This window comes from Prionailurus bengalensis, chromosome A2 (genome assembly GCF_016509475.1).
Source record: "Prionailurus bengalensis isolate Pbe53 chromosome A2, Fcat_Pben_1.1_paternal_pri, whole genome shotgun sequence".
Classification (NCBI taxonomy): domain Eukaryota; kingdom Metazoa; phylum Chordata; class Mammalia; order Carnivora; family Felidae; genus Prionailurus; species Prionailurus bengalensis.
The window spans coordinates 145,293,928-145,502,210 of record NC_057348.1 but is presented as its reverse complement, the minus strand read 5'-3'; the positions used below and the strand labels follow the sequence as shown (position 1 = coordinate 145,502,210).

At 44.9% G+C, this 208,283-nt stretch overlaps 1 protein-coding gene and 1 non-coding gene across 7 annotated transcripts; both read right to left on the bottom strand.

Moving 5' to 3' along the window:
- Positions 1 to 59,517: 59,517 nt before the first annotated feature.
- On the bottom strand, positions 59,518 to 205,597 carry NRF1 (nuclear respiratory factor 1). 6 transcript variants are annotated; one of them, XM_043589515.1, is made up of 12 exons: positions 205,469 to 205,597; positions 156,219 to 156,450; positions 147,394 to 147,508; positions 145,212 to 145,338; positions 125,763 to 125,903; positions 109,018 to 109,176; positions 108,048 to 108,245; positions 107,335 to 107,436; positions 103,366 to 103,524; positions 100,825 to 100,982; positions 93,203 to 93,327; positions 59,518 to 61,549 (listed from the first exon to the last, which is right to left on the bottom strand). In XM_043589515.1, exons 2-12 carry the CDS (start codon positions 156,439 to 156,441, stop codon positions 61,386 to 61,388), a joined length of 1,671 nt encoding a protein of 556 aa, XP_043445450.1. In that variant the 5' UTR covers positions 156,442 to 156,450; positions 205,469 to 205,597; the 3' UTR covers positions 59,518 to 61,385. The 6 variants fall into 6 exon arrangements, with proteins under 6 accessions (XP_043445450.1, XP_043445451.1, XP_043445454.1 ...); XM_043589516.1 differs by having other exon boundaries at positions 103,378 to 103,524; positions 205,469 to 205,581; XM_043589518.1 differs by lacking the exon at positions 59,518 to 61,549 and adding an exon at positions 85,928 to 86,350 and having other exon boundaries at positions 205,469 to 205,581.
- On the bottom strand, positions 69,157 to 69,260 carry LOC122488862. Its single transcript, XR_006298774.1, has one exon. It is a non-coding gene; the product is annotated as a small nucleolar RNA U13 (small nucleolar RNA).
- Positions 205,598 to 208,283: the final 2,686 nt, after the last annotated feature.

Genomic DNA, 208,283 nt, shown 5'->3' with positions numbered 1-208,283 from the left:
TTCCTTTTTTTTTTTTAAGGTTTATTTATTTTTGAGACAGAGAGAGACAGAGCATGAACAGGGGAGGGGCAGAGAGAGAGGGAGACACAGAATCGGAAACAGGCTCCAGGCTCTGAGCTGTCAACACAAGAGCCCAACGCGGGGCTCGAACCCACGAACTGGGAGATCATGAACTGAGCTGAAGTCGGACGCTGAACTGACTGAACCACCCAGCTGCCCCTAGACTTTTCCTTTAGATGAGAACATGAAGCCCTGTTTTTATTGAAGCCAGATCATGCTGGCTTTCTGTCATTTGCACCCGAGAATCCTGACTGATACGCACCTCCATTATTCAGGTGAGGAAACTAGAAGGTGCAGTTACAAGCCCGAGGTTACCGCGTCTGCTTAGAAGCCATTCCCTGAGTCTTAGAAGACAGAATTCTGAAAATGCAGCAAAAAGAATAGGTTTAAGCCGAAGCCTTATATAGAAGAGGATGGCCTCCAATTAAGATGACCAAGCGGTCATACAAGTTAACCTCACTCCCTACCAAAGCCCCTAAAAATGAGAGTATAGGGTCACAGAAGGGGGAAGGGCCATAACCACAGGAACAAAAAAAAGGAAGTGTAGACAGCAAACAATAAGAACACAACAACATTGTTGGAAACTGGAAAAGACGAGTCGGCATGGTAACTCATATGATAGATTCAAAGCAAAACAAAACAACAAAATGGACCTTGTCTCGTCAAAACCCTGTTCCTGAGTCAGAAGGGAGGGAAATGAACAAGCGACCCAATTGGCACTGCAGAGCCCCACGCCGCCCCCCCCCCCCCACCCATGGCTGGTGGCTCCAGGTCCCTTTTGATCCTGGGAGTGACTGAAGGCTGTAAAAGGAGACCGGGTTGGAAGCGTTGGACACGGAGAGCTTGAGATCGCGTCCCTAGTTCTGTCCCCCCAGGCGGCTGGCCCTTTCCACTGGACAGATCCGAGGGTTTTGCCGAGGGACAGAGCAAACCAGGGGGTTACAAGCACAGCTGAGGGGAAATCGCTGTACTGAAAACCAGGGCGTAAGTGAAAGTTAACATACGGAACTGAACCTCCACCTTCTTCCTCTGCTCAGCGCCCCCCCCCCCCCCACCGAAGCCCAGCAGCGTGTTGGATCCAGGCAGGAAATGGGAGGATTCCTCCACGAACACACACTCTCAAGAGGAAGGAGCCCAAAGACACGAACCCTGGGAGCCTCCCAGTGAAATGGCCCAGTTAGATCACAAGTGGGAAAGGCCACCGACCCTCAAGCTTACCCGTGCACGTGGAGCTTCTAACCAGCGTAACGTCCCTCTTTTAAACGTGAACTGAACAAAGGCCAACTATATACCATCGACAGGAAACACACTAGGATTCAAAGATACAAACAGGTTGAAAAGCAAGGGAAAAGATACATCATGCAAGCAGCAACCGAAAGAAAACTAGAGTGACTCTGTTAATATCAGACAAAATAGACTTTATTTTTGGTAAGTTATTTTAATTCCAGTTGGTTGACCTGCGGTGTTAAGTTGGTTTCAGGCATACAGTCTAGTGATTGAGCACTTCCGTACATCGCCTGAGGCTCATCATAAGTGCTCGCTCTCCTTAATCCCCATCACCTACCCCCTGCCCCTGACCTCCCCTCTGGTCACCATCGGTTTGTTCTCTGTAATTAAGAGTCTGTGAGGGGCGCCTGGGTGGCGCAGTCCGTTAAGCGTCCGACTTCAGCCAGGTCACGATCTCACGGTCTGTGAGTTCGAGCGCCGCGTCAGGCTCTGGACTGATGGCTCAGAGCCTGGAGCCTATTTCCGATTCTGTGTCTCCTTCTCTCTCTGCCCCTCCCCCGTTCATGCTCTGTCTCTCTCTGTCCCAAAAATAAATAAACATTGAAAAAAAAAATTTTTTTAAAAAAAAAAGAGTCTGTGTCTTGGGTTGTCTCTCTCTCTCTGATTTTTTTCCCCTTTGCCTTTTTTTCATGTTTATTTATTTATTTTGAGAGAGAGAGAAAGAGAGCGCGCGAGCGAGCATTTGAGCAGGGGAGGGACAGAGAGAGAGGGAGAGAGTCTGAAGCAGGCTCCTCCCTGTGAGCACAGAGTCTGACGCAAAAGGCTCAATCCCAGGAACCACGAGACCATGACCTGAGCTGAAATCGAGAGTCGGTCACTTAAATGACAGAGCCGCCCAGGTGCCCTGTCCCTTTGCTTGTTGGTGAACAAAATAGACTTTCAAACAAAACACGTTACTAGAGATAACGAGGGACGTTTTGCAATGACAAAAGAGTCCATCCATCAGAAGGCGATAACGTGAAGGGAAAAAAAACGAACAGAAATGAAGGGGGAAAGAGACGATTTGACAGTAACAGTTGGCGACTTCAATACTCCTCTTTCCATAAAGGGTAGAATAAGAAGGCAGAAGATCCACACGGAAGTAGAGGACTTTAACAACACTATAAACCAACCAGACCTATCAGCCATCAATAGAGCCCCCAGCCAACAACAGCCGAACACATATTCTCCTCAAATGTACGCGGAACATTGTCAAGGGTAGCCCGCAGACTAGGCTGTAAAACAGCCTTCATAAATTTAAGAGGATTAAAATTGCATGCCCTCCAATCACAATATAGTGAATTTTAAAAATTAACAGAAGGGCGCCTGGGTGGCTCAGTCGGTTAAGTGTCCAACTTTGGCCGGGGTCATGATCTCACGGTTCATGGGTTCAAGCCCCACGTGGGGCTCTGTGCTGACAGCTCGGAGCCTGGAGCCTGCTCCAAATTCTGTGTCTCCTTCTGTCTCTGCCCCTCCCCTCCCCTGCTCGCTCTCTGTTTCTCTCTCTCTCTCTCAAGAAACAAGTAAACATTTAAAAATAATAACAAAAATTAAAAATTAATAACAGAAAGAAATTCGGGAAATGGATACATAGTGAAAATTAAACAACACTCTCCTAACTAACAAACGGATCAAAGAATAAATAACAAGGGAAATTAGGAAATTTTTTAAGATGAATGAACATGATGATACAACATGCTGGAACTTATGAGTAGTAAAGCAGTACTCAGAGGAAAAATTTTAGCTGTAAATGTTTACGTTAAAAAGGAAGAACGATCTCAAACCAATCACCTGAGCTTCCACCATAAAACACTGAAAAAAAGAGCAAGCTAAACTCGAAGCAAACAGAAGGAAATAATAAAGATTAGAGCAGAAAGTAATGATACAGACAATGGAAAAATCGTAGAGAAAATCACCCACACAAGTTGGTTCTTTTGGGGCGCTTGGCTGGCTCAGTAGGAAGAGCGTGCGACTCTTGATCAAGTTCGAGCCCCACGTGAGTATAGGGATTACTTAAAAATAAAATCCTTATGGGGCGCCTGGGTGGCGCAGTCAGTGAAGCGTCCGACTTCAGCCAGGTCACGATCTCGTGGTCCGGGAGTTCGAGCCCCGCGTCGGGCTCTGGGCTGATGGCTCAGAGCCTGGAGCCTGTTTCCGATTCTGTGTCTCCCTCTCTCTCTGCCCCTCCCCCGTTCATGCTCTGTCTCTCTCTGTCCCAAAAATAAATAAACGTTGAAAAAAAAATTTATAAAAATAAAATCCTTAAAAAAAGCTGGTTCTTCGAAAGATCGACAAAATGGACACACTTGCAGCTAGATTAACCAAGCAAAATCGAGAGCAGAGTCAAATCGCTAAAATCAGAGATGAAAGAGGGGACATTACTATTGACTTCAGAGAAAGAAAAAAAGGTTTGGAAGGAATACTGTCAACAACAAATTAGATTAGATGAAGTGGAGAAATTCCTGAAAAGACCCAAACTACTGAGTCAAGAAGAAATAAAAATCTGAACAGACCTAAAACAAAAGACTTGAAATGGTCATTGTAAAATCACCCACAAGGGGCACCTGGGTGGCTCAGTCGGTTAAGCATCCAACTCTTGGCCCAGGTCAGGATCACCCGGTTCGTGGGTTCCAGCCCTGACAGCTGACAGCTCAGAGCCTGGAGCCTGCTTCAGATTCTGTGTTTCCCTCTCTCTCTGCCCCTCCCCTGTTTATGCTCTGTCTCTGTCTCTCTGTCTCTCTCTCAAAAATAAACATTAAACAAAATAAAACAAAAATACCCACAAAGTAAAGCTCAGGTCCAACCAGCTTCACTGGTGAATTCTATGAAGCATTTAAAGAGAAATTGATACGGCACCTGGGTGTCTCAGTTGGTTAATATCCAACTCTTGATTTCGGCTCAGGTCACATCTCATGATTCCTGACATGGAGCCCTTTGTCCAGCTCTGTGCTGACAGCAGGGAACCTGCTTGGAATTCTCTCTCTCCTCTCTCTCTCTGCCCCTCCCTCCCTCCCTCTCTCTCATGTGCACGTGCTCTCTCTCTCAAAATAAATAAATACACTTTTTTTAAAAAAAAAAAGAGAAATTAATACCAATTTTAAAAATTCTTACCAAAAAATAGTAAAGAAGGGAGACACTTCTCAACTCATTTGATGAAGCCAACATTATCATGATACAAAAACCAGATAAAGACATCCCAAAAGAAAATGACACTTCACACAATTTTGCATGTCAATTATATCTCAGTAAGTTTTGATTTTACCAAAATGAAAAGACAACTCACAGAACGAGAGGAATGCTTGCAAATCATATATTTGATAGGGGTTTAGTGCCCAGAATATGTAAAGAACCGTTATAACCCGACAATAAAAAGACAAATAACCTGGGACGCGTCTGTGGCTCAGTTGTTTATGCGTCCAACTTCAGCTCAGATCATGATCTCACAGTTTGTGAGTTCGAGCCCCACAGAAGATCCGAAGCCGACACTGTACTGACAGCAGGTCCGCTTTGGATCTTCTGTCCCCCTCCCCCCTTTCTGCCCCTCTCTAATGCTCTCTCTCAAAAATAAATAAACATTAAAAAAAAAAAATAACCTAATTTAAAAGTGGGCAAAGACTTGATTAGACATTTCTCCAAAGAAGACATGCAAATGACCAATAAGGACATGAAAATACGCTCAACATCATGAGTCATTAGGGAAATGCATGTGAAAACCATAAGATACCACTCATAACTGGGAGAATGGCCGTAGAGGCGCTAATAGAAAAGGTGGGCGGGGCGCCTGGGTGGCTCAGTCTTTGAGCTTCAGACTTTGACTTTGACTTTGGATCTTCCGTCCCCACTCTTTGCTCCTCCCCAGCTTGTGCTGTCCCCAAAATAAACATTTGAAAGAAAGAAAGGAAAGAAAGAAAGAAAGAAAGAAAGAAAAGAAAGAAGAAAGAAAGAAAGAAAGAAGGAAGGAAGGAAGGAAATAAAGAAAGAAAAGAAAGAAAGAGAAGAAAGAAAGAGAAAGAAAGAAAGAGAAAGAAAAGGTGGGCAATAACTAGTGTTGGCCAGGATGTGGAGCAGAGGGAGCCCTCAGGCAGCGGTTGGTGGGAATGTAAAATGTTGTAACCACTTTGGAAAACAGCCTGGCAGTCCCTCAAAAGGTTAAGCACAGAGTTACGCTTAACCTTGTTGTTCCAGCAAGTCCACGCCTAGATGTATACCCAGGAGAAATGAAAACGTGTTCACATAAAAACTCAGAAGGGATGTTCACAGCAGCATTATTTATAATAGCGCATAAGCAGAAACAACTCAAACGTCCATCAGCTGGTGAAAGGAAGGACCAAATGTGATATATATTCATGCAGTGGAATAGTATCAGATGTGAAAAAGAATGAGATATAGCCGCATGCTGCGACATGGATGAAACTTGCAAACATTGTGCTGAGGAAAGAAGCCAGACAACAAAAGGCTACATATTGTAATGAAATGTCCAGAACAGGCAGATCCATAGGGACAGAAAGTAGGTTAGTGGTCATCAGGGGCTGGGTTGAGGGGGCAGTAGGAGATGACTATCAATGGATAATGGGTGTTTTAGGGGGTGATAAAAATGTTCTAAAACTAGATACTGGTCATCAGTTGCTGTGCTGGCTCAGGTGGTGGAGCCTTGTGACTCTTGATCTTGGGGTAGTGAGTTGGGGCCCCGTGTTGAGCATGGAGCCTACTTTAAAAAATTTTTTTAAATAAAACTAGATACTGGTCACAATTGCCTGACTTTGTGAATATACTAAAAATCACTGAATTGTTGGGGCATGCGGGTGGCTCGGGTGCCCAGACTTCGTCCCAGACTTCAGCTCAGGTCATGATCTCACAGTTCTCGAGTTCAAGCCCTGCATCAGCTCTCTGCTGTCAGCACAGAACCTGCTTCAGATCCTCTGTTCCCCTCTCTGCCCCTCCCCGGCTTGCACATGTGTGCGCAGGCACTCTCTCTCTCTCTCTCTCTCTCTCTTAAAAAAAAAAAAAAAAAAGGAAAAATTAAGCACTGGAAAAAAAAGTGGCTATTTTTTTTCTAAATTGCTGAATTGTTTGCTTTAAAAGGGTTTTATAGGATGGGAATTATATCTCAAAAAAAATTGTTACAAAGTGTTATTAGAAATAGCTCTCCTAATGAGATTGATTTTTGTGCCTTTTTTTGCGATTATTTTGTGTATCTATAGTTTTATACAGAATTCAGGAATAATTTTAATCCTGTTTTTCATTTTTAGAGAGGTAAGCACCAAGAAATCTTGTCCACATATGTAAGGAGATGGGGAATGGAAACATTTTGATACAGCAACTTTTATCAATTCTTTGAATTCTTTCTGAATTATGGCCAAAATTGTAATCTATCATCACAAATTTTTAATGATCTACTTGTTGACAAATCTATTCCATTCTCTAGTTTGCTGAAAGCAAAGAATTGGAAGTCACTTGACTTACAAAACAATTTTTTTTTAACTCCATTGCTAAAGTTATTCTGTCAATTATGGCAAGTATATCGAGAAAACTTTGCCAAGACTTAGTGGATAAGTTATCAACCATATCAAAGACTTATCAGATATGTTAATTGTATCCGTTATTTTTTTCACTTTTAGGAACTTGCTTAACTGATCATACTCAGAAGGTTTGGGAGAGTGAAAACATTATTAATTTTAATGATTTCATTAACATAATTTTTAAATTTTTTTTTTCAACGTTTATTTATTTTTCGGACAGAGAGAGACAGAGCATGAACGGGGGAGGGGCAGAGAGAGAGGGAGACACAGAATCTGAAACAGGCTCCAGGCTCCGAGCCATCAGCCCAGAGCCTGACGCGGGGCTCGAACTCACGGACCGCGAGATCGTGACCTGGCTGAAGTCGGACGCTTAACCGACTGCGCCACCCAGGCGCCCCCATTAACATAATTTTTAATATATTTTTTATTTTATTTATTTTAATTTTTTTTAACGTTTTTATTTATTTTTGATACAGAGAGAGACAGAGCATGAATGGGGGAGGGGCAGAGAGAGAAGGAGACACAGAATCAGAAGCAGAATCCAGGCTCTGAGCCATCAGCCCAGAGCCCGACGCGGGGCTCGAACTCACGGACCGCGAGATCGTGACCTGAGCCGAAGTCGGATGCTTAACCGACTGAGCCACCCAGGCGCCCCAACATAATTTTTTATAAAATGCCTTTATCTGTCATACATTTTATAGATATAGATATAAATATGTATACACACAAATATGTGTAATACACACATGCACACATACATAATTTTTTTTGTCAAAACCTTAAAATAGCAGACTTGACGATTCAATTTATAGAAAATATTTACTATATAACCGATTCGATCTTCAAATCAATCAACCAAATCAGGCTTAATTTCTGCCTGAAGAAGCCTGATGTCACTTTTCAACTCAAATAAATGCTTTAATATGTACTTGGGGAAATAACCATTGGGAAATAAATTATGAAATACAGCTAGCAAAATAGATTATAAAGGCAGCTACAATTAAAATAATATAAAGCTAATGTAATTACCAGCGATTGTGCTCCTTTATATTTACCCAAAGGAGTTGAAAACTTGTGTCCCCCCAAAAACACCTGCACACTGATGGTTATAGCAGCTTTATTCGTTTTTGTTTTTGTTTTTGTTTTCCAACGTTTATTTATTTTTGGGACAGAGAGAGACAGAGCATGAACGGGGGAGGGGCAGAGAGAGAGGGAGACACAGAATCGGAAACAGGCTCCAGGCTCTGAGCCATCAGCCCAGAGCCTGACGCGGGGCTCGAACTCACGGACAGCGAGATCGTGACCTGGCTGAAGTCGGACGTTTAACCGACTGCGCCACCCAGGCGCCCCGAGCAGCTTTATTCGTAATTGCCAGATCTTGGAGGCGACCGAGGTGTCCTTCAGGAGATGAATGGATAATCAAACAGTGGCACCTCCAGACGATGGAGAATTATTCAGCACTGAAAAGAAATGAGCTATTGAGCCATATAAAGACATGGCAGAACCTTAAATGCATTATCGCTAAGTGAAATAAGCCAATGTGAAAGTCTATACACCGTATGATTCCAACTGTATGACATTCTGGAAAGGGCAAACTATGAAGGTACTAAGATCGGTGGTTGCCAGAAGTTGAACTGGAGGGGAGGGGTGAATAGGCGGGACACAGAGGATTTTTCCGGCAGTGAAAATACTGCCTATGCTGCGTGGATGAATACCTGTCCTTGTACATTTGTCCAAACCCATGGAACATACCAACGGAGAGTAAACCTTAATGTAAGCTATGGATTTGGGCAATAATGATGTGGCAATGCAGGTTCGACCACCGTAACAAGTGCACCACTCTGGTGAGGTTGTTGATAATTCGGGAGGCTGTGCGTGGGGGGGGGCGGGGCAGGGGACACATGGGAAATCTCTGTACCATCCGCTGTGAACCTAAAACTGCCCTAAAAAATAGCCTTAATTTTTAAAAATTAATTTTTTTTCAACGTTTATTTATTTTTGGGACAGAGAGAGACAGAGCATGAACGGGGGAGGGGCAGAGAGAGAGGGAGACACAGAATCGGAAACAGGCTCCAAGCTCCAAGCCGTCAGCCCAGAGCCCGACGCGGGGCTCGAACTCACGGACCGCGAGATCGTGACCTGGCTGAAGTCGGACGCTTAACTGACTGCGCCACCCAGGCGCCCCAAAAATTAATTTTTTTTTTAATTTTTGAGACAGAGAGAGAGACAGAGCATGAGCAAGGGAGGGGCAGAGAGAGAGGGAGACACAGAATCCGAAGCAGGCTCCAGGCTCTGAGCTGTTGGCGCAGAGCCCGACGTGGGGCTCGAACTCACGGACTGTGAGATCATGACCTGAGCTGAAGTCGGATGCTTAACCGAGCCACCCAGGTGCCCCCAAAATTAATTTATTTGTTAAGGTAAATCTTTTTGTCATTCCTCCTTTTCCGTGCTCAGTTTCCTTTCCTAGAGGTAACCACTATCTGAAGCTTCATGAGTGCCCCCACCCCCGAGATGACTCCTGTGTTTATAAGCATGAAGTAGCAGATTCTTGCCACAGAAATGGAAGCCAATTATACACACTGCTCTACACGTTGCTTTGTTTTTCATAGTAATAATTCCGCATTTGCACATATAGAGCAGTTTTGTTCTTTTTAATAGCTGTATAATATTTCGTTGCATGGGCACTATATGTAATGAATTCTTTATTGTGTCAAAGTTCTAGAAGTTCTGGTTGGTTATTTCTCATATCTACTATGTCTATATATGTATATAGAACACCTGGTAAGTGCATAATAATAATAATAAAGATACATATCTTGGCGGGAAAGACAGACGCAGGACTGAATATTTATAAACTTGGCAGAAAGGGCTGTGGTGGGGACACAGGCAGGGCACAGTGGGGCCCTGGTGCTCAGAGAAGTCTCCTTAGAGGAGAGAGGCCTGAGCTGAGTCTTACATATGAGGTGAGCAGCTGGGGAGGTGAGGGTATGTTTGGGGCGGGGGTGGGCGGGGGGTTGACATTCCAGGCTGAGGAAGAGGCCCAAGTGAAAGCAGAGAGATTGGAACAGCATGAGGGGAACCGCCTAGCGTGTCGTGCCTGATCCTGGAGGGTGAAGGGCAAGCAGGCCCAGGGACTTGATCCTGAGACACTGTAGTAACCATGAACGGGCCTGAAGCAGGAGACGGGTACGTCATGTGTAGAATGAAAGGGGCTATTGTGCAGGCAGGGAGCCCTGGCCGGGGGCTGTCCCCTCATCCGGGAGAGGGCGGTGTTGGTTTGGACCAGCCTAGAGGCCAGGCAGATGGATTCAAAGAGTCTACGTACAAGGTGGAATTGGAAAGATTTGGTGATGGGGGCCGTGGGCGGGGGGGTTGGGGTGGGGGTGGGGGGGCGCCAGCTCTGGCAGTGAGACCCTCTGGGGTGTGGAGAAGCCTTTCGGGCGCTGGGGATTTGCTTTGCTGCCCAGGTGGAGACCTCTGGGGCCAGCAGTTGGCCTCCCGCTGGGAGTCAAGATACCCGGATCTGCTGAATTATTCAGCCACTGCCTCTCAGCTGTGACTGCGTTAGTAGGGCCTTAGCAGGTACTGGAAACCCGGGATGCTCTGCTGGCTGCCTGGGGACAGGGGAGCCCTGAGCCTCCGGGGAGAGAGAGCCCCTCACCTGTTGCTGGGCCTCTGAGCTGGGGGAGGCACAGTCTCCCTGACATCCTCCCTCCTGCCCACTTCCTGGAGGCCTGAAGCCTGGCCCACTGGGGCTGGCACCCTGGGAGGGCTGATGAGGGAGGTTGTGACCTCACCCTAGTCCAGGGTCTCAGCTCCCATCATCGTCTGCTCGTCACCCTGGAGACCAGTTCCCCCACCGGGCCCAGGATGGTGGTGCTGGGCAGCCCTCAGGGCAGGGTGAGCAGCGGGGGCCTGGCCTACCAGATGCGGGAGCCTCTGGTCCTGACCTTTGGGGCCCAGAGTTGGGCAATCGATTGCAATCCTGGCCCCCGATAAAAGCCTCAGCCAGAGAAGACCACTCTGGTCATCTAGCCCCTGAGACCCCTGTCCCTGCCCCCCTGGCCTATATCCATCGGGAACCCAGAAACCAGCCTCCAGTGGTGTCAGTAGTTCTGTGCAGAGCAAACTTGGGGCACACTCAGGGCCGTGGGTGCTGGAGCTGTCCTCCTTCCAGAGGGTCATGGTTTCTCTGAAGTCACATGGCTGGTCACTTACAGGGCCCGGCCTGACCCCCCTTCCTGTGAGGAGCTGATCTGTCCCACTTCCTTTTAGGACCACTCTTCCTCAGTGCCCTTGAGCAGCTCAGACCCCAACTCGCCCCACCTAAGATGTGCTCCCCCCACTGAAGTTTCCCTTCCCACACAGACCTCTCCGTCCAGTAGCTGATGGCCTAAGTCCTGGAGAGCTGTTTCCTCCAGTGCGATGTCCGTCCAGGCATCGATGCCTTATCTCTCACAGGAGAATTGCAGGGCTCCTCGGAGAGGCGTTTTGGGGCAGCCAGGACCTTCCCGTGCCAGGGTAGCTGCTGGAGACGAGTCACAGGCCCCAGGACAGAGCCTGAGTTCCTCAGGGATGTCTCAGAGCTGCAGTGGAAGTGAAGGGGCCATCAGGTGGCACAGGGGAGAGGCACGGCCTGAGCCTCTGCCCTTGGGAATGAAGAGCATCTCGCCACATGTACTCCTGGGCTGGGGAGGGGGAGTGAGCTTCCCATGGCCTGCTCCCCCCTTCCGCCTGGGCCTGAGGAGAATAGCTGGGGTGTGAGCAGTGCCCCCTGCCCTCCCACATGCCCCCTGTCCTATTCTCCCCAAAACCCACAATCATGCAGACCTACTTGACCCAGGACATGCCCTCAGGAGCCCCCGCAGCTGGGCCGCTGCTGGCCCTTGGCACACTGAGCCTAGCCTGCCAGGGTCTCACTGTGGCCCTACTGTGTCTCCCACCTCCTACTGCGACCCTCCATGAGGGCGGAGACCAAGTCCCAGGGCTCCAGAACACCAGGCCGGAGGCAGCCTCGAAGCGGACCAGCTCACTCCAGATGAGGAAACTGAGGCCCAGCCCAGGGAGGCCTTGCACCAGAGCAAATTGTTCCTTAGAGGCTCCCTGGGTCATTTCCTGACACTTCCATGCTGGGGGACCTCTGAAAGAAGTGACAGTGTGAACCACCAGTGCTCAGGACGTCAGAAGAGAAAGAACCTGTTTGCATTTCTCTTCGACTTGATGCAGAGACTAGGGCCCGGGGGAAGAGAGGGTGGAGTCGGGAGGGCAGGGGGCCCCCAGGCTCGGGTTTCTGCCCCAGTCTGGAAACAGGGCCCGGGGCCAGCAGGATCGGTGGCCATTACTAATGCATGTGCTGGCTGTGGCCATGTCAGCCTCCCCAGATGGGGCCCGGTGGGGCCAGGGCGGGCTCGGGGAGGGTGCTGGGGCCCACGTTCACTCCAGCTCTGGAGAAACGCCAACACTGGCCTGAGTGGACAACCACCCGCCTCGGGCTGAGAGCTCAGACCGGCCAAGGAGGGGTCAGGCAGCATCCCGGTCTAGGGCTCCCGTGTGATGTGACACCCTGTCCCTCAGAACCTCTCCGGACATATCTGTGCCAGCTGCCTTCCCTAGCACTGATAGCACCTCGGATTTGAATTTCGTTTTTACAAGGGAAATGAGCTGTGCTGCCTGCCAGGGCCTCCACCCTGGATGGTCTCCTTGCTCTTCCAGACGTGTCCAGTCCCGCCAGAGCCAGAATCAAGATGCTCCTTGGATCCTCAGGCACGTGGCTCTCCTGGGCTGGGCCTCAGTGTCCTCACCTGGGTCCGGACGCATTTGGTTGGATTGGTAGGTCTGTGTCTCTATTTATACACTGCCTTGTTGCAGGAAGGGTCTCAGGCATTAAAGTTTTGCACCCAGTAGCCCCCTTGGTCCTGGGAGACACAGGGGGGAGCCACAGGTGCTCCAGCACGGAGTTCAAGAGACTTGTTCAAGGCCAAACAGAGCTCATCCAAGGTCATAACACCAACCTCCCTATCGCCAGCCCAGGGTTCTTTCCACCAGACTCCCATACCTCCCCATGAATAATTTGCACCAGCCTGGCAGAGCAGTCGTTGACCACAGCCCTCTTCTCACTTTTCTAGAATGCCAACGCCAGCCTCTCTGCTCTCCCTCTGGCAGCTCTCCCGCCCATTCTGGCAAGCTGGAGGACCCGTGTGTTCAAAATTCTTGGTCAGTTCTTTCCCCTCCTGGAAGGAAGGCAGTCAAATAATGTCTCTGTCCTTGTCAGGTGGGCATCTCATGCCCTGAATGCCACCTTGTGTCACCCTGATCAGAGTCACGTTCATAAATTCATTCATTTGGGTCCGACCCAAATGCAAACATGAGACATTCACACACACACACACACACACACTCATTCACATTGCAAGAGCCCCTACAATAATACATCTTTTTTTTTTAAGTTTACTTACTTATTTTTAAGAGAGAGAGAGAGAGAGCACTGCACATGCCAGTGGAGGAGGGGCAGAGAAGAGAGGGAGACAGAGAATCCCAAGCAGGCTCCATGCTGCCAGTGCAGAGCCCGATGCGGGGCTTGAACCCACCAATCACAAGATCATGACCTGAGACGAAATCAAGAGTCAGACGCTCAACCAACTGAGCCACCCAGGTGCCCCTAAGACATCTTTAATTCATGAGTTGACATTTGTGATATAGCAACAGTACATTAAGAGGAAATGTACCTTTGCACCCACCCTACATGCAAAAAAAGTGTAAGTCAATAAATGGCATGATTGAGAAAAAAACCTTAATATCCTACAAAAATCATCTTCAAGATTGCTTTCGGAGCTTGTAGCAGGGAGACCTGAAGACAGAAGGTTGCCTCCCCCTCAGCTGAACCCTGGGTCCCAAGGTCTCTCTGATGGAACAGATCTCAGGGCCATTTGGGTACAGTCAGAGCACTTGTGACCTTTCTCCATTTATGCTAAAGGAACTCAGATCTCCGAAAACAAAAGCTCTGATCTGATCCTTTGTCTCCTTCCAGTATGGAGAGCCCCAATGGGCAGTTTGTTTCCAAACCTCCTCACACGCTGTTGGACTCCCTGAAGTCTAGTCTGTGGTTCAATGTCTGGCTCAAGCATCAATCCTTGGCACGGTTGGTCATTGATAGGCTGGTGGCCTGGATTTTCTGAAATCCAGGGCATGTTCTGAAAGGAACATCTGGTGTCTTGTATACAACAGGGCTGTGGGCACAGAATCTCTAAAATACCAGACTCGCTTGTTCCTAGGTGCTTCAGAAATATATCTGACAGCGATTTGAAACAGCAAAACATGAAAAACAACCCAAATGGTCACTGAATAAACTATATTTACCTAATGCAATATTAGGCATCTGTTAAAAAACAGAAGAAACGAAGGGGGGCCCTGGGTGGCTCAGCCGGTTAAGCGTCCGACTCTTGGTTTAGGCTCAGGTCATGATCTCACGGTTTGTGGGCTCGAGCCCCCCATCGGGCTCTGTGCTGATGGCACGGAGCCTGCTTGGGATTCTGTCTCCCTCTCTCTCCGCCCCTCCCCTGCTCGCTCGCTCGCTCGCTCTGTCTCAAAAATAAATAAGTAAACACTTAAAAATTTTTTAAATGAAAGAAAGGAAGAATTTCTCCATCTGCTTCTATGGCATGACCTCCCAGATATATTAACTAAAATTTGAAACAAACAATTTTAAGGTAAGCTCTTTCTCTTCCTCTTCTTTCTTTTCCCTTCCCTCCCGGAACAGTTCACTCCAAAAGCCGTGAAGGGGGCTGAGCAAGGCGGGTGTGCACGCTGAGATGAGGGGCAGCCTGAGCCGGGTGTGGAGGGCACTGTGCGGGAGGGGTGTGGCCTGGGGTGTCAGAGCAGGAACGGGGAAGGAGGGTGTCCACAGAGCTGGGCTTTCACCCACTTGGGTGTCAGAGCCTGAATGGGATGAGATGGGCACCCCCAAGGGAGGCCCGCCCCTTATGGAGGGTCAGAGAACGAGAATGAGATGTTGGAGCTCAGCAGAGGTGAGAGCGCTTCTGTTCCACCGAGGCAACCCTTGGGGGAAGAGCGGCTGTCACGTGGGGTTAGCTATATACAGGGATTCATCAAACAGGTCAATATTTTAAGAATGACAGGAGCCAGACTTCTCACTGTGAGCAAGGGGGGGGGGGGGTGCAAACATGTAAAGAGGGGAGACTAGGATAAGCTGTGAAGTCAGAAAGCTTGTGTTTTTTCGTCGTGTGTACAGGCACATAGAAATACACTTAGCTCTACGCACAGACGTGTTTTCATCTATGGATCCAGGAGACGAGGACAGCCGGGTTCACAGCCGGTCGCCGTCACTGGTCACAGGGGACTGTACCCATGGGACATATCTGGCCATTCTTGCGGAACCTTCAGACAGCATGGCAAGAGGTCCTGGTGGGAGGCTAACAATTGTGCGGGGGATCCCAACCTTCAGGACAAGTGACACGGTGTTTTTATTTTTTATTTTATTTTTTTATTTTTTTAATTTTTTTTTTTTTTTAACATTTTACTTCTTTTTGAGACAGAGAGAGACACAGCATGAACGGGGGAGGGGCAGAGAGAGAGGGAGACACAGAATCGGAAGCAGGCTCCAGGCTCTGAGCCATCAGCCCAGAGCCCAAAGCCCGACGCGGGGCTCGAACTCGCGGACCGCGAGATCGTGACCTGAGCTGAAGTCGGACGCTTAACCGACTCAGCCACCCAGGCGCCCCTACACGGTGTTTTTAGAATTGTGTAAGATTGGGGCGCCTGGGTGGCGCAGTCGGTTGAGCGTCCGACTTCAGCCAGGTCACGATCTCGCGGTCCGGGAGTTCGAGCCCCACGTCGGGCTCTGGGCTGATGGCTCAGAGCCTGGAGCCTGTTTCCGATTCTGTGTCTCCCTCTCTCTCTGCCCCTCCCCCGTTCATGCTCTGTCTCTCTCTGTCCCAAAAATAAATAAAAAACATTGAAAAAAAATTAAAAAAAAAAAAAAAGAATTGTGTAAGATACTTACACTGCGATGACTGACATATGAAGGGGCTAGAGGCTTGACGAGCCCCCTCACGGTTTCCTGTAGAACCTCACTTGGGACAGGCTGACTATGGTGGCCACCGACTGGAACATGTTCCCCAAGAGCCAGGGGAGGAGCCCGGAGGGACCACATCTCTTGGGCAGAAAGCCTCTGGAATCTTCAGCAGAAAATGCATCCTTCCCACTGGATGCAGCAACTCGCACGAGAAAGAAGTCTGGGTGGTGACGTGCCCACAAATCCTCCATATTGCAGGGCTAATTCGAGAGGGTGCCGTGTAAATGGAGAGGCAGCTAGGTGGTTGCTCCCGGAGAGATGTGAGGTGCAGTCCTGGACGTGGCAGGTGGGGCCGGGAAAGATGTGAACGGGGGGGGGGTGGCGATGAGGCCTCCCAGGAGAGGGGGAGGTGTCCCATTCACGGAAGGGGGGAGCCTGAGAGAAGGAGCAGCTTCTAGGCTTTTTAACATGTTGGCTTCAGGGTGTCTGTGGGATGGCGAGTGAAGGTGTCCACGGGGCCCCGGGTAACAGGGATCTGAACCTCGGGGAGGAGATCTGCCTGGAAAGACAGTTAAGGGCCTAAAAAAAAATATGCAAGCTCGCTCCTGAGACTCCAGGAGAGACCGTTTCATGCTTCTGTCCTTGCTTGCAGTGGCTGCTGGCCACGCTTGGTGTCCCTTGGCTTGTACAAGGTCACTCCAGTCCCTGCCTCCACTGTCACATTGCTTCCTCCTCTGCTGTGCCTGTCTCCTCTGTGTGTCTCTTGTAAGGACACTTGTCACTGGATTTAGGACCCACCCGGCTAATCTAGGATGATCTTCTTGTCTCAAAAATCCTTAACTTGATTACATCTGCAAAGACCCTTTTTCCAAATAAAGTAACATTCACAGGTCTTGGGGATTAGAACACCGACATATCTTCTGGGTGGGGGGCACCATTCAACCCACTACCCCAGCCTTTAAGAAGAAACAGGCAAGAACTCCGAATGGAGTCACGGGGCTGGGCTGCTGATGGACCCACTCGGGGATGAGACAAGGTGGGAGCCGATGTTTCTCCTTTGTTTTGATGCGATTTCGACTCCTCAGGTTTCCTTCCTCTGTGATTTAGCAGAAGCCTGCTCTGAAAGTTCTAGTCGGTCTTGGCCGTGAGGAACCCGGTTCGTGGGCCAGAGTCACAGAGGGAGTTCAGCTCACGTGGGGCCAAGGCAGAGTCAGCGGCCATCCAAGTGAGAGACTGAGGAAAGGGGGAGTCGGGAGCTCGGTCAGCGTGGTGAGGCCGAGGGTCCCGCCCTCCTGGAAGCCTCCTCTCAGGCCAAGCATTGGAGAGTCAGGGTTCTGTTCCATCAAGGAAGGTACTGTCCTTTACACGAGGCTTCCCACCTGTGGCGCCTCTGGAAGCTTGTGGTGCTGTCCAGAAATAAAGCGGGCAGAGGGGAGATGGCGGGGGGTGGGGTGAGGGGACGGTGGGGAGGGGCAGGGGGGGAGTAGAGTGGAGAAGACAGAGAGGAGTCCAGACCCTGCAAGTTTCGGGTGCCTCCTTTGCCTAGGGAAAAGCCCCTTCTAGACCATGACCCCCCTGAATAGGCCATGAGCAGCTCCTCACCAGCACCCCCACATCCCTGGGGCTCATGGGGCCCCAGGGAAATGTGCACCTGTGTGATGAAAGATCTGGTCTAGGGATGCCTGGCTGGTTTAGTCGGCAGAGCGCATGACTCTTAATCTCAGGGTCATGAGTTCAAGCCCCGTGTTGGGTGTGGAGCCTCCTGAAAAGAAAATGAACTGGTCCGGGGTGGTGCTGAGGAAAGAGAAGACGCCCAGAGCCAGACTGAGCCAAGGTTCGCTCTTAGCTGGAGGCCGCAGGCGGGGAAGGAGCCGATACTGGAGAACCTGGACCAGAGCTGGCAGACCACCTTCCAGAATGGCCCCCAGAATCACAGTTCCCTAATCAAAGCAAGATGATACGAGTGCCCACCTTGAGGGCAGTTGTGTGGGAGGTAAAGGGGAGCCACCGGGAAGATTTTCGCACCCACATATTAAGTGGTCACTAATGGTGGTAACCGTCATGAGCACCAGAGGAGGAGGCGGACTGATGTGGCTGGAAAGCCTAGCACCCCTGAAGACATTGCCAGAGGTACTGGGGCAGTGACCCATCCCCCTGAGGTCTCCCCACCTAGGAAAGTGAGAGTTGGGCAGGGCAACCCCTTGAAAGAGGAATATCTTCATGAATCTCACTCAAGCATCATGCAGACCAGTGGGTGCCCCAGCCAGGAAGGCCTCCTTGTTGAATTCGGACGCCCCAGGCCTGAGAGTGCTTCCCCAAAGAACGTAGGCAGGAGATGCCACACCCTTGCTCGTGTTCAAGGTGCCTGTCATCGGGGAGTTCGGCTTGGTACCTCTCTTAACGCTCTCGTACTGGAGGCCTGGCAGATGGCCCGGTGTTGGGCTGGAGACACAGGCAGAGGGGGCTTTGGGAAAAAAAAAAAATGCACATCAGGATTGAAGGCTCCTGTCCAGCTCCATGGTGACAACCACAAGCCCTTGGTTTTGGGGGGCAGGCGGCAGGGGAGGGACCAGCCGCCACCTGGAGGGGATAGGGCCAGCCTCAGAGCTCTATTCTCAGCCTCTGTCAACTTCAAAAGCAATTTCCTGTATTGCTGGCGCCATTGGCCGGAACCCTGGATGAGCAAATTAATGTTGGAGGCAGGTGGGCACAGTTAATACCTGCGCTTGGCTTTATGTTCTCTCAGTGGTAAACAGAGATAACCTGGAGTCTAAACAGTCAGTTCCAGACTGCTGCCCACATCGGCCCCCCAACAGCTCCCGTAGTTCAGCAGGTGATGTGCAATGTGCTTGTTTGTTCTAACCACACACACACACACACACACACACACACGGCCTTTCTTTGACTCTGCTGAGATGCAGGGTGTCCCAGATCGCAGGACTCCGGGATGCCCCAGAGGACAGCTCTGCCAAGGGGAATCCTCCCTGCTGTTCTCCCAGCCCCTCCCCTCCTCCCGTCTCTCACTGCCCCTGCACAGGAGGTCCTGTAGTAATGCAGATGCTGTGAGAAGCTTGTGACACTGAGGCCTCCAGGCCAGACAGAGACACCTGTCTCCAGCGGGACAGAGACACCTGGGGGGCCCAGCTCTGACTCCCCCCCCACCCCCCGCATCCACTGGGCAGAGGCTGCTCCTGCTTCCTTGTGTGCTGGCCGGTGTGCAGGCTCCTGCGGCTGCTTAACCCACCCTCCCCCTACAGCCCTTCCCAGCCCTCTTCTGGACCCCTCCCCTGCCCATAGCTCTGAAGGCAGGACACTGTGATCTTCAGCAGGCCCTTCTAGGGACTGACAGGGCAGAGCCCCTCACAGGGTGCCCGGCAGCATCCAAGGCTGACCACATGGAGGTCCGAGAGCAGACCCTACCGGTGCCTAGAAGTCAGAAGGCCAGTTGCTATGCTTTTGAACCCCTACTATGTGTGTGCGGAACGCCTCACATACTCGGTCGGACTGGTGTCTCGAGACCACAGCCCTGCAAGGTGTGCGCTACTGTTCCCAGTTACTTCGGGTAAGGAAAAAGGGATGTAGAGAGAGTTGGGCTGAGCTCACAGGCAGTGAGTGTTGGACGCTGGGACGCATGGACGTGGGAGCCCTCCTTCCACAGAGCCCTGCGTGCCCCCTCCGCCCATGCCCACAGCCAGCATCCTCTGGGACCTTCATGACCAGCTCCCTGGGATTCTAGCCCACCCCTCCTCTCCTGCTCTCTCTCTTTCTCTCCAGTCCATCTTCCACCTGCTGCCATGGCAGCTGCTCTCTTTTATGCCAAAGCCCTTCGTGGTTGACAGAATCACATGGAAAGTTCTCAACCTCCAAGGCCCACCATGGCTTTAGTTCCCAGCCCTCCTGCCCAGACAAGCAAGGCTCCCACCAAACAGGTCTCAGGCCCTAGACCCAGACCCCAGGAGGAGAGCGCTGTGGTCCGGGTGCTGCAGGAGGGAGAAAGCACTTCCAGCTGGGGGTCAGGGAAAGCTTCCAGAAGGAAGCAGCTTTTTAAGGTGGGTCCTGGAGGATGGGCGGGCTGGGGGTGGGCCAGGAGGCACTGGGGCAGGTGAGTTCGAATGGGCGAAGCTGAGGCAAGAAGGCTGGGTCTAGAGGCTGCTGCCCAGGAGGGGAATCAGTCAGAACAGCCCCTCAGAGCACAGAAAGCGCCCCCTTTCCCTAAAACCCTAAAACCTTCAGTAGGGGCCTGGCAGCACTGGAGGGGCAGATGAGAAGTAGGGGGCGATTTGAGGGGTACAATGCTAACAATCTTCCTGCAGGTGGGGGTTTCAAAACACCTGAAGAGTGACAGCACCTGGAATCTATCTGGTTCCATCACTGTGTGTTACTGACCTGGTGTTACCTTGGCCAAGTCACTCCTGACACTCGGTCTCATTGTCATCTGTAAATGAGGGTGTGGGGGGTGCAGAGGAAACCAGTAGTCATTTTTCCTAATGTTTTCTTGGTGTTAGAGCCTGGAAGCTTTTCCTTTTCTTGGAAGTCCTAAGGACAATGCGTAAAAATAGAGCCACGCGAATAGATGGAGGGAGGGAGCTCAGAAGTCGATTAGCCTCCCCTCTTGTGTCTGTGGTGAGACTGGTTGACAATCACTGGGTTAGGAATCGGTCTTGACAGTGACTCCTACGTCCTGACCCTGCTGCTCACCACCCATCCCCAGTTCAAGCTGGCTTGTGCCGACCCCTCTTGGGCTGTCACTGGCTTTGGGAGAGGAACAAACGCCCTGAGCCCCAGCCCTGGAAAAGAAAGAGGAGCCAGCCCAGACTGGTGGCCACACAACCCCGATTCCCCAGACATCGATATTGTCCGAATTCCTGTGCATCCGGGGCCCCTGGGCCCAGAGCGAGGAGGAGGATGGCCCTGGGGACAGAGGACAAGGGAACACCACCTGCCCCTTAGCCCTGCTCATTGTCGTAGCATCTGGATGCTGTTGTGGGTGTGGAGGGTTGGTGGGGGGTCCAGGGACTGCTGTCCTGACCACCGAGGACCCAGGCCAGCACCTACTGCATATAACACCTGCTTGCTGGAATTTATGACAGGGCATATGTGGCTTCTGTAATATGGACCAATAGTGGGTCTTCAAAAATATTTTTTAAAGTTGATTTCTTTTGAGAGAGAGAGAGCATGAAAGTGGTGGGAGGGCAGAGAGAGGAGACAGAAGATCTGAAGCAGGCTCTGTGCGACAGCGGACAGCCCTATGTGGGGCTCAAACTCATGAACGGTGAGATCATGACCTGAGTTGAAGTCAAATGTTTTAATCGACTGAGCCAGCCAGGTGCCCCAAAACAATAATGTTTTAAATTTGGGGCAGCTGGCTGACTCAGTCGGTGGAGCATGTGACTCTTGATCTCAGGGTTGTGAGCTCGAACCCCATGCTGGGGGGTAGAGTTTACTGAAAAAATAATAATAATAAATAATCCTTTTAAAATTAATGATTTACATTTGCATACTCTTTGACCTAGAGATAGCACTTCTCGAAATATAGCCTAAAAGAAAAAAAAATCAGAGTTTGTATTATAGCCGGAAATTGGAAATTGCCCAAATGTCCTTAAGATGAGCTTCATAAATTGAGGAATAACTATAGGATGAAATACTGCAGTTATTACCGATTATCACAGGACACAATATTCCCAAATGAGAAAAGATAATTCAGTGAGAAAAATAAGAGACAAAACAGTATATACCAAACGCTCTTAGTTTTTATTAAGATAAAATGCACATGGGAAAAAAAGACTGGAAAGTAGGGGGTGGTCAGTGTCTTTCTGGGGTTTGTATTATCTGTTCCGTCTTCTTTATCTGCTGAGGTTGCGGGTGTCACCAAACGTCAGTTTTAAAAGAAAATTAGGGGCACTGACTTCGGCTCAGGTCACGATCTCACAGTTTGTGAGTTCGAGCCCCACGTCAGGCCCTGTGCTGACCGCTTGGAGCCTGGAGCTGCTTTGGATTCTGTGTGACCCTCCCCCGCTCATGCTCTCTCTTGCTTTCTCAAAAATAAATAAAACATTTTAAAAATAGAGAAAAGAAAAAGACAACTAGAGAAAAAGAAAAAAGAAAAATCCAAGGCACCCGAACAAATTTCGCCGGGTGGCCCATCCATGGTACAAGGTCACGCGTAGGCCCGGCACCTCCATGGCTGCCCTCCCCTCCCCTCTTTCCATGGCTTCTCTGTCATTCACGTAACGCGAGCCTCCCAGCGAGCCAGTGAGGGGGGGTCTCCATCTCCTGGGCTCTTGTCCCTATGGCAGCTGTTTTCCTGGGCCTGGGGGTCAAGCCCAGAAGAGAGAGATGCCTCCTCAGGCCGGACGGCAAGGCTTGCCGTGGCTGGCAGGAAAATCCTGTAGTTGGAGTAGCTGGAGTAGGGCTGCAGGACCCTCTGAGGTCGTGTGGCTGTCCTGTCTGCCCAGGGCTTCCTCCTCTATGGTTAATTACCATGTAACAAGATACTGGAGCTGGCTCCTGACCTGCAGAGACAGAGAAGAAACATGTATTAAGGGTCTCCCATTTCCCTGCACTGTGCTCAAAGCTCTACATACATTATTGACGGTAAGCCCGATGTTCCCACGAGGTAGGTGAGGAAACTGAGGCTCAGAGGTTAGGTAGCTTGTTTCAGGTACCACTAGCCAGGAAAGCCAGCAGATGCTTCCAGCTGCAGGTGGGGCTCGGCTCCCTTCTCCCAGGCTGGTTCCGACTGGGCAGGGTCTTAGCTCCTTTCCTGGGGTATGAAGGCAGGGGAGGTCCCTTCTGCTGCTGCTTGGCTGGGCCTCTGGGTGGAACAGGTCTGGTGAGGCCCTCTGCTCCGAGGAAGCCCGGGCAGCCCTGCCTCAGGTGGGTGGGGCCTGGGCTGTTCCTGCTGCTCCCCTCCCTTGGTACAGAGGGACAGTGTTTACCCCTTTATAAAGGTCATGTCTCAACCCAGTCCCAGCTGGGAAAGGGTCTCCCGAAAGGCCGGGGTGGGAAGGGCTGTGGCCGGGAGCCCCAGGCTTGTGTTCCTCCCATGACTTTGAGCAGGGCCTAATCCCCTACTCTCCCCTCACCCTCAGGGGTCTCGCCTTCATGGCTGTGCAGGCTGGTCCCCTGGGGGGTGGTCTGAATCCTCAGCACCAGGCATTCTCAGTCCTGCTGACCAGTGTCACCTGTAGGGCAGCAGGGTATATGGGATGGAGGCCGAGGAAGGACTATCTAAGACAGTGAAGGAGGGCCCGAGCATAAGAGATGAGCAGAAGACAAGAGAGATGGGAACACAGGCAGCAGAGCAGACAACAGAAAACTTCAGAGACTCCTGGAGAGCACAGGAGGACAACTGGGCCCAGCAGCTGGTCAGACGTTGCAGTCAGCAGCGGGGTGGGGATGGCATGAGGTAAAAATACCTTTTTAATGTTTATTTTTGAGAGAGAGAGACAGAGCTTGAGCGGGGAAGGGGGCAGAGAGAAGGAGACACAGAATCCAAAGCACAGAGCCTGACGTGGGGCTCGAACCCACAGACGGCGAGATAAAAATACTTTTTTAGTACGAGTATGTCCTGTGCAATATTTGGGACACACACTAAAAAAATGATTTGTTGTTGCCTAAAATTCTGCCTGGCGTCCTGTGTTGCATCTGGCAACCCTAGACCCAGGGCCTGTGTTTTCCTCAGCTGCTGAGGCCCCCCACACACGGCACCCATCTTCACGCAGCCAGGAAGGGGGCTCCTCCCGGTCACGTGACGGGTTCACCTCTCACCATTCTGGCCTTGGGCCATGACAGGTTATGGCTGCTTAGCATTTTCTACTGAGCAAAGTTCTCTTCCCTCCTTTGTGTCGTTGGAGGTGCACAGCTACTCCAGACCCAAGGGAGCCACAAGCACTGTCCCTGGTTTTGCACGTGCCCGTGCAGAATCTGAGGCAGGAGTAAGAGACCAGCCCAAAGCCCTACAGATGGTTGAGCTCCGACCAGAATGGGGGCTGTCTTGGCTGAAGGCAGAATGAGGAACCCCGGGGCAATGTGTTGCTAATCCCTCAGCCAGTGTGGATTGGGATCCGGAGAAAGTACCTAGCTTCCGCAGACACGAACTCAAGTCCAGGGGCATGCTTGGATGATGAAATATTTGGCTTTGCGCACAACACCCCCGCCTCCCCCATGGTCTTGGAAGATCCCGATTTGTGTTAGAAGGGATTCTGGAAACTTGAAAGATGGCAGAGGTGCCTGAAGCAGCCCCCACCCTGGACGCTAAGCCTTGCCCCCGCCCTGACCTCTGCAAAGGTGCGGGCAGGCTGGAGTGGACTACTTCTCATTCTCCCCCGGATCTCAGTTTCCCCACCTGTGAAGTGGGTGGAAATATGCTGTGACCTCAGGCTCCCAGCAGCCCAGAGTGATGCCCTGTTTGATTACAAAGTGGATTAAGAGGCTTGTGTGCTTGATACAGGTAACTCTATCCTGTACGTGGATGGTTTCACTGAAAAGCAGCCTCAGGTGGCTTTTCACCAGCCTCCCTGCCCCTCCCTTCAAGCCCCCACCAAATGGGCTGGGAAGGAAAGAGAGAAAGATGATAGGTTCCTCCTGGTGCCCTGAAGTATCACTGTTGCTGCTTATTCTTGCTGAGGGCCCTCAGGAAGACCCCGTGGGGCCTGGCCGCCCGGGCTGGGCCCCAGTTCACGCCCAGCTCCTTCCAGGCTGGGAACTGGTCTCTGCTGAAAAAGGCCCAAACGGCCCTGACAATGGGCTCCAGACCAGAGAGGGCCAGGGACCCTGCAGAGCACGAGGGGCCGCTGGGGTGCCCAGTCACCTGACTTCAGCGCCCCACCCCAAATCAGACTCCCACTGGGCACTTTTGCTGGAACCTGTGCCCTCGCAAGAGAAACCCACGTGACACAGTCTCAGGTTTGGCGTCTGACCAAGACGTGGGCCCCTCAGGTCCCCTGGACATTCAGGTGGAGGCAAAGCGTGAGCTGCCTCGGGGAAAGCCACCACACACTGAAAGGCCACCCTTAGCCCGTTTCTCGCAAGGCAAGTGGTAAGGGCTCCCTGGGCCCCTGAGGTCAGCACCTGCGAAGGGCTTAGTCGCCCTGCTGCTTTAGCTAGTGGTTCTGTGGACTTTTATCCTCCTCTTCTGAGGGGGTTTTGCTGGGGGTTTTCTTCCGTGAACAGCTCTTCTGTAGACGGTCTTTCATTGCCTGCTCCTTCTGGAAGCAGGCTTCAAATAAACAAGTGCCCAAATGAAATGTGGCTCAGTGGTTTTCAGGAAGCTGGACATTAGTGGAGTAGCATTACCATCCCCACCATGCCCGCCGTGCGCCCCCCTTCCCACCCCCACCCCCCCAAGAGAGAGTGGCAGGGAACCATGACACTGATACTCAGGCCTCCTGTGGCCTCAGCCAGCCGAAGTCACAGGCTGCCAATGGCTGCTGAGTGTGGCCTGAGGCCTGCACTGGCTGAGATGCCGGGGGCTGACCCGTTTGATTTCAAAATGGTTAGAAAGTCTCCTGGGCTTTGTACTTTGGAGCAGAGTGATGATCTCTGAGGTGGTGGCTGATGCTGGATTTGGAGATCTCGCTCTAGGGAAGATGACTGACATCTTACCTACCTTCACAGGCGTAGTCCGCCAGAAGGGGCCAAGGCCTGTCTGGAGCTCGGGATCTCAGGCTGCCCGCTGCCCACTGGAGGCCACAGGGCCCATTCAGGGATGTCAGCACTCACTGTCCTCACATACAACAGAGGGTCAACGTGACACTCAGACTCTGTTTGAGTCCTGGATCCACCCCATCCTAGGCCAAATTATTAAAGCTAGTAAGCCTCAGTTTTCTCATCCATAAAGTGGGTATGATAATGATAGCCTCACACAGTTGCGGTGAGGAGTGTAAAACACCCACCCAATAAATGTAGTCTCCTTCCTCCCGAAACCGTGTTCATTAACGAATGCCATTCGTTTAGTTAGCAAACTCTAACAGGTGCCTACTATGTGCCAGAAAGGTACTGTTCACATCAGACCTCTTGGACAGAGGTGGGCGTCTGGGTCCACAGGTGGGGAACACCCACAAGGACCCAAGGCATCTTGTGTCTGGATTTTCATGATGAAGACAGAAGATGCAGCACACGTGGGCAGAGTCTTCAGCAGGAATATCCTGGTTTTCTAATCTCACGACCAAAGGCAACCTAAAGCAAGGTCTCCAGGGGCAAGGTCAAAGCCACCATGTTAAGAAAATAGTTCTTTTTTTTCCTTTTCAACACTTCTTTTTTAAGCCCAATGTGGGCTTGAACTCACGACCCCAAGATCAAGAGTTGCACGCTCTACCAACTGAGAAAAGATTTCTTTTTCTTTAAAAAAATTTTTTTTAAATCTTTATTTATTTTTGAGAGAGAGAGTTTGAGCAGGGGAGGGGCAGAGAGAGAGGGAGACACAGAATCTGAAGGAGGTTCCAGGCTCCGAGCTGTCAGCACAGAGCCCAATGCGGGGCTCGAACCCACAGACCATGAGATCATGACCTGAGCCGAAGCCAGTCGCCCAACCGACTGAACCATCCAGGTGCCCCTGAGAAAATAGTTCTTTAAAGGTCGCTGAGGTCAAACTAGCTGGGACTGGCTGAGGCCTAGGGCAGGTGGCCCAGGTCAGCTCCTACTGTGGCCCCCCACAGAATTAAGCAGGACAGAGGGGAATCCTTGGATCTCAACACAAGTGGAGGGCAGATGAGCCTCGGCAGGACATACAGTGAAGCCGGAGAGCCAAGAAAGTCGGTAGGGTTCAAGTCTCGGCTCTGCCGCTCATGAACTGTGGGGCTTGAACAAGTCACTCAGTCCCCAGAGCCTCAGTTTCCTCACTAGTGGAGTGGGAACCGGTGAGGTGAAGTACGTGAGAACTTTTCGTCAGCTGCGAAGGGGTGTTATCACAGCTAGGAGCGAGCAAGGCCAGGTCTGAGCCTTGATCCTGAGCGAACCTGGAAAATGCACACCCCCATCAAGCGTCAGATCTTCCTTCCTACACCACTGAGATCTGAGGGGGAAATGAAAGTGTTCGAGGAAGAACTCTAAACTGTGCTGTCTGTGGGCTTCAGTCAAGGCTGCTTGCTTCCTTGGCCCATCCTTGACCCGGGTGCCCCGGGCAGCCCTTCCTCCTGGCATCTCGCTCCGCCACATTTCCCCATGACGCTCCAGACTCGGGCCCTCCCTCCCAGCCCCCCTCAAAACTTACCCATCCAGGGGCGCCTGGCTGGCTCGGTCGGTAGAGCAGGTGACTCTTGATCTCGGGGTTGTGAGTTCGAGCCCCGCGTTAGGCATGGAGCCTACAGAAAACAAAACAAAAAACGCAAAAAACTTACCCAGCCAGGCACACAAGCACGTGAAAACAAGCTTTAGCCTCGTCAGTCACCAAGAAAATGCCAACTAACCCCGCCGGGAGATGTGCAGCATACCCTGTATAGAATGCTAAAATTAAAAAGGCTAAAAAGACGGGCATATCAAGTGTTGGCAGGGACGGGGAGCAACCAGATCTCTCATGTCTCTCATCAGACCAGGGAAATGAAAATCCGTGGTAGCACATTGAAAGCTTCAAATTCCCCAGGTGGGGAGAATTTATACCTCAGAAATGCTACAGGTTAGGGCTTTCTCCCACCCCAGAGAGCTGGTGGTTAAACGTTTAACCAGCACAGACTCTGATGGAAATACGTTCACAAAGAGACTTGCTCGTGAACGTTCCCAGTAACTTTATCCACGATGGCGGAAAATTGGAAACAGCTCATGTGTCCATCAGCTGGGGGGGGGGGGGGGCAGGGCGGGATGGGTAAACTGTGGTACATCCATACAATGAAACACAAGTCAGCAATAAGGAGTGAGCTAGCCAGACACGCAATTTGGATGAATCTCAAAGACATTGTGCGGAGTGAAAGCGGCCGGGTTCAAAAGGTTACACGTTACATGACTGCATTTATATGAAATTCTAGGGGCGTGGGTGGCTCAGTCGGTTAAGCGTCCTGCTCTTGGTTTCGGCTCAGATCATGACCTCACGATTCGTGAGTTCAAGCCCCTCGTCGGGCTCTGTGCTGATCTTTTCTCTCTCCCTCTCTCTCTCTGCCTCTCTCGGCCCCTCCCCTGCTTGCACTCTCTCTCGCAAAATAAGCAAATTAATTAAAAAAAATAATAAATTCTAGAGAAGGCAAAACTATAGTGATAGAGAGGAGATCAGTGGTTGTCGGGGGCCAGAGGCGAGGTAGAGGGTACGGTGATGGAGAAGGGAGACTGGCCCGGAGGGAGCATGAGGAAAAGGTTAGGGGATGGTAGAAATGTTCTATATCCTGATTGTGGTGATGGTGGCATGGGTGTATATGCTTGTCAAAGCCCATCTAATTACAGGCTTAAATTTGATTAATTTTATCAGATGCCAATTATATCTCAACACAACCATCCAAGCAAAACAAAACCAAAAACGCATCCATTCCGCACTGCACTCCCTTCGGTCTTTGCTAATACATACGGGATCCTGGTGGACATGGCCGTTGCACCGCGAGGATCCGGTCTTAGAAAATGCCTCCACCTGATGATTGACTGTAGGATAGACCAATGGAGAAGCGATTTGGAAGCAGGCGCTGCCACCTCAAGTTACACCTCTTCCAAGGAGGTGGGGCCGGCTGGGGTCAGGGTCTCTAGACTGGGCAGAAGCTTCTCTCCCATTCAGGGGCCATCTTTTCCACCTGCCCTCCGCCTGAGGGAGCTGGTAACCTATGGATGCCGATTGACAAAAACTTTGCCTTTTCCCGTGAAGGTGGGCGGAACTGAGGGGTCCGGGGTCACTGAAGCTTAGAGGAAAGAAGATGGGAGGGGGATGAGGGCAGGGAGGGGTCAGGACCATGTCATCATTCACCTGCGCGCTGGGAGGATTACAACAGGGCAGGTAACAAGCAGCGGTTCTCTGTCGGTTCCAGACGACAGCCTGCACCCGTAGCAGGAAAGATTTAGGTGGTGCATAATGATGAACTTCCTGAGAGCGCTCGTGAGAAGGTAGACCTGTGTGTGCACACCCACGTAGGGGTGTGTGTGCGTGCGTGAGCGTGCGTGTGTTGTAAAGTCAGAGCAGGGCCAGAGGGCACTCGGTATGTAGAATTACTCTCTGGAGCACTTCAGGAATCGGAAAGACAAACACCACTCTGAAATGAGCCTGGTCCCTCTGGGCTGAGGACAGAGAGGTGGACTCAGGGCCTTTCTCTAGGTACCTTGGAGGGCAATTAGCTGGCTGGTCCATCAGTAAGACCCCCAAACCAGAAGCTTGTGGAGCCAGATGGGTACTTACTTCCATGGCCCGACCCCCTCCCAGACGGCCCCGTGCACTCTCCTCCCATTAGGGCAGAAGAGAGCATCCATCACCAGCAGGGATGGTGATGTCACAGCTTCAGGCCTCCGAGTGCACAGGAAGACTGTTCCAACCCCTCTGAGGCGCTAAATCATTCATGGGGCAGAGAGCCCGGGTGGCAGGAGATTTACTGCCGAGGAATCACTTTAGGGACTCGTGGAAATCAATTCTTTAACGAGACCCCATCCGCTGGCAAGTGGCCTGAGGCTGAGGCTTGGGCATGTGATGGGGACCCAGTGATGGGGATCCAGTGAAGCGGGACCTGGTGGGGGCAGCTTTCCAACTCCAAAACAGAGGATGGGAGGGAGCCCACAACCTGCAGCCAGGGGGAGGTCCAAAGTGAAGGCAGATTCCCAGCACCCTGGGGGGGGGGGTTCCCCGATAGCCAGCTCTGGCTCACCCACTCCTCCTGTCACTCCTGGGGGTTCCTGTGCCTGTACCCACAGGAGTTCTGCAGGTCAGTAAGACAGAATGAGGAATGGTGTTGGGATGTGTTTGCTGAGTCTGTTGGCCCTGCGATCTTGGACCATCCCATCCCATCCAGTCTCTGCCGGAGGGGAAGTTTCAGGCCCAGCATTCACCCTCTTGTTTCAAAGAGAACGTCAACTCCTCAAAGGCCCAGTCTGTGTTATGATCCAGAGAATTCCAGAACCTGGTGATTCAGCTCCTGGGGTACCATGTGCTAGTTTAACCAGCAGGAGCAGGTGACATCAGAAGCATCCTGGGACTTCGGCCACCCCACGCAGCACAAAGCACACAGTGGGAGCCTCAGATCTCAGACAGTGGAGCTCTTCTGGTCCAAGCCCAGTCCAGCTCATCTGCCTCCATTGAAATGGCTACGGCACACTTCCTCCGTGTGTCTTGAACAAGAGAAATGAAGGGATGAAAGAAGAAAGGGAAGGCATTTCCAGCCCAGCTTTGGAAAAGCAGACACAGCTCAGGTTTCTTCCTGGTCCTCTCACTCTACAGCTGAGGAAACTGAAATCTAGAGGCGGAACTGATGGGCCACAGCCCATGTCCCTGAGATGGGACAATGAGGAGATGAAAGGCCCTCAGAAGTCATGCTGAGCAGTCTCTGCCTCCCTGGAGATGGCCTCCGTCATTGCGAAGAGGGGAAACGTCGAGCAGGCAGCCGCAACGGAGAGAAAGGTGCGGGCTGGTTCTGGCCCCCATTCTGCTGTCGAGCTCCTTTGCAAAATGGCTCTCGATGCGCTGCAGGGGGAATCCTGTGGGACCCCGATGGGACTGCACTCTGAACCCTTGCTCATTTATTCACTCAAACATGTATTTGTGGAGCACTTTCTGAGAGTCAGGCATGTGAACTAGACAGATGTAGCCCTTCCTTTCCTGGAGCTTGCATTTTGTGTTACCAGGATCGCGGTTAAAAGCCCGGGCAGGTGATCCCCCTCCGCCATCCAGGCCATCCCTATCCAGCTCTCCAGGGTGCTCCAAGCACCCCCAACTCCTTGACAAAGGCCGAAGTCTGCTTCTTCAGAGGGGCCTCACCACCTGCAGGGCAGTCCCTCCCTCAGCTGCCACCAGTCTCTGGAGGGGCCGTAGGAGCAGGTTCTTGGTGGAGCTTTGCAAAGAGCAGACCAAATTCACGGTGGGCCCAGTCCTCCCAACCCCCACCCAGACTTCTGGTTTTCCACCTCCCTTTGCGCCTCCACCAGTTCTCCACCCGGCCCCCACCAGCTCCTGACAGGGGGGGTCTGTCAGCTTGTGGCCTGGGATGGAGGGAATCTTTCTTCTAGGCGTCCCAGCATTTGCTTCTCACCTACTCCTCAGATTTGACCCTAGAAAATCTCAAGTTCCTGGAGCCCCCTCCCGCCCTACGAGGCTAGAGGCGATGTTCGCTCAGGGGACTGGGTCAATTCTGAGACCTGGAGCTCCTAAGGGCCCTGCCCCAGGGGGTCCCTCAGCATTTCTTTCTTAATCGCCAGTTCCAGTTCTCTCTGGACCCTCCCTACCCAATGGGGTGGAGAAAACTCCGGCTGGGGTCCAGAGAACAGGGCTCGTCCTGGCTCAGGCACGAATTCAGGGCCTAGCTGAGCTTCTGATCTCTCCTGTGAAATAATTGAGGGGTTGGATCAGACATCCCCTGGAGCCCTGGGAGCGTCAAAGAGGAAGGGAGGCCAACCAAACATGCCCCAAGGCAGACAAGCAAGAGGAGACACTCGCGGAGACTGAGAGGAACCCGAGGCGAACCCGGGGCCAGCAGGATGCACGACGTCGAGGGGGCGTCCTCAGGGCACCGTGGGGTGCTCACTGGGAGATGCCGCCGGCTAGGAGCGAGGGAGAAGGGACACAACGCCCCCGAACAGAACGCATCGTCTGCTCTGCGGCCGCCTGCACGCAGGTAAAAAGACTGTTCTATGCCCCTGCGGGAGCTGTACGTCCTCATTCAACACAGGCTGCCGACTTGGATTTGCGTGGTGACTGCGGGGCTAAAAAGAACCGTCCCCTGGAGAAACGTTTTGCTGTTTCCAAAGCGCTTGCAAAAACATTTCGTTACTCGATTCCCCAAACCGTCCTCTCTGACTTGGGTAAGCTCCCAATTTTCCAGTGAAGAAATGGAGGTTCGGAAACGTCAGGCAGGTGCCCAGCAAATACGTGTTAGGTGATTAAAAATGCAGATTATTCTAATTTGAGACAAATCTTAACTCTCTAAAGCATCCCAAAACAAAAGCGTTTGCCTGGTTGGGGGCTGAATTATTCAGCTAAATTCCGATTTGGACACAGGAAGTGAAAGACACTTGGACCGTGGCCAAAACCATATCTGGTCACCGACCTCTGGATAATCTGCTGAAGGCTGCCAAACGCCTACCCCACCAACTGCAGGCACAATCTCTCCTTAGAGCCTCCCGGCTTGGAGCCCTGCAGCCCTGAAGTCATTCCCAGGCCTTGGGGCTCGGACCCGGGGCTCCATGCCCATGGGCGCCAGAAGGTGGGGGCTGCCTTGCTGGGGCCCTAAGTGGGGGTGAGGATGGTAGGTTTCTAGCCCTGGAGGGAACCCCAGCTGAGCCCTGGTGGACAGTGCTTCTTTCCGGGGGCCATGGGCCCGTTTCCTGTCCCTCCCCTCCAGAACGAAGTGCACGGGCGTTCTCCGTTTTCTTCTACGGAGGAAGAAGCGGAGGCTAGACTCAACTCCCACGCCCTGAGCACCCACCAGCCATCCTCTCCGATGACATCTCTGGGGTGGCGCTCAAGTCTCAGCTTTGGCCAGAGCCAAACTCAGCCGCAGTGTCACCTGGCGGAGGGGAGGTAGGAGATAGAATGTTGCACAGACGCAGGGGCCACGGAAGCTTGCTTCCCTCCCGGATGGTCCTTGCACGGACCCAAGCCACCGGGAGCCGTGGGCCCTTGGCACCCCTCACCCCAAACCACTGCCTTGCCCTTCTCCACAGCGCAAGATCTCTGGGTTAGCCTCTGGCTCACCCTCTCTGATTCGACTCCTTCAGGCTTCAGCGTCCGGAATCAGATTTTTTTAAAGAAACAATTTATGCAGTTTCTTTTTTTAACTGAAAATTTAATACGCGCATAGGGTAAATAAACTCAAACAGTCCAGAAAGACATACAGCAAAGAGAAATTCCCCTGCCCCCCAATTCTCCCACACGGAAGCCACCCCTGTTCGTGTCTTGGGTGGCCGGTGGGAGAAAACCTGACACCTAGATACTGCCCCCACCCAACTTATATTTTTACACAAACAGAAACCCGTGTGTCATTTGCGCTTTTCACCTAAGGGCCAGGACATTTCCCAGGACATATTACGGACCCTATATAATTTCCTCAGTGGTTTTAACAGCCGAGCAGATTCCTATGACAGGATCGCCTTTCATTTGTCTGTGCCTCTGTTTTTCTCGTTCTTTCCCTATCAACCCCTGCATTCGCGGCCCCCTGCACCAGGGAGCTAAATCTGGGGGTGTCGGGACCCTTTGAAAATGGTACAGAGACAGCGCGCCGCTGAACAAAAACGCACAGACGCACACACGCACTGTTTCTCGAAAGATGGGGGATTCGTTGTTTTTCGAAATACACCTGCAAGGGTCGGCCAACGCACATTTAGAGTCTAGAACAAAGGCCCGGGATCTGAGGGCCGGGCCTGGCCCACGACAGAAAGTACTTCGGCTTCCCCCAGCGGACCGGAGCCCCAAGCACGAGGCGCCGGCGGGGCGTGGGGTGATAGTGGCGACAACTCGAGGGGCAGCACTAAGAATCCTGGATCCGTCCGCAGGGGACCGGCATTGGAAGGCTTCGCGCAGGCGGGCGTACACGGTCCGCGACGGTTCCGTAGTTTGCATAGATCTACGGGTCACGAAGTACGTGCGTGCCCACAGGTGCATTTTCTTTATCCTCCTGAGAGGTGGGAGTCATTATGCCCATTTTGCAAATGGGGAAACTGAGGCTCTGAGATTCTGAAGTGAATGGCTGGAGATCGCGCTCTTGGTTAACTGGGGCGCGGGAGGACCCGAACCTGGGGCTCCGTCTCACTAGGGAATGCTCGTTCACGCATACTGTGGACCTAGAGCCCGGGTCAGCGTGGGGTGCGGACCAATCTGAGCGAGGCGGCAGGCAGAACGGCCGCTGCCCGGGAGGGTCTAGGTGAGGGAAGGAGGCTGCATCCCAGACAGCCTGCCCCGCAGAGGGAGAAGGGAGGGGAGACTGAGAGTTGATGAGCTCTTCGCTCAACATCTTCAGCGCAACGGGGACCGCCAAGGAGAGGGCGAGGTTAGGGAAGCAGAGTGGGCCAGGGGGCGGGAAAGGACTAAGTTGGCCAGAGACAGGCCAAAACACCAGGAGCAAGAAAGGACTGTGTCCAGAGACGAGGGAGGGGGCCGTCTTCCAGACTGGAGTAGCCCAGGTTTAGGGGTCCTTCCTAAGCCTGACCCCGAGCGTCGAGGAACCCAAACCTACGCGTCCTGGGCAGAGTGGGATGTTGGTGCAGAGGCGGAAAAGGTCTCTCTAGAAGGAGGAGGATGCCGCCGCCGGGCAGACAAGCGTTCGACCTGCTGAGGGAGGGCAGAGGGTACGTAGGACAGGGCAGCAAAGTGAGGACCCGAGGTCGTCCGGTGCCACCTCCTCCCCTGCCTGTGCCCCGGGGCCGAAAGGGATACACGGTATCGGGTCCCCGGGGGCCACCCCCTCACCGTCCGGGTCTGGCTCCAGTTACCGGCCTGTCCTGCTCCCTAAAATATGTATGAGGCCCCTGAGGGTGCAGTTTCACGCGCCCTCCCGGAGCGGGGTTGGGGGCCTTGGGGTGCGCGGGGACCCACGGGAGGAGAAAGCAACGTTGGCTCCTGAGGCCGGGGCCGTCTCAGTTTTCAGCAGCGCATTTAAGAAAAGGTGGAAACTGGATCCGTCTCGGCGGCGCCCCCGCCCCGCCAGCCCCGACCGCCGGACCGCGCTGCCGGGTGGCTCGCTTTGCGTTGAGCGGTGTCTGGTTCTCAACAGCAGGTGAATGGGCCCGGGCGGGGCGCGCCGGGCCCGGGGGGGCGGGGCGCGCGCTATAAAGAGGGCGCGACAGGCCGCGGGGGCCACTCGCAGCCGGCCTTGCCAGCCCTCTGGCTTTGCGGTTCCTGCCACACCGCGCCCCTACCACCCAGCATCCCACGGCTCTCGGGGAGCAGGTAGGGCACGGCTGGGGGCAGAGCCAGGGAAGTTCAGGACGACTCGGCCAGGCAGGGGAATGCGTGCCGGCCGGGGAGGGGTTAACGTGGAACGACCCCCCCCCGCCCCTCCTTTGGCCCATTGGGCCCCGCGCTTTGCTCAAGATCTCCCCTGTCCGGGTCCTGGCTCGCCACGCCTCATCTCGGGCTATTCTTTAAGAAGGACACCGAAACCCCGCGACTCGCCCGGGCGGGCTGCCTCGGGTGGGGGGATCTGGCCTCTTCCCCTAGCTGAGACAAGCAGGGTTTGAGCAGGCCCCGCCCAGGAGTCGGACCTATTTAACGGTTTGTATCCGCACCTCAACTCTCGGCCCCTCCCTGCTGGGCAGGGCCTGGGGTAGTGGGGGACTATGGACCCTGCCGCCGCATCACCACTGCCTACTTTCTGCCTTCGCTGGATCCCAGAAGAGCGTGCTAACGGTCTTCAATTTTAATACAAGAGAGTTTTAGATTTGGTGGGGGGCATTGGCTAAGCACTCTCCTTTTTAGGGGCATCTCAGCCGCCAGACCTGCGAGGTTCAAAAGGGAAAATAGGAGCTAAAAGGGAGGAGGACGGATTAACGTTTTATTTTAATCTGGTTTTGAACTGTGGCTGCCGTCTGGGGAGGCCAGGAGGGGCTGGGACTGGGAAGGGCGCCCAAAGCAGAGGGAGAGGGCGGAGGCGCTGGGGTGCTGAGGATGCTGGGGAAGTAGGAAGAGGCCACCTCAACGCTAACAGCCTGGTCGTCTCCTAGCCCCTGCCCCGCCCCTCGGAATGCTCCGAATGGTATCGGAGCAAAGGACCGCAGAGAAGTATCTAATCAGCGTCTGCGCGCCAACCTAGGCCCGCCCCGCCCCCTCCCGGGGGAGCCACTGCAGCAGGAGAGGGGTTGGGGGAAGAAAGGGAGATGGGAACGGGTCTGGGGGCGTCTCCTCTCCCCCTCCCCCTTCCGGGACAGGCAGCCTTTGTTCCCGCGGCGCAGTGGCCAGACACCTGTGAGGCCGCAGAGCTGGGCAAGCTAGGTGGGTGAGGAGGTAGAGGGGAGCCTCCTCGTCCCCGCTCCAGCCCTGCAGCCCTGGGTCCGGGTAGGCCCGCTGACACAGGTCAGACTTGCGCACCTTTCTGCCGGGGAGACTGCGGAGATCCGTCCAGTGGCCCCACAGGGCGTCCCAGCTCCAAATGCACTTCCCCTCCCCCAGCACAGGGTCATATTTCCAAGCACACTACTCTACACACACCTCGGCTAGCTCCGGGCTTAGAGGGCGGCGGGGTAGCAGGGCGTCGGGGCGCACCTTGGCCTGCGGCACCCTAGCCTGAGGGCAGGAGGCAGGGGTAGAAGGCGGGCGGCGAGACCCCTTGGGGCCAGAGCCGGCCGGGTTGGGCAAGCAGGCGGGGCTCCCAGAGTCTCCGCAGTCCCGGTCGGGCGTGCCCTGCGCTGTGCACCAACCCGAGCCACATTCAAGGTGAATCATCCCCGGCCCGCCCCCTGCCCCTCCCCGCCTCAAGGCACCTGAACCAATAGCGCAGCGCGGGGGGCGGGCGGGGCCCAGGGGGCGGTAAACCCTCCCAGAGTCATTATCTCTGCGCTCCCGTCGAGTCCCTGCACCTCTGCGCCGGAGCCGGCGGGCCTCTCTCCCGCCGCGCAATCCGGGGCGTCCGGCTCACCCTTTCCCTCGGCCTTCGGGGCCCCTGTGTCTCTCCGGCCCGGCCCCGCCTGCCGCGCGGAGGCGGCTCCTCCTCAGGTGGCAGGGCCGGGGCCTCCCCCAGCAGACCTGTCACCCGACACCCAGGAAGCGCGCGGCCCCATCCCGGCTCCTCTTTGTTCCCCCGCCGGACTCCGCGCTCGGGCGCCGCCTCCTCCCGCGTAGCGCTGTGGAGGTTAGGGGCGCCGCCCTCGGCCCGCCTGCTCCCCAGGTTCCGTCCATCTGGCCCGCTCCGAACCAGGGCCCTTTTTATCTTGTTTTTCCCATGTGGACTCCGCACGGAGCTGGAGCTGGGAGGCGGCGGTGCGCCCAGCCCGGAGCCGGCGCAGGTGAGTGTCCGGGGCGGGGCCGGGTAGGGCCAGCGCCCGCGAGGAAGAGAAGGTGGAGGCGGGCGCCCCGGGGCGAGCAGTCCTAGAACCCGGTTTGGGCGGGCGGCCGGCCTTCGGGGATGACGCTGCAGTGCGGCCTCCCTACTCTCCCGCGCCTTCCGGCAGAGGTGCGCACGCGGTTCCGTGGTCCTGGGTCCCCCGGTGGAGTCGGCCTGTGCGCCACCCCCCCCCCCCCGCCACCCCGCTGCGACCCGGGCCCGCGGCGGCCGCGCGGTTTGGGTGCGGATTGTGTTTGGCGAGGTGCGTATCGGTGCTGGCCCAAGCACCTCCCTGGGGAACCGATCAGGGGTCGCGTCGGCGTTTCGCCGCCCTGGTGGGCTCAGGTGGAAACGCAGGGCTGGGAGGCAGGCGCCGATCTGGGCTGGGGGAGAGTTCCTGCTCCCAGAGCTAGTTTCTCCAGCCCCCTCTCCGGGCTTCTCGATGGGTCGTTACCATTTGTGTGGCCCCAGGACGGCCCCGCCCAGTCTCTAGGGGAACGTAGTCTCAGACCTCCAGCTCGCCTCTGCTTCGGGGCCACCCATCCTGGGAGCCTTGGAGCACGCGGCCGAGACACCCAGCCGCCCTGCGCCTATCCCCGTATCCTTGTTAGAGCTATCGAGCACCCGAGGCCCCAGAGCTCTGCCTCGGGGTCGGCAGCTGGACGGCGTGCCGGGTGCCTCACCCGTGCGCGCATCCTGGCAACTGGGCCGTGAGGGCGCCGCCTCGGAGTCAGGGGTCGCCCGGTTCCGCCGAGCCCTCTAAGCTCAGCCATTCGCTGTCCCTTCCCCCAGCCCTGGCATCCCTACCCTGTGTATAGACGTACCCGCTGGGGGCTGGGGGCGCTAATACAGGCTCAGAGCGATTAGGAGCCGGGAGCCGGCGGTGCCCTAATCAACCTCCCCACCCCCATTCGTTAGGTGAGGACGGAGCCTCCCTGCGTTCTGTCGGGGTTTCGTAAAGCTCTAGAGGATTAAAAGCCCGATTTTCCTCCTGGGGGCCAGGTGGCTGATGTCTGCGCTGTGCCCCTGGCCCTCTGGCGGGGTCACTGGGCTCCACCCGGTGTGCACCACCTCCCCGCAGTGAGCCCAGCGGGCTCCGAGTCGTCCGGTCTCCGAGCAGAGATTGAGCCTTCCCAGAAATCTGTCCTGATCGCGGACCGAGCTCACCCAAAGGAACGTGGCCCCACATCTCAGCTGAGACAGGCCAGCGCGCCAGGAGGCTGTGGGTTCGGATCCCGGCTTCTGAGCTGCAGCCTAGCTGCCGATTTCTTTACCAATCATGGCTGCCCCTTCGTGTACTTGAGGCCTTGGCCCGCTCCTGGGGGGAGTCGGGGAGCCTCTGGAATCGACCTTATGCAAAGGAGAAAGAATGCTGGGGTAACGAATGTGAGAATTTCGTTTATTTCTTTACCCCTACCAGTCGGGTTAAACCGGCGCAGTGGCTCCTGGCGTGAGCTCGCACAGCTCCAGCCGCCCGCATTAAAGGTGGGAGCTCTGGCGACCCGGGTTGCAACGAAAGCAGCTTTGGGTCTCTTCCCTGGGCCCTCTGGGGAGACAGAAGGGCACGCACTGGGCCCTGGGCATGTCCGAGGGCCCCAGCTGTGCCCAGCCTCTAGCCTCTTGGGCCTGGGGGCATTCGTTGGAGACCAGAGGGACGAGGCCCCGGGCTGGCGGCGGGTGGTGCCCCTCGGATTCGCGACTCCGGAATCGTTTTGTGCACGTCCAGTGCCGAGCTGTAGGGGGTCTTCTGATGGCCCAAGACCCACGATCTTGGAGTAGTCATGGCATTGTGTCCCAGTGACCCTCTCCTCCTGGGAGCTGTTAGAATTTGGAAGGGAGCCTGGGCCCTGCTCTGTGCCCTGAGGAGGGAAACCTCTAGAGGAAGCAGGAACCAGGGAGGTGTCTGAAGATGGTCCTAGCTGAGTTCTGGAGGGTGGGGCTGACGGCGAGGTCAGCAGCGACCTTGTAGAGTGTATAGGGTACACACAGTGTGAGACCCTCAAGTATTCTGTGGACGCTTGGGGGGCTTTAATGTCAGCAGCCTTCCCACCTGGCCCACAGGTCAGGTCCCCATGAGGACACAGCAGCTCTGGAGCTCTTTTCTTTGTCAGTATCTCCCCATCTCCCCCTGGCCAGGGTGGGAGCAGGGACCCGCCTGCTGCCAGACCTCATCCTCATCTTCCCACTCCCAGCAGTGGATTTCTGTGCCTTTGGATCTCAAGGTCAGGGCTGGGTCACGTTACCTCCTTCTCCCCACCGTGGCGGAGGATGTTGCTCTGAGGAGTCACCTTGAACTACAGGCCTCAGTGTTCCCTTTTGACCCTTCAAATGAGGCTTTTCGCTGCTTATACCCTCCCAGCTCCCCTTGGCCCTCATTTCAGGAGAGCAGGGAGACCGTGCTCCCTTAGGATCCAGGCCTGAGCCTGCCCCGGCGGAGAGCAGAGAGGTACCGCAGGGCTCTAGGGGTTGACCCCGGAGGCTGGGGCGGCGGGTATGGCGCCGCCCCAGCACTGCGGCACTGCCGCATTGGGCTTAGCAGGGGCGAGGCAGGCGCAGGGGAGGAGCCTGGCCCAGCTTTGCCACTCCAACTGGAAGCTGGAAGGGGATTTGGCCTTTAAGCTATTCTCTGCTTACAGAGACCCGAGTCAGCTGCAGAGATGAGGAAAACAGACCGAGTGTCTCCACGGATGCCACAATCGGGAGCCCGCACAACCCCCGAGGCCGGCCGCCGCTGTCTTTACCTTTCATGTCCCGTACCAGGGCGAGCGAGCAGGGTCCCTAACTGCTGTCCTCTGCCTGCTCCTTGGTTGCCTGGTGCCAGGCTAGTCTCCCCCCAACATCCGCCTCTCCCTGCCCCTCTCTCCCCAGAGAGAGAAAGAAAAAAGAATTTAGGGTTGTTTAAGTACCCTGGGGTTAGGCTTCTGAGGGTCTAGAGTGGTGGCCTCAGGAAAGAGTTCCCAGACCTTCCGCAAAGGTCGGCATCCCCTGTGGCAGAATTGCCTGGGTGCCTTTTAAGATGCAGATTTCTGAGTGGCCCACTAATCTGCATTTCAGGGGCCCCTTGGGTGAGTCTGCCAGTTACACCCTGAGCTCTTTTGATAACTACCTCCACGTGACCCACAGTCGGCACCAAGGTTCCCACCTACCTCCCACCCCCTCCCCCAGGGTAGGAGAGATCGTGTCCCTTCTTTTCACTAGCTGAGTGCACCGACATAGTGGGGCGAAAAAACTGGGGTGGAGTGCCAGGGAGTGACTTTCGAAGACCTCCATCCCAGCGAGCTGGAGACCAGAGGCCAGCGGTAGGCCTGTGTTGAAAAGCAGGGTGAGGAGTCCTGGGGCCCTGGGGGAAGGGGAGCGTTGAGCAGTGATTTGGGCTCAATCATTGGCGTCCCAGGGTCAGAGTGGATGAGGATTTAGTATAGGTGCTCATAGGAGGCAGCGCGGCTCCTAGCAGCCCTGAGGTCGCTGGGAGAAGCATCACCAAGGGGTTTCGATAGTTTCTGGGCCAGGGGACTCCCTCTCTGGCCCTTCCAGGCTGCTTTGCTAGCCACTCTGCCCCCTGGTCCCTACTTGGGGCTGGAGCAGACTGAGACTGCCACTCTGCAGAGTCCCCAGCCCTCCTGCCTGGACGCCAGCTCCTCTGAGACCGACGCTTTCTCCCCTTCCCTCCTCTCCTTCCCCAGGGCGCCCGGCACCAGAGGCAGGAGCTGCCACGGTGACTTCTCTCGAGGCAGCCACTCTGGCAACCACTGATGCAACCTTCCCGGCCCCTCCCTCGCCTCCCTCACCTCTGCTTCCCTCTGCAGTCCCCTCCGTGCCAGCCAGAAGCTGCTCCCACTGCTGGAGAGCAGCTGTGCCTCCAGCTCCCTCCATGCTGCCCCCTTGGCCAACAGACTTCTGCCCACCTGCCCTCCCTTCCTGGCCACAGGCCGGCGGCAGAGGTGCCCAACCAGGGCAGTTCAGGATCTGGTCTGGTTTAGGATGGGAGTCCCCCCGGGGAGCGGCAGGTTTGGTTTGTCCCCGGGGCTCTTTTTCTGCCACCACGCGGGCTGGGGGCTGGAGGATGGTGCAGACCAAGACATCTTGAAACAGGAGGGTTCTGTGCTCAGAGGTCAGGGGAGGCACTTTGGACGTCCCGCTGGCCACTGCCCCCTTGGGACCTGGTGTGATGGGGCAGAGAGGAGGATCTGGCCGGCTGTCTGCTATTCTGAACTGGATTTTCCTCCAGCCCCAACCTGAGCAAGGGTGGGCTGGGTGAGGGTGGAGGGACTGGGTGGGCGTTCAGGTTGAGACAGGAAACACCCCGAGGACGTGGACATCTCACCCCACCCTCTCCCAAGCTGTGAGTGTTCAGCCCTCCTCCACTGTCACTGCTTCCTCGGAAGGTCATTTGGGGCTAAGACAAGGCGTGTCAAGCTTGTGAAGGTGTGGGGTGAGGAGGGCTGCTGAGCCGTTGGTGGGAGGCTGGCCCTTCTGCCCAGGGTTGGGGCGGTGGGGGGGGCGCGGATCGGGGCACGGGAGTCTCTCTGCAGGGTCAGCAGGCCGGAGAGCGCGACTCCTGTTCTGTGTATGGCACTGGTAGAATTCACTGTGAACAGTCTCGGTCAGTGAATTACCGAAGGGCCATAAACAGAGCAGAGACAGATCCGCGAGCGTCCCGGGAGCACTCTTCACCCCCTCGGGCCCCGCGGGGGGCCTGGACGTCGGAAACGGGTTGCTTTCGGTGGGGGGTGGTAGGTGCAGGGAGGCCCCCTTCAGCGTGTCCCCACGGGGCCTGCACCACTTCCAGTCTGCTTGGCCGATTTTGGCACTAGCACATTTTTGCTTGTGTCTCTCCGCTCTGAGCAATCATGTGCAGTGCCAATATGGGAAAAGCGGGACGCCGCAGCCGCGTTCGCCTCCCTGCGTCTTGTGTCCGGGGGGCCCCAGCGTCTCGTCGCCACTCCCTGGCCCATCTGGCTCAGCTGCTGCGAGAGCTGCAGCCCCGTGGGCAGCCAGATCGCCTTACACTGCCTCGGGCCACAGCAGAGCTGCAAGCCGGGCAATCCGAGCTGGGCCAGCAGATGGGGCCGCCTGCAGCAGTGGAGGGGGGGCGGTCACCATCTGTAGGGCCAGCCCGGGTGATGCCATGGATCGGGAAGGCCCAGCTCGGCTCCCAGCACACCCTTGGGGTGAGACCTTGGCCGGCAGCACAGGGCCTGGCCTTCTGCTGCAGGAACTGAGGGAGACAGCTCCTGGCGGTGGGGGTGTCCTCGAGGTCAGGCGCGGTGTTTCATGGGGGCTGTTCTCTGGGGACGGAGCCTGCCATGGAGTGGCACTGGGAACAGGGTGCTTGGTGGGCTTGGAGTTGGAATGTGTTGTTCAGGCCCTGCTCCTGGCAGGTTCTGGGGCAGGGGCCAGTCGTCTCCTTCACGTAGCACACACCGGCATGTGACCCCCTGGGTCTACGGACTTGGGCTGTGGTCGTGGAACCTGCACGGGCCACATCACATAATGTCATCTCCTCGGTTCCCCACCACGGCCCTGTGGGGTGTGGACATTTTTTCAGTCATCTTCTAGACCTTTCTGAGAGGAACGGCCTGGCTGAAGAGGTCAGTCGGTGAGGAGTCGGGCTAGGCCAGTGTTGCTTTTTAGTCACCAGCCGCAACTTGTGTGGGGTCAGCTTCATTGGTTTTGTGCTTTGGGCACTCCTGGCCCCCCGTGCTTGGAGGCATCTCAGCTCTGAACCCACAGGCCTCGGTTCGGATGTTGCAGACAACCTATTGAGGTTGGGGGGCCTGGACACAGCCAGGCTGTCCCGGTGTGAGGCCCCACTGACCTGCGCACTCAGCAAGAGGCCAGCCGGGTGGCCTGGGATACTGACCAGCGGGGGGGCTGAAGTCATTGGCCCCAGTTCCTGATGGAGCTGTTTCTCCTTAGGGAGTGAGCCTCAGGCCTGGGGTGGGGAGGGAGGGTAGTGTGTGGTTGAGGCTGTCAGTTGGAGGATGGTGGGATTCAACGAGCTACCAACCCCTCCTGCCTAGGGCCCTGGGGACGGACTGCCTTGGAGGAAGGAGTCAGGCCGTTTCTCTATGTTGGTTCCTTGTGTGTCAAATAGGGAAGAGCTCCCTCATCAGGAGTCCCTCCTGGATGAGGTGATGGTGTCCCTGTGCAGAAGCTCTTTTAAGTGCTGAGGAAAAAGGAGGGATGCTAATTATTTGCTATTTATCCTAAGAAGGAGACTTCAGCCCCTGAAGCTTGGATCTCTCCTCTGATGGCCCATTCTCCCTACAGGGCCTGGCTCATCCGGTCTCTGCTCAGGCCCTCTCTCCTCAGGGCTAAAATGGCCGACCTGCCTGACAGCTTCCCTCCAGGGCTCCATGCCACAGATGAGAGGGGCAGGGAAGAAGGGTGTCCATCAGAGTGACCCCTGGGGGTGGGGTGGACACAAAGCCCAGCAAGGGGAGTTGGAAGGCCCCTGGGCATGATAGTTTCTAGAGCATCCCTGGAACTTGGGAAATGTCCGGCCACATTTCTGTACCTTCCTGCCTAGCCCTTCCAGCCTGAGAATCGAGCAGCTGCCCCTCACCCCCTGGGTGGTCTGCAGCTGGGCTCCATTCTTCCTGTGGCTTTGCTTCTGCATCTCAACACCTGCGCAGGTGGGTGCCTTTGCTGAGCCCTGAGTCACAGGTGCCAGTCGGGGGTGTAGAGGAGCCAGTTCTGTCCCTGCGGCCAGCCTCCATGCCTGGCCGTCTCTGGGGCCCAGCTCCAGTGCTCCAGGGGAAAGACCTCAGGCCCTGACTTAGTTTCACCTCATAATTTAGACGGTCCCAGACCAGGCCCCAGCTCCTGGCCTGGGTGGTGAGTTCGCCCACAATAGCGACTACGCCAGACTGGGACCCCTGTAGCCAGCTCTCCTCCCCAAGGGCCAATTTCCTGGCAGTTGGGGTGGGACGCCTTCCTTCCCCTCCTCCTACCCCTCCAGCCTTTGTTCCTCACCACCCTGTACCCTGGGCCTGAATCCTCCTTTGTGTCTCTCCGGGGAAATAAGCAGAAGGTTTTACCCACTCAACAGGCAGCTCGGTTATGGAGATGTTTGATCTATCCAATGCCCTGTGCCCCACAGGGATTCCTGTAGTCTGACTGAAGTCCCTCCCGCTGCAGCTGAAAGCATTTTCTTGTCAGAGTGGGAAGCACTTTGCTGATTTTTCGGTGCTTTTCAACAGCAGCCAGTCCAGGGTGTCCAGAGGCCTCCCCCATGCAGGGCCCCTGCTTGTCTCTGGTGCTTGGGGCTTCTGGAGATGGCAGCCCCTGGAGGGACTGTGAAGTGGATTTTCCAGACTCCCCACCCCTCCCCCCCTGCTCCATTTGCTTATTCAATCCCAGCCATTATCCCCGCCCCAGCCTCGGCTCCGCTCCTCGAAATGCGATCCAGCTCCATTGATCGAGGGCGGGGGCCAGCGAAGCCTGGCTGGTGCAGCGAGGAGGCTCCCTCCCTGAGGTGTCCACCCAGCCCAGTGCTCCAGCCACCGCAGGGGGTGGGGACAAGGGACCCGCCCTTCCCACCTATGCTGGAGGAGCTTCCTGGCCTCGTCACCAGCCCCCAGGGAAAACCCCGGGACCAAGAACCCAGTTCCTGCAGGTGTTTCCCAAACAGGCCCGCGCACCCCACAGTCTGTGAACCTTGCCCAGTTCTGTGAACCTTCAGCACCAAGCTGATTTCTCTCCGCGGAAGAGTCTCTCCCCACACGCGTACCCGCCGGCGCTCCCCAGGGGCTGCAGCTGTCCCCCCTCCCCCCCACCCTGCGGGAGCCTGAGAATGGCCTCTGCCTACATCTTGGATCTTCTACTCCATCTTCCCAGGGGCCTCTCTCTACCCCAGAAGGAGCAGTGGCCGCTGTCTCCTGGCAGCTGCTTTTCCAGCTTGGGCTTCTGGTTTGGAAAGGGGTCCTCTTGTGATTGGGTCTTACTGCCCAGGGGACTTGAGAGACAAACGGATCCTTCCAAGCTTTAAAGGGCTGGGACTGCTTGCTGGCTGAAGACTTGGGGTGACCTTAGGTGGCTTCAAACACCCCTTAGGAAAGGGCCTCAATGCACCTAGGGAATGTGGGGCACAGAAGTGTGCTCTCCTTGGGGTAAGTTTCCTGAGGCCTGGGGAGGCGGCGCTTTGGGGGATAAGATTGAGGCCAACCCCCCGGGGGTGTAGGCGTGGGCAGGTAGGGCATGAGTGTATATGACGGGTTTCATGGTCAGGAGGATGCTGCGTGGATGGGATGTTCCACAGGTTTTGGCTTGGCTCATTTCTGCCACTGACTGGCCAAGGTGAGTGATGTCAGTGGGCCCACAGGCTGCTGGGCCTAGAGGAATGGCACTAGCCCAGGGGTCAGCCCACCATCCCCAGGGAAGAGACCACAGCAAGCGGTTTGCCTCTCCGGGGCTTGATACCCAAGAGTATCAGGTACAGAAACTGCCTTCCTCCCTGTGGGGTGGGCCAGGTGGTGAGAATGACTTGGGGGTCGTGTCTCCGTGGATCGAATGAGACAGTGACTTGGAGTGCAGTGCTCGGTAGGCAGCAGACCATGGCCCACTTGAGCTCTCTCTCCCCTGGAGTCCTGGCAGAGGACCACGTGGAGTGGAGGTGCCCTCTAGGGTTCCCCTGAGAGTGGGCGGGGACAGGCCCGGTCCTGAGCTGGGTCCCAGTAGCTGATAGCTGCTGCCCCTGTGTTCCCTCCCTCCCTCCCTCCCTGCCTGCACAGTCCCGGTGCAGGGGTGCTGCCCGGGGGCAGCTGAGGAGCCAACCGGAAGGACCGAAGCACGTGACCTTGTTCTCTCGCGTCGGTGTGGGGGGGTGCCTCCCTCCACCGTTCTGGACCACGGACCATGCTAACTCTCCCGTCTCTTCTTCAGCATAGGCAGCGGCCTCTGCAGCCTCCTCAGCTCCCCGGCCTGCCCGCCGCTGCCGCAGCTCACCTCCCACCGTTTTTGGCAATGGTAGAACTCACACTGGTGAGGTAATGGGATCCGGTGGTTCTAGACTTGCCAACTATGGTGCGAGGGCTCAGCGGGCAACTCTGCAGCCAGCCTCCGATGGAGGGACCACGCGGCGCTGGACCTGCTGACCTCCAGGGGGGGAGGGAGGGACTCCGGGCCCCGGATGGGGTGTGCCCCCGGTGCTGGGCAGTGGCAGAGGGCGGATGCAGCTGGAAGTGACACTCAGTGTTTCCCTGCATCTCCCTGAGGTCACAGGTCTCTGAGTCAGCTGGGAAGCTGCCCTCCGGCCTTTGGGGGTTTTACCAAGAGGGCTTGAGGTCCCGCCCAAAGTGAGGGTGTTGGGGGTGGGAGGAAGGAGGGAACATTTGGGGTTAGGTACCCTCACCCAGCTCTTCCATTCAGGGTGGGCTCTGAGACCTCGAGGGAGGGTCTCCTTCCCTTCCACACATCACTGAGAGCGGGATGAGGGCAGGCCGTCCGTCCTTGGGCATCTGTGTCATGTTGTCGAAGCAGTGACGGATGGGACAGAGATCCGGAGGTGTGATCAGGGGTCTGGTTAGGCCATTTCCATATATTCAGGGCTGGCTCCCTGGGGAGTGGGTGGCCTGTGGGCTGGACCTCAGTGTCGGGCTGGTGTCTCAGAGCCTGGGGTGCAGCGGGGGCTCCAAGACAGGCCAGAGGGTCAGGGACCCAGCGTGGCTTGGGATGGGTGTGAGTGTGGTGGACAGACCTGCTGGATCCCAGGACTAGGGCCCCATGGGGGGGGGGGGGGGAAGAATGTGATCTGACCGGAGGTGAACAGTAGAAATAGAAATGCAAAGGCCTTTTCCCTGTTCCCCAGCCCTGCATTTCCTGGGAGACCCCCATCCCCTGCAAGTCTAGCCTTGTCCCCCCCTCACTTGCCTTCAGGGGGGAGAGTGGTACCAGCCATGGGCTGGTGGGTGGGCGGGGCCAGGCAGACCTCCCTTGGCTCACTCTGGACTCGGGACTCCACACAGCTGCAACGTTTTTTGGGAAGAGTTGGGCTGAACAAGGAAGATGGGGGTGTGAGGGAGGGGAAGCAGGCTGGTGGGGGCGCATGGCCATCTGAACCCATGGCTCTTGGAAAGAAAGAGACAAAGGAAGAAACACTGTCCTCTCACAGGCTGCAAATGAGTTTAAAAACCTGATACATTATGTGCCAGACATGAGGACGAGAGTTTGTCCTTGTTGCCAAGCATTTATTAAGCACCCAGCATACCAGGCGGTGCATTAGCACTGGGGCTGTGGCCAGAATGGGCAGTGGGAGGAAGGGTGCGAGGGGCACCTGAAAGGCCCCGGATGGGGGGGGGGTTGCTGGAGGAGCGAGACCTGGTACTAGGGGCGGAAGAGGAAGAAAGTCTGAGAAAGTGCAGGTTTTGTATGGGGAAGCAGGCCCAGGGGGCAGTGGGAGCCTTGGAAGGCAGAGGGGGATGTGATCAGGTGAAATGAATGGAGGGATGGAGGCCAGGGGTGGGGGGTGGGCACGGGAAGGCCGGTGTCCACCCGCAGGCAGATCATGGGTAACTAACCGTCTGTGCAATCACAGTGCTCGGTGTGGCTGCTGAATGGTAAACAGTCAGGTAAGCAACATCATTAGAATAAATTTATAGCCAAAGCCAGCGGAGGTGAGCAGAGCCGGTGGCCAGGGTGGGCCGACGTCCTCCGTGACTCCCCTGCCTCGGGCTGGCTACTTTGGGTCTTGGACGTGCAGGCAGGAGTGAGATTATTCCTGGGCCTTCGTGGGGAGGGGAATTAAAAGAAGAAATTGGGGGGCTTTGGACAGGTTTAGTCGTGGTTAAAGCTACTGATCTTTCAGCACTTGCTGTGTGCAGTATTTTCATGATTTCAATTAATCCTCACAAGTGCGGGCCAGCCGGGGTTAGGACATGAAGCACCTTGACCTTGGTGAGAAGCAGGGAATTTGAGCCCTGGCCATCTGCCTCCAGAGCTGTGAATCGCTGCTCTGAACCAGGGGGCAGGGAGCTGGCTGGGACACTGGCCTCCGTGGGGGTCCTGGTAGCCACCTCAGGGGTTCTTGCCCCAGTCTGGGGGGCCATGGTTGCTGAGGGAGGTGGAGGCAGACCAGGGCCGGCGGGGAAGGCCCGGACACCACCACTGCTGGCTCCCTGCCGGGCTCCGCGTTCTCTCCTGACTGTCCCCTGCACTAACCTGACTGTGACAAACCCTCCCTGCTCCACCACCACCAGGATAAAGCCAAGCCCCTTACCTGGTTTTTGGGACCCTGCTTACTAGGCAGTCTGCCCCCTTCTCACCTCTCCCCCCCCCCCCCCCAGCTTCTCCTCATGCTCTGCTAGGAGATTCCATCCATGTCCATGTCTAGCCACCTTCCCTTTGCCTCAGTGCCCAGGGCACAGCCTTCCCTGGGCCCGGCCCTGGCTGTCTCACTTGAAAGCATGTTGGTGGGTCTGTTTCCCCATCAGCTCAAAGCTGTTCGAGGGCCAGGCTCTCTCACTCATAGTTGTGTGCTTGGGACCACATGGTAGGTGCCTGGCATGGGACTGGGAGGTCCTAGAATCCTGTTGGGATTGATTTCTGTGATCTTGGACACCTCTACCATTCCTGGTCACCTCCAGAGTCCCAGTTCCCCAGGAATGTAAAAGACCCTCAACAACCCCGCCCCCCCCCCCCCCAGCCATCCCACGCCAAGGTCAAAGGGAAGTGTTGCCCCAGGGTCAGGGCCTGGCAGATGGCTCTGGCCTGAGGACTGAGGTGGCAGGGACCCCACCTCTTTTAGGTCTGGCAGCTTTCTGAGCACAGTGTCCATTGAAACCATGTGTGACAGGCTTCCCGGGAAGACCAGCCTTAATGCAGAGAGAAGTCAGGTGCCATGAGTTGACTGATAATCCTGTTCGGTGTTAATGGTGAAGGCCTGGGCTTGCTAGAGGCCCATGGGCCGATGTAGAGCTCAAGCGGGGCAGTGTGGACAGAAGGCAGGTGCAAGCAGTCAGATGGTGCGAGGTGCTGGGCCTGGAATCAGGAATGGCCCCCGGGGCAGGGGGAGCCTGTGAGCTTTCAAGGCAGCACCCGCACTGAGCCTTAGAGAAGGTCTGGGGAGAGACGCAGGCAGCAGCAGCTCCTGGCGAAGGAACAAGCCAGAGCAGGAGTAGGGGAGATGGAGAAGCCTGGGAACCGCCCCCCAGTCTGTGTTCCGGCTGAAGGGTGGCCGTGCCAAGGTAGGATCCTGTTCTCTCTGGGCCCATTTGCTGCCAGGATACAGCATGTGGCTGACACAACCAGCTCTGTACAGAACAGTGGTCTTGATGAGGTTTTGGGGTGATGGTGGTCGGGTTCTTGGGGTCTGGAGCCCATGGCCAAGAAAGAATTCCCGAAGACTTCTTGGGTGCAAAATGGTGATTTTGTTACACCATGGGACAGGACCTGCGGGCAGGAAGAGCTGCTTGGGGGCTGTGAAGAGTGACTGCTTATGTACTTTGGCACTGGGAGAGGTAAAGACAAAAAGGAGGCCTCCAGAGGGACTTTGATATGCTAGAGGACTCCTAAGATACCTGAGGCCTTGCTTTTGTCAAGCCAAGGTGGATGGCAGGGGCTTCCTGGAGGAATGTTACATACTCTGTATTTGCCTCAAGTACTAGTCAATGGGCTGCAGGTTATAAGGAAATTTAATTTTACCTGCCACTTCCGTCTTGTCTTGCCTTTCCCTCACATCACTACAGAGGGGTGATGTTGGGGCTCCAGGAAACTGAGTCTACAGGTGACCGGAGATTCGGCTATTGATAAGATTGCCTTTTTCTTGTAATTCGCTAAGACATTTGCAAACTGATGGAGGCTCGCGTCCAGGATGACTGTGATCTCTATCAGTTAACCATTTGTTTTCTTTCCTTTCCTTTGTTCTTGGGCAGCCAGGAGTGCCTGAGGAATATCACACATACCCCACCTGTGGGGGCGGGGGTGGGGGGGTGCTGGCTCGGGCTTTGCCCTTAGCTTGCCTGATGGTCCCTCAGCAGTCTCAATGGAGTGGAGGGGGGTGAGTTTTGCCCCTCTGGGGAACATCTGGCAATATCTGGAGACACCTGATTGTCGTAACTGGAGGTGAGGGTTGCTACTGGTCTCCAGTAGGTGAGGGTCAGGGATGCTGTTGAAGAGCCTGCAATGCATAGGATGCCACAGAGTAATAGGCTCCAAATATCAATAGAGCAGAGGCCAAGAACCCCCAGGGTAGAATAAGTTAGAAGCAAGTTGACATCTCAAGAGGTGAAAATCCTGTGCTTAGGTGAGGAAGAAACCTCAGTTGTACTAGGGTAAGAATGGAGGAGACCGGACTACTGAAATGAAGGCAGAAAGATCTGGTGACTTTGGTTGACCACACATTCACCTGAGATGGCATTGAGGGAGGGACAGCAGCGGGTCACGGGAGGTGAGTAGGCTGTGTCTGTACCTTGGTCAGGGTCTGGTACCGTCCTCAGAGGGTCTGCATCGGCGAGCTGGGACCAGTGACATTTCGGGTACCCACATGCTCTTCTGAGGATTACATAATTGCCTGTGGCTCAGTCAGCTAAGCATCCTGACTTCAGCTTGTCATGATTTGGGGGTTTGTGAGTTCAAGCCCCATGTCAGGCTCTGCTGACAGCTCAGAGCCTGGAACCTGCTTCAGATTCTGTGTTCTTCTCTCTCTCTCTGTCCCTCCCCCGCTCACCTCTGTCTCTTTCCCTCTCAAAAAAAAAAAAATTAAAAAATTAAAAAATTAAAAAATAAAAGAGGTATTTTAAGAGTGCCTGGCTGGCTCAGTTGGAAGAACATACAACTCTTGATCTCGGCGTTGTGTGTTCAAGTCCCATATCGGCTGTAGAGATTACTAGAAAAAAAAATAATAAAAAAAAGTTTTAAAATTCAGCTTTTTTTGGTTTTCACTGGGAGGATCATTCAGGAAATCTGGTCCACTTTATATTTGGAAACAGCTGACCAATCTCCAGGAAAAATCGGAACTGGAGATTTTGGCTGTGAAAAGGTTTGGGTGGGAATGTGAAGGCTGTTTTCAATTATTTGGAAGAAAGGGGACCTTCATAATTCTCTGTGACTGCAGAGGCAGTGAGTAGGTTTTACAGAGAGGCAGACTGCCTCCCAGAACTTCCTTACTGGTCCGTCGGGCTGTGACTTAGGATGGGCAAGCTCCCCATCCCTGGAGATGTTCCAGCAAAGGCGTTGGGGTGCTAGGGTGGGTGGCCGCCTCAGATGGGGGCTGGACCAGATGCTTTGTCGCTGTGTGAGACGTCGCTTTACGCTGAAGCTGCTTCCTTGCCCAAGTGCAGGTGGTTTATGTCTCCCTCAGCTCCTGGGCTGTGACCTAGGCATTATTCAGCTCACGTGCGCACAGGTTTTGAAATGCACGTAAAGGCTGTTGCGAACAAACTGCAAATTAATTGAAGAACTTTGGCTTCATAGGGGATGTGTCTTTTCTCAACCAGCAGATACTGGGAAGCCAAAAACTGTAGTGGCAGGGCTGGTGGGCAGTGCAGTTTTGTCGGTGGATCTGTCCCATGCAAGGTTCTCAAAGCTCTGCCATTAAGTGTTGGCTGAAGCCTGACTTGAACCTTTCAGGCCTCCCTGCTGCACTGGCTCCACTGGGGTTTCTCAGGGTGAGATGTCAGGTAGAAGAAGAGGCAGCAGGTCTAGGGGATAGTGATGGAGGCGGCAATGAAGGCTCCCTTTTCCCCGACCATGGCCCTTGCCTAGCCCATCAGTAGGTACTTCTGGAGGGTCTCCTGTATGCGTCCTTCACCCCCAGCAGCACTGGAGGTCCCCAGCTTCTGGGAGCCAGTCTTCTGCCTCCTTAGCAATCCTGGGAAGGTGGCATGGGGGCCTGACAGGGCCAGGCACCTTTAGGACCAGGAGAGCAAGGACAACTTCCTGTGGAGGTTATGGGGGAGGGGAGATGCAGACAGAGGTGCCCCTCATGGGAAAGAGATCCAGCCCTTCACTGCCACTGGTGAACCCACCAGTTTTTTTTTTAATCAAGAAACAGACTTTTTTTAAAAAAAATTTTTTTTTTCAACGTTTATTTATTTTTGGGACAGAGAGAGACAGAGCATGAACGGGGGAGGGGCAGAGAGAGAGGGAGACACAGAATCAGAAACAGACTCCAGGCTCTGAGCCATCAGCCCAGAGCCCGACACGGGGCTCGAACTCACGGACCGCGAGATCGTGACCTGGCTGAAGTCGGACGCTTAACCGACTGCGCCACCCAGGCGCCCCAAGAAACAGACTTTTAAAAACAGTTTATTTATTTGGTTTTTAAAGTTTATTTATTAAAAAAAAATTTTTTTTTAACGTTTTTATTTTTGAGACAGAGACAGAGCATGAACGGGGGAGGGGCAGAGAGAGAGGGAGACACAGAATCGGAAACAGACTCCATGCTCTGAGCCATCAGCCCAGAGCCCGACGCGGGGCTCGAACTCATGGACTGCGAGATCGTGACCTGAGCCGAAGTCGGACGCTCAACCGACTGAGCCACCCAGGCACCCCTAAAGTTTATTTTTAAAGAGAGAGAGAGGAGAGACAGAGCACAAGTGGGGAGGGGCAGAGAGAAAGAGGGAGACAGAATCCAAAGCCGGCTCCAGGCTCTGAGCTGTCAGCAAAGAGCCTGACGCAGGGCTCGAACTCATGAGCCGCAAGATCATGATCTGAGCCGAAGTCAGATGCTTAACCCACTAAGCCATCTGGTTTATTCTGAAAGAGAGAGATACAATGGGGGAGGGGCAGAGAGAGAATCCCAAGCAGGCTCTGTGCTGTCAGCATAGAGCCTGATGCGGGTTCGATCTCACAAACCATGAAATCATGACCTGAGCTGAGATCAAGAGTTGGACACTCAATGGAGCCACTCAAGTGCCCCGAACCCACGTTTCAAGTGTCTTCTCTCTTTACAAAGGCAAAGGCATCTTGCCTTGGCGAGTTTGAACACAGTGTGGTTTTATTTTCCACACTCACTACCTTGACCATGTTCTGTTGACTCTCTCTTCTAGTTCCTTAATTACATATTGAGTGAATTCCGTAACTGTATAAACATGATTCATCATGAAATCCAGACTCCCTTGAAGCTTCAGCCTCAGACTCGAGTTCCACTCCACTTTCTTCCAAGCTCCGGGACCCACAGTGTTTGATTGGCAGTATGGTCTGCTTTGTAGTCAGCTACCTACCCTCTGTCCTCTTGCTCCAGATCCTCCAAGATTGGGGAGGTGGGGGTGGATGGTGACGGGCGGGCAGGGAAGATGGAAAGGGAAGGCAGATATCATAATAGCAAAGCACTTTCCTCAAGGCCAATGACCTTAATGCTCCTCCCATTCCCTGCAGGTCTCCAAGGACTGGGAAGGGGCCATTTCAGATGGCTCATTGATTGATAACAACAGCTCCCCACACTTACCTCTTGCCTACCCTTTCCTTGGATAGTTAATGATCTCTGAATAGACACTTAACTGCCACATTAGTTTAGATCCTCCCAAAATACCTTCAAAATTGAGGTGTTTTGAAGCAATGCTCAAGGCTTTAAAAGCCTAAGGAAGTAATCAAAGCTATAGTTTGGGGTGGAAAAATGTAGCAGATGTTGAATGTAAAATAACTTGCGAGCTCCCTCAAACTTTAAAAAAAGGATTTAGTGCTTTGTTTCTGTTGAGTAACTGATGATTTGTTCCTTTCTTCTGGTAACAGGACTTCTTTGTCAAGAGCAGAGCTAAAGGGAGACTTCATCAAATCACCAATGTTGGCTCCACCTTGGCAAATGCGTGGCCTCCTTTTATTTGGTCTTGATTTCTCATTCCCATTTCCTTATTTCATCGCATGTATCTTTTATATATAACCTTCAAGTTCTTTTTTGGGGTAAGTGTTAAAAATAACCTTTTGGGGGGTGATGATGAAAGTGTTCTAAAATTAGATTATGTGATGGTCCCACAACTTTGTAAACACACTAAAGATTGTTGAGCTGTTCAGCGCCCTCCCTCCCCCACCCCCTCCAGCCCAGGAAGGCTCCACGCCTAAGGCGGGATTGAACTCAGGACCTTGAGATCAAGACCTGAGCTGAGAGATCAGAGATCAAGACCTGAGCTGAGAGATCAAGAGTCTGATGCCCAACCTTCTGGGCCACCCAGGCGCCCCAAGATGCTCACTTTAAAACGGATTACCTGACTGGCATGTAAATCATCTGAATAAAGTTATTTTTAACCACTGTGAGATTATTGGGATGGTGGGATTGTGCAGATGGGGCACAGTTACCCCAGTGACCTCCTAATTTACTGACTCCAGACATTCAAAGACCTAAGAGGGTTCTTTGGTAGAGGCAACGTGAGACAGCAGGGAAGCTATTAGGATCCCAGCTTCATTGTCCCCGGGTTGTCACAGGTTGCGTGGAAATGATGGCAATTGACACTAGGTGGACCAGCATTCCACCAGCTTCTCTACCTGTGAAGTAGACCGCCCTCAATCTCACCGGCCATTGCTGATTGGCCCAGAGGCAGACACGTGACCTCAGTTGTCCGTGGTCTCCTGATACCAAGGCTCAGAGTTGGGCCAGGAGTTTGGATGAACTTTGACCTGGAAGACACAGATCCTTGGCCCCATTCGCAGCTCATCTTTACTCTGGCACCTCTGGGTTCTGCTGTTCACACCAGAAAGGTTTTGGTGCCCAGCGGGCGCCAGGCTCTTTCTGGCGTCATCTCATTCAGTCTGGGCAGGTGGGCTGGGCTCTGCCAGAGGTGTTGGGACCAGTGAGCACAGGAGGAAACTGAGGCCAGGACTCACAGCCTGGACCATCTCAGCTCCGTGCAGCTTATCTATACTTGACTGAGCTAATTCACTAGAAGCAAGGGACATCACTTGGACCACTGCACCTTGTTGGTGATAGGGTCCCCTGAATTGTTCATTACCCACTGTTCGCACAGATGAGAAGGCTGAGGGCTAGGGTAAAGAATTCTATTATGTGATGTCTTTCTTTTCTCTTGTGAATTAAAACCATATTTTTTGCCTCTCCCGCCAAAGTATCCCTTTATGGCTCTTTTCTGCAACAATTTTGGTAAATTCTGGCAAATTTCAGACTCAGATTAATTTATTTGGCTTAAATATTGTTCTCTATGAAAATAGTTCTGGCAAGGGGAATGCGTAGGCATAGATTATTTTCAGGTTTTATTTTTACCTTAAATTTTTTTTAAGTAATCTCTACGCCTAATGTGGGGCTTGAACTCACAACCCCAAGGTCAAGAGTTGTATGCCGTATTGACTGAGCCAGCCAGGCACCCCTAAATTCTAAGGTTTTAAGAATTTAGATGGCAAGGCCAGGGCAGGAGGAGCTCAGAGTTCAGTGTGGGTAGGATCCCGGCCAAGAGTCCGAAGTGTGGGTGCAATGCTACACTCGTGTGGTCCTGAGTCTCTCTATGCCTCTAGGCTTTATCTTCATAGCCTAAATGAGGGGTGGTGGCTAGTGTCCTTTCCAGCTTTAAAATTCTCTTCCATGCGAGGCCACTGAGGAGCCAAAGACCGTATGGGGCTTCGGCCCAACTGACCACTTCACAATCCAACTACTTTGCCAAGGTTTAGCTTGGCCTCCTTGCTCAGAGCTCCTTGGGTTTTAACATCAACTGATCTCTCTCTAGCGTTTGGGCCCTGGGACGTTTCACGAAGACAATGTAACTTCTCACGCCCAAGAAGGTGTTTGGGCACCAGTGTCTTCACTACCCTTCATCCCTGGCAGGATCTCACAGGGCCAGATTCTTCTTGGGAATAGCGTCAACATTATTTTCACATCAAATTATTTAACAACATTAACACTGGGTTTTCGCAGAAAGTACTTGTGTGTGATGAGAATGTGTGGGAATGGATGTTTTAGGTTCCTTGAGTTCTCTGATTAAGGAGCCACTGGAAACTAAGGTCACTCGTCTGATGAGACGTCGAGAGTCTGCTGTGTTCAAGTTCCTGTGTGTGTTCGCCTGTGTTGAGTGCACGTGGTGAAAAGGTCCAGGGGCTGGGAGGCCGCTCCTCCAGTGTGACAAGCCCTGGACAGCCACCACGGCACAGTCAGAAAGCAGGGACCTCGGAGGCTGCACGTGGGCGAAGTTCAGGACTCACCTGCAGGTTTCTTTAAAAATGAGGATCCAGGGGCGCCTGGGTGGCGCAGTCGGTTAAGCGTCCGACTTCAGCCAGGTCACGATCTCGCGGTCCGTGAGTTCGAGCCCCGCGTCAGGCTCTGGGCTGATGGCTCAGAGCCTGGAGCCTGTTTCCGATTCTGTGTCTCCCTCTCTCTCTGCCCCTCCCCCGTTCATGCTCTGTCTCTCTCTGTCCCAAAAATAAATAAACGTTGAAAAAAAAAATTAAAAAAAAAAATTTAAAAATGAGGATCCAGATGTGCAGCTGGTTTTCCGACACCTGCCCTCTGAATGGTTGGTACCAAGAGCGGACCTTCTAGAGACAGATTCCGGTTCACTAGTTCTGCAATTACCTTGTGAAGTTGCCATCTTAGTTCCTGCACCTATAAAATGAAATCTCACCTCCGTACAGGGTTGCGGAGAGGATTCGAAGTAAAGGTGGACAGCATTTTGCAGTGTCCTGCTCAGAGCAGCCTTTTAGTCACTGCTAGTTAGAACACTAGTTTCTTAAAGGGTAGATAAACTCAGAAGAAAATCTGAGTTCAGGCCCAATTAAGTTGCACCAACGATTGTTATTACAAGTGCCTTAGGGGTGCCTGGCTGGCTTAGTTGGTAGAGTGTGCGACTCTTGATCTCATCGTCATCAGTTCAACCCCACATTGGGCGTGGAGCCTACTTTAAAAAAAAAAATCATACTTTAATTACAAATGCCTTAAATTTGGGACGATAGTTTCTAGCCTTTTCTCCCAAATATTAAATAAGCGACTTTCGACTTAACCTCTGTACCTGCTTGCTCATCTATAAAGTGGGGATAATAACAGTACTTTGTAAAGCTTAAGGTAATCTATAGGTAAATCTCTAAAACAGAAGAAGGCACATTGTAAGGGCTGTGCGTTAACTGTTATTATTGCTACCATATAAATACTCTTAACTGCAGACAAGCCATAGTTCTCCTAAACAAGAGCTAGGAGAGCCTCTGGACAGGGCTGGTGACATGGGCTTGGGACACAGGCTTGTCCTTGCCTCCCAAGATGGCCCTGGGTAAGTCCTAGGTTCTCAGGGGGACCCTGGTTTCCCCCTCTGCAGATGGGTAATTTCCCTGTTCTGTAGAAATACACTCCCAAGACACCAGTAGTTGGTAAATATTTGCTAATACCCCAGCAATTTTCAGAAGGGAGAAACTCAAATTCAGAATGAGTTGGGGACTTAGGGGCCCAGCAGCACTGGCAGTGGGATAGCAGGTGGGGAGAAGCTACTCTGCCTAGCTATTTCAGAGTCTTGTCCTTAAGTCCTACCTGCCCCTCTGTGCTCCCTCCACCATCCCCAGTGGATCTTCTTCAAGAGTTGCCAACCAGGAGCAAACAGCAGAGGCTAGGTGGGAGTGCACTGAGGGGTGTCCTTGACTCTGGCATCTGAGGGTGAGCTGTGCTGAGGCCACAGGCTGGCTTGGGCTGATGACCTGACCCACAGCCCATCGAGGCAGGGATGAGAGAGGAAATGTGGGCTCTCTTTCCAATAATTAAGCTTCAGTTTTGGTGTGGACACCCCAAGGCCGGGTACCACCCCGGTGCCACACCCACATAATGGGGGCATTATGGAGGAGGGACGGGGACTGGCTGCGGGCAGGGAGGAAGGTGAGTGCAGGAGTAGGCCCTTTTCCACATGCGAAGCAGCCGAAGATGAGCCTGGCTTGGGTCTGAGTGAGGTCCAGGGTGCACTGGCAGCCTGAGCTTAGAGTGAGAGCCCCTTCTCTTCCCTGCCCTTCTGGTTCTCAGCTCACTCATCTGAGTTCAGAAAACTCCAGTGGTCACCAGCATCGCCAGTATCTTCTCAGATGTAGGATGTACAGCCAAGAACTCCTAGCCCAGTCTTAGTTTCTGTGAGCACCGGAGCTTTGCTACCTGGATGATAGGCTACTTTAGGCAGAGGACCCTCAAGGAGATAAGAAGAGACAAGGGAACTTGTTCTGCTACGACACTCCATCCAGATGCCACCTTATCACCCTGGGCTGCAGCAATCCGTTCACACAAGATGTCTCCTCCCATCGTGTTTCCCATGGGCACCTGCCAAGGCTGTATTCACCCGGCACATGGCAGGGTTTCACCAAGTTAAACAAAACTGACACATGGGCCAGATCTGGTCTACGGGTGTTTGTTTGTTTTTTTTTTCCCCTGCAGAATATGTGAAGGATTTTTGATTTGTTGAAATCAGGAGATTCGTACACCAATCTGGATTCCCCATCGTCTCTGGAAAATTATGAAGATGGGGCCTCTCGGGCCCATATTCCTTCCACTTGGTGGCAATCTCTGGGCACTCCGGAGAGGCTGCTCCCTTTAGACAGATGCTCTCCACTCTGCGGCACCTCCCCTCCCCAGCAGCTCCCACTTCACTTAGCGATTTTACCTACCTGGTCCCTGCAGCCGCCGCTGGTGGTAACTCAGGCAGCAATGAAAGCAAAGGTCTCCATCAGCTCCAAAGACAGTTTTCAACATATGCTTGTGGAAAAGGCAGCACCCGGGTCTTGCCAGGCAAACAGAACGCACTGTGCAGTAAGGCACCTCCAGAGAGATGCCGGCCCCATTAGGAGGTACTCTAGATAACCCGCTGTTCCTGGGTGGTCAATGGCAATGACGTTTGGTCGATTTGGCTGCCGTCAATCCTCTCTGTTCACCCTCTAGTGCAAGCAGCCAACAGTGTGTCGTTTGTTCAGGAAGAGGGAGAGGTGGCGCTGGTTTTACTGAGCCGCTGTCAGTCATCAAGGAAAACATCTTGTCTTCTCCATTCATCCATTTAAATCATTATCACGAAACTGACCTAAACATCCAGCAACCGGGAAGGGGGTGATGGCAACAGCGAGGAGGGCATCATTCTAGGCTGAGGCACAGAGTGGCCACAAACACAGAGGTTCAAAACCAATGGCCTAAAGCTGGGGCTGTGGGAGGAGGCACGGCTGGAAAGATGGCGGTCGCCACGTGAGCCGTGACAGAACCCAAGGAGCGAGGACTTAAGGGAACAATTAATGGCTTGAGGCCTCTGCTTCAAGAAGGATAATCCACTGCAATACTGAACAACACTCACGTGGAGGGAACCCTGATGGACAGGCACCATCATGCATCCTGATTTTCAATGTGGAATGCAATTAACCCTTAAAGAACTCCAGAGTAGAGTTTTCAAACTATCTTTAGGGTTTTTCAAACTAGATCCCAAACCCCCTCCCTGCCCTGCACCCCCAGGACAGCAGTTTATAAAACGAACTCAGTGAAGCTGCTCTGGAGGCGGGCGCCGGCCAGGAGGCCCTGGCCCTGCCCTAGCACTCTCCTTGCCGGCCTCCACAACGCCACCGAGCACCAGTCAAGGACCACCGAGCTTGAGTTACAAGCACCTTTTACAAAGCAGAACAGGCCACCCCAAAAGAGTTCTAAGAGGCCAAGTGCTCCTATAGAGATGAACATTCCACTTCCTGTTGCCACATTTTAAACTATTTATTGAATGAGGCAGTAATAGACAGAATGGGAAACAACACAGAATCCATGCTCTGCTACTTGGGTTTTGCTTTTCTTTCTTCTTGGCAATTTCTCAAACTATTAGGAGGTTATTTCACCACAATGGAACACGGACTTTAAAGCCCCTGAACAGCTTCACAATGACGATAAAAAATAATAATTAAAAAAATAACAAGTTGCAGAACTAGGACTGTTTATATGTAAATTTCCCTTCCCTCCCCCTATTACGTACAGAAAAAAACATACAAAGAACATTAGATAATTTTATATAAAACAAGCAAATACAAGAATCTGAAACTTTTCTCAAAGGCTGAGCAAGACGTGAAGAATCTTTTAATGTCGCATTAAAAAAAAAACACCACATTTAAATACACGATCACACACGGGGGGCCCGGGAGGAGGGAGGAAGAGTTGTCCCTGTACTCAAGGAGCAGAGATTTGGCCTGTCGAGAAGTCAGGTGAATTTAGCCACTGGAGACTCAGGGCTTGCAGCTGAGAAATCACAGAATTTAACAGTTACAGAGAACACCCAGACCAGTCGGCACCTGTGAGGAGGAAGCTGTGGGGCCTGACCCACCAGGAAGGAGGAGCCTGGGAAAACTGCAGGGTCCCTTCTGAATCAGGGCCTGAGCCGGGGTGCAGGAAACACCCTAGGTCCCTTTCTCTTCTGAGGTCCCGCAGTAGGAAGAGCCAGGTGGCCCTGTCAGTTCCAGTCTCCTCTGTGAAGCTACAGAAACGTACTGGAAGGGAAAAAATTGCTCCCATTGGTGTGCCCTGGTCTTGGAAGATTTTTCTCTCCCTCCTTCCTTTCCCCTTCCAACCCCTCCCCTCCCCCTCCCACTCTCTCCCCTCCAAGCACACACCCCCAGGCACACCTGACGCGCACGCGCTCCAAAAAACCCTTAATACTTCTGTTACCTTCAGTTCATATACATGACCAATTCAGGAGACTGACCTTAAAACCAGAGCAATATTTTAATAGTCATGAGATCAAGACGACTTCCTGGGAAGGGGAGGAGATGGGAGGCTGAGGAAAACCCTCTCGTCCCGGCCTGGAGCTTTAAGGACATTCACCTGCCTGTGGCAAGGTCAGCACCTGGGCCAGCCCGAGGAGCATCTCAGCTGCCAGACCACGAGGCCCTTGGACCTTGCAAACACAATTTCTGGACCCCACCCCATTCTGGAACCTCCTTCTTCAGGTGAGTCCAGCAGGGAGAGTTCTGGGTGGCCACTGGGAGGCAGCTTTGGTGAAGGGCATGGTCACCTCCGCCTGAGTTTGTCAGTAGCTCAACGCATGACCCTGGTATGAACAAAAACCGGGTGACTGTGTCTGGCCACGTACCCTACACCCACTAAACTGGGTGAATTATATTTTTCCACAGCTCACCTTGATTTCATATAGATAATTCCATGCGGGTTTCATATATATATATATATATATATATATATCTACATACATACATATATATATACTTTATATATATGTAAATGTGTATATCCATATGTACACATATACATATATTCACACTCACACATACACACACATAAGTATACACACATGTTTCTGCAGAAAGAGGTCCTGCCACAATTTGGCTTTTTCGGGACAGTGAAACCGACAACACAGTATCTTATTCCACCAATCCCAGAAAATCAAGAGTGGTGCTTTAAAAAATGCAATTCCAAAACCCACTGCCTTGCTTCCTTTTTAAAAAAAAGGTTAACAAAACTTTTCTTCCGAAGTCGAGAGACTTAATTCCATTTGATTGCACCTCTGCAAACGTGTAAAAAATTCTGAAGTAGACTAGAAAACGACACCATGGCATGGCCGCATGTCACTGTTCCAGCGTCACCACCTCCACAGCCTGGCCGTCCATGGTAACTGTGCTGTCCGATATCCTGGTGGTCACAGGGGCCATGGCCACCTGCACCGGCCCATTGCCCTGGGCGAGGCTGGTTACCACAGTCTGGTACATGCTCACAGGGATCTGGACCAGTCCTGGGGAGACAAAGGGGAGACTGTTGGTGGGGATTGGGCTCAGCTTCCCAGATGCCGGCTGGACAGGGCAGCCAACCCCAGCCCTTCAGGGCACCGCTGTCCAGCCTCTTGTAGTCGCACACCGACTGCACAGGCATAAATACATCCCGCTTCTTACCCATTTTAATTCTTTAAAATAGACTATCAGGAAAGGGAAGTTTGAAAAAAATTGTGGAAACATGCCCCAGGGCAGGGTCTCCCCAATCTGCCGGGAGATGACCCTGCCTGCCTCCACTGTTAGGAAGCCAGGCCGGTCAGGTGTGAACCCTCCTCCCCAGCCCATCCCTGCTGACTGCCTCCTTCCTCTAGGAGAGGCTGCCATTAATTTCCTTTGATGTTCTGTTACTGACTTCTTAAATCGTCTGTCTGCCTATGCTCGAGTTTCTCTCAGCTTAAAAACATGTCTCCCTCAATCCTATCCTGTTTTCTGGCCACCGCCCCCTCCCTTCAGTGTTCACTTATTTGAAAAAAAATGCTTAGGGCATGGTTTTCTTGATTTTAGAGCCACAGACCACTACAATTTTAAAATACAATTTTGGGGCAATTTGAAAAGACCCAACTGTCTCCTAATATCACTATCATTTCACACTAGAAAGGAAGGTTTAACTACAAAGAAAGGAAGAAGCACGTGATCTCAGAAAAATGGCAGTCCTTCCTAAGAAAAGTTGATCTTTTTTTTTTTTTAATGTTTATTTACTATTGAGAGACAGAAAGACACAGAGTGTGAGCAGGGGAAGGGTAGAGACAGGAGGAGACACAGAATCCGAAACAGGCTCCAGGCTCTGAGCTGTCAGCACAGAGCCCGATGGGGGGCTTAGACCCATGGACCGCGAGATCATGACCCGAGCCAAAGTCAGACGCTTAACCGACTGAGCCACCCAGGTGCCCTGAAAAGTTGATCGTTTTATGGGACGTATCTTTTTTAAAAAAAGGATCTCCAGTTAAATGAGGCAGAATTAATGTACATATCAAGCTCCTCTTCCTCTTAAAACTAAATAATTAAGGGGAGGGGAAAGGATATAAATGAAGGATGTCAACACGTTTTCTGAAGATGAAAAGCACACGTAAAGTGGTTCTGACTTATCAGAGACGCGGAAGCAAGTCCCGTGTTCACGGAGGGCGCGGGACATGTAGCTCTCACTACTGTACCGAGAGACGAGGCTGAAAATGGGAATTGGATAAAAGTGTGTATTCAGCTTGACTGGATCAGTAGCTCCCGCCAATTCCAACACCCAGACACCCAGACTTTTGTTGACAGGACATCTGAAGTTCCACCACTGTGTTGAGAAAGGGACCTGGAGAGGCCCGGGAAAAGACCACAGTGCTATCTGTCATGATATCTGTCGGTGGGGCAGTGCGGGGGGGAAGACACCGAAAACACTCACCCCCATCCCCGGGCCTATAGACCACCTAGCTCTGCCCTGCTCTCCCCGAGGCGCTAGCTCATCGGGAACAAGGCTGCAGACAACGCCCAATGCTGGGGGCAGAGGAAAACAAAAGCCCCCAAACTCGAGTATCTTCAGAGAGAGAAGAGATTTGTAGCATAAAGATGGGATGCTTTTCTTAAAAAGGTGTATGAAAAAAAATTTAGGATGAAAAATCTAACAGATGAAATACATTCTAAAGAAAGCAGAAGATGAAGAAATCAAGGACGTTTTTCACAAAGTAGAAAAGGTTAAAAGATGGGAAGGAGGAGAGAAAAATAGGAGGCCAAAGGAGTCCAACCTCTGATGAAACAGGATGCCAGAGGGTAAAAAAACCAGAAGGTGGGAAATTATCAGATACATTGTAAATAAATTTCTAGAACTGAAAACCATGCATTTCAGATAGAAAGGGCCCACGAGATGCCCAGCAGAAAAGGTGACAAAAGATCGAGACTCTAAGGAACATCTTTGCAAAATTTCAGAACATGAGGGATAAAGCAAGGACCCTGAAGAATCCCAGAACGGAAAAAAAAAGTCCTACACAAGGAGCCAGGGGTCAGAATATTATGGGACTTGTCAAAAGCAAACCTGGAAGCTAGATGAAGCAAACGCCTTCAAGTGTCTGGGAGAAAATGCCTTCCGGGAGAACTGGGTTCCCCGCCCATGAAATGACACCCCTTTCGACAGGGTGTGTGGGCAGGAGAAAGACATCTTCAGACGTGTGTGGGGGGGGTCTGGAAGCTGGTCACCCCTCCATGGTTTCTCGGGAGGTTCTGAAGGAGATGCTGCACAGCAGTGAGAGAGAAAAACAGAGAATCCACTGAGAAGAGCTCTGGGGAAGGATGAGGGACCCAGGACCAGAGCTGTGCGGCATGCCTGGGAGGACAGACAGGCAGGACTGGCACCACCACATGGGGCCGAGGACTCAGAGGGGTCTCCCAGAAGGGGGTAGAACTGATGATTACTCCCTAAAAATCAGAAGGAATAAAGCAAGTAGTAACCGTAATAATATACTTGTCTTAGTGAACAATTTCGATGTAGTTACGGTAATATAAACATACAAACTGGGTTACCAGGAAATTGCAATCATGTCTCAACTCAAGGACTAATGAGATGACTATTATTTAGAGCAGTAAAGACACCAGAAAGAGCATGAAAGGTCGCCTCCAGGGGATAGTCTGTCTTTCTTTCTTTCTTTCTTTCTTTCTTTCTTTTTTTTAGGCCTTTTAGTCCTTTTATTGACATTTAAAACCGTATCACTTTTTTGAAAATAAAAATTTTTTAAAGGGATGTTTTATCAGAATATTTTCTAATGCCAAAAAAAAAAAAACACCCCAAAATAAAATGTTATTTTAACAATGTTCTGTGTTCTAGAGGAAAATCTTGCCAGTTTAGACATCCGTATTCGATGATGCAACATGAAATGGGCTTGATGTTTTGCCTGGGGACAGCCATTTTAGGAAATCTGGGCTCAGGCTGCTGTGCGTTAACAGGCATGGAGCTCACACAGAAGAGGCCAGCCTACACTTGCACGCTAGGCTGAAAGGAGAGCAGGCTGAGGGCCAGGCACTGACCCCAGAACGCTGTGGGGCTCAATTTCCCTCATCTAGACTTCGCATACAGCTCTTAAATGTGTCTAACCAGCCATCTGCAACAATGTGGATGGACCCAGAATGTATTGTGCTAAGAGAAAAAAGTCAATCAGGGAAAGACAGACACCGTATGATTTCACCCACATGTGGAATTTAAGAAACACACCAGATGAATAAATGGGAAGGGGGGGAAAGAGAAGAGGGGTTAACAAACCGCAAGAGACTTTTACTGACAGAGAACAAACTATGGGTTGATGGAGGGAGGTGGGCAGGGGGATGGGCTAGATGGGTGATGGGTACTAAGGAGGGCACTTGTTGTGATGGGCACTGGGTGTTACATTTAATGATGAATCACTAAACTCTACTGCTGAAACCAATATTGTCCTGTAGACTAGCTAAATAAGCATTAAAAAAACACAAAAAACTGTCTCTACCCAGTCCTCTTTCAGTTCCCCCTCCCTGCCACCTGAGACAGCTTCCCATCCCACATCAATCCTCTATCTCACACTCTTCAAACTCCACGTTCAAAAGGTTCCCAAAGCCTATTAAAAAAATGCTCCTGTTGGACATGGCATTCAAGACATCTCATGCTCTGCCCTGGCCTAGCTCTGCGGGCTCACGTTCTCAAACACAGGTACTCCGTGCTCGGGCGCTACCCCGGCTACTCTCATCTCCTGACCCAGCGGCACGGTCCTTCCTCTAAGTCTTTGCTCAAGTTGTTCACCACTGGGAACTCCCTCACTCCCCACGCCTTCCCCTTTAGAAAGCAGCTCAGTGGTCCCTCCTCTCGGAAGCTGGCCCCATCCCAGCCCCAGTCGATACTTGAGAGTGGCCTCCTCTGGACTCTCAGCGAGCACCAGGACAGTAGTGCGTATTCTGGCGTGGCCCGGTCAGTGCACGTGGATAGACCTTGCTGTTTGACAGAGGGCTACTTCAAGGCCAGGGTTGGCTCTGGTTCATGTTCTGTTTCCCACAGTGTGAGGTACCAGATGCCTCCTTCTGGCAATAGGCCAAGGGAGTCTATTACTGGCCTCAGCAATGTGCAGCTGGGCCCTCTGCCCTGGCTTCTAGACTCCAGGCCTGGCCTGAGTATGTGTGAAGACCATACGGCCCCTGCCATCGCTCCAGTGTATTCACGATCGTCATCGCCTTCGTCCTCTCTTCCGGTCACAACGGGCAAAACTAATGAAGTGACCCCAAATGCGCACTGGCCAAGCCAGGACACCTGTGTCATCCTGCAAAGAAGCCACATGCTGGCAAACAGCAACTGAAACTAGAAGCAAAGATCAGTCTTATTTCTCTACTCTTGCTTCTGAGCTTGAGTCCGTTCCAAAAGCTGCAGACTTGGGGAACAAGTCACACACTTCATAAACGCGGGGGTCACTTTGAGCAAGGAGACCTCCTCACCGCGAACAATCATGCTGGGATCAGAAGGCGGGCGGTGGGGATTTCAAGAATTGTCTGAGTTAAATCTCTGACTTATGATATGTTTTTGTTTCCTGGGACGTGGATCCATGTCCAACACTGTCGTTAAAAGTTTTGGCATTGTGGGAGATTGGCTCCAGAATAAAACGGAAAAAGGTGCGAACGCAAAAATATGTATTCGCTGCCACTGTTACAGCTAGAACAATCTTTTGAACATAAATGGACCTTGTTGCCTTCTTTCACAATTCTTCACTGGCCCAAGGGACATGAGGTCCAAATCTCTTTGCAGGATTTAAACCCTTCACGTCAGCTCCTGTTGTTCCGTTCAGGCCGAGTGACCACGTATCCAGCCCTCCTCTCCCCCCGCCGTACGCTCCCATCAGGTGAACCACTTGACTGGGCCTCCACCACCTGCACACAAGCATGCCTTGTGCCTGCGATGATGGCCCTGGACTTGTTCCTTGAATGGGCTCCTCTTCTTCCTTCCATGGCAGCCGGTCTCTCCTCCCTGGCCTTAGCCTCTCTCCTGAGGTCCTGAGCACTCTGTACAGGCCTCCGTGGAGGCAGCGCTCGTATTCACAGGCACTGTGTGCATGTCTTCAAGAAGACGGTCAACTCTGTAAGGGACTCAGAGTCCTCAGCAATCAGCAGGGGCTCAATGAATGTTTTCTGCACTCACAGAGAAACTTGCCTTCGAAGCTCGCACAGGTGTCCCTCCCGGAGACAGGGTGACTGGAGCGGCCCCGTCCTAGGGTGATTAGGCGGTTTTGGAGCCAGGAGCTCCCAGTCAACAGAACAGTAATGTAAACACGACTGCATTCAGGACTCATCCAAAGAGGGGCTCATTTATAAAGATTTCGTCTTCTGTATCTCACCTCACAATCGGGAGGAATAAATCTGGCCTCTGCAACTGGGTGATGGAATGCCCCACTCCACAAGGCTGTCTCGAGAGTGAATGACTGGGAACAGCAACCACATACCCGAAAAGCTTTTCAGAGCTTTTCAGAATTTCACATGCAGGGTCATTCCATAACCCCAAATGCCTCGAAATCCCAATTCCATTATTTTCTACATGCGGTTCCACCTTAAATCAGTGCATTACCATCCTACTGTGGGGATTTTAGAATTTCAGAATCTCTCTCTCTCACACACACACAGCCATTTTGGCATGGGATTAGATTAAACCGTCTCAGCAGCTCTGACCCTTTCTGTCCACGGAAGGGGAAGGGGGAGGGGACTGGCGGCTTGCAGGCCAGCATGAGCTAAGTCGGCCTCCTGCCCTTGGAGGAGAGATGATTAAATGCTGAGGCACAGTAATCAGGCTGGGATTGTCCCTGCATCTGCTCAGCCTGGCCCTGATTAGCCCTAATCTAGAAGGTGTATGTTAATCTCAGTTTATATTCTGGGTCATTTCGTTTGATTAAGCAACAGGAAGCCCTTCGCATTCTGCTTTCAGAGTTTGAAGTTCTCCGTCTTGTTTGTCTGAGAGACCCTGTACAGTCCTAGCAGTAAGCCTCTGGGCATCTGTTTGGCACTTTTCAAAGCCCTCTTACATCCAGTGTGGATCATCTGATCTCTGCTAAGACCCTAGAGACGCGGGCAGGGCAGGTGTGCCTCCCTCTTGCAAGAGGACAGGCAAGTTCCTTTGGCAGAAACACAAACTTATCCTAAGGGCACATACTGAAGATTTAGGGCCCCAGTCTCGAGTACCCCAATATTTCAAAGCCATAAGAAACCTTAGCATTCATGTGGATCAGTAAACCCCTTTCTTTTTCTTGAAACTCAAAAGGAAGCAGATACAAAGTTTATTAAAAAAAAAAAAAAAGAGAGAGAGAAAGAAAGAAAGAAAAGAAGAGAAAAGGAAACACAGAGCAGAGTGATTTTCTCCCAAGATGACGGAGTTTGGCAAAGCCAGGCGTCCAGGCTGTCGATCTGGGAGTCATTCTGTGGGCTCAGCCACCCTTACCATCGAATAGCAGGCCAGCAGGGCCCAGGGAGGCAGGGGACTTCCCTTTTTGGGCTCACTGCTGCCTCTCCCCTCAGGCTTCCGGGCTAGGTTTACAGAACTGGCCAAACTGGGAAGAGGCCAAAGGGGCCTCAGGAGCCACAGTCCCGGCATAAGGATTTCCTTGTCAAACAGCAGTCAGACGAGGAGCTCTGGCTCCAGGACCACATTTCCCTGCAAAAGACAATGAGACCTAACCCTGCTCACCTCCCTCCTGCCTGGGTGTCCCGTACTTGAGCCCACGTGGTCAGACACGCCCCACCCAGTCTTGCCCAACTGCACCCCTCCGGTTGCCTAGGCCAAAACTGCAGCCGCCTTTGACTTCACACACCATCAGCAAATCCTGTCAACTCGCCCTACAAACGTAAACCCGGAATTCCGCCACTTCTCTCTGCTGCCTCCCTGGACAAAGTCCTATCCTCTCTTGCCAGGACGACGTTTTATCTTCCTTCGTCATCGCCCTGCTCCAGCCGTTGTTCCACTGTAGCCAGAGGGACCTGCTAAAACTTTCACATGACACGATGGGTATCAGGACAGGCTCTGAAGGTTCAGATCCCTGGGCGAGGCCGCCTCTGACACAACTCACACACTTCCCACCCAACACCCTTCAGAGTCAGGTGACCTTCTGGGGGGAGGACATGCAGGGAGACTGACCAACAAGGCGGCCATGCTGCCACTCAGAGTGCTCCAAGGAGACCCCCGCACGGGGTCCATTCTTCAAGGGGGCTTGCTCCTCTCATCAGGGCCATCATCTCTCAGAAGGTGATCATCTGGCTCTTAAGTTTCCCCTTTTCAGGAGAATCTCTATTTTAACATAGACTTAATTTCGAAAAATAGGTAACACACGGAGGGCATAGTAAAAAAAGGTGCAAAAAGGGCATGGGGTTGAAAAGAGTCAATCTCCCTCCCAGAGGTAACTACTTGTGGCCAGTTTCTGGGCTCGTCCGTAGTCTACCCAAGACTGGGAGGTGTGTATACGTGTGTCTGGGTATTTTCCCCATTCGAACACTGCATACGTTCATACTCTTCTGCACCTTGCTTTTTTGGAGATCTTTACTCACAACACAAAGAGAACGGCTGCAGAGTATTCCATTTGTATGAAGGTGCTTAATTTTTGTTTCACGTCAGACGGGTAGCGTGCCAACGTTGCAACAAGGTTTGAGGGAGGCACATGCCACACGACAGTGCGAACACCCGATCATCATGCTCACGTACTACAAGAGGATCTGGAGGCGCTTGATTTTGATTCACCAGTGCTCTAATGACGCACGTCTTGGCTTTCCAATCTTTTGCTATTGTACTTAATGTATTGCAATTTCTCACATATGCAAGGATAAATATCAAAGACTACGACTGCTTAAGAGGGTATTTATCCTTCAAAATTTCATAGGTGCAGGGGCGCACGGGTGGCGGTCAGTTAAGCGGTCGACTTCGGCTCAGGTCGTGATCTCGCGGCTCCTGAGTTCGGGCCCCGTGTCAAGCTCTGTGCTGGCAGCCCAGAGCCTGGAGCCTGCTTCGGATTCTGTCTCCCTCTCTCTCTGCCCCTTTCCCGTTTGCACTCTCTCTCTCTCTCTCTCTCAAATATAAATAAACATTACCAAAAAAAATTTCTTTTAATTTCATAGGTGTAGTAATGGGGGACTCTCAACTGTTCTGCTCAGCCCAATTCCTTTCAAGACTCAAAATAATCTGCCTCTAGTAGTGGGATTTAAGATTAAGGCATGATGGGTGACAGGGGAATACACTTTTGGACAGACATTTGTCTTTGAGCCTCTCAAATCATATTACATGGGTAGCAGCTAATGCTATCTAGTCATAAGTCTGGCCTGGTCTTGTCATCTATGTGATCATTTGCTCACGTTTAGGGGCTTGGCCCTATTTTCTGCAAAACAAGAGGCCTTGAGGTTTGTAGTGGTCCGTCTCTGATGGGGGAATGAGGGGAGGCTTTGTGGTAGACCATGGGCGCCAACGAGAGTAACTTTAAAGGTTAGGGTCATAGCCTTGCGCGCTCTGAATTTATCATTCATGAGCTGACCTACTCTATTCCTGACCTCTCCTGAAGTAATGAGTTCCATCACTTACCTACTGTATAATGGAACACACACACATGTGCACGTGTGTATGTGTATGTATGCAATTTATTTACTTAGGGGAATTCATGTACTTTTCTCAACACTAACTCTTTTGGTATTCTGTGATTTGAGGAATACATCTACGTATCACAGCTAAATCTTCTTGAAATATTGTTTGGCAACGGCCATCCCAACTCCCCCCACTCCCCCAAAACACGCATGCACGCGCACGCACGCACAAAGGACTTTGATGGCTGTCTATTATGGGAAAAATAACAGCCAAAGAGCTACTAGTTTGAAGGATTACATCAGCCTTTCCCACAAATTACTCTCCATTCTCTCTTCATTACAACCATACCTGTCCCCTTAGTGTACCCTAACGTCACATGTATTTGCTCAGACAGATCCCTCTACCTAGAATGGTCCCCTGCCAGTGTAAGTCCAATTCTTCCACCAATTTCCAAACATTTCATGGAGATACCACAGAGAGAATGGCCCGTCAGGTTCCTTCCTTCCTGCGATTTTATTCCCTCCACCATTTGGCACCGGCTCTGTGCCAACCTGTTTCCAAGTAGTTGTTCTCTGTATAATCTGCTGTCTTTAAAATACTAGGCAGCTTCAACAGAGTAGATGCTTACTAATTAAATATGACTCCAGATCTCGTTCCTCGTGATTTTCAGGAACTTGGTTACATTCCTATCAGCCTTGGCCTCCGCAGACTGAAGACCTTGAAGCCTTTCACTCTGTTCCCAAGTGCAGCAGGATTTTCACAACAAGACCCTTAAGGCAGCGTAGCCAAATGCTGTATCGGTAGTTCCCGTGCATTCTGTGTGAGGGTCAAATAAGCTATTTTATTTCCTTTAAAGGCGTGCCAATCAGAAGGACTACATGTGACTCCTGGGTCTGCCATCGAATGGCTTGTGAACCTTGCTTGCTTCAAACGTAAAACGGCAGTTACTAATCTCACAGGGCTGTCGAGGACTAGATGTGCTGACTTCGGTGAAGTCTGGCACGGTGCCTGGCACACAGTAGGTGTACAATGAATGCCAGCTACTTTTTGACGATGACTTCGAATGAGGGGTCTGATGAAGTCTGGTGGCGTCACAGACGTTAGACTAAAGCTCTCAGCAAACAGAAAGGAAAGCAGAGACAGCACAGATCTCCTTTCGGCAGTGATGTGCTCCTGCCAGGAAGCACATCATTTGCCAAAGGCCTTCAAAGATGTAAAGATTAGAGATAAGAGCCATGAAATCAGGGCAGATGGACTGGCGGGCAGCTTCCTTCCCGAAATGCGGCGATGGTCAGAACTGGCACTGGAACGGCACCCTGGCATCTATGACATGGCTGGCGACTCAGCGCATCGGTGAAGAAATAATCCAGGCTAAACCACTGATCGATAGCAAGAATGTTAAATACACAGTGAGGGACAGTACGATACGACGTCATCACTCTGATAAATGTGTAAAGCCCTCCGGATAATAACAGCATGGGCTCAAGCCTAGCAGAGCACAGGGTTACAGGCCTGGCCACGGTCACCCGGAACCAGACTGCCCTTCCCCCACCCCGCCCCAGCCCGACAAGATAGAGCAGGACAGACGGCCTGGGGAAGAATGGGCCTTTCATTTGCCCTCACAATCTGGGAAACCTCTGGGAATTGTTGTTTGCTGTAACTGAATCTTTCAGCCCAAAGGCCTTCCAAGTTGGTCATGGAAATATCTTTAGTTGGGAGACAAATATTGATGGTTGTCAGGGAGAAATTGAGAACTAAACAAATAAATTTATCAAACCAACACATGTGGTGGAAGAGAAAGGATTCTTAAAACCCAAAGGAAAAATTTACAATGTAATGCTTTCTGTAGTTTATGGATGTGAAAGCTAGCTACAGGTACCAGGAAAATGCTGGCTTGAATGGGGATCCAGAAGACTGTGACTGGAAAAGCTAAGAATAGGTAAGAAATGAAATCATAAATTATACTACCTAAGTAATACTCTGCAGTTTGTATTTTTTTTATTTTTTATAATTTTTTTTTTTAATGTTTTTATTTATTTTTGAGACAGAGAGAGACAGAGCATGAGTGGGGAAGGGACAGAGAGAGAGGGAGACACAGAATCCAAAGCAGGCTCCGGGCTCTGAGTGGTCAGCCCAGAGCCCGACGCGGGGCTCGAACTCACAGACTGTGAGATCGTGACCTGAGCTGAAGTCGGACGCTTAACTGACTGAGCCATCCAGGCGCCCCTCTGCAGTTTTTAAAGAGCCATCGAGGGTTATCTCCAGGTGTCTCTAGGGTGACAGGCAGGAGGGAAGTCCTTTAAAGTCTTACTTGCAGGCTTGAGAAAGAATTTACACCAGGGACCGAAGTCTAAGACAAGCCACTATTATACGAAGAAAAAAAAGGGGTCGTGTGTACTGGTGCAGCGATGGGAGAACGGGAAGGAAAGCAGGGAGAGAAGCTCGTCCAGCAGGCAGGCAGATACAGAAGCTGGGAATGACAAACAAGGACCAGAAAGAAAGAGGACAGTCTCAGGGCAAGAAAAGGAAGGTCATGAAAAGAATGCCAATAGCAAATGAAAAGGAGATCCAGGTAACCTTCCAGACACTGAGACAAGGAGGAAACAGAAAAAGTATTTCTCTCCCAATCATTCTGCTTCTGTTATATTAGCTGCTTCTGGGACATTTAATCTTCCTCTTCCGTGTTTTCTAAGTCCGTGGCTTTTGGGTGCATTTGAGGGATTTATGGATTAAAATATGTATTACACTTGGCGTGCTGAGTATTCTCGTGGAGCCAACAGCAGCCTCGCAGTGCCTTGGGGTAACCAGGCACTTCTCGGCATACAAGCTTTCCTCCCCTCTTGCTAGACAACGTGAACCCTCTCTTGGAAAAACCACTTTCTGCGAGAACCTTCACAGCAGACTCTGTCCTTTGCCTAATTTTTCAGACCACCGAGAAATTTCTCTTGCCCTCATCCCATAAGCCAAATGTTAAAAATAAATTCATTTTTACTTTGCTAGTGAGAGGCACAATTCTACACCTTCTGTTCGAAACTACTGGTGTCCAGGAATATTCATGAAGTCAGGGTGTTGTGCTTCAGAACCACGGTGGTGTATTATCCTGCAGGCTGAGCCCCCAGTGTGGGGCTGAACAAGATGACTTCAAGGCCTGCTGGTCTGACCAACAGGGCTTTAAACTGACAATGGCAGGAGAGAAAAGTATCCAGCTGAAGTTTGTGGGACACGTATGTGCTTATTAGGAGGACATCTGATCTGACCTTCCAGAGAAGGGAAAGAGATGCTCAGTAATATCCAGAAAAATCACTGGGAAGAAGGAGGACACTCAAGGTCCCCAAAGTCTATATACCAATGGAAGGGTCTGAACAATACAGAAAGTGTTAATATATATATATATATATATATATATATATATATATATATATATATTTAAAGATTTTAGGTAATATCTATACCCACCATGGGGCTCAAACTTACAACCCCGAGATCAAGAGTCAAATGCTCCACTGACTGACCCAGCCAGGTGCCCCATGGTACCAAGTTGGCTTTGCCAACAGTCAGGTGTGGAAATGAATACAAGAGCCAATCAGGAGTTACCTAGAGTTGGGAACGGAGATTCATTTATTTTTCTGTTATTACTTTCAGTGTTTTCATTATGGAGAATTTCAAACAGGTACAAGAGGAGAGAGACTAGCACAAGGAACCCTCCCCCCACCACATTCCAAATGTGCCCACTATCCAGCCCTCGCCTCTGCTAACTGAACACAGAAAGATTGAGGCAAAAAAGCTTCCAAAGATGTTCTACTATTTTTCAATCCCTCACTAAGCACAACCTGTAGAGTACCATTTAGAAAACAAACCCTAGAACATTCTAAGAGCATACAAAGAGCAGAATTAAGTTGTCTTTAGGCAGTAAGACACCTGAAGACAGTACACTGGAAAGTAGAAATAAATAGTTACGGGGTTTGATAGTCAAAGGAAGAAATCTATCTCAATAAACTTCATTTTGTTCAACTAGTTATCCTGCCTTTCCTATCTGGACTGTATTTAGCATAATCAGATTGCTAATGGGGACAAGTTCTTTATAGAAGAATTCCAGCTTCTGCCAGAAGGCGGAAGGAATGACACTAGAGGAATCCCCAGGTTGCTTTCTCTGCACAAAACTATCAGCGGCTAAGACCATTTGGTGGCCGGAGAACGGAGCGGTCCGCCATCCGTGCCGGGTGCCGTGCCTCTGGTACCTTACACGGAGGCTGCTGCCGTCTTTGCCCAAACATGAGCCCCCTGCGATGCTCGGTCAGCCTCTGCTTGCGATGGGCGGTGGGCCACACAGAACTTTTAAAAAGCACTTGAGCAAGATGCGCCTCCGGGATGCGGCGGGGAGGAGCGGCCACAGGACACGGTCTCCCCTGTATGCCCCGGTGCCCGGGGTACAAAGCCATCTCTGACAACCTCCCATGGATGGCTCTACAAATCCTTTGGTAAACATGCCAGCACACGGAGTGCTAACGGTGTGCGTGTTTGTAAAAGCAGATCTTACAGTCGGCTCTTAGTTGAGCCGAAGGGAGGGTCAGCCGTCTCTCCCATAACCTGGAATTTATGATGCGCTTTTCTTGCAGCAGACTTACTTAGACTTACTTTCCTAATTATGTCTTCCTTAAGCTAATATGAAAACTAATTTGTGTTCCTTAAGTACCCAGCAGCTGGGTGGGGGGTGGAGGAGACGGTCCAGGCTTATGCTTGCTTGTTGAGAGAAACTGTCCAAGGATTTAAAATGTGTCACGAGTAATCTGCATGACAGATGATCTGTATGTGGCAACTGAGAGTTGACTATACTTACATTTATAAAACAAACGGGCTACTTCTGTCTCATAGGGCTGCTATGAGGATAAGGAACATTATATTTACATGATTTAAGGTCTCGAGAAAAAGGAGAATATCTAGATTCGAGGTAGTTTTGTTATTTCACATAGGTTTCCTCTCAGGAGTCAAAGCAACCATGCAGGGACTTCTAAGAGGCAGACAAACGAAGGAAGCAAGGTTAAAGACCCTGCTCTTGGTCCCCAGAGTTGCTGAAAACGGAAGCTGCCACTAGCTCAATGGTCCACCCCAGTGTGTTGTCCCCGCTTCACGTTGTAGACAAAATGAACAATTCACATACACACTCTTGGCCCTTGAGCACTCACGTGTGCCCTTGTTAGTCAGAAGCTCTGTTTAATGAGAAAACTCTCCAGGCAAACAGCAGGGCCGTGAAAGGTTTAGGAAGGGGAGACCAGGGAGTAGGTCAGCTGAAAGTGGACCTTCCTAAAATGAAAGTCCTTTCTGATAGGTATAATTCATTACTCTTATTTTGGGTGTGTGTGAGGGTGGAGAAAGGACGGGAGATTCTTGCAGGAAAACAATTTTTTAAGGTGAAAAGATAGAGTAACATGGCTGGAAGGAGCCGTTCCAAAAACATCCAGGCAAATTCTCTTTTCCCCCTCCAAACGAGGCTGAAACAGGAACCTCCCAAGGCTTGCTAAAGCAGTCAAGACATTTCAAAAGGTTCAGACTAATCTCTAAAACAGCGCTGTCCACCAGAACTCACTGTAAAGATGGCCATGTTCTGTTTGTGCACTGGCCAACATGGTGGCTAGAGAGCACGTGAAACGTAGCTGGTACGACTGAGGAATCCATCTTTACTTCGACTCTAATTAAAGTTTCAGTAGCCAGAGTGCAGCTCTAAAACCTTTCCAGAGCTTCCAGTGAGCCAACTCCACGTTATAAACACGCTTCGATCGTACACACACCATAGAACATGATAAGAGTTGCCTTTGTTAAATGGAAACTCAATCTGAAACTGGATGCTCTGCGTTCACCTAAAATATATTTTCCTGGCATTTCTCTTATTTAGACTGTAGGGTTTTCTCCTTTGCTGCTCTACCCCGTCAACTTCTTTTAACACCTCCCACCCCCCCAGGGGCCCTAGGTGAGAAACTTTATCAGCATTTGGGAACAATATAATATAGCTCTACATGACAGTACTACAGGCAGTACGGAAAGCTTGGGCTGGCTAAAATCAGAACTGCTGGACGCCTCTTTCATGCGCCAATCTGATAGCAGGGTTTTTGTAGTCTCACTCAGAGCAGTGTCTCAGTTTCCATATTTAGACCCCTTCAATGATTTTCAGATCCAATTGCTAGCTTTACAACGGAAAAGATGTGTTTACCAATTTCACTTCGAAAACCCCTTTTTGGCTCTGAAAATCTCTAAATTGGGGCCTTTCTAATAATGAAGATTTGGTGTAATTATAATGTCACAGGCAATTGTGCTGACAGAGCAAAACCAATATGTCTCCTTGCTAGGCCTTTGCTCTCAGCCTGACCAACAGGAGGAGAAAAGAGGCTTTGTCAGGAGCAGATGTGCAGTGGGAGGCCCCGGGAAAGCAGATCTGCTGAATGGAGCAGGTGCCACTTAGACATTCACTTTACTGACTCCAACCACAACCTCCCCTTCATTTGATATCCTGCTCTTGGCAGGAGGATGGGGAGAGAGCATCATTCAAAAAGAAGCATGTTTATCCTGTTCAGATTACGGCTCTGCCAGGCTGCTGCTGCTGCTGCTGCTGGGTTCTGCACATTTGCTCTTTATTAAGCAAATGGTAGAGCTGGGAAGTGAATCCCTGTATTTATACAGGTAACCTGAGAGCCAGAGGGCCCCAAACCATACTGGCTGCGATGTACAAGCTATCAGAGTTAATAACAGTGCGCTGACATTCCTCCAAAATCCTAATGGAAGCATAAGTAAAAAAGGAAAGTCCAACTTGAAGACTTCATTCTATAGGAATTCTTCCTGTCACAATATTCTGGCTCTTGTGCGAACAGTGATCAGTCCCCTTTTAACACGCTTAATTAAAACCTACTTTTTCATCCACATATTAAATAGAAATGACTCCAATTAAAGTTGTCCAATATGGCTCTGGATTTGGTATGCCAAAAAAAAAAAAAAAAAAGATTTCCCTTTACAGAATATTACCTGCAATGACAGGCACCAAGATTCTGCTGGAATCATCTAAGACCAGAATCTGCCTTTCGAATACAAAGACTCAGAAAGATGTGGGGACCTAAAGGGAAGGAGAATGAGATAAGGAAACATGTAACTTGGCCCTCATAACACTGGGGACGGGGAGGTGACTGACTGGTCAGTCCACCTGCCAGGTGGCAGGCCCCTTTCTGGGAATCTCTGCCCTGAGGCTCTGGTCGGAGTCCTCTGGTCAGAATACCCCGGCTCAACAAGTTCCCCAAGTGGAGAATACCTGACACAGTCAGACTGAGGGACAGACGAAGGTGTGCCAACCCGGTTGGATAATATGTGCTAATTCCCTCTGGGCCTCGAGGGGCCGACTCTGGAGGCATTCAGCTTTTAATATGGAAAGCGTCTAAGAGCTACATGGGAAGGACGTGGCTCTGGCTCAGATGAATATTAAGAATAGAGAACAACAAGTAGAGGCCTGTCGTTTCATTGTACGCGCGCTTTCTTTCTGCCGTCTTCCAGTAGCAGAGCCTAGGTGAGCAGTTCCTGGTGTAAGAATGATGAATTCCCGAGGCCACCCTAGTTTATAATGGTATAGGGGAGACGGTACATCCCCTCTAGACTTGCGGACTCCGCAAGGAGAAAGATGAATCTAAACATCACACTGGCACTTTCACGAGACAGTCCTGCTCCTTCTGAAGGTATCCGTAGGTTAGCATTTTTGTAGGGGACAAAGGCACCAAGACCCCTGACAACCAGCCCCTCCAGCTGTGGGGGCTGTTTCTGATGAGAGACAGGAAAGACCTGGTAATTCTGGAGAAGTGAACCTCAGTTTTGTTTCCCGAGCACCCCTGAGGGACACAATATGCTTTCATTAGCAACAGGGGCTTTCGAAAGCTGGGATTCTGTGGGAGCACTACCTGCTCCCCCCAAATGGAGGCTCACTGGACCAGACCCTAAGAATGTGTCCTGGAAGAGCTAAGAGTGAACGTTCTCAAGATTAATCTCCTTCCCATTCGGTGTGAATGCTTAATAATAATAATAATAACAACAACAACAACAACAGCAGCAGCAGCAGCAATAGTAGCAGTGATAGTAGTTAAGTTATTGCATGCTTACAATGCTCCAGGCACTAAAAAGAGTGGGACTAAATATTCCTGGGTCGCCTGGGTGGCTCAGTAGGTTGAGCCTCCGACTTCGGCTCAGGTCATGATCTCACAGTCCAGGAGTTCGAGCCCCGCGTCGGCTCTATGCTGGCAGCTCAGAGCCCGGAGCCTGCTTTGGATTCTGTGTCTCCCTCTCTTTCTGCCCCGCCCTTGCTTGCACTCTGTCTCTTTCTCTCTCTCAAAAATAAACACTAAAAAAAAAAAAAATTCTCTGCTGCCCCTAAAATTAGTGTGATTGACATATCCCCCTGGATGGGGAAGCATGGGGAGTCAGAAAACTTGCCATTTCCTTGTGACAGCTATTCTGGAAGGCATTTTGGATTTTAGGAGGTAACCATGAAGGGAGTCAGGAAGGAGGACAAACTTCAATGCTAGAAAAGGGCTCGGAAGGAACACATCTGGGGCAGAAAACTGTAAACCCCTCTGGGTATTCTAGAAATGAGAGCCCCAGTATACACCTCTACGTTTCTATTTCAGAAGCAGCCATGTTTTCATTGTGAAATCTGTAATTCATCCAATAGTAATGGCTTCTTTCAGCCTTATGACCCACCAGGCTCTGGATATTTGATCCTTTCTGGGGTCACTATAAATCATTAATGCACCTCGCCTCAAGATGCCTGTAGCCAAGAAGAGAAATCTGCCTCTGGAAGGCATCTGGGTGGAAGTGTGTAAGTGGCCCGAGTTGTGCATAAAGAGACTAGGAAGCGGGTCTAGGTGTCTGCACTTCCTCTTGTCTCAGGTTTTCCTGCGAGGCTCTGTCCTTAGAAAAATAGGCCAGTTCTTCTTGCAACCCTCCTGCCCAGCTGTTCACCCGTTGTGGATTACTTCAGTCACATGGTCATGTTTTTTTTGCGGTTTTGTTTTCTTTTTTAAGCAAAGCCATGCTGTCTACGAGCTGAGGAGGTCACTGGGAGGCAAGGCTCTGGAAGTATTGGTGCTGCCCTGCCCGCGCAGAGGGGCACAGCTTGCCAGAAGGGCAGTCTTTTTTGCTAGAGCCTTTAGATCAGCGCCATCCAATACACTTGACTGCAAAGACGGAAATGTTCGGTATCGGTGCAGTTCATTAGAGTAGCTACCACCTACCTGTGGCTATTTATTTATTTATTTATTTATTTATTTATTTAAAAATTTTTTTTCAACGTTTTTATTTATTTTTGGGACAGAGAGAGACAGAGCATGAACGGGGGAGGGGCAGAGAGAGAGGGAGACACAGAATCGGAAACAGGCTCCAGGCTCTGAGCCATCAGCCCAGAGCCTGACGTACCTGTGGCTATTTAAATTTAAACGTGACCGGGCGCCTGGGTGGCACAATTGGTGGAACATCTGACTCTTGCTTTTGGCCCAGGTCATGATCCCAGGGTCCCGGGATAGAGCCCAGCATCGGGCTCTGTGCTGAGCGTGGAGCCTGCTTGAGATTCTCTCCCTCTTTCCCTCTGCCGCTCTCCCCCACTCACGCTCTCTCTCAAATAAACAAATAAATAAATATTTTTAAAAATGTGAATAGAGTAAAAAAATCCAGTATCTCAGGCCACACATGGCTGTTGAGCACATGCAATGTGGCTAATGTGACCCAATAACTGAATTTTATTTTACTTAAATTAAAAAAAAAAAATTTTTTTTTTTTTTAACGTTTATTTATTTTTGAGACAGAGAGAACAAAGCATGAACGGGGGAGGGTCAGAGAGAGGGAGACACAGAATCCGAAACAGGCTCCAGGCTCTGAGCTGTCAGCACAGAGCCCGACGCGGGGCTCGAACTCACAGACTGAGAGATCATGACCTGAGCCGAAGTCGGACGCTTAACCGACTGAGCCACCCAGGCGTCCCCCCACAAATTTTTTTTTAATGTTTATTTATTTTTGAGAGAGAGAGAGAGAGAGAGGGAGAGAGAGAGAGAGAGAGAGAGAGAGAGAGCATGAGCAGGGGAAGCGCAGAGAGAGAGGGAGACACAGAATCTGAAGCAGGCTCCAGGCTCTGAGCTGTCAGCACAGAGCCCGATGGGGGCTCAAACTCACAAGCCAGGAGATCATGACCTGAGCCGAAGTCGGTCACTCAAGGCGCCCCTACATCTTGGGTTTTGATGCCATTTATTTTATCTGCCTCTGCTAAAATTTATCATGACACAAACTTTAAAAAAAAAAAAAAAGTCAATTTATTTAGAGAGAGAGAGAGAGAGTTGCATGTCCCTGTGCCTGCAAGAGAGCAGGGGAGGGGCAGAGAGAGAGGCAGAGAGAGAATCCCAAGCAGGCTCCACGCTGTGAGCGCAAAGCCCAACGCAGCGCTCGATCTCATGAACCCTGAGATCATGACCTCAGGGGAGACCAAGAGTCAGATGCTTAACCGACTGAGCCACCCAGACACCCCATGACACTGACTTCTAAAGGGAGTAAAACATACCATACCCACTCCTTAAAACAATCCTGCAAAAGAGTGACCCATACAAAGGAACAGGTGAATCAGATGAATGATAAAGACAATGATTTTCACCTGTTTTAGATCTCCTTGACTTCTTTGGTTGCCTGGGTTGACAAGAGGGAGTGAAGAGGAAGGAAGGGGACCCACAGTGGCAGTAGAGGGTACTGCAGGACTGGGTTTGGTTTCCAGTCTCACCGTTTAGTTGCTCAGTGACAGGTAAGGCCCAGCTTTAGCTGCGTCTGCAAAATAGGGCTCAGAAGCTCTGTTCTACCCACCTTCCTGGGTGAAGGTAGAATAATGCAGACGGTGCTTGTTTAGTCACTGGAAAGGGGGTTATGGTGACAGCAACAGTCGTAGTAGTAAAAACAGAAAAGGAAAGGGGCTCCTGAGTGGTTCAGCGAGTTAAGTGTCTGACTCTTGATTTAGGCTCAGGTCATGATCTCACGATTGGTGACTGAGCCTCACATTGGGCTCTGGGCTGACAGAGCAGAGCCTGCTTGGGATTCTCTCTCTCTCTCTCTCTCTCTCTCTCTCTCTCTCCCTCTCTCTCTCTCTCTCTCCCTCTCTCTCTCTCCCTCTCTCTCTCTCCCTCTCCCTCTGTCTCTTCCTCTCTCTCTGCCCCTCCCCTGCTTGCTCTCTCAAAAGAAATAAAAAATAAACTTAAACAGAAAAGGAGAGAAAGAATAAAGAAAAGAAAATGATGAAGGGCCTAAACAATGATGGTCAATGTTTATAGTCAAAAGTCAAAAGCAGAGCAAAACTGAAAGTTATTTTCCTGGTATGACATCTACCAACATGTTTTCCAGGAGGAAAACCATTCATTTTAAGACAAAAGCTGACTGAAAGAGGGAAACACTGTCTGCAAAGAAAGCATGGTGCCCAGAGGACACTGTGCAGCACCCGCTTCCCAGTCGGCCCAGAGCAAGCGGCTCACGTACTCACTCCTCACCCTGTTCTTTCTGAGCCACGGCTCAGAGCTCTCGTCATCTGACTCAGGTTTGGGAGTGTGCTCTACCTTCCCCTCCATTAAAAAAGACCTACGGTTCTGAAGGGATAGGGGCTGTAGGACAGATGAATTTTCATTTGCTTTTTCTGACAGAATAGGTAACACCTCAGCTTGGTCTGAGATCTTCCCTTCAGGTGTTCCTGTCAGTGGAGAAGAGAGCCATTTACTCCCCAGGAGGGCCGCCCCCAAACCCACAGCTGCTGTAGGCACTGCTCTGGGGGACTTTCAGGAGGGGAGGCTCACAGCTCATATAAAACTGTTTGTTCAGGGGCACCCGGGTGGCTCAGTCGGTTAAGCGTCCGACTCTTGGTTTTAGCTCAGGTCATGATCTCACGGTATGTGAGGTCGAGCCCCGGATTGGGCTCTGTGCTGACAGCCCAGAGCCTGCTTGGGATTCTCTCTCTCTCCCTCTCTCTCTCTGCCCTTCCCCTGCTCGCACTCACACCTTCTCTCTTTCAAAAAATAAGTAAGTAAACTTAAAAAAAAAATTTAAAACTATTTGCTCAGGGGCTCCCTGCTTTGAGTCCTGGGGGCGATGAGCTTATCATCTGTGGATTAAAGGTACAAATAATATAGTAGCAAAGAATGCAACAGCTCTTTTCAAAGCTGACTATCATGCTTTACGGTGACTGAAAATGTACCTTTACGATAAAACTTTATTTCATTTATTACACTAGCATATCAGCACCTTTTTGGAGGAGTAACATTGACCTATTTCCTAAATTAATTTAATACTGATATCTACTGACTCTTCTGGGAACAAGTCCATATACTGATGTGTCCAGATAATGAGCGCACAGAAAAAGGGAGAATGAGAGATGCATTTTATAGTTCATCAAGACGAGGACTGGCGTCTTAGCTCTTTTAAAGAAGAGCTGGAACAGAGGGACATCTACTCAGTAAAAATGGGTGACAGTGGTGGTAGAGAGTAAGGAAGAAGTGAAAAAAGTCCCCCTTGATGATGGAGATTGACATACAATGCAGTCGTGAGATGTGAAGGGAGATTATGCCCTGAGAATGACGAAGGCCACAGCAACTACAGCTGGAAGAGAACGGCAGCCCTGCCTGAGAACAGTGATATGACCAAATCCAGGAGCTGTTAAACAATGTCACCTTCAGTCAAAGTTCCTTCAGTTTCCTTTACTCAAGCCTATACAGAAAGAGCTTCTGGTCTCCAGTTTCTTTGCAGCGTTTACCTCTGGAACATAAATCCTTCAATGGCATCAGGTAAGCATTTGGATCTGTCCTAAAGACAGGAGGGCACAAGAATACCCTGTATTCTGAAGTATAACTGAACATATTCTGGGGAACGAAGGGGAGATGAAATTATGTGGACAGCTAGTAAGAGTTTTATGCTCACAGTGTACCTATGTGCCAAGCACTATGCTAAGCACTCTATAGGAATCATTCTGTTGAATGCTCACATCAACCTCATAAGCATGGAACTGTCATTAGCCTAAGTTTATAGTGAAGGCTTAGGTTAATTTGCTTGCCCAAGATCACAGAGCTTGCTAGTGCAGCTTTTAGAATAAGCTAGGCCTGCAGACTCTCCTGTCTCCCTTGCCCCTCTTACTCACAGCACTAGACCAAATATCCACAAAGTTCTATGGCCCCAGCCACCACTTTCTATGACAGAGGCTCTTAATCCTTGGGCGGGGGGCCGAGGAAGGGGGGATCCTCTAATTCATTTGCACATCTGACCAAAGTTATGGGTCCCGGAAAACTACAGAAAACGTGTATAGAGACACGGATGGAACTACAGTGTATTACGCTAAGAGAAATAAGTCAGTCCGAGAAAGACAGATTTCATATGATTTCACTCATATGTGGAATTTGAGAAATAACAGATGAACGAACATAGGGGAAGGGAAGGAAAAACAGGATAAAGACAGAGAGGGAGGCAAACCATAAGAGACTCTTAAATACAGAGGACAGGGGCGCCTGGGTGGCTCAGTCGGTTGAGAGTCCGACTTCGGCTCAGGTCATGATCTCGCGGTCCGTGAGTTCGAGCCCCGCGTCGGGCTCTGGGCTGACCGCTCAGAGCCTGGAGCCTGTTTCAGATTCTGTGTCTCCCTCTCTCTCTGACCCTCCCCTGTTCGTGCTCTGTCTCTCTCTGTCTCAAAAATAAATAAACGTTAAAAAAAATTTTTTTTTAAATACAGAGGACAAACTGGGGGTTGCTGGAGGGCAGGTGGGTGGGGGGCTGGGGTAAATGGGTGATGGGCATTGAGGAGGGCACTTCTTGGGATGAGCACTGGGTGTCATACGTAAGAGATGAATCGCTGGGTTCTACTCCTGAAACCAAGACTGTGCTGTCTGTTAACTACCTTGAATTTAAATTAAAAAATAATAAGTAAAATATAGATAAAAGAAAAACAAAACTCGTATAGAATTTCTCAGGGTCCAAGACCCCAGGTTGAGCATGCCCTAATGTCCTTATAATGCACATAAGGGTTGGTTTCCACAGAGAATTAAAGCACACACGTTGCCTCCTGCAGATGCAGCCGCACTTACCTCTTTATAATCAATACACAACACAACTTTGCGGCATCCTGTCTCACTTGGGAGGCCTTGCGGAATAGGAATGTGGGTTCCAATTTCTCATGCAAGGACCCCACCCAGGAATCCTGCTCTCTTATCTGAACTTCATGTTTCTGTCCTCCTATATCTACTCTTTTATCCCTCTCGCTAAAAAGATCAATTTTTTTTTTTAAAAAAAAAAGGTATTCCAATGAGCGTAGTTGAGATCAAACGAAACTAGGGAAACACATTTTTACAGGTTTTTAACAGGGTCAAAGAAAAGTAGCAAGGTGAAAAAGGTGAAGACGACATACTCAGTGTGAAGGAGAAGACCGAATTTTGTTTCCAAAGGAATTCAAAACCTGATTTGGCGGCTGATGCGGGTAGTAAAACGTGCACTTGTCTTACAGTGTAGCAAGACTGAGTGGGGCCTTGTAGTTGTAGGACATTCATGTTGATGAGTCTTAAGGGGGATCCCTGGCTGCAGGACTGTTGCCAGGGCCGGGTCAGAACAAAGAGGGACACGTGGCACCGCGAAGAAATGAGAAGGGCTGCTCTTTCTGTAAGTATAATGTTAACGCCTTGTAATCAGCTTTAATTTTGAAACAGACCTAGCCTTCTAGTCCACTTCTCTCCGTTGAGGGCGTGAGGCAAGTAGGCAGCCGCAAGTCTCAGCCAGGACAGCACAGGCCCCAGTGGATGGTCTCTGGGTGTCGGGCAAGGGAGAAAGATGCATTTTCCAAACTGTCTGGTGGAACCCAATCAAGGGCTGGAGGCAGAGCCAAAGGGAAGGCCCGGTGAGGAGCAGGGGAAGCAAACCGGCCACCAGCTAGCTCAGGGCAGAGATGCACATTCCCCCGAGCACTTTCTACCCCCTTGGTCTCTATCTCCCTAGAGGCAGGTGGGAATGTTGCAAGAGTGCTGGCATAAGTCGAATGGCTGCAGGAGGGCTTGGACAGAAGCTTCTAAGGGGTGAGGAAACAACTCTAAAGCTGGGTTTACCTCTTTGGGAACAGCATGTGCTTCTCCCGCAAACAATGTCCCCTGGTTCTAAGTAGCAACCCCTCCTCCCCCCAGCTGAATGAAAATAAGAAAACATGTTCACTAATTGCAAGGTGATCTGCTCACTGGAAATACTAAAATTTGATAGCTGACCACTGAATGGTTCTATAATTTCTGCAACTGGAGAAACGCAGACCTATGGGCTCCCCCGGACTTAGCAAAGCGAGCTCTCACACATGTGGAGGGGAGGACTGCTGGACAGCGGAGCACTTGGCATCAGAAACCACCAGAGCATCCCTATCGCCGGGAACAGGCTGGGGCAGGCGGGCACTGTGGCCAAACCAGACAAAGGCAAGTAGCTTCTACCAGGGATGGGGAGAGAGGCCTGACATTCCCTAAATTATTTGTTCAACACCGGGAGACAGTCATCACGCTGTATTTGTGGAGTCCAGGCAGAAGCTGGCTCACATCACAGGGAGGCAGCATAACTGAGTGGTGTGGAGACAAACTGCCTGAATTCAAACTCCACTTCTGCCACTCTCTCTGTAAACGTGGCCAAGTCACTGAAACTTTGTGTCTCAGTTTCCCCATATGTTAAATGGAGACAATAGTGTTTACCTCAGAATAGGGTTATTCTGAGTTTTAAGTAAGTTCATGCATGTGAAACACTTAGCAGAAGACTTGCACATAGCAAGCATTATATAAATGTTTATTAAATAAAGTTAATAAGACAATGGAATTGAGATACAGAATACAAGGCCGATAGTGGGAATGCAGATTCCTAGCTTGGAGTACTCTGTAAGTGGGGTGTGCCCCACCCTCATCTTAGTACAAAAAATGAAAATGAAGAAGTTGGGGTAAAGGAGAGAAATTAAAATTTCAAAGTGCAAGAACTGAGCCTCTATACAACTCTGCATACACAGAATGGACAGCCACAATTTCTTAATCTAGAAAGACGCACCTGGTTTGGTCTTAAGAAAATAAGCACGACTACAGGGACAGTGTTTCCTCCAGCAACAATTAGTGTCTCATTCAATTCATTGGGGCAGTATTAAGAGCACTTGCTTCCCACTTCTGGTCCATCTCTGTGATAATGAATACTCCCCACTTCCCCTGCCCTAGGGAAAGATGGGGCAGAAGGAGAGGAGAACACTTAGTTAAATTAAAAGAAAGCTTTAACACTGTATGTTAACTACACTGGAGTTAAAATTGGGGGGGGGGGGAAGGGTTAATTCTTCTAGATGAACTTTAAAATTACTGTAAAGGTCACTCCCCTCACAAACCTTTTTGGAATTCTGATTGAATTTTTTTCAAATTTGGAGACAGGACTTTCGCTGACAGCTAATAATAACAGCACGATAACAAAATACTGCAGTAGAAAGAACAAAATAAATAGATGGATGGAAATAGAAGATTCCCCATACAGTCAATTTAAGAATTCTGCATATGGGGGCGCCTGGGTGGCTCAGTCAGTTAAGCATCCGACTCTTGATTTCGGCTCGGGTCATGATGTCACAGTTCGTGGGATCGAGCCCCATGTTGGGTTCTGCGCTGAGCATGGAGCCTGCTTGGGATTCTCTCTCTCTCTCTCTCTCTCTCTCTCTCTCTCTCTGTCCCTCCCCTGACTTGCTCTCTCAAAATAAATAAATAAACATTAAAAAAAAAAAAGAATTCTGCATATGGACACCAATAGCATTTTTCACAGAACTAGGACAAATAATCCTACAATTTGTATGGAACCACAAAAGACCCCGGATAGCTAAAAAAAAATCTTAAAAGAGAAAAACAAAGCTGGAGGTATCACAATTCCAGATTTCAAGTTATACCACAAAGCTATAATAATCAAAATGGTATGGTACTGGCATAAAAATAGACACACAGATCAATGAAATAGGATAGAAAGCCCAGAAACAAACCCACAATTATATGGTCAGTTAATCTTCGACTAAAGAGATAAGAATATAAAGACAGTCTCTTCAACAAATGGTGTTGGGAAAACTGGAGACAGCTACATGCAAAAAAATGAAACTGGACCGCTTTCTTTCACCATACACAAAAATAAATTCAAAATGGATTAAACACCTTCATGTGAGACCTTAACGATAAAAATTATAGAAATAAGGACAGGCAGGAATATCTCTGACATTGGTCGTAGCAGTATTTTTCTTTTTTTTTTAATAAAAAAAAATTTTTATGGCACAAAAACAGACACTCAGATCAATGGAACAGAATAGAGAACCCAGAAATGGACCCACAAACGTATGGCCAACTAATCTTTGACAAAGCAGGAAAGAATATAGAATGGAATAAAGACAGTCTCTTCAGCAAATGGTGCTGGGAAAACTGGACAGCGACATGCAGAAAAATGAACCTGGGCCACTTTCTTCTACCATACACAAAAATAAACTCAAAATGGATGAAAGACTTAAATGTAAGACAGGACGCCATCAAAATCCTTGAGGAGAAAGCAGGCAAAAACCTCTTTGACCTTGGCCGCAGCAACTTTTTACTCAACGCATCTCCGGAGGCAAGGGAAACAAAAGCAAAAATGAACTATTGCGGCCTCATCAAAATAAAAAGCTTCTGAACGGTGAAGGAAACAATCAGCAAAATTAAAAGGCAGCTGACGGTATGGGAGAAGATACTTGCAAATGACATATCAGATCAAGGGTTAGTATCCAAAATCTATAAAGAACTTACCAAACTCAACATCCCCCAAATAAATAATCCAGTGAAGAAATGGGCAAAAGACATGAATAAAACAATTTTTTTAATGTTTATTTTTAAGAGGGACAGAGTGTGAGTGGGAGAGGGACAGAGAGAGGGGAAGACACAGAATCCGAAGCAGGCTCCGGGCTTGAACTGTCAGCATAGAGTCTGACATGGGGCTCAAACCCACAAACTGTGAGGCCATGACCCGAACCAAAGTCAGATGCTCACCCAACTGAGCTACCCAGGTGCCCCATCTGTGGCGGTATTTTTCTAGATATGTCTCCTGAGGCAAGGGGAATAAAAGCAAAATAAACTACTGGCACTACATCATAATACAAAGCTTCTGCGCAGCAAATGAAACAAAACTAAAAGACAACCTGCTAAACAGGAAGATATAAAAGTATGTAAAATATGCTTAACATCACTCATCATCCGGGAAATGCAAATCAAAACTCTAACGAGGTACTACTTCACACCTGTCAGAATGGCTAAAATTAAAAGCATAAGAAACAGTAAGTGTTGACAAGGATGTGGAGAAAAAGGAACCCTCTTGCTGCTGGTGGGAATGCAAACTGGTGCAGCCACGGTGGAAAATAGTACGGAGGTTCCTCAAAAAGTTAAAAATAGAAATACTCTATGATCCAGTAATTGCATTACTGGGTATTTATCCAAAGAATACAAAAGCACTGATTCGAAAGGATATTTGCACCCCCATGTCTGGTTATTATTTATAATAATATATGGAAGCAGCCTAAGTATCCATCAATACATGAATGGATACAGAAGATGTGGTATATACACAACGGAATAATGTTCAGCCATAAAAAAGAATGAAATCTTGGGCCATCTGGGTGGCTCAATCTGTTAAGCGTCCGATTCTTGGTTTGGCTCAGATTGTCCTATCACGGTTCAGCTTGTGAGATGGAGCCCCAGGTCAGGCTCTGTGCTGACAGTGCAGAGCTTGCTTGGGATTCTCTCTCTTTCACTGCTCCTCCCCCACGTGTGCGCATGGCTCTCTCTCTCTCAAACTAAATAAATAAAACATTAAACAAAGAATGGAATCTTGCCATTTGCAACAACATGGATGGGTCTAGAGAGTGTAATACTAAGTGAAATAAGTCAGAAAGACAAATACCTTATGATTTCACTTATATGTGGGATTTAATAAACAAAAGAAATAAATAAAGGGGGAATAAATAAAGGGGAGACAAACGAAGAGGCCGCCCCCCCGCTTTTTTTTAAAGATTCTCTTAGCTATAGAGAACAAACTGGTGGTTACCAGAGGGGAGGTGGGTCAGAGGATGGGTGAAGCAGGTAAGGGGATTACGAGTACACTTATCGTGATGAGCACTGAGTAATGTACAGAACCGTCGAATCTCTATATTGTCCACCTGAAACTAATATAACACTGTATGTTAACTACACTGGAATTAAAATAAACTAAAAAAAACATTCTGCATGATAAAAATGGCATTTCAAATCAGTTTAGAAAGGATGGATTTCAACCTTTTATGGAATAAATGGTGCTGGAATAGATTATATAGGGGAAAAAAAATCAATTCAGATACCTACCTAATGCCATATTCAAAATAAATTCCAGATATTTCACAGTATTTAAAATAAAAAAATGAGACCATAGAAGAACTTCCATATAGATATTTATCTGATTTGGGGCCTATGCAAATGTAAAGGCAAAAGAGAAATAATTAAGGAAATAAAAATGAAAGTAACAGAAATAAAATAAAAATAAACTGAAAAAAAAAAAAACACCTATTTGCAATGTATACAATTAAAGGGGTTATAACCTTTAACATAGGATACTTTCTCAGCAGCTCTGGTGAGAGTCTTAATGGGACAATAGTTGAAACAGATGATCCCCATTACCTTTATTGATTAACTATGAACTATCTGCTTAGTTCCCCCACGCCCATCTAGCTTTGAGGAATAGAAGACGGCTGCATGAATATACAATAAGATCTCAGACGTAACAGCACCTCAGAAGAGGTGCCCAGGTGCCAATATAATTCCTATTTTTAATTATTTTTGCTGAAATAGGAAGGCAGAAAAAAGATGTGGGAGATCTGGTTCCCTGAAGATTGCTATCCATGGGTGGACGGTCAGGTGAGAGGTGGTTATCACTCAAAGAGCTCCTCAATCCCTGTGTGGGCCTGCCTTTAGAGACTGTACAACCTTTTATATTAAGATGTGGGGGGCTGGGGGGAGGGCCAAGGAACCACTGTGAGAAAAAGAAAGGAAAAGAAAAGAGGTAAAGGAAGGCGCTCACGGAGAGGCCTTTTCCAGTCTTAGGCAATTCTATCTGCACTTCAATGAAAAGAAAGCCGCCTGTGAAAAGCTTTACTTTGAACTAAACCATGAGATTCCATGAGACCAAAAACTCATTTAGTGCTATAGAAAAAGGAGGAGCATAAAATAAAGTAATACTAGTGCTTGAGTAGTCAGTCCCCTTAGTGTTGGGGCAGGGTAGAGTCCAGAAAACAGGAGATGTCTACAGGGTGCAAGGTCTCTGTCCAATCTGCCTTGGTGACCCAGAAATTAAACTTCTGCCATGCATGCATGGGTTATCTCTAACTCGCACACCACCGTCCTACAGGACACTGCTTCATATCCTTGTGCTGCCTGGCCATCTCTCACCAGTTACTGTACTCTATCAAGCTCCACACCCAATGGTTCTCCATCTCAGAAGACACAAAAACTCCTCTGCTTCAGGCACAAACAATATCCAGATTGCTCTTAGAAGGGCTGTCTGCTATGGTTTTATTTTAAAACATACTGTGGAATCTGGGATGTATTTCTTTTTCCCTGCTAGTGGTGTTTCCAGATAGCACACTGTTCTGCTACCATCTGGTTCTTCCTGATAATAAACCTTTCCTGATAATCAACTTGGTCTATCGGCTGACCCCATAAGGTTGCCATCACAGAAGTGACAAACTCTGGCAAGACAACACGGTCTGAAAGAACGATGAAAAGAGAATCCCTAAAAGACTACCCAGAAACCAAATTGGCTAGTTACATGGGAAAAATTTGGTTCTAGTCCCACAGCAAATCCTACAGCACTCTGGGTGAAATGTCAGAAGACAGAAGGAGCGTCAGAATTATTTGAATCATACCCAATATTAGAGTCATTTTCTGGATTCCCAAGGAAGAGATGAAACGATCGGCCTTTGCCTAAAATTGCTGGAGTAAGGCGCAACTCAATGGCCTGATTTGACACAGAAAAGCTGTGCCGAGAAAGTGCTAATTCCAACCCTCAAGTCTTAGTTCAGCACATGTCAGTGGTCACAAACTGGGGATGGTATTCTTTGGGAACCACTGGCTTTTAGGATGTAGACCAGAGCTTTCTCTTATCGCAAACACACAGCCAAAGACGTGAAATCAACCCAACGGACTCACACAACCCTAAGGCTACGGAAAAGAGGCAGCTTCTAGGAATCAATAGTGGGTGTGGCTCAGCTTTCCTCCCACACGGCCGGCCGAATGGATCTATTTGGCCCGAGACCCACAGGGTCCAAATACTTACATATAAATTCATCTGAAAAGGTGAGGCTGAGAAGGAGCCAGAACGATAAAGCTGTCTGTTCTCCTTGCCCAGACAGGTCAAGACCATTAGAAAGGATAACAGTCTCCTATCAAATGCAGGCAGAGAAGGATCTGTAGTAGTTCCATTGTAAATAACAGCAATTTGCACTTCAGAAGAATGTCACATAGCCAGATGTCCTATCTGTTCAAGGTAGATTAGGACTCAGATGAGGAACAGTGTAAGGTGAGGAAGTAGGGGTAGGACTCTAGCTAAAGAGGGAGGTTTTCCTTACTTCGTCCTGTGGTCCATTTCATCCTGAACATACACGGCTGGAAGATGCCCTTTATCCTGCAGTGTTCTGGTTAAGATCAAGCCTATCCCTGTTAGGGTTAGTTCATGGAAGCCCTAGCCCTACAGAAAAAGCAGACTATAATTGTAGTTTTTTTGTTTGTTTGTTTGTTTGTTTGTTTTTTTTAGGAAAATGATTCTCAGAAGCCACAGTGGCTCTTTACATTTCTTGTGTTAATTCTTCTTTGGGTGACATACACAAACACATTCCTCTTCCCACTTCCAAAGGAGGACACAACTTGGGGTCTTTCTTCAAAGACTTTTCCAACTAACTCTTTTCACTGATGAGGGACCTATCCTTTAAAAAGTTCCAGGCACTTTTCTTTCAGCTACTAATGTCAGTAAGGAACTTTCTGCCTAAATAAAAGTATGTTATTATTTATCCTCTTTTTAGGACAAAAGAAATTTCCAAAAACCATGGAGTACTTAGTTTGTTCTACTTAACCTAGTAGAGTAGTAGCAGTACCAGCAGTGTATGTATGTATGTATATGCATATGTACATATGTATATATACATATATGTGTATACATATATACGCACACACACACACACACATAGATACATACATACACGTTTCATTTTAAAAATTCAATAAATAATCAGCCAAATGGGGCTGGTCCTCCGTTTTGACCCAGAGTTCTGAGGCACTTCCCAGGGCAGCCCAAGTCTTGGTAACTGACTTCTGGAGCCTGCCGAAGTGGACCCAAAGAGCTGGGCTGGAGCTGTAAATTTTTGCCACCATATTTCTATGAACTTTATCCCTTTTGTTTATTCAGGAAGTCACCAATATCCAGGTAGTCAAAGAGCTGGGAAAGAAGGGAAGGGTGGGCGTGTGTAACTGGCTAAATCCAGAGGTCCTTGGTGAGGACACATTTAACAGGATGCAGACTCAGAGCACCAACCAGAAAAGTGCCCTCGTCACAGCTTGCTGGCTGATCTGTGTGAGATGGTGGTGCCTTTCTCAAGATGGAACGTTCTACCCTACCACAATGCACCCGCCCATGGGAGGACCTCTGCTATAGCAGAGGACATTGATCTACCCCATGGGAGAGTAAAGGACAAAATGTGGCCCGTGGCAAATTTTAAAGTACCTCTTGGTAAGTCCTGTCACAGCAAAACAGTTTTCAAATGAGCATTTCAGTTAGATATGCGTTATCATGGATTTTTTTTTCCCCCTCAGAAAACCCCAAGTCTCCTCCTAGTGAAAGGAATCAGAGGCTCCTAGAATTTTCCTAGGCATCAATTGCCTATCAATAAAGAAAAACTCAAATCAAAGCTCAACCTCTTTCTGAAGGGTCTGCTGTCAGTCATGTCATGAAGGTTTAAGTGGAAACGGGGAAGACATTCAATAAAATATTTATGCTCTCTTACCATTAGCATCTTGGACTCCAGTAAGTGCTCCGACAGCTGCTGCGGTTTCCCCAGACAAGACGATCTGTCCCCCTCCTTGCAAGGTAGCCTCGGCCAGTGTGGCGACAGCATGGGCGGCGGCTTCGCTGTGGGCACAGGAACAGGAGAGGGGGACGTGTAAGTTGGATAAAGGTACAGCACTGCAGCAAGACAAACCATCCTTCCAACCCTTCCTTGGATCTCTCTACTGACTCCATGGGTATGAGCCTATCAGCGAATACTGGAGTCCACTGCTGCTGGGGAGAGCCAGGGGAATTTTTAAATGGTAACAGTAAGTAGCTAGAGAAACCCCAAGTCTTACAGATTTAAAGAGCTAATGTGAGATTTTCTTTAAATCTAGGAAACGGGTGTTTGAGGACAGAAGGCACTCACTGCCAGTGGAAGGTATGATCCACATTGACAGCGCGAAAGCCTTTCTGGTTGGTAATTACAAGGTTTTCTTGTTCTCTTTTCTCTTTATGGCAACACTAGGCAGATTACCTAAAACTGCCCTTTTGGGGACACTCACTTTCGAATGTCCCCTCTCTGTAAAGAGAGCTTTCATACTATTCTTCCTTTCTGATCTTGTCTCCAATAAACTTTTGCCTGCTGCTCAAAAAAACCCCAACAGACAAAACAAAAACTACCCTTTTGTAGCCGAGGACGACAGTACGAGGAGTCAACAACGTGGACCGGCTATTCAATGAATATCAAATAGTAACAATGTGGTTTATATGCGCGACTTCAAGTACAAAGTAATGGCTAACACCCTAACATCCTGCAAAGTCTAGGTTTTCTCTTTGCCTCACTATACATGTGGGCAGTGTTAAATTAAGGCTTGAAATTTTAAATGATCACCATAAACCCAAACTCCCAGCCTCTAGAAACACAAAGAAACAATAAAATCTCCCTTCCTTGCAAACACTTTGCAGAATAGAAAGGTATTAACCATCTGTTTATAGTGAGCACTATTCTGGCAGTTTGTATCCTATTCTCCTTTCTTCTTGTGATATGCTGGTCCCAAATGCACAAATACCCATTTTTATTGATTCTATGATACCACAAACTAAAAATGCACCATTATTTTATGTGCCAGCAAGCAAGGAAAAAAAAAAAAAAAGCCTGACAATTGTAGTACTGTGGTTTACCATTCAAATTTCAGAGATGTTAAAATGTGAAAGAAGCAGAAATTCAGCACCTCTCCTGGGAAAGTGTCCGCTCCCACTCTGCACGATTCCTGAAGGAGTATCAAACGTGGGCTCAGAGTGGAGGAGGTGGTGCCATTTAGTTTAGCAGCAGGGGGGGCAAAGGCCTGGATTTGACACCAAATAAGCCAGATGAATAAGCTTTGCTCTGAGTTGCAGACTTTGCCTAACTCTGGCAGGCACACTTCGTGGTCACAAGCTGTAGGCGGGGTTGGGTGAGGGACTGTGGACCGGTTAGGGGAGACGTGTCCTGACTATGGGCAAAGCAACATGTACCACACTCAGTAGTGTCACTTTCATTTAAGAAAGCCAGCAGATACAAGTAAAGCAACTGACACTCTCATTTCCCTGGGGGAATAGAAGGATTCTAGGAAGCAGTCAAAGAAACCCAATGGGTAGAAAAGTCTCATTAAATAGAATATTCCCACTCTCTTCCTAACTTGACTTAATTTTTATGTCTGTGTTCAAGCTATCTTTTTCTGATAATAAAATACATGCGGAAGGCTTGTAAAAATTTCATTAAGTATAAAAGAAACTTTAAAAATATCACAGACATAAGTTATTTCCTTCTAATCTTAAATACAGCTTTAAACAGCTAATAATGAGGATTACACTTACTGCTATAAAAGCAGTTTTATAGCCTGCTTTTTTCACCTAACATTGTTTCCCCATGTAAACATTCCGACCTTTATTCAAAATAATAAATAAATTAAAATTGCTGATCCCCCTGCTTTTTTTCCTAGTCATTTATCTGTGGCAACTTTTAATTTCCAGGCTTCCTTTGACTTAGTTCAAGGTTATAGTTATGTATTTCAAATTTATTTGCTTCCTTCATAAATATTATATATACTTATAATAGTTGTGAATAATATTTATATTTATTACATATTTTTATATATTTATGAATAATATAAATATATATATATATTTTTAAAGTAATCTCTACACCCACTGTGGGGCTCGAACTCACAACCCCAAGATCAAGAGTCCCATGCTCCCCTGAGTCAGCCAGGCGCCCCCATTCATAAACATTTGGGGACTAACTGAGCCTGAGCAAAAAGCTCACCAGTCATGGAGTGCACGTGCAGTCCGTAAAAATTAAGATCACCCTCCACTCAGAGGCACACTTCTTGGTGATGTGATGTCCAAAGCCAGTCATTCCACGGTATCTATAACATGAATTTAGAACTAAAGGGGACCTTTGATCTGGAATTCCTACCAAGGCTATTCTTTACACTTTACATGGTAGACTTTAATTTCAAAGTCCTTCAAGAGTTTTTATTAGACATAGTAAAATGAGTGATGATTTAGTGTCTACATCCTTAATCTTTAATATTTTTCTAAGAAACTTATGTCAAATAACACTACCAGCCAAGTTTACAGTACCCAGGTGTCATTGATTAATGACAAAAATATTTCATACTCTGGCCTGAGACTTCCTAGAAAGCTGAAGAGTCTGTTCTTTCCGAAAAGCTGCAGCAGTGTGGTATTTGCAAGAAGGAAGCTGTATATGAAAACTGCTTGTATGGAAATACTATCTTTGTTTACACGTTACCTCGGTGACTGTTCATTCCCCAGTTTTTATCACAATGTGTATAATTTTATTTCTGTGACCATCAAAGGTGACGTCCTGCCAGTCTTGGAACTCCTGGACACGTGTTTGAGGTCATTTTTTCTTTTTCTTTCTTTTCTTCTTTAAATTTTTTACATTTATTTATTTTTTGAGAGACACAGAGAGACAGAGCACAAGTTGGGGAGGGGCAGAGAGAGGAGACACAGAATCTGAAGCAGGCTCTGAGCTGTCAGCACAGAGCCTGATGCGGGGCTCGAACTCACAAACCGTTAAGATCGTGACCTGAGCCGAAGTCGGATGCTTAACCGACTGAGCCACCCAGGTGCCCCGAGGTCATTTTCTTTAACATCTTTCTAAAATATGTTTGGTAGAAGAAAGGCTGTGAACGAGCAGAACCCTAGTGCAACCTGGGAGCAGCAGTCCAAGGGGGATGACAGGCCCGTAGGCCAGCGAGGTCAGTTATTTCATCGGCTGCCAGAGGCCAGAGGCAAAGCAGCGAGGGAGGGATCTTTTCCATGGGGGCATAAAGACAACTGTGACTCCTGTGGTCAGCAGGCCTTCATTTCCAAATCTACTTTAAAACCGCTGACACGAGATTTCATGGAGAGAGGGCAAACTTACTGCTAGAAAAAGATGACCTTTACTTCTAAGATGAAGAGGGATGAAAAGGGCTTTAAGCTACCGCTTCACACGTTTTTGACAAATATGTCTAATTTTAAGTCAATAGTACTTTCATTTAAAAAAAAAAAACAGTGAATTTTTCCTCAAAAATATGATTCACTTTTTTTTTGAACCCAGTGTCTTCACAGCAAAAGAAAAGCAACTCTAAGTTCCGGAACAAGAGGACTCAATGCGAGCCTTTGCTTTCCCATAGCGCCGAGTCACAGGAGACGGTAAAAATTGTCTTCGTGTCGACAGCACAGCGTCAATTTCTACTAGAGCAAATGTAGACTCAGTCTATGAATATTTATCATGTATCTGTATATGCAAGGGCTGTACTGACTTAAATTTACTTGTTTAAGAGGGAATATAATCCAGGACAGCTTAACCAACACACTGAAACATCAAATTAATCTTTTTATCGCAACAAATCCCATGATGATTTCACTTCCTTTCCCCTCTGGTTGTTTGGCCGAATACTTTTTTTTTTTTTTTCCCAGCTGTAATGCTCTGCACTTCATTTGTTCACTTTGATTCTCTCCCCATCTCCTTTCTAAAGATGATTTATATGTATTTTGAAAATAATTAAAAAATTAACCAGTTTCCACATTTTGAAATGACTGTTTCTCCATACCTCTTTGGATTATTTACAATGCCAGGGTGGGCTGTTTGAGCCCGGGGCCCTTGTTCCGACTTGTTACACAAAACTCTTTTAAACAGCGTGGCTGAAAAACAGGTCTGTCCTGCATCTGTCCTTATCCCCATCTCCCCTCCAACAGGTGAAGGAGCTCCTCTGCCTTCTTATTCCGCACCTGCCATGCTGTGCGGCTTCCCTCTCTCCCCTCACTCTGCGCCCACATCTGCCGCTTACGGCGCAGCGGAGGGCAGGTGGTCAGTAAAGAACCATCCTTGTTCCAGCATGGAACAGCTAGAAGGAACCAGCGCTAAGAAATCACTTTGTTACCATGGGAACAAAGGCTGGATTTCTCCGTGTAGTTCTAAGATAATTTCCAGCAACAAATTCTGTGGTGAGGCTGGGAGTATCACCTCATCCCACAAAGCAGCAAACACCAAGGGTGTGTGTCTTAAGTCCAAACTTCCTGCCACTGGCCAGTGGGTTACCTCTCTTGGAATCAGAAGGCCCCTAGCAGCCTGCTACAGTCTAGTCTTCGTTGCCAGGCTTGGTTTCTTCACCCCCAGCAGAGGCTGCAAAACACCATCCCCCAACACTCACTGGGTTCTGAACTGATTGCAAACAGATTTCAACATCTTTACTCCTCCTACGTGCCACAGTGAACCATGTTCTCCTTCCTTTGGAGTAAACACTATAGCCACCGCAGCTGCATCTGAGTTTGTTAACAAGCCCTCAGGGGAAACCATTACTCTCTTTGCCTTTAGAAATAAGCCCTGCTCCTTACACTAAAGGGAGCCAGAATGGGCCTCATATTTTCCACTATGTGTAGGGTTCCCAGGACACTCACACTTCACTGGAATATCCAAGGTGCTGGCTCAATGAAATCAAGTTTTGCTGGTCTTTAATGTTAGGCTCCATGCCACAGTAAGGGGTTACCAGGCCAGAGGGAGGTTCCTACCCTGGCCACGGCTTTTTTAGGAAGTTTATTTGTGGTCCTTTCTCAAAGGAGTGGGGTTGGGCCAAAGTGTAAGGGGTCAAATAAGACTTTCACGTTATTGAAAAGCCACATGGTTCAATGGGCTAAGAAAAAGAGTTTCAATCCCAGGTCACTTAGAGTACCCCTGGGTGAGTGCATGTGTGTGTGCGTGTGTGTGCGTGCACACGCGCGCGCTCGTGCACTCCATACCTAATCAACCACCAAGTCTGGCCACACTCCCTTCAAACTCACTTTACCGCCACTCTTACTACTTTAGTTTCCAAGTCTTTAACAAACCACACCTGGCCCGCCTCCTCCTAACTGACCTTCTATTGCTAATCTCTTCTCATTATAAGCGATTCTGAATACACAAAATTGAAAATACAACTTAAATGATAACCCTCGGGTGCCTGGCTGGCTTAGTTGGTAGAGCATGTGACTCTTGGTCTTGGGGTTGTGAGTTTGTGCCCCACGCTGGGTGTAGCGATTACTTTAAAATAAAACCTTAAAAAAAATGAAAAATACATGGTAACTAATTCCTGAAGTGCTAACTAGGGGCTGTGTACTTCGATGAGAGTTTTATTTACATCATCTCCGTGAAACTTTTTAAATTCCATATGATAAGAATTAGCCTTATAATGATGAGGAAACCAAGGCCTAGGGGTTAAATTTCTCAAGATCAAATGGCTAGTAAGTGGCAGAGCTAGAATTCGAACCTGAATCTATGTGACCTCGGAACCTTCTTCTCAGCCACACGGAAGTGTGGCTTCTACACAGCCACACGGAAGTCATTTGTGCGTCAGCTTATCGAGGCTTTCTAGTTATTTATCACAACCAATCTAAACTTTGGCTGGCTCTTCTATTTTGGAGGAGGTGATCCCCTTCCTCTGAATTTCTGCAGTGCTCGTGGTGTGTACTACATGATTCAACAGTGCATTAAATTCGGAGGAATAGTGTTCACTAACTGTTTTACTGAAGTCAATTTCCCCAGTGTTAATAACATGGCTTCTTTGAGGGCAGGCATGGTATCTTAGAGCGCTGTTTATTTACAACCTTACCTAGCAGAGTGCAGGCATGTCCTAAGAGTTCAGTGACTGTCTGAGACTAACAACAGCTGCTGCACATAATGGTGGCAGCAGACCTACCGTATGCCAGGCACTGATCTACGGATCTCGCACGCATTGGCTTTCTCCGTTCTCACAACGCCCCTACCCAACAGGGGTAGCTGCTGTTTTTATCCCCATTTTACAGAAGAGGAAAGCCTGGGCACTGAGTTCAACTAAATTATCCAAGGTCAAACAGCTAAATGGGTGATGGAGTTGTAGCTTAAACCCAGATGGTCTGGCTTCAAGGCCCACACTCTTAAATATTGGTTAAAATGCCTGGGTCCGCGGGAAAATAAAATTATGTCCGCAATGAAGAAGAAAAAGAATGATGTGGGGATGATCTTTTCTGTCAACAGAACCAACAGAAGGAAACCAAGCAGGGAACAATATAATTTAGTTTTGGAAACCTCCAATCACCAGTAAGCCAAAACTGATTTCAGAAAGTCACTGATAAGGAAAACATTTCCTGGAAAGTCAGTAAAATCAGCTCTCAACATGGATTAAATGGATTAATGTCCCTAACAAAAAGTAGTTTCAGGGTGACTGGGTGGCTCAGTCAGTTATGCATCCGACTTCGGCTCAGGTCCTGATCTCACGGTTCGTGGGTTTGAGCCCTGCGTCGGGCTCCGTGCTGAAAGCTCAGAGCCTGGAGCCTGCTTCGGATTCTGTGTCTCCTTCTCTCTCTCTGTCCCTCCCCTGCTCACTGTTTCTGTCTCTCAAAAATAAATAAGTGTAGGGGCGCCTGGGTGGCTCAGTCGGTTAAGCGTCCGACTTCAGCTCAGGTCATGATCTCGTGGTTCGTGAGTTCGAGCCCCACGTCGGGCTCTGTGCTGACACCTCAGAGCCTGGAGCCTGCCTGCGTCTCCCTCTCTCTCTGCCCCTCCCCTTCTTTCACTCTGTCTCTCTCTCTCTCTCTCTCTCTCAAAAATAAATAAATAAATAAATAAATAAATAAATAAATAAATAAATAAATAAATAAATAAAGTAAATAAGTAAATAAATGTAAAAAAAAAAAAAAAAGGTGGTTTCTTTTGTAGAAGTGAAAGAATGACTAAAAGCAATTTGTTTTGTAGGGTAAATAGAAAATCAATCCTGAAGCTTCTTGCTTTATTATATCCTTTGGTCCCATTAAAAACACAAAGTCGTCAAACCTTGCGTTTTTTGGTTGGTTAAAGGGCACAGAACAGGAGAAAGGAAAAGGGATCACGGTCTCTTGACCAGCAGACGCGAGCTGGAAGTCAGAAGGCAGGACTGGCTGTGGGGGTGGGTGACGGAGCGCAGGAACGGGCTGGGAAAGGCTGGTGATAAGTCAAATGACGATACTCCGTGGGCTGAGAGGATTAAGCTGCGACTGCCAACTGTGACAAACTGAAGTGCAACATTTCTCTTTACAACCTACAGGCAGGGGCAGATCCACTGTCCTCATCTAGTCCCCCACCCCTGCCTCCACCTGTTGAGTGCCATGGTGACTGTAGCTCCCTGTTGCATCTCCTGAGAAGCTGCCACTGCGGCCTCTGCCAGTGACGCCACGGCCTGGGTGGCCTCTGATGCTTGCGTCGTCTGGATGGTCATCTCACCTCCTTGTAACGTGGCCCAATTTTGTTCCACCTGAGGCAGAGAGGACACGATAGTAAAGAATCAAAGTCACAAAAGGCTTATGATACATTGCTATGTGCTCAGCCAAATACAGACACATTTTTAAATTAGCATGACCTACAATGTACAGAACAGGGTTTTTAGTATGCTATCTTTTGTGTATGAAAAGGGGGGTATTAGAATATATATTTGAATTTACTTATATTTGCATAAAGAAATTTGGGAAGGACACAAAAGAAACCATTGAAATTATTTTCCTTGGTGTGTGGGGGGGGAAGGGAGTTGTGGGAATAGGTTGGATAGGAGACAGAAAGCAAGATTTTCCAATGTGTACTTTTAAAAATATCTGAGACATATCAATGTATTACCTATTCTTTTGAGTTCTTTTGAATAGGTAATACATTGACATGGCTCAGATTGAAAATTTTGACTAAACCAAAACATTTAAAAATTAGCATTTTTGAATAGACAATAAATATAATTTTGAAAACATTCAAATGGTACCAAAGGGCACATAATGCCAGTACTCCAGACCTTGAGTACAGAGGTGACTACTGTTCCCTATTTCTTGTGTAGCTTTGCAGGGATAGTCTCTTTATATGCAAGCTTATTTACACACACACACTCACTATTTCCCCCTTCCTAAAAAATATAAATGGCAGCATATTCTTTGTTATCTTTTTGTACCTTGCTATACATCTCTGAAATGATTCTATTTTGGAATGTATAAAACTGCTTCATTCATTCGTGATTCATAACAATGGCTGCAAAGCATTGTATTGTAGAGGTACACCATGATTTATTTAACCAGCCATCTTTTAAAGGGCATTTAGGTAGTTTTTAGTCTTTTGCTATCACAAGCAATACTGGGATGGATATCTTTACGTCCTATGTTGTATATTTTTGGGGAGTCTATTTATAGAATGAATTCTTAGAAGTGGGATTGTATATCAGTTACGCTGTATTTTAATTTTTGATGGAAACCGCCAAATTCAGGAAACAATTTTTTTTTTTTTTAATGTAGCAAAAACTGCTTGCCTTTTAGTCGGCGGGGAGGGGGGTAGAATTATGAAGAAACAAAATGAAACAAACAAAAAACTCTGGTGACAGGACAGATCAGATTTCAGGTGTGCAAGATTTAGCACAGGGGTTCTCAGCATCGGCACGATTAACATTTGAAGCCAGACAAGTCTTTGCTGTGGGGGGCTGTCCTGTGCCATGCAGGACGTTTAGCAGCATCCCTGGCTTCTACCTACTACCAGATGCTAACAGCACCCTCCTCGCTCATGAGAATCCAAAACATCTCCAGATATTATCAAATGTCCTGGGTGTGTGGCGGGCGGTGCCCTAACTGAGAACCACATTTAGAGGTTTCTCAGTCCTAGATACTCGTGTCTAGCTACTTCAGTCGGTTTTGCTCGGTAAGTGTTAGCTGATGAGTTATTCCCCCTCAAAAACAAAAAGCGGCAGGGACAGCGTGAAAGCAATTTCTATTCGAAAATATGGAAGGTGGCAAATCAATCAGCTCGGGTACAATGTTTCTATGGACTCGGGTCTCAGGACATTAGCTCTGCTTACTGGAGCTCTTGCTGTTCCTGATTCGTACTGCTTGGGCCCGGTGAGTGGAGACCTCGTGCCTCCTGCATGTTTACTGTGTCCCAAGCTTAGGAGAGGTAGAGATTTAAAATGCCTCCTGCTTCGGTTCTATGACCACACTTAGATTATGATGGTGCTTCTCAGAATGCCTGTCAAAAGCCTCCCAGAAAATGGGACACTCCTTTGAACTACCCTAGTTTTCGCCCTGAGTTCGCACAGGCAGTGGCTTGTGCCAGCAAAACTTCAGGGCCCGTCACTAAGAGGCAGAGACATCCCACTTCCTTCCCTTAGAGCTGCAAATTCGCCCACTTGGGAACTCACAAAACTCTTGCTTCCCGGGAGTTAGTATCTCTTTGATTTCATTACTCCAGTGAGTGTCAGTGTAAATAACGCCACTTTCAACGGCAAGCTACACCGCGAATCCGCAGATGGTCTATGATTGCGCTCAAAACGTCAGCCGAAGCCGGCCAGCCCTGTCACCTTTTGCCATTAAACAGTCTTCCTCTTTCCAGATCTGCCCGTCTAGATTTTTGCCCATCCCACTGCAGAGCTTGGCCTAGTGCAGCTCTCCCAAGACTCAGACTCCAATGGTAGCAATTTAATGTATACACATTTAGTTACAACTGTATTTGCAGTAAAAATGGTATTAGAAAGTTGCCATATACAGTATACTTTAAGGAAGTTAAATTATATGGCATGAAAGATTAATGGATGGTGGCAAAGGGTAGAGAGGAAGTAGGAAGAAGAAGCAGACGAAGAGATTTCTATTCAGAATAATGGCAGGTGATAAATAAATCACTTGGGTGTTAACATTTCTTTGGAATTTCCTATTCTTCAGCCTCAGTGCTTTAGTTGTATTTGCTTGAGCTCTTGTTGCTCTCCCTTTCCATCTGTTGGGAGCCACTGTGTGGTTATCTATGCCGGATGTCACCATGTCCCAGAGAAAGGGCCCCAAGCCCTAGGAGGGAAAGATATTCAGAGGATGTACAGTTAGCATCAATGCTTTTCTGAGAGACCCACTCCAACGAGGCCCTCCAAACTGTGGTTACTCTTATCCCTCTAGCTACAGTGAACCCCGAGGCCCTTCCACGCTTTCCCAGCGCAGTGCGCTGCACGCACTCCTTTTGATAGGAACACAACTCCTAGCTTTGCTTCCCGTTCACCCTTCTAGTCTGAACTCAGGTGAGCCCGAAGGAGCCCAGACAACTCCACTCCCCTATGGTCCAAGGCTCAGGACCTCTCCTCTGTGTTCCACAGCACCCCAGGCTTGCTTCTACTAAATTCTTACCTCATTGCCATTGTGCTTTGGTATGTTTTTCTCTACCACCTACCTGTGTGCTCCTGAAGAGCAAGAGCAGCCTTTAATTTCCTGTACCTACAGAATCTATAGTACCTGGCATAGGGCTCAGAAAGTATACTGAATGGCAGGATGGAGAACGTATTCCTTTATTCATGTTTTCCTACTTGTTCTTTAGGCCTACCTGGATCTCAGTTAAACTGACATTCGTTTAAAAAAACCATCTAAAGTAAGTCGTGCTACTGTTATTGTTACGTGTTGATGGTTCAGTTTTAAATTCATGTCTCCGGGGTGTCTGGGTGGCTCAGTCGGTTAATCGTCCGACTCTTGATTTCAGCTCAGGTCATGATCTCATGGTTCGTGAGTTGGAGCCCCACATTGGGGCTGTCTGGCATTATTCTCTCTCTCTCATCTCTCTCTGCCCCTACCCCACTTTGCACTCTCCCTCTCAAAATAAATACACTTCGAAAAAAAAAAAAACACAACACAACTTTAAAATTCATGTCTCCAATGTCTTTGTACTTTGGTTTCTTCTTCTTCTAACAGAACCACATATACCATGATAATCAGATACCATTCTATTTCAAAATTTGACTTTCCTGCCACTTAAATGCAATTAACATCACCACTACCAACTGGTGGTCTTATCACACAACAGAGTAAATTCTCAAACTCATGTGCATTTGCAAATATGCCATCAAAACTGAAATTGTGTAAATACTTTGAAATCAACATAGTTTATTTCACAATATTTTGAAATTCTTTCCTTGTTCATTTCTAAATGTCTATGCAACTTGTTCTGTGTCCTTAATTAGTTTAAAGCTGCCTAAGGTGAGAGATTTTTTTTGTTTCTTTGAAACTACAGTCAACCCTGGAACAACACAGGTTTGAACTCTCTGGGTCTGCTTATAAGTGGATTTGTTTTTCAATAAACACAGTAGTACAGTACTGTAAGCGTGTTTTCCTTATAATTTTCTTAATAACATTTTCTTTAGCTTGTTTTATTGTAAGAATACAGGATACAACACATATAACATACAAAATACGTGCTAATCGATTGTTTATGTTATCAGTAAGGCTTCTGCTTGATCGTAGGCTATCAAATTTTGAAGGAATCAAAGTTGTACGTGAATTTGACTGCACAGGGGGATCAGCGCCCTTATCTCTCATGCTGTTCAAGGGTCAACTGTACTTAGAGTTATTGGGTATTCTGAGCACACAGAGTACTCAAAAAGAGTACTCAAAAAGATTTGGGAGACCATGTATTACCACAAGAGACAGGCCCCCAGTGTCCTTCTAATAAATGTAACTAAAGGTAACTAACTGGATTTTGAAGGCAGTGTGGTCTAATGGTAAGAGCTCCCTCTCACAGGCAAGGTTAGGATAACAAAATGACCTCACAACTTCTAAAAGTGTAGGTATCGTTTATTTTTGTAGAGTACTTTCTATTCCTTGGGAGAAAAGATGCTAAATAAAAGGCAGTAGGATGTTTTTACTGAGTCATCTGATGTAATGTTTCATTAACTTGATGTGGTCTTATCTGCCGTTAAGTAGTGAGGTATTTTGAGTAATTTCAGTTCTTACGGCTCACAACCGAGAGGCTAACAACCACGTCAACATCTAGGACAAATGAGAAGCCAAACAAATCACACTATAAAATGGAAAAGATCTTGTCACTTTCTGAGATAACCTGTCCTTCTTCTCTTTGTTGTGTGGGAGGAGTTCCTTTTTTTTTTTTTTTTTTTTAATCTGACTGAATTTGGGTGTGTACCAGCAGGCTCTTTCGGTCCTCCACCCACTTCTACAACAGATGACTTATAAATAATGTTAGTGTGCTGAAAAAGCCCTAGGTAAGTAACTGAGATTTTTTTTCTTTCTTCTTCATATTTTTCCGTGAACTTCTGAATGTGTTAATTACCACCATATATGTGAAGTTATTTAGTAAAATGGGCTCCAAAGAATTAGTCCCTAGAGAAGTGTTTTAAGAAACACAGAGTCACTTTCTTTAAATAGTATCACGAAACATCCAGTAGGGAGGAGATATGGTTGATAACTTTGAGTAAGTCAAAGAGTTAACAAATTCAGTAAACGCACCCACCGCTGTCTTTTCTCTCTCTTTCACACTTCAAGGAGAGCCCTCCAGTTTTAGTGTTTGGGGACTGACGAGTCTTTCCCTCAGCTATTCCATACTCTCACATGATGTTTATATGCTTCTAAAAGTAAATATCCTGTTGACTGTTACCTTTCTATACTGCAAAACCAAACGCTGGCTCCTGCCCCCAAACCTCAGACTCCCTAGCTGGAAACAATCTCTCCTGAAGGCATAGACCACTGTGCAGCATGTCCTACAGCATGGACCATGGTTCATTTCTGCAGACATTTCTCTCCCCCTCCAGACAGGAGCTTCTTGAGGAGCAGGGTTCCTGTGTAAATCAACTCCACGCATCTAACACATCATTGCGTTATGGCAGGGGCTCACTTCATGCTGGCTGACCGGGTAGCCCGGTTGTTTCTCTTCATCCCCCTAGCCATGAGACTTTTATCAGTTCTCTCCCTTTCCTGAGTTGCACAAGTGAAAATGACTCTGTGGTGTTCTGAGTGGAAATGCGCCATGGTTTTGAACAAGGGTGCCTTCAGCTTTATTTCTAACACTGCTCTTTGACATTTGTTCGCTGTTTTTTCCCACTTCACGGGTATACCACCCTGGTACCTTCAGGGGAAAAGCCTGCAGTGCCTTAACGAACCCTTTCCTGACCTTCACTGATGGCTCAGAGCTCAGAGCCTAGACAGCAGTTTCTAAACGTGTTACACAGCTCCGACACTTATTCTGTGACTTTGGGCAAGTCACCTAACCTCTACATGTTTCCGTTTTCTCATCTATGAAGGGAAGATGATAACAGAACCTATTCTTAATAGAGGGTTGAGCACTTAGTTTATCAAGTGCTCAGTTAAAGGTAGCTGCCTTTAGGTTAACATCCCATGGTTACCTTGATTTTGGCAGAGGAGTATTTTCTCATAAAGCCTTTTCAAAGGCATATTTAAAATGTAATAACTGATGACTACTGATTTACAAACATATTTATCCCCTCAAAGAACTCTTTGGTCAGCTCTAGTTTTAACGATCTAATTGTTAAAAAATTAAGCCCAACGATTAAATTCTTTGGGATTCACAGCATAAAAGTATGACACAGATGATCTCCTTTTGCTATGTATTATACAAAAATGCTATACTGCAAACGTAAAGTTGTAAGTTTCTGACTGGTCTAAATCATAAAGATCTAGGACTTTTAGTTATTATAATTCATATACACAGCATGAGCTACTCTGCAAAACTGTCATGGTCTGATGTTTCAAAAGGTTTACGCTACAGATGTGTAAGCTGCCTGGTGTCGTTATCTTCTGGACCCTAACTACTCCCTCACCTACACATTTAAGTATTTAAGCAGCTGCAGAACAAATCCTCTTTCTTACCTCTCCATCAGCCACAGCAGAATAATTCACTTGGGCAACAGTGACTGTGGTTGGCAATTCTGAAGCATCAGCCAATGTGGCTACTGTTGCCCCTGTACCAACCTAAAGAAAAATATGGAAAGCGAGATGTGTCAGCGGATGGATTCTTCTACCTTTCCTTTACTCAGGAGTCAAGATTCATTTAATCCACAATTCAGCACAGGTACTGGTTAATATGCTTTGTAACGTGAAATGAGTTTCTAAAGTCGTCTCAGACACTTACAGGAGTTCCAGAATTTTATTCCAACCAAATAAATCAATATTAGAAGCTATCATGTTTCACCATCGGTGCCCAGTATCAGTCAACCAACTTTCTACTCTTATCCCAATCTGAATTTTAGACATTCCCTATCTACTAACAAATTGCGTTTTACCTCAGAAGAGGTAATTTAGAAGGAATAGCTCCTAGCCCCTGACAGAATGAAAGCATAAAAAAGATGCCATTTTTTATAGTGCTTTGTTCGGGAAATGTCCAGAAAAGCTATCTTATAGCTCTGTAGCTAACAAATTGGGAACAATTTAAAATATTTTTTAAAAATAAATTTCAGATAGATCTTGAGGAGCTTTAAAAAGTTACATAAGGGTTTACATGAAGCAAACTTTCTCCAGTCTGAGGTGAGGTGCCCACCGGTCCACCTCAGAAACCACAGTTTCGTAACCATAGTTTTACTCACCTGGATAAGTGAGACAGTGCCGTCAGGGTTACTAAAGGTCTGGACTACGGTCTGTGATGGTACAAGATGGGCTATACTGTGTGTGGTTGTGGCCTGTGTTTGTGTTTGCTGATCTTCAAAAGCATACAAAAGGTCCTCCCGCCCATGCTGTTTATAACAGTTTTTAACTATGGTCCGTAGTGCCTGGGTCCATGAAACCTGTCACCAAAAGACCAGAAAAGCACATTTAAAAAGTCACAAAGAATGTTGGTCATTCAGTCCCACTACGGAATAAGCAGCTGCTTATTTAACAAACCAAATCCAACCTATACAGAGTGAGCTCCCTTAGGCCGACTGTGGCACAAAGAAACTCGGCACTAAACGCCACAGATCTCCCACCGGTTTCCTTCCTGAGCAAAGTCTGGTTTAGGTTTTGGGTTTTATACCCCATCCTAACCTGAGGCCAACTCTTAAACTTCTCACAAAAGAAGCTTACTCTTTTGCCAAGAATTTTATGTTAAGATTCCCAATAAACTTCCAAGCTAAGAAACAAATATGCAGAAAAGGCAAGGGATGACAATTAGTTGAGTCCACCTTTTTAAAAAGTGTTGTCATCAGCCGCCTCCACCAACTTCACATCTAATTCTATTATTTACATTTTTCAACGGTGGTTCTTGCTAACCAGGAATAAGGACATTTCTAAGTCTTTGAAGTAATTAATGCTTTTTCCTGAAGTTTCTTCCGTTTTTTCCAATCATCTCATAATATAAAAACGGCTCCAAAAGGCAACTAGGCAGAAGGAAGTGTAAATTCAGGGACCCATCCCACGTCTACAGTGATGATGTGATGAATGGGAAAGGCTGCAAATCAGAGAATATCAGACTTCTTTTGGGAGATAGGTTCGACTATCACACACATGTTTTTAGGCTTTTTAGCATAGTTGATTCAGAATGGAAAAACAACAGGCTACTCAGGTCTGAGAAACCCTCACCCTCTGCTTTTGCTCTTCTGTGCGGACGTCGCTCCGGACGTTTGCCCACGGGATATCTTCAGGCCACCAGATGGGCTTGCAGCTTTCTTTGCCCCAGCCTGGTTTTCCCCGACCCGTGGAGTACTTGAGCATCTCTGGAATAAATGCCCGAAGCTGGGCCTAGAAGACAAGAGTGTGGTCATCAGCAGTCATGAAAGACATCTGGGATGTCTTTGTATCTTCCACCAAATTCTAAGATAATAAAACAGAGAGCTTTCCTGGAGGGTCCCAGAGAATTCCAAGATGTGAATGATGAGAACCCATTGTTTTCCACAGGTTACCACAGCTCCATGGGTGACTGAGAATTACACACGTGTGTGTGTATGTGTGTGTGTGTGTATGTTGGTAAAGTATACATTAAGCTGTATTTCACAGCCCCTACTTGTCCTTAGAAGATGAATACCTGCCCTCAAGTTTGATTTCTCCCTAAGATACTACTGATGATATTTTCCTCATTTCCCTTCTACAGTTTTCCATGCATTCAAGGTGTCTAACAAAGTCAACATGTTTTCAGTATTGTTCTGGAGTTAGGAACCTGGCAATTAGATAAGGGAAATAAGAGGTGAGGAGCAGGTAGGATCATCATTATTTGTAGGTGATAGGACTGTGCGTCTGGAAAACCCCAGAGAAGCAAATGAAAAACTACAATAAACAGCAAGAGAATTCAGGAAGCTGGTTGTTTACAAACAGGAAAATAAATAGGCTCTACTTAAAAAGGGAAAATGACCCTAAAGCTTTTCCCGAAAATTTCTAGTATGCTAGGCCAATGTCTGTGAGTCTGACATACAAACAGAGTCAAGCATATGTCATCTTAAACACATTATGGACTTCATGCAGATTTATTTTACACACTGAATCCAGACCAAGCAGGTGTTAAACCAGAGACAACGGCCATTCTTTATCTCCTGGCACAGTAACCATATTGAGTGTATACGTTGGAGGAAAGGGGAGCCTACTTTGTGAACATTCTTAATCGTCTGCAGTGATTTTTGGCAAGAGAAGCAACTAATCAAATTATAACATCCCTCCCCAGACCTACTGCTTTCCTTTTAACCCCTGCAACACTTCAGAGATAAGCAGCATCCTTCAACTAAGGACACACTCACACTGCCTCTATACCTAAAGACCAAAAGGATAAGACAATTTCGGCAATGAGTCAGACCCAAGGACATGGGCTTGCAGGTGTAAAAGAGGTGGGGGGGGGGGGACAGAAATGGAAATACGTAAGTATTAATGAGATAATGAGTGCAACACCACTTTTATACTGAAGAGCTTATTTAAATATCAGGTGTTCTTATTTGAATAATATTTTACCAGAAGATGATACCAATTCTTATATAATTATCATATCATATAATAATAGGGAATCATGCTTCCCTAATAAACAGAGCTCTGGTTGACGATATTTACACGGTCAATCCTTGTGCCCAGCCTGCCACTTCACCTCCCCGAGTCCGCCTCTCCCAGACAGTCTCCTGCCTACAGGATATGATATAATACACTCCATATATATTTGGCTCTGCGACATCAAGCAGCAGGCTAATAGAAATGTATCCGTTTGCAAACCCAGGCTATCAGCTGGCTCATGAGGTCATCTCTTCAGTTATTTTAAGAAAGTGCATCTCAAAGTCATTTTTCCCTTTATCTTAGTTTCCTGGGAGTGTGTCTTTTTCCAGCCTCAGACACATAGAGAAGGAAAAGGCTTAATCCTCACACACAATATTTGCATTTCCTCATATAAAAAAAAAAATGGCTTTCGTCCGTCTCTTTTCTTCTAATCCCATGAACAAACATTCTCCAAAAGGAGAGTTCTTTATATCTGTACCTAGCAGAGGCTGGAGATAATGAAATAAGAAGGCTATGGGGCGCCTGGGTGGTGCAGTCGGTTAAGCGTCCGACTTCAGCCAGGTCACGATCTCCCGGTCCGGGAGTTCGAGCCCCGCGTCAGGCTCTGGGCTGATGGCTCAGAGCCTGGAGCCAGTTTCCGATTCTGTGTCTCCCTCTCTCTCTGCCCCTCCCCCATTCATGCTCTGTCTCTCTCTGTCCCAAAAATAAATAAACGTTGAAAAAAAAAAAATTAAAAAAAAAAAAAAAAAAAGAAGGCTAAATACCTTTAAATTAACACAAGACGACAGTGTTCAGAAAGAACTCGCTGTCAGAGTCTGCTCAAATCCCGCCTGGAACCCCATGCATTCTCTAATTCTGACTTCCAGCTTCTGACGCCACACCCATTCGCACCACAGTCTCCCACACTCCCCAGTCCTGGGTCACCCTGGCACATGGCTGTCTTGCATTTTGGCTCTCTCATATCAGGCTTTCCCCTGGGTTTCAAGGACTCATAGGTTATGGGAAGTGTGGGCAGAGCACCAGCCTACTCACTTCAAAGCCTCCTCTGCCCTCTCTCCAACCACCTATCTTCTTGAAGTCTTACTCTTGGCCAGGAGAACCCCACCTTCTTTCCCTAGACAGCCAAGCTCAAAATCTCGGTCAGCTTTACCTCTTTCCTTCAAACCCATCTAGCTACTCCGTGCAGGTTCAGTTCTTTCTTCTTTGAAGTGCCTGGGCTCTCCATCACTTCTTCTCTAGTCCCACCTTTGTCCCCACTTCCCAGCCCAAGGCTAGTGCATCCTTCCAGATGACCTTCTTGTGTAACTCCACATTCTCCCCTCTCTTCCCATCCCATGTATCCTTAACAGACAGGTTTCCCTGAATGCTGTGCAGCTCCAAGACTCAAAAACTTTCAAATGGCTTCTCACTACTAGCAACTCAACTGGACTCCTCTGTCCAGCTTTGCCACCTGCCACAGCCTGGCCTCCCACCACACTCAGTTTCCGCTAATTGCCAACAAGCAGCCTTGGTCCTCATTAGGTGAGTCTCTGCACTGTCTTATAAACTGAACTCATTTCTGCTTCTATGCCTTCGGATTTGTTCCCCCCATGGGAGCACCTTCTCAAGCTCAAGCCGACACTTGTTCCCTATTGCCCAGCAAATCCCACATTCTTTGTGAAATAGATCTTGACTACTTCTTTAGTCAGTTTGTTCTCAATCACTCAATAACACAAGCTCTAGACTCAGAGAGTTGGCTCGGAACACTAGCTCGCTCTCTGAATCTTAATTCCCTCAACTGCAAAGCAGTAATGATAATGGCAAGCATATAGGGTCAACTCAAAGGATCACATAGTGGGTACAGATACATAGCTGCATTGAATGAATAGCAGTTTTACTATTATTACTTCAGTCATCAGCCCTCTTTTTTTTTTAAGTTTATTTATTTAATATGAGAGAGAGATAGAGCCTTGGGAGAGAAAGGATCCCAACAGGCTCATTGTCAGCACAGAGCACGATGTGGGCGCTGAACCCACAAACAGTGAGATCACTACCTGAGCCAAAACCAAGAGTCAGACATCCAACCGACTGAACCACCCAGGCACCCGCCTCTTCAAATTCAATGAAAAAACCAATGTTCTGAAATGGTTTTCTAATACTAAACACAGTGATGTACGGAAAGACATTTATCCTTAGTTCTTCAAGGTGGGTATGGTGAAAAAATGCAGAAGAGGCAGAAGAATGAGTTTGTAAGTATCTGTGTAAACATGGTTGAAGAAGAGAAATAAAGAATGCTAGAATCAAAAAGCGACCATCTAGACCAATTCCATGCCTTCGGGAAGGGAGTTAGTACTCACATGCCCCAATACATAGATAGTGCAGGTGATCTGTTCTGCGGGATCTTCAAGCATTTAAAAAATTTTTCTTTTCCTTTTTTAATGTTTATTTATTTTTGAAAGAGAGAGCATGAACGGGGGAGGGCCAGAGAGAGAGAGAGAGAGAAACAGAATCTGAAACAGTCTCCAGGCTCTGAGCTGTCAGCACAGAGCCTGACGTGGGACTCGAACTCACAAACCATGAGATCATGATCTGAGTTGAAGTCAGACGTTTAACTGACGGAGTCACCCAGGCGCCCCTGAGCATTTTTTTTTTTTAAAGTACAAGCAGATTACTAATGGAAATCATTAGAAAATGGGACTCAATGTAACCATAATTAGAAGAAAGAGAGAACAAGACCTAGGAAGACTGTCAAAGATGTTCTATGTGTCAGAAACCTGGATAGGAAATGTTTCAAAGCCCTGGGAAGAAGAGAGTAGGAGAAACAAGCAACACGGTGGAGGGGGCGGGGGGGGGGGGGGGGGATGGTTATGCCCACAGGCTAAGACTTCCATTAAAAGTTAAAAAATGGGGGGCGCCTGGGTGGCTCAGTCGGTTGAGCGGCCGACTTCGGCTCAGGTCATGATCTCGCTGTCTGTGAGTTCGAGCCCCGCGTTGGGCTCTGTGCTGACAGCTCAGAGCCTGGAGCCTGTTTCGGATTCTGTGTCTCCCTCTCTCTGACCCTCCCCTGTTCATGCTCTGTCTCTCTCTGTCTCAAAAATAAATAAACGTTAAAAAAAAATTTTTTTTTTTTAAAGTTAAAAAATGGGACCAGAGTGCAATTTAACTGCTGGTGTACAAATTCTGATTCAGAGGCAGATTTTAGATTTTTATTAATTACCAACTGTATAAATTTGCCCACGTATCAAAACAAGAGGTAAAAAGCACTTTGTACAGTAAAAGTTCACTTGTCAAGTCTGTACATTTGGGGGATGAAGACTGTTCTTTGCTTTTAAATGCACAGAAATAATGTGACTTCACTGAAAAAGGCAATTTTCCATCAGACTTTTTTTTAAAGTTTATTTATTTATTTTGACAGAGAGAGCACACACACTTGGGGCAGGGGCAGAGAGGGAGGGGGAGAGAGAGAATGCCTAGCGGGCTCTGCCCTGTCAGCACAGAGCCCAATGCAGGGCTAGAACTCATGAACCATGAGACCATGACTTGCGCTGAAATCAAGAGTCTGACTCCTAACTGAGACACCCAGGCGCCCCCATCAGGCTGTTTTTATAATGTCCCAAATAAACAGTGCTCAGGCTAAAGGGACTATCAATAAGAGAAAATGAACTGTTCAGTACAGAAAGAGTTAAATGATTTCTTTCCAGAATTCAGCACTGTGTTCTCATTACCAGTTGGATTAATTACTGGTCCTGGAGAGTTTTGGAAACCCAAGCTACTCAATGTGCTTGTTAAGGAAGGTTTGTCTTTAATCCCCAGGGGAGACAATCAATAGGATCAGCAAAGGTAAAGCCTACCCTCCCAGGCTGTCCTTTAATTGGACAAGCTTTCCCAGCCTCCCATTCTGATTCAGGGTTCTAAATGGATTTAAAGTGCCTCGCTTGGCCAGTGAACTCACCCCAAACCAGCAAAGAGTGGACAGTACCACTCCTTCCAGGGCACATTCAGCAAAGAAAAAACATACCAAGTTCCTGCCAGTGGCAGTCAAAAGTAAAGATTATGTGGAAACCACAGAGGGTTTTTAAAAAGATTCTCTAAAATTCTAAAAAGTTTAATCTATCCAAAATGAAATAAGAATCCTTACTATGTTAGAAATTTTCCCCTTATAAATCTGCCGTCCAGCAACACATTACCCTGACACATTCCCAAATGCCTGCCTACTCTTTGCTCAGCTTGTACCCGAGTCTAGGATTTTTGAGGCTCCTGGTGTTTACTTTGATTCAGTTACCAAGAAAAGACCTCGCAAATTAAAATGTTTGCCAACTCCCCCTCGACGGAAAAGAGTATACATAATAAATTTCGAGAAATGCGGCTTCATTATTTTAATTTAAAATCATGACCCTCCAGGTTGACAGACTCAATTATATTCAAATGGATATTTAAAGGGCATTAGAGGGGCGCCTGGGTGGCTCAGTCGGCTAAGCATCCGACTTCGGCTCAGGTCATGATCTCACGGTCCGTGAGTTCGAGCCCCGCATCGGGCTCTGTGCTGACAGCTCAGAGCCTGGAGCCTGTTTCAGATTCTGTGTCTTCCTCTCTCTCTGACCTCCCCATTCATGCTCTGTCTCTCTCTGTCTCAAAAGTAAATAAACGTTAAAAAAAATTTTTTTTGAAAAAAAAAAAAGAAAACATCTTTCCTTAAAAAAAAAAATAAATAAAAAAATAAAGGGCATTAGAAAGCAAAAGCAAAGATTTTTTTGCTCACTATCTGGAATTATTTGTACCACTGACCTCTGTTCACAGAGACAGTGGAAGTGGCTTTCCTTGTTAGAAACGCCAGTCCTATATCCCTATTCCCTAGTAGCACCAGCAGAAACAGCAGCTTCTTTTAATCTCATTTCTCCATAAAACACAGTCCCATAGAAACAGGGGAAGAACAAGTTGGAAGGAAGAAGAAGTTCAGAGAATACAAGTCAATGAACACACTCATTTCAAGACTCTTCTCTCAGGCCAACCCTTCTGCTCCGTCTCCACACCCCATCAACCTACCAAATTGTCTCCCTCACATTCATCAAAATGCTCTTAAAATTCTACCTTCTCTTTGAAGGAGTCTCAGATTGGTCCGTTTCTGCTACCTCATCCCAGCTGTACTCTTTTGTACAAAAAAACTGAAATAACACAGTCCTTTTTTCCATCCACCTTCCCCAATCCAGTCACCTGTCAGAAGCAGAACATCCTTCCTTATAGGCCCATCTATACATTTACATGAATATATGATGGAAGAGCACAGTTTTATGTGATGAAATAAAACACAAACAGTACCATATTGTACATAGTTTACTACAACTCACTTTTCCCCCTCAACATGCTGTCACAGAGATCTTCTCACGGCAGTGCAACTAGAATAACCTCACTTTTAAAAAGTAGTTGCGTAGCGTCCACGATACAGACTTTGCCCTTTTATTTAACCATTCTCCTGCTGATGAACATTTAGGTTATTTACGGGCCTTGTAAAATGTTTCTTTGTGCACATGTGTATTTCTCTAGTAGCAAAGTGAACTTGCTGCTTAGAAGGTACATGCATTTAACATTTTAATAGACACTGCCAAACTGTCCTCCAAAAAGTTGGCCAATCCCGCTCTCATCAACAGTACACAACAATACCCATTTTTTCACACCATCCTTCACCTTTATTACCGAGCTTTCTTATTTTGACTCATCGAATGTGGGGGAAATGGTAATCATTTTAATTTTCATTACTAGTGAGGTTGAGAATCTTTTCATACGTTCACCGATTATCTTCTCTTTTGTGAACTGTTTAGGATGCCTTGCTTATTTTTCAAATCATCTCTTTCTTATTAATCTGAAGGATATATTAATCTGTTCTGGATATTAATACTTTGCCATATAATTTGCAAATATTTTTCGCTAGTCAAGTTGTATCCTGCACATGGAATTTATATGCCTACTCCCTTTTATTAGTATTCCTAATTATACCGCTATTCTTTTACTCTACTCAAAATATGCTATGTTCTACTCAAGAATTCGATGTATCTATCTATCTATATATATACAGATAGATATAGATAGATAGATAGATAGATATGTATTTTTTTTGGTAATGTTTATTTATCTTTTGAGATAGAGTCAGAGTGAGAACAGGGGAGGAACAGAGAAAGAGGGAGACACAGAATCTGAAGCAGGCTCCAGGCTGAACTGTCAGCACAGAGCCCAACACGGGGCTCGAACCCATGAACCACGAGATCATGACCTGAGCCAAAGTCAAACGCTTAACCAACTGAGCTACCCAGGTGCCCCAAGAATTCAATATTTTTGTTACCAATAATTTTGTCATTCTCTTAATTTCATCCTGCCTACCTAACATTTACCAAATGTGTAGTGGCATCGTATACATAAACATTTTTTGATAATTTAGTAGGAAAAGCCTACTCTGCATATAGGTTTTGACATTACAGGAAGGAGAAGCAGTTTGCAAATTATCTACAACAGTGGTTCTCAACGTTGGCTGCACAGTGGAATCGCCTTTAAACACTATGCATGCCTGGATCTCACCCCCAAAGATTCTGATTTAATTGGTCTGGACTATGGCCTAGGTACTAGGACTATAAATTCTCTGGATGATTCTACTATGTGGTGAAGTTTAAAGACTACTTTACTAAAATAATCCTTTTTGTCATAAAATATACGTAACAAAATTTATCACTTAAATATGTACAATTCAGGGGCATTAAGTACATTCAGAATGCTGTATTATTTGTGGAACTTATTCATCATCCCAAACAGAAACTCTGCATGCATTAAGCACTAACTCCCCAGCCTCTTGATTCTACTTTCTGTCTCTATGAATTTGTCCATTCTAGGTAAGTCATATAAGTGGAATCAACATAGTATTTGTCTCTTGTGTCTGGCTTATTTCACATCGCATAATGTTTCCATTCTTTGGGCAGGAGAGACCAAACCTATGCTTTTTCAAAACAATACTCAAAAAACCTAAACGAATGAATATTTTCTAGGTAAAGCATGTCAAACCCTGTGAATAACTTCTTCCTAACGAAGCAGTCACTAGGCTGAATGTTTCTGAAGGCTTTTCCTGAAAACTGGTGAAGAATTACTATCCCATTGCATCATCACTCCAAGGGAATATTAAAGCAACACAGACTGCCCCAGTGAGAGTAAGAGGAGGACAGTAAGTTCAAGCGAGGAAAGGGAAGGGACAAGGGAAAAAGCAGTGGGGTTTTTAAAAGCGTAATTATTATACAATATTTATATTAGTTTCAGGTGTACAACATATTGGTTTGACAATTCTATACATTACGCAATGCTCACCAAAATTACTGTAGTCACCATCTGTTACCATATGATGTTACTACAACATTATTGACTATATTCCCTATGCCGTTTCATCTCCATGACTTATTTTATAGTTAGAAGTTTGTACCTCCTGATGCCTTGTATCTATTTGCCCAACCCCCTACTCACCTCCCCTCTGGCAACCACCAGTTTGTTCTCCGTATTTAAGAGTCTGTTTGTTTTGTTTTTTTAGATTCCACATATAAGTGAAATCATAGGGTATTTTTCTTTCTCAGTCTGACTTATTTCACTTAGCGTAATACCCTGTAGGTGCCTCCATGTTGTTGCAAAAGGCAAGATCTCATTCTTTATTATGGCTGAGTAATATTCCATTGTATATATACGTCCTCTTCCTTATCCATTCATCTATGGATGGACACTTGGGCTGCTTCTGGCTATTGTAAATCTGGCTATTGTAAATAATGCTGCAATTAACACAGAGATGCATATATCTCTTTGAATGAATGTTTTTGTTTTCTTTGGGTAAATACCCAGTAGTGGAATTACTGGATCACATGATATTTCTACTTTTTAATTTTTTGAGAAATTCCCGTTGTTTGCCACACTGGCTGCAATGTACATTTCCACCAATAGTGCACAAGGTGTTCTGTTTTCTCCACATTCCCACCAACACTTCTTATTTCTTGTCTTTTTGTTGATACTAGCCATTCTGAGAGGTATGAGGGAACATCTCATTGTGGTTTTGATTTGCATTTCCCTGATGATGAGTGATGTTGAACATCTTTTCATGTGTCTGTTGGCCACTTACATGTCTTCTTTGGAAAAATGTCTATTCAGGTCCTGCGACCATTTTTTTTTTTTTTTTTAATTGGATTGTTTGGGTTTTTTGGTATTGAGTTGTGTAACTTCATTCTGTATTTTAGATATTAACCCCTTAACACACACATCATTTGCAAATATCTTCTCACATTCAATAGGCTGCCTTTTTGTTTTGTTGATTATTTCCTTTGCTGGGCAAAGCACTTTTATTCTGGCATAGTCCCGGTAATCTATTTTTTCTTTGTTTTCCTTGCTTAAAAAGACATATACATAAATATGTTGCTAAGGTGATGTCCAAGAGATTACTGCCTATGTGTTCTTCTAAGAGTTTTCTGGTTTCAGGTCTCACATTTAGGTCTTTAATCCATTTTGAGTTTATTTTTGTGTAAGGGTGAAAGAAAGTAGTCCAGTTTCATTCTTTTGCATGTAGCTGTCCCATTTTCCCAGCACCATTTTTCCCATTTTATATTTTCCCCCATTTTATATTCTTGCCTCTGTGGTCATAGATTAATTGACCATCTAAAGGTGGATTTATCTCTGGGCTCTTTATTCTGTCTGTTGATCTATGTACCTATTTTTGTGCCAGTACCATACTATTCTGATTACTACAGCTTTGTAGTACATCTTGAAATCCGGGATTGTGATACCTCTAGCTGTGTTCTTCTTTTTCAAGACTGCTTTGGCTATCTGGGGTCTTTTGTGGTGCTAAAGAAATTTTAGGATTATTTGTTCTAATTTTGTGAAAAAATGCTATTGGAATTTTGATAGGGATTACAGTGAATCTGTAGATTGCTTTGGGCAGTATGGATATTTTAACATTATTAATACTTCTAATCCATGAGCATAAAATGTCTTTCCATTTGTTTGTGTCCTCTTCAGTTTCTTTCATCAGTGTTTTATACTTTTCAGAGTACACGTCTTTTACCTCCTTGGTTAAGTTTATTCCTAAGTATTTTATTCTTTTTGGTGCAACTGTAAATGGAACTGTTTTCTTCATTTCTCTTTCTGCTTTGTTATTAGTGCACAGAAATGCAATACATTTCTGTATATTAATTTTGTATCCTGCAACTTTACTGAATTCATCTATCAGTTCTAATAGTTTTTTGGTGGAGTATTTAGGGTTTCTATAGATAGTATCATGTCATCTGCAAATATTAACAGTTTTATACTTCTTCCTTACCAATTTGGATGCCTTTTATTTCTTTTTCTTGTCTGAGTGTTGTGGTTAAGACTTCCAGAATTATGCTGAATAAAAGTGGCGAGAGGGGACATCCGTGTCTTCTTCCTGATCTTAGAGAAAAAGCTCTCAGTTTTTCCCCACTCGGTATAATGTTAGCTGTGGGTTTTTTATACATGGGCTTTGTCATGTTGAGGTATGTTCCCTCTAAAACCACTTTGTTGAGAGTTTTTTTTATCATGAGTGGATGTTGTATTTTGTCAACTACATTTTCTGCATCTCATGAGATGACCATATGGTTTTTAACCTTTCTCTTGTTAATGTGATGTATCACACTGATTGAATGTCAATATTGAACCACTCTTGCATCCCCAGAATAAATAACATTTGATCATGGGAATGATTTTTTTTTTTTTTTTTATTGTTGAATTCAAATTGCTAGTATGTTGTTCAGGACTTTTGCACCTATGTCCATCAGAGCTACTGGCCTGTAGTTTTCTTTTTTGGAGTGTCTTTTTCTGGTTTTGGTATCATAGCAACACTGGTCTCATAGAATTAATTTGAAAATTTCACTTCCTTCTCTTTTTTTGCAATAGTTTGAGAAGAATAGGTATTAACTCTTAGGTATTAACTCTTCTTTACTTTTTATTTAAAAAATTTTATTTATTTATTTTGAGAGAGAGAGAGAGAGAAAGAGAGAGAGAGAGAGAGAGAGAGAGAGAGAGAGAGACACTAGGACAGGGGCAGAGAGACAGTGAGAGAGAATCCCAAGCGGGCTCTGCATTGTCAGTACAGAGCCCGATGCGGGGCTCAAACTCACGAACCCTGAGATCATGACCTGAGCTGAAGTTGGACACTTAACTGACTGAGCCATTGAGGCAACACTCTTCTTTAATTTTTTTTTTTTAATTTTGTTTTGAATGTTTATTCATTTTTGAGAGAGAGTGACAGACCGTGAGTGGGGGAGGGGCAGAGAGAGAGGAAGACACTGTATCTGAAGCAGGCTCCAGGCTCTGAGCTGTCAGCACAGAGCCCAATGCAGGGATTGAACTCACAAACTGAGATCATGACCTGAGTCAGTTGACGCTTAACCGATAAGCCACCCAGGCGCCCCAAGAAATCCTTTTAAAACAGTAAATGTTCAGTGTAGATGAGCTGAAATACTCAACCTGAGTGATGATTACAATATAGTTTTATATAAAGAGAGACAGAGAAAGCACTGGCAATATGGACTCAACCATTCATTCCATTTCTGTTACTAGCTTGCTTCATAAATTGCTTCCTCTCTTTATGCCTCAATTTTTCAATATATTGTCACCTGTATTGTCCCACTTCGTTGCCGAGCCAAATAAAAATTCCAGATTCACTAACTTTCTGTAGGTGAAAAATGGGTGAGAAATGGTATGTTCAGGTTATTCAAAAGTTAATATAGTTTGTATATAGTTAGTATTAATAATTGGTAATAATATCTTTGTGTGATGCTTTAGTTTTCAAACTACCTTCCCTATAATATTTTTTCTTCCCCTGACTCCATAAAGTAGGAGGGGATAGATAACTCTCACTTTCCAGATGATCACGGGTAATATTTTGGTTCTACAGTAAACAGATTTCTCTCTCTCTAAAGTTTTATACACACACACACACAGGCCAAGTTTTGTGTGCATGTTTAAACAAATGAAATTGATTAACTCAATTATACATTCCCTGAAAAAAAAAACTAGCCCTTCCCAAAGAAACACAAAATGAAGTGCTAAACAAAGTACTGAATAAAGCACTCGAATTAGAGTACATAAGAAATGTTATTTTACAAGCAGTTAAAACAATTGGAACCCTCTATCCCACAGCAATAGAGAGCAAGCCAGCATTTTTAGTGTCTAATATTTCATTGGATAATAAACTTCTAGTCTCGTTTGGGAGCTGTTCTTCTTGCATGTAAACACTAAACATCACTACTATAATTTATTCAAGCACATTGTTCCCAGATTTTCCTATTATAAACAATGCCACAAACATACATCTTTGCTCACTTAGAGGGCATGACATACACGTGTTACGTCTTGATATGCACTACCAACCTGCTTTCTGGAAAGATCGTACCACTGCACATTTCTATTGACAGTGTGTTAAAATGCTCATATTCCCATTCCTTTTCCTTTGGAGGTTTGGCTTGAAATAACACCCTGCTTTTCTGCCATTAATAGTGAAAAATCTTAGGGTCAATTACAAAAATGGTAACTGGCTCACATTAAGAACAAGTATCTGAGAAAAAAAAATAATAATAAAAAAAAAGGTTCCAAGGAGAAAACCTGGGAACCAAATATTCAGAAACTCCCATTTAATTAGGAGCTGGAGTTTTCATTGCCCTGCTCACTTGTCACCATCTGTTTGTTTTGTTTTGTTATGTATTATTTTTTAGTCATGATCTGTGATGAGAAGGGAAAGAAAGGAATGTAGGATGATAAAGAAAATGCATGCCCCCAACAAAGTACCAGCTTCCCTTGGATCCATCATTACACAAAGCTCTCCTGAGTGTATATTTCACAAAACTGGAAAACAACACAGTTTCGAATGTTTTACCTCCAGCATGAAAATTAAACTGTCCGTTCTGACTTCTGAGGCCATCAGCCAAGTTTTGTAATTATCAGTGATATTATTGTTGATTGATATTAATCATTTAATATAATCAAAACCTCAGATTATTTCAATCGAACACATCAAATGTGACAAAGAAGAAAAAAATGCCCATCACAGGAGAGGACATAGTGCCTCACATACCTAACACAGTATTCTTTTTTTTAAAGTTTATTTATTTTGCGGGAGAGAACACATGCGTGCATGCAAGCGGGGCGGGCAGGGGGTGGGGCAGAGAGGGAAGGAGAGAATCCCAAGCAGGCTCTATGCTGTCAGGGCAGAGCCCGACGTGGGGCTCCATCTTACAGACCATGACACCAGGACCTGGGCCGAAATCAAGCTTTGGACGCTTAACTGACTGAGATACGCAGGTGCCTCCTGACATAGTATTCTTAAGCAGAAGCTTAGTCAGTTTTACATATACTTTATATGTGAGACACAGAGTAGATCCTTTTCTTTTTAATGTTTATTTATTTATTTTGAGAGAGAGAGCAAGCAGGGGAGGGTCAGAGAGAGGGAGAGAGAAAATCCCCCCAAAGCTCTGCTCTGTCAGCAAAGAGCCTGACACAGGGCTTAATCTCACAGTCTGTGAGATCATGGCCTGAGCCAATGTCAAGAGTCAGATGCTTAACTGACTGAGCCACCCAGGTGCCCCCAGAGTAGACTCTTTTTTTTTTTTTTTTAATTTTTTTTTCAACGTTTTTATTTATTTTTGGGACAGAGAGAGACAGAGCATGAACGGGGGAGGGGCAGAGAGAGAGGGAGACACAGAATCGGAAACAGGCTCCAGGCTCCGAGCCATCAGCCCAGAGCCTGACGCGGGGCTGGAACTCACGGACCGCGAGATCGTGACCTGGCTGAAGTCGGACGCTTAACCGACTGCGCCACCCAGGCGCCCCAGAGTAGACTCTTTATATCAATCAGGTAAAAAAAAAAATTCACCTTATGTTTTCTTTCATTACTCAGAATGGTCCTAAGGACAAAATAGCAGGTATGAAGTGACAGGAAAAAAGTTTAGATAATGCTTTCCTTTTTGAACCATTATCTAGATAGTCTCCAAATGTCTGCAGAAAGACCTATGAATCCAAAAAGCAAAAGATCACAATTTAGCTTTACAAAATGCTGTACTGCTTTAGACTAAGTTGCAGGTTCAGACTCAGCAAGAAAAGAAGTGCCACCTCCCAAGTAGCAGCATCGATGTCTGCAGCCAGTGGACACCCCGCTCGGAAGACTTGCAATCCGGGTACCTACCACGTGGGATTCATTTTACTCTGACCCTTAGGTCATTTACTGAACAGATACTATTATTTAGAATTTAGATGTTATCTAGGTGCTGCGAGCTGCAGTGGACAGCAGTAAAGGATAGAAAGTAAATCCCGGCTCTCAAATTCTAGCTGGAAAGACGGACTGCAGACAAATATAAATGCTGACGAATCAGATAGCTCCAGGGTAATCAGTGTTATAAAGACATAAAATATGGGATGCATTAGGAAGTGACTTGGTAGCAAAGAGAAAGCTCCATTAGATGGCATACTCAAGAAAGGCTTGTTTCAGGAGGTGATGTCTGAGCCAGACTTTGAATAAGGTAAGGTTAAGCAGGCAATGATGTGGGAAAACAGTGTTTCAGGCAGAGGAAACAGCAAAAGTGAAAGACTGGCCTGGAGCGTTTGAGAAAAAAAGGCCAGTGTGGCCAGAGCACAGTGACTGAGAGGGAAAATGAAGAATGAAGTTGGAAGAGGCTGGATTCTCAGATTATACAGGGCCTCAGAGGCCACAGCAGAGTCTGAATTTGATTCTAGGAATAGTGGGAAGCCATTAAGGAGCTTAAGCAAGAGAGTGATGAGAGCTGATTTAAGTTTTTAAAAAAATCTCTGGTGGCTCTGTGAAGTACAGACGGCAGCCGAGCAAGAACAGCAACCAGGAGAGCGACAGAACTGATGAGCTGAAATAGTCTCCATGGGAGAGATAACTCGGTTTGGGTGAGGGTGGTAATGGGAACTAAGAAGAACAGGCAGGTTTAGGGGACATCTCAGAGCCGAACTGACATGACTTGCTAATGAATCACGTTGCAAGCGAGGGCAAAACAGGGAAACGAAGGGTTGCTCCTATGCCAGCACTTGAGCAACCAGACAGATGGTGGTGCTGTTAACTGATGGGGGGGGGGGCGGGCAGTGATAGGGGGAACTGAGGGTTGGGCGATGAAAGGTCCTGTCTGGGCCACACTGGGCACTGGAGATCAAACAGGGGTATAAGCCGGGCTATAAACAGCATATAGAGGAGACGTAAAGCCCACAGGACAGGATGAGACCACTTGGAAAGAAACTAAAGATACGGACATGCCAATATCGATCAGGTGAGAACAGGAAGAAGAGTCAGCAGAATTGCTGAGCGGGAGCACTGTGAGGTAGGAGGGTATTCAGGAGAGTATGGGGTCAGAAACAGAGAACATTTTAAGAAGGAAGGAATAATCAACTGTGTTAAATGTTGCTGGAAGACACCGAATAAGATAAGGAAAGGAAACTCACAACTGGATTTAGCAAGAGAGGAGTATATTAATAAAGAAATACGGTGGGGGGCGCCTGGGTGGCGCAGTCGGTTGAGCGTCCGACTTCAGCCAGGTCACGATCTCACGGTCTGTGAGTTCGAGCCCCGCGTCGGGGCTCTGGGCTGATGGCTCAGAGCCTGGAGCCTGTTTCCGATTCTGTGTCTCCCTCTCTCTCTGCCCCTCCCCCGTTCATGCTCTGTCTCTCTCTGTCCCAAAAAGAAATAAACGTTGAAAAAAAAATTAAAAAAAAAAAAAAAAAAAAGAAATACGGTGGGAAAATGTCACAAAAGGGCATTTGATCTTGATCAAGCTATCACTTTCAAAGCTAAGATATGTAAAACAGACCATCTCAGCAAAATTCCTGAGGTATGCTGATTTATCAGGCTAAGTCCATTTTGACTTCCCTTGTCAAAGAAAGAGGAGAGAACAATGACTCGGGAGGGTGTCCTTCTGAGTTTTCCATACTTATTCCCCAGAGAGGGGAGCCTTGGTGACAGCATGGCGGTATTCAGATTTACATGGAAAGAGGAGCAGCTCAGCCCCAAAGAATAACAGTTTATCTGCCTGCTTGATGGTGATTCATCAAAGTCCTAACAGTCACCTGTCCAAACCAACTCCAAGCCAAGTTTCTTTAATCTAATGGCCCAAATGAAAGAAAAGAGCTGTCAACCAAGGAGGAGACCACATCCGTGCTCTCTGGGTGGGAGCATTCTTCCAACACTACGTTCTCTTCCCCAAGGTTGTCACCGCCTCACTGTCAGACTCCAGCCTGCGTCTCTCTCTGCTGGTGTCACCGAGCACAAAACTGAGAAATGAGATCTGAGGCCCGCCCACACCTGGGCCACTCGCCTTTCTGTCTCCTCCTCACGGCCCGCCCCTTACCTGGGTCATTTTGTCCACAGAGACTGGAATTCCGTCGATGGTGAGAGGGGGCAGCTCCGAGTTAACCTCCTGTGGTGCAGGGGCGTGTTCCGCCAGGGCAGACTCCAGGTCTTCCAGGATCATGCTCTTGTACTTACGCACCTGCAGGGAATTAAGGGCAGAAATAAACAAGATGCCCGACAGCCAGGGAGGGTTGGTGCCAAGCAACCGGAAGGTGGGTAGGGCCGCCCCCCTCAACCACAGCAGAGTCCTAAGCACAAACACTTCTACAACTAGCAGATAAAAATACCCGATGGCCCCAAAGACATCACACCGTACAGAGTTCAGTGAAAAGATGATGAAACTACAGGTAATAACAGCAGAAAGGAGCCAGTGGGAAGTTTTACAGAAACACTGCTTCTCAGTTAAAATCACGTTTTCTCCATCAACACTGGCACCATCACCTGTTGCAGATCTAATAGGAGTGGAATTCTTTATTCTGTGTTGCCCAGGCCCTCTGATAAAAACCTAGCTGTGGCAGTTCATCACCAAAATCACTTCCAAGATCATCAAGGACTTGCATCTCTAAAACTCTAAGCAACCTATCTGAAACTGCTGCTGCTACCTTCCTGCAAGGCCAGACTACCCAACAGGTGATTCGGTGCTTGAGAGGCTGGGCTGAAAGCATCTGAGATAAAAACAAGAAGCATATACTGTAGTTGTATGTCAAAGGTGCCACTGTCACTATAAGGCTCAGGGCCAAAAGAGAGCCCTGCAGGTCATGCCTTCCTTGTTTCTGGTACTCCCTGGTGACAGAGGTCAACTTCAAATCCACGATGTCTCCGTAGCTCAGACATATGGGTCTGAACCAGATGTCATTGTTCTGACTCCTTTCCTTCTACTACCAGTGAAAGGCCTCTCCAAAGACAGAGAACTTAACAGCAGCGCATTTGTACATACACACATTCTTCCATGATGAGCACAAATAGTAGGCAGACACAGGACCCCACCACCACCAATAACGGGTGCATTCACTTACAAGGACACCGGGCGGGGGGGATAAGGACACCTTCGTGGATAACACGAAAGCCAGGGAATTTTGGAAATGTGACAAGGTGAGGCAGGAAATTAACCTGTTTTCGGGGCTCACGCCATTATCTTAGGAAATAAGGGAAGAGAAAATGAGGTATCCCAGAAATTAGGATAATGTTTGAGTCCTAGGTTTTCTACTCCAGACTGGACTCTCAATCAGGACAAGTTTCCTTGTAAGTATCTCATTATGAGGGCTAAAAAAAGAAAGATTCTCATACTCCACCTCAAGCCTGTGGGAAACTAAAAATCATCGTTGGCTATGAAGTACAACTTTGGCAGTTATAGAACCTTCCAAATAGGTCAACAATGGAGGGGATGACAGAAAAATTGTATAAAGGCGTAGAATCGTTATCATCCTACAGATTCAGTTTTATCCTGGTTTCTAACAAAAAAAGAAAGTTTGAAAAATCATTGCCAACACGTATTTATTATAACAAAAGCAGCTGGTGTTGCCATGCCCACTTAAGGATTTATATGTTCTGCTTTCTAGGTTTCTGTATCTGATGTAGAGCATTTACACTACCAGCCCACAGAAAAACTCAATCTTATTAGCCTAAGTTCTGGTCTTTGAACTTTAATGTATTAGGTTAAATCATTATATTAGTATGCAGGCCCACAGTAAGGATATATATAAATATACTTATTTATAAAAATAAATTTCACTGTGTTGGAAATACCTGGCATTCAAAGACAGGAAATCATTAGATTATTACTATTACATTATTAGCTAGTTTCAAACAATTTTGGTCATTTTTACGGGTCAGTAAAATTCTAGGAATTTATAACCACGCATTTTGCTAAACTTATCAGTGCCATATAACTCCTTAAAAATATCCTGAGTATCACAAAAAAAAAAAAAAAAACAATTGTTGGTAGAGCATTCCTCCAAGTAATTTACAACAAAACTTGAGCTGTGACCACAGTTTTTTAAGGTTGCTCAGTAAAGTTTCCCAGAATTATCAAGCTAGTGGTTTAATTCTATCACCTCTGAAATGCGTATTTTTTCATATTTAAATGTCCTCTGAAATTGGGATACCTCTTTTTTAAAATTGTTGAGATAGACAGACAGAGTGTGAGCAGGCAAGGGGCAGAAAGGGGGAGACAGAATCCGAAGCAGGCTCTAGGCTCTGAGCTGTCAACACAGAGCCTGACATGGGGCTTGAACCCACGAACCGCGAGATCATGACCTGAGCCCAAGTCGGACGCTTAATCAACTGAACCGCCCAGGTGTCCCTGAAATTGGGATACATCTGAAAACTGCTGTGGATGAGGCAACCTGGGGCACAGTTGTCACTTCCTGCACATATGAACATGGCTGTTATCCCTGGGAGCAATGCAATCCCTTGCCTTTTCAATCAACAAACCATTGAGCAACATTTGAGAAAGAATGTGAGTCTCGGTTATAGTTGGATAATCTCCCCAGTGATATTTCTGGTAAGATCAAGAAGCCCCAGCATCAAACTTGTTGCAGCTTGGAGACAACAGCAGATCACTTTCTTTTTCTTTTTCTTTTCAGAGCACTTTCTAAAGACATGCAGCACCACCCATATGCTCTTGATGGCACCGAGGACAATATCACATGAAATGTCACAGCCAATGAGGTCTTTGAAACAAGAAGTCATTCAGAAGCACTGAGCTGTGAAAGTGAGGAAGTTTTAGGAGTATCAATTTATTTCACTTTCATTTTCCTTTTTATGTATTATATAAAAAGGCAATGTGATTAAAATCTATGTCTAAATAAGCTTGAAAAAGTTCTTTCAATAAACATAAAATAAAAATTCTAAGTGATAAGCACTGTGCCAGAGTTTGTCAATGTTTTTTCTTTCTTCATGGTAAATAAACAATGGTGCATCTTATAACTGCTGATGTCGTAGATATGATGAAATAGAGGTTTGTTTTTTCCAACTTCTGTCCTCTACTTCAAAAACCACAGCTTAAGCCTTTATTACTTCATACCAATGTCACTGTCAACTCACTGGTTTTACAAAGTTAAAAACCACTTAAAAACAAAATCGGCTGGTCTGTCTACCAATCTCTCTTCCCCCAATTCATCCTATTGACCAAAGACATTTAAAATATCTGAGCCCAGGGTGCCTGGCTGGCTCAGTTAGTAGAGCATGTGACTCTTGATCTCAGGGTTGTGAGTTCAAACTTATGTTGGGTATAGAGATTCCTTTAAAAAAAAAAAAAAGTATTAAAAAAAATCTCAGCCCCTTTGGGACTATATGAAAATAAGTAAGTTTCTGAAACACTGAATACGGTTTACTGATCACTTACCAGGTGCCAAGCACTGCATATATTATCTCAATTAATCTTCACACAATTCTATAAGGAAAATTGTAGTATACCCATTGTACAGCTAAGAAAAACAAGGCTTAATGAACTTAAGTAACTTCCCCAAATTATATAGCTAGTATAACAGTAATATAGGTATAAACCAAACTAATTTTTATCTAGCTCCAAAGCCTGTATGTTCAGCCACTTAGCTATCATTTCTTTTTTTCTCAAAACCATCTCTACAGCTCCCCACTTCTCACAGGATGAAGGCCAAACTCTCAGTCCAGCATTTCAACCTTTCTAATCATTCCCTACTTTCCCACTGGGGCCACCAGATAACAGTTGTGCCTGCCCAGTTCTGTAGACTATGGGGACGGCACCCTCTTAGTTGGCCAGCTTCCTCACTAACTTTTGCATCTAGCAAGTTCTTTTCTACCTCTGGGTCTTTAATTCCGCTTCCTATCCAAACATTATCCATCTTTCAAGGCCCAACCCCATTTCCACTTCTTTTAAGAAAAATCCCCAAGTGTTCTACCCATAATTCTCTTACTCCTTTTTAAATTCCTACAAACTCAAATGGTCACTTAGATTGTTACATATACTGTATACAACTAGTGTGTGACATCACTGAGCACAGGGACTGGGTCTTTTATTTAACATATATTATGAAACAGTTGACATCCTCAGACATGTGCAGAAGATATATTAACAAACATTCTCGTAACTGCCAGAGATGGAAAGCGTTTAGGGTGTTTACAAGAGCCATCAGAGTTCTGGGCACAGAATGTGCTTGTTGAGGATTTAGGAACTGGCTGCCACAAACATAGTATCAACAGGCCTTTCGTCTGGTTGAAAAAACAGTCCCCGGGGCGCCTGGGTGGCGCAGTCGGTTACGCGTCCGACTTCAGCCAGGTCACGATCTCGCGGTCCGTGAGTTCGAGCCCCGCGTCAGGCTCTGGGCTGATGGCTCAGAGCCTGGAGCCTGTTTCCGATTCTGTGTCTCCCTCTCTCTCTGCCCCTCCCCTGTTCATGCTCTGTCTCTCTCTGTCCCAAAAATAAATAAACGTTGAAAAAAAAAATTTAAAAAAAAAAAGAAAAAACAGTCCCCGACAAAATACCATAGTTCTATATACCTGAAGCTTTTCTGGAGAAAAAACACGTCTTCAGGAAGGTCCCATGGAAGATTAAAGATAATTTTTTTTAATCTCGGAGCTCCTCTAAAATGAAAAATATATTGCCATCTCAGGTAAACAAAAAGATGCCCCAGTGCAGAGCTGCCCTCAGACCCGTGATCCTGAAGGACACCTGGCGTGGAGCCAGGCCAGACTCTGGCCCATGAAGCTATGTTGGCTTCACCCTGTTCTCTCTCTAGCCCCAATGTTAGCCTCTGTCCTTCCCCGCCTCAGTCCAGATTCCTAATTTTCCCCTCGCCCCCGGATCCCTAGTTTTGGACCTTGAAACCTCAAAGGACTTGGATGGAATTCTTATCTCCTCCTACTTTGTACCTAACAGTGTTAGTTATTTGTTAAGTACGTAGATAAATGAAGATTTTTTACTTTACTATTTTTTTTACCTTACTATTTTTAAACATTTTAATTCCAGTAAACATATAGCGTTATACTAGTTTCAGGTGTACAATATAGTGATTCACCAATTCTACACATTACTCAGTGCTCATCATGGTAAGTGTACTCTTAATCCCCTTACCTGCTTCGCCCATCCACTCCACCCCCCTCTGGTAATCATCCGTTTGTTCTCTAAAGTTAAGAGTCTGCTTTTTGGTTTCTCTCTTTTTTTTCTTTGTTCATTTGTTTTGCTTCTTAAATTCCACATATGAGTGAAACTATAAGGTATTTTTACTTTACTATTTTTTAAATATGCTTCCACATTTCCTAACTCAAAGCTATTTTTAAAAACCTATACAAAAAAGTGAATGACTTAGAACAAGAAATCATGACCAACTCCAGGGCTCACCCATCTACTGGGAAAGAGGAATTAAAGGCAGAAGAATGATTTCAAAGAAGCTGGTGACAACCCCAGAGCTACCTCTTGCCTCTGTGACTATGACTAATTTCTGTACCTGTAGAACTGGTTAGTCATAGCCAGTGTGTCCCCATCTAACTGCTATGGATTATTTTTTTTTAATTTTTTTTAATGTTTATTTATTTTTGATGGAAAGAGAGACAGTGTGGGCGGGGGAGCGGGGTGGGCAGAGAGAGAGAGAGAGGGAGACACAGAATCTGAAGCAGGCTCCAGGCTCTGAGCTGTCAGCACAGAGCCTGACGCAGGGCTTGAACCCACAAACCATGAGACCATGGCCTGAGCCGAAGTCGGATGCTCAACTGACTGAGCCACCCAGGCACCCCACTGCTATGGATTATTAACTCTGAGAAAAGAGCTACATCTCCAGAGACTCTTGAAGTTCTTCTAAAAACAGATAGAAATTCTCTCTCTGTTCCTCAACAAAATATTTCTAGGCCTATTCCTACTACACCTATAAAAGTATGGGATATGGCAGTAAGCCAAGAGAATGCCCTCAGGGCACAGCAACTTAAAAAATCTACCATTTGCCAATGCTTCTCATGCCAGCTCTCTCTAAACATATATGGGGGATGATAATCAACTTTAATTAATTTCTACTGCTCCCCAGTGAGGTAGGTATTATCTTACACATGAGGACACTGAGCAACATATAGGAAAAATCCATGTGAGGAACTATACAAAAAAAATCAAAGCTTAAAAACAGATTTCACAAATGTGGAGTTATAGTTATACATGCCCACTCTAGCTTAATACCAACCCATTGGCAAAACTGAATGAGCTTGTCTAAATGTTAATAATGCCACGTTTTACTATGGGAGCCACACCTTCACTTAAGAAGGATATTCAAAAAGGGTCAAAACACTCAATGGAGCTGCTCTGGAGGTCTTTTAACTTGTTTTTTGTTTTAAAAAGCTGAGGCTGAAGGTGGCAAAGGTTTTAAACTGCAGAGAACATTAGATCTGAAAGTCTAGATCCCAAGCGACGTAGAGAAGCCTTGAGCTTCTGGATAAGGAAATCTCGTTCTACATCACGGTCGAAGGCTCTTTCTGAGAGTTTAGCTGGTTTTATTTCACTATCCCACATTACAAGGATAGACATGGCATATGTGACTTCTGAACCCGGCAGCTCCCCCATCCAGCCAGCCATCAAACAAATATTTATTATTCATCTCCTGTATGTGAGGCACTGTGCTAAGGAAGGGCTGGGGACAAAATGGAAAGCAAAATCAGTCACAGGGTCCCATTATTGTGTATATTCCTGTTTAGTGGAGAGGACAAACAAAAAATAAATGTACAATTACAAGCCAGGACAAGTACTATAAAGAAGGACACAAGCTAACTTCGTAGTTCTTTACTTCCCAAGGTCTCAATTGAGATCCAATGTAGGATTAGAGCCTAGAAACCAAATCTGCATTGCTGAGTGCTGCCGAATGTTTAAGACGCTTTTTTTCATGCAACAAATATTACCGAGCAACTACTCGTGGCAGGGGGAATGTGCGGCACTGGGAGCACAATGGAGAACAAAGTAGATCCAGCCCCTCCTGTCTTGGGGTTCACAATCTAGCTGGGGACAGACAGTGATCAAATAATCACACAAATAAGAGTGCATCTGTAGTAAGTAGGCGGAGGTGCGGTGAGAGCCTTGGCTAGAATGAGGGGCTGTGACTTATGCAGGTGAGAGAAGGCTTTGCAGAAGAAGTGTCGAGTGAACTGAATTCTTAAGTACAAGTCAGAGTTATAAGGTGAGGAAGGTCAGAAAGAGAGCAAACTGGAGTTAAGAGCATACACAAAAGCTCTGTGGAGGGATGACACAGTTTGTGCAAAGGAGTGAGCGGGCACTCTTGTGGCTGGAGTGGAGAGAAGCTGGGGAGGGGGGAAGATATGGCTAGAGGTGGAGGAGAGTCACGCAAAGGCCTCCTGCAGAAAGGGAACTGGATGGACACCAGAGTTGGTAGCCAGGCTTGTGGCAATGGAAAGAGAGAAAATTGGGCGCATTTGAGAGCTATTTAGGAAATGGAGAACAAAATAATGGGTATGGGGAAGAGAGGAGAGAGGGAGGTGCCAGAAATGGCTCTATGTTTCTGCCTCGCATAACTGGATGAGGGACAGACAGACACTGAACTAGACATAAGAATTTTTTTTTGGTGGAGGAGAAGATTTAAGTTTATAGTTTTGCTCAAGTTGAAGTGCTATTAAGATATCTAGGAGGAGATTTTTCTCTTTCCTGTTCTATTTCGGTGACAATCTTTTGGGAAGTATTTTTGATAATGTCTGTTTTCTGTTATTTGTATCTTTAATGTATATAGGAATAACTTTTCTTTCTTTTTTAAAAACTGCATACAAACATATGGGCAGGCATATAGATGGAATTTCACTTTTTTTTTTTAAGATTTTATTTTTTAAAAAAATTTTTAAAAATGTTTTTATTTATTTTGGAGACAAAGAGAGACAGAGCATGAGCAGGGGAGGGGCAGAGACAGAGGGAGACACAGAATCCAAAGCAGGCTCCAGGCTCTGAGCTGTCAGCACAGAGCTTGACGCGGGGCTCGAACTCACAGACCGTGAGATCATGACCTGAGCTGAAGTCGGACGCTCAACCGACTGAGCCACCCAGGAGTCCCTTTAAGATTTTGTTTTTAAGTAATCTCTACATGCAACGTGGGACTTGAACCCACAACCCTGAGATGAAGAGTCACATGCTCTACCTACTGAGCCAGCCAGGTGCCCCCCAAATTTCACTTCTATGTCCTACTATCTTTCACCCCATCACTCACTCACCCTCAAGGTGCCCTGATGGCCTCCCCTCTTGTTTCTGCGGGTGTGACCAAGAAGAGGGAAAGGAGGAGTGACTTCTGGTGTTCATTACCACCACCAGAAAAATGCGCTTTAAACTGTCTCCTTTCCTCCCCAGAAAGAAGCAGGTAGTAGCTACAGTGGGTATTTGCTTTATAACAACCATCCTGACCTTTCTTTCACAGGACTGTGGAGAACTGAAAGGTAGCTCTGTTCCCTTTTAGAAGAAGAGGCAAGGACTAAGGAAATGAGATTAAATTTGAAACCCCATATTTAATGCCCTAGACAAACCTATGGAAGATGTAATACTCCATCACCTTGAACCCAAATCCCAACAGTGGCTCTATTACACAGAAGTTGGGGAATCTTAGGCAAATCACTTAGCCTCTCTGGTCTAGTATTCTCTTACAAAATGAAAATAATAATATCCCTACACCTCCAGGCTATTGCCAGAATTACTGAGACTATGTATACTTCAAAGTTTTTTTAATAGTTTTTATAAAAAATGATACAAATGTTAGTAACTTTACTAACCATATATTTGCTATACTATACAAATGCAGAGGTTCCATAAACATGTATAAAATGCAGATTTAATTTTAAAGTAGGACCAGACTCTTTGTATGGTTCCATAACCTGCTTTGTTCATTTAATACAATATCACCATTTGAAAATGTTAAGAAAAAGATCTATGTCATGATATTTAATGGCAGGATAGCAGTGCTATCTCTGGATGGGCCATCAATTTAATCCCTTATCTTTAAACATTTAGGTTATTCTAAATTTTAAAAAAATACTATAAAGAGTACAGTGACTAATGTACATACATCTTTGCCCACTTAACCAATTATTTCCTCAAGATAAAATTTCAGAAGGAAGCTGGGTTAAAAAGTGTACATTTGGGCACTTTTTATACAAGTTGCCAATCTGCCCTGTAGAAAATTACACAGTTTAAACTGTCTGAGATACCAACATTGCAAGATGTACATCTTTTTCACGTTTGCCATTCCCAGGCCATGTAAAATGGCTTTCTGTTTTAATTCCCATTCTTTGAAAATTTTGGGTTTGTTAGACATTTGTGGGGCGCCTGGGTGGCGCAGTCAGTTAAGCGTCTGACTTCAGCCAGGTCACGATCTCGCGGTCCGGGAGTTCGAGCCCCGTGTCGGGCTCTGTGCTGACTGCTCAGAGCCTGGAGCCTGTTTCCGATTCTGTGTCTCCCTCTCTCTCTGCCCCTCCCCCGTTCATGCTCTGTCTCTCTCTGTCCCAAAAATAAATAAACGTTGAAAAAAAAAATTTTTTTTTAAAAGACATTTGTATTTCCTCCTTCTGTTAATGTCTTTTTCTCTTTTGTCTTTGGGTGTCTGAAAATAGAATTTTAAATGAAAAATTTAAATATCCAGGAAGATGTAAAGAACAGTAAATAAGTGCTTCTACCCTCACCACCCAGATTCAATAATTGTCAATATTTTGGCATAATTACTTTATCTTCCATCTGTACATATACATACACATGCAATGTTGCTGGGGCTAACCACTTAAAGTATATTTTAAACACTTCTAAATACTTTAGCATGCATCCTGGAAATATCAGGGCATTTTCATATATAACTATAATACAATGATCACATCCTACAGAAATAACAGAATTCCTTAATATCACCTAATAGCTAATCCATATTCAAACCTATCTTTGGGTCTTTGTTATTCATCTGTTCATATTTTTGTTGACTTTTGAGAGCTCTTTATATATTAAGAATATTAATCATTAGTTCACTACTTACTGTATGATCCTGAACAAATTACTTAAGCTCTCAAACCCTCAAATTGTTACATCTGTAAAGCACAAATAACAACAGATATATATATATATATATATAGATATATATATATATATATAAAATAGGGTTATTGTGATGATTAAGTAAAAATCATAAATATAAAGTACTCAGCAGAAAACAGGCATGTTAAAAATACTCAATAAATTATAATTGCTGTTATTAATCTGAAAACATTTTTTCCAGTTTGTTGTAAGCCATTTAATTTTATTTACAGTGCTTTGCTATACACCCTAATTGTAGGCAAGAAGGTAATATGGGCAGAACGCTGAAAAATATTTACAAAACATTTTAACATCAACTATTAAAGGCCTTGTAAAGTTTCCAATCCCCCCCTTTTATTTTTATTTTTTAACATTTATTTATTTCTTTGAGACAGAGAGAGACAGAGCACGAATGGGGGAGGGTCAGAGAGAGAGGGAGACACAGAATCCGAAGCAGGCTCCGAGCTGTCAGCACAGAGCCCGACGCGGGGCTCGAACTCACAGACCGTGAGATCGTGACCTGAGCCAAAGTTGGACGCTCAACCGACTGAGCTACCCAGGCGCCCCTCCAATCCCCTTTTAACAAGCTCATAAAATAACAGACAATCTTGAATCTGAAATCCATATTCCAAAACTGAACAGCCCTACTGAATTTTAATTTTCCTAGAGTTCTCAGCAGCTTCCAGCTAGAAAAGCAAAAAGGAAGATTAAGGAAGGCTTCAGGCAGGACAAAATGCAAGTATCAGTTTTAAAATTATTAAATGAGATTATACATACAAAGTGCTTATAACATATCTACAGTATAGTTACACCTACAGTATATATGCCACAGTAAGCACTCAATAAATGTTAGACCTTATTATAAAATCTAAATCATTTCCTTAACTTTTATTAACAAGAGATTATGTGTAATACATTGCATACTGATTATGGTAAACAATGGCTTTAATTATTTAATATCACTTTCTATACCAGTGTATAGTAAGATTAAGGAATATCCTGCACCTTGCAAGTCAACAGAGGTCACCCAAAATAATCGGAGCATAGTGTTTCCTTTGAGGGATAGAGTTTAATTAGTTTTTCAATTTTGTACATATTATTGTTCTACTGAGGTTTAGGTATATTTTAGTGATTTTACTTTTTACTAACTTACCCACTTAGTTGAGATTTTTAATTTAGAAGAACAGAATTAATGCACAGAATTTCCTTACAATTTTCAATCTATTCGTATCTGCAGTTAAAATTCTTACCTAATTTCTAAGTCTATATATTTGCTTTCTTCTCCCTTTTCCTCAACTAGCATGCTAGAAATTTTTCTATTCCATTGGATTTTTCATAGTATCATTTCTGAAATGTAACAATTCTACTTTTTCTGCTCACAGACTCGTTCATTTCTTCCACATGTTTATTCTGTTTTTTCTTAGACTCATGTTAATATTCCCTTTCCAGCTTCTCGAATTCAATAGTTTCTTTTCCATCTTTCTTGCGTATATAAAAAAATTAAGACAGTGAATATTCCTTTGAGTACCAGTTCGAATCATATTTTTTAAGTTTCGCTTTACATTTTTTAAAGTTTATTTATTTTTGAGAGAGAGACTCCCAAGCAGGCTCCACACTGTTAGCACAGACAACTCGGGGCCCAATTCCACAAAATGTGGGATCATGACCTGAGCTGAAATCAAGAGGTGGACGCTTAACCCAATGAGCCACCCAGGTGCCACACCTCCCTAACCATTTTTTAAAAGTTTAAGAAGTATGCATGCATGTATGTATCAGCATTTTAAAATTTCCATGTAGCTAAAAAATTTTTCCTGTCCATCTTTTGATTTTAAGTTCAAAATTTCCTGTAATTTGGTCAAAAATATGGCCTATATAATTCCACTACTGGGTATTTACCCAAAGAAAATGAAAACACTAATTTGAAAAGATATACGTGTCCTATAATGTTTATTGCAGCATTATTTACAATAGCCAAGATATAGAAGCAACCCAAGTGTCCATCCATAATAGATGGATAAAAAAGAGGTGGTGTACATACATAATGCAATATTTCTCAGCCATAAAAAAAGAATGAAATCTTACCATTTGCAACATGGATGTATGTAAAAGGTAAAATGCTAAGTGAAGTAAGTCAGAGAGAAAGACAAATACCACATGATTTCATTCACATGTGGAATTTAAGAAACAAAACAAACGAAAAACACCAACAAACAAAAAAACAGACTCTTAAATACAGAGAACAAACTGTTGGCTGCCAGGGGTGAGGGATGAATAAAATAGATATAAGATATTCAAGAGTACACTTAGCTTGAGCACTGAGCAATTTACAGAATCACTGAACCACTGAATTGTGTACCCAAAACTAATATAATACTGTATGTTAATTATATTTCAGTTTTAAAAAAAGAGAAATTTGTAGTTCTGGATGAAAAACAAAATTAAAGTAGTTCCTTGAATAAAAAAACATATGGCTTGTATAGTTTCTGCATTTTGTAATTTATTAAGATTTTTGTTGGGGCCTAATATATGGTCAATTCTTATAATTCATTCATGTTATTTTTCAAATATGGCATATTATCTCCTTGTGTAGTAATAATACTAGCATACATATCTTCTTTTTTTAAATGTTTTTTGAATGTTTATTTATTTTTGAGAAAGAGAAAGAGAGAGAGAGAGAGAGACAGAGCATGAGTGGGGGAGGGGCAGAGAGAGAGGGAGACACAGAATCCAAAGCAGGCTCCAGGCTCTGAGCTGTCAGCACAGAGCCCAACACGGGGCTGAAACTCACGAGCCGTGAGATCATGACCTGAGCCGAAGTTGGACGCTCAACCGACTGAGCCACCCAGGCTCCCCTAGCATACGTATCTTCTATATTAACCTTGTTTATTCTTTTATTCAGATTTCTATATTCTTACTTACAGTTTTCTTCCTTAATCTGACCAAGATTATTAAGGCCTCCTTAATCTGACCAACATTGAGGCCTCCTGGCACTGTCATTTTTAAAAATTTTTCTTATATTTGTAATTTTTTGATCTACACACTTTGCTTTAATGGTAGTTGAGGCATAAAAAGTTCAGTGTAAATTTATACTGTTTATCAATACCAAATTACCTCTGGTTCTCAGTTAATATTGTCTCAAGAATTTGGCTTTGTCTGATATTAATGCTGTAATCCATGATTCATTTTTGTAGGCATTTATCTGACATGCCTTTGCCTATTATTGTACTTTTAACATTTTTAACAGCTTTATTGAGACTATAATTCATACACCTTACCTACTAGTTTCATATGACTGACACAGGTATCGCTAACTTAGTGGCTTAAAACAACAGAAATTCATTTTCTTAGTTTTTCACTGGGCTAAAGTCAAGGTTATTGGCAAGGCTGGTCCTTTTGGAGGATCTAGGCGGAGTCCATTTCCTTGTCTTGTCTAGCTACTCCTAGCCTGTATTCTTTGGCCCCTGACCCCTTCTCTTGCATCCAACCTTTTACTCCTAACAACACATCTTCTATTTCCTTATCCATCTCCCTTTGTCTCCCTCTTATAAAGACAGTGTGGTTAGGCTTAGGGCCTACCTGGATAATCTAGGGCAATCTCCCCATCTCAAAATTGTTAACCTAATCACATCACAAAGTCCTTTTTGCCACACAAGGTAACACACCAAAGTTCCAGGGATTCAGACCTGGATATCCTTGGGGGTCACTATTCAGCCTATCAGACCATACAATTCACCATTTAAAGTGTACAATTCAACCTTTTTAAGTATATATGTAGGGTTGTGCAAGCATCATCATAATCTAATTTTAGAACACTTTGATTCCCTTTAAAATAAACTCCATACTCATTGGCTGTCACTTTCCATTCCTCCCTCCCACCTCTCCAACCTGGCAACGACTAATTTACTTTCCGTCTCTACAGATTTGCCTGTTCTGGACACTGCATATACATGGAATCATACAACCTGTGGTCTTTTGTGACTGGGATCTTTTACTTGGTGCAATGTTTCCAAGGTTCATCCATGCTGTAGTTTTTATCAGTATTTCATTCCCTCTTACTGCTGAATAACAGTCCGTATATGGATAATAACACATTTTATTTATCCGTTCATCAGCTGATGAACATTTGGGTTGTTCCCACTTTGTGGCTATTATGAATAATGCTGTTAAAAATATCATGTGTAAGTTTTATGTATAAGTCTTGCTGCTATGGACACTGTGTGTATAAGATTTGTTTTCAGTTCTCTTGGGTAAACCTAGGAGCAGAATTGCCAGGTCATGTGGTAACTCTACTTTTAAGATTTTAAGAAACTGCCAAACTGCTTTCTGAAACATCTGTATCATTTTATGTTCCCAGTAGCAATGTACGGAGGGTTCCAATTTCTGCACATTCTCAACAACACTTACTGGTGTCCATCTTTTTGATTATAATAATCCTGTCTAATTCTGGTTTTGGTTTTCATTTCCCTAATGACTATTCATCATTAGTGCTCATATACTTGCTGGCCACTTCTCTATCTCTCTATATATTTGGAGAAATAGGTATTCGGATTTGTTGCCATTTTTAAAAAACTTTTAGTGTAGTTGTAAACAATTTACATGAGTTTCAGCTATTACAACATAGTGATTTGACAACTCTATGCATTATGCTATGCTCATAAGTGTAGCTATTGTCACCATACAACGCTATTATAATACCACTGAGTATATAGCCTGTACTGTACCTTTCATCCCCAGGACGTATTCATTCCATAATTGGAAACTTGTACCTCCCGCTCCCCTCTACCCATCTGCCCCCCTTTACCTGCCTGCCCATCCCCACCACTCCCCTCTGGCAATCACCAATTTGTTCTCTATTTATGAGTCTGTTTCTGGTTGGTTTGGTTTGTTTTTTAGATTCCGCATATAACCGAAATCATATGATACTTGTCTTTCTCTGTCTGACTCATTTCACTTAGCGTAATACCCTCTAGAGTACATATTTGTTGTCACAAATGGCAAGATTTCATTCTTTTTTATGGCTGAGTAATATTCCATTGTAGACATATACTACCTCTTCTTTATCCATTCATCAATGGATGGACACTTAGGTTGCCCCCACATCTTGGCAACTGTAAATAATGCTGCAGTAAACATAGGGGTACATATATCTTTTTGAATTAGTGTTTTTATGTTCTTCTGTAAATACCCAGTCGTAGAATTACTGGATTGTATGGTATTTCTTTTTCTCTTTTTTAAGTTTATTTATTTTGACAGACAGAGAGAGCGAGCGGTTTGGGGGCAGAGAGAGAGAGATAGAGAAAGAATCCCAGCAGGCTCCATACTGCCGGCACAGAGCCCAATGGTGGGGCTCAGACCCACAAACAGCAAGTTCATGACCTGAGCTGAAACCAAGAGTCCGACAGTTAACAGAGTGAGCCACCCAGGTGCCCCTGGTTATTTATTTCTTCTCAAAAAAAAAAAAAAAAGAAAAAAAAAAGAAAAAATTTAAGTTTTATTTATTTTTGAGAGACAGAGAGAGAAAGAGAGAGAGAGAATCAGTGGGGGACAGGCAGAGAGAGAGAGAGGGAGAGAATCCCAAGCCTGCTCCACACTGCCAGGGCAGAGCTCGAACCCATGAACCACGAGATCATGAACTGAGTCAAAGTTGGACACTCAACTGACTGAGCCACCCAGGTGCCCCTCTATTTTTAATTTTTTAAGAAACCTCCATACTGCTTTCCACAGTGGCTGTACCAAAGTATATTTCTACCAACAGTGCACAAGTGGTGTTTCCTCTACATCCCCACCAACACTTGTTACTTCTTGTTTTGGTACTGGCCATTCTGACAGGTGTGATGTGATATCTCACTGCGGTTTTGATTTGCATTTCCCTGATGATGAATGAGGTTGAGCATCTTCTAATATATCTGTTGGCTACCTGTAGGTATTCTTTGGAAAAATGTCTACTCAGGTCCTCTGCCCCTTTTTTAATTGGATTGTTGGTTTTCTGGTATTGAGCTATGTAACTTCTTAATGTATTTTGGATATTAACTCCTTAACAGATATATCATTTACAAGTATCCTCTCACATCGGGGCACCTGGGTGGCTCAGTCAGTTGGACATCTGACTTTGGCTCAGGTCATGATCTTGTCATTTGTGAGTCTGAACCTTGCACTGGGCTCTGTGCTGGCAGCTCGGAGCCTGGAGCCTGCTTAGGATTCTGTGTTTCCCTCTCTCTCTCTGCCCCTCCTCTACTCATGCTCTGTCTCTCTCTCTCAAAAATAAAATAAACGTTTAGAGCAATGTCTTAAAAAACAAACAAACGGGGCACCTGGGTGGCGCAGTCGGTTAAGCGTCCGACTTCAGCCAGCTCACGATCTCGCGGTCTGCGAGTTCGAGCCCCGCGTCAGGCTCTGGGCTGATGGCTCAGAGCCTGGAGCCTGTTTCCGATTCTGTGTCTCCCTCTCTCTCTGCCCCTCCCCCGTTCATGCTCTGTCTCTCTCTGTCCCAAAAATAAGTAAACGTTGAAAAAACAAACAAACAAGTATCCTCTCACATTCAGCAGATGGCCTTTTCATTATGTTGATGGCTTCCTTTGTTGTACAAAAAGCTTATTTTGGTGTAGTCCTAATAATTTATTTTTGCTCATTTGCCTTGCCTGAGGAGACACATCCATAAATATCTTGATGAGGCCAACGTACAAGAAATTACTGCCCATGTTTTCTTCTAAGAGTTTTATAGTTTTAGGTCTCACATTAGGTTTTTAATCCATTTTGAGTTTATTTTTGTGAATGATGTAAGAAATGGTCTAGTTTCATTCTTCTGCATGTAGCTGTCTAGTGTTCCCAGCACCATTTTTTGAAGAGACTTTCTTTCCTTCATTGTATATTCTTGCCTCCATGGTCATAGATTAATTGACCACATAACAGTGGATTCATTTCTGGGCTTTCTATTCCATTCCATTGATCTATGTGTCTGTTTTTTGTGCCAGTACCATACTGTTTTGATTATTAAAGCTTTGTAATATAGTGTGAAATCTGGGATTGTGATACCTCCAGCTGTGTTCTTTCTCAAGACTGTGTTGGCTATTCGAGGTCTTTTGTGGATCCATACAAATTTCAGGATTATTTGTTCTGCTTCTATGAAAAATCCTATTGGTATTTTGATTGGGATTGCACTGAATCTGTAGATTACTTTGGGTAGTATGGACATTTTAACAATATTAATTCTTCCAATCCATGAGCAAAAAAATATCTTTCTTTTTGTTTGTGTTGTCATCAATTTTCTTCATCATTGTTGTATATTTTTCAGAGTACTGGTCTTCCACCTCCTTGGTTAAGTTTATTCCTAAGTATTTTATTCTTTTTCGGCGCAATTGTAAATAGAATTATTTTCTTCATTTCTGTTTCTGCTACTTTGTTATTAGTGTATGAAGTGCATCAAATTTCTGTATATGAATTTTGTATCCTGCAACAATTCATTTATGCATTCTAACAGATTTTTGGTGGAGTCTATAGGGTATTCTAAATATAGTATAATGTCATCTGCAAATAGTGACAGATTGTTTGCCATTTTAAAATTGGGCTGTCTTTTTATTGTTGAATTCTGAAAGTTCTTTATATATTCTGCATTCAAGTTATTTGTCACATACATAATTTGCAAATATTTTCTCCCATTCTGTGGATTGTCTTTTCACTTTCTTAATGGTATCATTTACAGCCACTCTGGACATTTGTGGTCAATGTAAGTATGTCACATAAATTAAATACAGTTGGGTTTTGGTTTAGATTATTGTTGTTCCATCTGAAAGAAAATCTTTGTCTTTCTCAAAGGAGTTAATCTGTTTATATTTACGATTTATAACAGAATTAATTGATCTCACTCAAATTACTTTGTTCTATATACTGTGTTTTTTTAATTCCTTTTACATGGACTTTTTTTTTTTCTCTTTAGTGTTCTGAAGACATATGTTGCTTCTATTTCTACTAGTATTTATTCTTTAGCTTGTATTTATCAAATGTCAGTCAGTGAAAAAATAGCTACTGCTTTTTATCTCAGTTTAGTTTATCATACAATAGTTTGCTTCTGTTTCATAGAGTCTATACCTTTTTGTACCCTATGGAAGACTCCAACAATCTCCCAAAAACTTCTTTTTGATTTTTTTTTTTTAAAGATTTTAAGTAATCTCTACACCCAACATGGGGTTCGACTTACAATCCTGAGGTCAAGAGTCATGCACGCTCAACTTACTGAGCCAGCCAGGCACCCCTCTTTTCAGTGAGTAATTTTCAGAGGTATTTTTCTGAGTCTTCTAGATGAGTCTTTTTCATAGGTCACATTACTATTAGTAGCAGTAAAATTATTTTAAATTTTTAACACCGAAGAAAAGAAGACATGCCCAGATTTCATGTTTGTGAACATCATGACACTAATGAGTGCTTCTCAGGTGCCATTTTGAGGCAGAAGCCTTCCACCATACTCTTCTAAGGAAAGGTCCTAACATGCATCCCATTCTAGGGCCTCAGGAATTTTTGGCAAAACACAAAAATGTTGAAAAGGAACTAAGACATTTGTATGTGAAAGAAAAACCAATAAACAAAATTTCACTAATCAGTCATAAATTCCTAAAATATCTATATTTTATATGGGAGAAATCTAACAAATGTCTCTTTAGCTAATAAATGTTATCCTAATAAAAACAAAATATAATTTAAATCTGGACAGACCATTATTCTAAGTTATTTTGGCCAGAGAAAAAGCAGTTCACATAGCATAAGTATGCAAGGGTAAAATACTATCTTTATCAACTTAGCTATGGATAGTTAGGCAATCAAAATATTCAACTCTATTTCTAAACTGAAGCAGAGTGCTAAATCGATTTCTTTGAAGAAATGCAAGAGATTTAAATAGGCAACTCAAATTCGGACAACCAGTAAAATGCTTCCTGAGGTTTGTCTCATGAAATTTGTATTGTGGAATTATTTCCCACTTTGTTTCTGACATAAACCAGTAACTTTCTTACAAAACCTGCATGGGTTTCTTACCAAACATAATACCACTTTCCCCCCTTGCGTCTGATAGATAGCAACGTATCTATCAGATAGGATATCTGATAGGGTAGAATATGTGGTTATAATAAGTAGAAACAGAAATAAAGGCTCCTGGCTGATTCAGCTGGTGGAATATGTGACTCTTAACCTTGAGGTTGTGAGTTCAAGCCCTGTGTTGGGTATAGAGCTTACTTTAAAAGAAAAATATTTTTAAAAAAAGAAAGAAAGAAAGAAAGAAACAGAAATAATCCTTTTTATTTTGATCTACATAAAGTAGTTTGAAAATGGGTCCCACTCCCACCCCTGGATGAGGGGAGGATAGGAGTAATAGCTATTGTACTAGACAGAGGATCAAAAGAATGAACAACAACCCACAGAAAGCAAAGAGTATCTGAGAACGCAGCTGAGTCTTCTTACCACATTCTCCAAAGGTGCTGCACCAAACACTTTAAAGACAGGGTTGGGTTTGGAGGGTGAGATACAGAGGACAATAGCTTGCTGTCCCACTCGAGTAGTATATTCATCCAATGTGGCTCGAAGTTTCCTGAATCAGAGAATGAAAAAAGAATAAAAACAGTTAAAGGAAATTATGGTGACACAGAAATTATGGTGACACAGAAACAAAACTTACTTTGACAATGTATTCTGATTAGATACAGGTGTTTTGTTTTGTTTTGTTTTTTATGTGAAATGTGAAAAGGGGAGTGTGAGGTTGGATAGCTCATTCATTTAAAATATGTGCATACCTCTAGTCCTAAAGGCCAATGACTAGCCCACTGATATACGGGTCGGCCACAAGTTTGCTTCAGGATACAGACATGACACAATGTTGAACATGGAGAGTATAATTCTTCCGGAACCACCAAAGGGGTTTTCTCTTACTGCTACTTATAATAATAAAGATTACTGCTGAGAGGTATTCTTGTAGACTTTATCATATCATCTCCACACTTAATGAAACTCACAAACTGCGAGACGTAAGCCAAAGTCAGTCACTTAACCAACTGAGCCACCCAGGCGCCCCGCTCTATTAGTTTTAAGACGCTATAATTTCTGTCCTGGATTACTACAATAACCTCCTAATTACTCACCCTGCTTCCTTTCTTATACACCCAAATTCTATTCTCAACATGGCAGCCCAAGGGATCCTTTTAAAATATACATTAGGGGGCATCTGGGTGACTCAGTTAAGTGTCCTACTCTTGATTTTGGCTCAGGTCATGATCTCACAGTTTATGAGATCGACCGCCCTGTCAGGCTCTGCGCTGACAGCTCGGAGCCTGCTTGGGATTCTCTCTCTCTTCCTGCACCCCTCTGCCACTCCGCCTCCCCATACTCTCTTTCCCCCTCTCCTTCTGCCCTTCCCCCACTAGCACACACACACACTCTCTCTCTCTCTCAAAATAAATAAATATTAAAAATATATATATATAAATCAGACCATATCACTGCTTTGGTCAAAAGCCTTCACTGACTTCTTGGGGCACCTGGGTGGCTCAGTCAGTTAGGCATCTGACTTGATTTTGCCTCAGGCCATGATCTCAGTTTGTGAGTTCGAGCCCCACACTGGGCTCCGTATTGACGGTATGGAGCTTGCTTAGAATTCTCTCTCTTTCCCTCTCTTTCTCTGCCTCTTCCCCCCCTCCCCAAAATAAAGAAATAAACTTAAAAAAAAAAAAAAAGCTTTCATTGACTGCCCATCTCACTCAGAACAAGAGTCAAAGCCCTTATACTGGACCAAAGACCCCATGACATGGCTCTCTACTACTTTTTTTTTTTTTTTAAGAGACATACAGTGAGGGTGAGTGGGGGAGGCAGGGGGAAAGAAAATCTTAAGCAGACTCCAAACCCAGCACGGGAGCCAATACAGAGCTCGATCTCACGACCCTGAGATCATGACCTGAGCTGAAATCAAGAGTCAGACACTCAACCAACTGAGCCACCCAGGCGCCCTTTATCATATATACCACTACTCTGACTCAATCTCCTCTCATTCCCTCCCCGACTGTTCCCCAAACATGACAACCATGTTCCATCCTACTTCAGAAACTTTGTTCTTGCTATTCCCTGTCTGAAAAGCTCTTTCCCTAGACGTCAACAATGCCCTTGCACTTACTTCAGATCTCTGTTCAAAGTTTGCCCGTCAAAGAAGACTTCCCAGACTACCGCTGTAAAATAAACTACTCTATATCCCCAAGCCCCAACCTTTCTATTTTCCTTACTCCACTTTATTTTTTCCCAAAGTACCTACCTTCATTTGACATTTTTCTTTTTTCCCCCCACTAGAATAAGAGCTCTTTAAGGGAATTTGTTGTGTTCACTGTTCTATTCCTAGAACCGTGTCTAGGAAGGCCTAGAACAATGTCTGGCACAGAGCCGGCATAAAAATTTTCTCTGAATGAACTGAAGTGATATTATACATCTGTTCATCATTTCTAGTTTCATTTACTTAATTCCATAGGAGTACTCTGAAGTCTAACTCTGCCATCAAGGGATCTAACTCGGTATCCTCAACGCACCACATAACATACGTTCTAACTGTCATCCGCACCGTGCAGCGTTTGAGGAACAGCAACGATATGGATAAGGGAGCCCTCACCGAAGCAAACGTGTTTGCTGTCTCTTCCGGATAGATGGATTAGACTCAAACACATGAGGCCGTTTCCGTTTCTTTCCTGTTGCCACAGCAGCAGCAGCAGCCATTCCCACGGGACCTGGAATAACAACGTATGCGCGACATCAGGCAAAGCCTGTCAACTGTACAAGACAGAAAACAGAGGTACAAACAAGGCAGCACTTATCTCCTAATATCTTCTCAAAACAGAATGTTCCTGATATGATCAACATACTTCATTATTGTGCAACATGAGTCATATTTTCATTTACCAATAAAACTTACAATGAATCTAAAAAAGTGATGGACTTAAACACCTCCCGACCGTACACTAGCTAAATTTTACATCATGCGTTGGTTGCCAGCATGCCCATACTGTTGAGGCAATATTCTCAGAGGTGCCAGATGAAGCTGCAGCATTGAGAGGAAGAGCTTGCCAAAAGAAAACAAAATCACAGATTTCAAATCTCACTTCCATCCCTGTGCCCCTCTTTCCATTACCCCAAGTTAAAGAAGTCAGAGGCAATCATTCATACTTGGATCTCAAACAGTAACAACACCTGTAAGAGGAGTATCTGCAAGAATATTATCTTAATCGGATATTCTTTCCTTACATATCTGAGAAATGTGCCTAAAATGGAGTTGTTGATCACAAAAAACCTGACGCCGGCAGGAAAGAGATGAAAACCGTGCCACTCTTAAGGAAAACATGTTAATAAAAGTTGGTCTGGCTTGCCCTGAGATTAAAATGAAGCGTAGGCCCTAAGGAATTATTGGAGTCTCGGATCCATGGGACCTCAATATATCAAGGACATTCCATTTTTTTTTCTTTTTTTAAGCAGATGATCCACTTTTATCTTTTTTTGTAAACCCTATAAAAAGCTAAAATGAAAATTATATTTACTCACATTTATACTGGCATATGTGTTATATATGTTCTAAGTGGCTCAATTAAAATAAGCCTCCCTGGGGGTGCCTGGGTGGCTGTTAGTTAAGCATCTGACTTCAGCTCAGGTCATGATCTCACGGTTCATGAGCCTGAGCACCGCGTCAGGCTCTGTGCGACAGCTCAGAGCCTGGAGCCTGCTTCAGATTCTGTGTCTCCCTCTCTCTCTGCCCCTCCCCTCCTCACATTCTGTCTGTCCGTCCTTCTCTCAAAAATAAACATTAAAAAATATTTAAATAAGCCTCCCTGAAAATCTAGACAAATCTCTCTACATGTTATTTAGTAGTATAATCAGTCTGACTTAAATAAATTCTTCTAAAGAGCCCCAGAGCAAGTCAAAAAATAAATTCATCCTTTTTACCTTCTTTTCCAACATAAACAGCTGATAGATGAAAAAATCTTACTGATGCATTTATCCAGCATTTTATTTTTTTTTAAATTGTGATAAGAACACTGAACAGGAGACCTACCATATTAACTTTTTAAAAATTTTATCTTCATTTATTCCTTCTCTGATGCTCTTCCTTTTTTTAATTTTATTTTTTTAATCTACTATATTAAAATTTTAAGTGTGTAAGACAGGCACTATTTTGTATGCCAGATTTCTAGAATTTATTCATCCTGCATAATTGAAACTTTACACCTGTTGAAGAACAACTCTTCATTTCCACACCCCCGTCCCTGGCAACTACCATTGTACCCCTGTTCCTGTGAGTTTGACTAATACCTCATATAAGTGAAATCATGCAGGATCTGTTCTTCTGTAACTGGCTTATTTCACTTAGCATAATGCCCTCAAGGTTCACCCAGGTTGTTGCCATATGGCAGGATTTCCTTCCTTTCAATGGTTGGATAATATTCCATTCTATATAGGAGCTCCTGGGTGGTTCAGTCAGTTAAGCGTAAGTCTTGATTTTGGCTCAGGTTATGATCTTACAGTTCATGAGACCGAGCCCCCTGTTGGCTGTGCTCTGACAGCACAGAACCTGCTTGGGATATTCTCTCTCTCTCCCTCTCCCTTCTTCCCTCCCTCCCTCCCTCACCTGTTTGCACACTCTCTCTCTCTTTCAAAATTAAAAAAAAAAAAAAACCAAACATTTAAAAAGATATTCCCTTCCAGATATACACATTTTCTTTAGCCATTCATCCATCAGTGAACATCTGAATTGCTTCCACAACTTAGTTATTGTGAATAATGAACATGGGAATGCAAATAACTCTACGAGGTCTTAATTTCAATTCTTCCAAATAGATATCCAGAGGTGGAATTGCTGGGTCATAGGGTAGTTCTATTTTTAATTTTTTGCAGAAACTTCATACTGTTTTCCACAGAGGCTGTACCATTTTACATTCCCACCAACAGCATACAAGGTTCCAATTTCTCCATATCCTTGCTAATATTTATCTTCTGTTTTTTGTTGTTGTTTTTTTAAATGCTTACTCATGACAGAGAGCACAAGAGGGAGAGGGGCAGAGAGAGAGAGAGAGAGAGAGAGAGAGAGAGAGAGAGAGACAGAATCTGTGTTGATAGCACAGAGCCCAATGGGGGACTTAATCTCATGAACCATGAGATCATGTCCTGAGCCAAAATCAAGAGTCAAATGCTTAACTGACTGAGCCACCCAGGCCACCCCCCCACCGCCTTTTTTTATAAGAGCCATCCTTACAGGTGTTAGGTAACATCTCATGTGGTTTCAATTTGCATCTCCTTGATAATTAGTAATGTTGAGCATCTTTTCATGGGCCTGTTGACCATTTGTACATCTTCTTTAGAGAGATGTCTACTTCAGTCCTTTGTCCATTTAAAAAAATTTTTTTTTAACTTTTTATTATTGAGAGACAGAGAGACACAGAGCGTGAGCAGGGAGGGGTAGAGAGAGGGGGAGACACAGAATCTGAAGTAGGCTCCAGGCTCAGAGCTGTCAGCCCAGAGCCCGACACGGGGCTCAAACTCACAAACTGTAAGATCCATGACCTGAGCTGAAGTTGGTTGTTTAACCAACTGAGCCACCCAGGTGCCCCTGTCCATTTTTTAATCAGGTTATTTGTTTTTATTCTATTGAGTTGTAGGAGTCCAACACTTTATTACTAAAACTTTCAAATATAGAGCAAAGTTGAAAGATTTTTATGGCAAATATTCATATATCTACCACTTACACTCTACTATTAATATTTTACTATCTGCATCTATCCATCTTTTTTTTTTTTTAAGTTTTTTAAAGACTGTTTTATTTTTAAGTAACCTCTACACCCGACATGGGGCTTGAACTCACAAGCCTCCAGATCAAGAGTTGCATGCTCTACTGACTGAGCATGAGACAGCCAGGTGCCCCCATCCATCTCTCTACCCATATCATTTTTTAAATTCTGATGCATGTATGGTTCTCCTAAGTATTCAGTAGGAAAATCATGGGCTAGAGTTCTATATTTGTTTATAATTTTTTCTTTTGAGGTAAAATTTACCTATACTGCAATGTAAAAATCTTAAGTGTAACTTCAATCAATTTTGAAAAATGTACACACCGATGATAACTAATCTATCAAGATATATAATACCACTGCTACACAAAGTTCTCTTATGTCCCCTCCCAGTCAGTTCCCTATCCAATCTCCCAAAAAGTACCTACAATTCTGATTTTTATCATCCTATATTAATTCTGCCTATTCTAGGACTTCAAATAAATAGAAATCATACAGAATATACTTTTTTGTGTAAGGTTTCTTTCACTTAGAATAATGTCTTCGAGGTTCATCCACACTGTTATATGTATTAGTAGTTTGTTCCTTTTTATTGATGAGTAATATTCCATAGTATGAATAAGTCATAGTTAACCCATTACCCTACTGATAGACACTCAGGGAATTTCAAGTTTTAGGCTATTAAGAATAAAGATGCTTAATTAATTTATGAATTCAATACAATTCAAATAAAAGTCCCAGTATGGGTTTTTGTGGACATTGATAAATTGATCTTAAAATTTAAATGGAAATGCAAAAGGCCAAGAACGGCCAGGATAACTGTGAAGAATTTTAAGAATTTTAAAAGGTGCACGCCTATCAAATATCAGTAGTTACTATAAAGTAGTTACTATAAAGCAATAGTCATTAAGACAGTGTAGAACTGCCTGAAGGCTAGACAAATAAACCAATGCAACGTAATGAAGAGTTCACACACATCTTGTGTCAGAAGACCAAAGTGGGAAAAGGATGAATTATTAAAAATATGGTACTGGGGTGCACCTGCGTGGCTCAGTCGGTTAAGCATCTGATTTCAGCTCAGGTCATGATCTCGTGGTTCATGGGTTCGAGCCCCGCACCGGGCTCTGTGCTGACAGCTCAGAGCCTGGCACCTGCTGCGGATTCTGTGTCTCCCTCTCTCTGCTCCTCCCCTGCTAACACACTGTCCCTCTCCCCAAAATAAATAAACATTTTAAAAGATTAAAAAAAAAAAAAGGGTACTGGGACAGGGGTGCCTGGATGGCTCAGTCAGTTGAATGTCTCTTGATTTTGGCTCAGGTCATGATCTCATGGTTCGCGGTTTCAAGCCCTGCATCAGGCTCTGTGCTGACAGTTCTGAGCTTGGATAGTGCTTCACATTCTGTGTCTACCCGTCTCTCTGCCCCTCCCCGTCTTGTGTGCGTGCACGTGCGTGCTCTCTCTCACCCCCCCTCAAAAATAAATAAACATCAGAAAAAAAATTTTAAAAACCCAACACAGTAAAAATCTTCATAACTTCTATAATACACTGTTGTAGAGCATTTATAAATGCAGGGTTAAGAATTCCTTAAATAAGACTCCAAAAGGATAAACTGATAAATTTCACAATAATATAAATTAAAACCTTTATGGACAAAAAGAAATAATAAAAACTTAGGGAAAGGAGTGGTCAACAAATTGGGAGAAGATAATAAATGCAATGTATATTATCAAGAACAGTATTAAATTTATATCAATAACTCTTACAAATCAATAAGAAAAAAAACGATAACCCAAATGGACAAAGGCATAAATAGGAAATGTGCACAAGAAGAAAAGTGAATAGTCAAAAAAGATCTGAAATGGTGCTCTATCTTGTCTTTCTGCACTGTCTGGAGCCTCTTGCTCAGACACAAGTAAATTCAACCAACAGCGAGATATTATTTCGTATTCATCCAACTGGCAAAACCAAAAAACGATTGGCAATACCAAATCTGGTATGGATTGGAAGCAAAAGGCACTCGAACATATTGCTTGTGGGAATGTAAGTTCACACAACGATCTGGAAAGACATTTGGAACATTTAGTAAAGTTGAAAATGTGCCCATCTTTGCCCTCTAATTCTCCTCTTGGGTATACCCTTCAGCATTGTTTTCAAACTGCAGGTTTCTGTTCTTTGGTGGTTCATGAGTAATTTGGGGTTTTGTTTTGTTTTGTTTTGTTGTATTTTGTGTTTTTTAAAATAAAATGAAATGAAGTGAAAGATTCTAGAACATACCAGAGAGCATGTCACTTGCAGAGGGGTGTTACTCCATGAGAAACTTACTCAATTATATGTGCATTCATTTCTCCTAGATCACAATGTAAAATGTATCACTGTGGGAACTGTCGAGAGTTTGAAAACCAATGCCAAAAGAAACTCTCACAATTTGTACAAGAAGACACAAAATAATTTTCATTTGCAGCTACTGTAATAGCAAAAACTTATACAACCTAAATGTTATAATGATATATGATGTATTTAGATGATGAATGGAATACCAAATAACAGTTAAAATAAAACTGCCACATTATCAATATGAATGAAATCTCAAAAAAAAAACTGAATAAACAATGTTACACAGAGAGAGGATTAGAAATGATATCATTTATATAAAATTTAACGCATGTCAAACCAGGTTCAGTATTATTTATTGATACATAGGTGTACAGCAGAAGTATAAAAGAAATGCATGAGAATGAGAAAGATCAACTTTAGAATAGCGGTTACCTCAGCGGCGGGAGAGAAAAGAATAGGATTAGAAAAGCAGCAACCTGCTTCCCTTCCCTCTCCATTCACCTTACTTCATTATTTCCTCCAGAGTCCTCCGTGCTCTTTATTTTACTTTATTATTTGTACCCTTCTCTCCACCACTGGTCTGCAAGCTACTGTAAGAGCAAGCTCCTGCCTGTCTTGTTTGTGGTGGCTATACACAGTGACAGAGAGTATACAGTAATTCCTCAATAATTGCTGAATGGTTAAATGGTGTATCATTCCTACTAGCTAGGCCTCAGTTTCCACATCTGCCACGTGAAAGTGTTAGATTAGACTCCTTTCCTAATTTTAACACTATGACAATTCAGCACATACAGTAATGTAGCAAAACTCTGTCTCAAAAGCATCTTCCTTCCTAGGAAAGAAGTTGACCTGGATTCATTATGTTAGGATGCCCTCTTCTGGGAAGTATAAAAATTTCAAAAATATATTCTGCAAACATTTCATGTGTCCCTGCCACTAAGTTTTATTTTAAAATCACAATTCCAGAAATACACAGTGGATAAGAACTGATAGTAATGAGATCGTTTTTCATTACACTTGTCTTCTTCTCTTTAAACATAGCAAATACTGAAAAGATGAAATATGTTGGCTATTCCCGATAATTGATTTACTGTTCAGCTTTCCCTAAATATCTTATAAGATCAATGTTCCTTATACAGTATCAGACCCATCCAGGCATGGCTTACATGGAGTCTTCCACATAGTGTTTAACATACAATGTAAATAGCAAAGAGAATGGTACAAAATGTAGCCCAGCCTCAAGTCATTTAGTGGCCCAGAACATCTCAAAACCTTAAATTGGATTAAGATAATACAGGATTTCTAGTGTCCTCAGGCATCTGGCAGAAGCAAAGAAAAATCCTCTCTAGAGGACAATAATATTAGTCTAGACCCCAAATTACTTCTAAAAGTAAATTTCCAAACACACCACCCGGCATTCATTTAAATATAACCAATACATAAAGAGAAAAACTAATGTAAACAAGAAATAGCACTAACAACATATAACAGAAAAAGACTCACGGGCACTTCAGAGAGTAGAATTACCAAATATACTATAAAATCATGATGCTTACTTCACTTACAGAGAATAAAAAAACCTTTTTTTCTACTACAACTAGAAACTTTAATAGTACAAATTCGGGGAGAAAAAAACATACTAGAAATTCTAAAACAAGAAAAAAAACTATATTACTAAAATTAGCTTTCTCAGTGATCTCAGTGGACAGCTTTAAAAGCACCTTAGACACAGTTGAAGAGAAAAATTAATAAACTGGAAAAGAGTTTGAAGAAACTCAGTCCACAGACTGAAGCATAAAGAGACAAAATGATAGTAATACAGAATAGAAGGTAAGAGACATAAAGGACTCGATGAGAAAAACTAACATATTTAATTGGAGTCATAGAAGGAAGAGACGGAATGGAGCAAAGGCAAAACTTGAAGCAAAATCTATAGTGACTAAGATTTTCTGGAACTGATGAAAGACATCAATACACAGATTCAAGATGTTCAAAGAATCCTAAACAATTAAATGAGAAGTCCAGAGCCAGATATAGCACAAAAACTGAACACAGGAAAACCAAACCAAACCAAACCAAACCAAACCAAAAGACAGAGAAGATCTTAAGAACAGTGGGAAGTGGGGTCTGTGTGGGAGATAACCTTCAAAGGAGCAGCTGTTAGAATAAAGGAGTTGAATTCCAAAAAGCAAGGATGGAAGCCAGGACAGTGGAAACAGTTTCTTAAATATGAGGCGGGGGGGGGGGGGGGGGGGGAGATAAGTACCAACCTAGAATTCTATACCCAGTAAGAACATCCTTCGAGACTGAAGGTTAAATAAGAACATTCTCAGACAAATAAAAACTGAGAGACTTCCACGATGAAGGAAATCCTAAATGGTATCTTTAAGTAGAAGAAAAATTCTCAGAAGGCAAGTTGGATATAAAGGAAAAAGTGAACATTGGGGCGCCTGGGTGGCTCAGTTGGTTAAACTTCCAACTTCGGCTCAGGTCATGATCTCATGGTTCATGAGTTCGAGCCCCATGTCGGGCTCTGTGCTGACAGCTCATCAGAGCCAGAAGCCTGCTCCAGATTCTGTGTTTCCCTCTCTCTCTGCCCCTCCCCCACTCACAGTCTATCTCTGTCTCTCTCTCAAATAAATAAAACCTTAAAAAATTTTTAAAAAACGAACACTAACAATGGATAAAACAAAAAATAATGTCTTGCATGGCTTAAAATACACAAAGAATCAATACACAGAACAACAAGAGCATATAGATCAGGATCAGGGGAATAAAATCTGAGTGTTCCAAGAAATTTGCATTATCCCTAAGAGGACAAAAGTACCAGTTACAGAAGACTTCGAAATAAGTTAAAGATATATTATCATTATCATTTCTAGGGGTACCACTCATCGTAAAAATATGTATAACTTCCAAACTAACAAGAAAAAAAATTAAAAATTTTCCAGTCCCTCCAAAACATGAAGGAAATGTAAACAAAGAATAAGTGGGATGAAGAGAAAGCATACAATAAACATGATAAATTTAAATCGAAATATACCAGTGACTACATTCAATGTAAATGGACTAAATGCTTTAGTTAAAAAGTCAAAAGATTGCTGGAATGGATGAAAAAACAAAAACAGTCTATCGTTAATAGTATATGATTCTAAAGCTTCAGTCTCAGTATAATACAAGCACAAGTTGTAAATGCAAGGTTTAAAAAAAAAATCATAAAGGTATGATATGGAGATGTAGGTGAGAGTGCCTGCATCCTAGGCCCTTTCAGATATGCACAATACCAGAGGTAAGCGAAAAATAAAGAGCATCTGATCCAAACAACATTACCTGCAGCAGCCAGATGAGCGGTGACCTCATCAGCCGCTGTAGAGTTGAGTATGTCTGAATCATCGTAAGAGGTGTCCTCAGGAGAAGAAGGAGAGTCTTCATCAGCACTCAGCATACTGTGCTCAGTGTAGGTGGCCACATGGACCTGCTGTACTTGTTGGGCAACTGCATGGGCTTCTATGGTAGCCATGTGTTCAGTTTGGGTCACTCCGTGTTCCTCCATGAAGATTTACTGTCAGAAGAAAAGGCAAAGAACAGAATTCAGTGTGTAATATAACACAATGCTTATACTAAGCAATATTTTCCTCAAGAGCAGAGGAAGGCTACAATTTCACTACATACCTCACCACACCAAGTCATAGGAAATGGAAAGCACCATTCAAATATGACCTAAAAATGGTAGAATGTTTCCCTGATGTAAAACCATTCTGATAGAAATTCACTGTGCTAATTTTATGCCTCAGGTCACAAAACCGTAAGTACTCTTGATATCACATATAATAATAAAAAGATACTTTAAAGAACAATAAAAAGACACTTTAAAGATCTTGATGACTCGCATTTGAAATTGTAGACATAAAAACACTTAGCAAGTGGGGCATGTGGGTGGCTCATTTGGTGAAGCATCCAACTGTTGATTTTAGCTCAGGTCATCATCTCATGGTTTGGTCTGTGGGATCAAGCCCCGTGTCGGGCTTGTGCTGATAACATGGCACCTGCTTGGGATTCTCTCTCCCTCTCTCTCTGCCTCTCCCCCATTTGCGTGTGCGTACATGTGCACTCTCTCTCGCTCTCTCTCTCAAAATAAATAAACTTAAAAAAAAACCCAGGAAGTAAATGAATACTTAACATTTTCTTTGTATTTCAGACAAATGGAAGTTAAGCTTTATTTTTCCCAAAAATAAATCACTTAAAATGGTCTTTCTGCTTATAAAACTGTGCTTCTTATAAACCTTGATATGATAAAGTAATTTTTTAAGTTTATTTATTTTGAGAGAGAGAGGGAGAGACAGAGCAGGGGAGGGGCAGAGAGGGAGAGAGAGAGAATCTCAAGCAGGCTCTGCACTATCAGCACAGGGCCTGACATGAAGCTTTATCTCACAAACTGTGAGATGATGACCTGAGCTAAAATCAAGAGTCCAACACTCAACTGACTCAGCCACCCAGGTTCCCCATGATGCAGTAATTTATAAAGTAGTAACATAAAGGTTTGTACTTCTATGGGCAATTTTAATCTGTCCCCTCTTCCCCCTCAACCTACAGAAGTGTGTTATCCTTAAAAAATTTTTTGAAGCAAACATACATATGTTCATATACAAAAGTCAATTGCTTTCCTATATACCAATAAAACAAATAGAATTTGAATTTAAAACACGTTGCCATTTACATTAGCAGGTGAACAAAAAACCAAAAAAACCAATAAACAAAAACCAGAATACTTAGGTATATATCTAACAAAATATGGGCACGATCTATTTGAGGAAAACTACAAAACTCTGATGAAGGAAATCAAAGAAGAACTAAATAATAGAAACAGATTCCATGTTCATGGATAGGAAGATTCAATATTGTCAAGATGTCCTAAATCGACCCATGGATTCAATGCAATCCCAACTGGAATCCCAGCAAGTTATTTTATGAATATCAAAACTGACTCTAAAGTTTATGTGGAAAGGTAAAAGACCCAGAATAGCAAACACGACACTGAAGAAGAACAAAGCTGGAAGATTGATACTACTCTGTTTCAAGACTTATTAAAGCTACAGTAATCAAAGCAATATGGAATTAGTGAAAGAACAAACAAATCAATGGAACAGAATAGAGAGACCAGAAATAGATCCCCATAAATACAGTCAACTGATCTTTGACAAACAAGCAAAGGCAATACAACGGAGCCAAGAGTCTCCTCAACAAATGGTGCTAGAACAACTGGGCATCACATGTCAAAAGTGACTCTCGACAGACTTTACACCCTTCCAAAAATTAACTCAAAATGGATCATAGACCTAAATTAACATGGAAGACTATAAGACTCCTAGAAAATAACATAGGAGAGAAGTTAAGTGACCTTTGCTATGGTGATGACTTTTTACAGACAACATCAAATGCTTGATCCACGAAAGAAATAATTGAGAAGCTGGACATCATTAAAAATTTCTGCTCTATGAAAAGTACTTTCTATGAAGATAATGAGAACACGAGTCACAGACTAGGAGAAGATATCTGTAAAAGTCATTGGATAAAGGACGATTTTCCAAAATATACAAAGAACTCTTAAAACTAAACCATAAGAAAATGAACCACCTGATTAAAAAATGGCGAAAGACCTGAACAGACACCTCACCAAAAAGTTATACAGATGGCGGATAAGCATGTGAAAAGATGTCCGATCATGTCATTAGGGAATTGTAAATTAAAACAGTGAGATAATAATATACATCTACTGGAATGGCTAAAATCCAAAACACCAATACTACCAAATGCTGGTTAGGATGTGAAGCAACAGCAATTCTTATTTATTAATGGTGGGAATGCAAAATGGTATAGACACTGTGGGAGATCGTTTGGAAGTTTACAACAAAACTAAATATATTCTTAACACACAATCCAGTAATTGTGGTCTTTGGTATTTACCAAAGAAGTTAAAAACTTATGTCCACAAAAAAAAAAAAACTGTTAAGAGATGTTTACAGCATATTCATAATTGTTATACCTGGGAAGTAACTGAAATATCCTTCAGTAGGTGGATATCCATTCAACAGAATGAGTAAATCAACTGTGGAACATCCAGATAATGGAATATTATTCAGCATTACAAAGACATGAGCTATTAAGCTATGAAAAGACATGGAGGAACCTTAAACGCATAGCTAAGTGAAAGAAGTCAATGTTAAAAGGCTACATATTGTATGACTACAACTATATGAAAGGTCTGGAAAAGGCAGAACTATGGAGACAGTAAAAGAATCGGTGGTTGCCAGGGATGAGGGGGAAGAAAGAATCAAAAGGTGGAGCACAAATTCTGTAGGGCGGTAAAACTACTGCGTATGATACTATACATGGTAGAAAATATGTCATTATGCATTTATCAAACCCATAGAACGAAAACACAAACAGTAAGCCATAATGTGAATTATGGGATGATAATGGTGTGGCAGTGTAGGCTGACCTATTAGAACAAATGCACCACTCTGGTATGGAGGATGTTGGTACTGGGGGAGGCTGTGCCGGTGTGGGGGTGAGGGGGGTCCATGGGGAAACTATGCTCTCCCCTCTATGTGTCAATTTTAAAAAAAATTTTTTTTTTAGCGTTTATTTATTTTTGAGACAGAGAGAAAGACAGAGCATGAACGGGGGAGGGGCAGAGAGAGAGGGAGACACAGAATCGGAAGCAGGCTCCAGGCTCTGGGCCATCAGCCCAGAGCCCGACGCGGGGCTCGAACTCACGGACCGCGAGATCGTGACCTGAGCTGAAGTCAGACGCTTAACCGACTGAGCCACCCAGGCGCCCCATCTGTCAATTATACCTCAATAAAGGTTAAAAAAGAAAAGAAGTTCTGACACCTGCTACCACATAGATGAACCTGAAGACACGCTAAGGGAAATACGCCAGTCCAAAAGGACAAATCCTGTATGATGGATTCCACTTATATGAGGTCTCTGAAGCAGTCAAATTCATAGACAGAGAGCAGAAGGGTGGTTGCAAGGGGTTGAGAGGGGAGGGAAAACAGAGGGACTGCCTCACAGGACAGAGTTTCAGTTTTGCAAGATGAAAAGAGTTCTGGAGGTTACACAGCAATATAAACGTGCTTGACACTACTGAACTGTATACTACGAAATGGTTAAGGTGGTGGGTACATTTTATGTTATGCAGATTTTTCCACAATTAAACAAAAAAATCATCCCTGACATCAGTGTAACTACTGTGTGAAGGATAAATGAATGACATCATAGAGCAGAACAATAAAACTAGCCCTTATGATCTTAAAAAAAAAAAACTTTGCATATTGTTTGATTTAAAAAAAAAAAAGAATACAGGGCACCTCAGTGGCTCAGTTGGTGAAGTGTCCAACTCTTGGTTTCAGTTCAGGTCATGATCTCATGGTTTGTGGGATCAAGCCCTGCGTCGGGCTCTGCACTGACAACACGGAACCTGCTTGGGATTCTCTCTCCCCCTCTCTCTGCCCCCCCACCCCGCTCATACTGTCTCTCTCTCTCAAAATAAATAAATAAACTTTAAAAAAAATATTTAAAAAGAGTACAATACTCTGAAACAAGTCAGTCAAAGACAAATGCTATGATTTCACTCATATGTGGAATTTAAGAAACAAAACAAGCGAACAAAGAAAAAAAGAGACAAACCAAGAAACAGACTCTCAACTATAGAGAACAAACAGATGGTTACCAGAAGGCAGCGGGATGGGGGGAATACATGAAGGGAATTAAGAGTCACTGAGTAATGTATGGAATTGTTAAATCACTATATTGTACACCTGAAACTAATATAACACTGCATGTTAACTATACTGGAATTAAAATTTAAAAATAATTTTAATTAAAAAAAAATTCTTAAAGGTAAAATTTCTCAGTCAAGAGTATATATATTTTAAATTTTGATGCTTACTGACAAGCTGAGTGTTTAATCTCTACGTGTATAACCCACCCAGCCACCCACCCCCAATCTGGAATTCAACCAGCATGCAACAGAACAAATACAGCACTGCATATCTAGAGTTTACCAGGAAAAAAAAGAAAGGCAGCCAGACAGCTATAACCCTTATGGCTGTAAGTAAGAAGAACATACTTATCTATTCAAGCAAAATTCTTCTATCATTTTTATTCTCCTCTACTGTAAAACTCTCCTTTTCCTTTGAAAACTTCTGATTCTGAGATCCTTGGTTTCTCTGAGTGATTGCTTTGTTTCTTTCTTTTCCCTAAAGGCCTACCCCTACCCTTACCCCTCCAGAGAGCTTTCTTAAGCCCCATCTTGTTATGTCTTCGTTCTTCAGGTCAACTGGTTCCATGTAGATGATGACCAGATCCTCGCCTTTCAGAGAGGCTCTTGATTTCTGTTTAATATTCTTGTGTTGTGTCCAAAAAAAATTTTTTTTGCTCTTTTTGTTACCTTCTGTCACTCTCACACCACTATACATATAACAACTCAAACTTCTAACTCTGAGTCCTAACTTTGGGACTATTCAATTATCTCAAGGAGTATTCTCTATTTCAAAACAAAATTCACTTTAATTACAAAATAAAACAACCACATGATGTCTCAAATCTACAAAGGTCAGGAATCACTGATTATCGTTTGACCCCCCTCTTTCCACACGTTCTTTCTGCTTGAGGTCATCTCCCCAGCCCTGTATCTCTGTGTGGCATAATGCTTTCATGACTGTTTCTTCAAATGGAGCTCTGGAAGATACCTGGTAAAATAGCATGTATTTAATAAGAGAAAAAAAATTTTTTTAGGGGCGCCTGGGTGGCGCAGTCGGTTAAGCGTCCGACTTCAGCCAGGTCACGATCTCGCGGTCCGTGAGTTCGAGCCCCGCGTCGGGCTCTGGGCTGATGGCTCAGAGCCTGGAGCCTGTTTCCGATTCTGTGTCTCCCTCTCTCTCTGCCCCTCCCCCGTTCATGCTCTGTCTCTCTCTGTCCCAAAAATAAATAAACGTTGAAAAAAAAAAAAATTTTTTTTTAAATTTTTTTAAAAAAAGGTAAAATGTTAGCATTTGGGAAATGTGGGTAATGAGAGATCTTTACACTATTTTTGCAACTTTTCGAAAAATCTAAAATTATGTTGAAATAATTTTTTTCTTTTCTTCCTCTTCTCCTCCTCCTCCTCCCCCTCCTCCTCCTCCTGCTTTTCCTTCTTCTTCTTCTTTTCTTCTTCTTTAAAGAAAGCTACCTAGTAAGGTTTCTTCCATATCCTAAGTTTGGTGCGTTTCAGAATATTCAAGGGACTATATCCTATCTCCCAGGTTTGCACATATCCAAAATGCAATTTGGACACACTATTTAAGTTGCACAATTAAACACAATATACGAGAGGAAAACACCATGAAAATACTGTTTTTCCATCCATTTCACTGTTCTAGAGTGAGAGACAAACTACGTAGGCCATTTTTAATTCTGGGTTCTTCAAAATTGTTTTTAAATGATTTGGGATTAGATGGCAATCTAACTGCCTTTCAAAGGGATTTGTCCACCATGCACGTGGTGTAATGGATTTCCATTTTTTCCTGCAGAATGCGGTCCGCGGCATAAATCAATACGGCAGTCTATTTCACGGGCCTGTCACTTGTGCCCAGTGCCTCATCACTTTCCACCTCTCTCCCCATCCCACCCTGCAGCCTCTCTAACCATTTCTTTCAGCACTCTGTAAAAAGCAAAGGCAAAGGTATTTCAGACTTCTCTGGACCAGAGAGGGATACTTGTAAATGATGCTTTCGATGTTTTCATAAAATAACACATAAAATAGGGTGTTTAAAGCCAGATATGACTGGCACACACACACACACACACACACACACACACACACTGCTGGAGGTCATCATTTCTAGTAAACCATTTTAGCTTTCATCCATGCGGAGTCAGATTCTGCAGACAGCAAAACTGATAGGAAATGCTAATAAATGAAAACAGATAGTAAGAATGTTTAAAAACAGCACAGACTATTATCAGATTGTCCAGGACACTTGGGATAAGTTACTTAACCCGTAAGCCTCAATTTCAACATTTGTTTTTAGGTGAAAAGAAAACGATAGTACCTGTCCTCAAAGCATATGAGGTTAAACGATATCATCCAGATAAAGTGAAAAACACAATGCTCAGGCACATAAATGCTCGATATTAATTATGATGATGACATCAGAATTCCTCATACCCTTTATGGTCATACCCTTCTTGACTCAATACCTGACTAGTCTTGCAAGGACTGGGCCTCAATTTCTTTATCTTTACATGAGACATCCAGCTCTGAGAATATGGTTTTCTTGTGTGCAAGATTTTGAGTCGGGCATCTAAAAAGCCCTTCCTTTATTATACTAACTCTGGCAACTGAGATACTGTCCTCCTAGACATAAGGAAACAGTAGAGAACCCACAACTCCAGCCTAATTGCATGAGAGTGCACAAAATGGAGAGCTAGTAGATGAACCTACAGTGACTCCTCCAAACAGATGGGAGAAGCAAGGTGAAAGCAACTTGTCACTCTAGATGCCGCATCCAAATGAAGGTACATGTGGGGCCAGTGATGTTCAGCAGATTAGTCAACACTCCATTCAAGGAAGTCATTCCCCAAAACAATAACATTGCATTTAATAAGTTTACTAAAACCTTTCTTTCTTAGCTGGATCATCATGGGGTTGGGAAGGGGTGGTCTGGTACAGAGGAGTTCCTGCTCTTGCCATTCTGGGCCAGGAAGGGCGAGACTGAAAGGTAATGAAAAAGGCCCAGAAAAACGGATTTGCCCGTCTCCAAGCACCCTGGTAGCTGAAGTCAATAACGCCTAGGAAGCTACCGGAATTTGGATGACACATCCAACAGAGTTCAATTTAATCTAATCCACACACAATGGGTAAGATTAAGTGTAGAATATTTAAAAAAAATCAAAGTATAAAGAGCAGGCCAGGAAATCCAATCGAGGTATAACTTAACGTAAAGGAGACCACTCGGCTAATCAATGGCATTATCATATCAAAAGAAAAACTGCCAAGAACTGCCGAAGGGAAAATCTCAGAGCCAGGCTGCATCCACAGTCCAAACCAGGCAGAGTAAAACCAAGAGGTTCAACCTATATTCTCGGACATGTCCAGAATCTAAACTCCATAACTAGGATAGAAATTTCGCTCGACAGAAGAGCCTTTCTCAAGAAAACCTAAAGTTAACAGTAGAATTTGATTCTTGGGGGAATGTAAAGTAACAGATCAAAATCTCAACACAGCAGGGAAAAAAAAAAAAAAACTGCACAAGAAAGTCAAGGTGAAAAGAGCAGCACGGGTAAAATGTAGCTTAATTCTGAGTAATAAGTGGAGCGTAAGACAAGAAGAATCCATTTGATCTTCCTAGGAATATTCTCTTTCAAATAGCCCACTGGTGATACCGGACTTGAAAAAAATATCCTCCCACACCACTGTGCTCTCCAAAGAGGGAGAAAAAAATGAAGCCACAGTCATGTAGGCAGTTGACTGTTTTCCATTTTCAGACTCCAACTGTAGGTAAAAATGCAGAAAATTAAATATAGTACAAAATAGAATGTAAGGGTTATGAACCATGACCATGTAAAAGCACAGATAAAACTGAGAGAAATGAGGAAGAAGGGGTGGGGAGTGGAGGAATGGCTAGGAGCACTGACATCCCACCTTCATGCAGTGAGGGAGTCAGGAGATGCTATTAAGAGCTAATGGAAGGGGCACCTCAGTGGCTCAGTTCGACTCTTGATTTCAACTCAGGTCATGATCCCAGGGTCGTGGGATCAAGCCCCCCATCGGGATCTGTGCTGAGTGTGGAGTCTGCTTAAGATTCTCTCTTTCTTTCTCTCCCTCTCTCCCTCTCTCTGTGCCTCCCCCCTATTCACACTCTCTATCAAAAAAAAAAAAGGGGGGGGGCGCCTGGGTGGCTCAGTCGGTTGAGCGTCTGACTTCAGCTCAGGTCATGATCTCACAGTTCATGGGTTCGAGCCCCACATCAGGCTCTGTGCTGACTGCTTGCTCAGAGCCTGGAGCCTGCTTCAGATTCTGTCTCCTTCTCTCTCTGTCCCTCCCTCACTCACGCTTTGTCTCACTCTAGCTCTCAAAAAAAAAAAAAATAAGGGTAAAAAAAAAATTAAAAAAAAAAAAAAAAGCGAATGGAAGAACTCAGTATGACGATATAACCAACAAAACTAGAGGGGAGCACAGGGAACAGTGAGGTAATCCTTATACAGAAGGAAATCAAAAATGCCCACATCTGATAAACCAAGAAGTGGTACTGACATATTACTTACAGTTACAGAGTGCTTATTGTTTGACAATATCATAAGCAAAATTTAACTATTTTATACGTTTTATAGAGATATAAAAATGGTCAATCATCTCTGAAAAGTAGGACTCTTCAGGGGGTAGGGAAGAGTGTGGCAAAGGCCACTGATTTTTATTATAAATCCTTCTACTTGATTTTTTATCATGAGTGTATACTTTGGCTTCTACCAAAATAAACTTTTAAAACAAATAACTAGAAGACAGCCTTCCAAACTGAGCCTTTTGAAATTTAAGTGACATACTACAGCAAATTGTCACTAGAAAAATCAAATTCTTATCTTATGCTAAGAATCAAGAGAACAGCACAGATCAAGCTTAGAAATCATCTTGCCTTGCGTAAGAGTAACTTCTTAATTTGGAGCATCGGAAAGTAACAACATTTTGTATGACTGCAATCACATAGTATTCTTCATTCTGATATGTTGACAAAATTTGTAGATATTCGTTAATATTAATAACAGCCCAAGAATCCAGTTAATAATAGTGCTGTTATATAATATGTGAGAAAAGAAGCTCACTACACGACATCATGATGACTTGCGGATGAGTATTCGCAGTATTGTCAAAATAATACTGTAAGCTCATTGAAGGCAGCACTTGGGTCCATCAAGTCTCTATGAATAGCAGCTGTCATCATTTGCTCTTTAATAAATGTTTGGGTATATAATTGGTTGCATATTTTAATTACTAAAGCAAAACCCAGGCATTACAGTTTCTGTAGTTTCCCCATAAGGCTGTGATGGCTATTCATCTCTTGTCTTTCAGTCCCAAGCCCTTCTGTTGTGCTGAAGTGCTGTTTACCCAGCTTTGGGCTGGGTCAGCAGCCAACCTTTACCAGACTTGCCTGCCAGTCCTGTTAGGTTTTACCAAGGGGAAGCAAAAGTGTGGACTAGGAGGAGGGAGGGAGAGGGGATTTCCTTGTAGTTCTCATTCCTATCCATGTTGTTCCAGCAAAGAGGGCAGCTCTATCTCCCGGCTCCAGCTGCCCCTTGTCCCCTGGTGGGTGAGCACCAGCTGCCTGGCATCCCACTCAGAGATCCGGCTACCAGCTGTGTGGGGGCCCCTCTGAACTCCGAGAGTCTTCTTTTCTGTTCCTCCAGCCCTAGGGGTGATGGCTGCAAGCCGTAGTTCTTAATATCTGGATTACCTCGATGTCCACTTTTTGCCCCTTCAGTCTTCCAGCACCTGGGTAGCCCATTCCCAGAATTAAATGCCCTGAAATACCTCCTATGGTTTACTAGGCCTGGATTGATACAAAGGGAAGAAAATATGTACCCTCATCAGGAATAACTCAGAGGGTGCTGGTAAGCAGCAAAACTTTATACTGACTTGTATAAGTCAATACAACAAAATGTACTGATATTTTATATTGTCAATAAAGTAGATTCTAAGGACATTTTCTGGTAAGATTTCCACTAGGGTTTGTTTCCACACACTGATGGAAGGTGAACTCAAATCCTGAGTCTGATGAATCATTAAAACAAGGCTAAGTTAGAGAGTATAATATGAGTCATGAAGAGAGAAATGTAACACTTAGAAGTTAAGAGGGTAACAGACAGAAAGGGAGGTGGGAGATATAAATATAACCCTGTATGTGTTTGAGTGTATCTTACTTACTCTTTTTTTTTTTTAAATTTTTAATAAGCTCTACACCCAACATGGGGCTCAAACTCAGGACCCCGAGATCAAGAGTTGCATGTCTGAGCCAGCCGGATGCACCTATAAAAAGTCTAACATTCCAGACACCTCAAAATCAACATCACAGAAATACAATAAATGTATTTTTATGGAAATATTAGTGACAAACTATTATTCACAAAAATATTTGCCATATTATTCAATTAACAGACTAGTTTAGGTGTCTGGACCAATCAAAGAAAATGTGGCAGCGATGGCAGTTTTGACCTTCATCTATCGCTCTAAGCTCTTGGCAGACGGCACAGATCCTGCACATCTACTGAAAATCAACAGTGGGTACTATCTATAATTTCCAGTGTGGCTTGCAGCAATTTAGAGTTGTTATTTTTTCTTAGAATAGAACCGGACACAAAGTGTACAAGGGTGTGCAAAGTCTCCTCTCCGTTCCCCCTCATACCTGCTTAAAGGCTTAACCCACTTCTATAGCGAGGTGGTTAAGAGTACAGAGTGTGGGGGCGCCTGGGTGGCGCAGTCGGTTAAGCGTCCGACTTCAGCCAGGTCACGATCTCGCGTTCCGGGAGTTCGAGCCCCGCGTCAGGCTCTGGGCTGATGGCTCAGAGCCTGGAGCCTGTTTCCGATTCTGTGTCTCCCTCTCTCTCTGCCCCTCCCCCGTTCATGCTCTGTCTCTCTGTCCCAAAAATAAATAAACGTTGAAAAAAAAATTAAAAAAAAAAAAAAAAGAGAGTACAGAGTGTGAAGCTCAAGTATTATTGGATTCATGTCTTTGCCCTGCCATTCACTAGCACCTTAGACAAGTTCCACTTGACTTCTATGTCTTGGTTTCATCAGCTTTCTCAAATGGGGAGACTAACGGAACCTACTTAATAGAATTACTGAGGACCAAATAAGTTAATAGGCACAAGGGCTTAAAACGGGACATGGTATGTAACAAGTCCTATGTGTTACCTATTATTATCATCATTATTAATTCCACATAGAAATATAAGCAAAGTATAGAAATGCCAAAAGGAAAGTTACATGATTTATTGTTATATTGGGGGAAAAAATGCTTATAGATCACAAACCAAAAGGTTTTGGCCAGGGGCACCTGGCTGGCTGTCAGCGGAACATGTGACTCTTGATCTCGGGGATGTGGGTTGGAGTCCCACACTGGGTGTAGAGATTACTTAAAAATAAAATCTTAGGAAAAAAAAAAAGTTTGGGGCTTATAAGGACCTCTACCCAGAAGTAGTTCTTGACCTTTTTTGGATTATGAGCCCTTCTGAGGATATGTGAAAGCTACAGACGTCCTCCCTATAAAAATGCATATATACACAGAATTTTCCAAAATATTTCAACATTCTTGGACTCAAATCACAGATTATTTCATGATAATGCATTTACACCAAAGCTGAAACACTAGAGGGTGCCACAACCAAAGAAAAATGTAAAGAAAGCACAGAGAATTTCAGATTGCTTAAAATTCTTCGACTGAAACAAACATCCTTCCACAGAAAAGAAGAATGGGGTGAATCTACTTCACCCAATGCTTTAAAATACATGAACTCTTCTACAGGATCTAGATGAGCACCATCCAACAGAAATTTCTGCGACGGAAATGTTCTGAATTTGCACTGTCCAAAACAGAAGCCGCTAACCACGTGTGGCTATTGACCACGTGAAAATGTGACAACTATGACTAAGGCATTAAAATTAAAATTGTATTTAGTTTTAATTGATTTTTAACTTCAAAACCACATGTGGCTGTGGCTACCACACTGAAGAGTGCAGCTCTACATTCTATTTTTAAGTTTTGAAATGACTTGCTTCTAATCACAGGCATTATACAGCATTGTTAAAGAACTTTAAGGGGGCATCCACGAACATCCAGATAGAGGACTCACAAAAAGTCAGAGGACCAAAGGAACACAGCTCTCGGCTGCCTTCACTCCAGATTCTTTCTTTATACTGCAATTTAATCTGCTAAAAATAAAGCTAATGCTGACCCACCTGTCAGAGAACAGTAGTCTATCCACACTGTAAAACATCTCACAGCTCACAACCCTGTGTCAATCACGGTGCCCTGAATGAAAAAGGTACCTAACTGAACGCTGATGGCAATGATAAGAAGGATTAGAAAATGCATTTGCAACTATTCGGATGCTTATTAACAGCCACGAATATCAATAAAAAGCAGGTGAGTTGCTGAAGCTATCCCCGGATTAGAAACACGGTGGATAGGGAGTTGAGTATGCCCAGGCATTTGCTAACGGTCAGAAAGCAGCTGGCCCTTTTTTGCAGAAAAATCATTTGTCCACAGCTGCTCCCCAAATCACCAAAAATCAAATTAGCGGTTGTCATGTGAGAGCAAGATCAGAGGCTGCCTCAATTTCCATTAAGGAGAAACAACTTAAATTGCCAGAAGTCCCATCCCTCCATCTCAGACAAGCACAAAGGACACTTTTATTTCAGATCCTGCTTTCTGTGAAATATAGCATTGTTGCCTGGCTTTGCCTCTGTGCTGGGCCTCCGTCCTGCTGGATCTGCCTTTACACAGCCGACATTCAGTTAAAGCGGTCTCTTAGATTCTGGCGGACCGCTCAACGCATCATTTTTCTCTTGAGGTAACTACGCTAACGCTGGTCTCTGGAGAAAATCATGAAGGAAGAAATGTCAGCACTACAGATGTAGGGACCTGCAAGTCGGTCATTCTCTCACTCGTTTTACAAATATTCACTGAACTCTTATCACGTGCTCCTAGATTATTTTAGCAACGGCAGTCCAAGAAAAACTATGGCTGGCAGCTCTTAACGTTTTATTTTTAGTTAAAAAAATGTACTGTTATAGAAGCAACTGTTTGGGCAATTGAGAAACACAGGTGAGAGAAACAAAAAAGAAACAGGAATCACTACAACCTGAGGTGGCCACGTTACCAAGTTACCAATTTGGCCGACGCTTCTAGCATCCCTCTTCCCCCTGCAGCGGCGAAGCTTCTTATATGGTTGCTTTTGTTTTCTCCCGTTTAAAAACAAAAGTGTGGCTACAGTGCATATCCTATGTTACTTAAGATTTTATTTTTAAGTAATCTCTACACTCAAACGTGGGGTTTGAACTCACGACCCTGAGATTAAGGGTGGCACACTCCACCGACTGAGCCAGCCAGGCGTCCCAAGTGCACATACCGTTTCATAAATATTTTAAAATTTAATACGTAATAAAATTGTTCATGCTATTAACACTTTCGGACCATTTTTTAACGTTTACAGAGCATTCCCCTGTAAAACTGTACACTGGTTATTTTACTAATCCCCTAGAGTCAATGATTTAGGTTGTTTCCAAGTTTTCACTATTATAAACAGCACTGTGATGACAATTCTGATATTCAATAAATATCTGTTCGATAAATAAGTAGACAAGTGATTTGCTGAGCTAAGTCTTCGCATATGCCTGATTATGTCCTTAGTTTCTAAAGGTCATGAAACTTTGTTTCATCACACAGTTGTAATTCTGGACGTGCTATCATAGCAGGCATGGAAAGGTAATGCAGTAAAAACAGCAACCGAGACATAAAAGTAAGCACGTACCTGGCAGTGGATGGAGGACAGAATGAAAATACTAACCTTGACAATGAAAAATGGAGGTATGGCTCCCAGAAGGTAGAATGTAGGAAGAGGGAAGTGAGCGGAGGGATACTCACACCATTTTACAAAATGACAAGTTGAGACCGTATTGAAAGTTGACGGATCAAAAAATAAAAATTTATCTCTTAAAAGTTTAAAGATAACTAATCAGGGTCTAAAAAGAATATAAATATCAACTAATGGGAGATGGAGAGAGAAAGAGGCAGTAAAATTGAGTTAATTCTTATTTTTCATATCAAAAAATCCACAAGATATTGTCTAAAGTTGATGACTAAGGAACAGAAGTTTATACATATTAATGAGCCTTATGAAAGTGACTCCAGGAGAAGCTATAAATAGAAATAGTGGGGGCACCTGGGTGCCTCAGCCGGTTGGGCGTCCCACTTGGGCTCAGGTCATGATCTCATGGTTCATGAGTTCAAGCCCCACATCGGGCTGTCAGTACAGAGCCCACTTCAGATCCTCTGTCCCCTTTTCTCTCTGCCCATCCCTCGCTCGTGTGCTCTCTCAAAAATAAATAAATATTAAAAAAAATTTTTTTTAAATAGAAATAGTGAAATGTTTTTTTAAATATTTATTTTTGAGAGAGAGAGAGAGACAGCATGCACGAGTGGGGTACGGTGGGGGGGGGGTGGAAACAGATGATATGAAGTGGGCTCTGTGCTGACAGAAGAGAGCCTGATGCAGGGTTCAAACTCACGAATGGTGAGATCATGACCTGAGCTGAAGTCAGTCACTTAACTGACTGAGCCACCCAGGTGCCCCAGTGAAATAGTTTTTAAACATGGTCTTTAGATGGTAAGGCTGGGGATGGGAAGAAAAGAGGTGAGGCAGGAGACATGTTTTTGTCATCATAAGCTTCTCCCTCCTATTCGATTTTTTAACATCGAAAAGCTTATGATGAAAAAAACATGTCTCCTGCCTGATCTCTTTTCTTCCCATCCAGATGAAGGTTGGTTAAAGAAGCTGTAACCACTGGGGTGCCTGGGTGGCTCAGTTGGCTGAGTGTCCGACTCTGGATTTTGGCTCTGGTCATGATCTAATGGTTTGTGGGTTCAAGTCTCATATCGGGCTCCATGCTGGCAGTGCAGAAGCTGCTTGGGATTCTCTCTCTCCCCACCCCTCTCTCTGACTCTCCCCCCTTTTTGCCCCCCACATGCTCATGCTCTCTCAAAATAAATAAATAAACTTTAAAAAAATCTGTAACTATTCACTTTGACTCCCATTGACTATATCCTTCTATCCTTTTTTATTTATTTATTTTTTTTGAGAGAGCGTGCGAGTGGGAGAGGGGCAGAGAGAAAGGGAGAGAAAGAGAATCTTAAGCAGGCTCCAAGATCAGCCCAATGCGGGGCTCGATCCCACAACCCTGGAATCACGACCTGAGCCCAAATCAAGAGTCAGACGCTTAACTGACAGCCACCCGGGAACCCTCATATCCCTCTACCTTGATAGCTAGTCACACTCAACTGCCCACAGAGCTTTCCTTTAACCAGAGGCAAACTTAAAAATACTTAAGACCTTGAAGACCATCTAGTCTGATTTTTGTCATTTTACAGATTTAGTTGAGACCCAGAAAAGTTAAATGAATTACTCAAAGTCACATCTCTAGTTGGTGACAAAACCAAAATTCAAACCCACATCTCTTGCCTTCCAATCAAGTGCTCCTTTCATTCCATCAGAGACCTACCCTTTGTCCTGGAGTACAATCTATTATTGGCTTGGGCTCCTTAACTGCTAATCCCACACTACTATGTCTATATCTTCAAGCCAAAATGTGGCTTCTACTCAGGGTGCAGTGAATTTGTATCATAATAAATTGGTATTGTAAATATGCATGCTGGGAGCGCTTGGGTGGCTCAGTCAGTTAAGCATCGGACTTCAGCTCAGGTCATGATCTCTTGGTTCATGAGTTCGAGCCCCACACCAGGCTCTCCGCTGTCAGCACAGAGCCCCCTTCGGATGCTCTGTCCCGTTCTCTCTGCCCTTCCCCCACTCATTCTCTCTCTCTCTCTCTCTCTCTCTCTCTCTCTCTCTCTCTCTCTGAAAAATATATACACTTTAAAAAATTACAAATATGCATGCATATACTTTTTCAAAACTGCACCTGCAGTCACCCACTACAATGCCTCCTGATGCCCACACCAGCCCTGCCTGAAAGGATACAGCTACTTTGAGGACTGGCCCCTAAAGCCAAGAGGCCTGACAGCACGCTTCCCAGCCGCAGGAGTAAATGCACGGTTTCCAAAGCTCCGTCTTTTGAAGCAATGTCTGCTGTGAGCACTAGGGTGGACAACTGATTTCATGTTTTTCTTCACCCAGATTAAATGATTTAGCTAACTACCCACTCTCACTTTTGGCAGATGGAAAGAGAACAAAACTGATTACAAATTTTGAGGAAAATGGAGAATTGTGCACATTATTTTTATGTTTGTGATGATTATATCATTTTATAAAAATTGTTTTAAAATCAAATTTTAAATGGTATGAAAGTCTCTATTATTTATATAGATTATGGAAACATGGAAATAAAAAACATGTAAAAATGGAGACCAGACCAATCATTGGAAAGCAAGTATATGCAGAGCAGTCAAGAGCTAATAACCAAAACCCCATATCTAGTGTATTTTCCATAAATTGTACACAATTTTCAGATGGTGTATGCATTGTCTTACTAATTTAAAATAAGTAATACTGGATGGTTAAAGAATGGTTTGGGTGAACTGAGGCTAGGAGACAGTCAAGCCAGTCAGGTAAACTAATTCAACGGTCCGTGAGGAAGCACTCACAGGCACCTGAGCTAAGACAATGGGGAGGCAAAGCATGTCTTAACTATTTAGGTGGTGAAAATGGAAAGGACTTAGTCAACAACTGGATGTGAAGAGTGAGAGCAAAGTAAGTCCAGTGTGATGCCCACGTTTCTGGCAGGTTTAGTGAGTGGCTCATTAACCGAGGCAAGGAGAACAGATCTGCAGAGGAAGACAGTTCATGACAATATTCACATGAGCTCTCCGAACAGACACCCACAGCTGGAGCTGTGATCCAGGTCTAAGTTCGGGATTCATCAACAAGGAGATGGCAAAGAAAGCAGACAGCATGAATAAAACTGACCAGGAAATGCATGTAATAGTTGTAAATATGTAAAGCTGGACAAAAAAAGAAGGAAACTTGGGGAATAATCAAAAGGTATATACAGGAGGAAAAAACAGTAACATACAAAGAAGAATGAGAGGGTTAGAAGAAAAAATGAGAATCAGAAGACAGTAGTGTCAGGGTAGCCAAATGAAGGGAGAAGTCAACAATACAGTGAAAGAAGAATTGAGATAACGACTTGCCAAGATTCAATACATTTCATTCATTCAACACATACATGATTATTACCTACTATGTTAAGCACTGATGCAGACAGAGGAGACAGCAATGACCAAAACAAATCCCTGCCTTCTTGGATTTTGCATCCTACCAGAGGGAGATAAACAATCAATAAAAACTATGCGCGCGCGCGCACACACACACACACACACATACATAAGTTAACAACAAAACTATATATATATATATATATATACACACACAACATATATAAATATATATATAACATATAAACAACAAAAACTATATGTTTATGTATATATACATAAATAAGTTAATATATATAAATTATATATAATATGTATACAACAAAAACTATATATACATATACATACATACGTATAGATATACATAAATAAGTTAAAGTAACCACCGGAGAGATTCGAGAATGTGCTCTATAAATTACTATGGAAGTATTCTTTCTTCATTCTCTTTTCTTTCTTTCCCTAAAAGCTGCCCTAGTGTAAACAGAAAGACACCAGAACCTGGAGTCAGAAATGCTTGGTTTTGATTTCTAGTCACATAACCTTGGGGGAAAAAAAATCGTAAAATTTCCACAAGCTTCTGTTTTATCATCTGCAAAACTGAGAATGATAATGCCCACCTCATAGGGCAGTAATAGCTAACATTTATTGAGTCCTTATAACTATATGCTGGATGCTTTCCTAAGACTTTTACATATATAATCTCATGTAATCCTCAACTCTATGAGGTATTGTTCATTATTATCCTCAATGACGTAAGATAAAATGAGGCACAAGAAGGTCAAATTAATTGTTCTAGAGCAAACAGGGAGTAGCAGAAACAAAATTTAAATCTGGACAATATGCACACAGCTTTACGGTTTACAAAACGTGCTCACATCTCATTTTGTTTAAGTATTAGAAAAAATGAAATTGCTTTCTGTAGATCCAAAACAGTCAAATCAATTTCACATGGTTCAACCTTAACTATTATGCTATAGACACCTTAAAAATTGAAATATGAATTTTTTTTAACTGTAAAGCACTATGGAAGGTATTATTTTAGGCAACAACAAATAGAAAGAACCACACTAAGAATTATTAATACAGGGTGCCTGGGTGGCTCAGTCAGTTAAGTGTCTGACTCTTGGTTTCAGCTCAGGTCATGATCTCACAGTTACTGAGTTCGAGCCCTGTGCCGGGCTCTGTGCTGACAGTGCAGAGCTTGCTTGGGACTCTCTCTCTCCCTCTCTATCTCTCTCAAAAATAAATAAATAAACTTTAAAAGTTTAAACTTTAAAAAACTTAAAAAAAGAACTATTAATACAACTGTGACACTGAAAGTAGTATGAAAGGGATCAGACTATATATACAGAAATCCACTCAAACTGCACATCAATAATCAAGAGTCAATAAAAAGTCCATTATATATATGTCCATTATAAATAACCCACGTTTCTATTTGCAGTCTTGGTATGTTGAGCATTAATATTCTGAAAGGTATGGAGAGAATCTCAAGCAGACATTATTTTCCCCCATGGCACTGATCACCATCTGATGTAATATTTTCTCAGCCCATTAGAAAGTAAGCTCACGAGGGCAAAGAGTTTTCTGTTTTACTCAGTGCTGTTCAGAAACTATTCAAAGCTCACAGTAATCACTCAAATTCATTTGCTGAAAAAATTTGGAAATTAGAATTTCCTAAATTACTTGGACAAGAATACATGAAATACATTTTAAGACACAGATAAATAGTACTGAGATTTTGTGATGTAAACAATAACAAATAAAACCATCTTTCCGAATGGCATACGGTAGTAAGTAACAGTTTCTACCCTTAAACATTTCAAAAAGTGTCAGACATCCAAATTTTGAATACTACCCATTCAGAAATAAAAATCCCCACATTTACTTTGTGAGTAATCCATCCATTAAAATAAACTGTATCTTGAATTACTTACAAAATTAAATTTAGGATTGCATATAATCAAAGTTACAAACAGTAGTAAGAAGGAAAAAATCATCTTAGAATCCTAGATTAGAAAAGGAAGTTAGAGAAAAGTAAAAAAGCACATATGTTTCAGGACTGAAATAAATGAAATTTAGAAAGTGGTTGAATATAAAATTTAAACGACTTCACTTAAAACTAGGAATAACATTTCCATTTTAGAATTTGTTTAACCTGTCCAAGATATCCCTAAGCTGATGGGAGGAGGGGGAATGCTACCCTAAGTTTCTAAAGGAACAAAAGCTCTGTAAATAACACTTATACTATATTCTCTATTCAAAAAAAAAAAAAAAACAAAACAATTTTTTCCATGACTATCAAATGTTGCATCCATTTAGAATAAGTCTTTGAAGAATTATAGAGCACTGTACGAAGAATAATCATCCTGTAAGAATAAAGTTTTTTTCACTACATTTCCCAATGTGATCTTTGATAAAATTCTAAAAAACAGAAGGGGAAAAGGGACCATCAAATGTAATTTACCATATACATTTATGAGCAGCCACTTGGCCTTGGCCACAATAGACATCCTGCAGCTGGCTGTCAAACCACTAAAAGCTGCTTGTCACCCACCTTCCTAATCTCTTAGAACTAAGCTCACTAAGGTCAAAACAAGTCAACTGCCTTTCTCACCAGCAGTAATATACTGGAATAAAAGTGTCAAGTACAATTCTGACTGCCAAGACTTTGTTCTTAAGAACAGACTTGCAACTATTAAAGGCGACATTAAATTAGAGCTATTGCCTAAAAGAAAAGGACTATCTACATCTGTAGCTTAATTGGGATAATATTTCTGAGGTCTTGATCGGTAACCAGACCAGAGGAAAGAGAACCAACTGGGGGAAAAAAAAAAAAAAAGCAACAAATATCACAACCCCAAAAAAGAGTGAATAAAGAGTAGACTACTTAAAAAAAATTACTATGCCAGTAGCAATATGTAAGTACAACTAGGGTTATACTTTAGAACTGATTCCATGTGTTATACAACAAGGAATATTCACTCCAACCTAGTATAGGAGGAATACTACCGAAGTATTAATAAAGTGTGAGGCAGACGAATTTGTCCTGACATAGAAAATGTCCACAATATATGTATGAAATTAAAAAAAAATAGATAATAAAAATCCACTAGACTGAGTGTGGTCTCACTAAAAAAAAAAAGTATAGATATGGTTATGAGCAAACAAATTAATCTAGAAAGATATACTGAAACTATTAAGAATGTTTCTGTGCAGAATGGAATTATGAAGACTATTTCTTTTATATAATTTTTCCCTTTAAAATAATAATAAGTATGTAATTACTTTTATAATGGGGGTGGGGTGGAGATTTCTAGGTCTAGGAAAGAAAAGACAAACACGGTAATAAGTCTCTCTCTCCCCCTTTACCAAAGGAAAAATCTGAGGATGGCCTCCACGCTCATGAAGTCACAAAGACACAATCTAGACTGTCAAAGCTGCATGAGGTTCTGTGGGAATTCTTTAAGCAGAATCCTACGTGGAACCTGAAAACATAGGATAACAGTAGAACTTCTCCTATTGAAGGAGCTGGGAAACACAGACAGCTATACACACTCATCCTCCTCCTCATCTCCTGCAAGGCCTTCTGAGGCTCCTTAAGACTCCACAGAGCACAAGTGGAAACTCCCTGATTAATGCAAGTCTTCCATTGTGCAGTTGGGAAGCTGACCCCAAGGATTAGTTTCCTGTTAAGGCCTCTGCCTTACAGACTGGCCCCAGGGTCATTTTATCTGCTAGTCATGACAGACATAGTCCCTGAGCCGTTATCTTTTTAAATACATACAGAATAGTTTACAGAAAGTGGAAAAGATAGACCCATTGGCTCCAAAATACCAAAAGAACACCGCAAAATAAAAATTAATGTATAAATGTCCAAAAAGGAAAAAGAAACATAAAGGTTCTTGCTATTCAACATGATTCAAGACACAACTTAGTGGCTTTGCAACTGTGTTTTTCTACTGTCTGAGGGTCATGTATAGCCATACATATCCATCAAAGTAATGGAAACTGGAATCTGCCACTGAGATAAAGAAGTGGAAACAAGGCAGCAACAGGACAGTTTGAGACTAAAATGTCAGAAAAGGTACGTTGGTCAAGTAGGAAGGTCAAGTAGCAAGTCTAGTGATGCAAGAGATAGTGAAGTCCACCCTTGAAGGGTAAAATCAAATTCCATAGACTCTCAACAGCCTAAAAATAATAAACAAGGGGCTCCTGGGTGGCTCATTTGGTTAAGCATCCGACTTCGGCTCAGGTCATGATCTCACAGTCGGTGGGTTCGAGCCCCACGTGGGGCACTGTGCTGAGCTCAGAGCCTGGAGCCTGCTTCAGATTCTGTCTCCATCTCTCTACCTCTCTGCTGCTCGTGCGCTCTCTCTCTCTCTCTCAAATATAAAATAAAAAAAAAAATAGATACCTTAAAAAGAAATAATAATAAACAAAATCTCATAGGAGGTATTTTAAGAGGGATAAACATACCATTCTGAACTTTGGTCTAAAAAACATCATTGCAGGAAAACATAGGATGATAAAGACTTGTATCATTATCATACACAAAAAAAGTTCTGGGGTGCTGGGGCACCTTGGTGGTTGTGGTTAAGTGTCCAACTCAATCTTGGCTCAGGCATGATTTCACGGTTTGTGAGATTGAGCCCTGTGTTGGGCTCTGCACAGACAGCATGGAGCCTGCCTGGGGCTCTCTCTCTCTCTCAAAACAAACAAACAAACAAACAAACAAACTTAAAAAAAGATTCAAGGGTTTGGTTCACACTAAACTTAGTATGGAAATGAGCATAGGGCAAGTAACACATATAAATGTGGATAATCAAAGGTGGTTTCTGCATCAGCCTGACCACAAGTTAGTTAACATACAGTATAGTATTGGTTTCAGGAGTAGAATTTAGTGGTTCATCACTTACATGTAACACCCAGTGTTCATCCCAACAAGTGGGCACTCTACTTTTTAAAGATGCGGAAAAATCCAATATTTTAAGAAACAGTTGAAAAAAAAATAGAGATGTCTAAGTCTAGAGAAGAAAGGGCTTTAGGAAAATGACTTCCCAAATATTAAAGGGCTGTCATAAGGAAGAGGAATTATAAATGGGGTGTATGGCCCCAATAAGAAAAAACAGGCCAGAAGTTAGGGTAGGAAGGGCAGAATTCTGGTTAACAGATCGTTTATCTAACAGGGGTGTGAAGACAGTGAGTTGTCAGAAAACAGAAGTTCTCCCGTCACTAGACACCTGCATGCAAAGCACACATGACCACTGGGGGGCGCTGGAGAAGTGGGCTTGGGCACATCAAACTAGTATGCAGAAACTAAGGGAGCAAAAAACAGATTCTGCACCATGGGGTCCACCGTGGACTGTATCAGGGAGGCTGTCCCAGGCGAAATGGATACATACCCCAAATAAACTGTGATTCAGTCCTTGCTCTTCACTTATTGGGAGAATATAATTTTTTGATCTATAATTCTACTGCATTTGGGGGTGTGTACAAATGTACACACAAACAGAATCATGCACATAGTATAAAACTAGCTTTAACCAAAGGGTTAGTCTTCTCTGAGAACTGTAACAGAAGCTGAAAGGCTTTCCTAGAGAAATGCAGGAAAACACCAAAACTCTTCTGCTATCATAGTCTTAAAACATTTTATAGTTTCCTTAGTAACAAATTGCAAAGGAGAGCAGGTTTTATTAACGCACTGCTTCATCTTTGAAGATTATGTAAAGTGAAACTGATAATGTAACAACACCTTTACTGAATGCTGTAATCTCAGTCACCCATGATATAGCCAAGGGAGCCTGGGAAAGGATTTTAGTTTTGACTTACTTTGCCTTTAAATTTGGGTGCTATTCTAACAAGTGTAGTTCTGATTTCCCGGGCTAACGCAGAGGTGGTAAAGCAAGGCAAAGAGGGTAAGAACAAAAAACAAAAAGCAGACAAGAACAAAGTACCACGAGCTGGTGTGATGGAGGGACAGACGGCCCTGCAGACCTCACCTGCGTATAAGGGCATTATCCTATCACAGAACAAGGATTCTTCTACATATCTGAGTAATGTGTTTTTCACAAAACATGAACAACCTAAAATACATATGGCAGTAACTCTGGAAGACAGTTTGACAGTTTATTACAAAAATAAACCATACTCTTACTATATGATCTAACAATTACACTTGTTGGTATTTAGCTAAATAAGTCGAAATCTTATGCATACACAAACACTGGCACATTAATGTTTACAGTAGCTTTATTCATAACTGCCAAACCAGGATATCCTTCAACAGGTGAATTAGTAAACAAATTGTGGTCCACCCAGAAAATGGGACGTTATTGAGCAGTAAAAAGAAATGAGCTATCAAGCCATGGAACAACATGGAGGAACCTGAAGGGCACAATGCTAAGTGAAAGAAGCCAATCTGAAAATGCTACATCCTGTAATAATTCCAACGCTATGACATTCTGTAAAAGGCAAAGCTAGGGAAACAGTAAAAAGATTAGGGTTGGGAAAAAGGGAAGGAAGGACCACAGGGGATTTGGGGGCACTGAAACCATTCTGTATGATACCATAATGGATGACACATCATAATACACTTGTCAAACCCTCAGGCTGTACAATGTAGTGAATCCTAATGTAAACTATGGCCTTTCGTTAATATTGGTTCATCAACGGTAAGAAATTTACCACACTAAAGCAAGATATTAATAGAAGCGTGGGGTGGCGAGGGAGTATACAGGAACTTACTATACCTTCCGCTCCATTTTTCTACTAAAACTGCTCTAAAAAATGAAGTATATTAGTTTTTTAACTATATGTCAAAAATCAATGTTCCCATAAGAAATCAGGGTAAAGGTGGGGGACAGGAACTTTCAGGCACAGCCAGGAGTTCCTCTAATCCTAAATCACCATAGCCTAGAGTTACATATGCTGAATAGTAACATATATGTGATATTTATTTTCACAGTTTATACATAATATGTATTTATTCTTAAAATATGGTTTATATGTAAAATGTATACATAGCTTATAGTTTATAATAGTTATACAGTGCTAAATACATTTGAGTGTATGGAGTGTATGGTGGTAAGAAAGACTGAAGAAACCAGGGGTGGGACAGCGTCATCTCATGAAGAGATGATGTTGCTTGTTACAGCTTTCCCAACACTGCTAATAAAGTTCAACTAAAAAGTGCACAAGAGTTCAAACAGAGGCACTGAGGCCGAAAGAAGTTCCAATACAGTTCAGTAATCAGTGCATTCCACAGTGAAATTGAGTTGCCAAGAAAAGATAAAATTATAAAGAGTACATAGTATTCTGGTTTAAACTGTACAGAAATACACATTGTAGGCGCTTTTTCTTTAAGACTTATTTTTGGGACACCTGGCTGGCTCAGTCAGTACAGCATGCAACTCTAAATCTTAGGGTGCTGAGTTCAAGTGTTGGGCGTGGAGCCTACCTAAAAAAGGTTTTTTGTTTTTTTTACTTAGTGTTTACTCTTGATATTGTATGGGTTTAGACAAATGACATATCCATCACTATATGATACAGAGTATTTTCACTACACTAAGTCTTCTGTGTTCTGCCTATTCATTCCCCCTATCTCCACCACTGATCTTTTTCTTTTCTCCATAGTTTTGCCTTTTCTAAAATCTCATATAGTTAGAATCATACAGCGTGTAACCTTTCCAGATTGGCTTATTCCACTTGGTAATATGCATTTAAGGTTCTTCCACGTCTTTTCATGGCTTGATGGTCATTTCTTTTGAGTGCTGAATAATATTCCATTGTATGGATGTACCAGTTATCAATTCTTTCTTTCACAGATCTTGCCTTTGGTGTTGTCCCTAACAAGTCACCACCATACCCTTGATCATCTAGATTCTTTTTTTAATTTTTTAAAATGTTTACTCATTTTTGAGAGAGAGAGAGAGAGAGAGAGAGAGAGCGCGCGCGCACATGAGTGAGGGAGGGGGAGACAACGAGGGAGACACAAATCCGAAGCAGGCTCCAGGCTCTGAGCTGTCAGCACAGAACCCCACGTGGGGCTTGAAACCCACAAACCGCGAGATCATGACCTGAGCTGAAGGCAGACACTTAACTGACTGACCCACCCAGGCACCCTGATCATCTAGATTTTCTGTGTCATCTTCCAGGATTTTTGTAGTTTTATATTTTAAAACATTTAGGACCATGATCCACTTTGAGTTAATTTTAGGGAAGGGTGTAACGTCTGTGTTTAGATTCCTTTTTTTTTTTTTTTTTTTTAAAGATTCATTTTTTGGCATGTGGATATCCAATTGTTCTAGCACCATTTGTTGAAGAGGTTCTCTTTGCTCCATTGTAATGCCTTTGCTCCTCTGTCAAAGATCAGTTGACTATATATATGGGGACCTATTTCTGGGCTGTCTATTCCAGCCCATTGATTTGTCTGTCTATTCCTCAATACTACACTGCCTTAATTACTATAGCTTTACAGTCAGTCAGGTAGTATCAGTCTTCCAACTTTGTTCTTCTGCTTCAATATTGTGTTACTTTTTGGGGATCTTTTGCCTCTCCATATAAACTTTAGAATCAGTTTGTCAGTATCCATAAAATAACTTGCTAGGACTTTGACTGGGATTGCACTAAATCTATAGATCAAAAGCTGTTTTTATTAAAGCATGGGGACAGGACCTGTGGGATCAAGTTATGACATCCTGACAATATTGAGTCTTCCTATCCATGAACACGGAATCTATCTCTATTTATTTAGTTCTTCTTTGATTTCTTTCATCAGTTTTATAATTTTCCTCATATAGATTTTGTCCTTATTTTGTTATATGTATAACCAAGTATTTCATCTTTTTCATTTTTTAAAATAAAAAATGATTAAAATCAAAACAGTACTTATGTTTAAAGATAAGCATCACTTATCCAGTAAATTTGTTCAGTATAAAAATCTCTCATGTAAGTTTAAGAATACGTTTAAAGATAAGCATCACTTATCCAGTAAATTTGCTCAGTATAAAAATCTCTCATGTAAGTTTAAAATATGCTCACAGAGACAGAGTGAGCAGGGGGGGGGGAGAGGGAGAGAGAGAGAGAGAGAGAAAGAGAGAGAGAGAGAGAGAGAGAGAGAGAGAGAGAGAGAGAATCGCAAGTAGGCTCTGCACTATCAGTGGAGAGCCTGAGGTGGGGCTAGAACCCATGAACCGTGAGATCATGACCTGAGCAGAAATGAAGAGTCAGACGCTTAACAACTGAGCCACCCAGGTGCTCCCAGATGCCTTTATACAGTGTTTCTATACTAAAAAATATGCCACAATATTTGGTATAAACAGTAAATTTACCAGGTATATGTCTAATATATAATGCTCATTCATTTTCTATTTCCAGCAAAGAAGCAACTAAAATGGAGTTACAGCCTTTATGTGGCTGTTTTGCAATTCTGTGTAATCAATAAAACTGTATTACTTATATATTAAAAGGTAACAAAAAATACATAAACTTAATTAGGAAGGGGAAAAACAAAACAAAACACACCCAAATATTAACTGTGGCATCTCTGGATGGCAGGGCTACAAATATTTTCATTTTTGTACTTTATTTTCAAAATTCTCTACAAAGATCACATATTACTTTCACAACTCCATTAAATCAAATATTTACAGCATGTTAAATGAGCACACTGTAACTACATCGATCAATAAAGATTAATTCCTTGTGTAAAATTTGAAAACATATAAATATTATGTCTTTTCCATGGATACAACACATAAAGGTTTTTTAAAATGCGGGAGAATGATAAACAGCAAATTCAGAATAATGGTCGAAGCTGGGAAGGACGGGGTCTAGGATGAAGGAGTGAGTGTCCAGGAGGCTTCAATAATACCTATGATACTTTATTTCTTAAGCTGGGTAGTAGGTACATTGTATTCATTATATTGTTCTATATCCTTCTTTATGCCTGAAGTATTTCAAAATTCTTTTAAAGCAGCAGCTACAGAAGTCACGCCAAAGCAGTATTTAACCCCGATCTCTTCAAACTACTTAAATGGAATATGATACTAGAGGATAAAAGAGAGAAATGTATCTTTTATAAGTGAGAACATTCTTGGGCAATTTTAAAGCAGAGGTTCTGAAAGTGGGTTTTCATGTGTATTTGTACAAGCAAATAAAAACTTGAAATCTATATTCCATAAAGTATCTGCAGCAAACATTCTAATTTGTACCTTGCACATAGCTCAAAATTAAATCTGTCCCATGTAATATATAAATTATTTGGGGTATGGCCTCATTTTATATTTCCACTTGCAACCCCATTTTAAAGCAGACTTCTTCCTTTAGTCGGTTTAAAAACGGTAGACTTTAAAGATGTAAAAATAAGATTAATTTCTGAACTCGTATTTTCCATCTTGGTGGATTTAAAATGGATTCTTTTTTTAAAAATCTTTTTAATATTTAATTTTTGAGAGCGAGAGAGCGAGAGCGAGAGAGAGACAGAGAGAGAGAGAGAGACAGAGCGTTAGCAGGGAAGGGGCAGAGAGAGAGGGAGACAGAATCCGAAGCAGGATCCAGGCTCTGAGCTGTCAGCACAGAGCCCCGTGCGGGCCCGAACTCACGAGCTGTGAGATCATGACCTGAGCCCAGGTCGGCCGCCCAACCGACTGAGCCACTCAGGTGCCCCCTAAAATGGATTCTAACCAGGACATGACATCTACCACAAAAAGCGCCACAGAAGTAGCTCACATAGTAACACAACCCCTGTATTAGCTACATCCTCTCACATTTGTTACATAGCTATGATAATGACAAAAGTTTAGGTAATGGCCTATCCTACCCAAGTTTTTCATAGTCTCCACTATAATTTGAATCAAGAACTTTCAAGGACAGAAGGTAAATTCACAAGATCTTTAAAGAAACTCCTTAAAGTAAATCCAGTAACTTTTAACATGAAACCAAAAAGTGTACTATTATGATTGTTAGAAATGCCTTCGCATGGGGCGCCTGGGTGGCGCAGTCGGTTGAGCGTCTGACTTCAGCCAGGTCACGATCTCGCGGTCCGTGAGTTTGAGCCCCGCGTCAGGCTCTGGGCTGATGGCTCAGAGCCTGGAGCCTGTTTCCGATTCTGTGTCTCCCTCTCTCTCTGCCCCTCCCCCGTTCATGCTCTGTCTCTCTCTGTCCCCCCAAAAATAAATAAACGTTGGGAAAAAAAAAAAAAAGAAATGCCTTCGCTTATCTCTTACAATCTCTACTTGAGATAAAAGTCAAAGGTTTTAAAAAGTAAGGATGGGGGGGTGGGTAGGGAAAGACCTGCAAGGTTTAAGAAGAATGAGTACTGTTCTTCCCCATTTCCACCTTCAATGTCACCGCCCATTCTTACAACCTAGCCCTAAACCAAAAATAGACTGTTACAAACAAATCACCAGATAACAAAAGGAGTACTATTTATTTAGCAAACTGAAATTATCAAAGTAGCAAGATGGATTGAGGCTTCCTTCTACACTAAAAGAAAAGGATATATCGTGCTGTTTTTAGAACCCAATTCTCTGCCCCAAACAAAAGGAGAAAACAATAGTCCATAATCACAATAGAGTATTCATCAGGCAGGCTCCCTTAAAGGGGGAAAATGACTCAATTAAAACTATCTACCTGGATCTGCAGTTTATACGAACACAAGACTTTTATTTACTATTCTTCATAAAAAGTGACTTGTTTTTAACATTCACCTTCTGTAACCGTTTTTGAAAAGATTTTACTAGATCAAGCAGTGACCCATTGAAATTTAAATGACATGTTTGCTTTTCAGATCAAATCCATGGACTTGAGGATCCTTTCTTAGACCACTACAAATTTAAGGACCCCAAAACTAGAGGACTCCTTAACAGAAGCCTAACAAGGCTGGAATTGTTGGCTCCGTAGGTACCTGGATGCGTGTGTCCGTTCCCTGTGCTTCTCTGAAACCAGGTTAATCCTGATTTTAATATCACCTCATATTTAGTTCTTTATTTCATAATTTGTATTTACTAAATATATTATCATCAATACTTCATTTGACCATCTTATCCTCAACAACTGTGGAAAAGCTGCTTATTCAAGACTACCTACATTATTTTACTCACCAAGTTTTGTCCTGTTTAAATGTCATATCACATTCACTAAACAAATATTCTTTAAGCACCTGCTCTGTGTAAAATCCTGGAGCAGAAACTGAAGGACATCTGAATAATTAGTTTAACCCTCAAATAGCTTATAGCAGTAGTTCTCAAAGTGAACCGTGGAACCCTAGGACCCCTGTGACTTTTTCAAGGGATCCATGAGATCAAAACTATTTGTGTAGTAACTGTGATACTGTGATTTACAAGAAGTATATATTTGGCCATCCAAATGGGGGATGACCATTATAGTTAACATACAGTGTTATATTAGTTTCAGGTGTACAATATAATGATTCAACAATTCTATACTGAGTGCTCATCACAGCATCACAGTAAGTGATCCCTGTCACCTCTTCCATCCCCCCCCCCCCCCCCCGTTAATCATCAGTTTGTTCTCTACAATTAAGAGTCTGTTTCTTGGTTTGTCTCTCTCTTTTTTTTTTTCCTTTGTTCATTTGTTTTGTTTCTTAAAGTTCACATGAGTGCAATCATTTGGTATTTGTCTTTCTCTGGTTGACTTATTTCACTTAGCATTATATTCTCTAGCTCTCCTCATGTTGTTGCAAATGGTAAGATTTCATTCTCTTTTACGGCTGGATAATATTCCATTGTGTGTATATACCACATCTTCTTTATCCATTTATCTGTGGATGGACACTTGGGCTATTTCCATATCTTGGCTATTGCACATAATGCTGCAATAAACATAGGAATGCATGTATTTCTCTGAATTAATGTTTCTGGGGGGTGCCTGGGTGGCTCAGATGGCTAAACGTGCGACTCTTTTTTGTTTTAAAATTTTTTTAATGTTTATTTATTTTTGAGAGAGACAGAGACAGAATGTGAGTGGGTTAGGGGCAGAGGGAGAGGGAGACACAGAATCTGAAGCAGGCTCCAGGCTCTGAGCTGTCAGCACAGAGCCCGATGCAGGGCTGGAACTCCTGGACTGTGAGATCATGACCTGAGCTGAAGTCGGATACCCAAGCGACTGAGCCACCCAGGCGCCCCTCGTGTGACTCTTGGTTTTGGCTCAGGTCATGATCTCAGTCACGAGATCAAGCCCTAGGTAGGGCAGCGCTGTGTTGAGGGTGGAGTCTGCTTAAGGTTCTCTCCCCTCCTTCTTGTGCCCCTCCCCTATGCTCTCCCTCAGGGGAAAAACAACCCCAATTTGAATTAATGTGTGTTTTTTAATGTTTATTTATTTTTGAGAAAGAGAGCACAAGCAGGGCAGGGACAGAGAGAGGGAGACACAGAACCTGAAGCAGGCTTCAGGCTCCGAGCTAGCTGGCAGTTCAGAGCCAGACTGAGCCACCCAGGAGCCCCATAAATTAGTGTTTTTGTATTTTGGGGGTAAACGCCCAGTATTGTATTTTGATCTCTGTCCACAGTTCCTGCCTCACAGCTCCTAAAACCCTTATAATTTCTGGTGATAAGGTTGACCAACCAAACTCTCTTTTGTTATGTTATTTAAGATGACTTTGGGAGTCTACAAAAGGGCAGGGAAGAACTTTTGGCCCCACCCCCACCTCCAGGAAGGGGGAGAGGGGCTGAAGGTTTAATCAGCCAATAGCCAGAGACTTAGTCAATCATGACTACATAACAAAGCCTCCATAAAAACCCAAAGGACTGGGTCCAGAGAGTTTCTAGGTTGGTGAACATATAGAAATGCTGGGAGAGTCGCACGCCCGTAGAGGGCACGGAAATCCCGTGCCCTCTCCGCCCTCTTCCCATCCCTTGCCCGATGTCTCTCTTTACCTGGCTGTTGATTGATTTCCTTTGCTATATCCTTTAATAAACTGGTAAAAATAAATGTTTCCCTCAGTTCTGCGAGCCTCTCTAGCAAATTAGTAAAACCTCGTGGGAATGTCTGATTTACCGCCAGCCAGTTAGAAGTATAGGTACAAGCTGGACTTGTGATTAGCATTCTGAGTGGGAGGGAGTCATTGCAACCTCCATCTGCAGCTAGTTGGTCAGAGGCCTGGGACTTGTGATTGGTGCCTGAAGTAGGGGGCCAGGGGGCAGTCTTATGGGATTGAGCCCTTAACCTGATGCTATCTCTGGATCAATAGTGTCAGAATTGACTTGAATTCTTGGATACCCTGCTGGTGCCCAAGAATTGCTTGGTTGTATGTATAGGAAACCACCTCTCCGAGAGAGAGAGAGACACACACGCACACGCACACATTAGAACTGGTCTCAGGGTGCCTGGGTGGTTCAGTCGGTTGAGCAGTTAAGCTTCTGACTTCAGCTCAGGTCATGATGTTGCAGTTTGTGAGTTTGAGCCCACATAGGGCTCTCTGCTGTCAGCGTGGAGCCCACTTCAGATCCTCTGTTACCCCGCCCCCCCCCCAAATAAATAAAAACATTAAAAAAAAAAAACACAATTGGTCTCAGAACAATTTAACAGCCAAGACATGTGCCTTTTTCACTGTGCTTATATTTGCACTAACGGTGTAAACGCAATGGTAGGGTAAAACTAATGCCACCTTAGCACCATATATACCGCGTCGTTATGTGCACATAGTAAAACAGTCAATTTTATTGAAGAACGTGTTGATGAAAGAGTAAAAATTATTAATTTTATTAAATCTTCACCCTTGAGTTCTTGTCTTTTTACTCTTCTGTATAACCAAATGGAAAGTATTCACAAAGCAATTCTGTGTTCAGAAGTGCGCTGTTTCAAACGCAGACGTATCATGCTTTGAGCTGCAAACTCAATTAGCTATTTTTTCCCAAAAAACACCATTTTTATTTCACTTCAAAGAGCTTCACTTTACTTCACTTTACTATACTTCAAACAGCAGCTAATAAACAAACTACATGGTTATTCAGACCTGGATAAAGGACAAATACTTTTTCAAGAATAACAAGTGAGCCTGTCACTTCAAGGAAAATAACTGACAGTATTTGTTGCCAATGATAAAATTGGGGGATTTCAAATGATAATTAGGATTTTGGAAAACTTGTATCTGCCACAGTGAGCCTGATAGCTTTCTCTTACTTTTAAAAAGCCTTTTTGGATAAGATCCGTGGTAGTGTTAATGAACATGATTTTTGTGTCAATAGCTGGAAGATATGCCTAACTCAGTAAACTGATATTTTCCAAATTGACCAATGTATGATGTTATAAAATCACGCATGGGTTAAAAGATTCTTTCAAAGTGTATGAGAAGCCAATAGACTGGAGCCAAACAAAGTACAATCATGGTTTCTGAATCTCCATGGCAACTCACCTTTAAGAAATTAATATTGCTGAGTTTTGGTGTAGTATCAAAGAAGAGTATCCACAATTATCCTAAAAGGCTCTTAAAACGCTTTTCCCTTTTCCAACTACATATTTGGTATGAGATGGGATGTTTTCCATATATTTCAACCAAAGCAACATACTCAGCAGACTGAATGCAAAAATAGATAGAATCCAGCTGTCTTCTGTCAAGCCAAACATTAAAAAGATTTCCACAAACTGTAAAACAACACTCATCATTAAATTTTTGTTTTGGAAAATACAGTTTTTTCTATAACATGTAGTGTGCACTATTATTTTCAAATTAATTAATAAACATTTAAAAATTGCTGTTTAAATTTCTTATACAGTAAATTTCAAAAGTTATAACCCACATAAACCTCAGTAATTTTTAAGGACATAAAAGGGTCCTGAGACCAAAGATTAAGAACCAGTATAATAAGAGAAAAAATAGAAAACACAAATCATAACCCAAGGTCGAAAGTGTGACCACCGTCACAGACCATCTGTTCTTGGGCATCCCGGCTCTTCCTAACTAGGCCTGTGCTACCTACCAGACTCGTGAAGTAATTTATTTGGCCCTGCTGTCAATAATAATCAAAATAATCAAAATGAGTAAGTCTTTAAGCAAGCATAAAAAGGGCTTAAGCAATACCAAGATAACATGTTAAACCAATCTGAAGTGATAGTTTTTTCTTTACTAGTTTTCTAAATAAATGGCCCGAGTTAAATTGGTTTTATTTCTCTGGTATAAAAACTTAGCCTATAAAGAGAAGTCTTTCACAAAGGACTATATAATATACAACTCCACTGGAAATGCATCCCACACAATCAAATTAGTAATGGAAAGCCATGGAATTTGGTTCCCTGCCTCTCAACAATAGGGGGAAAAAAACCCTAGAAATCCTACACTGGTGCTGGGGATCAGGACACAAAAGATGTCATTCCAAAAAGGGGGTGAAAGGGAAGCACTTTCCAAAGGACCATACGCACACAAGCAATCATTTGTGTTTTTAAAAAGGGAGATACAAACATACTTTTTGCTTAGCCTACCTTAAAGGATACACAAGAAACTGGCAGTGGTGGTGATTTCTGGAGAGGGAGACTGGAAGAGAAACTCATTTTTTCACTGTATTCCTTTTATATTATTTGATCTTTTAGCCACGTGCATATAAAACTTATGCAAAATAAATATTTTTAATTTTTTAATGTTTATTCATTTTTGAGAGAGGGAGAGGAGGGAGAACTCAAGTGGGGAAGGGGCAGGAAGACAGAGGGAGACACAGAATCTGAAGCAAGCTCCAGCTCTGGCTGTCAGCAAAGAGCTTGATGTGGGGCTCCAACCCATGGACCACAAGATCACGACCTGAGCCGAGGTCAGACGCCCCAGGTGCCCCAAAAATAAATATTTTTAGAACATCACTTCTACATCATCAATTCCTCTAGTCTTTTATCTCAAATGCAAATTCCCAACACTACTAGTAGGTATGGAAATCATTAAATGCATATTTATTACATAAGCAGTGGACACACATTTCATATACCTGACAGAAGAATCAAAAGCAGCCTGATTACAGAAGGAGCACCTAACACTGCTATCCACGTGCCCAACATTGATATAGTTGCTACTTCAATGGTAACTTTTTTCTTTTTTATATTCACTACAGCATTTGCTTTAAGAAATAGTCTCGGAATACCACCAGAGTAGGTGAGTTTAAAGACTCCTTTAAACCACGCAGCAACATAAAATTCAGAACAGAGCTACTACTATGCACTAGGCACCATGACTTGAGAACGTAACACTCGTAACACACAACATAATGCGTAACAATGTACACCTGGGTCTAAAACCTAACTACACGCTTTGGATTTAGTAGTTACACCAATAAAAAAAGATGGAGGTTTTAACCAATTTCCCGGTTTAACAAGCCAATCTTATGATGTGGCTACAATACACATATTCAAATGTGGGCTTATTAATCATAGTGGCTACACAGTGCCCAGAATACAAATACCCACTGTAGTTTGTACTTATCAGGCCAATCTCACAACTCGTGCTGGGTTCTAGGCCACACATAACATCTAGAGACCCTAACAAAGCACAGTAGGGTCAGAATAGTTTGATATGTGGAAGGCAACATTTAATGAGTTAGGTATCATGTGGAAAGTACTTCACATGAATTTTTTTTAATGTTTCTTTTTGAAAGACAGAGTGCAAGTGGGGGAGGGGCAGAGAGAGAGAGAGACAGAGAGAGCGAGACAGACAGACAGACAGACAGCAAGAGAGAATCCGAAGGCTCCAGGTTCTGAGCTGTCAGCACACAGACTGACACAGGGGCTCAAACTCATGAAACACAAAATCATGACCTGAGCTGAAGTTGGATGTTTAACCAACTGTGCTATGCAGGTGCTCCCTTCACATGAATTTTTCTTAGATCTTCACATTACCAATGATACAGGCATTACTAACCCTGTCTTAAGATTACACAGATTCAGACTCAGAAAGGGCAAGTAACATGCTCAAATTTGCACACAACTTAGCATTAACAGGATTTAAACCCAGAGCCCCTGTAACAGATTGAATGGTGGCTCCCCAAAAGGTAAGTCCGCATCCTAATTCCTGGAACCTGCGAGTGTTACCTTATTCGGAAAAAAAGGGTCTTTCAGATATAACTAAACTAAGCATCTTGAGATGAGGAGATCACCCTGGATTACCCAGGTTGGTCCAAAATCTAACGACAAGTGCCCTTATAGGAGTGAGGCCAACAGAGATTACACAGAGAGTAGCTCACAGAGGCATATAGCCACAAGTCAAGGAAAGCTAGCAGTCACCAAAAACATGAAGTGGTAAAGAAAAGATTCCTCCCTAGAGCCTCCAGAGGGATTGTGGCCCTACAAACACCTGATTCCTGACTTCTGGGCTCCAGAACTATGAGAGAATTTCTGTTATTTTAAGGCACTTACTTTATGGTAATTTGTTATGGTAGCCCTAGGAAACAGCCCCTCAACTCTTTCCAGCATACCCCATTACCTTTCCAAGAAGGCTGAAGGTCCCAGGGACATTTAAACCAAGAGACAATTCAAAAGGGGCACCTGCTCAGTAGGTTAAGCATCTGACTCTTGATTTTGGCTCAGGTCATGATCTCACGGTTTTGTGGGATCCAGCCCCATGGATGGCATCAGGCTCCGCACTGACAGTGCAGAGCCTGCTTGGGATTCTCTCTCCCGCTCTCTCTGCCCTTCCCCCCACTTGCATGTTCTCTCCCTCTCAAAAATAAATTTTTTTTTTTTTTAAAAAGGCAACTCAGAGGACTTTATAAAGAAAATATAAAATATTGATTTGGGAAGTCCTAGAGAACAAAAGGTAGGACCAGCAGGTAAAACTTACAGGGAGAAATTTCAGTTGAAATTAAGTTTTCTCATTTATGTCTTAAAGATGAAAAATTAAACAGCCTTTGTTAAGTAGTAAATTTCCTATCATTGGATGTGTTCAAGGAGAGACTGATGATCATGTAACTTTGGGGAAGAGGGGTGGCTTAGATGACTTAGAATCTGGTTCCACCCGGCGTTCCCAGAAATTATAAAGTATTAGATGGCACCACAAAGTGTGGTAATAAGATAAAATATTAAATGAATTTTGCAATGTTTCCACAGTCATTCAAATAAATACTGACTGCTTGTTACATTGTCAGGCACTGTGGTTGATAATGGACACTATGTTTGTATCTATGATCATGAAGCTTTACAAGCCGGTGGGAAAGACAGACATGTATCGAGTAATATACAAACAAATGCAAAATGACATGTATAACACACATGGTAAAGTGCAAAAATGAGGGAGATCTGAATAAAGTTCCTGAGGAAATTATGCTTGAGGACGGACCTCAAAGTCATAAAATGTATATGATTTTACTAAAAAGAGATGAAAGGGAAAAGCTTTCCAGGCAGAAGGCACACCAGCAGGAAAGACCTTATAGTTAGGGGAGCATGACTGATACAAAACGAGTCCAAAAGTTACTAGGTACCACATAAAAGAGCTTTGTCTTCATCCTAAATTCAATGGGGGAAATGACCAGAGCTGTGTATTTAGAAAAGATCGATTCATTCTGGCTGCACTGAGGAGAATGCACTAGGGCTTAGCCAGAGTGGATGCGGGTAGACCAGTTGGAGGTTATTCCAACAGTCCAAGGAAGAAACCATAGCAACTCAGACATAAGTGGGAAAGGTGAAATTGAGTTTAGAGAGTTAAATAAACTTTCTAAAGGATTTGGTGGCCCTGAAAGATGAACGTTTCTAATAAACCAGATGAAATGGTGGTACCATTCACTGAGGTGAGCCAGAGCTGAACAGGACCAAGTTTGATAAGAGAATTTCATTTTGAGAAGTGCTTCTGAAGCATCCAAGAAATGCCAACTGGGCCATTGGATGCAGGGTTCTGAAACTTCACTGTAGGCCGAATCTGAGTGTGCATATTTACATGGAACTGCACAGACTTTTATCATGAAGGGAAACCAATTATTGTTCCAAAGTAATCAATCCTCTTTAAAAAAAATTTTTTTTAACACTTATTTATTTTTGAGAGAGCACGAGCGGGGGAGGGGCAGAGAGAGAAGGAGACACAGAATCTGAAGCAGGCTCCAAGGCTCTGAACTGTCAGTACTGAGCCCAACACAGGACTCGAACCCACAAACTGTGAGATCATGACCCGAGCTGAAGTCAAACACTCAACTGACTGAGCCATCCAGGCGCCCCGGTAATCATTATTCTTAGAAAAAGATAATTTCAAAATCATGCTAACCTAAAAGACAAGAATCACCACTGTACTCAAAGCCCTAAATTACTACTAAACAAAGATTACCTATTTAAAGGGCACTGGATATTTGGATATATACCACTCACTGGCTACAAAATGGATTTCTTCCGAATAAAGACAATTCATCTTGGTGGACTCTCAACTTAGAATTAGCTACTGTTCTCAAGTATTCTGGACACAAAAACTGAAAACAAGTTTAAGAGGCAATAAGTTTGTACACACTATTCTCAGATTTTCTACCTCTTGCTGTCTGGAAGACATTGATTTAAGCATCTTTTTTTCAAAAAAAAAATTTTTGATGTTTATTTTTTGAGAGAGTGTGAGGAGGGGAGAGGTAGAGCGAGAGGGAGACACAGAATCCCAAGTAGGCTCCAGGCTCTGAGCTGTCAGCACAGAGCCCAACATGGGGCTTGAACCCTCGAACCAGGAGATGATGACCTGAGCCAAAGTCGGACGCTTCAACCAGCTGAGCCACCCAGACGGCCCTGACTTAAGCATCTTAACTGTCAGGTATAGTTTTTCTCCTAAAAAAGATTCTAACCTTCAAAGTAAAAGGGAAGAGAATGAACAAATCAAACTTTTTTCTTCTGACACACACTTCCACAGGCTTTATACTATACTTGCTTGAAAAAGGACTAAATTGCTTTGGACATTAGTTGCCATAACTAAGGAACTATTTACCCTAGGTTTGTTTTCCATTTTGTATAAAATACAAAAAGCAAACCAACTACCAGAGGGATTAAAGACAGACCTAAGTGAGAAGGCAGGAAAATTGGGTTATATTACCAACTGCAAAGAGAATCCACTGTATAAAATCTTTAAGGAAGTTAACTTTGAGAAAAATCAAGTTATTTTACATAAAATTGTATTATATATACCACGTACTTCACTGAGGGGAAGCACAAATAAGATTACATAGCATTTTATATTTGTACACATATTTGATTTTATATGTACAAAATCTTTTGAAATCCCCATAGATAATGCTTAAAAACCCAAGTATTAATACTTCTGTATTATGCTACTGATGCTACTAATATCTAATTTGTTCTCAATAGGAACAGAAAAACTCAGAAGGTCCCAGGGTAAAATAAAAGAACCAATAATACATTGAGATGAACTTGTTCACTTCAGAAACTACCTTGCAAATAGACATCTTAGCTCAGGAAGTACGAGAGCAGAGTGGAGGAAAAAAGGAATTATTATGTGAATGAAATTGAGGTTAACCCAGGATTTAGCTTTCATTCTTCACTAAGTAAGCTTTCACAGGCAAGCCCTCTCGCCCTTACTCCAAGTTATCCTTACCTCAGCAAAACCACACAGAGCACGAAACAAACAGCAAGCATTTTCTGAACAAGTTTGAATTTGGAGAGAAACTTTTAAATATCTTTAATATTTCATTAAAACAAACGGACTTACAACTGCTGCACTAAGAATATTTCAGGGCAAAGATAAACAGATGAATTAAATACCCTCAGACATTTTTGGTTCAAAACAATATGCAGGGTATAATTCCATTTATCGTATACAGTATGTGCATGCACATACATATACCCCTAAAGGAACATCTAAAACTAAAATATTATTCATTATCTTTGTATAATTATATTTTACATTTTCTTCTTTTTGCTTTCTTACAATGAACACATATACATACCTTTTTACTTTAAGAAAATACCAGATTTATTAACATGTCATAACACAGACTCAGAATTAATTTTAGAAGGAATTTTTATTCAGAAGAAATTTTAGATATCATTTCTATCCTCTTCATTTTTCAAGTGAGACAACAGGCCCAGTGAGGATAAATAACTTGCCTGCCCCAAATCTGACAGTGAGTCCTTAGGGCCGTAATTATATCATCCATGCTTGTGTGTGTGTCGCGGGGGGCGGGGGGGTGAGGTTATAAAAGTTAACGCATTTTCACTAAAGATAGTTTGAAAGTTACAAGAAAAAAGATGAAAATCACCGATATGCTTATAAATCAAAGATAACCACTTAATTTGAAGGGTTTTTTGGGTTGTTTTCTTTCTTTCTTTGTTAAGTTGCTCACTACAAAAATTATTTATTTTCAATATAGAAAAACTTTTAAAATATAGAACCAAAAATTAAGGAAGAAAAGACAAAAATTTTAACATTCCGTTATATAACTGGTGATGTCAGAATCATTACTTTCTTAGACTTAGTACCTGAAGCCAGTTTTGGATCAAAAGACTACTTCTGTGATGGCATTTTTATTTAGCAAGCCTTGGTTGGTTCTTTAATTGGTGGGTTATTTTTATGTAGGGGCTAAGAATTTTATTTCATAATTGTTTAATAAAAGACAAAGGACTAGGGCTCCTGGTGGCTCAGTCAGTTCAGCGTCTGACTTCGGCTAGGGTCATGATCTCACGGTTCATGAGTTCATGAGTTCGAGTCCCACCTGGGGCTCCCTGCTGTCAGCCTGTCGGCACAAAGCCTACTTCTACTTCGGATCCTCTGTCCCCCTCTTTCTGCCCCTCCCCCGCTCGCACTCTCTCAAAAGTAAATAAACATTTTAAAAAAGTATTTTTCTAAACAACAACAACAAAAAGACAAAGGACCAAAACGCAGCGAACAAAGGATAAGATAAAATACTCCTTGGGGCGCCTGGGTGGCTCAGTCGGTTGAGCATCCGACTTCAGCTCAGGTCACGATCTCGCCATCCGTGAGTTCGAACCCCGCGTCGGGCTCTGGGCTGACGGCTCAGGGCCTGGAGCCTGCTTCTGATTCTGTGTCTCCCTCTCTCTCTCTCTCTGCCCCTTCCCCACTCATGCTCTGTCTCTCTCTGTCTCAAAATAAATAAACGTTAAAAAAAAAATGCTCCAATTCTATTTAGGGATCTTATCTGTAGGTTTAGTGACTGTAAAGATAATCCACATACACAAGCTAATTACAAGTTACAAGCACACATTTTCTATGCTTAAGATTACCCAAAATATTTATTCATTGCTTTCTTGCATTTACCAATACTTCTATGGGGTATTCTATAAAAAATTGCTGGCATTGGGTCGCTGGGTGGCTCAGTCAGTTAAGCGTCACTCTTTGGCTTAGGTCCTGATCTCATGGTTCAGGAGTTCGAGCCCAGCATCTGAGACTCTGCTGTCAGCATGGAGCCTGCCTTAGATCCTCTGTCTCCCTCTCTCTGCCCCTACCCCAGGTGTGTGCACACAACTCTCTCTCTCAAAAATAAACAAATCTTTTAAAATAAATAAACGAGCACTTTAGAAAAACATTGCTGGCATTAATTATAGAAAACACGTGAGTTATGAACAAATATAAAAATAAGCTAATCAAACTCATAAGCTACTGAACCACCATGAACTCAATTTGCAAGACATCAAAAAAAACTATTTCACCTTTACCTTGTCCTTTTAAAATTCCTACCTTCTATACACTTTTACTTTTTTAATGTTTTTATTTATATATTTGAGAGACAGAGAGAGACAGAGTGCAAGCGGGGGAGGGGCAGGGAGAGAGGGAGACAGAATCTGAAGCGAGCTCCAGGCTCTGAAATGTCAGCACAGCGCCCAACGTCGGGCTCAAATCCACAAGCCCCGAGATCATGGCCTGAGCCGAAATTGGACGCTGAACCAACTGAGCCACCCAGGCGCCCCACCTTCTATATTGTTTATAAAGCACATAAATGTATTAGTACAAGAGCACAGGAACATCATTTATAAATAAATGCGATTCAGAATGTGTGCTCAAAATTCTACTTGTAAGGATGACAATCAAAAGTTGGAGATCACTGGGCCATGTGGGTGGCTGCCAGCTAAGCCTCTGACTCTTGATTTCAATTCAGGTCATGATCTCATGGTTCATGGAATCAAGCCCCAGGTCAGGCTCTGCACTATTAGATGGGATTCTCTCCCCATCTCTCTGCCACTCACTCATGTACACGTGCACATGCACGCACTCTCTCAAAATAAGTTGGAGATCACCCCGAACCTAGGGCCTAGCTAACAAAACTGTCTCCTAATATCAAAGATCCAAAAATTATAGAGGAAGAAAGTAAAAATGACCAGTTATCTAAAATTTTAGAATGAAATAATTTTGGAATAAATAAGATCTAATATGGAACATTATTAAAAATTTGCCTAAATTTCTGGGGCGCTGGGTGACTCAGTTGGTCAAGCATCCAACTTTGGCTCAGGTCATGATTGGTTTGTGAGATCGAGCCCACATGGGGCTCACTGCTGTCAGTGCAGAATTTGCTTCAGATCCTCTGTCCCCTTTTCTCTGCCCTTCCATAACTGTCATACTTCTGAAAGACCCTATAGGGGTCCAATGGTATTTTCATTTCATGGTCAGAAAAATTAAGCAAGGAGAGAATTTCTTGCCCCAAAGGAGTAGACTGAAACATTTGTGCATTTTAGAAAATTTCCAAAGTACAAGCAACTAAAAAAAATTTTTAGTGCAATCTATGAACTAGTTAGATTTCTTTCAAAACTTATTTTCTCTTTAGAATAGTAATTTGAGGGGAGCCTGGGTAGCTCAGTCGGTTGAGTGTCTGACTTCAGCTCAGGTCTTGATCTCACAGTTCGTGAGTTCAATGCCTGCATCAGGCTCTGTGCTGACAGCTCAGAGCCTGGAGCCTGCTTTGGATTGTCTCCCTCTCTCTCTGCCCCTCCCCCGCTCACACTCTGTCTCTCAAAAATGAATAAACATTAAAAAAATAAAAATTAAATAAATAAAATAAAAATAAAATAGTAACTTGATCCCCCACAAAGCCCATTGTATATAGTGCATGAATAGTCATATACTAGTGTGAATCCTGGAGTATAAAACAACAACAACAACAAAACCCCAGAAAACAAAACAAAACAAAACCCCAAGGAATCCAGAAGACTTGGCAAGATTCTGAAACTGGTGAAGCTTTGCTTTGACATTCCTCCCACCTTCCTTCTGGTGCTCGTAGTCCCATCTCCTAGAGGTGCCTCAGATCTTCCCAAAGTTCCTCACCTGAGATACTCACTCAAAATTTCTTCCCCTTGGTCTGTCCCAGTCAATCTGGTTAACTGATTTCAGACAACTAACACAACAAATATCTGACTGAATTACCAATACTGAAAAGGCCTTTGACTTTTCTGTGTGTCAAGAATGCTTTGAGAATCTCAGAAAAGTTATGGACCCTCTCCCCAGAAAAATCACACACACATACAAAATTTTTCATACAGTTTCAAGAGATCAGGGTTACATGGCCAAAATATACCCATGAGTCCCAGAACTATAAAACCCAGGTTAAAGTACCTCTGCACTTAACATGTAAATATTATAAAACCTCAAAACTCTTCAAAAGGAATTTGTATTTTAAGAGACTATAAACTCAAACATACTATACTATACAAAGCTATAAAACTCCATTATTTTTTTAATGTTTATTTATGACAGAGACAGAGCATGAGGGGGGGAGGGGCAGAGAGAGAGGGAGACACAGAATCCGAAGCAGGCTCCAGGCTCCAAGCAGTCAGTCAGCACAGAGCCCACATGGGGCTCGAACTCACGAACCACGAGATCATGACCGGAGCCAAAGTTGATGCTTAACCAACTGAGCCACCCAGGCACCCCAAATCTATAAACTCTAATTGTTACAATTTAAGTTTCCTCCCAAAGCTTTTATACTGTAATTCCCGTAAGAGAAGGGGAAGAATAGGACCTATTTCTAAGCATGGGTCATCTATTAAATCAGGTTTTATAACCTTACCCCCTGTATTCAATAATGCTCCAGAAATCTATTGTGTTTAAACTATCATGATTCCTGGCACAACAATACACACACACACACACACACACACACACACACACACACACACACACACACACCTTTTATCTCTGAAAATTCCTTTTATCTCTGAATTGCCAAATCCAGTTTTCACCCTAATGAGCTCTCTGTAGTATTTCAGGTTGCTAAATTCCCCGTTAAAATTCCCTTACCCTCTAGACTCAGCTTCTTCAACCCCATACTATTTATCTTACCTCTTTAGCCATTCTTTTTCAACTTCCTTCATAAGCCCCTCTTCTTCCACCTGACCTACAAATGTAGCTGCTTGGCAAGGTCGCCCTTAGTCTTTTCTTCAGTCCTGATTTTATACTCTTTGGCAATTTCTAGATGACATTATGCTAATGAATACAAATCTCATAATTGATCCCCACTTCCCTTTCTGCGCCAGCCCAAATTTGTCAATAGTGACCTATATGACATATCTCGATTCCCACATTTAGAACCATACCCTATTACCTTCTTCCTCAAATTCTGTTGTTCCAATACATTCCCTATCTTAATTAAAGGCATCATCATTCATTAACGAACTCTAATCTTTGAACTCCCCCATGCTGTTCCCAATCAGGTCACAGCCTCATCAGCTTCATTTCCCACTACTCCCTAAGTACAGAAAAGTCTACTGGCTATTTCCCAGACTATCAATGCCCTTCTCCTAGCCTCTTCTCCATCAGGCGAAACAGCGACTCACCTTTCCAAGCCCTACTTAAAGATCTCCTACATGAAGTCTTCCCTAACCTCACTTACTCTATTCGTATCACTCACCCTCTCCCTCTATAAATCCCACACCAATTTTTCTTTATTTTACTTCTCAACATGCTATATGAATGGATAGTTGAGCCCTTATCTTTCTCCCCTAGTAGAAAAGGCCTGTGGTTTATATGTTACCGTAGCACTTAACACGTGCCTGGAATAAAGTAGGTCTTTAATCAATGTCTGGTGAATGAATGGCAAAACTCCAAAGTGAGGACATAGTTAAGGTTATTTCTCAATGGAGGGTATGCCCCCTTTTGAACATAAAACAATAATTAAGTCCCCTAGTCCCTCACTCTCCATTTCTAGTCTACTGCTTAGTTTTAAGCAAGGTTTCATGGGGACATTTCCTCACTTCCTCTTGTTCTTTGTAGGGTTAGCTGCCAGCCTAACCACATTAGCATTCAGGAGCAGCAACAAAACAGACTCTCCAAGTTCTAAAAAGCAAAGACTTTACAATTACCAATAGTAAAATACAAGCTCCTTTTTAAAAATAGTCTTAACGTTTATGCATACAAATCTCATTCTTCAAGATTCTGAAAAAGGTTTGGCATAGTTTATCCAACAGGCACCATTTAAGAGTTCTTAAGAAAATGTCCACTTGTCCAACTATCTCAACCAAAATTTACACATTTATAACCATAGAAATCAGCATGCATGAATTAACCTAAATAATATGCTTGTATACTAAATCCACTATAAACAGTAGTCTAAGTCACCAGATGACCCATACATAATTAGCTCTTTTAGCTTCTTTTAAAAATACATGTCCAAAATTCCAGTGATCATCCCAATCTATAAGACTAGATTCTTTTATCAGTATCACCCTTTCTCCCTCTTCTCCCCACCAACTTTCCCAAAACACACACACACACACACACACACACACACACACACACACACACACCTCTCCCTTAACAGACCTGGTTTCCTCAAGAAATGATCTGATAGCTTAGGAGCAGTTTGATAAGGCAGGCTACACGGTCTGGGATTCTGGAGAAGATCCATATGATACAATTATCTTCTAAGAGACTGAATACAGATTTGCCTCAAGAGATCACAAATGTGGTAGACCTGCCATAACTGTCCCCTACTTTTTTTGTTTTTGTCTTTTAAAAATATACTAGAATCTCACTCTCAACTTGTATTTCTGTCTTTTCTTCAGTTCATATAAATGTTCACATTTTAGGCATACAGACCTGGTGAAAAGACAAAAAAAAAAAAAAAGACATGATGAAATGTGTTTGAAGCTTCAGTAACTAAACTGCACTGAGCAGGGTCAAAAACTCATTAGCCTAATTCTGAACTGCACTTCAGAAAAAAAAAAAAAATGTATGCTCCAAAGCATATATAATCCACTTATTTTTCTTGAGCGGTCAAAAATTCTTTTCATTTTCCAAGTTTTGTCCATATTACATCGAAATAACTGCAGACAAAGCATTCTTGTTGCTCCAGGATTAAAAGTTTCCAATAGCTCAATGTGGTTGTAATCTTCTGGAAACACCTGAAATTGATTTGTTTCACCTCCTTTTACTCTTTCTCTTCCAGCCTGTTCACCTTAGGAGAATATTGATGGACAAAAGTTCTAACTGAAAAGTCCAGAAAGTGGGTAATCTATCCCCTAGCTAATAAGAAAGGAACCATGATACATAATACACAAAAATTGACATGTATCCAGAGCCTCAAAAACAAACAAACAACCCACCCAATGACTGGACTTGGTCTAAATAAGCTTAACAAGTAGGTTTCTTTTTCATTGCTGTTTTACTGAGCATTTATGGAAAACTATATTTGGGTAAGCTCAGGCTGGCTTTAACTCTCAAGAAAAACATGAAAGAACGGAGAGAAAAATCTTCTAATTTTTTTTTTTTTTTTTTAGAAAATAAAAGATCGGTATTTATTTTAAGGCTGCTTTTCCAAATACAATATACACTATATACATATATACATACATAGATATACACACACACACACACACACACACATACAATTATATAATTAATGAGCATCACACAGTCACAAACATCTAAATTCAAATATCACATTTCCTGGACTAATTACAACCCAAGAGGGTGCACTCAAATTCTTGAGGTTAGAGTAGACACTTCTGAGACTCAACAACCCAGAGTTCCCACTTTAAACTTCCAGTTTTTCACAGTGGCACTGAGTAGATGAACAAGCTCACTGCCACACAAAGCTGGGCTTGCCTAAAGAGGTCTGACAGGAGCTGAACACACGCAATAACTTCCTGTTCTCCAGAGGACTGGAGGGTGTGCTCCTATAGGCTGACAATTCACAGACCTTTCAAAACCCAAAAGTCAATATGTCTTTTCAAATACTTTTGAAAAAAAATTTTAATTCCAAAAATTACTGTTCATTATTATTATTCCCCAGTTATTCACTGAATATCATTATACAAGGAAAGAGGTATAAAAAAGTTAATCCCAGACCCCAAGGAGCTTAAATTTCCCTTAAAACAGTTACCCATTTGTGATTACTTCACATAAAATACTTCTCTCGAAGACCAACCCAGGGGTCTGGTTGAATTCACAGTACACAGGCAATGCAAATTCAGGTATTTAAATCATAGGGAGTTTGTCTTCAGCTCCCTAACAAAATTAGAGATGGATGTATACTTGCAATTCAATAAAAACAAGAAACCTATAATTTGGGGAATATACATGAATTGGAAGGGAAACCTGAAATCCTTTCTGTATCTGGACAAGGTCTCTCATTATTTCCTGTTCTTATAGTTACTTCCTAAATCCAGAAGCTAAATTTCCTTAAAACCTGATAAGAAATCTATTTCCATGAAAACGCTTGGCTTAAGATTTTTTTTTTTTTTTTTTTTTTTTTTTTGCTAAATAAGAAATATGACAGCTACTAAGCAAAAAGTCATTTTTTGTCATATATGTTGCGTTGGGCGGCGGGGGGGGGGGGAGGAAGGGGAAAGGCACATAGGATGAAATCAAAGGATTTCAAATAAGGATGTGCCAAAAACTAGTAAGCAGTATTTATTAATCTCATTATATTTTTTGTCTTTGTCATGAACCCAATCAAAAGTCACATCTAACTCCTCTCAGAAAAAAATAAAAAGTCCCTTGACGCAAACAATTTTGCACACAATTTAGGACCCAATATACTGCACTACATGTGATAATTGTATGTTTCCTCTCCTGCTCATAAAACAAGGCAATTACACTCATGTCCAGATAGAACACTCATATTTTCACTGCCTTATGAGAAAACACGTCAAACTAATTTCAAACACAATTCTAGGGATTCGGGATACTACTACTGAATTTTAAAAACAAATCAAACAAAAAATCCCCAGCATCTCCAAGGCCCATCCTCCCCTCTTTCCTTGAGTGAAAAACAACCCAATAACTTACTGTTAAAAGCCAGAGTAAAAGGATTTTTTTTTTTTTTAAAGGCCTGGACCAAGATGAAATAGGAAAAGGAAAAGGATCACTGTGGGCACAGATGATGCCCTGGGGAAAAAGGTGAGATGCACATACCCATTCTCCTGTGAGCACTGTCCAAGCTGACAGGTTCACTCACACTGCCTTCACTTTAGACGTTTGCCGATACATTGTCTCTACACACTTAAGAAAATGTGAATTTTGCTCTGACCACAGAAAGAATTAAGCACAACTGACACCAGCTCTAAAGTAAGGAATTAATATATTCTAATCTAACGCTTAAGAAGGGATGGAGTTCAGGCAACAGCTCCTCCAACTGGCTGGAGCAGATTATCATTTGAAGCCCTAAAAATACTAAGATTTTTAAACAACTCCAAGTTCGGATGGGTACAGTCAGATGCACTATAAAACTTTGGGACCAGCGGCAACGACACAACAGGTGAGAGAGGCGGTGGACATCACTGCACAGAGAGGTGGACAACATGCAGGGGCAAACCCTTGAGTTCCCCGAAAGGCTGGGGACATGAGATAATACCCATGCACAAGGCCAAGACCCCGTCTTTACAGTGGCAACAGTTCTGTTCCTTCCGAGGGTCGCGCCACTCCCCCTCTCCTCACCCAGGGGACCACCACCCCAGGCACAGGAAGAACCGAGGCCCCTCCGCGGGCAGCATCTCAGCTGGGGAAGAAAACACAATGTCGCTCCTTATTTCTGCGTACAAAAGGACTTTGCGCCCTCCTCCTCCAACTGCCGCCGCTGCTGCCCGGGCCGCCTCCTAACTTGCAAGAAGGTGGGCAACGCGCCATATTCCAGCGTCCCCCGGTCTACCTGGGTAACAAGCCCACGCCACCCCGGCGGGAGGGAAGCTTCGGAAGCCGCCCAAGAGCCAGCCTCCTCTCCCGCAGGAGACAGCAGCTCCCGCGCCCCGGCCCAGCCCGCCGCGCCGCCCGCAGACCAGCCCCGGGAAGGGCCGAGGGGGCGAGCGGGGAGCCGCGGCTCCGGTCCCGCGCAGCCCGCCCACCTCCCGCTCCCAGCGCGCTCTCCCGGGCCTCCCGCTCCCGAGCCCGCGGGAAGGCCGGGCCCGGGCCCCGGGTTCCACGGTGGAGAGGAGGCCGCGGCCCCTAGAGCCTCAGGCGGCGGGGGAGGCCGGAACCCTGGGGCTCTCGGGAGGGCAGCGCCTCCCTCCCGAGCCCGCCAGGACGCCTGGGGCCTAGTGCGGCCTGCGCATCCTCGGGGTGGCGGTTTGACTGGGCCGGGCCGGGGCCCCCCGCCCGAGGCGGGCCGAATCCGGCGGGGGCCCAGGCCCGGAGCCGGGGGCGGCAGGGTGCAGGCTGCGGGGCGGGCCGGCCGGCCGGCGGGCGGGCGGCGTGTTGCGGCTGCGCCGGGGCTGAAATAGCTGGAGATTGCGCGGTAGGGCACTCACCTCAGAGCGGCTGCGCTACCGTGGGCCTGCGCCGTGGAGACTGCGACCGCGCCGGCTCCTCGCAGCCTCCTGCCACCAGCGGCAATGGCGAGCGCTGCCGCCTCTGCCGCCGCCGCCGCCGCCGAGGAGGGGGAGGGGAGGGAGATGAGGCACGCACGCGACGCACGGGCTCGGCTTCCCCGCCCGGCGGCCGCCATGATGGGGAGGTCGGAGCTGCCTCTGCGGGGCTGGCCCGGAGGGGGTTCTGAGCTAGGGTCCCTGCCGTTATCTTCGGCCTCCTCGAGTACGCATTTAGCGTCAAAGGATTGGATGGGGCCGGAACCACGGAGGCAACTGGATTAGTTGGGACTCTCGGGAGAGTGGCGCAAGCAGCCCAAGATGGTTGCTAATCTGGAAATAGTAACATTTCTCGCCCCCCGGCCCCGAGAATTAGCACCTCCTGAATGAGCCTCGGCAATCGGTAACTAGCTTCCTCTGTTTCCTCAGCCTTGCCAGTCGTGTCTCCATCCTCTTATGGAATGACCTTTGTTTAACGATTTCAAACCCTGCCCAAGTATTTAAAAGCAGAAAATTGTGTACAAAGCAATATATTAATTTATCCGCTCATTCATTCGTTTGGCGAACATTTCCAGAGGACCCTTTATGTGCCAGTTTTGCCCTGGGCACACTGGAGATGTAGACGAAGTCCTTGCTCTCAAGGGTTTTGTACGTTGAGTGCAAGCAAGAGGGGACCCCCCCCCTCCCCGAAGCAGGTGAGAAGTAAAGAGGAGTGGGTAGCAGAAAAACAATGTAAGAGACATAGGAGAGGTAGTTTGTGTTCTTGGTTTTTAAAAGTGTGATGAGGAAACTACATGCTTCAGAACCACTAACAATGATTACTTAAATCCTGGGCCCCAAGTGGTGTCGCCACAATCTTGGCTTGTTAGCCCAGGAACCTGCATTTTTAAAAACGCTCCTACTCACACGTCCTGATGATTCTCATGGACAGCATAATGTAAGAAGCATTGCATTAAGATGCATGGTTAGTTCAGGCTACTCTATCATCTCTAATCAAGACACTGCAAAAGACTTCATGATCTCCCTGCCACAGGAATTGCCCTCCCTAATCCATTCTCCACCCTACAGTTTGAATGGTCTTTCAAAAAAGTAAATCATGTCATTTCCCTGCTTAACAGGTTTAATGAGATCCCAGCGCACGTACGTTGAAGCCTAAAATTCTTTGAGCTGGCTTCAGAGCCCTCCATGACCTCACTCTTGCTGCCATCTTTGACCTCCCTCAGACTGCAGCCAAATTGGGAAGCTCTCAAGTCATACAAGGCAGAAAGTTCTCCCGCCTCATAATTTTTGCAAGGGCTGCTCTCTCTGCACAGAACTTGCTTCTCACTCTTTACTCCTTCGAGTCACCCGCTCAAACTTGAATAATTCCCGCCACTTCTTAAGGTCTCAACATTAATGCCATTTTTTTTCTGCAAGAAGCGTTCTCCCATCCCCCCAGTTGAGTGCTTTGACTCTTCCATCATCATACCCAGAAAATTCTGTGCTCACTTGTGCTTATTGAGCACCCACAATGTGTCAGGCCCTGGTTTTAGTCCTTTACACACATTATCTCCTTTCTCATTTAATTCCCAAGGAGGGTCCACAAGGCAGATATTACTGTTATTATTATCTTATTTTGCAGATAGAGAAACAAGGGCACGTAGAAATTACTTGCCCAAATCCAGACAGTAAGAGGTGGAGCCAGGTCTGAACGCCATCAGCTTAACCTCAGAGTTATGCTCTTGACCATTACTGGGATTTTCGTGTTGCAGGTTGATACCCACTGATGAAGCACACAATTAACTTAGTGGGTAATGACCAAGATATCATAAAAGAAATAGAAAATATCAGAGAACACCAAACTTAGTAAGGCTCCAGTTTTGTGAAACTTTTATTTCAGATATATAAGTGTGTGTACATAGGTGCGTGTATCTGTACTGAATCATGATATAAAAACACATTTCGTACCAGGTTACAGCTACAAAAAGTTGGAAATCACTGCATTACTTTCTCCACAGCACTTCTCAGACCATGAATTCTCTGTAATCCAGAAGCTGCAGGAAGGCAGGGATTTCATCTTGTTCATGATTATATACCGTGCAATGCCCAGCTCATAGTAGACCTTCAGTAAACATATAAAGAGAGACCTATATGTCCACCCTCCTCAGAAATGCAAATTATTTTCTTAAGACAAATGAGCCTGTGTACCCCAGTTGCTCTGTCCAAAGGCTTTTTATTCTGGATAACCAAAGATTCTAGAATCAGTCTTAGGAAAAAAGCAGAAAAATCTACCCTAAGAGATTAAAAGAATGGATTCCAGCGAAGTCACAATGATCAGCTTCAGCACAAGGAAGTCAAAAACTACAGATAGGATAATGTGGGAAGACAATTCTATAAGGTAAGATGTAGGTAGTAGCTGCATTAAGGAAGAGGGGATGACTTGGGGCGCCTGGCTGGCTTAGTCAGTAGAGTATTTGCCTCTTGGTCTTGGGGTTGTGATTTTAAGCCCCATATAGAGGTTACTTGAAAGAAAAGAAAAAAGAAAAGGAAGAAAGAAAGAAAGAAAGAAAGAAAAGAAGAAAGAAAAAGAGAAGGAAGGAAGAGAAAGAAAGAAAAAGAAAAAAGGAAGGGAGGAAGGAAGGAAGAGGGGCACCTGGGTGGCTCAGTCAGTTGAGCATCCAGTCCTTGATTTTGCCTCAGGTCATAATCCCAGCCAGTGTCGTGGGATCAAACTCCACATTGGGCTTCCATCTGAGCGTGGAACCTGCTTAAGATTTTC

Excerpts from the sequence above, each read along its gene's own strand:
- NRF1 (XM_043589515.1), bottom strand. The coding sequence starts at position 156,441 with ATGGAGGAACACGGAGTGACCCAAACTGAACACATGGCTACCATAGAA. Across the intron at positions 107,437-108,047 it reads GCACTGTCTCACTTATCCAG|GTTGGTACAGGGGCAACAGT; the intron begins GTGAGTAAAACT and ends ATTTTTCTTTAG. Across the intron at positions 100,983-103,365 it reads AAAGAAATGTTAACACCCAA|GTGGAACAAAATTGGGCCAC; the intron begins GTGATTTATTTA and ends TCTCTGCCTCAG.